Below are 252,311 nucleotides of genomic sequence, written 5' to 3' on the forward strand. Positions count from 1 at the left end.
GATTAAAAAATAAAATAGCAATTCTGCTGACAGCATTTGAAAGTTTAAATCAAATTATACCGGTTTTAATTATTTGCATTGCTAAAAATTAATTTTTTATTATTAAACAAAGCTATTTGTTTATAGCCAAAAAATTGTATATAAGTTTAAAACATTGCTGAGGCCCCTTAAATAATCCGATTTTAATTATGTAAAGTGTATTAGATAGGCAAAGCACCTATTTATATGTAAAAAAATTAGACAACTTCTAAATGGTCTACTTTTTGTTCAGGAAGATTTTAAAAAATTTGAACTTTTTTAAAAACATTTAAATTGCAAATTTATTATGCAAAATCTATTACGTCGATTTTAATGAAATTTGGTACACGGTTTAAGTATGTTACAAAGAATTTCCTAAGTGAATTACTAAGGTTCTAAGTACCACCGAAGTGGTTAAAAACATTGAATAACAACAGGCATATTTTGCCCCCTTATTTTGTATTTATTGCTATATTGCAGAAAAGGTAATAAGTTAAGACCTTTTTGACCAGTCGGATATCATACAAAATTCAATTATCTTTATTTTATTTCACTACAACCTTGTTCCAAAACGAATCGTTTTAAAGTTATAAGCAAAGAAAGCAGAAAAAAATCATTGACGTTTTTCGAAATTTTTAAATATTTTATTTTTTTTTATTAATGTTCCGGGCATATTTGAGAAGGAGCATAAGTAAATTATTATTAACGAAGCACCTTACTTTATCTGCAAAAATTCGAATGCCACCTTTCACATCCAAAAATAGACGTTTTTTCACAGATCCTTACTGGTCTATAATAAAAGAGTTATCATAATTGAAATAACTGAAAATAATGTTGTATATCCATAATTAAAAAAAATTCAACTTTTTTTTAATTAGAAAGATGAAATGGCATATTAGAATATAGTTCTTAATTCCAAACAACTTTTCATTATAACAATTTTCAATATTTTGAATAATAAATCTACTTTACTCTTGAGTAAAATTCATATTTTTTGCCATAAGATCTCGTATACGGCTTGAAAAAAATGAACTGATGGTTCTATTTTTAATTTAGACCATGCACAACTTTTCACGTTGACGAACAGAACGTCTATAGTCGTCTAATTTCCATTGATGTAATGTGACACAACGTCTATATACGTTGAATTTTTCCATATTCTACTTTGCAAAATACATATAGTGTCACAACACTTGCTTATACATTTGACGCAGTGTCCGTCAACGTGTTAATTGGACACACTGTACAAAACAATTATTGTTATTGTTTAAACAAATAATAAACAATTAGCGGCAAAATCTGTGAGTAGAACTTTTTACTTTAACATGTATATAAACTAACAAAAAAAGTTTTAGAAAAAGATAATCTTGTTTGAATTGCTCCGAAACAATGCATCTTTTCGTTCTATCTTGACTCTTCTAAAATGCTTCGTATAGATTGCTGAATAGAATTGGGCTTCTTATAACAGGCAATATGACGACTTATATACACATATAAGGATCTCGTAGAACAGTCGTATTATTTAAACGTAAATTAAAACATGGCAACATCGTCGGGCTTCGTATAATGCGTAATCCATATACACTGTGAACGCGTTTATACGAGTGGGCTTCGTAAGACTAGGAATAAGACAGTGCTACAATGCCCTTACCCCGTGAACCGCGGGCTTCCATTCATCTGCAGGTTGTAGCGGGCTTCCTATCATTTGTGAGCTATATATATATATATATATATATATATATATATATATATATATATATATATATATATATATATATATATATATATATATTTACTCCCAGCGTATGAAGTGAGCCACATATCAAAAGAAACTGCGGTTGAAGTGAGGTCCTGTACAAAGTGAGGTCCAGTATACGGACCTCACTTAGTCAATCAATGTAAGACTTTTTCGTAGACATGTACTGATAGCAAACACTGTTTTTTTACAAAAAAAAGTGGGACCTCACTTTGTATGGTCCACATCAATTTTTAGTTCAGAGATTTTCCGCATAGAGGCGCTGACTTTGGCGTATATTTTCTAACCATGTATATTCTATGCCCTGTTGAATAACTTACGATACACATAGTGAGGACCATACAACTGGCAACATCTGTTCAACCAATCTTTAAAACAGTGGATCGTCAATCGTCGCATAAATTCAAACAGTACAAAAATGTTTAATACTTTAATCCTTTTTGAGAGCCTAGGCGCAAAATTTCGGTCGAGTTCTTTTTAAACGCATTTATTTTTTTCGAATCCTGAGATAACTAATAGGTATTTTAAAAAAATTTAAACGCAAAATAGAAAACTACATTATTCCCGAGGGCAGAAAGTCCCTTATAATGAACAAAAAGTTTCTTTTGAATGATATATTTAAAATTAAAAATCAGACTATTTTTTTTCACCCCTGTGACTTATTAAAATAAATATTTATAGAAGTTCTCAAGGACTTTCGACCATGGATAATACAGTAATATTTCTTTCTGCGTTTAAATTTTTTAAAAATACTTAAGGTTTTCTCAGTATTCGAAAAAAATGAACGCATTTAAAAATAATTCGAGCGAAATTTTTGCGCATATGCTCTCAGAAAGGCTTAAAATACTATAAATTTTTGTAATCAGTATTTCAATAGTTATTTATGATATAAGTGTTAAAAGTACACGTTTAAGGCACGCATGTGAAAGTTTGCAGAATGAGCGACAGCGAGTTCTGCAATTCACATGAGTGCCTTAAAAATGCACTTTTTAACAGACATATCATGCAATATTTTTTCTACAAACGTAATTACAGGACAATATCTACAAAAACTTTTACTTGAACTTGACTGACATTCCATTTTTATATTTTTTTGACATTACATCAAAATTGCCTATACGATCAATACGAATTGCAGTGCCATAAAAATTTTAAAGCACTAGTGCCTTAAAGCAGCGCCGGATAAAGGGGCGGGCGAGCCGGGCGACCGCCCGGGGCGCCAGAATTTGGGGGCGCCAAATTTTGAGAGACGCTGATATATAAATATAATATTTACCCCCCTCCGTGGCTCAGTGGTAAGAGCGCCTGCCTGTGGATCTAAAAAATCCGAAAGGTTGTGGGTTCGAATCTCACCAGGGTCGGAAATTTTTCATTTATTATAAATTAATAAATGAATATAGTTTCTGTCCTCGTGGGATCGGTTCTCACCGGAGGGACCGCAGACGTTCGGATACAATTAGCGTCTCTTTGCAAAGACAATGACGTCGACATTGCAAAGTAACAAGACGCTTACTCAACACACACTACTTACACATGACACTAGGTACCTAACTGTTCAAAATTACCGTACCTACCATGCCAATGGCCATTAGTTGTCGAGGCATTAGCTAAACAAAAAAAAAAATATAATATTTTTTACATTCATTATTTTTTTGGACTTTATAGATTATCTTTGGGCTAAGATTACTCCTAAGACAATTAATATTAAATAATTGTAACAATAAGAAAACTATTTCTAGCTCACAAAAATTCTCTAATAAAAATAATGCAACCTAAAAATTGTTATGGCTTTTAAAGGTCATTTGTCAGGTAATACCTATCACTTTTATGGTATTACAATGTTATACATACATACTTAAAATACACGAAGATCAGATTTACGAAGTATCAACAAATTTATGAATAGTCAGTGATATTATTATACTGCTGCTTGTCATTATAGCCTCAATGGTTAAATAGTTTTGTCTTCCTGTTCTGTAAACTTTGCTTTATCAACATTGTCGTGTGTCCGTGGGTGTGTAATTTGAAATAAAAAAAAACAAACCAGGTATATCTATATGAATTAGAATTGACAAGTTCTTTTTCATAATATGAATATATAGAAATTTATTTCGAATACTTTGTACGCGTTAAGATGTTTCACTTTTGCATAAAAACGGCACGAACGACGTATGAAAAAAAGGAATAATAGATTTTTGTATATATCATAAATTGAACGAGTAATTCCAAAATGATTTGTTATTTGAAATATCTCAGTGGCGTACTATGTTTTTCTTTAAAAAAATTCACACCATTTCAACAGTAGATGTAAAATTATTAATTTTATGTCAAAAAATGCGCAATAATTACCTCTTAAAACACATCCAATTTCATTTGCATATCTGAACCGGTTTTAGAACAATAAAGAAATCGTCAGTTTGTAAGAAAAATGTCAACACCCCATATCTCGGAAACGAAGTATTTGCTGACATATGCTTATAGAGCAAACTGTCATTATTTTTTCATATAGAATTACCCTTTAAAGTTTGTCGCATTTATTTAGAAACATCCTGTTTTTTCTTGACCACCCTGGATTTCCATAGTTTTTCCTGTATTATTTCACTTGACCGTTATTTTCAGTTCTTTCTGTTTTTCCAGTCCTGCAGGTTTCTTTTCTAATATTGCTTCGTCCATTTTATCTCTAAAAGATTTTCGGGGTCTGTCTCTCTTCCTTCTTATATACTCGATAGGTTATAATGTTAATATAATGTTATATGTTACATACATTTATATTGCAATTCAGTTTGCTCAATTTTCCTCCCGAAAAATTCCCCAACCAATTCAACCTATAAAAATTTTCCCATGTGCTTTCAAATTACCCTAAAAATGGGCGAAAGTACCCCAATCTGGCATCTCTGATTCGTCGCTCGTTGTAGACGGCGTCGGTGTATATTGCGTTGTCAATTGGGATATTCCCAAAACTCCCAAAAGTGATGATCCTACCGATCTACCGACATGTCCCTAGGATCTATCGAGTTTAAAAAAATATCCAAATGACATATTTTACTTAAGAGGAAACAGTAGCGATCAACAGGTAGCGAAAACGCGTTCCAAGATTGCGGCTGTAATTTTGAATATTTTTTCGAGATATGTGGCACACGTATTCGTAATATAATAAAGAATGGCGGTACAGAGCCCAATTTAAAAAATATATTAATATGTGGAAATTACTCTGTAATTAAATACAATAGATATTAAAAAAACGAGCCTGTACCGCCACTAAGAAGAACAAAAAAATACACTTTCTTCAAATAAACTTTTTTATCCGATGCCTAGATTTTGTGTCATTTTGGAACTACTAAAATTTTTTATTTCATTAGTAGTTCCAAAATGACACAAAATCTAGGCATCTGATAAAAAAGTTTATTTGAAGAAAGTGTATTTTTTTGTTCTTCTTAATGGCGGTACAGACTCGTTTTTTTAATATTGTATTTATTTACAGAGTAATTTCCACATATTAATATATTTTTCAAATTGGGCTCTGTACCGCCATTCTTTATTATATTATAAATACGTGTGCCAAATATCTCGAAAAAATATTCAAAATTACAGCCTCAATCTTGGAAAGCGTTTTGGCTACCTGTTGATCGCTACTGTATCACCTTAAAAATAAATTCGGTAAACCAATTCATCATTTATTGCCCTCAAAAAATTTCAGTAGGTAGTATTTTTTAACACGTTTGTATAATACCTTTCATTTCCTAAGAATTATGTATTATTTAAAAATTACATAATGGAGATTCCTAATCGTATTTCGGTATTCACATTTCATACAAGAGTCTCAAAGTACTCATGTATAAACAATTTTTAGATGATTTTGGGAATATCGATTTCAAGCAGATCACATACCTTTTTATGTAAATATTCATGTGTTTCATAAAAGCTGATGTGACACTTTCGTCCAGTTCTTTATTAGTAAATAAAAGTTGAATTATGGTTGTTTGGGTTAATAATTACTTGGCATATTATTTATAATACATATAGTAGGGGAGCAAAGTATGCTAAATGTGCAGTCACTCGAGCGCTTTGGGGACCTATTGGGTTGTGATTATTAGGTTCTAAAACCAAAAAATTTAAGTAAAATTTTCCATTTTAGTGGGGACTTTCCATATTTTAATTTAATTTTCCATTTCCAACACCCGTTTTCTCCGATTATAGCGCCACCTATCCGTAATTAGAAAAAACGTTTCGAATAAAAGTTGCTTATTTTTACGCAAAGAATCCAAATCTGAAATAAAAAAAAGGAGTTCCTATTTAAGATTTTAAATTAACCCCCCCCCCCCACCTCCGTGGGGGTCGTGTTTGGTACCATTCGATAGATTTCAGAAAAAATATTCAGAAATTGTAGTGTATTACCTATAAGCAGTTACCGTTAAGCCGGGTCCAGACTATGTAACAAAACATGTTAAATAACAAAGTTTTGTAACTTGTTACAAAATTTAAAAAAAACAAGTTTTAAAACACAGTGTTGTATAACATTTTTCTGGTTATATAGCATGTTTTATGTTATCCAACAGATGTCGGTAAACATCAAAGAAAGTTATAAAACCGCACCGCGACTGGTCTACACCTAAAAACATGTTATTGAAACATTCTCTGGCATAGTACCTACGCGAGCAGCAACCGTTGGAGTCATATCGCCTTGTTCATTCTGGAGTGATTGTGCTAGATTTTTCTTTGCTCTGTTCACGTAGGGTCATTTACGCGATGAAATTGTCGAAAGAACTGACTACTCATTTAATTGAGCTATTTCGTAAGTAACGAGTATTATGGGATTGCTATGGGATGAGCTACATTTATTGATTTAAAAAACAAATAAAAAACACGATGAATAGACTGAAATAGAAGTGAAAATAGATACAGAAACTGTAGTTAAAACTAATGCACGTACGCCTATAACTCAAGCCAACAAAAGAAAAGCAGTACGCGGAACCTTAACAGCAAATCGGTGCAAATCAACTCTAAATTTGACATAAATACTATTCTCTACAGAGCAGAGTGTTCAGACATAAAACCTGTAACATTCACTTCATTCGCTACACAGATGCAGACTGCTTCATCAGCTACTCAAACAGGCACTCAATCATACAATATATCTGAGCCTTTCTATTCCGTCCACTACACCTACATCCGCTACTTCTCCAGCTACACCAATTCAGACAGACAGTGACACTCAATCATGAACAGGTGAAGACGATAATACTGAGGAATTAAATTTTACACAAATGTTATACTTCCTCTCTGAAACAATGAGTAAAAAGTTTAAAAAATATACTTTGCTAATAATATAACTGTTAATCTTTCTCTTATTGGAATTGCATCTCGAAATGTCTTTCCTGCCTATTTTATGGCCGATGTCATTTATAAGAAATTCAAAATCAGAACTTTCTATTCTTAAGAAGTTTTTAAAACTGCCATCACATTTAATGTCTCCTGTCGATGGGTCTATGTTATCTCTTTCCAGATCAGCTAAAAGAGCTGTACCACTACCTATATTTTGCTCGAGCTGCTAATGAAGGACACATCCAAAATATTAATTTAACACGCCGGTGTCGCCTCCACAATATTACACAAGCTGCTGTTGCTATGAAGAGATCCTCCATACTTATATGATGCAATTCTATATACTACCTAACCTACCAGCTATCCATCTAAAATGCTGCAAAATTTATGCGCATGTTGTTGTTTTGTTTTTTGTTATATAGTCTGGATACTCATGCTATATTATACCAAGTTACATAACAAAGTTGTACAACAAATTTGTTGTACAACTTTGTTATTAGCATGTTTTGTTACATAGTCTAGACCCGGCTTTAGAAGTTCCCCGTTTCAGGAAAAAATATTGTCTTAAGAGCGATAGCCTAGTGACCTAGTGGGTAGACCTCGTATCTCGGATTCGTAAAGCAGAGGTTTCGATTTCAAATCCGGGGTGTGGATCTCCGATTTTTTTATTTATTTTTACTGCATTCATGTCTGTAGACAATGTTGCAATCTATTATGAGCACAATAAAAAAATATAGTAATAAAATAATAAATAAATATTTCAAAAAAAAACAAGAAAAAAAATACAATCACTGGAAGCGAAACTAAACAATACGGAAGAAATATAACCACAGGATTCGGAACTGGATATGGAACTGGATAATATTAGAAAACTGATATTATAATATGTAAGCAGTACGAGCCTAGTAGGCCCATGGCTTGATGTACTATTCTTTTCCACTCCCTTTTGTCAGTCGCTTTTGTTTCCCAGTTCCTTAAGTTAATTCTTCTCATATCTTCTCTAACTCCATTACTCCATCGTGACCTCGGTCTTCCTCTTCGTCTTTTCTCTGCCAATGCACTAGATATTACCATTCTGGGAATTCTAGATGGAATCATCCTCTGCACATGGTCCAACCATCTAAGTCTTTGCGCCTTAATTACTGCTAGTATGTTAGGATCTTGATAGAGCTCAGTTTCCCACCGGGTGGAACAACAACTCTTGATGTTTTTTTGTTGTGACCCATGTTTCAGAAGCATACGTTACTATCGGCCTTATTACGGTCTTGTAAGTTCTTAGTTTTGCTCTTCGTGATATATGTTTACTTCTTAACAACCCATTAAAAGCAAATATAGCGCGGTTGCCCGACATAATTCTCTTTTGTATTTCTTCTTCACAGTTAGGATCTCTTGTGAAGACAGTTCCTAAGTACTCAAATCTCTAAACTTCTTCGAATTTATACTGTGTTCCCTTCGCTGTTGTCATTGTTATGTATTGCCCCCGAACGAATTGCTTATTTGTTCATTCCATATACTTTGTTTTTGCTTCATTTATATACAATCCTTTGGTTGCTGCCCTCTCCTCGAGTTTCATGACTGTTTCTATAAGTTCTATTTTGCTCCTAGCCAAGATTACCAAATCGTCTGCGAATGCCAAGCACTGATGTTTTTTGTGGTAGATCAGACCTGTTCTATTAATGTTTGCTTCCTGTATAACCTTTTCTAGTAATATGCTAAACATTATAGACGATAATGGATCACCCTGCCGCAGTCATTGTTTGACCTCAAAGCTTTCTATTATAGTATTGTTTATCTTGACTTTATCATACTGATATATCATACTGATATTGTTTAAAAACACTAATAATATTGATATAAAATGTTAATCAATTTTATTTATTGTTATAAGAATCAAAGGTAAATATGATTAGGCGAATGAAGCCTTAGGTTTCGCAGTCAATATCCCAACCACACACACATGTTGCAATCTATTTCAATACGGTTTATAGTACAAACTATACACTTAGTATTAAAATAGTCTGATATATTTTTTTAGTTGAGGACACTTGTTCACATTGCATTGTTTCAGGATAAGGTGAAATATCTTCAATAAATGGAAAAAAGCATGTATGTCATATATTACACTGTGTCCGTAAAGTATGGAACAAATTCTTTTTTAGCCAAACAGAGCATTTTAAGAAATAATCCTGGAACACGTCGATTTTTGATGTTAATTTACCGTATTTTAAAATAATATTCTAATATACAGGGTGAATTACTTTCGAATAATGACGTCACCGTCATTTTTTTTTAATGGAACACCCCCATTTTGTCTCAATTTTCGAATTACTCTAGCTGAGCTGATTCCAAAAATGTGTCACATGTTGATTGAAATTGGTACAGGGTGGACAAAAATACAATAGTTTTGTGTGTGTTCATAAAGTAACGCGTTAGTTAAATTAACAATATTATCAAAAATACTTATTGTCTAGCGGACAGAATATGATGAAATGCATGACTTTATAAATGTTCGAACTGCAGCCCTTGCTGTATTTGACAGTAACCCAAACGTTGTACAAATTCTTGTTGAACCTTGTTTATTGTGTCTTGAGAAATATTGTTTATTGCTGTCCGAATTCTCTTTTTTAATTCTTGAATATTTGCTGGTTTCGTTTGATACACAACATTCTTCAGATGGCCTCACATAAAATAATCCAAAGGATTGAAATCTGGTGACCTCGCTGGCCATTCAATAGGTCCACGTCTACCAATCCACCTGTTCGGAAAAATTTCATCTAGGTACCTTCTAACATCTTCAGCATAATGCGGAGGTGCACCATCCTGTTGAAACCATAAACTTTCCTCAAAACCTCCAGGATTAGGTCTGCTGGGAAACAAATTACGTAAAGTAGGTACGAGATACCCCCTTAAAAACTCAAGGTACGTTGTCCCGTTTAAATTACCTTCGATAAAGTAGGGTCCGATGATTCGATTTCTTACAATTCCAGCCCATACATTTACCTTTTGCGAGTATTGTGTATGATGCTCACGCATCCAGTGGGGGTTTTCTTTTGCCCAGTATCTACAATTCTGACGGTTAACCTCGCCATTTAACGTGAAAGTGGCCTCATCAGAAAAAATAATGTTTTGTACCAAGAGAGGGTCTCGGTGGCAGTTATCCATCATTGCTTCGCAAAATTGAATTCTTCTATCGGGATCATCTTCGTTTAATTCTTGCACAAGTTGGATTTTATAAGGATGCATTTTTCAAGCTTTAATAGTTTGTGTACCGTTGTTTTGCTAACACCGATATCGCGACTAACTTTACGCACAGAGGTGTGTGCATCTTCTTCAAAACTAAGTAAAACATCTAATGCTGTATCAGAATTTGCAGAGGGACGACCTGATTTCCGTGCATTTTCAACCGTACCAGTTTCTCGAAATTTCTTTTCAATCTTACTGACTGTTGAACGCGTTATAGGTCTTTCTGGATATTTATCATTAAACAAATTGCACACTTCCATCTGAGTTCGCGATCTGTCTTCATACCCAATCATCATAATTATTTCAATTCTTTGCTTTACACTTAACTCCATTTCTAATTCAAATTAAATCTAAGCAATAATTAAAACATTCACAAATACCAAAAATATTGTAGTACTAAACTGTCACTGAACATCAATAAATTACTAAACAAATAATGACATTTAACAAAAACATAGCCTACTATGTTTCTTTTAAATTGATAAGAAATAATTTCTTTCATATTCTGTCCGCTAGACAATAAGTATTTTTCATATTGTTAATTTAACTAACGCGTTACTTTATGAGCACACACAAAACTATTGTATTTTTGTCCACCCTGTACCAATTTGAATCAACATGTGATACATTTTTGGAATCAGCTCAGCTAGAGTAATCCGAAAATTGAGACAAAATGGGGGTGTTCCATTTAAAAAAAATGACGGTGACGTCATTACTCGAAAGTAATTCACCCTGTATATTAGAACATTATTTTAAAATACGGTAAATTAAAATCAAAAATCGACGTGTTTTAGGATTATTTCTTAAAATGGTCTGTTTAGCTAAAAAAGAATTTTTTCCATACTTTACGGACACAGTGTATAATACTTTCTATACTCTTAATATGTAGTCTCGTATAAATTTGTAGTGACATGATTTTAAGTATAAGAACAAGAAGCTTGCAACAATTTTCAGAGAAAATAGAAAACTAAAACTATTTTAAAATGATTATTCGAAATAAAACATATGATCATATTCACTGTATTTGCCATCTAGTGGAATAACTGTAAAATTAAGTCAGTAAAAAAGGTACATTAAGTTTAATTAAATTAAGTAAATCATCTTGTATACTAAAATTAAGGTTGGAAAATTGTCGTTTCAAAATGAAAATCGACAGGGGCAACAGTACCTATACTAAAATACACTCTGTATAGATAATTATGTCAATGTTAATAATACTGGATAGAGAATTGAATATCGTTTCAAATGAGCTAGCACACGCCCCTATTCCCTATTTAAAAATAAGGGGTGGGGGAAATGGAAGGGAGGGGGTTGACAAATAACAGATATGTATGTACCGTAAAAACTGTGTTCCCCTTAGATCAAAAGTCGGGCTTTTATATTTATATGTTAAGTTCAATATAAATTTCACATAACTGAACTATCACTGTATCCTCCATTTTGATTATTATTGTTCTCAACTAACGCTATTTTCAAAATTCATGCTTTCCTATCCATCTTTAACGTAAATTATTAAAAAATATAAAACTATTTCTTTATTAACGCTAGTCTCCGATAAGGCTACCGTGATTTAATGCTGAGGTACTAAAATGTTATAAAATTAACAAACAGTACGAGCAAGAACAAAGAGTCCACATCCTTCTTATAACTACAAGTGACTGAAACAACGAAACAATAATAATTCTTACTGTGTTATACAGAAAAAGGCAGTAGAAACGATTAATCTCATATTTATCGACAACACTGTATGGTCCTCACTTGATGAGCTGTAAGGAAATATACACGTAAAGTTGTCCTCACTTTGTGCGCATAACGAAAAAGTATATACAGTCTCACTTTAATAGCTGCGTGTAATGGCCTCACTTGGGTGGCAATATACTTGAACAATATGGGGCACATATACGTAATCTTTTTTGTGTATACTCGTCATTTTTTAATTGCTATTTACTTGTCAAGGTCACTATGAAGAGTTGAAACGATTATGTCTACGTTTTCTACCGGTCCTCACTAAGTGCGCGTAATGTCAGGACCTCACTTTGATATCTGTGCATAAATATATATATATATATATATATATATATATATATATATATATATATATATATATATATAAAATAGAGAATGTGGAAAAATCCCCTTACGAACAATTCACACATCCACCATTTCGGGCTGGGAAAAATTTTTCGAATAGAATCAAAGATCCAAACACCAGTTCTTAGAAATGTGTTTCGCCCTCTTCAACCTCTCTGGGCTCGTCGGTAAAGACAAGAGGTTGAATATCTTTAGACACATTCTAATCAAAAAACAACATTCGAGACCTAGACATAGAAGGTGCGTAAGTCTACGGCAAATCCGACAATGACAGTCTCAAGTTTTAATTCCCTAATTACTTTAAGTAAGTAAAATATATGTTTAAAAACATAAGATGTAGATCTTTGAAACACACTCAGTGAACCAAAGATCCAAGGTTATTGGTTTAACGACCACTCGTACGATATCAAATAGATGAAATAGAGAATGTGGAAAAATCCCCTTACGAACAATTCACACATCCACCATTTCGGGCTGGGAAAAATTTTTCGAATAGAATCAAAGATCCAAACACCAGTTCTTAGAAATGTGTTACGCCCTCTTCAACCTCTCTGGGCTCGTCGGTAAAGACAAGAGGTTGAATATCTTTAGACACATTCTAATCAAAAAACAACATTCGAGACCTAGACATAGAAGGTGCGTAAGTCTACGGCAAATCCGACAATGACAGTCTCAAGTTTTAATTCCCTAATTACTTTAAGTAAGTAAAATATATGTTTAAAAACATAAGATGTAGATCTTTGAAACACACTCAGTGAACCAAAGATCCAAGGTTATTGGTTTAACGACCACTCGTACGATATCAAATAGATGAAATAGAGAATGTGGAAAAATCCCCTTACGAACAATTCACACATCCACCATTTCGGGCTGGGAAAAATTTTCCGAATAGAATCAAAGATCCAAACACCAGTTCTTAGAAATGTGTTTCGCCCTCTTCAACCTCTCTGGGCTCGTCGGTAAAGACAAGAGGTTGAATATCTTTAGACACATTCTAATCAAAAAACAACATTCGAGACCTAGACATAGAAGGTGCGTAAGTCTACGGCAAATCCGACAATGACAGTCTCAAGTTTTAATTCCCTAATTACTTTAAGTAAGTAAAATATATGTTTAAAAACATAAGATGTAGATCTTTGAAACACACTCAGTGAACCAAAGATCCAAGGTTATTGGTTTAACGACCACTCGTACGATATCAAATAGATGAAATAGAGAATGTGGAAAAATCCCCTTACGAACAATTCACACATCCACCATTTCGGGCTGGGAAAAATTTTTCGAATAGAATCAAAGATCCAAACACCAGTTCTTAGAAATGTGTTTCGCCCTCTTCAACCTCTCTGGGCTCGTCGGTAAAGACAAGAGGTTGAATATCTTTAGACACATTCTAATCAAAAAACAACATTCGAGACCTAGACATAGAAGGTGCGTAAGTCTACGGCAAATCCGACAATGACAGTCTCAAGTTTTAATTCCCTAATTACTTTAAGTAAGTAAAATATATGTTTAAAAACATAAGATGTAGATCTTTGAAACACACTCAGTGAACCAAAGATCCAAGGTTATTGGTTTAACGACCACTCGTACGATATCAAATAGATGAAATAGAGAATGTGGAAAAATCCCCTTACGAACAATTCACACATCCACCATTTCGGGCTGGGAAAAATTTTTCGAATAGAATCAAAGATCCAAACACCAGTTCTTAGAAATGTGTTTCGCCCTCTTCAACCTCTCTGGGCTCGTCGGTAAAGACAAGAGGTTGAATATCTTTAGACACATTCTAATCAAAATTGTTCGTAAGGGGATTTTTCCACATTCTCTATTTCATCTATTTGATATCGTACGAGTGGTCGTTAAACCAATAACCTTGGATCTTTGGTTCACTGAGTGTGTTTCAAAGATCTACATCTTATGTTTTTAAACATATATTTTACTTACTTAAAGTAATTAGGGAATTAAAACTTGAGACTGTCATTGTCGGATTTGCCGTAGACTTACGCACCTTCTATGTCTAGGTCTCGAATGTTGTTTTTTGATTAGAATGTGTCTAAAGATATTCAACCTCTTGTCTTTACCGACGAGCCCAGAGAGGTTGAAGAGGGCGAAACACATTTCTAAGAACTGGTGTTTGGATCTTTGATTCTATTCGAAAAATTTTTCCCAGCCCGAAATGGTGGATGTGTGAATTGTTCGTAAGGGGATTTTTCCACATTCTCTATTTCATCTATTTGATATCGTACGAGTGGTCGTTAAACCAATAACCTTGGATCTTTGGTTCACTGAGTGTGTTTCAAAGATCTACATCTTATGTTTTTAAACATATATTTTACTTACTTAAAGTAATTAGGGAATTAAAACTTGAGACTGTCATTGTCGGATTTGCCGTAGACTTACGCACCTTCTATGTCTAGGTCTCGAATGTTGTTTTTTGATTAGAATGTGTCTAAAGATATTCAACCTCTTGTCTTTACCGACGAGCCCAGAGAGGTTGAAGAGGGCGAAACACATTTCTAAGAACTGGTGTTTGGATCTTTGATTCTATTCGAAAAATTTTTCCCAGCCCGAAATGGTGGATGTGTGAATTGTTCGTAAGGGGATTTTTCCACATTCTCTATTTCATCTATTTGATATCGTACGAGTGGTCGTTAAACCAATAACCTTGGATCTTTGGTTCACTGAGTGTGTTTCAGAGATCTACATCTTATGTTTTTAAACATATATTTTACTTACTTAAAGTAATTAGGGAATTAAAACTTGAGACTGTCATTGTCGGATTTGCCGTAGACTTACGCACCTTCTATGTCTAGGTCTCGAATGTTGTTTTTTGATTAGAATGTGTCTAAAGATATTCAACCTCTTGTCTTTACCGACGAGCCCAGAGAGGCTGAAGAGGGCGAAACACATTTCTAAGAACTGGTGTTTGGATCTTTGATTCTATTCGAAAAATTTTTCCCAGCCCGAAATGGTGGATGTGTGAATTGTTCGTAAGGGGATTTTTCCACATTCTCTATTTCATCTATTTGATATCGTACGAGTGGTCGTTAAACCAATAACCTTGGATCTTTGGTTCACTGAGTGTGTTTCAAAGATCTACATCTTATGTTTTTAAACATATATTTTACTTACTTAAAGTAATTAGGGAATTAAAACTTGAGACTGTCATTGTCGGATTTGCCGTAGACTTACGCACCTTCTATGTCTAGGTCTCGAATGTTGTTTTTTGATTAGAATGTGTCTAAAGATATTCAACCTCTTGTCTTTACCGACGAGCCCAGAGAGGTTGAAGAGGGCGAAACACATTTCTAAGAACTGGTGTTTGGATCTTTGATTCTATTCGAAAAATTTTTCCCAGCCCGAAATGGTGGATGTGTGAATTGTTCGTAAGGGGATTTTTCCACATTCTCTATTTCATCTATTTGATATCGTACGAGTGGTCGTTAAACCAATAACCTTGGATCTTTGGTTCACTGAGTGTGTTTCAAAGATCTACATCTTATGTTTTTAAACATATATTTTACTTACTTAAAGTAATTAGGGAATTAAAACTTGAGACTGTCATTGTCGGATTTGCCGTAGACTTACGCACCTTCTATGTCTAGGTCTCGAATGTTGTTTTTTGATTAGAATGTGTCTAAAGATATTCAACCTCTTGTCTTTACCGACGAGCCCAGAGAGGTTGAAGAGGGCGAAACACATTTCTAAGAACTGGTGTTTGGATCTTTGATTCTATTCGAAAAATTTTTCCCAGCCCGAAATGGTGGATGTGTGAATTGTTCGTAAGGGGATTTTTCCACATTCTCTATTTCATCTATTTGATATCGTACGAGTGGTCGTTAAACCAATAACCTTGGATCTTTGGTTCACTGAGTGTGTTTCAAAGATCTACATCTTATGTTTTTAAACATATATTTTACTTACTTAAAGTAATTAGGGAATTAAAACTTGAGACTGTCATTGTCGGATTTGCCGTAGACTTACGCACCTTCTATGTCTAGGTCTCGAATGTTGTTTTTTGATTAGAATGTGTCTAAAGATATTCAACCTCTTGTCTTTACCGACGAGCCCAGAGAGGTTGAAGAGGGCGAAACACATTTCTAAGAACTGGTGTTTGGATCTTTGATTCTATTCGAAAAATTTTTCCCAGCCCGAAATGGTGGATGTGTGAATTGTTCGTAAGGGGATTTTTCCACATTCTCTATTTCATCTATTTTATATATATATATATATATATATATATATATATATATATATATCTCGAAAAAATAGTCATTAATCTAGTAGGATACTTATTTTTATGAGCTCATGTAAGTTATAACTGTAAGAAAAAAATTCATTTTCTGTTCACATTTTAAAGTTCTCCTTTATACCCAATACTAAAAATTATAATTTCGACTTCTAGCATCTTTGACAGTTACATGTTTCAAGTTTCGTTTTAACTGAGACGACTTTATTTGAAGCTAGACGAGAAGAAGATAAACTTGATAATACCTATATTGTGAATACCATTTACTTATTTTTAATGAACATTAGGGTGGAGCTTAAATTTATTTTTTTCGGATTTCTTTTTCGCGGGTTGCGGAATTGATACGTCTTCCATTTTCCAATGAAAAAGTTAGATGTGACATTTTTTCTTATTTTCACTCTGAAGAGTGCCCCATTGTGACTGAAATTTTGGAATTTTATAAAGAAAATGGTTTCTAAAAATAATTCAATAGAGTCAACTAGAGTACACGATGATGTTTTTATTCATTTATTTAAGCAATTAGGACTACAATATGAAGAAATAAAAGAAAAATAGTCAATACAAAATAAAAAAAATATGCTTACAAATTGAAGAATAATATAAAAACTCATTGTGAACGATAATCTTTCTTAGTATCAAATTTAGACATCAAAAGGCATGATTTGAGCTTATTCTTAATGAATCCGTCTCTCCTTTGTGGTACACAGATGCCAGCACTTGCTTCTGTAACTAATTTGAGACACCTTCCAGTGGATTATGTGTGACACGGAATTTTTCCAATATTTCTTAGGATTTCATTTTCTACAATCAGTGGCTCTATGATGGCCTGAGACATCATTTCGATACTTAAATTCTTCGTAGGTGGAGGTTCTATCTTGTTTTTCCAATCTATAATATCGATTTAATCATCAGCATCCATATTTAAAGTAGGTTCTTGGAAAAAAAGTTAGGCTCCGATGTCTGGTGTCTCTATAATCTTCAATATTCTGCAGAGTGCAAGTTCTCAGACGTAGGTAGCCTACTGTCTGTTGTCGGCTAACATTTCTAGTAGTAGATTTTCTGAATGTACCGGGTGTCCCAATAAGAATGGCTCTCGGCCATATCTCAGGAACGATTTATAGTAGAGCTTTGAAATAAAAAAATTTATAACAAAAGTTGCCTCAGGAAAAGCCTGGAAATTATTTTCATAATTGTGGGTCCACCGCTAGAGGGCGTAATTGAATATCAAAAATAAAAAAATCTAAATTTTACAAAATTCTCCTAATGGAGGGGCACTGGAAATCCGATTATTGTATTCTTCATCAAATTCTGCGCATATTTGATTTAACAAGTTTAACTCTACCTTTGCAAATAAGAGGTGGGGGTGAGTGGGAACCTTGTTATGAAAAAATGGCTGTAAGTCCGGTTCTGCTAAATCAAATTTTGAAAACTGGGTCTTGTTGAAGACAGATCTTTTTCTTCAATGTAAGCGTGATAATTTTGAACCATCCTAATAAGTAATAAGCCAGCTGGGAGGCGTTATTTAATTTTTTTCAGAAATCTAGTTTTCTTTGGAAAATATTAAATACAAGTATGCATTTTTAATCATACTTTATAAAATTAGATTAAATTAGCAATAGAATAGCGAAAACCGCCTGTCGATACCTTTTGTCTATCTCAAGATATCTCGAGAAACGTGTAAATTTTATACATAACTGTTACTATCACCGGTAAACTAAGTTAATGAAAAGTAGTGTGCTGTGGAAAAAAACAAAATAACATTTTACAGATGTCAACGTATAAAAATATAATTAATTAAAACAACAATATAAAGAGAAACAATACTATTAAAATTAAATAAAACACAGATCAAAAAGAAATACTTAGTGACGACCTAAATACTCAAATTGTTGCCCATCATACACTACTCTAGAATACATTATCCAGAGAATACTAAACGCCATGCAAAGCATATCGAGAGCAGAAATTGAGACTGCTGTTCAATCTACTCTTGAAAGAGTAAATGTTTGCAACGAAAATGATGGGCAAAAATTTGAACGTTTATGTCATCACTAAAAAGTTGTTTTTATTTCTTTGTAATAGGGCTTTTCAACGCTTCTCATTTGTTTCGAGCCTCTGTCATATGCCGTATAATCCGTGTATAATATTAATATACGAGATATGAACGAGGCTCGAAACAAATGAGAAGCGTTGAAAAGACCTAATATACGTTGACAGCTGGAAAATGTTTCTTTTTTGTTTCCATAGCACACTACTTTTAATGAATTATTTCGTTTACCGGTGACAGTAACAGTTATGTTTTTAAATTTACACGTTTTGTAAGATATCTCGAGATAGAAAAAAGGTATTAACATGCGGTTTTCGCTATTCTGTTGCTAATTTTGTCTAATTTTGTAATATGGTATTAAAAATGCATGTTTGTATTTAATATTTTCCAAGGAACACTAGATTTCTGAAAAAAATTAAATAACGCCTTCTAGCTGGCATATTACTCAGTAAGTTGGTTCGAAATCATAACTTTAACATTGACGAAAAAGATCTGTCTTCAACAAGACCAAGTTTACAAAATGTGATTAAGCAGAACCGGACTCACAGCCAGTCTTTCATAACAAGGTTCCCACTCACCCCCACCTCTTATTTCCAAAGGTAGACCTAAACTTGTCAAATCAAATATGCGTAGAATTTTATGAAGAATACGACGATCGGATTTCCAGTGTCCCTTCATTAGGAAAATTTTGTAAAATTTAGATTTTTTAATTTTTGATATTCAATTACGCCCTCTAGCGGTGGTCCCACAATTATGAAAATAATTTCCAGGCTTTTCCTGAGGCAACTTTTGTTATAAAATTTTTTATTTCAAAGCTCTACTATAAACGGTTCCTGAGATATGGCCGAGAGCCATTCTTATTGGGACACCCGGTACAAAGAATCCATTTCTCTGCATGACTGGGTTAATAACATTCTTCCAGTGGTTTGGTAAATAGCGCTATAGTTTTATCGTATCATATAAAAATGTTTGGCACCAAAAATACAAATTGGCCCGGTCTTGATCCTGAACCACATAGGAGCATAGAACGTTAAAATAACAACTGTGATTAGTCTAATTAGGTTTTCTGACAGAGTTTGGCTTGAGACATATAAGTAATCTCATCCGGTTAGCCATTGTCAACCATCTAGCTTGAGTGAACTAGTTTACCAGGATTTTTTTCGCAAAATTTTCATCACAATGTCCACTATTGCTATACTGTCGGTGCTTAATTCCTGTGTCGATGTGATAATATCGGACAATGTACATTTAATTTCATCAAACGGAACAATTGGGAATAAGGGGAACCTCGATTATCCGTCAGGGCACCGGACCAAGAGTATGACGGATAATAGAAAAGACGGTTAACAGAACATTAAAAAAATTGAAAATTGATAGACAACTCTCAAACTTTATTTATAATATACAGGGTGTAACAAAAATACAGGTCATAAATTAAATCACATATTCTGGGACCAAAAATAGTTCTATTGAACCTAACTTACCTTAGTACAAATGTGCACCTAAAAAAAGTTACAGCCCTTTGAAGTTACAAAATAAAAATCGACTTTTTTAAATATATCGAAAACTGTTTGAGGTTTCTTAATGAAAACGGACATGTGAAATTCTTATGATAGTAACATATTGAAAAACAATTATATTGAAATTTGTGCACCCCATAAAAATTTTATGGGGGTTTTGTTCGCTTAAACCCCCCCCCCAAACTTTTGTTTACGTTCCAATTAAATTATCATTGTGGCACAATTAGTTAAACACAATGTTTTTAAAACTTTTTCGCCTCTCAGTACTTTTTCGAAAAGTTAGTTTTTTGAGATATTTTGAATATTTTGTCAAATGCACCACATATTTGTGTACAGTTCAGTACGATTTTAGAGACTTTAATAATATGAAAATTTATTTATAAATTACAGTTTGAGGTATACTTTGAACCATATTAATAAAGAAGCACATCTCGATAAAAGGTGCCTTATCTGAAAAATACTAAGAGGCAAAAAGTTTAAAAACACTGTGTTTTTACTAATGGTACAACAATAAGAGTTTAATTGGAACGTACACAAACATTTGGGGGGTTTAAAGGCACAAACCCCCCATAAAATTTTTATGTAAACATATTAAAAAAGAAGCCGCCTCTCGATTAAAACCGGTTTATCCAAAAAGTACTAAGAGGCAAAAAAGTTTTAGAAACATTGTGTTTAACTAATGGTACTACAATAATAATTTAATTGGAACGTACATGAAAGTTTGGGGGGTTTAAGAGAACAAAACCCTCATAAATTTTTTATGGGCTTCACAAATTTCACTATAATTTTTTTTTAAGATGTTCATGCCATAAAAATGACACATGTCCATTTTCATAAAAAAATCTCTAATAGTTTTCGATATATCGGAAAAAATCGATTTTCATTTTGTAACTTCAAAGGGCTGTAACTTTTTTTGTGTGCATATTTGTACTAAGGTAAGTTAGGTTCAATTGAACTATTTTTGGTCCCAGAATATGTGATTTAATTTATGACCTGTATTTTTGTTACACCCTGTATATATCTTTTGTTTTACAAGACAAGAGGAATTTTTGTTCATACAAACGAATCAATTTGGTTTAAAATATTCTGAAATTTTTGTTTTACTGATGCTTCACATTTTTCTTAATCCGCGTAAGATCATGCAATCTACTTTATTGGCTTCTTGTCAAGAATACCAGTCGATGAATTGTTGCATGTGTGATGCAGCTTTTCTAGCTTCTTTACGCAAATCTTTGTCAGTTCAGTCAGTTGCAATAACATCATCGACATCGCCACCATCAAATTCTGAGTCTGTGTCAGCTTCTGAATCTGTTTCGTCCTCCACTTTTGCCATTTCAATGATTTCATCATCTGTCAGCAATCGATAGCCGTTTGCGTCCTTATCACAAATTAACGATTCGTTTATGTCATCTTTAGTCAACGAAAACAAAACAGTTGATCCAGCCATAACTTTATTCGTTACCGCAATGTACATTTCAGCGAATTTCGTTTGGCTTATCGCAATGCTCAAACAAAATGACTTCATGACCCAATTTTTGCTTATGTAGTCAATACAACTTACGTAGGTGACGGTTAATGGAGAGACGGATACTCGAGGTTCCACTGTACATACTTCACAGTTAGTAACTGCCTTGCCAATGGGACCTGTAAAACCTTTTGGTCCATTTCTATTGTCATTTAGATGTTGAAAAAGATGACGCAATATCAGTTCATTTACGTGTAGTTGGCATATGGGTCATTGGAGTGGACGTTGAAACCTGGTTTCCAATAAACCAATAGGGCCACATTTGTTTCCTGTATTAACGGCAGTCCCATCACAACGAACAGCCATTATTTGATTTGCATCGATAGAATTGGAAGGAAGGAATGTCAGAACAGAGTTGCAAATCGTTTTGGCGTCAGCAATTTTCAACGAAATATGGCCTAGGTATTCAGAGTCTTGTTCTTTCAATATTGTAATATGCTCCTCCTGAGTGACTCTTCTACGACCATCTTCGTGTATCAACGATTTATTTTTTCTACCATCGTAAAATATTCCGATGATATCAGCACCAAAAATTGTAGGTTCATCTGTCATGTAGCCCTAGCGTTCGAAGGAGCTCGTCGAACTCTACTTTTGTCTATAACTCGTGATGAATCATTTTCAGCAATGAGACCAATGTCGTAAAAAGCTGCAGAAATTATTGCAACTCCAGCACGATCTGAAACCCCATAACGATCTAATGTTCTGGTAACAACCGGAAATATGACGTCAGCCATTGTGAGTGAAGAAGTGGAAATAATCGATTGCGATTGGAAGTCCTCAATCTGGCTGTTGAACATTCGATCGTATCTTTGAAATTATAGGCAATCTAGAAATACTAGGAATGGATTCCACCTCTATTTGCAAGACAATTTGTTCTTCACGTTGCTTTTGTTGGTGTAATCTAAGTAAATTCATCTCAATTTTTTTGGTCCCTTCACGATCAAACTACCAATCGTGTATTTAGAATTATTGAAATTTAGTGGGAGGGTGATGGTCGACTCCTGTGACAGGTTATAATTGTTTGGTTGCACTGTTGGGTCGGGGTTGTCCCAAAATTCAAAATAGATCAATTTCAGTAGAAATAGAAAGAAATGTTATTGAAGATTTCGATTCATATCCTAGAAGCGGATTGATTGATACCGCACCCCGCGTATGTAAAAATGCAAAAAATTTTTTTTTCAAATTTCAAAATTAAAATCACGTTGGGGCAAATGTTAGAGTGAAAATATAAAAAATGACAATTAACTTTTCGAATCCTTTGCCACAGTAGCATCGATCCCGCACACCACGTTTGTGAAAATTGTTATTTCATTTTTCTCCATATAACAGCGCTCCACCCTATAATGAACATATACGATAACCATACTCTAACTAAACCTATAATCTACGCTACTTTAATTGATACTGAAGGCTTACAAACAGCTCATGTTCCTTTTTGATACTATGTTCATAAAAGATGGATCGCATATGGATAAACCTCGCAATTTTTACAGAATGGATCGATTTGTTTGAAAATTTGAGAATAAGTAGTGGACAGTCCATGGATCAAAATTTATATCATGCCGAGAGGCGCTTTTACCATGGGGGTGGTTGCCACCCTATCTCGGGGGTGGAAATTTTTTATTATACTTTAATCGCAAAAGTTGGTAAAAACGTTCATTCGAAGCAAAAAGTGTTCTATACATTTTTTTGATAAAATTGATAGTTTTCGATTTATTCGCTATCGAAAGTGTAAGTTTTATGTGTTTTTTTTTGACAAGCAATTAAGAATTTAATATTCACCTTTGGCGTGCATACGTAACATGACTCGTTTGTTTAGAATTACCCCTTAAAGTTTGCCATACTTATTTAAAAACACCCTGTATTAATGAAAAATTTGGCTAGTTGTTAAAATACCTAACTTTTTTGTTATACAACATAAGCGAATGAATCAAAAACCCAATGTTAAGAAAACATCAGACTATAGTTGGGTTTTGATTTCAGTATTTTTTAATAAAATAACCGTTGCCCTACCCAAAGAGGATGCATATGACCGGTACTAGAAACTCGCAATTTGTGAAATAGATTTATCTCTGGAAGATAAATAGCCGTACCAGTTTTAGTTTTTCTAAATAGATGTGTTCTAGAAGTATTTAAAAAAAACTAGAGCTCCAGCTCCCTTAGGAAGCCTTTTCGGAGTAGGTGATTTAGGTTAAACCGTAATATTTTAAGCCCAGAAATCTACAGTTATAATATTTTCAATTATTAATGAAACACCCTGTATTGTTTTGTTTTATTTCATTATCTTTTATTTTGTAATAATATTGACGATTTGTGTAATTTCAGTAAACTGTAATTGTTGTTGTTTTTTTCCTACTCTTTGTACCTACGCTTTGTCCATAAAATTGTAAAATTTTCAGTGACAATAAAGTATATTTCTATTCTATTCTATACACGCGTTTTTGCTGCTTTTGTTGAACATTTTTTTAGCACTATCCCATATCAGTCGTGGAAAAGGGCCCCGCGACACTTTGATATGGGGCCCCTGTGGCCCCCCATACGGCTAGCTACGCCACTGTATGAGATACAAAAAAATATGTAACAAAAATTTTGAAAATTGGATTTATCCGCATTATGAATAATACGGTAAACATACATAGCGAATTAAAATATTCATATAAGAACACTTATTTATTGGATACGTAGTCAGAGGTCATAATAAATTATTACAATGTAAAAATAAAATATTCCATTCTTTCCTAATATCAGACGACGCGACGCCTTCGCTCCGAAATTAAGTGTAACTGTCTAGATCAGCGGTTCTCAATCTGTGGTACATGTACCACTGGTGGTACATATCATTATTTGCGGTGGTACACAAAACACACAAAAACTTAAAATAGTATAGAATATATAAATATAGAAATATAATAAAAGAAACTTTAGATGGTACATGACTCAAAAAGATTGAGAACCGCTGGTCTAGATTTTGAGAATAGCTCCATTCATAAAATAATCTTCCTGTGTTGTGTGATGCCGAAAGTAAAATAATATCGCATTTAAACTTTTAAAGATATAATATGTCGCCTAAAAGGTGATAACAATATAATACGAATAGCATATCCACTGTTGTTACGGACAGCCACTCAATTGTTTTTGTACAGACTAAACGTCCTACTTATAAACTGTTTGCAGAGTGTGCAATTAGATATTAGGTCAATCGGCCAAACAAAATTTTTGCTGAAAAAGCACTAGATGGCTACCCTGTATAGTCCATTCACTCACGATAGAATTTTACAAAACTTTCAAATTTTAAAGAACCGCCTGGATTTTGGATTGACATGTTTTCGACTAATTCTAAGCAACTTTTGTTCTCTTTTATTCATCTACAAATAAACCAAGTCAATACTTTTCGAGCTATTTGCGACTGCATATGTTCATTTTTCAACAAAAAAAAACACGTTTTTCGATGGTTTTTGCGCAAATGACTCAAAAAGTAAGTATTCTATCGAAAAAATATTGTAAGCAAAAATATATCTTATAAAAAATTGAAATAAAATTATGTATTTAATGGTAGGGGAGCCCAAGCTGGGATTTTTGCAGTTACTGGAGAAACCTTGTACCCTGTAAATGTACCTCTACCATATATTGGCTTTTAATACAGGAGAATTCGCTAAGGTAGGCCCGAAAAAAATATATATCCTTATAGGTCTGGATCCCGCGTATGAAAAAAAAGTTGATTAATAGCAAGCTGAAAATTTGTTAGTAGCTTAAGGGTGTCTAGTCGGACAAAGTTTGATATATGGGAACACTGGAACAGGGGAAGTTTTAATTGTGGAACAGGTTAAAAATTTGGAACGGTCAGACCACAAAAACGTAACATGTATTTTGTCCGACAGAACAGACTTAAACTCTCCGAATAGAGATTAAACTCTCATGCAAAAATCAGATTGCTATTTATTACCAAATGGGCGTTTTAATGAGTGGAACATGTAGAATATGTCAAATGACAGGAATTATGACAGGTAATAAATAGCAGTCTGATTTTTGCATGAGAGTTTAATCTCTGTTCGGAGAGTTTAAGTCTGTTCTGTCGGACAAAATAAATGTGCCGTTTTCGTGGTCTGACCGTTCCAAATTTTTAACCTGTTCCACAATTAAAACTGCCCCTGTTCCAGTGTTCCCATATATCAAAGTTGAGCTAGACACCCTTGAGCTATTAACAAATTTTCAGCTTGCTATTTTTCAACTTTTTTTTTCATACGCGGGAGCCAGACCTATTAGAAAAACTCGAAATCGTCAGATTAAGAGAAGGTACCTAATAGTCTAAGAGCTAGTGAACTCTCCGACTAACGGTCGTCCTGTAAGGCTAGAAACTTGTCTAGTGACAATTCATAGCACACCAAGGCTAAAAACCATGACCTGGCAGGCATCAGCCGTGCACGTGTATCTACCAGGTATCGAAAAGTGCAAATTTAGGGGGTAAAATAAACTTTCTCCTGTAAAGTTTAAATTTAAGTATGTGTTTGAGTAAGTCATTTAGAAGAAATGTGTACAATGACAGGCGATTCTGAAGAGCATAAGACCTTGCCAGGCGAGGGGAAAGATTAGGGGTTTTTCCTAAAATTATCTTTTTTACATCGAACAAAGTTTTTTAGGTTTTTTGAATAATTCCAAACAGAAAAGGTCTTTAGTGACTTTTCTCTGAGGTTAATAGTTTTTGTTATATAAGCGATTAAAAATTTTGAAAATTACGAAATCGGCCATTTTTAACCCTAAATCGGACATTTAACTAAAAATTTTAATGTTGCCAAGGAAGGTAGATATTCTTTAAACTTTGATTGATGAAATCCCGAAGAGTTTTTTGCAATACAGTATCGAAACCCCCTTTGTTTTTTAATTGCTAATCAAGCGGGCGCGACACTGTAGTATAAGTGAGGACGTTTGAGTTGGAATAAATTCATTTTCTGGAGAATGGGCGACTCTGGAGATAAATTACAAATCGGGTCGATTTTTATGTTTACATTGTAATTTTTTGTCATATATATCATACTAGTGACGTAATCCATCTGCGCGTGATGGCACAATCGATGATTTTTTTAAGGATAGGGGTCGTGTGATAGCTCATTTGAAAGGTTATTTAATTATATATTCAATAATATAAACATTAACATAATTATTTATACAGGGTGCCCAAAAAATTTTTTTGAATTAAACTAATTGAGACAAAAAGAAGAATGTATATAATTTGTTTAATTTGAAATACATTTTACTGTTGTCCGAAAACAGGAAAAATGTTTATTTGATAAATAATTTTTTTCGCTTAAATTCAATATTAAAGCTGCCACCCACCTGTCTCTTAGCAGTTTCAACATTTAATTTAAGCGAAAAGCAATGTTTATTTTACAAATTAACATATTTTCTGTTTCCTGACAGCAGTAAAATGTTATTCGAATTAAATAAATTATATACATTCTTCTTTTTGTCTCAATTAATTTAATTAAAAAAAAATTGGGCACACTGTATAAATAATTATGTTAATGTTTATATTAGTGAATAAAGAATTAAATAACCTTTCAAATGAGCTATAACACGACCCCTTTCGCTTAAATTATATGTTCAAACTGCTAAAAGGGAGGTGGGTGGCAGCTTTAATATTGAATTTAAGCGAAAGACAATATTTATTTAACAAATAAACATTTTTTCCTGGTTTTGGACAACAGTAAAATGTATTTCGAATTAAATACATTATATACATTCTTCTTTTTGTCTCAATTAATTTAATTCAAAAAATTTTTTTAGGCACCCTGTATAAATAATATTGTTACTGTTTATATTACTGAATAGAGAATTTAATAACCTTTCAAATGAGCTATCACACGACTCCTATTCTTATTTAAAAAAATCGTCGATTGCGTCATCACGCCCAGATAGATGACGTCACTAGTATGATATATATGCCCAAAAACTATCTTTTAAAAATAGAAATCGACCTCATTTGTAATTTATCTTCAGAGTCGCCCCTTCTTTGGAAAATGAATTTATTCCAACTCAAACGTCCTCACTGTACCTATAACTGCAGAGGCTTATATCTTAAAACCATGATTTTTTGGAGCTACGCGCCCATAGAGTCTTTTGTTCTACACATCAAGGACCACCAGAATCCAAAGTTTCAGAGCATTTGACAGAGAGCCATTTCCCAAAAGGTTTCTGCGGGGCCCTTTCCTTAAAACCCTTTTTTGCGGAATTTTTCAATAACGGTGGTAAATTGTCATGTAAGAAACCTTCCTTTTTCAATACCGTACGATTTTTTTGTTTCAGAAAGGTATTTTTCAGACGGGATACAGAAGTTGGAGCATCGCTGGGTCAAGTGTATCGAGCTAAAAGGAGACTATGTAGAAAAATAAATTGCCACTTTTCCAAAATTTTCTTTTTTCTTCTGTAGGCTAAGTACTTATCGGACTGCCCACGTATGTATGAGTACCATTATATTCAAATTACGGGTTACTAGTTATCTACTTCTTCACTGTTATTGCAATAGGTACTCTAAGTTGTGTGCTAGATTCAGCCATATTTATAATATATCACACTTGAATACGTCACCAACAACTAAACCGCTTTCGTCCTAGCGGTCAAAAAGTGATTCATCGATGAATATGCGGTATGGCCAATTTCAATATACTGCAGTATTTGCGTAATTTCTACACGCTCTTTTGTCTGAGGTTACTGTTATCCTTTCGTTAAATACGAATGCACTTTGCACGAAAGATAAGTTGACAGTCTTCAATGCGATTTTTATGGACATAAAGATAAGTAAACAGGTAACCGGTCTCTAAATATTAAACAATCTAACCCCATAGGGGGTAGTTATGGGCCTCAATTTTTATTAGTAAAACAACTATCTAACCCCACAAGGGGTGGTTATGGTCCTCAATTCTTGCGCAAGAAATTGTGCAATTAATTGCGCAATTACTTGCATCGTGTAAATTGGCTATAAATTTCTAATAAGCAGTCCACCATACCGAATCCACTATTTTGGATTTTAAATCTGACAAAATCGTAATTTAGTCACTCCAAAAAACCCCAATTAATTTTTCTTTAGAAAAAAGTGGTATCCTCTTTTTAGTTATATCACGAGTTCCCGATTACAACTCTGATTTTTACAAATTGACCGAACGAAATCCGCTCTCTATTAATTAACTAAATATGTTAACAGAAAAAAATTAAAATGTACCGGAACTCATCAACATATGAGAAATTCAAAAATATTACGTTTTTTTTTTAAGTATGTAGTGTACCGTGTCTTCTTCTTTAGGTGCCGTGTCTGTATTCAGACGTTGGCCGTCATCATGTTTACAATTTCTTGAAATCTCTATCTATCGGCTGCTACGCGAAATAATTCTTCTACTGTGCAGCCACACCATTGTCTAATATTACGCAGCCATGAAAGTTTTTTTTCGACCAATCCATCTCTTTCCCTCCACTTTTACTTGTATTATAAGGCGAAGCAGATGGTATTTAGGTCCTTTAATTATATGGCCGAACTATTCTGTTTTTCTCCTCTTTATGATGCTTATGAGCAGACGTTCTGAATTCAGCATTTGAATAACATATTCATTGGAAGTGTGTGAAACCCACGATATCTTTAGGATTCGTCGATAGCACCGTGTATCGTGTAGAAAGTAGTAATGTACTCAAGATTTTGGGTCTGTATATATACCTTAATACTAATTAACTAAATACGTTACCTGAAAAAAAAATCAAATGTACCGGAACTCACCAAAATATGAGAAACTCAAAAATATTACCGTTTTTTAAAAGGTATATAGCGTACCATATAGAAAATAGTAATGTACTCAAGATGTTGGGTCTCTATTTAAACCTTAATACTAATTAACTAACTAAGTTACCTGAACAAAGTTTAAAATGTACCGGAACTCATCAATATATGATAAACTCAAAAATATTACCGTTTTTTAAAAAGTATATAGTGTGCCGTGTAGAAAATAGTAATGTACTCAAGATTTTAGGTCTCTATTTCCACCTTATTACTAATTAACTAAATACGTTACCTGAAAAAAGTTTAAAATGTACCGGAACTCATCAATATATGAGAAACTCAAAAATATTACGTTTTGTTTTAAAGTATATAGTGTACCGTGTAGAAAGTAGTAATGTACTCAAGATTTTGGGTCTCTATTTCCATCTTATTACTAATTAGCTAAATACGGTACCTGAAAAAAGTTTAAAATGTACCGGAACTCATCAATATATGAGAAACTCAAAAATATTACGTTTTGTTTTAAAGTATATAGTGTACCGTGTAGAAAGTAGTAATGTACTCAAGATTTTGGGTCTCTATTTCCACCTTATTACTAATTAACTAAATACGGTACCTGAAAAAAGTTTAAAATGTACCGAAACTCACCAATATATGAGAAACTAAAAATATTACGTTTTTCTTTTAAGTATGTAGTGTCCCGTGTAGAAGGTAGTAATGTACTCAAAATTTTGGGTCTCTATTTACACCTTAATACTAATTTACTAAATACGTTACCTGAAAAAAGTTTTAAATGTACCGGAACTCATCAATATATGAGAAACTCAAAAATATTACCGTTTTTGTAAAAGTATATAGTGTACCGTGTAGAAAATTGTAATGTACTTAAGATTTTGGGTCTGTATTTACACCTTAATACTAATTAACTAAATATGTTACCTACCTCAAAAAAATTAAAATGTACCGAAACTCATCAATATATGAGAAACTCAAAAATATTATGTTTTTATTTTAAGTATGTAGTGTCCCGTGTAGAAAGTATTAATGTACCCAAAATTTTGGGTCTCTATTTACACCTTAATACTAATTAACTAAATACGTTACCTGAAAAAAGTTTAAAATGTACCGGAACTCATCAATATATGAGAAACTCAAAAATATTACGTTTTGTTTTAAAGTATATAGTCTACCGTGTAGAAAGTAGTAATGTAGTCAAGATTTTGGGTCTGTATTTACACTGTAATACTAATTAACTAAATACGTTACCAGAAAAAAATTAAAATGTACCGGAACTCATCAATATATGAGAAAATCAAAAATATTACCGTTTTTTTAAAAGTATATAGTGTACCTACCATACAGAAAATAGTAAGATCTCTATTTATACCTTAATATTAATTAACTAAATACGTTACCAAAACAAACTGCTGTATTATTTATTTGTTCCTAAAAAGTTGGTTGCGAGTGTTTATGGGATTTTTGTAAACACGTTGTTTCATTACTCCCTATACACCACCATACACCAAAATCGAGCGGATTAAATTCTGGGCTACGTCGTGGCCAACGAAAATGACTACCACGACCAATCCAGCGTTCAGGAAATTCGGTATTTGGGTATGTTCTCACTGCCCTCGTATAATGTGGGGGTGTATCATCTTGCATGAACCACAAATGTTGCCTTAAGTTTAATGACAATTCTTCCAACAAATTAATAAGGTCATTTTGTAAAAAATGTAAATAGTTCTCGCCATTCAAATTACAAGGGTAACTGGCATGGCTGATTTGAAAAATGCGATTAGCTCGAAAACTGTTGAGTTTTAAAGTTATTAACAAGTTTACCTTTTTTCCACACAAATAGCGATAACTTGAAAAACAAAAAAGTTAAGCCCAAAATTTATGCCATATACGTGTCATATGTGGCGGCCTATATAAGCTACATCAATGTATGTATCAAATTATAATTGCACATACTCAGAAGCCTCCAGTCATAAATTTTTATATGTAAATGTCCACATTCATGAAAGTTATAGCAAAAAAATTTAAAATTGCAATTTCAACACCCTGTATAATTCTTAATATCAACATTTTATTAAAGCAAGTTGGCTTAAATCGCAATATTTTAAAGTGTAGAGTCTACTGTTTCTTTATACACTATATACTGATTTTTAAAAAGTATATAGTGTACCGTGTAGAAAATAGTAATGTACTCAAGATTTTGATCTGTACTCGTATAGACACCTTAAAAGAAGTCCCGGTAGTCATCGTTTGACATATAATTAACTAAATACGTTACCTGAAAAAAATTCAAATGTACCGGAACTCATCAATATATGAGAAATTCAAAAATATTACAGTTTTTTAAAAAGTATATAGTGTGCCGTGTAGAAAATAGTAATGTACTCAAGATTTTAGGTCTCTATTTCCACCTTATTACTAATTAACTAAATACGTTACCTGAAAAAAGTTTAAAATGTACCGGAACTCATCAATATATGAGAAACTCAAAAATATTACTGTTTTTGTAAAAGTATATAGTGTACCGTGTAGAAAATAGTAATGTACTCAAGATTTTGGGTCTGTATTTACACCTTAATACTAATTAACTAAATATGTTACCTACCTCAAAAAAATTAAAATGTACCGAAACTCATCAATATATAAGAAACTCAAAAATATTACGTTTTTCTTTTAACTGTGTAGTGTCCCGTGTATAAAGTATTAATGTACTAAAAATTTTGGGTCTCTATTTACACCTTAATACTAATTAACTAAATACGTTACCTGAAAAAAGTTTAAAATGTACCGGAACTCATCAATATATGAGAAACTCAAAAATATTACGTTTTGTTTTAAAGTATATAGTGTACCGTGTAGAAAGTAGTAATGTACTCAAGATTTTGGGTCTCTATTTCCACCTTATTACTAATTAACTAAATACGGTACCTGAAAAAAGTTTAAAATGTACCGGAACTCATCAATATATGAGAAACTCAAAAATATTACGTTTTGTTTTAAAGTATATAGTGTACCGTGTAGAAAGTAGTAATGTACTCAAGATTTTGGGTCTCTATTTCCACCTTATTACTAATTAACTAAATATGTTACCTACCTCAAAAAAATTAAAATGTACCGAAACTCACCAATATATGAGAAATTAAAAATATTATGTTTTTCTTTTAAGTATGTAGTGTCCCGTGTAGAAGGTAGTAATGTACTCAAAATTTTGGGTCTCTATTTACACCTTAATACTAATTTACTAAATACGTTACCTGAAAAAAGTTTTAAATGTACCGGAACTCATCAATATATGAGAAACTCAAAAATATTACCGTTTTTGTAAAAGTATATAGTGTACCGTGTAGAAAATTGTAATGTACTTAAGATTTTGGGTCTGAATTTACACCTTAATACTAATTAACTAAATATGTTACCTACCTCAAAAAAATTAAAATGTACCGAAACTCATCAATATATGAGAAACTCAAAAATATTACGTTTTTCTTTTAAGTATGTAGTGTCCCGTGTAGAAAGTATTAATGCACCCAAAATTTTGTGTCTCTATTTACACCTTAATACTAATTAACTAAATACGTTACCTGAAAAAAGTTTAAAATGTACCGGAACTCATCAATATATGAGAAACTCAAAAATATTACGTTTTGTTTTAAAGTATATAGTCTACCGTGTAGAAAGTAGTAATGTAGTCAAGATTTTGGGTCTGTATTTACACTGTAATACTAATTAACTAAATACGTTACCAGAAAAAAATTAAAATGTACCGGAACTCATCAATATATGAGAAAATCAAAAATATTACCGTTTTTTTAAAAGTATATAGTGTACCTACCAAACAGAAAATAGTAAGATCTCTATTTATACCTTAATACTAATTAACTAAATACGTTACCAAAACAAACTGCTGTATTATTTATTTGTTCCTAAAAAGTTGGTTGCGAGTGTTTATGGGATTTTTGTAAACACGTTGTTTCATTACTCCCTATACACCACCATACACCAAAATCGAGCGGATTAAATTCTGGGCTACGTCGTGGCCAACGAAAATGACTACCACGACCAATCCAGCGTTCAGGAAATTCGGTATTTGGGTATGTTCTCACTGCCCTCATATAATGTGGGGGTGTATCATCTTGCATGAACCACAAATGTTGCCTTAAGTTTAATGACAATTCTTCCAACAAATTAATAAGGTCATTTTGTAAAAAATGTAAATAGTTCTCGCCATTCAAATTACAAGGGTAACTGGCATGGCTGATTTGAAAAATGCGATTAGCTCGAAAACTGTTGAGTTTTAAAGTTATTAACAAGTTTACCTTTTTTCCACACAAATAGCGATAACTTGAAAAACAAAAAAGTTAAGCCCAAAATTTATGCCATATACGTGTCATATGTGGCGGCCTATATAAGCTACATCAATGTATGTATCAAATTATAATTGCACATACTCAGAAGCCTCCAGTCATAAATTTTTATATGTAAATGTCCACATTCATGAAAGTTATAGCAAAAAAATTTAAAATTGCAATTTCAACAACCTGTATAATTCTTAATATCAACATTTTATTAAAGCAAGTTGGCTTAAATCGCAATATTTTAAAGTGTAGAGTCTACTGTTTCTTTATACACTATATACTGATTTTTAAAAAATATATAGTGTACCGTGTAGAAAATAGTAATGTACTCAAGATTTTGATCTGTACTCGTATAGACACCTTAAAAGTAGTCCCGATAGTCATCGTTTGACATATAATTAACTAAATACGTTACCTGAAAAAAATTCAAATGTACCGGAACTCATCAATATATGAGAAAATCAAAAATATTACAGTTTTTTCAAAAGTATATAGTGTACCTACCAAACAGGACATATTAAGAGATTTTGGGTCTGTATTTACACCTTAATACTAATTAACTAAATAAGTTACCTGAAAAAAATTAAAATGTAGCGGAACTCACCAATATATGAGAAACTCAAAAATATTACAGTTTGTTAAAAAGTTTATAGGGTACTCTGTAGAAAATAGTAATATAATCAAGATTTTAGGTCTGTATACAGGGTTGTCCTTAAGTAATTGTACAAAAATAAACAGTAGATTCTACACTTTAAAATATTATAATGTTAATATTAAGAAAGATACAGGGTGTTGAAATTGCAATTTAAAATTTTATTTTTCGCTATAACTTTAATGAATGTGGATATTTATGTATAAAAATGTACTTGTATACTTGTTAATAACTTCAAAACTTAACAGTTTTCGAGTTAATCGTATTTTTCAGATCAGCTGCATAACTCGGCTTAAATGCAATTACTGCAGGCAACAAAGGAAAAAAACAAAAACAATAATACTTTTGAATACGAGTACTTTTGACTAAATTGATAGTTTCCAAAAGATTGACGATAAAAATAGTATACGCTAATATTTTTTACATACATCAGTAGGATATTTAATAACGTTTTATAGGATTTGATATCAAATATTTTACGTTTTATATTAAATTAAAGTCATAATAAAATTCATTTTATTTATAAACCAAAGTAAGAATTAGTTAAACTGAATAACATTAAACTTTTTTTCAAAGTAAGTGTTCGATATATCCACCAATTTCTTCAATGTATTTAGGTATCAGTACGTTGCATAAAAGATCGTCTCATATTAAATAGCATCGTTGGTTCAAAACAAACTGCTGTATTATCTGTTTCTTCCCAAAGTTGGTTTGCGAATAAAGTTGGTTTGCGAATGTATATGGGATTCTTGTAAACACGTTATTTCTTTGCTCCCTATGTACCACTATACACCACGACCAATCCAGCGTTCAGGAAATTCGGTATTTACGTATGTTTTCACTGCCCTCGTATAATGTGGGGGTGCATCATCTTGCATGAACCACAAATTTTGCCTTAAGTTTAATGGCAATTCTACCAACAAATCAATAAAATCATTTTGTAAAAAATGTAAATAGTTCTCACCATTCAAATTACGAGGTAACCCGCATGGCTGATTTGAAAAATGCAATTAGCTCGAAAACTGTTGAGTTTTGAAGTTATTAACAAGTTTTTTCACACAAATAGCGATAACTTGAAAAGCAAAATGTTAAGCCCAAATTTATCCCGTATACGTGGCATATGTGGCGGCCTATATAAGCTACATCAACGTATGTATCAAATTATAGTTGCACATACTCAGACGCCTCCAGTCATAAATTTTTATACATAAATGTCCACATTCATGAAAGTTGTAGTAAAAAAAATTTAAAATTGCACAACACCCTGTATAATTCTTAATACATATCAACATTTTATTAAAGTAAGTTGGCTTAAATCGCAATATTTCAAAGTGTAGAATATACTGTTTCTTTATACACTGTATACTGTTTTTAAAAAATATATAGTGTACCGTGTAGAAAATAGTAATGGACTCAAGATTTTGGTCTATATAGACACCTTAAAAGAAGTCTCGGTAGTCATCGTTTGACATATAATTAACTAAATACGTTACCAGAAAAAAATTCAAATGTACCGGAACTCATCAATATATGAGAAACTCAAACATATTACCGTTTTTTAAAAGTATATAGTGTTCCGTGTAGAAAACAGTAATGTACTCAAGATTTTGGGTCTGGATAGATACCTTAAAAGAAGTCCCGGTAGTCATCGTTTGACATAAATAATTAACTAAATACGTTACCTGAGAAAAATTAAAATGTACCGGAACTCATCAATATATGAGAAACTCAAAAATATTACAGTTTTTTAAAAAGTATATAGTGTACCGTGTAGAAAATAGTAATGTACTCAAGATTTTGCGTCTGTATATACACCTTAAAAAAAGTCCCGGTAGTCATCGTTTGACATATATATATATATATATATATATATATATATATATATATATATATATATATATATATATATATATATTTATTTTTAGCATCTCATGACGTCCCCCCATGTTAAACTGTAGTCTCTCGTGGCGTCCAAGTCTTCGTGGACTCCGATATACGGTTGCCACGAGGACTTTCCCTAAAATGTATCGCAAATGAAAGGTACCACTTCCTACAATGCTTACACAAAATATTGGCCGGACGTCCCCAGTCACGTTATCTGTATAATAATATACACATTACTTGGAGAAATTGCCGTCAGGCGCGCCATGTTCGCTTGCTGTATATCTAAAATCACTTTAACGGTTTTGATGGCATCCAAATATATATTTATTCAGTTTGCGGTAGTGGTGGTCTCCGTATATTTGAGTTTATGTCCTCATGGCTTCCACTGCGCTGTTGCCACCTCAAATGTTGGAATTTAGACTTCGGATATTTTTATAATTGATTATTGTAGTATGTTGAAAAAATTATTGTTGTGATATATTAATGATATTTTTTTGTATAATTAACAATGTTTTTTTTTCACTGCAAAAATAAAAAATTAAAAAGTATGTTCATTAAAATTGATGCATTTATCATAACCAGTTGCCGAATCTGCTGGTCTAATTGCTCAATTGTAACATATTATAGAAGTGTTAAGATTTAATTCTTAATTTTTTATTACAAAATTTTTACCTCGACAGCGTAGGGTACAAGAGGACGGCTTAAGTAAAGTAAGTACAAATGTTTTAATAATATAATTTGTTCAACTAATAGGTGCAAAAGTGTCTGGAAAACAATAAAAATGTTTAAAACATTGCTTACTTATTTCATACACTCAATGTATTTTTTTATGTAAGGATATAGAAAATAATATTTTGAAAAATATTTAAAATATAGTAGTAAATCTTAAATTTCACATTACATAAAGTAGTTAAGTCTGCTAGTCTACAAAATTAAAAACAAATAGAATATTTAAAAAAAAATTAAAGCACTCATGCCATACCAAACGAACTACATTCTTACATATTTTAAAAAGAAAAATCTTTAATTTTGCCCAACCCGACTAAACTATCGGCAGGTAAAAAGTCTGCAGTATGCGGGGGCCCTACTGTTGAAATAAATTAGAAAATTAAAATAAACTTATCTACCATTATGAAATTCTAATTTGACACAAAAAACTGTATTCTGGATACAGTTTCTAGAACAAGTGTGTAGAATACTCTCGTGAATTAAGAAGCGTTTCTACTGTAGAGTGACCATATCATAAATTTGAAAAAACGGAACATATCCAAGCAGCAGTAGCGCACCTATAATTTTTCTCTGGGATGGAAGGGGGTTGGCTTGGGCGTCGAAATTTTTTTCTATATTTTGTGAAAGACAAGTTACATTTTCCTGCTATTATTTATATATTTTTCATATGCCCTGGGGGAAAGGGGGTTTAACTCCCAAACCCCCTGGGTGCGCTACTGCCAAGAAGGGCTTGGAGCGATAGCCAAACAGGGATTGAAACACCGTCTTTTAGCTAATTTGGAACCTATAAATCCTTTTCAATTTTAAATGTACAATCAAGACTACGAAAACAGCAGAAAACTAAAAAACTACGCTAGAATGACGTGGATAAACAACCAATCCGTCAAAACAAAACAGGGAAGAATAAAAAATAGCGAGAAACACAGCAAACTCAATAAACAAAAAGAAGAAAAATGACGGGTTTCGCTGGAGGACATTAAAAAAGACAAAGAAAACCATCAAATACAACAATTTTACAAAAAAGTCAGATAAAAAAAATACGTCCAGCATTAAAACAAGAGTACTAAAAGACAAAAAAAAAGAGAAACCCTGTTTGAAGACAAACAGATCAGCAGAATATCAGAAGAATATTACGAAAAAATGCTATTCGCTATAAAGGAAACAGATGAAGAAAAACAAGATAACAACGAAGTAGAAATTTTCACAGAAGAAGACGTACAAAAACAAATATTAAAAACATAGAAAACGGAAAAGCAGCAGAAGAAAATGAAATAAGAGTGGAATAAAATACAGAGGAAGAGAATTACATAAGGAAATAAACCAGCTAATACAACAAAAAATATGAACAAAACAGACTACCAGCCGATTGGAACGCAGATATTATAGTAGGTACCTATATACAGTAAAACCCCGCAAATCCTAACTAATTGGGGGGGACAGCCTGTTCGGATTCCGAAAAGTTCGGATTATCCGAAAGTTAGCCCAACTAATAATTGAAAGTTTACTTTGTCGTTAAAATTTTGAGTCGCTGTGCCTGTCTCTTTCCCTCTTCCACCCATCTCAGATTGATCTCACTGATGCAGAGCCAGTGTCACCATTTTTGTGCTTAGTCGTTAACTCCATGGCTTGATTTCTAATTTGAATAAGCTCCATTTTCCCCTATACAAGATGGATGAGAAAACTAAGAAGAAACTGTAATTACAGAATGGATTGAAACTGACGACAAAGGGAGCGAAGAATTTACGGATGAATATATTGTAGACTTGGTTCAACCTCAAGGCAACCCTAATGACTAATGAAGATGAAGAAAGCGAGGAAGAAGTTTCCCTGTCATATTGGGTGTCACACGCAGATGCCACTAAATCTCTGGGTGTGGCTCTACGTTACGTGGAGCATAACTCTGCTGCGTTACCAGTAGATGTAATGTTTATGTGTAAATAGTTTATCATCACTGCGTCAATTCGCCACACTTCCATGCGTCAGAAGAAAGTTACGGAGTCAAAGACCTATTAAACGTAGATTGTTCAATTTTCTGGTTTTACTCTGTATAATAAACATGTTTTTAAATTTTTGTCTTGAATTTTTTTCACTTGCCGTTGGTCCGAATTTGCCGAACGTTCGGATTAGCGGGGTTCTACTGTATATAAAAAAGGAGATCGGAAGGAGTGCGAGAATTACAGAGCAAGCACTTTATTTAACACCACGTATAACATTCTGGCAAACATACTAAACATAAGACTTGAATCATGCGCTAAACGAATATTAGAAGAATACCAGAACGGGTTCAGACCGGGAAGGTCGATGATTAGTTCCATACATACAGTGGAGCAAATAATTCAAAAATCGAGAGCACAACAGAGAAATACACCTAATATTCATGGATTTCAAAAGCGCTTTGATACAATCAATCGGAAGAAAATGATGGGGGAGCTAGAGAATGTTGGAATCCCAGAAAAATTAAGACATATGCTAACAGTGAGCCTAAAGAACACCAGAGCAAGGATCAGTTTCAACGGAACAACTTCTAAGAAGATTAATGAAAACAAAGGTGTGAAACAAGGTGACTCTATCTCGCTACGACATGATTTAATCTTATATTGAAAGTAATCATGGGAAGGACAAACTGTGCAAAAAAACATTACAGATCAACTTTAACTAGTAGCATAATGCAGATGATGTAGTCATAATAGAGAAGGCAAAGATGACACTTTCAAAAGCACTTGGAAAATTACATAAGGAAGCGAAGAGAATAGGACTAGAGATAAACAAGCAAAAAACAAAATACATGACGGTAGGGAAGGATGACACAATAACTCAGAAATATCTAATAACACAGAATGAGAATAATACTGGGCCCCAATGTAGCAAAAGAGAGAGAAATACGAATGAAAATAAATGCCGCAATTGAAGAAAAATTAAAGAGAGAAAATATGGTCAGTTACAAAAAATCAACCAAAAGCAAACATTTGGGACATTTAGGCGTCCCGAGAGACTGTTTCGGGACCCCGGGACAAATCGTTAAAAAAACGGGACAATCCCGTTTTTACGGGATGTTTGGTCACCCTATTCTACTGTTATAACGTCCTTCACTTAATCGTAATTGAAAAGTATTTGAAAAAGATATTTAAAATGGGTCCTTGTTTTGGTTCTTTATTTAAATTTGGTTCTGTTCTTGTTAGGTTTTCTAAATTTATAATGAGAAGTTTATAACTTTATTAGATAATACCAAATAATAAAATAAAGTGAAGGCTGATAATGTGATTGTACGAGGTTGTTCCCTTTTCTTAACCCGGGAGTAGTCGCGCTCACTTCTGTAACGTCGATAGTCGCGTGTGAGATTCTATCTCAAAATACCAATTTATAACAAATTTTTATTTTGTACTATTTTTATCTACTTTTTATATTAAAAATATACATTTCTAGCAATTTTATTAAAAAAACCTGTGTTAACGGCCACCTGCCAACATCGGCCACCTGTCCTAACCAGTTTAAAAATTTCCCAAACCAATTATATGTAGACTACAAAAACTGGCAATACCGTCCACCTTTCTATATCGGCCAATAGTTCTTTCATTTTTAGTGGCCGTTACTGACAAATTTTACTGTACAGTAAAACCTGTGTTAACGGCCACCTGCCAACATCGGCCACCTGTCCTAACGGCCAGTTTAAAAATTTCCCAAACCAATTATAATATGTAGACTACAAAAACTGGCAATAGCGGCCACCTATCTATATCGGCCAACAGTTCTTTCATTTTGAGTGGCCGTTACTGACAGGTTTTACTGTATTACGAAAAAGGATGAAATGTGAGATTCTATCTAACGGCGCGACTACTCGCGGGTTAAAGCTAATTGGCTCTCCCCAAAGCCAAAAATTCCACAAAAAGAAGAAGAAGAAAAAAAAAATTCCTACGCATTACTACACCCTTCCTCGAGGCACTTACGAAATTTTTTCAAAATTGCAAAATTTTTCATCAAGTTATCGCGAAAAAGGATAAAAATTGAGATTCTATCTCACCGCGCGACTACTCGCGAGTTAACAAAAAAAAAATGATGACAAGTGAATAGATTTTGACTTTATGAACCTAATATCATCTTCAATATTTTTATCTCAAAATCATATTCGCACCGTTAACCATAAATCATCGTAGACTAAACAACTAAATTCTTAATTATGTCACCAGCTCTATGTCGGCATGTGTTAAAGATATAACTTCTCGATTACTCAGCGGTGCGACGTCGACGCGCTGGTCAAATTATTTATCTACAATCTACAGACACGTCTTCAAATCAGTATTTGAATTGAAATTATTTATGATAATGAAAACATTTTATATTTTTTCTATATTTACTACTTAAATAATTAAACATCAATTATTATTTTTATATAAATTTTATGTATAAATGGAGACTAGTTGCAAAACTAAACAACATAGTAGATAGAAACGCAGAAGCGATATACGAGGAGGTAAAGAAAGCCATTCATGGAGCAGCAGAAGAAGGGCTAGGAAAAAGGAAAACATAAAAAGAGAATACCCAGAATAGTGGTCACAAGATCTAGAATCCTTGATAGAAAACAAAAAGAAAGTTTACCACATATGGTTAGTTTCACAAGACGGTGAAGGTAGAAAGATATATTATGCCCGGTTAAACAGAGAAGTGAAAAGGAAAGTTGCAGAAAGAAAATACGAAATGTGGGAAATGAAATGCGCTGAATTGAATAGATATATGGGAGGAACGAAAGTATCTGAAGTTTGGCAAACCCTTAGAAATTTAAGAACAGACGAAAAGCATAATACTAACGTACTTTTAATTAAAATGGATCAATTGAAAGAGCATTATAAAATGTTACTAACAGAGGATAGACCGGAATTTATAGAAAACACTGAGTCTGATCAAGAAGAAATAACTACAAATTTAGAAATGATCACTAAAGAAGAAGTTAGGAAAGCTATGAAACTATGAAAAATGGGAAAACAACGGGACCTGGAGGCAAACCAATAGAACTGGTGAAATATTGCTCAGATTTGCTAATAGAGAAAATTACAGATATTTTCAATAACTGTCTTATAAAGGGATATAATATCCCGAAAGATTGGGAAAGGGTTTTTATAAGCTCAGTACATAAGAAGGGATGTAAAAGAACATGTAGCAATTATAGGGGTATTAGTGTAACCAGTTCTGGGGGAAGGCTGTATGGTAGAGCTTTAAAAATAAGAATCGAGATGTTTTTCCCAGACATCGAAGAGCAAAGTCGATTTCGCGCAGGATGATCCTATTTAGGCAATACCTTTGTATTACAGCAATTGGTAGAAAAGATAATGAAAAGAAATTTGACAACTCATCTAATGTTTGTAGATTTGGAAAATGCTTACTACAGTGTGCCATCAAACAGGATGTTTAAAGTGCTCCAAGAATCTGGTTTAGATAACACGTATGTAAATGCTCTCATAACATATACAAAAATTCGATTAGTAGGATAAAAATACGAGACAATTTATCAAAACCCTTTAAAACATCTAAAGGTCTACGACATGGATGTTGCCTCTCTCCTACGCTGTTCAAAATTTACATCCAAAAAGCGCCACAACTACGGATGAAAAAGTGCTCAAGAATGGGAATAGAAATTGGAGAGGACTGCCTGTATACTTTGCTATTTGCAGATGAACAAGTACTAGTGGCAAATGATGCAGAAGTCATAACATTCATGGCAAGAAAGCTAATCGAAGAATACGCTAAATGGGGATTAAAATTAAACCTAAATAAAACGGAACATCATATAGTTGGAGGAAAACCAGAAGATATTCCATAAACAGCTCTAAAGAATATAAATATTTAGGAACTGTTATTGCCGAAGATGGTAGCACAGAAAAGGATATCTATAAAAGAATAATTCAAGGACGAACGGCTATCCAAAAATTAAATTCTGTATTATGGTCAAAAAATATCAGGATGACAACAAAGATCTATCACAGTATAGTAGAACCAATCACAACATATGGCGCAGAATGTTGGCAGATATCACAAAGAAACAGAGACAAACTGAAACCACTAGAAATGGACTTTCTAAGAAGATCGTGCAGAATCTCTTGATTAGACCACATAAGAAACGAAGTAGTTAGGGAACGAGCAAAGGTTAAGAGTAGCATTGACAACAGAATTGAATTCCGGCAACTGATTTGGCATTGATACGTTAAACGAACGAACAATAAATGATGGCCAAGAAAGATCTTAGACTACTCCAACAACTAGACGAAGACGAGGCAGACCTCGTAAATCTTAAAAACAAGGAATAATGGATGTCATGCGAAAAAGAGAAATAGAAGAAGAGGATTGGCAGGAGAGACAAAACTGGAGATTGAAGTGCAGGAAGCAGCCAGAGCTGTAGGGCCCTCGCTATATATAATATATTAATATTTTTGCACGGCGTGCGGGCCTCATAGCTAGGCGCGCAGCTAGGCGCGCCCGCCTAGTCCGACTAATAGTTAATCCGGCACTGTATATTATATAACTAAAGCTGTTTAAAATTTAGAGACACGCAAGAAATAGCTACTTGGCATTACCTAGTAGTTACCTACCAACTAAAATTTTAGTAACCTTAAAAGTTTACCATAAATAGAAAATAATTAATAAGGTGTAATAACAATATAAGAAATAACAATGTAAGCAATAACATAATAACCACTATAAAAATCTACTGATAGAGCAAGGACCAGAATTCAGCATTGATGGAAACGAACAAAAAATAATGACCACAGAGGAAGAAAAAATAGTCATAACACACAAAGAGATGAAACAAGCAATAAATTCCATGAAAAACAATAAAGCGGAAGGACCAGGAGGAATTGTGGCGGAACTCATAGGCGTAACCAGGGGAGATTTGGGGGCTATAACCCCCCATTTGGATAGACTTTGAGCTCTATACGCTAAACACCATACCCCTCAGAGACCTTCCAGTAGTTGTAACCCCCCCTTTCCAGTAGTTTTAACCCCCCGGTTATCCTATCATCCGGTATCATCCCGGTTACGCCTATGGTGGAACAAATCAAATATGGAACAGAGAAATTAAGAAGAATGATATGCCGAATCATGGAAAGAGCAATTAATGGAGAGGACATCCCTAAACAATGATAATAATCCTACATAACATCAATATACAAAAAGGGGACAGAAAATATTGCGAAAATTACAGGGGGATAAGCGTCATCACTACAATGGGAAGACTGTATGGCAGGATCCTTAGGAACAAAATAGATAAAAATATAGAACGGAAAATCGGAGAAGAACAAGCAGGTTTCACAGCAGGGAAATCATGTCTAGATTATATCCATACATATAATACAACAGACAATAGAGAAAAAAATAAGAGCTAAGAACAAAGATTTACACATGGTGTTTATAGACCTTAGGAAGGCATACGACACTGTGCCAAGGAAAGAACTGTACAAAGCAATGACTTAAATAGGGATACCACCTAACCTAACACAAGCATCAAGAACATGTACAGTGGAAATGAAGTAAATATAAAAATAGAAAACAAGGTAGTTGCTATCTTCAAAACAACAATAGGATTACTACAGGGATGCCCAATGCCCAACGTCACTAACTGTATTTAAAATATTTTTAGACCACGCACTAACAACTTGGAAAAAAAATGTAGGGGTATGGGAATACCGATAAGAGACGATTACCTCTACACATTTTGTTTCGCAGACGATCAGTTAGTTATGTCTCAAGATGAAGAGGATATCAGTTGCATGTTGCAGAGGATATCAGTTGCAGAAACCTAAAAGAGGAATACAAAAGGTGGGCCTGGAAATTTATATGAAGAAAACGGAATACTTAGCAATATCGGAAGAAGACGTCAAAAACTTAGAAATAGAAGAACAAGTAGAAAAAAAAGGAATGAAGAATTTTAAATATTTGGGCTTTATAATGTCGAAAAACGGAACAACAGAAGCAGAAATAAAAAATAGATTGGGACAAACAAGATCTTGCATCAGACAACTCCATAATGTAATCTAAAATAAGAACATTAAGGGAAATAAAAAAAATGATATACCAAACTATAGTAAGAATCATCATGACATATGCCGCAGAAATATGGGTCATAAACAAAAAAGCCCAAAAGAGCATTCTGGCAACCGAAATGAAATACTGGAGAAGATGCTGTGGTCTCACCAGAAGAGACAGAATAAAAAATGAGGAGATAAGGAGAAGAATGCAAGTGGAAAAAGATGCCCTGCAATATATAGAAGAGAGAAGACTAAAATAGTACGGCCACGTACAGTACGGCCACGTACGCAGAGTAGAAAATACTTGGATAAACAAGGTTGCAGAAGCTATTATAAGAAGACCTTAGGATAGAAGAAGATTTTTGGACCTTAAATACAGTCGGAAAAATGAAACAATACCCATGAACGATCACATCAATCACTTATTTTGTATTTGCTATCTTTTTTTATAACTAATGTTTGTTATTTATAGAAAAAGACAGCGAATACAAAATAAGTGATTGAGGTGATCGCTCATGGGTATTCTTTCATTTTTCCGACTGTATTTAAGGTCAAAAAATATTCTTCTTCTTTTTTCTCAAAATGTTATTTTATGCGATTTTACAGTGATTTGGTGTTTATTTAACCAAATTTGCATTTTCTATCATAAAGTATCAATGGAAAACATTGGTAAAAAGAAATTGTAATATGTAATTGTAAATAGTTTCAATAGTAATTGTAAATAGTAAATAGTAAATAGTAAAATAAATAGGAACAATTTCAGTTTCTACCATTTTTGTCGAAAAGTTAAAAATTGAGATATTGAGCAAAACAGGTTCTCCTTTAAAATCAAGATGGCGGCTAACGTAAAAAAGGAATTCATTCGTGATTTTAAATTTAGGCTACTATTGACTCTCCTAAAGGTTAGAAAAATAAAATTTTGGGCAGCTCGGCATGCAAGGTCAAATGCTATTCCGACTGGACTAATATACTTTTGAGTCTGATATTACTGCATGTAACTTTTTTGGTATTGTAATATAATTCAAATCCTTCTAACTACTTAAAGTCCTATATTTTGGCTATCTGTTGGCAAATTTTCAACCAAATCGATGATGATGTATTTTGGGAATGGAGAAAAATGTAAAAAACGGTATTTTACCATTTTCTACACTATAAAATTTGATCAAAACCTTGTTTTGAATCCAAATAACTTGTGCCATATGCCATATGATGACATTTTTGAGTCCCTTCTATTAAAATATTATGTTTTTCATTGATACTTTGCCACAGAAATTTGTATTTGCAAATTTGTTTAAATAAACACCAAATCACTGTAAAATCGCATCAAATAACATTTTGAGAAAAAAGAAGAAGAAGATTTTTTGACCTTAAATATCTTATTTTTACGTCACGCAGAAGCTATATACCAATTTTCAGACAAATCGGAGCCTGAGATCCAAAATTTTTTGCCTGAGTGATTTGACATGGAATGTACCTTACATAATCTTCTATTCTCCATATTATTTGTTTTTAGTGTAACGTTGGCCATTACCATTAAAAATCTAAGTCTATTAAACCGTTTGATGATGCAAAGACAAACTTTGTGTGAAACCGGTCAAGCAAAATACAACTACCTAATTATAAAATTATAATTTTTCCTGTTCATTCTACAGAGCAAAAGTGTTTAAAGAATAAATTTAGGAGTCTAAAAGATTTTTATACAGGGTGTCCAGAAACTCTACCGACAAACGAAAACAGGAGATTCTTCAGATAATTTTAAGTTAATTGAACCCAATTCACTTAGTCCGAAAATGCTTCCTAAGGGAGCTAGAGCTCTTTGAAGATGGCGTCTTGTAATTAGTTTTTATTAAATACCTCCAGAACGCTTCCATTTAGAAAAACAAAAGTTGGTACGCGTATTTATCTTCAAGATATAAATCTAATCCATCCATTACAAATTTCTGGTACCGATCATAGGCGTCCGTTTTGGGTAGGGCAACGGTTATTTTATCACATAACTTTCTTATCTTTAACTTTTATGCATTTCTGACACTGGATTATTAAATTATGGAGTATTCTAGTACTAAAAGGTACTCTTGTTTTAAATCTGTAGGACACACCGTTTTCTAGAAAAATCGATTTGAAAATTTTTCGCTCTTTGAAATAAAAAAATTTTTTTCAAAAAAAAACTGTTTAGAAAGACCAAAACTGGTACATTTATTTATATTCCAGAGATAAATCGATTTCATTAATTGCGAATTTCTAGTACTGGTCATAGGCGTCCGTGTATAGTCTTCATGCATTCTTTGTACGCGACCAAACCATCGTAGTTGTATTTCGTTAATTTCGTCATTTATTGTATGTGTGACGTTCATTATTTCTCGTATCCGTTCATTGGTGACATGTTCTCTTCTTGATCTTCCTGCAGCCCTTCTCCAGAAATCCATTTCGGTGACCTCTAACATTCATTTTGATTTTTCCTTCATATGCCATACTTCGCAGCTGTATGTTATAATGCTTTTCACTACAGCGTTATAGATCTTTTTCTTGTTTTGGTTGTTTATCTGCTTGTCCCAGAGTACTGAGTTTAGGAGCCTAATTGCTTTCCTGCCCTGAGTGTTTCGTTCTTTAACGGCTCCGTCCAGTGTTCCATCATTCGTGATTTTCATATTCATACCCAGGTATTTGTATTCGTTACATTTACTGATTGTCTCTTCTCCTTCTATAGTCGAGGAAATGAAGCATTTTGACTCGCAATTTTTTCGTCCAGCATGGATTTACTTGAAATTTTCACAGAAGGTAGGGAATAGTCCAAGGATCATTTTCTATATCATGCCGCTGTATAAAAAAATTTAATACATTCCTCACTTAAAGAACAAAACTAATGTTATATCAACGTGAGTTATTGGCAATTTAATGTGTATTTTTTTCGACGAGTACTCAAATCTAATTATTCAAGCTTAAATAACGGGAAAACGATGCAATCTATAAAATATACCTGCTAAACATTTGTCAAAGTACTTCAGAATACCTATCAAATGAGCTTCGAAGCAAGTTAAAAGCGTTAAAATTAAGCAAGTTATGATGAAAATAAGAGAATCCTTTGGAATTTTTTAAGAAAAAGTGAAAAATCAATCATACGCGATTTCCACAAAAAATTAAATTTATAATAATCCTTATAAGAACTTCTTCATATTAGCATAAGTAATGATTTCAATAATTTTGACCTGTTTAAAATGCATATTTTTGAAAAAAAGATATAATTTAAAAAAATTATAATTTTTAAAATTATTGTAATTTTTATATTCTTTTGATAATAACTCCAAAAATACTCAATACACGTAAAAATAATATATAACCAAATTTTAGATTTTTTGTGACAAATACTTTACCTGTTTTATTATTTCTACAGAGTAAAAAATAACCGAGATAGAAACGTTTAAATCTTAAATTTTGCTGTAAGAATCATGCAACCGGGGCCATTTAACCTTTTATTTTTAAAAAGTAAGGGGTTTAAGAGATTAAGTTTAACTTGGTGAAATAGCCCTTGAAATTAGCTTTTAAACGGTTTTTAGATGAACCTGACATCGTAAAAATGAACGGAGTTATTAAAAAAAAACAGTAACATTTTTTGGAGATATTTTTAAAAGATAAATTTTGAAAACATTTTGGAGCATAAATTTTAATGCTATCAACATGTTAGGGGGCTCATTTGATAGATATTTTTAAGTACTTTGACAAATGTTTAATAAGTTTATGTTATAAAATGCATCATTTTCCCGTGATTTCAGTTTGAATACGTAGATTTTTTTACTCGCCGAAAAAAATATATATTCTACCTATAACTCACTTTCAGTTAACACTAAAAGGTTTTTCTAGTAGGGAGTTTATTTCATTTTTTATTAGCTTCAATTTTAGTAATAATTACTTTTTTGTAAAAACTTATAGTTTTTGAGTTATTGATGAAGAATCGGTTTAAAACATGCATTTTTCTCAAGAAATATTAAAATCTTTGATCTTTAATAACTCAAAAAGTTTTGATTTATTTTAATAACTTTATATAATAAATTTTGCTTAGAATTTGCCTCTCTATCGAATTCTGGGGTTATTTTCAATAAAATAATTTTCACCCCCGAGAAGGGGTGGCATCCACCCCCAGGGTAAAAGCGCAAGTTGGCACCATATCACCTTTGTTCCTTGAGATAGCCTCTAACCACTCACCAATTTTCATACAAATCGATGGAGGTTCAATGAAATCGGAGGTAATAGCTCATATCCACCTTCAGTGACTCCACTATAGAGGGTTTTTTGAGAATATCTCGAAAAATATGCATTTAATCAAAAAAACCTGTAGATATCAAAAATTAATCTTTTAGTAACACAAATTAAATTAAACTTAAATAATCTTTTTTCGAGTATGCTGTTAGACCTTTCAAAAAATGGAGCTGCTAACATTAAAATTAAGAGACTTATGATGAAAAAAAGGTCGGTACCTGCTATTCTCTATGAAAAAATTAGTGAAAACAGCCCCCCAACTACCCTTCTAATTAAAAATTGATCGTCACCTTTCTGTAAGTAGGTCCTTTTATATTCGTATTATCAATACACCCAAGAACTTTGACCTATTTAAAAGGCCCAATTTTAGAAAAAGTGGAGTTTAAAGAAAAACTTACTTTTTGCAATTTCCCATTTTTCACCTTTTACTTCAAAATATCTCCGAAAATACTGAAGATACGAAAAAAATTATGGACTACTAAATTGTAGCTTATTATTTTATAAGTAAAATTCCCTTGTGCATAGATTTTCATTACAGTGAACAGTTAGCGAGATAAAGCTATTTATTAGATCAGATGTAGAAAAAAGGATAGTGACGGCACAATATGCACTCATTATATAATCATAATGCATTAAGAGCAAACAGTAGCGATCAACAGGTAGCGAAAACGCGTTCCAAGATTGCGGCTGTAATTTTGAATATTTTTTCGAGATATTTGGCACACGTATTCGTAATATAATAAAGAATGGCGGTACAGAGCCCAATTTGAAAAATATATTAATATGTGGAAATTACTCTGTAATTAAATACAATATTAAAAAAACGAGCCTGTACCGCCATTAAGAAGAACAAAAAAATACACTTTCTTCAAATAAACTTTTTTATCCGATGCCTAGATTTTGTGTCATTTTGGAACTACTAAAATTTTTTATTTCATTAGTAGTTCCAAAATGACACAAAATCTAGGCATCGGATAAACAAGTTTATTTGAAGAAAATATATTTTTTTGTTCTTCTTAATGGCGATACAGGCTCGTTTTAATATTGTATTTAATTACAGAGTAATTTCCACATATTCATATATTTTTCAAATTGGGCTCTGTACCGCCATTCTTTATTATATTACGAATACGTGTGCCAAATATCTCGAAAAAATATTCAAAATTACAGCAGCAATCTTGGAACGCGTTTTGGCTACCTGTTGATCGCTACTGTATCACCTTAAGGAAAAACTGGAACACACGCGATATATCAGAATTAACCAAAATCAAAATATTTACAGGAAGAGACAGGAAGAAACAACTAGCAAAAAATTACAAACCTTTATAGAAAATCGTTGAGGAAAATCCTAAAACATAGACCTACGGAGAAGAACAAAACAAGAGAAAATAACAGTCATGATTAAAAATAGGAAATGGAAATGAATTATACGGACTCTGAGGAAGGATCGAAATAATATAACCAAACAAGCACTCGAATACCAACCAGACGAAAGAAGAAGAAGAGGAAGACCTGATAATAGCTGGAGATGAACTGTAATAAGAGATCATGAAAGACTTGGCCTGAGATGAAGAGAAGTCCAACAGAGAGCGAGAAACAGAGAGCAATGGAAATACTTGTATAGCAAATTTCGAAAGAATAAAACAGAAAAGAATGCGCTGGGAAGGGATTACAGGAAGAGATAGAGAAAGAGAGAGAGAGAGATAGAGAGAGAGAGAGAGAGAGAGAGAGAGAGAGAGAGAGAGAGAGAGAGAGAGAGAGAGAGGGAGGGAGAGAGAGAAAGAGAGAGAGAAACAATACCGATTTTTTATCAAAATAAAATTTAATAATAAACCTAACCTAACCTATCGAAAGGCTCATCAAACATAAAAAATAAACAGTTGTCACGGGTATATAGTGGTATTGTTAAGTATATTACATTATAACTTATTCCATCGAAATCTTCCGAAATCCTTAAACTTCTTTCATCGAAATAAAATAGAAAATTTAAAAGTTTAGAAAATACATCTTTCATAACTACACCCAAGAAATAAGTTTTTCTAACCTGATTTAAGAGTATAAAAAAAACGAAAACAAACAATTTACAGCAAATCCTTATCGTATATCCGAGCAAAACCACCTAATTGGCAAAAGTTATAAATAGAATTTGTCTGGGTCCTACAACTAAATTTGCACATAAACACGACCAAGGTTAAATATTTTACTTGATATTATAAGTACATTGTTGCCAGTATAACGGATGCCAAAGCGAGCGTTAACTGTATGAAATTATTCTTGTTAATATACACGCTGTATATTGATCGGAAGTCACGAAGAGTCAAAACTATACAGAAGCCACGAGGGACGCAAATGCAATATATATATATATATATATATATATATATATATATATATATATATTTATTTTTAGCATCTCATGACGTCCCCCCATGTTAAACTGTAGTCTCTCGTGGCGTCCAGGTCTTCGTGGACTCCGATATACGGTTGCCACGAGGATTTTCTCTAAAATTTATCGCAGGTGAAAGGTACCACTTCCTACACTGCCTGAACAAAATATTGGCCGGATGTCCTCAGACACGTTATCTGTATAATAATATACACATTACTTGGGGCAGTTGCCGTCAGGCGCGCCACGTTCACTTGCTGTATATATAAAATCACTTTAACGGTTTTGATGACGTCCAAATATATATTTATTCATTTTAAGGTTGTCGCGGAATCCGTATATTTCAGTTTATGTCCTCATGGCTTCTACTACGCTGTTGCTACCTCAAATGTTGGTATTTAGACTTCGGATATTTTTATAAATGATTATTGTAGTATTTTAAAACAATTATTGTGACAGATTAATGATATTCTCTTTGTATAATTAACAGTGTATTTCTTACTGCAAAAATAAAAACAAATGAAAAGTATGTTCATTAAAATTGATGAATTTATCATAACCAGTTGCCGAAACTGGTGGTCTAATTGCTCAATTGTAACATATTATAGAAGTGTTAGAATTTAATTCTTAATTCTTTATTAGAAGATCCAGATTTAGTAATTAGAACCACAAATACATTTAAAGAATATAAATAATTTGAATCTATATTATCTAAAGAAGGCAAAAGAGACATCGAAAACAGAACACAGCAGGGCAAAATAGCGGTAAACATTCTAAGCTCTCTACTATGGTCTAAAGAGATAAGACAAAAAACAACAATCTATCGTACCTTGGTAGAGCCTATTTTGACTTATGGAGCAGAAGTTTGGCAGATCGCAAAAAAAGATAAAAAGAGAATAGAAGTAGGTAGTAGAAATATATTATCTAAGGAGAGCGTGTGGTATATAAAAGATCGCATCAGGAAGGAGGACAAAAACTGTAGATTTCAGTGTAGATAGAATTAAAACGAGACAACTAGTGTGGTATGGTCACGTCAAACGAATGAATGAAGATAAATGGCCAAAGAAAGCTTTAAATTGCATACCACAACAAAGAAGAAGAAGGGAAAGGCCTTTAGTTACCTGGCAAGAACATGTAGAATACATCATGAGAGAAAAAGCCATCAAAGAAGACGAATGGATGGACAGAAAAAGATAGCGGTCGAAATGCGAGAAGTAGCAGAGGCTGTAGGAACCTCGCTTATAGATATATAGATAGAATTTTTTATTACAATATTTTTAATAATATAATTTTTCTATTCTCATACTATAATATATCAATTATAATGTCACCACCTGTATCATAGATAGAATCAGATAGATCATTAGGTAGAACTAAAAAAAGCAGGACGAACTTCTCCAGGAAGTACATAAAATAATGCCCTCTATAGGTAACGGAACATCACAAGAAATATGGGAGACTTTTAAACATTGTGTAACAACACCAACTGATCATCCAAAGATAAATACTCCTGTGAAACGGAAACACTGGATAACAGATGAAACCTTTCAGATCATTGAGAATAGAAGAAATCTTTGTCAAAGTGGTATGCATAGTGAAAGGGAAAACCCTAGTTTAAGAAACCTCAATTAAAAAGTAAAGCGAAGATGCAAGGCAGAAAAAAACTGTACTATCAAAGTATATGCAAAGAAATTGAGAGACATTAGAAGAACATTAGAGAGGTTAGGTTTTTTTTTCCGGTTATAACCGGTTTTTTCTTTTTAAAGTAATAACCGGCGAAAAACCGAATAAGTTAGCTGTGGAAAAAAAATTTATTTAGAGAAAAATTAAGAAATTTCTATCTATCTTCGATCTCAATCATGTGTATTATAAATAATATGCGAAGTAATAAGTAATTCACCCAAACAACCGTAATTCAACTTTTATTTACTAATAGAGAACTGGACGAAATTGTCACATCAGCTTTTATGAAACAATTTTGGGACTAGGTATATAGTTTCAGATGTTAATATATTTACATAAAAAAGTAAGTGATCTGCTTGAAATCGATATTCCAACCATCATCTAAAAAATTGTTTATATTTGAGTACTTGAGACTTGAGACTCTTGTATGAAATGTGAATATGTACCGAAATACGATTAGGAATCTCCAATATGTAATTTTTAAATATTAGGAAATAAAAGGTAGGTATTATACAAACGTATTAAAAAATATTACCTACTGAAATTTTTTGATGGCAATAGAGAAGTAAATAATGAATTTGTTTATCGAATTAATTTTTAAGTAAAATATAAGTCGTTTGAATATTTTTCTAAACTTGATAGTTGATAGATCCAAGGGACATTCCGGTAGATCGGTAGGATCATCATTTTTGAGAATATCCCAATTATTCACAACGCAATATACGCCGAAGCCGTCTACAACGAGCGACGAATCAGAGATTGGGGTACTTTGGCCCATTTTTAGGGTAATTTGAAAGCGCCTGGGAAAATTTTTATAGGTTGAATTGGTTGGGGAATTTTTCTGGAGGAAAATTGAGCAAACTAAAGTGCAATATAAATGTAACATTATAACCTATTGAGTATTTGCTTTTGATTAAAAAAACGAAAACCGGTTTTTGGAACAACCGGTTATTTGACCGATTATAACCGCCAGGTTAAACCGTAAGTAAAAAAAACGGTATAACCGAAACCCGGTTTTTTGTTCAACAACCGCCATGCACCATCCCTAGACTTTAAGATTTAAAAACCTGGTACTTTTACATTATTATTGTATTATCGGTTTATAACCTTCTCCCTCTTCCGATACCCGTTCTCCATTCCTCTCTGTTTGCACATTGATCTACTTGCAGACCTCGTTCATCCATGGCTTTGTTTATTCCTGCCTGCCAAATTTTTCGCGGTCTACCTCTTCTTCTTCTACCTTGCGGTTTCTAGTTTTGCACTTGTTTTGTGATTCTGTCTTCATGCATTCTTTGTACGTGACCAAACCATCGTAGTTGTATTTCGTTGATTTCGTCATTTATTGTATGTGTATCTGTGACCTTCATTATTTCTCGTATCCGTTCATTGGTGACATGTTCTCTTCTTGATATTCCTGCAGCTCTGCTCGAGAAATCCATTTCAGTGACATCTAACATTTGTTTTGATTTTTCCTTCATATGCCATACTTCACAGCTGTATGTTATAATGCTTTTCACGACGGCGTTATAGATTTTTTTCTTGTTTTGGTTGTTTATCTGCTTGTCCCAGATTACTGAGTTTAGGAGCCTAATTGCTTTCCTGCCCTGAGTATTTCGTTCTTTAATGGCTCCGTCCAGTGTTCCATCATTCGTGATTTTCATACCCAGGTATTTATATTCGTTACATTTACTGATTGTTTCTCCTCCTTCTATAGTCGAGAAAATGAAGCATTTTGGCTCGCAATTTTTTCGTCCAGCATGGATTTACTTGAAATTTTCACAGAAGGTAGGGAATAGTCCAAGGATCATTTTCTATATCATGCGGCTGTACGCTAAAAGCTTGGGGTGGTTGCCACCCAGTGGCGTGCTGGCCATATAAATGAATCGGTGCAATCACCGAGAGGCCGCGGCCTATTCAGGCCGGTCAAATAAGTTTTTTTCACAAAAAATTTTGGATGTAACAAAATTTTTTTACATTTCTAATCGAATGATATTATCAAAACATTTCAAAAATATTTTATTTCCATACATACTTTTCGAGCCATTTGAATAATATTGCATTAATTCCAGTTGTCTGTTTTATACACGGTATTTCAAAACGGTTAAAATTAAGACGTTCAATTGAGCCATGAATAGGTATTATTCGGCTGATAATATTATAAACACAGACTTTTACACAAAATACGACTAAGCAATTGTATATATTTTTTTAGATATGTATGTGTTTCTGGTAAAAGTTCGTTAAGTATTTTTGGATGTTTTCGGTTTTGCTTAGTAGACAGAACCAAGCGATGTATCGCGGTTATCTTGAAATTAGCGAGGACAGATCCATTAGAAATATATGTTTAATATAGATTTTATAATATTTTCTATAAATGGAAAAACAACTTAAGACAATCTGCTATGCAGACGATGCAATACTAATGTCTCAATCAAAGTGAAGATGATTTACAACGTATCTCTCTCTCTCTCTCTCTCTCTCTCTCTCTCTCTCTCTCTCTCTCTCTCTCTCTCTGTGTGTGTGTGTTGTCGTTTCCCCATTACTGAGTATCGTGATTTCTTCCAATATTCCTAACAATTTTATTCAATTGGTCTCTATCTTCAGCTGCTCTTAGGTGCTTTGCAGAATGACTTTCCAGCTGAATTCTTAATTTGGTCGGACCATCTAGTTGCTGATCGTCCTCTTGATCTTCTGCCCGGAACGTTTCTGTTTCTAGAAACAATTAATACATATCTCCAAACTATCGTCACCTCTGTGAACCACGTGACCGAAAAATTGCAGAATTCGTTATAGACATATTGTGGACAGACTTTTTTTTTTAATTTCGAGTTGGTTTGGAATGGAAACGTTTGTCCTATGAGCTGTCCAAGGTATGCGCAGCATTCTTCTCCAGCACCTCATCTCAAAGGCATCCGCTCTCAAAAGCACCACACTTGGACTCAAGGAGTCCAAGTCTCCGCCCCGTATAGAAATATTGAGAATACAAGGGCATTCACCAGTCCCATCTTGATATTTTGAGAGATAGATCTGTCTTTACAAACTTTAGTTAGGCGACTCATCGCATTTTTTGCAATACCAATACGTCTCCTAGTCTCCTAACTTTTGCTTCACAGTTACCATCGTCAGTTGTACTAGACCCGAGATAGACAAAGGTGTTTACTATTACATTATCTGTCGACCACCATTATTTTTGGAAAAGACTGTAAGACTTGTACACACTTCTAAATAGGTCAAAACGGCAAACAGGTGTATGTTTTCAAAAAACTTTTGATAGTGTGTAAAAAATATATTTTATATCAGCTAAGTACTTTCAACACATAACGTGCCATCATCAGAGCTTCTGAAGAAAAATCGATGGTAAGACTCTATGGAACACAGAGCTAGAAGTACAGATATACAGCGGAAATTCAAGGTGGGCAATATTACTAACTGGATCAGAAACAGAAGAATAGCATGGAATGACGACATACGCCGAATGACAACAAATAGAGTAGTAAGGACAGCGAGAGACGGTTCCCCAATAGGAAGACGATCAGTGGGAAGACGACGAAAACGATGGAACGGCAACTTACTAGAGGCATATTGAAAAAACAGACAGTCATGTTTATACAAATCGAAGAAGTATTTTTGTCTTATAAATAAGAAATAAACATTCTGATAATAGAAGATAAAATAAGGATGGGAGGCCGCTTTTCTATAAAATCACCGGGCCGCTTGAAAAGTTTCAGCACGCCACTGTTGCCACCCCATCTCGGGGACGGGAATGTTTTATTATATTTTAACCATGTAAATCGATGTAATATGAATTCTAAAAAAAATGTTTTTTACATTTTCTTCGTAAAACTAGTATTTTTCGAGTTAATCGCGCTTGAAAGTAACAGTCTTTCGACGAAAAAATCGACTTTTTTAGATGGTTTTTTGAGAATACCTCGAAAAATATGCATTTAATCAAAAAAACTGTAGATATCAAAAATGCATCTTTTAGTAACACAAATTAAATTAAACTTAAATAATATTTTTAAGTAGGTATACTGTTAGACCTATCAAAAAATAGTAATATGAACCTCCTAGAATGACAATTAAGCGACTTGTGTTCAAAAAAAGGTTTGTACCTGCTATTCTCTATGAAAAAATCATCAGTGAAAACAACCCCCTAACTACCCTACTGATTAAAAATTGGTCTTCACCTTTCTGTAATTCCCTTTATATTCGTATTATCAATACACCTAAGAAGTTTGACCTATTTAAAAGGCCTAATTTTAGAAAAATTTGACTTGAAGAAAAATTGATTTTTTGCAATTTCCTATTTGTCACCTTTTATTTCAAAATATCTCCGAAAATACTGGAGACACGAAAAAATTTTTGGACTACTAAATTTTCGCTTATTATTTAATAAGTAAAATTCTCTTGTGCATAGATTTTCATTGCAGTGAACAGTTAGCGAGATACTATAGCTATTTAAAGCCTCTATTTACGAGCAAACACCCCCTTATTCGAGTCTTTTAAACTCACCCCAATTAAAAACTAAGGGATCTTACAGAATTTAGTTTTCACGGTCTTAGAACTCGTCAAAAATCCTACAGAATTATTATTGAAAAAACTTTTTATCGTCAAAAATGAAGGAGCCATGTGCAAAAAACGATTTTTTTTTTGAAATATCGAATAGTCCGCTCATGGATAATTTTCAATGTATGTATAATACCACAGAATCGGTTGATATACTGGAAGATGACTAAAAAATTATTTGTATTTGTACATATTTGTAAATTCGTATTTTTGTGTAAATAAATGTTTTTGTAATTCTTTAATTCTACTTTTTTCTGTATAGATCTATTAAATTATCTACTTATAAAAATTGTGATGTTATTAAGGGTGGTTTTTAAGGGTTGAAATATGATATTTTATCCTAAAGTATAAAACAATCATTATTTAACCCATCAAAACCAAAGTTTACCCATATTAAAATTTACAATGTTTTTATAAAATTTTTGTCAATAAGAGGTAGGTTACACCCCTAAAATAATCAACGCCCTTAAGCATGATATACAATATGAAGTACAGGGTGATATGATCCTAATCCCAAATTTTTATGTAAATCGATGCAAGCTGAAATGATTCTTTTAGGATAAGTAAATTTTTTATATATAGCTCTAACAAGGGTGGTTTTAAGTATATCTTAAAGCATACAACAATCATTATGTATCTAATAAAAACCAAATGTAGACATTATTAAAGTTAGAAATGTTGTTTTATAATTTTTTACAGTTAGGGGTAGTTTTCACTTTTCACATTTCGTTTTCACATGTTTATATTTGTATCCTCCATTGCCTCCCATAACTTTACCGAAGGTACACTGTCGTATGCCTTTTTCAGATCAATATAATATACGAAATGAATCTCTTGGTTAATCGCTGTTTTCTTTTCCATGACTTGTGCGATTGCAAAAAGGTGATCAAGTGAGATCTTCCAGATCTAAATCCTGCTTGTTCTTCTGCTTCCATTTTCTTGTATTCGTCTTCTATTCGGTTTTTTAAGGTTCTTCCGTATATTTTGCTGATTGTTGGTGTACAGGAAATACCTCTGTAGTAAATACAGTGTAGTTATCACATTGTTTTCGATGTGTACTTTTACATAAATGTAAAAAAACTTTCACCTTGGTTAATTACGGTCAAAGTTAGCTACTTTTTTTATTTAATTCACAGCTAGTTTGTTCCTAACAATTAAGAAAGCTAACTAGCACTATTTTGAAGTTCAAGGCATGTATACAGTTTATATCTAAAAGATTGAGTAAACTTGAACAGAGTGGTTAATATATCTTTAAAAATAACTCCACAGAATTCGACTCATGGTCGGTGGAGGGGAATTATTAACCCTTAAGTACTAACATCTTAAATCAATGACGTAAACTCTAACTTACCGCCTGACAGACGGGTTGAACATTTTAGTGGTAATTTCTGTTTTTGTTAAATATTTTAATGCAAAAAATATCTCGATGACTTACTGAAAGTATTGATTATCTAAAAAACACAGTAATTAATCTAGTGTTTCTGTATTTATTATAATAAAAAACATTTATAACAAGAATGGAAGGATTGTTCGTGTACGTTTTTAGTCCTGAAAAAAAGTGTGATAAAAATTAAACAAATTAAAGAATCTTAATAAAAATTTATAATCGAGTTAAACAAAGCGTAAGAAAAATGAAAATAAAAAGGTTTTTAAAAAATGTTTAAACAAAAAAAAATTGACAGGTACTATAGTTAGTACAGTGTAGCAATAGTAGTCAGTGGCAACATTTTCATCACAAATTGATTCCACTTCGCTTATGTCGTCTTCTACTTCATCAAACCATTTCAAAAGAGGTTCCTCAGGGTCTCTATTCACTTATTTGATGTTTTTTGACGAACTGGGACACATTATGTGTAATGACAAACTGGGCACAAACACTAACACCCCGTCTATTAGACGGAAATCACACTTTGAGCGTAAATATCTTTCGAATAACAACCTGCATCAAATTGCCGAATTCAATATTACTAAAGAACAACCCAACTTGAAAAGTCATAAACGGGTGACCTTCAAAATTTTCTACGAAGGAAAATATCCCACTTTCGACAAGCGATGCCGTCTGAGAGACGGGGTATTAGTACTTAAGGGTTAAAATCCGTGCACTCAAAAAATGAAATTTATTTTTCAAAGATATGTTACGCTTAATACAAAACGTTATGGGGCCGATAATTATGATTCTAAGACCTTCGAGTATACCTATATAATTTCATAAAAATCGTTCAAGCGGTATCGGAGGATTATGGTAACTAACACTACGACAGGAAAATTTTATAGATGTAAATAAATAGGGTATTAAAAAATAGGGTCTTGGTGATAGAAGGGTGAAAATTAAGAGTTGTATATATAGTTTTAATGGTACACACTATAAAATTAAGGTAGACAATGTTTTCTAAAACAATAAAAAAGTGGCAGAGGGTAACCCCCCTTATAACTTATAGGTATAAATAATAGATTACAATCTATTTTCAGTCCTACAGAATATATGTGTAAAATTTCATAAAAATCGGTCAAGCCGTTTCGGAGGAATATGATAACTAACACTGTTACAGGAGAATTTTATGTATATAGAAGTAACTGTAAATTAAATAAGTAATAAAAGTGGCTAAATTTCCTCGTAATTAACCTAGGCGAAAAGTTTTTTTTTTTGAAAATTCGTGTAAAAATATCAGCTTTTCAAATCCCAACGCAGATTTAGTCAATAAGTTAATATGGTTATTCAAATTCTTTATAAGCCAAAAATGATTCTACTTTCGTAAAATGTTTTCAGAATGGTAAATATGACTTTTTATTGATTTTTTAAATAAGTTGTAAATGTAAGTATTCTTCTTTCCTGTGGTTTCCACAGAATTACTGTATCATTATTATTTTCTGAACAACATTGCAAAAAAAGCTCGTTGTGATAAACAAATCGAATGCAATTTAAACTAATTGACAAATCGTCTTGCAATTTTTTGTGCATTATGTGGACTGTTTGACTCAACATTTCATGCAATATCAAAGTCTTAAGTTCATTTTTGCAAAAGTTATAGCAATTTCTTTATTTTCGAAATTTAGTTTTATTTTGCAATTTCTGAAATCACAAATAATCAGAACAAAACTCCAAAAACTTCCATTTTAAACCTTTGCTTATCTACTAAAAGATGAATAATCTAAGTAAGATATTTAATTACGTTATCTTTACCTGTAGCCATTTAAACGAAAAAACTGTCATGTTTGACACTTATTTGTTAATAACTAAAATTCTCGTCCGAATTGTGACGGGCATTGTTGTATTTATAATGTAATAGGTATATCTCCAAAAAAACTATTTGCAACCTGGCTGGCAAGTGTCCTGACAAAAACCTTATTTTTCTGGACTATTGCAACTAAGAGAAGAAAGAAAGAAACTTAAAGAAAAAATGTTACAAAAAGAAGCAACCGAAGAAGGAAAAGCAGTAGAAAGGAAATACAAAGAAAAATATAGCGGTTAAAAAGCAAGCCAGAAAAGACAAAAGATACTACGTAAATCATATGGTAAAAATGTCAGAAAAAGTTGCGCAAGAAAACGACCTGAAAATACAGTACAATATCATCCGAAATTTGACAGGGAAAACACTAAACAGTAATAAACAAATCAAAGATAAACAAGGAAATAATATAATTAAATCAGAACATAAAATAATACAAAGATGAAAAGAACACAGCGAGGAAATATACTCCAAACACCAGATATAGACGGAGATAATGTAATACAGGAAATAAACATTAGAACAGTTGAAATTACGAAAGAAGAAATACAGAACACACTAAATCAACTAAAAAAATGGCAAAGCCGCTGAAAGCGACAAACTACCGATAGATTTAATAAAGGCGGACGCAAACGAATCAGTAGAAATGTTACACAAACTCTTTAACAAGATATAGGCCGACCAGGAGCTCCCACAGAAATGGAACGTGGGTTTAACTATTAAGATACCAAAAAAGGGCGATTTCAATAAATGCGAGAATTGGCGAGCAATAACACCGACAATATTTATAATAATAACGGACTGGATCATGCAGAAAATAAGTGGTAATAAAACAGGTATTAGATAGAAATTGCATAACTAGTTGGACGATTTGTAGTTCGCAGATGACATTTGTCCCCTAACCGAACATAGTAGCCATAAGCAAACGAAGATCGACAAGCTTGCAAAATACTCCAAGATAATGGGTCTGAAGATAAAGACAAAAAAACCAAACTTAAAAAAAACAGCAACCAAGAAACTAAAATTAAAATACAAGGAAGACAAATACAGGAGATAGCTAACTTTACATATCTGGGATCGATTATGGAAAAAAAGGCGCTAGTAGAGCAGATGTAGAAAAAAAGATAGTAAAGGCACAATATGCACTCATTATATAATCATATAATGCATTAAGGTGATACAGTAGCGATCAACAGGTAGCCAAAACGCGTTCCAAGATTGCGGCTGTAATTTTGAATATTTTTTCGAGATATTTGGCACACGTATTCGTAATATAATAACGAATGGCGGTACAGAGCCCAATTTGAAAAATATATTAATATGTGGAAATTACTCTGTAATTAAATACAATATTAAAAAAACTGTGTTTTTCTAAACTAAGTTTAGAAAAACTGTTAAAAAACTATGTTTAAAAAAAATGAAATAAAAAATTTTAGTAGTTCCAAAATTACACAAAATCTAGGCATCGGATAAAAAAGTTTATTTGAAGAAAGTGTATTTTTTGTTCTTCTTAATGGCGGTACAGGCTCGTTTTTTAAATATTGTATTTAATAACCGAGTAATTTCCACATATTAATATATTTTTCAAATTGGCTCTGTACCGTCATTCTTTATTATATTACGAATACGTGTGCCAAATATTTCGAAAAAATATTCAAAATTACAGCCGCAATCTTGGAACGCGTTTTCGCTACCTGTTGATCGCTACTGTTTCCTCTTAAGGAAAATCTGGAACACACGCGATATATCAGAATTAACCAAAATCAAAATATTAATAGCTGGAGAAGAACTGTAACAAGAGATCATGTAAGAATTGGCGTTGAGATGGAGAGAAGTCAAACAGAGAGCAATGGAAAATACTTGTATAGCAAATTTCGAAAGAATAAAACAGAAAAGGATGCGCTAATCCTGCGAATCAGTCATCTTTGATTTTTGGCTAAGAAACGCAAGAGCGCCCAATACTTCATAATAAGGGAAAGTATTACAGGGAGAGAAAGATAGGGAGAGAGAGAAAGAGAGAGAGAGAAAGAGAGAGAGAGAGAGAGAGAGAGAGAGAGAGAGAGAGAGAAACAACACCGATAATTTATCAAAATAAAATTTAAGAATAAACCTAACCTATCGAAAGGCTCATCAAACAATTATTAACTCAAAAAAAAAACATTTGTCAAGGGTATATAGTGGTATTGTTAGGTATATTACATTATAACTTATTCCATCGAAATCTTCCGAAATCCATAATCTTCTTCCATCAAAATAAATAGAAAATTTTAAAGTCTAGAAAATACATTATTCATAACTACACCCAAGAAATAATAAGTTTTTCTAACCTGATTTAAGAGTATAAAAACGAAAACAAAGAATTTACAGCAAATCCTTATCGTATATCCGAGCAAACCACCTAGTTGGCAAAAGTTATAAATAGAATTTGTCTGGGTTCTTCAACTAAATTCTCACGTAAACACAACCAAGGTTAAATATTTTACTTGATACCTTAAGTACATTGTTGCCAGTATAACGGATGCCAAAGCGAGCGCTAACTGTATGAAATTAATCTTGTTAATATACACGATGTATATTGATCGGAAGTCACGAAGAGTCAAAACTATACGGAAGCCACGAGGGACGCAAATGCAATATATATATATATATATATATATATATATATATATATATATATATATATATATATATATATATTGTAAATTACGATTTGGTACTGCTTCTAGTACCATTTAACGTGTCTTGGTTTGATATCGAATTGAATACACTGACTGCGCTCCAGATATTCTCCATTGCTAAATGCCATCTCCTTATATCAGAAATTTTTCAGCCTCACCAAGACCTGGAGAAGACAATGAAGACAATACACCAAATAGCCTGTGTCGATCATAAACCGCCAGGCTGTGACCTGCCCTGTGGACAACGCTGAACAGCATAAGAACAGTGAACGGCCGTAGCTCAACGGCATGATCACTGGCTTCATACGCCAGAGCACGCGTTTTCGAGCCCTGCCAACGACAATCAATTTTTCATTTCTAAAAATGATACGAGCCGTTTCATCGTGCCTCGGAGAGCACGTTAAGCCGTCGGTCCCCCTGGGCTAGTGTACATCGACACTATTACATGAAACAGGGTTAAAAATATAAATGACGCCGGAACAGTCCGAAAGGATCTCCCCGGCAAAAATGCCATACGGTATTATTATATTAGCATAAGAAAAAACAGAGGTAGATGTGCTACCAGCTTACATAGGTGAGGAAAAGCCCTTACTCCTGAGAGTGCTTATGGGGTACAATATTGTTAATGAATTGCTCCGAAAATGGATCCCTGGAGTTTTGATGAGTTATTTGTCACTTATAGTTCTATATTCTGTTGAAATAGGCGGTTTAATGAATCAAACTATTTTTTTTATTTTTGTCACACAAGAGCACATTTATTGGTCAAAATAAATTTTCTATTTAAAAAAAGACGTTCTAAAACCCATACATATATATAAAATAGCAGGCAAACGGAGTCCAGGGCGAAGAAGAACTTCATGGTTGAAGAACTTCCGAGATTGGCATGGTGTTGATACAAGCATGCTATTTAGGGTGGCAGTGAATAAAATTAAGATAGCTATGATGGTAACCAACGTTCAGAAAGGACATGGTACATAAAGAAGAATAGCAAAAATGGCCACGAATCGCATCAACTCGTAAATTTGATGTATTTTTGTGTATTACAGTGTAACCTCTGTAATCAGAACATCTTATTCTCAGGTCTCATTCAGAATGTTCGAATTGTTTGGATTAACTAAGACATAGAATTTATGTATTATATTATGATTGTATGTTGAAATGTACTTCAATATAACATAAAAAAAATCGATCGGATAGCTTAGCGGGACGAGCCGTGATGAATGAGAGTTCAATTCCCAGCCCGGTAAATGGAAAATAAAAAGGCTAATGCAGTAGTTTAAATTTGGACTGGAGCTGAGGCTTAGACTGGAATATGCGAGCGTCTGATCGGCCTATGGGGGAGTAGTACAGCAAGTGATAAGGGCTTGGGTCTCAGTGATACTCTCCCGTAGATCCCTACTGGAAGGACGTTGACGCCTTAATAGCATGCCTATATAACATAAAAAAATATCTAAATGCGAGCGAAATTCAAAATATTAAATTTTAAAAAATGTTGTCCAAAGATTTTTTAGCGATTCAGACAAATAATAGTTTAAATAAATACATTGTAATTTAAATAAATACAAGTATTTGTTTATAACTTCAATTATCCTTAAGTCTTTTTGTTTACTTATGTTAATAAAGACAACACTCAATACATAGGGACAAATTAATATTTTTATTCTATTCTATTCTATTCTATTCTATTCTATTCTATTCTATTCTATTCTATTCTATTCTATTCTATTCTATTCTATTCTATTCTATTCTATTATATTCTATTCTATTCTATTCTATTCTATTCTATTCTATTCTATTCTATTCTATTCTATTCTATTCTATTCTATTCTATTCTATTCTATTCTATTCTATTCTATTCTATTCTATTCTATTCTATTCTATTCTATTCTATTCTATTCTATTCTATTCTATTCTATTCTATTCTATTCTATTCTATTTTATTATATTCTTTTCTATTGTATACTGTCCTATTCTATTCTATTGCATTCACGTAATTATGTATTAACATTTAACTACCCGCGCATCAAGTTATAACATAGCTACACGCGTGGCGTACTTTATACGCCACAAGGAAATACACTTAAAAACAGCGGATTTGTTTTTTTTTTGAAAAAATACACTTAGTTGTTTGTTATAAACTTTATTCGGCATCAGTGAATATTTGGAGTTCCTTTTCAGTAAGCCAATTGGGATTTATAACTGGAATCATGGAATAACTGGATTTCATGATAAATAAAATTACTATTAAGGTGATACAGTAGCGATCAACAGGTAGCCAAAACGCGTTCCAAGATTGCGGCTGTAATTTTGAATATTGTTTCGAGATATTTGGCACACGTATTCGTAATATAATAAAGAATGGCGGTAAAGAGCCCAATTTGAAAAATATATCAATATGTGGAAATTACTCTGTAATTAAATACAATATTAAAAAAACGAGCCTGTACCGCCATGAAGAAAAACAAAAAAATACACTTTCTTCAAATAAACTTTTTTATCCGATGCCTAGATTTTGTGTCATTTTGGAACTACTAATGAAATAAAAAATTTTAGTAGTTCCAAAATGACACAAAATCTAGGCATCGAATAAAAAAGTTTATTTGAAGAAAGTGTATTTTTTTGTTCTTCTTAATGGCGGTACAGGCTCGTTTTTTTAATATTGTATTTAATTACAGAGTAATTTCCACATATTAATATATTTTTCAAATTGGGCTCTGTACCGCCATTCCTTATTATATTACGAAAACGTGTGCCAGGTATCTCGAAAAAATATTCAAAATTACAGCCGCAATCTTGGAACGCGTTTTCGCTACCTGTTGATCGCTACTGTTTCCTCTTAAAAAAAATTTTTAAATGTGATTTTTTATAGTAGAAAAAGTATTGTTTATAAAGAAAAATATATTTTGTGCCATAATGACTAAAAAACAATAAAAATGTGTACTTATATCACGACTTATATTAATATAATCGTGGGGTATATTGTCCACCACCGGAAACAATAAATAATAAAATGTAAATTCCGATATTCCCAGAATGCCGATTATAACGAAACTAAAACCAAATTGTGAAGCACATTCCAGTGATAGGTTAGAGAGACAAGCAAGGTCAAAAATTAAATTTTTAACTATATAGCCAGTAGAATTCTTATATCTGGCGTACAAAATACGCCAGCGCGTGTAGTTAAAGGTTAAACGTGAAAATGATACGTTTTCGAATCTGATTTCATCGATTCAGTTTAACTTCATTTCGCGATTTGGCATTGCTTCTTAGTTTGACTTTTGACGCGTATATAAGTCTTATTGTTCAGATATTAATGGTATAGGATTGTGGAGGATACATTGGAAAAATTGATAAAGCTTTATTAAATTAGAATAAAAATATTTTGTTATAATTTTAAATAAAATATGAATATAAAAAATGTGTAAAATATCTTGTTATAATCCAGAAAAAAAACATTTAGGATCTATCCAGTAGTTCCAGTTGATTTTATAGAAAAAGGCGCATGGAATTGGAGTGTTGCTAAAAAATAAAAAGAATTAGTTGATAAATAATACTAAATACGAATAAGTTTATTAACTATTTATTACCGCTATATGTTATTATTATAGTTCAGGTACAGAGAAATCTAACCCAAAAATTTACAGGTATACAGATTATCTGAAGGCGCGAAGTCAGTCAGGTAGCATATTAAGTAAAGTGGACTTTAATTGGTCGCGTTGGTGCAAAAAATACACATCTATTTAAAAAAGCATTGTTGACGAAATCACGAAACGAGATAGAGTCGTCGAATAGTTATTTTAGTCCAGGGTAATAAGGTTTTTCCCATGACACTTCAACAACCAGGGTTCTAAAGCGTTTTTTCGACAGGTAATATCTATAAGAACAAATTGTAACTATTTCCTGCGTAGGATCTTCCGGCAATTTCTATTTATATACAATTTAGTGTCAAAAACGGTCTTTATTCCTTTTTTTTTCAAATTAATGGAAAACACTGAGACTTTAAAAAAGCTTTAAAATGGCGTATTACAGAATATAATACACTCATTTATTGTTAACATAATTACGAACCAAAGTCGAAATTCCAAAAAAATTAATTTTGCAATAACTATTGTAAAAATAAGCGTACAGCTTTGAAATGAGGGACGTTGCTTAATATGTGACAAAAATTTCAAAGCGATTCATTCAATTTTTTAAATTTTATTCAAATTGTTTATCCCAGAGAGCTTTTTTTTGCAATAACATACTAGAACCATTCTACAGGTTTCAAATGAAAGCTAAACTTTCAAATTGGTTTAAAAAGTGAAGTAAAATAGATATTTTTCTACAACCACTATTCAAAGTGCACTTTTCTGCACGGTTTTATGTTAGCAAACTTGATATTTTCTCACAGTATAAGATATTTGACATTAGTGTGCAGAAAAGTGACGTTTCTGTGCCGCAAAGTTCTTTTCTGCACAGTTGACTACCTCATTCTGAGTAACGTTATATTCTGTTTACATCCGTGGACTACCGCATTCTGAGTAACGTTATATTCTGTTTACATCCGTGGTTAAACTTTAGACAAATTTATAACCTATAAGACAATTATTATATTTAACTATAGCATAGAAACTAAATTATGGATGTTACAACTGTTTTATTTTACAATTTTATTCTTATTAAAAATTTTATAATTATCAAATAACCAATAATTATAAGGATTTAGCAACCTGTGCAAGAGACGTCGAATGAAGTAGGTTTTCTGTAAATCCGTGACTGCATAAATATAATGTCAATAATGTGTAATAATTGTTTAAATTTAAACAAATTAAGGCAGTGCATTAATTTTTTAACTGATTTCTGTGCAATTTATTTAGGTATAAGGAATTTAATTTGATTAGTAGGTATTAATTAAATACAGCTTAAAATTTATCACATAGGTACCTATTATAATTAATCGTCGTTTGGAAATTGTGATTTTTATTTTTAGGAAAAACTGTGCTTGTAGAAAAAGTATAGTGTGAAACACGTGCAGAAAGGTAATTTCTCACTCGTTTGAATTGCGGCACTCGCTTGCGCTCGTACCGCAACTTTTCAAACTCGTGAGAAATTAGTACCTTTCTGCACTTGTTGCACAATATACTATTTCCTAACAAGTGCAGAAAGTCATACTTTTCCGCACGCGACTGCAGTTTGCCGAACGACGCGAAGCGGGAGTTCGGCAAGAAGTCGAGTGGGGAAAAGAGACTTTCTGCAAGAGTTAGGAACAACATTTTTTCTATGAGTCTTTAAAAAATGACCAAATCTTTATCAATTAATTTAATTAATATGAAAATATATACACAAATTAATTCTTTGACAAGGTTGTCAAAACCAAACTTTCAATATAATTAGTTAGCATGACGCATGACGACGATCTTGGTTTCCATGACGATGATTCAAAACGACTGTTATTGTCTACCGATTTGACTTTCCAATATTATGTCAAAATAATTTTATTTCATCGAATTGTCGCGTTAATTTCATTAAAACAGGAACACAATAAGATACATTTGAAATAAAATAGTAAATAATTTCTAAATATTAGTTTATTGAATGTATTATAAGTATTTTAAGGCCATATTAAAATACCTAAACGCGTGCGGAAAAGTAAAACGCGTGCGGAAAAGTAAAACGCTTGCGGAAAATTAAAAGGCGTGCGGGAAAGTAAAACTTTCTAAACTAAAACGCGTGCGCGAAAGTAGACATTTTTGCACGCTCGTAGAAAAATGCATTTATTAGTAATAAATAATTATGCAAGAGTATGTTCGATTTTTCCTTATAAACTTTTTATTTTTTTATATAATAAATTATATACAGTGCTAGTCAAAAGTCCGTACCCCCCCTCGTATCTTTTGAACGGTTATACCTATAATAGTGAAATTTGGAGGAAGAAAATAAACGGACGTAAGCTTCTTAACTAGTCATGACAGGTGACGTAATAGTGACAGATGACGTTACAGAGCCAGTGACCGATAATTTTAAATGGGACCTTATGGCAAGTGATACCTCGTTTGAAAGGTATTGAAAATACCTATTCAGTCATACTAATTTTGTTTGAGTTTAAGCTAATTTTGATGAACAAATGAAATAAATATAAGATTGTAGTTTCGCATTTAATTAATAAAAATTCAAAATTCCGCCTATGATTACTTGTCAAACAGGTTGACGTTGACGTAAAAACTACTAGAGAATTAAAAAAACGTCAACTTTTTTGCCAAAAAATTCATAGGCGGACATTTGAATTTTTATTAATTAAATTCGAAACTACAATATTATATTTATTTAATTTATTCACCAAAATCAAAATCAACCTAAACTCAAAAAAATTAGTATGACTGAATAGGTATTCTAAATACCTTTCAAACGAGGTATCACTTACCATAAGGTCCTATTTAAAATTATCGGTCACAGTGGCTCTGTAACGTCATCTGTCACTATTACGTCACCTGTCATAACTAGTTAAGAAGCTTACGTCCGTTTATTTCCTTCCTCCAAATTTCACTATTATAGGTATAACCGTTCAAAAGATACGAGGGGGGGTACGGACTTTTGACTGTACATATAGGGTGTCCCAAAAGTAGTGGAACGGTCGAATATTTCGCGAACTAAACATCGGATCGAAAAACTGAAAAATACGTGTTCAATCATTTTCAAAAATCTATCCAATGACACCAAACACCAACCCCCACTACACCCCCTGGAGGTGGGGGGTAACTTTAAAATCTCAAATGGAAACCCCTAGTTTTTCTTGCAGATTTGGATTTGCTACGTAAAAGTAAGCAACTTTTATTCAAGACATTTTTTCGAACTGTGGATAGATGGCGCTATAATTGGAAAAAACGATTTATCCTGATACCAGAGGTAAATTATAGAAACTGTCTAATATCTCGAGAAATACACTTCCAAATGAGAAACTAAAAAAGAGGTTTTTAATATTTTTCGAAAACCTATCGACAAACACCAACATGACCCTCCAACCCACCCCCTGGAGGTGGGGTGGGGGGTAAATTTAAAATCTAAAATTGCAACCCCCACTTTTTATTGCAGATTCGATTTCGTCATGAAAAATTAAGCAACATTTATTCGAAACATTTTTTAAAATTGCTGATAGATGGCGCTAATAAATTGTATTTTTCCAATTAAAGCGCCATCTATCAACAATTTTAAAAAATGTTTCGAATAAATGTTGCTTAATTTTTCATGACAAATCCGAATCTGTAATAAAAAGTGGGGGTTGCTATTTAAGATTTTAAAGTTACCCCCACCCCTCCTCCAGGGGGTGGGTTGGAGGATCATGTTTGGTGTTTATCGATAGGTTTTCAAAAAATATTAAAAACCTCTTTTTTAGTTTCTCATTTGGAAGTGTATTTCTCGAGATATTAGACCGTTTCTATAATTTACCTATGGTATCAGGATAAATCGTTTTTCCCAATTATAGCGCCATCTATCCACAGTTCGAAAAAATGTCTTGAATAAAAGTTGCTTACTTTTACGTAACGAATCCCAGTCTACAAGAAAAACTAGGGGTTTCCATTTGAGATTTTAAAGTTACCCCCCACCCCACCTCCAGGGAGTGTAGTGGGGGTTGGTGTTTGATGTCATTGGATAGATTTTTGAAAATGATTGAAAACATATTTTTCAGTTTTTCGATGCGATGTTTAGTTCGCGAAATATTCGACCGTTCCACTACTTTTGGGACACTCTGTATATGTAAGCTTTGTGGTGACACTGACATTGTCAATTTGTCATTACAATCATAAATGAATTTGCTTTAATATAATTTAATATTTAAAAGTTTAAAAGACAATTCAATTTCTTATAATAAGAAATGTAAAGCATGAACATTTAATTGTCGATTCTTTGTTTTAGGTTAGTATTTCATTAGTTAATATTAGTTATGTAAAAATTAAATAAACTTTGTTTTAGACGAGAATCATATTGTGTTATGCTTTGAAAAAAATCCAATCTTATATATATTTATTACAGTTTTTCATCAATTATCATATACATAACATTACTTGGTAGTTGTGCACCTAAAAAACGGTAAAAAAATGGATTTAAAAAAAAAAGTTTTTCAAAAAGTTTATAAGGAAAAATTGACGATCCTTTGGCATAATTATTTATTACTAATATTTCCCTTTTTTTTCACATTTTCTTAAACCAATTTGAAAGCTTAGTTCATGTTCTTTCACTTGACACCTGAAGAATGGTTCTAGCATTATTTTTTCTGACTTATGTTATTGCAAAAAAAGCTATCTGGGGATAATCAATTTGAATAAAATTTAAATAATTGAATGAATCGCTTTGAAATTTTTGTCACATACTAAGCACCAAAGAATCTTCATTTGACAAAAATTTCAAAGCTGTACACTTATTTTTAAAATAATTGTTATTGCGAAATTAATTTTTTTGAAATTTCGAACTTTTTCGCAATTATATTAACAATAAATGAGTGTATTAATCTTTGCGATAGGCCATTTTAAAGCTTTCTCCATTCTCTCGAAGATGTCTGTACCAAGAAAATATAAGTCTTACTCTTTTCCATTAGTTTGAAAAAAAAAAAAGGATAAAAGTTCGTTTTTTGAAATTAAATTGTTTATAAATAAAAATGGCCGCCAGATCCTACGCAGGAAATAGTTACGGTTCGTTCTTATAGGTATTACCTATCGAAAAAACGCTTCAGTACCCTGGCTGTTGAAGTGTCACGAACAGGGTATATTTTTGTTTTATTTACACACACCGTTCATTTGGAAAAAGAGGGTTACATCTCAAAATGTTAAAGTTTTTTTTATTGCATCAATAGCTTCCAAACAATGTCTTTAGGGATGGACTCGAGCCGAGCCGAGCCGAGCTTTTGAAAAGCTTGTGCTCGGCTCGAAATTTCGAGCCGAGCTCGAGATAGAAGCTCGGCTTGAACTTCGAGCTTGCAGGTTGAGCTCGTGGCTCGTGCCGGCTCGGCTCGAATAGTTCGAGCCGAGCTCAAAAACATAATAATGAATGTAAAATATAACATTCGTAGTAATTTTTTTTACTTATAATAGTCAAATATAAGAAATAATAAGAAATTCACTAAATGCTTTTCACATAATAGCTACATACTCTGTCATAGTAACGTTAGGAGACAAGAAGAGTGAGATATTTTTTTCTTAGGTTAATGAACAAATAGGAGAAATTAAAAATGTTTATTTTACAGTTTGTCTTAATTTCTGTTTAAAAAACTATGATAATGTATGATTTTAGTGTTCGTCCTGAAATAATGTCAGTCTTTTTAAAATAACCCGATTTAAAGGAAGCCAAGAAAATAGTTTTATCGCTGAGAAACTATATAGGTAGATATATTACGATAGTTTAATATAAATTTCAAATAAGATGGCATATTTGTATTAAGTATTATGACAAGATAGTGGATGAATTGTTTGATAACACCCGGATTTCGTATAGTGTAGTGATAATAAATAATACAAATAACAATAAAAAGTAAAGTCTAATACGACCAGACTAATCCATAAATAATCGGAGTAGGAAAAAGCAGCATATTTTATGAAAACATTTTTTTAAATATCAATATTCATATGTACATACAGTGTGGCCAAGCCAAATGGAATAAATTTATTATTTCGTGAATAAGCGCTTTTGGAAAAAAATTCCGAAACAGGTCGGTTTTTATTTTTAAATTACAATTTTTTGGCATATACTCGTATATGATAGTAGCTCATTTGAACGGTTATGAAATTCTCTATTCAGTAATATAAATATTAACATAATATACAGGGTGTCCAATTTTTTTTTTTTTAATTAAATTAATTGACACAAAAATGAGAATGTATATGTAATTTATCTAATTCAAAATACATTTTGCTACTGTCAGTAAACAGAAAGAATGTTCATTTGACAAATAAACATAGCTTTTCACTTAAATTCAATGTTGAAGATGCCACTCACCTGCCTCTTGTTAGTTTGAACATTTAATTTAAGCGAAAAGCTGTGTTTATTTGTTAAATAAACATTTTTTATGTTTTCTGACAGCAGTAAAATGTATTGTGAATTAAATAAATTACATACATTCTTCTTTTTGTGTTAATTAATTTAATTCGAATTTTTTTTTGGACACACTGTATACATAATTATGTTAATATTGATATTACTGAATAGAGAATTTAATAACCTTTCAAATGAGCTAGCACATGACCCCTATTCCCATTTTAAAAAATAATCGATTACGTCATCACGCCCAGATGGATGACGTCATTAGTATGATATATGTAGGTATTATATATGCCAAAAAATCGTAATTTAAAAATAAAAATCGACCTGTTTTGAGATCTTTTTCCAAAATCGCTCATTCACGAAATAATGAATTTATTCCATTTGGCTTTGCCACACTGTATAATACTATTGGTAATATTGTAATGTAGTACCTACCACCTAAAAGGCCTGCATAAATAAATAAAAAATATAAATAAAAAGTATCAAGTATTTTATTGTCTTATATTACTAGATTCGCATAAAATAAATCTTTCACTAAACTTAATACAGATGAGTTGTAACTCTTTTTTTTTTAATTTAAGTAACTAAAAAACCTGTGTCACCTGAAAAATATTTTTGTACACTTACAGTCAATTGTAAATAGGTACATAGTATCTCCATTAACATTTTATATCGGAGATACTATTTAAAAAAAATTACATTGTTAATAAAAAATCATTTACAAGAGGAAAGGAGGAAAGTGTAGGTATATATTTAAAAATAACATTATAACTCTATTCTTACCAAATTATACATATACGACTCTACTTCAACAATAAATAAAATTAAACCTAGAACTAATTTAAACGATTAAAATTTAAAAAAAAATTGTTTTACACATTTTTCAAAATTGGGTTTTCTACCCAAGAGTTTAGACATAAGAGGCACTTAGCCGATTCATTAGTCAATCTATTGCGTTGTTTTCGAATAATTAAGCCAGCTTTCGAAAACAATCGCTCAGATGGTACGGACGTAGCAGGAATACTTAGTAAGTCTCTGGACATTTCAGCAAGAACAGGAAATCTTCCTTTATTCACCTGCCACCACTTTAAAATATCTTCGTTGCCAGTACTTTGCGGGAGTGCTATGTAGTCATAGAATTCAGTACTTAAGTCTTTTGGTTTTGTTATGACCTTTGATTGATAATAGCTTTCGAAATTGATTTCAAGCTCATCTTGTACTTCCATGACCACCGACGATTCAGATGTACTTTGCGTTATATTTTCTACAGCTTGCTGATTTCCTTCATACTTTTTTAACAGTTTTTTAAACACTGAATACGATTCGTTCTTTAAGTCCCTTCCCCAAAGTGAGTTATCAAATGCTTCAAGTTTATGTCTTGGGTCTAAAATAAGTACTGCACAGTAAATCCAATTTGTTTGTCTGTAATGTTTTAAAATTTTATCTCTGGCCTTGTGAAATGCAGTTAAAAGTTGTTCATCTACACAGGAACGATTCGGTTTATCGTCAAGCAACTTTGATCGTAATTCGATTTTGTCTAACAGTATATTTAAACTGACTATCACTGATGGAAGCGTTGCGTATTTGTCTCCTCCAAGGTTTTCGCTTACTATTTTAAACATCTTTAAAAATTTACAGACGGAAGCTAACATCTGCCATTCGTTTTGGTGTAGTCGAAAATTGTTTAATTTATTGACACTGTCGCTTGCACATAAACAGTCGATCCCCTTTTTTAACTTTAATGCGACATCCAACATATTATGAGTGGAGTTCCATCTTGTTGGAACATCCAGAATAGGTGAAATCTGTGTAGATGCCCCAGCAGTTTGGCACGCACTTTTAAAACGGATCCGTAATTTTTCAGATTTTTTTATTTTCTTAAATATATAACGAATTTTATCCAAACAGTTAGTTGGTGTTTGAATATCTTCATCTAGAACATCGTTGTGTTCGAACTCAACCTCTTCATCTACGTTACTGCTTTCTTCATCTTCAGCCTCCCCTCCTACGTCTTCTTCTATTTTCAGAGATTTTAAGCAATCTTGAACAGCCAAGTTCAGAATATGTGCTACACATTTAAAATGTTGATTAACGTCATCAAAAGAAGGAATAAGCTTTTTTAACTCCTGCATGAACGTTGTATTTGCTGCAGTGTTGTCAACAGTTATGCCTTGAATTTTCGATGTGATGCCATAGCTCTGCAAAGATTCATAAAACAACTTGGCAATATCTCTCCCAGTATGAAGCCCATGTGAAGGTGAGAAATCGATAACTACAGACTGGAGTTGCCAATGGTCATCAATAAAGTGGGCGGTGATCCCATAATAAGATTTTCCATTAATTGCCGTCCAGCCATCAATGGTAAAAGATATTCTTGATGTGTTTTGTTGTAGTATATGCATAACTTTTTTTTGATCCTGTTCAAAACGGGACACAACCATTCTCTTTAAAGCTTTTCGTCCAGGCAGGTTTATTCCAGGTTTGATTTGATCGAAGAAGTTCCTTGTTGCTTAGTCGTCAAAAAACGAAAAAGGTAGGTATTTAGTGGCCACCCAATCAACGATAAAGTTTTCATCTTTAGGTCCATTCACGGATTTCTGCAATAAACATAAACGAGTGTAAATTACTTGATATTTGAATGTAAATTTGAATTATTTTTAAAATAAAGCTATTATTTTATTGTATTTATTTTGCTATTTATTATTTCCCAGCCAACATGAATTCACACTAAATTACCAGAGCCCGCTAATAGTTAAAATAGGATTGGAGGTCGTTGGGTAGGTACAATGAACTGCACACTAAAGGGATTACCGAATTGGGCGCTGAATTTTTTGAACTTTTTTTTTGGTTTTTCCATAAATAAACAAATTAAATTGACCTAGTCTTTTAGAAAATTATGAAATATAAAATATTTTAATTATAACTTTTATTTGTTCTTTAAGTCAATATCATTTACATTGTTAAAAAACTAAATCATTGAGAAAAGTAGTAATAGATAATGAGAAATTATCTAATTGTTTAGAATTATTATAGCAGCCCAGCGGGTAAACAAAATTATTTTTACCAACTTTACGGCAATTGAACCAACAAGAATATTAGCAAGAATAAGGAGACAATGGTTGTTAAGTGTTAAATGTTCTTTACGTGTTTTATATTTTAATTTTTGGTTCCTTTCAGACTTTTGTAAGCTTTGGTTTCAAACAACACAAAAATAGAAGTAATTAAAAACTAAATTATGGACGAAAACGGCAAGAATTACTTGTCGCAGACGGAAAAGTATTATAAAAGTAAAATGAAAGTGATAAAACATGGTAAAAAACATAAAAGGGAGTTTGGGTGTGGTACCAATTATTAAAGATAAAATGAGATAAGTTTAAGGTGGTTATGGCGCGTACAATGCGCAAAGGTACCATTTCATCCAAAAAGCGAAAATGTGTGTCGCACCTGGAGCTAGTAAGAGAGGAAGAAGAAGCCGTTATGGTAAAGTTAGGAATGACATGGCGGTAAAGAATATTTATTCTGATGTGACGCAAGACAAAAAAGGCAAATATGTATAATGATGATGATGTAATAGAAGAGAATATATTAGGCTATTGATTATGTTCAAAATAAGATGGCTAAAAGGAACTACAACGTTCACGGGGTTTTATTGTTTCTTGTTTCATATGGTCAATGGACCTCTAAATATGAAAAAACCGCGGAGTGCTTCCATTTACAGGGGTGCGTTTTTGAGAAAGGGGTGAATTAACCCCTATGAACTAAGGTGCATAGTATGAGTTCTATGCCCTTTTAGTACATACATTTCTACAGCAAAATTGTTCGAAATTAAATTTACTATTGAATTATCACCTTTTAAAGTTTAAAAGTGTTTTTTACAAAAATATATTAAAAAAATGCAAATTCATCCTTCCTCTTTAAAATGACGTTTGGCAGAGGTCATCGCTTATAACGACAACAACTAATTTTAGACAAATATCACAAGAGACCTTTTTTGCTCAGAATTATCCAAAGAATCTAAAAAGACCTTAATACTATCAATTTCTTTACAGGGCTTCTCATAAAGCCCTTATTTTACCATAATTTGTTAATAACAATTAAACGGACCATATTTGGGCTTCCAGACCACTTCCATTGGATTCAGCGACCCAAAAAACTTATAATACCACCATTAAATCACGGGGAGCTCGAACTTTCCCACGGGACCCCCTCTGTTGCAACTAGACAATGGATCTCGGATTTGCATTTTAGGTTAAGTAGGTATATCAATTTTCATTATAATTAATGCAATTGTTAGTACTGAAAACTAACAGCTTAAAATTTTATAATTTTACTCAGTTTGACAACATTGTTTAACGTTAAGCAATTATTTAATGCCAAATATTTATCAGATTATTACATCGACCAAAATTTTATTAAGAAAATTCCCAAAAAAACAGGTTATGAACAAAAAATTTTATTACACTTTTTTTTTCAACAATAATAAATAAAAACTGAAACATCATGCAAAAAAATAATAAAATATTATTTTTGAATATTTGCATTGTTTTGGCACATCGAAAACTTTGGCGTTAATACTTTGAATATTGACATTACAATAGTAAAATGTGTTCTTACCTTAATTGTTAAGAAATTATGAAGTGGTCCAGCTTTGCTAGTTCCAGGTTGAGAAAAATAGTACCATATTCCTTTGGATGTTTACTTAATAAGTGCCTTTTTAAAGTAGTTGTAACGGAAAGTTTTACTTTAAACTCACTTTTAATTTTTCGTTTGTTACATAATTTGCATGTCGCTAATTTGTTTATTTTGTCAATAATTTTAAACTCATGTGTGTGTGTTTATGTTTTATTGGCACTGGTTTAAGCAGCCAACTGGCCAGTCAATGTGTTTTGAATTCTCTCTTTTACAAAATATATGCTTAGTATCTAAATTTAAAACTATTAGTACTACTGTTTTTTTTTTACTCTGTTTTTTTTTATTATATTTTTTAACATTTTTTTTTATTACATTTTTTATTTTTTTTTTAGTTTTTTTTTTTTTTTTTTTTTTTTTTTTTGTATATTTTTTTATCCCGCTAAGACCTAAACCCGATTCAACCTCGCGGAGGTTTAGATCTTAGTATCTTTTTATTTTATTTAATTATTTTTTTTTCTTTTTTTCTCAGAGCTTTAATTTTAAACAATTAACATGGTTGTACAAAATTTTATAAACATCTAGATTGTTTGATTGTAAAAGGTATATAAGATTAAAAGGAAATTGTACATTAACTTGAACTAGATTGGCAAAAAAGTTTGATATTTCAATAAAATGTAAAGGACATTCTAATAGCATATGTTGTAGATCAGCTAGCTCTCCACATAAACATTCATCATTATCTACAAGTCCTATTTCTCTTTTGTAGACTGGAGTCAGACAGTGATTACTTCTTATTCGACAAATAGTTTTGATAAAGCCTTTGTTGGAAACTTGATTAAACCATGTCTTGATGGGAAGTGTAGGCTGGATTTTTTTGTAATAATTTCCTTTGTCTGAATTATTGTATTGTTCCTGCCATTTCGTCCGTTTGATAGATCTCATAATAGAAATTATGTCTCCCATAGGAAGTTGATAAGTATGCAGAGTGGATTCCTTCGTTGTTGCTTTTTTAGCCAGATCATCTACTATTTCGTTGTTTTTTATACCAATGTGTGCTTTTATCCAACACAATATTATATTTTTGCCCGATTTCAAAGCTTCACTGTTCATTGCTATGATGTCACTGATGATATAATTTTCTGCAAAATTATGTACATTATATTTCAATGTCTTTACAATGCTTTGGCAGTCTGTAAATATAACATAATTGAGTTCTTTTTGATTAATACATATTTTGTATGCTTCTTTGATTGCAATGAGTTCAGCTGTAAAAATTGTCATTTTATCAGGTAATCTGTTGTTTATTTTTATACTTTTTTGTGGGTAATATATAGCATATCCAACTTTTCCTTCCATTTTTGAACCATCCGTATATAATTTCTGATAACTCCCCCAGTTCTTTTGTACACACTGAAGGTGGTCTATTTTAGTAAGGAAGTCTGTCGCACGAATATTACTTAAATGACAGTTAACTGGAGATAAATAATCTTCATAATTTAGCTTTCGAGACGAGCTTTGTTCAATTTGGTGTATGTCGCCAATGGAATTAGAAACGTTGAGGAAGCTTTCCACAACTAAAAGCAGTTTCTTTTTTTCCCAGTAATAATGAGTTAGGTATGAGGTGGTTAAATGAACAATTTTATTTAATAGCAGTTTATCGTTAACCGCTGTTTTAACTATAAATTTCTCACTTAGGTATTCCCTGCGTAATGAAAGTGGAGGTTCATTAAGCTCACATTCCATGACCAATATAGGTGTGCTACGAAGATAACCAGTGCATAACCTAAGTGCCTTATTTTTGATCCTCTCGATTTTTTGGAGTACAGAGTTTGATGCTGAGCCATAAAAAATAGATCCATAGTCTAAGATTGATCTTATCAAATTTCTGTATAGTAATATTGATATGTTTGGATCAGCTCCCCAGTTACTGACACTTACAGTCTTCATGATATTCATTGCATTTTCCATTCTTCGTAATATGTAATTTGTGTGTTCTTTCCAATTTAATTTGGAGTCTAAAAATACGCCAAGAAATTTTATTGAAGTTTTATAAGGAATACTAGAATTATCAAATTGTAGATGGCTTTGAGGAACATATCGTTTTTTAGTAAAGGTAACAATGGTTGATTTACTCTCTGATATTGTTAAGTTATTATCGGTAGCCCATTTTTTTATAATATTCAATGTCGATTTAAGGTAGTTATTACATATATCTATTGACTTATTTTCTGCATATATCGCAACATCATCAGCGTACTGTAGGATTTTTATGTGTTGAGGAAGTTTAGTTTCTAAGTCAGCAGTATACAGTATATATAATATAGGACTTAGGATGCTACCCTGAGGTAGTCCCAAAGATGTGTATCGGGAGTTAGATTGATCTCCATTTAATCTAACGTGAACTGCTCGATTAATGTATAAGTTAATGATGTTCCATGTTACTATCTCGGGTATTCCTATTTCCAACATTTTCGCGTATAGTATGTGAAGATTAACGTTGTCGTAAGCCCCTTTTATATCTAAGAACAAAGCACTAACTGCTTTCTTATAAGTAAAGGAACTATAAATGTCTATTAAAAAGTGGCAGAGGCTATCTTGTGTGGATTTACCTTTTCTAAAACCAAACTGACTTCTTGGTAATAGGTCGTTCTTTTCTAGCCAAAATTCCAGACGGTTTTTAATAAGTCTCTCATATGTTTTTAGTATACAGGAAGCCAGACCGATTGGACGGTAAGAATCCCAATTCTTTGATGATTTTCCTGGTTTTAAAACCGGGATAATAGTGTAAACGTGCCAATCGTCAGGAATCTTTATGCGGCGCATCCAAATTTCATTATATATATTTAGTAGTGCAGCCTTACCAATTCTTGAAAGATTTGATAGCATCGAGTAATGGATATTATCGGCACCTGGTGCTGAATTTGAGTTTTTCTTCAACGCAAAGTTTAGTTCAGTGGCAGAAAATGGTTTGACTAGGAAACGGATTGGTTCTGGATAGTCGTACAGAGCATTTAGTTGTAAATCAGGAATTACTAATTCTGCAGACGGCGGTGTGATATTTTGATGGAACTCTTCTATCCACGAAGCTTCCGACAGAATAACAGGGACTTTGTTCTTTGTTTTTCTATTTTTTATTCGGTTAACTTTTGACCATACATCTTTAATAGGGACTGACCTATTTAGGGATCCGACGTAATCTCTCCAGCTATTTCTTTTAGTTTGTTTAGTGATCTTCTTGACATGTGCATCATCTTTTTTATACTTAAGTAGGTTTTCATGGTTTGGATTTTCTTTGAATATACAAAAACTTTCCTGTCTTCTTCTGACTGCTTCTTCACATTCTAAATCCCACCAGTATTTTCCTCTGGAAGTCGGTTTTTTTATTTTAAATTTGGGGATGCAGTAGGATGCAGTTGTATTTATATTGTGCAAAATTTGTTCATAAGAATTTATATCTTTAAATTGAGAGAATACATCTTCCGAATACTGTTCATATAATTTCCAGTCGGCATTCTTTAAATTCCACTTTTGTGAATATGGATTATATGTATGAGTTGGTTGATCCTCTAACTCTACTCTTATAGGTGTATGGTCTGAACCAAATAGGTCTTGAAGTGTTTTCCAAGTGATCAGGTGGTTTAAGTCAGGAGTACAAATGGTCAGGTCTATTGCCGATTTCGAGAAGTTCCTAAAGAAAGTAGGAGAGCCATCATTTTTGAATATTAAATTATTATCGTCTATACAGTCCATCAAGATTTTACCTTTCATATCTGTTTGGTTGTCTAGGCCCCAGGCAATGTGGTGAGCATTAAGGTCACCTCCTATTATAAATGGTCTTTCTATAGATGTTATGAAATTGTTCCATTGTTGTAACAATAACTTGGTTCCTGGGGGAACATACATAGATATAAATGTGACAGTATATGACTTAAACTTTATTTTTATTGCTACTTTATTGACGTTTATTAAATCTACTTTCATGGTGACTTCCTCGTAATATAGGTTTGAATTTATTAAAATTGCTGAGCCACCGCCAACAGTTACTGAAAAGCGGTCGTCTCTGACAATATTGTACCCGTGAAAGTTATAATACTTTTCTGGTTTAAATCTAGTTTCTGATAATAATGCGATATCAACTTTCTGGTCTTCTAATAGGTGGATAAGGTTTTCTCTATTAGAGTTAGCCGATCTACAATTCCATTGACAAATTACCAATCTATTCATTATTATATAAGAGAGAACTTAAAACTGATTGAATTGAATTTACTAGAACTGATTTTTCTGGAATTTCAAAATTTTTGTGATTTATATTAGAGATAATACTTGTAACTATATTTGATATTAATTCTGTTAATTCTTTTGATGGTTCATGTATTTTAGATCCTTGTTCTGGATTAAATGTAGATTGATACGAAGAAGAGGTGATAATACCACCAGGTCTGTTGGACATGGGGTTTAACTTTATTATTTTGTGATGTTCCATTGTTACTTGGTCTGGTGAGGAAGAGATAGGTCGTTTGTATTTTGGTGGTTTTATTATTGTATATCTATTTGAAACTGAAGGTAGAGCGAACTGATTGGAAGATGTTTGAGACGTGGACAATTGAGTAAAGGAATATGAAGAGGATGGTGCATTCATATTTAGAGTTTGATGAGAATTTATTGAGGAATTATTGGCTGCTATAGATGCATAAGTTATCTTAGGAAAGAGTTTAATTGTTTCCTTAAAAGATAAGCTGTTTTCAGACATATAATGTTTTATTTTCTTTTGGCGATCAAATTCTGGGCATATCTCCCATTCATTAGTGAAGTGTTCACCTTCACAGGATAGACATTTTTTGTTAAACGATGATAAAGGACAAGAATCGGAGAGGTGAGATTCATGACACTTAAAACAGCGAGGATTACTTTTACACTGCTTACTCATGTGCCCATACCTATAGCAGTGGTAACAGATAATTACCTTTTGCTGGTATTTTTCAACAGTGTGTAAGACATGATTAATTACTACATACTTTGGTATATTCTGGCATTTAAAAGACACAATAACTGATTTTGTTGGATTAAATATTACTTTGTCATCTGCTACTATTTTTCTTGTTATTCGTTTCACATACTCAACCGAGAATTTGCAATGGTGATCAAATTCCTTTATTCTATTTTTAAGATATTCTTCCGATATATCTGAATCTATATCCCTCACTACACCTAGTTTAAACAATTGAAATTTTGGAATGTATGCGGTCAGATTTTTTTGAATAAGGAATTTGGAAGTAACTAAAGCATTTGCGCTACTATAATTTTTAAATGAGACCCTAACTCGGTTGCGTCCGATTGAGTCAATTTTTTTTATATAATTGTCAATTTCTGGATGTAACGTAAATAGGATCTCGCCTATTTTAACAGCGTTTAATTTTCCTGTAAAATTTAAACTGGAGTTTTCAATGAAAATGTAAAAAGGTCCTAAATCAATTTTTTCGTATAAATAAACAGGCCTGGTTTTTTCTGGTTGATCTGAGTTTACTAAAGTATTTTGTTTTTCATTAATATTGTTAAGATTAATACTACTACTTATCTTATTTTGAGGCTGGTTGGGTAGAAATCCATTTAAATCTTGTAAATCACAGCTACTATCCATCGAATTCTCAATATCAGGCGGTTCGCCTCCACTAGATGACTCCATAGAGGAGTTTTCAAGTAACGTTTAACTTATGAACACTTTCAAAATGTAAACTAAATAAGGAAAAGTTTAACAAAACTAAACAAACTAAATTAGAACGGTATAAATCAAATAATCCGCCAAAAATTAATATTTTTCGGAGAGATTTCCAAATTTAAATTAACTTTGACAATTATTTTGACGTATGTGAATTTTAAACTCAAAAAAGCATGTAAACTTGCTCCGAAATATCTAAGTTTCGTCAAGAGTATAATCGCCGCTGACGCTCTCAGTCGACTTAGTTGACACTTCACTATTTTCACTTGGACTTGGAGAAGGAAGATTTGTGTCCATAAAACTATCATCACTATCGTAATTAAACATTTTAAAAACGCGAAAAATTTGGAATTAGGTTCCTAAACAGAAATGGACGAACAGCAACTTCAACTTCTTTCTCAAGACTGAAAAGATTGTAATAACTATTAGATTTCTTTCCTACTACCGTAAAATACAAACGTGCTAGTTTTCTTAAAATCGGAATTATTTTCTTAATACCTACAGATTTAGCAAAGTTTATACTGAGAAATAAGTTACAATAAAACATTCAACTGTACAGATTAACAGTAAATTTCTATTGTTAAATTCATATCATTATGTCCAAAACCATTCAAGTATGGAGGTACGAGGTAGTAGTACCTTTCCTTTAATAAAATTATAATAGAGATTCAAATTTTTGGGTAGATTATATTATCCCATGAACATATTTTTTTGTTATGGTAAAATGTAAATATTCGCATTCCTAGAAGTTAGTCTTTTTGATAAACAAATTCTTAAGAAGGTTACAAGAGGCAGTTTAAGTTTATGGAGGATTATAAAATTGGGATTCTACCTACATTAAAATTTTTACCTCTTCCGAGTAACTATAGTAAAAATGAGTACATACCTGCATTTTATAAATCCTATTCAAATATTTAGTGACGATATTAGGGATAATCGAAATGCAAGAATATTATTTAAAAAGGAATTTATACAGAGTGTCCGTAAAATATGTAATAAATTAGATACTTCCTTAATCCTTTTTAAAAATATCTGGAATTCGTGGAGTTTTAATTTTAATGTTCTACCTTCTACCATAAAATTTGATTATACAGGGTGATATACATTAAGCTGATATGTATGAGGTAAATGTACACTCTGTACCTACGTTGTGACATTTTTAGATCGATAAAAATGAGCTGATGTTAAAAAGGTATGATACTTGGGGTCTAACGGACAGAATTTCAAAGATATGCGCTATGAAAATAAATTTTATTGATTTCAAATTATTAATCTAAGAATTTGAAAGTAATCCAGTAATTGATACATGACTTTATCTTAAATTTTCACACTCCCACGTCTTCCAATCCACCTGTTCGGAAAAATTTCGTCTACGTACCTTGGAACATCTACAGCATAATGCGGAGGCGCAATATCCTGTTGAAACCATAAACTTTCATCAAAACCTCCAGGATTAATTCTACTGGGAAATAAATAAATTAAAGTAGGTGCGAGATACCCCGTTAAAGACTGATGTTATGTGACTCTTTTCAATTACCTTTGAAAAGTAGGGTCCGATAATTGTTAGCCCACATATTTACCTTTTGCAGGTATTGTGTATGAAGCTGTTATATTTACAAAAAATCCGATGGCGTCATCACCTTTATATGTATCACTCTGTGTAATTAAATTTGGTTGTAAAATGTAGATCATTAAAATTAAAAATCGACGTGTTTTAGATTTTTTTCAAAAGACTTTTAGTTTAGGAAATATCCCATTTATTTAATACATTACGGACACACTGTATATTGCAAATACATATTTGTCGTCTAAATTACTTATTCTCAAACAAAAGTATCAGTGGTATCAAAAATAAATAGAAAAAATATTAGAGTATTAGCTAAAATATTGACAAGCTCGTTAAGGAAAGCTCGGCTCGTTTCCAATTCAGCTCGGCTCGGCTCGAAAAAAAATTGGCTCGGCTCGAAGCTCGGCTCGCAAGAAACAAACAGGCTTGAGCTCGAAGCTCGGCTCGTCAAACGAGCCGAGCCTCGAGCCGAGCCGAGCTAAGCTCGAGCTTGTGTCCATCCCTAAATGTCTTCTAATATGGAAAAAATAGTTACATGTGTAAGTACCCTAGTCTCCGAGAGATGGCAGATGGCGTAACTCTTTGGATTTCCCCTATCTTTCTTTACAGAACATTATTCGCTTTAGAGAATACAGTTATATCTTGGAATATGATAGACAAAAGATAATTTAATTTAATTAAAAGGATGATTTATTTTTGGTATATAGAGTTATACACACACCCAAACTTATATGGAATCATCTGATATTTCTTAATATACCGTGCGAATTTAGAAAAACGAACATACGAAGTCAAATAATATTTATTTTAAAGGAATTAAATAACAAATACATAACAATTAAATAAAACAATAAAGTATTTAACAAAAAAATTGAAAGTAGTTGTTTTAAAGTCAGTAGCATACAAAATTTCAATGTAAAAGGAATAATGTTTAAATTGTTTTAATTTATTTTCTTTATATTTTGTGGTAGTCAGTGTTATCACCTCTAGTCCTTATGCAAGCTTCAGTTTGTGTGGGCATGCTCCTAATCAAATTATCAACATTTTGTTGTGGTAGGTTGCTCCATCGTTTAAGAGGAGCTTGTACTAGCCGTGCTGTGTTTTGTGGATTATCCCGGCGAGCTCTAATTTTTATTCTAAGCATATCCCACAAACACTCTATGGGATTAAGCTCGGGTGAGTAAGCAGGCCACTCCAAACAAGGGATACCTTCTGCTTCAATGATGTCTGTAGTCACTCTAATGGTATATAGAGGTCCATTATCATCCAATAAAATTAAATTTTCTCCTGTTGCACCTCTCCAGAGCCTGACTACAGGTTATCAACATACCTGTGAGTAGTTAAAGTTGATTGGATGAAAATTAAAGGAGTTTTTTTTACGGATCACAATTCCTCTCCAGAACATTACACTTCCCCTTGTATATTTGTGAACAGATCTGACAGTTTTCGTTCTTGCTTGTCTTCCTCGACCTCTAAGTACACGATTTCGTGGGTCATCTGATTTTACGCAAATCCTGACTTTTTTTGAAAATAGCACATTTTGTCAATTTCCAATGTTCCAGTTTTGGTGGTGAAGACACCAATTTAGGCGATCAATCTTGTGCTGCCTGGATAACTCGGGAACCCATAAGTGTCTCCTGCTGTATACTTCTTGGTACGAACACTTCTTCTTATCGTTTTAACTGAAACAGTTACAACTGTAGCTTCCAAAAGTTGCCTTTGAAGCTGCAGATGAGAAATGGTTGGGTGTCTTCCAGCTGATTGGATAACTAAACGATCGTGGAGAGCCGTTATTACTTTTGGCGACTTCCCTTGCTTTATTTTTGAGCTTTCCTAGTTCCTGTTACCTAGCATAAGTTTTGGACAGAACTAGTATTACGGCTAGTTCTACAGCTATGTCCCTTTGAGATCATTACTTTCTCCACAAGACCAATAATCTTTCCTCGTTGTAAGTTCTATAACCCCACATGAGGCATATTTTCGTTTTTGGACGCAAAAGTTAGTTTATTTATTTTTGTTCAATTTGCCACTCAAGCAAATAACCTATACCGTACCGAGCTCTACATACTATCCGATTGTCTTATATATTTGTTTATTTTCAATAAAAACCCTTATTATGCGCAACAGTAACAAGTTTTTTCAAAAGAAATAAATATTTCGCAAATAATCGCAATTTTACTCCCATTCACCGTCAACTTTTTTCCTAAATTCCTTGTTTTTCAATTTATCCTTCACACTTAGCAACTTTCCTGACCTCACCCATAAAACCTTTAACTTAACCTTCTTTTTCATTCTTTTTCATACTTCACTTCCTTCTATTTCCAAAATCTCCTTTCATACTAATCATTTACTCTACAACCCCCCGTAACACCAACACAACTAATTCACCCTTTGCCATTTTCTCACCCTATTTTTCCCTTCATAAATCATTGACCTTATCTATTTGTCTATTCGCCGCTTGGGTCTTTACTTCGTTCGTTGATCTTTTCCAAAATGTTTTACTACGCTATTCATTTAATTCTTCTTTTTCATACAGGTCATTTTTCCTTTTTATTTTATTTTTCTTTTTCTTTTTATTTTTCATTTTTAAAAATTTTTCTTAAAAATTCAAAATTTTAATATGTTGCATTTAACTTTCTAGCCACTCTAATCTCTAACTTTACAACTTTATTCTTATTTTACTATTTTTAACGTTTAATTATTTTCCAAATACAGTTTGTGTCTTGTGCATCCGGTTGACGCACTTCTTTTGAATCTTTTGTTCATTTACACATTTTATCAACTTAGTTTTAATTTAACAATCAAATAATTCCATTTTGTTTTATATGCATAATGTTATAATATTTCCTATATTTTTGACTATAACTAACACATTTTCACATTCCGTCAATTATTTACATTTTTCACTTAACAATCTTATATCAGTTACCTCAATTCTCACCAATTTTTTAAATAGTTAATTTCATACAGAATCAATATCTTACTAGACTTATACAACCAACATTACAGTTAACAAATTTATATTTCTATACACACTAAACAACTTTTGTATCACTTCAACGTTTTAACTTTCACCACAAGGCTATTTTAGGCCAAAAAAATTATTAACTTTCATTAACCAATAATTCTATCTTACATTTTGTGTTCATTACCATATTATGACAATAAGTTCGATCAAATTTAATTTTATAGTCAGGTTTATAGTAATGGTTGTAATATTTTTATAAAAATAGTAAATTTAAATTCTAATATTAAAAATTAAAATTCCAACACAGTCTTAAACTTAAATTTCCGTAACCACATTGGATCTTGACCTTGGTTAATACCTTAAAAATTCCCTTTCCTGGATGTCAATGTTACTGACATTTGAAGTATTTCAACTTCCTTCTAAATCATTGACAGACTAAACGTAGTTCAATGTAGACCTAATAATAAAAAAATCTCTTAATTAATGGAGTAGAGCATCATGTTCCTAGTACTAATCCGTTGGCATCCAATGTTAGCCAAATTGTAGATCAGATTTCACCATGTAGTTAGAACATACATCTTGACCAGTGTTTGGCATTGTGGCTATTTAGCAAGGACAGAGAGTAAGTAATCGTAACCACACTTTTCAATTTTTAACATTCAAAATTTCACCCTTTTCAATTTTACTAAGTGAGATTACTTACTTTTAGGTTCACTGATGATGGACTGATAAGTCCGAAAACGTTTTGAACGTAATCCGTTTGGATTTTTAAAAATTTTTAGAATTTTTATTAAATATACCAACTACACTAGGGAGTTTTACTTCATGTTAATTTTATTTAACTAGATGGTATACAGCCAACCTTCGGGTATTATCCCGTTTTATTTTTAAATAAATATTTCTTTAAAATACATGGTGATCCCATATAAGTCTGGGTGTGTGTAAGTAGAGATATACCCATTTTCCTTAAAAGTTGTAACACTAAACATGAACAGTATATTGTGATAGAAGGATACTTTCTTAGTTGTAACTTTTTTTTTTGATAATACATCATAAAAACGAAGCAATATAGTTTGCGTAAAAAGTAGTTTTGTGAAATGTAACCTTATTCTTCAAAGTTATTTTGTTATGAATTTAATATCAATAATGTTGCTTAAAGAAAGATTTTACACAAAAAGTGGGAATAACTAAAGCTAAAAAAAGGATTGTTGTCTTTAATAAAGAAAAGCGATGTGTTCGTGAATACTATTTAGTTTTTCACAAAAATCTGTAAAGAAAAACAACTATTATTATTGCTTTGTGTTACATTTTGTGTTGTATAATGGCTACGAACTACCTAATTATTATTTTTTTTGATTTATTAATCAGTTTTAAAAATCATATTGATATAAGGGCATTTTTAATAATATTTTATTAATACAATTTCTAAAATGTAACTTTATGAGCAAAGACAGTGTCTTAAAAAGATAAAATTTCTTTATTCAAGAATGTGATACGAAGATTTTTTTTTCTAAATCTGATATCTTAAAATAGAAAATTCTTATCAAGAGCGATCAAGAGATCAGAAATCTAACATACTCAATCATTAAATCCAATAATATCAATAAACACTGCACAAAATAAATTAAATAAACTAATGTGAATTTTAAAAAGTGAAAATTAGTAATTGTAACCCTCTTCTTCCAAATGAACGACATGTCCGTGGCCTATTTACACACATCAAAATGATAATGAATGAATATCATGAATATTTATATATTTATACATATAAATGAATAATTAAATGATAAATTGACAAATTTACATGGAAAATATTGAAATAACATTGAAAATATTGAAATATTGACAAATTTGGACAATTATCCCTTATCCAGGCAAAGCGGGTCCAACGGACCCGAGACGAAAATTCTTTTATCATAAACTGATAAAAAAAAATTTATTGAATTTTATGCATCACGGAATTTGTTTAGAAGTATGTTTACTTCAATATAGTTATGAGCTGTTCAAAATATTCATTATCATTTTTAAAATTATTGCGTCGAAATAATTTTTTCACGCAAAGGGACAACACGGGCCAGACGGACCTATTTGTATTTATACCTAAAGTCTAAATCTTTGTTAGAGAAGTTAATCTGGCAGTCAGGTAAAGTTTTTGAGTATTATCTAAACGACTTTTATGATTCCGGAAATCCAATAATAAAGTCTAAACGTGTGGCAAACAATGTTAACATCTCTATGATGTGAACATCAAAGAGATGCTTACAATAGATGTAATATCTATTCTAAATGAATTTCAAAAATTGATAATCATTCTTGGAATGCAATAATAGGTAGGTACCTATACATATTTTGAAATAAATAACGCATCTGCTATCAGTCGTTTGATATCGATGTTAGTGTTGACAACTAAACTCCTAAAATTATATTGAATTAAAGTGAAAGTAAATAGTGCGAATAAATGTCCCGAAAACTGATCTATGGTTTTTATTTGTATTTTTTTTAACCTAATACTTAATAATAATTTAATTTGTCATATCAATTTGTCATTCTAGTTGAGAATAAGTTAATCTTGTGGTTAGTCCCAACTAAAATAGTAAATTGATATGACAAAGTATTAATTTGTAAAAGTAAAATAATAATATTCTTCTGACTTATGCGTTTTATTCATTTTGTAAAGATTGTTTTTGTCGGTACTTTATACATGAGATGCTAATTACCATAATCTTTTCTCAGAAACGTTTTCACACAATAATGAAAGGCAACAACACCGTAATTTTTTCCAGGGTATGCAAACATCAACCTCTCTTTTCAAATAAAATGGCCTGGTAGATTTACAACAGTTTTTAACTGTTTATTAATTAAGTCTTTATTTGGCTCCAAATGTTTATTACTTGTGAATAAATATTTTTTCTATAAAAGTTTTCTTGCATTTCATTATTTTGTGCAAATCTTTCAGGTAGATCTTACCCTCGAGGTAGACCGCATACTACAGTAGCACCTTTTTTTAATCTAGACAATGTAAATTTAACTTTAATAAAAAATCAAAAAAGAATATTAGAAATATATGGGTAAACATGAATAGTACATTCAAGAACAGTGGTGGGCCCAACGGACCCGAGTTGCCAGGTTACGTAAGTAAAATGTGTTGCCCGGATAAGAGTTAACGATAAATTGTGAATAACTCAACAACCGGTTGAGTTATTCGAGAGTTGTAAACAGAGAGTTTAAAAAATTGAAAATACTAGTTAAGGGGCTCCATCAGCTCGTCATCAAGTTTTTTTCGGAAGTTCTGCGAACTTTTAACAGTGTGGCAACAGTGCGTCGGTAGTAATACAGTGACAGTGACACTTATTATCAAAAACCAAGGCAAAATTGTGATAACAATAGTTATTATTCTCATAGGCGCTCTAAATATTGCAAAGTCAGTCAAATTCGATTTCTTGTTATGGATAATCGATATTTAGTAATTTAAATGTGACAAGAAATCTAGGCATGGGATAAAAAAGTTTATTTGAAGAAAGTGTATGTTTTTGGTCTTCTTAATGGCGATACAGACTCGTTTTTATTGTACTACGAATATGTTTGCCAAATATCTTGAAAAAATATTCAAATTTAAAGCTGCAATCTTGGAACGCATTTTACGCTCGCTGATGTTGCCTTTTAAAAAAAAATTCTCAACTAAAATTAAAAAAAATAAAGTCGTAGGCTCTTGTTTGTAGAGTGTATGACCACCTCTATTATTATTGACAGCTCGACATCGATCTGGCATATGTACTTCTTATTAAAATTTCAATATCGTCTTGCTCAATTTGTTGCGATTGCTCTTGCATACAGTTTAGCAGCTGTTTCCTTCCCAGCAAACTTATACAGGTGGGAAATTTAGCGATAAAAACCTATAAATTTACATTATATTTATTGTTTCCCATCTTTTAGACGTATCAGAGGAGTATGTCAACTAAAACTGTCACTGTCACAGTGGCAGTTGCCAAACTCGTCCGATACGTCTAAAGGTGGGCAGCAATAAATATAATATAAATTTATATATTTTTATCGCTAAATTTTACACCTCCACTAGTTTCATTCCTTTTTACGTCACAACTTAATATGTTTTCCACTTTTGCGTTATTCTGCCGGTTATTAATGCGCTCTAGCGCTAAAATATAGCAGGATATCAAAAAATCGATAGGAGTAATAAGTACTTATAGTCTGGGCTGATTATCGGAGAATAGGCCATTTTTGGGAAAAGTTATTTACCAGCAATTTCATTGCTGGAATCGAAGCTTATGATTATATATATTAATAATATGGTTATGCAAAGTCCGCAGATAGTGTGCTACTCTTTTTATTAACAAAATGGCGCCCCCAAATCGTGTTTTTTTCAATTTTTGGTCCATAAATCCGAACATTTTTTAACTTTACACCAAAAAAACACACTAATAAAAATTCACGCAAATTAAATTCTGCATAAAGGCATGTTTTTCACGATATGCTCCGACGAAAATTTTCCTCGGAAAATGCGGGTTTTCCCAACAAAATCTTTAAATTTCAAATAAAGTTTTAGATAAGTAATTATCTACCAATAATTAAATAACTCGGTGACATGAAAGCTTTCTTGGTTTAAATTATAACTCCAGAAGCCGGTGAAAATTAATCGAATATTTTAGCAACAATTCAATTGTTAATTATAGTATATTAAGTATGGAGAACGGTAAGGGTTTTATACCGATCGAAGACAATTGTTTGGAGGAGGAGCGGCGCGACGAATCCAATTATTGTCTGAGATCGGTTACCCTTAACGTTCGACATGCTTATAACGTTTTTTGCACGACTGATACCATTATAAATTATAAAATTAAACATTTTCGTCATATTGACTAGTTCCATTCATTTTATCAAGATAGATACTTTGGTTGTTAGGTAGTAACTAGGGTGCGTAACAACAATGGAGAATTGAGTTTTTATTTAGTTGTCAATAATTTTAAGTACAATTTTGATTATTATAAATTAAAATATGAGCGAAAGTGAATTTGAAGAAATTGAACGGGCTTGGTAAGAAGGGTGTTCCGCAATTATTCCCGAAAAATCCAAAATCCGTTATCAAAATCCCTACCAAAGTTTTAAAAAATGGTGCGAAGGCAAGAATTTAAGAATAGAAGAGAAGACTCTATTGGCATATTTCGTTCAAAGACGTATTATGCAGTTGAAATCTCCTGGAAGCCTCTGGGCAGAATATTCAATGATTAAATCCACCGTTTTTCTTTATGATGGCATTAATATTTCCAAGTTTTCAACTTTGATCGCGTATTTAAAGAGAAAAAATGTTGAATACTACTAATGTATGCGATTCTGCAGGAGTTTCTGTTAGAAGTGAAACCACAGCCCAAACAAGTGGGATTTCATTAAATAATTTAACAAATTGTACCATAAGTTCCAATATTAATAAATAATTCGTTAGTTTTCTTTATTCTTTCAAAAAATAAATTAAAATTAAGGGATTTTTTAACTCGACGGTAAGTGAATTACTTACCGTCGAGTTGGAGTACTTACCGTCGAGTTGGATTACTTACCGTCGAGTTGCTAGTAAATGTCACCTACTGACGTAAAATCTGTCACGGTAAACAGTCAAAAATGATTAATCGTGCAAAAATAATATTTACGGTCGCAATAATAACCAAAATAATTATGAACACTGATCAAATTTTGAAATCTTATAAAGATGAGACGCCTATTTAATATTTTGTGGACAAAATATAAATTTTTAATTTTTTTGAATAATCTTTAAATGTTAAAAAATAGTTATAAACAAATTAACGTTTCTCAGAAAGTTTGTATTATATTCTAATTTTAAAAAATAGCTAAAATGCGTATTTCAAAGATCTTGAAAATGAATGCTTTAAAACTTTTTTGGAGCCATTTGCAAAAAAGTTATGAAACAGCAAAATAAACATACGAATACTACGTTGTTTATATATTTTTTTAATTCTTTCAAAGCGTAAAAGTGAGTTTAAACTACAAGCTAATTACTTGCAAAAAATATCGATTATTAGTTCAAAGGTTATATTTTAATTAAAGATTATAAATATATTTTTTTGTAATTTACACGCGCGAAAGTAGACTAATACAATACCGTAGCTAAAATTTTCCGTAAAATTTACAGTAGTTAATAAATAAAATTATTTATTATAACCCGTCCACATACACAACTCGCGCGAGTTTAAAACGTGTCAGTCGCTTCGAGTGAACATTTTAGCTCCGGTTCTGTATCAAGCCTACTTTCGCGCTAAAAATAAAAAAAACATTTTTAATCTTTGATTAAAATATAACCATTGAACTAGTATTTGATATTTTTTGAGAGTAATTGGTTTGTTCCATAAACTCAGTTTTTAGCTTTGAAACAATTAAAACAAATTATAAACAACGGAGTAATCGTATGTTTATTTTGCTGTCTCATAACTTTTTTGCAAATGGTTGGAAAAAAATTTTTAAAGCATTCATTTTCAAGACCTTTGAAATACGCATTTTAATAATTTTTTAAAATTATAATATAATAAGCAATTTCTGAGAAATGTTAATTTGTTTATTTATAACTATATTTTTTAACATTTAAAGATTATCCAAAAAATAAAAAAATTATATTTTGTCGACAAAATATTAAATAGGCATCACATATTTATAATCTTTCTAAGTTTGATCAATGTCTCATGATTATTTTGGTTGTTATTGCGACTTTAAATTTTTAATTAACAATTGAATTGTTGCTAAAATATTCGTTTAATTTTCACCGGCTTCTGCAGTTATAATCTATACCAAGAAAGTTTTTATTTCTCCAAGTTATTTAATTATTGATAAACAATTACTTGGCCAAAAATTTTTTTTGAAAATTCGAGATTTTGTTGGGAAAACCCACATTTTCCGAGGAAAATTTTCGTCGGAGCAAATCGGCAAAAACATGCCTCTATGTAGAATTAAATTGGAATGAATTTTTATTTGAGTGTTTAGTGTTTTTGGTGTAAAGTTAAAATCTTCGGAGTTACAGACCAATAATTGAAAAAATCACGATTTGGGGGCGCTATTTTGTTAATAAAAAAAGTAGTACACTATCTGCGGACTTTCCATACCTATATTATTAATATATAGGATCATAATATTCGATTCCAGCAATAAAATTGCTGGTAAATAACCTTTATTTGTACTTTACTAATTAGACCAGCGTATTATAACTATTTTTTTTCAAAATTTAAAAATTATGCAAAAAACGAAAAATTAATATTTTGTCGATAAAATGTTAAATAAGCGTCTCATCTTTATAATCTTTATAAGTTTGATCAATGTATCATGATTATTTTGGTTATTATTGCGATCGTAAATTGCTAATTAACAATTGAATTGTGGCTAAAATATTCGTTTAATTTTCACCGGCTTCTGTAATTACAATTTATACCAAGAAAGATTTAATGTCACTAAGTTATTTAATTATTAATTAATAATTACTTACCTAAAACTTTATTTGAAAATTAGAGATTTTGTTGGGAAAACCCGCATTTTCCGAGGAAAATTTTCGTCGGAGAAAATCGGGAAAAACACATCTCTATGCAGAATTTAATTGCGGTGAATTTTTATTTGAGTGTTTTTGTTGTAAAGTTAAAATCTTTGGAGTTATAGAGCAATAATTGAAAAAAATACGATTTGTCGGCGTCATTTTGTTTATAAAAAAAGTAGCACACTATCTGCGGACTTTGCATACCTATATTATTAATATATAGGATCTTATAATTCGATTCCAGCAATAAAATTGCTGGTAAATAACTTTTCCATGAATTTTGCTAATTAGCCCAAAGTATTAAATAAAAAAGTAGGTTCTATCATACATGGGTAATAAGACTTTTCGTATTTAGCTATTAAGTAATACTTACAATCCGTATGGCGGTGCAAATGGATCTGCCTGCATCGTATCCATATAATTGCTGGTTAAACAAATAAATGCCGCGACGGTGAAACTTCTGATTTCCTTTAGCTGGTAATTGGTGAAGACATTAGAGTGCTCGAGAAAAAATCGGTCGCACCGTCGGCCTCGCTTGAACTGCTCTGTCAATATACAATTTGCCGTTGGACCCACCTTTGCACCAGACACGGGTCTTTCAAGTTGACATCCCACATATGCATCTACATCTTCTACCGATACGTACGATTCAATCAACCTTTCAATAGACTACAAAAGCAATAAACTATTTTATTGTTTGTAACACCAAAAATTATAATAAAGAATATTATGTGTTTTAATCGCACTATGAGTGCAATACTATCGTACTCAAAAAAAGTAAATGTGAAAATAATGAATGTTTTAATTTAGCTCAAATTTTTATCTTTTTTTACATCGACCATATTAATGATGGAATGGTATTGTGAATTAAAACAGCACAATAGGTATTTAGTCCATTAAAATATTACATTTTTTAAGCCATACCTTGCATTTGTTAGAGTCAATTTTATTTCTTTAATGTGTAGTGGGGATCAGTAGAAGCTTAAGTTTAAGTTTTTGGGGTCACCACCCTTGTCCCCCGGCCGCCATATTGGAAATGGGGTGCAAAGGAGTTTCGCACTATATCTCGTAAATTACTAACCCTACGGAAAATCCAATTAAACATAAAATGTAGCAAAATAAATTTTCTACAATTTTGTTTCTATTACTTTTTATCGTCAAGTGACCAAGAAAAAAGATATAAATAAAAATATGTAAAAAAATTTTAACAAGTTTCCTTTTGGAGGTTATAAATTTTTTTCAGTTCATTTTAAAATAAAATAATATTAAAGCAATTTTATAAAGGGTTTTTCAGCGAACAATTTTCACTATCAATTTGTTTAATTCTATTTATTTATATAGGTTTTACAGCGCACCAAACTTGACCAGATTCTCGAATGCTCATAGTGATACAATAAAAACAAAAGTTAGGCTTACTTTTCTATCTATATGTATTTTTTATTCATACAATTTATTATGATTTTAACATTTCTGTGCTATTATTAATCTGTTTTTTACCTTTCTCCCCACTATAAAACTTATAACCCTAAGCATATATAGAAAAGTCCCAAGAAGTTGTTTGAGGACAAATTCGCCGGTTCAGAAGAAGAATGACGCAACCGCAAAATGCAAAATTCTTAAGAAGAGCAAAAAACGTATTTTTGATATCAAAATCATAAATTATGATCAAAATTAGCCATTCACCTAGATATAAGCATTTTTTGGGGTGTGCCGTTTGTCTATGAAGTAACATAACTTTTTCCTATTGTATATTTTGACTTAAAATTTTCCAAAAAACTTCTTCATGATTTTTGTTTTATTGTTGTGTTGGTTACAATTATAAACTAAAAAGTTGTCACTCAACTTTTTTAAGTAAACATGAAAGTAACGAAATATGATGACATAATGTTTAAAAACTAACAACTCCTTTTTTATTGTGTTTAAACATTATGGGCAAGTTTCATTGTTATCTACATACCTCAAAGATGACACTGTAAAATTTTCAAAACGAAATATTTACAGCGACCAAAGATACAGCGAGGTAAATGTGAAAAATCATCAAAATTGATTTTCGACATTTTTGTTTGATTTTTTCCCAATTTAGAGATATGACGTCATCGTTCATTTTCTTAAATGGCAACACTGTCATTTTGATAGCTATTTTGATAGGGTGTGTAAAGTTATACACAACTGCAAAATTTCAAATTTGTATTCTCTACCATTTAGATGATAATAAAAAATAACAAAGTTATGAAAAAGAAGTAATCAACTAATAATTGAATTTAATTATTTCAATAAATTAAGCAAAAACTCATAATGTTGCCCTCAATTATTGTCAAATTGTCAATGGGCAACGTTATGAGCATTTGCTTAATTGAAATAAATAAATTCAATTATTATTTGATTACTTCTTGTTCTTCATAACTTTGTTATTTTTTATTATCTTGTAAATAGTAGGGAATAAAATTTTGAAATTTTTCAGATGTGTATAACTTTACACACGCTATCAAAATAGCTATCAAAATGATAGTGTTGCCATTTAAGAAAATCAACGATGACGTCATATCTCTAAATTGGAACACCCTGTATACATTATTATTATATGTCAAAAATGATAATTTGATATACTAATCGACGGGTCTGAGCATTTTTCAAAAAAACAGTTAGTATTTTAATTATTGAATATATTCCAAATTACAGATATAACTTTGTTATTTTCTATTATCTTGTAAATGGTAGAGAATAAAAATTTGATATTTTGCAGTTATGTATAACTTTACAAACCCTATCAAATTAGCTATCAAAATGACAGTGTTGGCATTTAAGAAAATCGACGATGACGTCATATCTCTAAATTGGGACACCCTGTATACATTTTTATTGAATGTCAAAAAGGACAATTTGAAATACTAATCGACGGGTCTGAGCATTTTCCAAAAAAACAATTAGTATTTGAGATATTGAATTTATTCCACTTTACAGACTCTCTCTGTATATTAGATAGAAAAGTATTTTTTTTTATTGTATTCCTATGAGAATTCGATAATCTGGTCAAGATTGGAGCGCAGTAAAACCTAGATAATACATAAAATTAAACAACTTTGTAGTGAAAATTGTTCATTGAAAAATCCTCTACAAAATCGCTATGACGGTATTTTATTGTGAAATGAACGGAAAAAAATTATAACCTCCAAAAAAACTTATTACAAAATGTTCTCATATTTTTGTCTATAACTTTTTTGTTGGTCACTTGACGATAAAAAGTAATAGATATAAAATTGTAGAAAATTTAATTTGCTACATTTTATGTGTAATTAAATTTTCTGTAGGATTGCTGTTTAGGAGATACAGCGCGGAAGCCCTTTGCACCACTTTTTCCAATATGGCGGCCGGGGGACAAGGGTGCCGACCCCAAAAACTTGATCTTAAGCTTCTACTGAACCCCCCTACACATTAAAAAAATAAAATTGACTCCTCTAAGAAATGCAACCCTAAATGTAGCATTTCGATGGCCTAATTTAGTTTGACTCGTTTTAGTTAATGTTTTTAAAGTGATAATTAGAATGCACTGATAATAATATATTTGAGGTTAAGATAGTCTTGCACCGGAGTAATAATACGTATTTTAGCATATTTATATCATCAATTAAATCGTTAACATAATAAACTGGGATGCAAAACTAACCGGACACCTTCAAAATGGGTTATTTTTTATGTCTCGAATTTCCTAAACCTGTTGTCTTATTTAAGTGATTTTTTTAATATATTATAGCCTTATTTTTTTAAAATATGGCTCTCATAATGTTGTTGCTAAACAGGTAAATACCATTGTATACCGGGTGTACCAATCAAACTGTGTTTTTTTCTTAAAGTTCGCATCACATTGTGGAATATTCTAGCAATTATAAATTACTGAAATTAAAATCCAACTATAGCTTCATGTTTTTTTAACATTTTGTTTTTTGATTCACCTGCTTACATTAGGCCATAAGAAAGTTAGGTACTTTAAAACTAGGCTTGTTTTTACGGGTCACATTACCCGTATGTACGCCAATGGTTAATATTAAATTATTACTTCTATGTCAAAAAAATGTACAATAACTACGTCTTAAAACCCACCAAATTTAATTTGCATATCTCACAATCGAACAGGTCCATAGGGTAGTCAGAACCGCAAGAGACGCACTCGAGAACAAGAAATATTGTACAGCAGCCTTCCTGGATGTCTCCCGAGCCTTCGATAAGGTATGGCATAAAGGTCTAATATCAAAACTTAAAAGACAATTACCTCATCCAATCTGCATGCTCCTACAATCATACCTCACCGGCAGATCGTATCAGATAAAACTAGGGGATGCCCTCACTACTCTACATCCCATCCACTCTGGCGTACCCCAAGGAAGTGTCCTTGGACCCACACTGTATCTCCTGTTCACAGCAGATATACCAACTTCAGATTGTACAACAAATGCAACATATGCTGATGACACTGTCCTAATGGCTTGCCACTAAAATCCGATCCTAACTTCACAGATACTACAAAGTCACTTAAGTAGACTTGAAATATGGTTTAAACTGTGGAGAGTCAAAGTTAATAGCTCCAAGTCAACACACATTACGTTTACACTAAGGAAGGGGATCAATCCAGCTGCAACCTTCAACAACACACCACTGCCAATAGTCAAATACTTGGCAAAAGCATATTTGGAACAAACGACTGCAACTGGGACTCTTTTATAGAAAGATGTGCTGGTTCATGAATCAAAAATCACGCCTAAGTCTAGACAATAAACTTCTGATCTACAAAAGTGTACTGAAACCCATCTGGACGTATGGCATCCAAATCTGGGGAACTGCCAGTGAAACAAATTTACTCAAGATACAGCGCTTTCAATCAAAAGTTCTAAGGCAACTGTGCCAAGCTCCTTGGTACATTTCCAACGATAATATACATAGGAATATCCAAGTCCAAACCGTCAAAGAAGAAATTGTTTCTCTGTGCTCCAAGTACCACAATAGACTACAGGTTCACCCAAACATATTGGTCACCAATCTCCTGACACCCCTACAGAACAAAAGACTAAAGGACAGACACTCTTGACCTCAACACTAACTAATCATTCCCACTTATTACTATTGTATTATTATTCAAATTAATTCAATTAATTTATTAATAACTGTACTAATTCAATCTTTATTGTACTCTTTTAAGTATTCACCACTGGGTGAATACTGACTGTGTCACACTCTTAACACTCATATGTATTGTTTATTATTTTTTTTATAAAATAGATTGCAATAAAATGGTTGTCAAAAAAAAGAAAAAAAAATATCTCAACCGTTCTTAAAGCAATAAATAAATCGTCAGTTTGTTAGAAACATGTCAACACCCTTTATCTCAGAAACGAAGCATTTGCGGACATAAGTTTTTCACGAAAAATGTCATTACCTTTTGAAATTTGCCATACTTTAAAAAACACCCTGTATTGATGAAAAACATGGCTAATTGTTAAAGTACCTAACTTTTTTATGGTCCATCATAAGGGAATGAATCAAAAAACAGAATTTTGAGAAAACATGAGGCTATAGTTGGGTTTTAATTTGAGTATTTTATAAATGCTAGTATGTTCAACAGGGTGATGCGATGCGAAGTTCGAGAAAAAAACACAGTTTCATTGGTACACCCTGTATACAATTAAAAGTTACCTGGTTAGCAACAATATTATTACAGCGATATTGTTAAAGAATAAGGCTATAATATATTAAAAAATCATTTAAATCGGACAAGAGGTTTGGGAAATTCGAGACATCAAAAATGACCCATTTTTAAGGTGCCCGGTTAATTTTGCACCCTAGTTAAGAATATACAAGTACAAAAATTGTGTTTCACTTATAACCTAAGCCTTTGCATGATTAGCTATTCAACATCGGAGTCATTACTTGCATTGGTAGAAATTGGGAGTGATTCATTTTGGTATCCTTTTTTGATTAAATTTTTCGGACATAGAGATAGTATTCCATCTTTTCTCCTTTTACTTATACCCAGATGTTCATTGTAGGCACTGTCAAGAACTAAATCTTTTATGCTGCATTCATATATTCGTCTATCGGATCGGTTAATTAAGATTTCTTTAAACGTGTCTGAGTCAAATATTGATTTATAAAAGTAGGCGAAGCAATAAAACACTAACATCGGATTTATCTCCGAAAAAAAAACAAGACGGATCTTAATATTTCTTTTTACATTCGATTCGTGAATGCGCCAGGAAACTTTGTGACCCAGAGCCATGATATAAAAAAGAATGTGTGTGTACTTTGTACGCACGTAATAGTCTAGGCGCCAAATAGAGGTCACCGTGTCATTTTCAATTCTGATGGACAAACTCAACGGTTTATTATGGATTTTTGGCTGCTGATTACGAATTTCGAGGGGGATTTCGATCCGAGTGGTCAAAAAATTGTTATAAACAATTTAGTTGTTTATAAATTGTTTATAAGGCTCTGACTCATAAACTAAAAAAGATACAAAAAAAATGTTTCAAATAAAATTTGTTTCTTAATAAAACACGAAGAAACAACCGTTTACTAAACTTAAATCCGACAATTAAAACTCAAGATATTGTAAAATGAGTGCACAATGCAAATTGCAAATTGCAAAATTAGTATATTTCGAAGCTTTATCGATCGTAACTCAGCTTCTACGCATGTAAATGAGCCTTATAAGGTGTCCTTTTAAAGCTTAATTAAGAGGCTTCCAAACAAAGTTTGTTAACTAAAAAGGGGTAGTTCCCTGGATTGGCTGTATACCTTATAGTTAAACAAACTGGAACATGAAGTAAAAACCACTTCTATGTAAAAGGTATATTTAATAAAAAATTTTAGAATCCCAATGGACTCAATAAAATGAGTTCATCAGAACGTTTTCAAACCTATCGGTCCATCATCAGTGAATTTGAATACTTGCAAAATAGCCCCAGAACCAAACAATGGTTGTGATTATAAATAAATCTACATTATGTTGAAATACATTTAAAATGGCTAAACGCCGATGTTCAGGGATTAAACCTCTGGGAACATGGTGAAACTCTACCCGAGGACCCAATCAACCATCTTCGGTCAACGATGACTATTGGTCAACGATGGTTGATTGGGTCCTCGGGTAGAGTTTCACCATGTTCCCAGAGGTTTAATCCCTGAACATCGGCGTTTAGCCATTTTAAATTTATTTCAACATAATGTAGATTTATTTATAATCACAACCATTGTTTGGTTCTGGGGCTATTTTGCAAGTATTCAAATTCACTGATGATGGACCGATAGGTTTGAAAACGTTCTGATGAACTCATTTTATTGAATCCATTGGGATTCTAAAAATTTTTATTAAATATACCTTTTACATAGAAGTGGTTTTTACTTCATGTTCCAGTTTGTTTAAAGTTTGTTAAATTATTTGATCTTCATTTGATTTAAAGTTATACCCGTTTGAAGTTATAATGTTCTTAAAAATATTGTACATTCATTTGTTTATAAGTGTTTCAAGCAAATTTGGGCTATAAACATTTATACTTTAATTAACAATAATGATAGAAAAACTCAAAAGAAACAATTTGAGCTTATGAAACTGTTTTATGAATAACTGAGATACCGTGAATCTCAGCTTTTTTACATCTGCATAAATTCTTCGAGCAATTTTTACATACACATGGTGGTACTAAATCTGATTTTGAAGGCATTAAAATTAAAACTTTTTGGGGCTTCAGAGTTTCATTATCTATAAGATATCCATATACAAGTGGATCAAGTTCTTTTGCAGAATCTTCGAGGCACGTTAATTGTGTGTACACCACATAAAATGCTCGTTTTATATGTATGTGGATTGAGTTTGATGTTGATGGCTTATCTTTAACAAGAGAAATGCCTCCTTCAACAAGAGAAAATAAGAGAAAAATCTTTACGAATATTTGCTGTTTCAATTATACTTGCACAACCGTTCTCAGTAGAAGACACTTTGATGTTGATATTTTTTTTGATATATAATACACAATTTATTATTAACTAAATTATTCATTATTGCAACAAATCAATATCACATTACACTATAAAGGGCCGGTTTTTCAGTGCTGGGTTAACCCAGATTTTTCGGTCACCGAAATTTTTATGGTTAATCAGTTTTTCAGTACTAGGTTATCGCTTAAACCCGTTTAAGTTGACCAAGATTTTAACCGATACTCGCTATCATAGGTGGTTTAACTCCGAATTTTCCGACAGACGTTTATATTTGCTGAAAGAAGAGGTTAGTTAAATTATGACATTTTGTGTTATCGCGGGAAATATTGTATTATGTATTATTATATTCTTGATTATATCTTCATCATCAGATGAAGAATCGGAACTTGAATGCATTAATCATTTTTGTAATGTTATGTTATTTGTTATTTATAAAATAGGTTATGAAATTCTATTTTGTTTATTTTTCTGTCAAAAATCTAAAGAATTGCACATCTTGGTTTAAAGCACTGAAAAACGATATAAGGGTTAAAATATTGGTTAAAATTTAAACTAGGTTAGCTAACCAAAATTTTAACCGCTCACTGAAAAACCGGGCCTAGAGACAATGACTTTGTTGTAACAAATAGACAGAATTGACAGTAGTATACTATATTATTGTAGACATTGATAGACATATTAAGAATAGTCAAGGCTTTCTGAGCAAAGTAGTGTAACACGAGATCAGTCGATCGGTATATTTACCATGATATTTATTACTTGACTGTGAGTTGATTTTGAGCCTCAGAGCGTGCTATTTTATTATCAATATCTTGGCCAAAAATAAACCTACGAACACTTTCCTAAACTCAAAATACACCTTCTTAGTTTTTCTATTATTAGTTTTAATTAAAGTATAAATGTTTATTGCTCAAATTTACTAAAAACCCTTATACAAAAATTAATGTACAAATTATTTAAGAAAATTATAACTTCAAACGAGTATAACTTTAGAACAAATAAAGATAAAGTAATTTGACAACTTTGTTTCGAAGTCTATTAATTAAGCTTTAAAATGAGATCACGAAAAGCTCATTTTACTGCGTAGAAGCCGAGTTACGATCGATAAAGCGTCGAAAAATTAATTGACTAATTGACTGTAAGCCGATCTTCCGCCTCATAGCGCGCCATTAAAATATCGACATCTTGGCCAAAAATAAACTTATGAACATTTTCATAACCTCAAATTGTTCCTTTTGAGTTTTTCTATCATTATTGTTCATTAAAGTATAAATGTTTATAGCTTAAATTTGCTTGAAACCCTTATAAACAAATGAACGAACAATATTTTTAAGAAAATTGTAAGTTCAAACGGGTATAACTTTAAAGCAAATGAAGATCAAGTAATTTAAAAAACTTTGTTTGGAAGCCTGTTAAGTAAGCTTTAAAACGACACCTTCTAAGGCCCATTTGCATGCGTAGAAGCCGCGGTATGATCGATAAAGCTTCGAAAAATACTTATTTTGCAATTTGCAATTTGCATTGTGCACTAATTTTACAATATCTTGAGTTCTAATTATTAGATTTAAGTTTTGTAAACGGTTGTTTCTTCGTTTTTTATTAAGGAACAAATTTTATTTGAAACATTTTTTTTATCTCTTTTAGTTTATGAGCCAGAGCGTTATAAACAGTTTATAAACAGTTAAATTGTTTATAATAATTTTTTGACCACTCGGATCGAAATCCCCCCTCGAAATTCCTAATCAGCAGCCAAAAATCCATAACAAACCGTTGAGTTTGTCCATCAGAATTGAATATGACACGGTGGCCCCTCTGGCGCCTAGACTATAAGAAGATATTCTTCTATTATATAATAGTTAATTTAAACGAAGTTAATATACTTAAAAGGTTATTTGTACTTATTTTATTTAAAAATCAAACTAACTTTTTTATCTACCACTTTCAAAAAAGAAGAATATCTTCAAAAATTATATAATAATATTCTTACAATCATAAAATCTATAAAAAAAATAAAAAAATAATAACTTGCTTGGGGCTTGAACCCACTTCACGTCTACCGCGCCGTACGAAAGGTGACGCCATTTCAAACTGCACCAAACTCTCGTAAAAGTCATGTGGGAATATACACAAACTAAACGTTTACACCATAAATTTGTATGAATTTAATAAAATTATTAGTTTGATTTGTGTCGAAATAAAATACAACAAAATATAGAGTAAGAAAAGATATATGAGATGAAGATTTGTAGAAAGTTTGTTCGTAATCAGATTATGTAAATTAAAGCATTGCCTACTAATTGGTAACTATATTATTTTGTTTACATTTTCCAAATAGATAGGTATTGAAACTATTAGGTATTTCCAACTGAAACATTTAGAATTACGTACCTGGGCTTTTCAAAACTATTTAAAAAGTCACAATAATTACAAATTTGATTTTATTTCTGTCCACACATCAATAAAAACTAATATTATACAATATTTTTGTTTACCGATAACCTCCATATTGAACAATTATTGACAGATCATTTCAAAATTTCAACACCCAATCAGAGCCCGTATAACAACTAATACCATACTGTCGGTGGGGGCATGCGCGCGAATCAATCAAATTTTACCCCCAATCGATTCGCCGCGAAAGAAGAATATCTTCAATAATAAAAAACTGCATACAAAAAATGCATTCTTAAAGTACATCTCAAACAGACAATAAAAAAAATCAAAACTCGTCATTTATCGGCAGAAATGAGTTCAATTTTGTTACTCGGGGGGTTTTTGAGGTCGCTGAAAACGAATATGACGTCGAAAGTGATCTCCAGAGTACCTGGTGTCCAGGATACCTACTGTTTACCTCGTCTTGTGTAGTTTTCGGCAAATTCATTAAAAAATTAGTCAAAAATCGTTACTTGGGGGGTTTTGGGGTCGTTGACGACGGATATGACATCGGAAGTGATTTCCGGAGTACCTGGTGCCCAGAGTACCTACTGTTTACCTCGTCTTTGGAGTTTTCGGCAAAGAATTTATTAAAAAATTAGTCTCCAGTCCTTTCTCTTCTGCCATTCGCCGTCTCGTGTTTTCATGGCTTCGTCCACTTCCTCCCTCTATGATCTTTGGGGTCTACCTCTTCTTCTCTTTCCTATTGGGCGCCAATGCAAAATATTTGATATTTATCTACCTTGTACGATCTGCTTTCTCACATGTCCATACCAGACTAAACGTTTTTCGTCGATGTCGCTGAGTATGTCCTACCGCCAATAGGGTGGTGCGAAAAAAGTCAAGTTGATAATCCCGTACCGCTATAGTGCGGAAAAGTTGCGATTGGTAATTACAAGAAAAACAAAATAAAAATTATTAAAATCGGACTTTTACTTCCGATCCCGCAACGGGCCTAAAGATTATGAAAAAAATGAAATTTTACCTTTTTTTCGGAAATTTTTATTAATCCTCCATGTACGTTTTATTTATCGCTACAGTAAAATTTATTTACAGTTTGCATGGTTGAGTAATAAAAACAACAGTTTTACGCCTCTAACAAATATCTTCCGATCCCGCAAGGTCAATCAAAATCTATAAAAATTTGAAATTTTCGATGATTTTGATAAATTAAAAAACATTTAGTTATTTCATTTTTCTCCTACATTGTGAAGTTTTTCGCTTGTTTATATATTGTATGACAATACCTAAACAACCCAGAACTCACAACGAGGAGGTGGTTGCATTTCTATCTCCACACACACTAGGGTGGGTCGAAAAACCATAATGTTTCATTTTGTAATCGCTATACCGCGGAAAATTTGCTTTTGGGGTATATAAGTAAAATGCAAAGTAAAATCAAGTTAAATATTGAACCCCCAGCTAGCGCATCATACTTAAAATTTAGTTTTTTTCAGAAATCAAGACATTTTTCAATTATTTTTACAATCTTTAGCCAATAATATTTAAACGTGCTATAGTGAAAACTGTTTAGTTGATAGTTTAAAAATTAGAAAATAAATTTGAAACAGACAATATCTTTTAATTTGCGGTAGCGCAAAATACTAAAAAATTGTTAAAATTCATATAATAGCACATTAAAAGAAGGTGTGGTCTACTATGTTGTGTTGGGTGTTAATAGCACAATCCATTTTTTGTTCTTTTACTTTACACCCCATTTAATTAAAATATAATTATTATAGTGTGTTTAAAGTTATAAAGGATATAAATAAAACAACTTAATAATAACATGTTTAATTGAAACAAAAGAGAAACCAAATTGTAGCCAAACAATGTCCACAAATTAAATGAAATTTCGACTTTAGGAAGAGACTTATACTCGTTATTTCTAAGTGGGTACGTTGAATCTGCACTTGCTGTCAAACTTTGGCATCGAAACTCTGGATGCTACGGCAGATCTTATGAAACCATCATGTTCCTAACCACTAGGAGGTTAGTTAATCGCAATCTTTTGAGTAAAGATGACTAGTATCTTCTAGACAAAAGTTGTGCGATAAACTCAGGCAACTGCCCTGTGGACTTATCTGTTCGAGAACCGGGTCCACTTTCCCACTCTCGATGGTTGACTACAGCTAACAGAGTTTTGAGACTGTATGTAAGTGTGGAAACGTCTTCGGTTGAACATAAATTGTTAGTATCCTTTATTTTTAAATCATACATGCCTGTATGGTTCAAAATAAAGTACAGAAAATACATAACAGATGGATCTGAATACGTTTTTGAGGCTATCAAATCAGCCAGATTTCTACCAGAGAATTTGATTAAAGTAGTTGATCCTGTAATCGAAAGAAATGCATTTTTCCCACCCAGAAAATTTGCTACTGAGGATAAAAGTGGATGAAAGGAAATACATAAGACAATTAGGATTCCGAAGAATAATCAAAGCAAGGATGTTAGCTACAGAAACAGAAACAATTAGGGTTTTTCCACCTCCAAAAATCACCTTTCATGCGACTGACTCTACTGAATTATTTGATTAGATCACCAGTGAAATTACACCACCATCACTGTTACGGAGAGTCCCTGATAATGAAGTTTGGGCTAAAATCACTGCTGGTGAAACACCCCAGGATTGGAACTTTGGAAAATTTCCATGTCATACTCAAGCTGAAACGCTGCGTCAAGTTAGTGACTGACGCATCTAAAAAGTCGTCGGTGCTAAGTAATGAGGTGGTTTCATAAGATCTGCCGTAGCATCCAGAGCTTCAATGCCAAAGTTTGACAGAAAGCGCAGCTTCAACGTACCCACTCAGAAATAGTGAGTAAAAGACTATTTCTAAAGTCAAAATTTCATTTAATTTGTTGACATTGTTTGGCTATAATTTGGTTCCTTTTTTGTTTCAATTAAATATGTTATTAAAATTATAAGTTGTTTTATTTATATCCTTTATAACTTTAAACACACTATAATAATTATATTCCAATTAAATGGAGTGTAAAGTAAAAGAACAAAAAATGGATTGTGCTAATAACACCCAACACAACATACTAGACCACACCTTCTTTTAAGGTGCTAATATGTCAATTTTAACAATTTTTGAGTATTTTGCGCTACCGCAAATTAAAAGATATTGTCTGTTTCAAATTTATTTCCTATTTTTTAAACTATTAACTAAACAGTTTTCACTATAGCACGTTCAAATATTATTGGCTAAAAATTGTAAAAATTATTGAAAAATGTCTTGATTTCTGAAAAAAACTGAATTTTAAGTGTGATGCGCTAGCTGGGGGTTCAATATATAACTTTATTTTATTTTGCATTTTACTTATATACCCCAAAGGCAAGTTTTCCGCGGTATAGCGATTAAAAAATGAAACATTATTGTTTTTCGACCCACCCTAACACACACCCTTCTCTCCAACCAACCAATGAGTGTGATTTTTACATTATTTACATGGTAAATTTCTTTTTCATGTTTGTATCCAGCTTTTAAACGTCAACTTTGTATTGTGATTTGGTGGTAGAATCTGACAGCATGGACCTTGATTTAAGTGTTGCCCTTATGAATCTATCTCTTGATTGGAGCCCACATACATTAGACCAGGGGTGACCAACTTAATCGGACTTGAGATCTACTGTCTACTTTTCTAATTCTCTGCGATCTACCCACTAGGAATTTTCGTAATATTTCGGACGGGAATAGGTAGGTAGGTAGATAATCTTTTCTTGCAATCGATCGGCTGACCTACGGGTCGCGATCGACGGGTTTGCCTCCCCTGCATTAAACGTTGCTTCAGTGACCAACTTTAGGTACCTCTCATCAGCTTGCGTGTGTCAGGGATGGTCTTGTACATTCCAGTCTGGAATGTCGCCCAGTGTAATGCAAGAACTTATATCTTCATTTGACACTTCCAAGAAGTGGTGGAGAAGATAGTTTTGCAACATTATATTCCAGTCTATTATTTCAGTTTAGTCTCCCGTGCTTCAAAATTTCAAGTACTAGGGAGAAACGAAACACATTAGAGAGCTAGGGCTAAGGAGAGTGTTAAAAGCCGGATAGACTAAAGCCAAGGGCAAACGTATTAGAAATTTCATCCCTACTACTTAAAATTTTGAAGCACAGGCCTACACTGAAATATTAGATTGGAATGTTGCAAAACTATCTTCTCCACCAGTTCTTCAAAGCGTTTCAAATGAAGATATAAGTTCCTACATTATATCAGGCAACATGCCAGACTGGAATGTACAAAATCATCCCTGTCATACGCAAGCTGTCTAGCGGTACGTACAGTTGGTCACGGAAGTATCGTCTAATGTATGTGGGACCCAATCAAGAAATGGGTTCATCAAGGCAACACTTAAATCAAGGTCTAAGCTGCCAGATTTTACCACCAAATCAAAATTCAAAGTTGATGTTTAAAAACTGGACACAAACAAATGAAAAAGAAGTGTACTATGTAAATAATGTAAAAAACACACTCATTGGTTGTATGGAGAGAAGGGTGTGGGTGGAGTAAAAAGTGCAACCACCTTCTTGTTTTGAGTTCTGGGTCGTTTAAATATTATTATACAATATCTAAACAAGCGAAGAGCTTCCCAATGTAACAGAAAAATGAGATTACAAGATGTTTTTTAATTTATCAAAATCATCAACAATCTCAAATTTTTATAGATTTTGATTGACCTTGCGGGGTCGGAAGATATTCGCTAAGTGCGTAAAACTATTGTTTTTATTACTCAACCATTCAAACTGTAAATAAATTTTACTATAGCGATAAATAAAATGTACATGGAGAATAAATACAAATTTCCGAAAAAAAAGGTAAAATTTCATTTTTTTTTTTAATTTTTAGGCCCGTTGCGGGATCGGAAAATAAAGTCCAATTTGAATAATTTTTATTTTGTTTTGATTGTAATAATTACCAATCGCAACTTTTCCGCGCTATAGCGATACTGGATTATTAACTTGACTTTTTTCGCACCATCCGAAACGCCAGTCTTCGTTTTATCTCCTCATTTCTAATGCGATCTGTTCGTGTTACTCTGCAGCTTCTTCTCATGAACTCCATTTCAGTTGCTGTAATTTTGGACCTGTTTCGTTTGTTTATTACCCAATTCTCTGCTCCATAGGTCATTACACTCTGTACTAAGGTGTTATATTATATTCTCTTCTTTGTATTTCTGGTAATCTGTCTATACCAGTGTACCCCGTTCATTTGTTTAATACATATGTTGTTGTCTGTGCTAATCTGCTTGTTATCTCTTGCTCGGTGGTTCTGTTCTTTGAGAATGTGGTCGATTTTGCATCTCCACGAATTGTGGTTTCCAATTTTGTTTTTAGAGATGATTCGAAAAGTTTAAACAAGTTTAGATCAAAATCAAGAACTTCATCAGAAACACTGACTGTACGTTTGAGTTTGGGATGGGGTGACTCTTTGTCTTTATCAGTAAGGGCAATAATATTTTTTATCAATGTCTTCAAATTATTGTGACGTTATCGCGCAAAGCATACAATTCAAAAAAAAAGCCAAGCGCATACTTCTAAAGATGAACTATAACCAATTTGTGCAGTAGCAGAGTACAGGTTCAGACATGTTAGGCCTGGATCTCGCGTACCAAAAAAAAAAGTTTATTAATAGCAAGCTGACAGTCCCATGTATTTTGTCGGACAGAACTTTTAACTAATTTGTTACCCTTTCATTATAGACCAGTATCTGCGAAAAAACGTCTGTTTTTGGATGTGAGAGGTGGCATTCGGATTTTTGCAGATAAAGTTACGTGACACCTTCAGTAATAATAATTGACTTATGCTCCTTCTCAAATATGCCCGGAACATTAATAAAAAAATTAAAATATTTAAAAATTTCGAAAAACATCGATTTTTTTCTGTTTTCTTTGCGTATAACTTTAAAACGATTCATTTTGGAACAAAATCGTACAGAAATAAAATAAAGATAATTGAATTTTGTATGACATACGACTGGTAAAAATGTCTTAAGGTATTACCTTTTCTGCAATATAGCAATAAATACAAAATAAGGGGGCAAAATTAATCTGTTTTTATTCAATATTTTTTAACTACTTTGGTGGCACTTAGAACCTTAGTAATTGACTTAGAAAATTATTTGTAACATACTTAAATCGTGTACCAAATTTCATTAAAATCGACCTAATAAATTTTGCATAATAAATTTGCAATCTAAATGTTTTTAAAAAAGTTCAAATTTTTTAAAATCTTTCTGAACAAAAAGTAGACCATTTAGAAGTTGGCTAATTTTTTACATATAAAGAGGTGCTCTACCTCTCTAATACACTTTACAGAATTAAAATCGGATTATTTAAGGGGCCCCAGCAATGTTATAAATTTATAAACAATTTTTTGGCTTATAAACAAATAGCTTTGTTTAATAATAAAAAAATTAAATTTTAGCAATACATATAATTAAAACCGGTATAATTTGACTTAAACTTTCAAATGCTGTCAGCAGAATTGCTATTTTATTTTTTAATCAAACGTTATTCGCGTTCAAAAATTGCAATTTCTCGATTTTTTGAAAGTTCCACCGCGTTTATCTCGAAAACTATGCATCCTACGAAAAAATTTGTAAGAACATTTTTTGCTTAGAATTACCCAAGAAATACAAAAAATTGTTATATTTTGCGAAAAATCGATTTTATGTAATTCCTCAAGTTCTTTGTTTATAACAATCTTATCGACATCCGGATCAACTGTTACCCAAAAAATTCGTGTTCTACGGGTCAAAATAAATAAAAAAACTTAGGTAAGTCCATCTAAATAAAGGGGCCCGTAGCACCCCCTTCTGGCCACAGCACTAATTTGTTTATAAGCCAAAAAATTGTTTATAACTTTAAAACATTGCTGAGGCTGCTTAAATAATCCGATTTCAATTCTGTAAAGTGCATTAGATAGGTGGAGTACTTCTTTATATGTAAAAAAATTGACAAATCTTTGTGTTTTCTAGTTTTTGTTGTGCAAGATTTTAAAAAATTTTAATTTTTTAAAAAAGTTTAGATTGCAAAATTATTATGCAAAATCTAGTAAGTCAATTTTAATAAAATTTGGTGTGCGGTTTTAGCACATTACAAAAATTTTCTAGGCGAATTAGGAAGGTTCCAAGTGTAACCTAAGTGATGGAAAATCATTGAATGATAACAGGCTTGTTTTGCCCCCTTATTTTATATTTAGTGCCGGCGCAAATTGAACCTAAGCGAGCACAACCTGGCACCGGCGGGACGGGTGACCTGTGTGTGTAGTTATTTTTCTAGCGCACCGCATATTGTTCACAACAAAACCCAACCGTTGGCTGTCTCTGCAACAAATAGAGGGACGGGCAAAATCAGTGCGGACGTGTAACGGTTACTTTTGATACCGGGTCTCAGTGGTAGATACTGAGTACAAAATACTGATTACAAAATACTGATGTATCTGTATCTGATGTATCTATATCTGATGTGTTTCATAGATTATAACAAGGCCTTTGATAAAGTGCGGCGTGATCATCTAATCAGACTCCTGGCAGAAAAGAATTTAGATAAACGAGATATCCGACTAATAGCAAATATGTACTATAATCAGAAAGCAGTAGTGAGGGTAGAGAATAATACCACTGAAGAAATTGAAATAAAGCGAGGTGTGAGACAAGGGTGTATACTGTCACCAACCCTGTTTAATCTCTATTTCGAAGACGTAATGAATAGAACACTCTCTGAGCAATCCATAGGTATTAAAATAAATGGTGTTAGATTAAACAATCTGAGATGTGCCGACGACACCGTTCTGATAGAAACACTTGAAGGGCTACAGACATTGGTGAATAAGATAGCAGCGACTCCACCGAAGAATATGGACTATCTTTGAACATAAAGAAAACTAAATTTATGGTAATATCGAAATCAACACGAAATGTCCAAAATTTATATTTACACAATGAAATTATCGATCGAGTTAGCAAATACAAATATTTAGGCACTTTTATAAATGAAGACAACGATAGCTCAGCAGAAATCAAAATAAGAATAGAAAAAGCCAGATCCATATTCACTAAAATGAAGAGAGTGTTCTGTGGAAGATTTGAGCCTTGAAATGAAACTTCGCCTGATGAGATGTTACGTACTTTCTGTGCTGTTCTACGGAATGGAGTCAAGGACACTGAAAAAGATTGATACCTAAAAATTAGAGGCATTTGAACTGTGGATGTATCGCAGAATCTTGAGAATATCATGGACGGAGAGAGTCACAAACGTCGAGGTCTTGAGAAGAATGAATAAAGAAAAGGTGATGATTGACGTGATGTTTAAGAAAAATTCTAATCCTAAAATCCTAATAACTAAGACTGTGGACAATAGATTTCTACTTCCTCTTGTAATTTGCATCTAATTTGTACCTTTTAAATCTTTAAATGCCTACGTTTTCTCAACAATTAACAAATTTGCTTTTATGTACGTCAGTGTCCCTAAAGGTGCGAACTTTGCTAAAAACCAATTATTTTATCAGCCGATGCCGATATTATTATTACAAACAACACTGATTATGATTTGATTGTCGTTGCAAAAACTGCTTACCTATTACATATATTTATATCTCGTCTACATATTTTGTTTTTAAGCATGAGCAAGCCTGGTATGATGACACATTTTATTTGAGGATATGAAATATTCACAGATGTGCTTAACTGTTTTTAGTAATGAATCATTTTTAATGATAATGTTGTGTATATTTAAGAAATGAATGATATTTACAAAATTTTTATACCTACAGAAAAGGGATTACGCCATCATTTGTGACATTGTATTTCTAGGCCTGAATCCCGCGTACCAACAAAAAGTTGACTAATAGCAAGCTGAAAATTTGTTAATAGCTTAACGGTGTCTCGTCAGACAAACTTTAATGTACGGGAACACTGAAACACGGAAAGTTTTAATTGTGGAACAGGTTAAAAATTTGGAACGTCATACTACGAAAACGTCCCATGTATTTTGTCGGACAGAACTTCCAATTGATTTGTTACCCTTTCATTAAACTCTCATGCAAAAATCAGACTGGTAATTCCGAACGAGTTCTATTAGCTTCTATCTACGTCCATCTCGAAACCAAAACCACATCTGAGAATTGAGTCACGCGTCCCACGACACCAGAAAACTGTGTTTCGATGACAAACGTTCGCATGTGTAGACCTGGCACTGTATTCACTGATATAAAACCACATCTGAGAATTGAGTTACGCGTCCCACGACACCAGAAAACTGTGTTTCGATGACAAACGTTCGCATGTGTAGACCTGGCACTGTATTCACTGATATAGGATGCGCAGAACTCTCTACGCACCCCGCCGGTGCCAGGTTGTGTTCGCTTAGGATCAATTTGCGCCGGCACTTATTGTTATTTTGAAGCAAGGGTGATAAATTAAGACATTTTTAACCAATCGCATCTGATATCAAATTTAATTATCTTTGTTTTATTCTTATAGGACTTTGTTCTAAAATGAATAGTTTTTAAGTTATAAGCCAAAAAGTAGAAAAAAAACGAAATTTTTTGAAATTTTTAAATATTTTATTTTTTTTATTAATGTTCCAGGCATATTTGAGAAGGAGCATAAATCAATTATTATTAACGAAATTATCACCTAACTTTATCCGCCAAAATCTGAATGCCACCTCTCACATCCACCTAAAAACAGATCCTTCCTGGTCTATTATTAAACTCTCAGGCAAAAATCAGACTGCTATTTACCACCAACATAATTCCTGTCATTTGACATGTTCTACGTGTCGAACTTATTAAAATGCCCCACATATCTGTCAGATTTTTCGCCAAACATTTTTTCATATTATTTTTATAAAGTTTGCTATTGAATAAATTTAAAAACAACCTGCAAGTTTTCTCAGTCATAAACTTGTCAGGATGACACGTTTCACAATAATTAAAACCACGTTCCACAATTAAAACTTCCCCTGTTCCAGTGTTCCCATACATTAAAGTTGTCCGACTAGACACCGTTAAGCTATTAACAAATTTTTAGCTTGCTATTACAGTGGAACCTCGATTATCCGTCAGGGCACCGGACCAAGGGTATGACGGATAATCGAAAAGACGGTTAACAGGACATTAACAAAACTTAATTGATCAAACGACTAAGTGACACAATCAATGTTTGAATTTGAATCAAATTTAATTATGGTGACAGACAGATATTGACTGTAATAATTATTGTGCTGTGCATTTTTATTTTCGGCTTGCGATTCTAAAAATATAACTCTAAAAGCACGGTATCACTATTTATCACCTATTTAAATTGAAATTTAATCCAGAGCCCTGAATAAGAACAAAAATTATTTACATAAAAAAATGAGATGGTGGCATAACTGCACATGTACATTTCAATGAATTTCGTTTGGCTTATCGCAATGCTCAAACAAAATGAATTGATGACGAAATTTTTACTTGTGTAGTCAATATAACTTATGTATGTATGGACCCTGTCGGTTAACAGAGGTGACGGTTAATAGAGAGACGTATAATCGAGGTTCCACTGTAATAAACTTTTTGGGTACGCGGGATCCAGGCCTATGTCCAAATCAGTCAAAAAACAGGAGGTAGGCGGTACGCTCTCAATTAGAATTTGAAATATGCGCCAGTCAGTGAAAGCAAGAACAAGATATTACCTCCGAATTCTATCCTACTTGATGGATTTTAATGAAATTTTGGGAATAGCCTCGACTTATATCCTAATTCAAAGTCTACCCTATGCTGATGTGCGCTTTTAACTTGGAGGCGGTTCCAACCCCTTCTCGGGGGTGGAAACTTTTTTGGTTAAAGTAACTACGGAAGTGGCTAAAGAACCTAATTATAAGCAAAAATTTTTCTATAATTTTTTTTAACTTAATAATTTTTGAATTATTCGTGATTGAAAATTGGCCATTATTATTGAAAAATAACACCATTTAGGACGGATTTTTGCGAATACCCTAAAACGTATGCATTTAACTAAAAAAAACTATATAAAACATGTTTGTAGCTTATTAAAAAACAAAGATATTGGTTCCTTCATAAATCTTCTAGTTATAATACAAAAAGCAATATGGTAGGTGAAAAGAGCTTGTTTCTTTGTAGTCTGGGCTGATTATCGGAGAATGGGCCATTTTTGGGAAAAGTTATTTACCAGCAATTTTATTGCTGGAATCGAACCTTATGATTGTATATATTAATAATATAGATATGCAAAGTCCGCAGATAGTGTGCTACTTTTTTTATAAACAAAATGGCGCCCGAAAATCGTGTTTTTTTCAATTTTTGCTCTATAACTCCAAAGATTTTAACTTTAGAAAAAAACACCCAAATAAAAATTCACCGCAATTAAATTCTGCATAGAGACGTGTTTTTTCCGATTTACTTCGACGAAAACTTTCCCCGGAAAAAGCGGGTTTTTCCAACATAATCTTTAATTTTCAACTAAACTTTTGGATAAGTAGTTGTCAATCAATAATTAAATAACTTGGTAACGTAAAAGCCATTTTCGTATGTATTATAATTAAAGACCGGATTATATGTTTTTTGCATATCGATAACCATCAAAGATACAATCAAACGCTTCAGGATGTGGACGAATTATGATAATTAAAGGCGTTTGACACTAATTTAATTTTACATATTTAGAATATTTTCGGTTTTTTAACATATTTTGATGGTTTGAACATATTTTCGACCGTTTGACATATTTTGGCATATTTTTAACATATTTTGGCATATTTTTAACATATTTTGGCATATTTTGACATATTTTTCGCTGTAAACAGCTTGACACAGTTAACCATGTAACAATGGTTAGGTTTATAAATAATGCATTCATGAACTTTTTCCTTCCCGACATTGTTCCAGCTAACAAAATCTTGCTTATGGTTTCCGATGCTGCGTCATACATGGTCAAATCTGGCCAACAACTAAAAGTTTTATATCCCAATTTAATTCATGTGACGGGTTTTTGTCGCATGGTTTAGACAGAGTGGCGTTCGAAATTCATTTCCTACATTTAATAGTTTAATTAGCAACGTGAAGAAAATATTTTTAAAATCGTCTTTAAGGATTCAGATATATAAAGAAAAATTACCAAATACTCCTTTGCCACCGGAGCCTATAATCACAAGTTGGGGAACATATTTAAAAGCTGCCTGTTTTTATGCAGAACATTTTCTCCATATAAAAGAACTAATTTTATGTTTTGAAGAAACAAATATTGGTGCGATTTTAAAATGCAAATCAATTTTAGAAAACAGATCACTGCACAATGAGCTTTGTTTTATTAAATCGAATTATGAATTTGTTTATAAAACCATCCTCAATCATGAAACTGAATCGTTTCCACTAAAAGAGTCCCTTAATTTAATTCAGAAATTTAAGGAAAACGCTGAAGAAGTTTCTGGAAAAATTGGACAGTCAATAAATAAAAAATGGATTGAAACTTTACAGAAAAATAGTGATTTAAAATTATTATTACAGGAAGCAAAAAAAAATAATTTTTGGGGCGATTTTGATGTCAATACCAATTTAAATGCGGAGATTGTTAACGTTATAAAATTTGCACCAATCACATCAGTTGATGTTGAACAAAGATTTTCAACATACAAATTACTACTAACGGATAGGCGACATAATTTTACTATTGAAAATATTTAAAAACATTTGATTGTGAATTGTTTTTATAAGAAGGAATAAAATGTAGAAACGTGTAATAGTAATAGGTACTAGATAGGTATACATTCGTATATTTAGGTTAATTTTGTCAATATATGTATTTACCGTTATTTAATAAAACTTTTATACATTTTGTAATGCATATTTTCTTGTTACTTTAAAATGTTTTTCACATATTCCACATATTTGGAACATATTTTAAACTTTTAGGGAATATTTTCAACATATTTTACTCATATTTCAGACATATATATGCACATATTTCAGTCAAAACAGGAACATATAATCCGGTCTTTAATTATAATTCCAAAAGCCAATGGAAATTGAATGAACAGTTTAGTAACAATTGAAATGTTAATTAAAAATTTACGGTCACTATAATAACGACAATAATTACGATACATAAGAATAACTATGATTTTTTTATAAAAGGACACTATACCTATTAGGCCTTGGGCCCGCATATACAATTATTATTTATGACCACACCGTTGAAACTTTTTGTACTTGTTATTTGGGTGGAGTCGGACAAATTTTGAGCTTGGCGCATTATGGTAGTGGGGCGTTTATCTGTCAAGCGGTGACGAAGTTGTCAATTTTATGCAAGAAAAAAATTTATTACCACATTGGTCATTCTATTTTAATCAATGGATTTTGTCATATAAACAACGAAAACAATTTTGTCGGACAAAAATATTGGGGCATATGACGCGTCGGACACGCTAAATATGTCAAATTTATGAAAATAATAAATTTATTACCACATCGATAATTTTAACGGTATCTATCATAAAACCTTTTTACAATAATGTGGTAACCTTGTCGGACAATTTTCACGGGGCATATGCGCAGTCGGACGCGCCGAAGATGTCAATTTCCTGAAAATTTTTTATTTATTACCACAGATGTCATTTTTATTTTGTACTGTTCTTTTACATGTGTAATGCATATTGGAACACTTGTCGGACAAAAATAATGGGGCGTTTTGGTACAATTAAAATAAAAAGTAATTTTTATGCATACAGGGTGTTTGGTAAAGAATGGGCCATAGCTTAACCTCAGGTCCCTGAGGTTAAAATAGGCCGATTTAAGCTAACTTACCTTAGTACAAAGTTTATAATAGCCGAGATACAGGGTGTCAAAGTTAAACTTTTTTTTTATTTATTATTGAATACTTCCTGATAGGTATGAGATAACAACATGAAATTTTATATCTGCGGGTTTCTTGGGTCGAGAAATCTATATTCCTTACCAAAAATTATGCATTGCCCAGAGGGCGCCACATATGCCTTTCAGCACTCATTTATTACGTTCAATTTTTTTTATCCCTCACTCTGTATAATTTTGACATTAAAATTTTTATTTTCTTATTAGTTTTACTTAAAAAAGGTATACTTCTTTCATCTTCCTAAACTCAACCGTTTTCGAGATAAACGCATTTTAAATATGCGATACACCATCATTTTTAGCATAATATCATTGTAGTTACACCCGAAAAATAACTTAAAATTTATGAAAATAATAAATTTATTACCACATAGCTAATTTTAACGAAATCTACCATAAAACCTTTTTACAATAATGTGGTAACCTTGTCGGACAATTTTCACGGGGCATATGCGCAGTCGGACGCGCTGAAAATGTCAATTTCCTGAAATTTTTTTTATTTATTACCACACATGTTATTTTTATTTTGTACTGTTTTTTTACATGTGTAATGCATATTGGATCACTTGTCGGACAAAAATAATGGGGCGTTTTGGTACAATTTAAAAAAAATTAATTTTTATACATTTTTGACTTCATATTAAATTACGTATTTTTCGGCTCATATTACCCGTATGCGCGCCAATGGTGAATATTAAATTCTTAACTGTAGTTAAAAAATGTAGTTAATAATGTAACTGTAGTTAATACCCAAAATTAATTTTGGGTACAACTCTAAGTCATCATCATCATCATCATCATTTGGCTCTACAACTCTATGTGAGTCTTGGCCGCGTTTACTATTTCCCTCCATTGTTGTCGGTCCTGAGCAGCTATTTCCTATTGCTGTACTCCCATTTTGCGTAGATCGCTGGCTACTGCGTCCTTCCATCTCTTTCTTGGGCGACCAACTGACCTTTTTCCATCGGGCCTTTCCCAGAATGTGGCGTTTAGAAGTCTTTCGTCACTTGATCTTAGTACGTGACCCGCCCATCGTATTCTGTTTGATTTAATGTAGCGTACTATGTTTTCATCTCCGTATATTGTCTGGAGTTCATCATTGTGTCTTCTTCTCCATTCTCCAAGTCATACCCTTTTAAATTTTTTACTTAATGTGTGTAACAATTTTCAGCTAAATCGATCTAAAAATAACCGAGAAAAACTGTTTTAAAATTTTTTTTGATAATACCTCCTCGTCGATAGCCTAAAATAATGAAGTTTTCTGTTCGTTTGCCCCAACATTTTTGTCAGACAGTTACATGTTTTGGTTAAGAATATAATTAGTTGTAACTTACTACTTTGTCGGAAAAATGGTTGTAAATATAAGGGATGCACGAACCCAGCATAATTTAAAAGTATAGTTTATTAATAAACATTAAATTTTTTGTCCGACTTTGGATTTGCCTCAATATTTTTGTCCGGCACTTAGATTTTTTGATTTGGAATATAACTACTTATAACCCGATTTGTGTCGGAAATTTTTTTATTTCGAGAAAAAAAACTACAGAACTATGTTTGTCGTTGTTCAAGGAGTATGTACGCAAATATCAGATCACAATTTTTCTAAAATTTTCCCTCTTGTCGGAAATTTTTTTGGAAAAATTTTGAGTACAGCTCTGCGTCTACCATTTTAAATGTTTTACTTAGTGTGTGTACCAATTTTGAGCTAAATCGGTTCAAAAATAACCAAGAAAACTGTTTTAAAAATTTTTTTGATAATACCTTCTCGTCGATAGCCTAAAAGAATTAAGTGTTCTGTTCGTTTGCCCCAAGATTTTTGTCAGACAATTACATTTTTTGTTTAAGAGTATAATTACTTGTAACTTACTAGTTTTGTCGGAAAAATGGTGGTAAAGATAAGGGATACACGAACCCAGCATAGTTTAAAAGTATAGTTTATCAATAAAAATTAAATTTTTTGTACGAATTTGGATTTGCGCCAATATTTTTGTCGGACACTTAGATTTTTTTATTTGTAATATAACTACTTATAACCTGATACCTGTGTCGGAAATTTTTTTTATTTCGAGAAAAAAAACTACAGAACCATGTTTGTCGTTGTTCAAAGAGTATGTACGCAAATATCATATCAAAATTTTTCTAAAATTTTCCCTCTTGTCGGAAATTTTTTTGGGAAAATTTTGGGTACAGCTCTACGTCATACCCTTTTAAATGTTTTACTTAGTGTTTGTACCAATTTTCAGCTAAATCGATTCAAAAATTACCGAGAAAACTGTTTTAAAATATTTTTGGATAATACCTCCTCGTCCATAGCCTAAAAGAATTAAGTTTCCTGTTCGTTTGCCCCAACATTTTTGTCAGACAATTACATTTTTTGTTCGAGAGTATAATTACTTGTAACTTACTACTTTTGTCGGAAAATGGTTGTAAAGATAAGGGATGCACGAACCCAGAATAGTTTAAAAGTATAGTTTATTAATAAAAATTAAATTTTTTGTCCGATTTTGGATTTGCCCCACTATTTATGTCGGACACTTAGATTTTTTGATTTTTTAATATAACTACTTAAAACCTGATACATGTGCTGAAATTTTTTTTTTAATTCCAGAAAAAAATAGAGAACGATGTTTGTCGTTGTTCAAGGAGTATTTACACAAATTATCAGATCACAATTTTTCTAAAATTTTCCCTCTTGTCGGAAATTTTTTTGGGAAAATTTTGGGTACAGCTCTACGTCATACCCTTTTAAATGTTTTACTTAGGGTGTGTACCAATTTTGAGCTAAATCGATTCAAAAATAACCGAGAAAACTCTTTTAAAATTTTTTTTGATAATACCTTCTCGTCGATAGCCCAAAAGAATTAAGTTTTCTGTTCGTTTGCCCCAAGATTTTTGTCAGACAATTACATTTTTTGTTTAAGAATACAATTACTTGTAACTTACTACCTTTGTCGGAAAAATGGTTGTAAAGATAAGGGATACACGAACCCAGCATAATTTAAAAGTATAGTTTATCAATAAAAATTAAATTTTTTGTCCGACTTTGGATTTGCCCCAATATTTTTGTCGGACACTTAGATTTTTTGATTTGGAATATAACTACTTATAACCTGATACTTGTGTTGGAAATTTTTTTAATTCGAGAAAAAAAAACTACAGAACAATGTTTGTCGTTGTTCAAGGAGTATGTACACAAATTATCAGATCACAATTTTTCTAAAATTTTTCCTCTTGCCGGAAAATTTTTTAAGAAAATTTTGGGTTCCGACCTACGTCATACCCTTTTAAATGCTTTACTTATTGTGTGTACCAATTTTCAGCTAAATCGATTCAAAAGTAACCGAGAAACACTGTTTTAAAATTTTTTTTTTGATAATACCTCCTCGTCGATAGCCTAAAAGAATTAAGTTTTGTGTTCGTTTGCCCCAACATTTTTGTCAGACAATTACATTTTTTGTTTAAGAATATAATTATTTGTAACTTACTACCTTTGTCGGAAAAATGGTTGTAAAGATAAGGGATACACTAACCCAGCATAATTTAAAAGTATAGTTTATCAATAAAAATTAAATTTTTTGTCCGACTTTGGATTTGCCCCAATATTTTTGTCGGACACTTAGATTTTTTGATTTGGAATATAACTACTTATAACCTGATACTTGTGTCGGAAATTTTTTTAATTCGAGAAAAAAAAACTACAGAACAATGTTTGTCGTTGTTTAAGGAGTATGTACGCAAATATCAGATCACAATTTTTCTAAAATTTTAACGCTTGTCCGAAATTTTTTTGGGAAAAGTTTGGGTACAGCTCTACGCCATACCCTTTTAAATGTTTTACTTAGTGTGTACCAATTTTCAGCTAAGTCGATTCAAAAATAACCGAGAAAAACTGTTTTAAAATATTTTTGGATAATACCTCCTCGTCCATAGCCTAAAAGAATTAAGTTACCTGTTCGTTTGCCCCAACATTTTTGTCAGACAATTACATTTTTTGTTTAAGAATATAATTACTTGTGACCTACTACTTTTGTCGGAAAAATGGTTGTAAAGATAGGGGATGCACGAACCCAGCATAATTTGAAAGTATAGTTTACTAATAAAAATTAAATTTTTTGTCCGACTGTCGAGTTGCCCCAATATTTTTGTCCGACACTTTGATTTTTTGATTAAGATTATAATTACTTATAACCTACTAATGTTGTCGGAAAAATGGTTTTAAAGGTAAGGGTTGCACGAACCCAGTATTTTTTAAAAGACAGTTTATTAATAAAAATTAAATTTTTTGTCCGACTTTGGATTTGACCCAATATTTTTGTCGGACACTTAGATTTTTTGATTTACAATATAACTACTTATAACCTTATACTTGTGTCGGAAATTTTTTTAATTGGAAAAAAAAAATACAGAACGATGTTTGTCGTTGTTCAAGGAGTATGTAAGCAAATATCAGATCACAATTTCTCTAAAATTTTCCCTCTTGTCGGAAAGTTTTTTAAGAAAATTTTGGGTACATCTCTACGTCATACCCTTTTAAATGTTTTACTTAGTGTGTGTACCAATTTTGAGCTAAATCGATTCAAAAATAACCGGGAAAACTCTTTTAAAATTTTTTGATATTACTTTCTCGTCGATAGCCTAAAATAATTAAGTTTTCTGTTCGTTTGCCCCAAGATTTTTGTCAAACAATTACATTTTTTGTTTAAGAATATAATTACTTGTAACTTTCTACCTTTGTCGGAAAAATGGTTGTAAACGAACCCAGCATAATTTAAAAGTATAATTTATCAATAAAAATTAAATTTTTTGTCCGACTTTGGATTTGCCCCAATATTTTTGTCGGACACTTAAATTTTTTGATTTGGAATATAACTACTTATAACCTGATACTTGTGTCGGAATTTCTTTTTTTATTTCGAGAAAAAAAAACTACAGAACAATGTTTGTCGTTGTTCAAGGAGTATGTACGCAAATATCAGATCACAATTTTTCTAAAATTTTCCCTCTTGTCCGAAATTTTTTTGGGAAAGTTTGGGTACAGCTCTACGTCATACCCTTTTAAATGTTTTACTTAGTGTGTGTACCAATTTTCAGCTAAATCGGTTCAAAAATAACCGAGAAAAACTGTTTTAAAATATTTTTGGGTAATACCTCCTCGTCCATAGCCTAAAAGAGTTAAGTTTCCTCTTCGTTTGCCCCAACATTTTTGTCAGACAATTACATTTTTTGTTTAAGAGTATAATTACTTGTATCCTACTACTTTTGTCGGAAAAATGGTTGTAAAGATAAGGGATGCACGAACCCAGAATAGTTTAAAAGTATAGTTTATTAATAAAAATTAAATTTTTTGTCCGACTTTGGATGTGCCCCACTATTTATGTCGGGCACTTAGATTTTTTGATTTGGAATATAACTACTTATAACCTGATACATGTGCTGAAAATTTTTTTTTTAATTCGAGAAAAAAATACAGAACGATGTTTGTCGTTGTTCAAGGAGTATGTACACACATTATCAGATCACAATTTTTCTAAAATTTTCCCTCTTGTCGGAAAATTTTTTAAGAAAATTTTGGGTTCCGACCTATGTCATACCCTTTTAAATGCTTTACTTAGTGTGTGTACCAATTTTAAGCTAAATCGATTCAAAAGTAACCGAGAAACATTGTTTTAAAAATTTTTTTGATAATACCTCCTCGTCGATAGCCTAAAAGAATTAAGTTTTCTGTTCGTTTGCCCCAACATTTTTGTCAGACAATTACATTTTTTGTTTTAGAATATAATTACTTGTAACCTACAACTTTTGTCGGAAAAATGGTTGTAAAGATAAGGGATGCACGAACCCAGCATAATTTGAAAGTATAGTTTACTAATAAAAATAAAATTTTTTGTCCGACTGTCGAGTTGCTCCAATATTTTTGTCGGACACTTTGATTTTTTGATTAAGAATATAATTACTTATAACCTACTAATGTTGTCGGAAAAATGGTTTTAAAGGTAAGGGTTGCACGAACCCAGTATTTTTTAAAAGACAGTTTATTAATAAAAATTAAATTTTTTGTCCGACTTTGGATTTGCCCCAATATTTTTGTCGGACACTTAGATTTTTTGATTTGGAATATAACTACTTATAACCTGATACTTGTGTCGGAAATTTTTTTTTATTTCGAGAAAAAAAACTACCGAACGATGTTTGTCGTTGTTGAAGGAGTATGTACGCAAATATCAGATCACAATTTTTCTAAAATTTTCCCTCTTGTCCGAAATTGTTTTGGGAAAATTTTGGGTACAGCTCTACGTCATACCCTTTTAAATGTTTTACTTAGTGTGTGTACCAATTTTCAGCTAAATGGATTCAAAAATAACCGAGAAAAACTGTTTTAAAATATTTTTGGATAATACCTCCTCGTCCATAGCCCAAAAGAATTAAGTTTCCTGTTCGTTTGCCCCAACATTTTTGTCAGACAACTACATTTTTTGTTTAAGAGTATAATTACTTGTATCCTACTACTTTTATCGGAAAAATGGTTGTAAAGATAAGGGATGCACGAACCCAGAATTATTTAAAAGTATAGTTTATTAATAAAAATTAAATTTTTTGTCCGACTTTGGATGTGCCCCACTATTTATGTCGGGCACTTAGATTTTTTGATTTGGAATATAACTACTTATAACCTGATACATGTGCTGAAATTTTTTTTTAATACGAGAAAAAAATACAGAACGATGTTTGTCGTTGTTCAAGGAGTATGTACACAAATTATCAGATCACAATTTTTCTAAAATTTTCCCTCTTGTCGTAAAATTTTTTTAGAAAATTTTGGGTTCCGACCCACGTCATACCCTTTTAAATGCGTTACTTAGTGTGTGTACCAATTTTCAGCTAAATCGATTCAAAAGTAACCGAGAAACACTGTTTTAAAATTTTTTTTTGATAATACCTCCTCGTCGATAGCCTAAAAGGATTAAGTTTTCTGTTCGTTTGCCCCAACATTTTTGTCAGACAATTACATTTTTTGTTTAAGAATATAATTACTTGTAACCTACTACTTTTGTCGGAAAAATGGTTGTAAAGATAAGGGATGCACGAACCCAGCATAATTTGAAAGTATAGTTTACTAATAAAAATTACATTTTTTGTCCGACCGTCGAGTTGCCCTAATATTTTTGTCCGACACTTTGATTTTTTGATTAAGAATATAATTACTTATAACCTATTAATGTTGTCCGAAAAATGGTTTTAAATGTAAGGGTTGCACGAACCCAGTATTTTTTAAAAGACAGTTTATTAATAAAAATTAAATTTTTTGTCCGACTTTGGATTTGACCCAATATTTTTGTCGGACACTTAGATTTTTTGATTTAGAATATAAATACTTATAACCTCATACTTGTTTCTGAAATTTTTTTTAATTGGAAAAAAAACTACAGAACGATGTTTGTCGTTGTTCAAGGAGTATGTAAGCAAATATCAGATCACAATGTTTCTAAAATTTTCCCTCTTGTCAGAAAATTTTTTAAGAACCTACAGCTCTACGTCATACCCTTTTAAATGTTTTACTTAGTGTGTGTACCAATTTTGAGCTAAATCGATTCAAAAATAACCGAGAAAACTCTTTTAAAATTTTTTGATATTACTTTCTCGGCGATAGCCTAAAAAATTAAGTTTTCTGTTCGTTTGCCCCAGGATTTTTGTCAAACAATTACATTTTTTGTTTAAGAATCTAATTACTTGTAACTTACTACCTTTGTCGGAAAAATGGTTGTAAAGATAAGGGGTACACGAACCCAGCATAATTTAAAAGTATAGTTTATCAATAAAAATTAAATTTTTTGTCCGACTTTGGATTTGCCCCAATATTTTTGTCGGACACTTAGATTTTTTGATTTGGAATATAACTACTTATAACCTGATACTTGTGTCGGAAATTTTTTTTTATTTCGAGAAAAAAAAACTACAGAGCGATGTTTGTCGTTGTTCAAGGAGTATGTACGCAAATATCAGATCACAATTTTTCTAAAATTTTCCCTCTTGTCCGAAATTTTTTTGGGAAAACTTTGGGTACAGCTCTACGTCATACCCTTTTAAATGTTTTACTTAGTGTGTGTACCAATTTTCAGCTAAATCGATTCAAAAATAACCGAGAAAAACTGTTTTAAAATATTTTTGGATAATACCTCCTCGTCCATAGCCTAAAAGAATTAAGTTTCCTGTTCGTTTGCCCCAACATTTTTGTCAGACAATTACATTTTTTGTTTAAGAGTATAATTACTTGTATCCTACTACTTTTGTCGGAAAAATGGTTGTAAAGATAAGGGATGCACGAACCCAGAATACTTTAAAAGTATAGTTTATTAATAAAAATTAAATTTTTTGTCCGACTTTGGATGTGCCCCACTATTTATGTCGGGCACTTAGATTTTTTGATTTGGAATATAACTACTTATAACCTGATACATGTGCTGAAAATTTTTTTTGTAATTCCAGAAAAAAATACAGAACGATGTTTGTCGTTGTTCAAGGAGTATATACACACATTATCAGATCACAATTTTTCTAAAATTTTCCCTCTTGTCGGAAAATTTTTTAAGAAAATTTTGGGTTCCGACCTACGTCATACCCTTTTAAATGCTTTACTTAGTGTGTGTACCAATTTTCAGCTGAATCGATTCAAAAGTAACCGAGAAACTCTGTTTTAAAATTTTTTTTTGATAATACCTCCTCGTCGATAGCCTAAAAGAATTAAGTTTTCTGTTCGTTTGCCCCAACATTTTTGTCAGACAATTACATTTTTTGTTTAAGAATATAATTACTTGTAACCTACTACTTTTGTCGGAAAAATGGTTGTAAAGATAAGGGATGCACGAACCCAGCATAATTTGAAAGTATAGTTTACTAATAAAAATTAAATTTTTTGTCCGACTGTCGAGTTGCCCCAATATTTTTGTCCGACACTTTGATTTTTTGATTAAGAATATAATTACTTATAACCTACTAATGTTGTCGGAAAAATGGTTGTAAATAAAAAAATTTCAGGAAATTGACATCTTCGGCGCGTCCGACTGCGCATATGCCCCGTGAAAATTGTCCGACAAGGTTACCACATTATTGTAAAAATGCTTTATGGTAGATACCGTTAAAATTATCCATGTGGTAATAAATTTATTATTTTCATAAATTTGACATATTTAGCGTGTCCGACGCGTCGTATGCCCCAATATTTTTGTCCGACAAAATTGTTTTCGTTGTTTATATGATAAAATCCATTGATTCAAATAGAATGACCAATGTGGTAATAAATTTTTTTCTTGCATAAAGTTGACAACTTCGTCACCGCTTGACAGACAAACGCCCCACTACCATAATGCGCCAAGCTCAAAATTTGTCCGACTTCACCCAAATAACAAGTACAAAAAGTTTCAACGGTGTGGTCATAAATAATAATTGTATATGCGGGCCCAAGGCCTATATCTAATGTACTTTACAGAATTAAAATTGGACTATTTAAGCGGCCTCAGGAATATTTTAAAATTATAAACAATTTTTTGGCTTATAAACAAATAGAATATCTCGGGAAATATTAAACTAAATTAAATAGTGAAAACGGTATTCAAAAGACAGCGGCAGGATGCTTTTATTAAAAGAAAAAAGTTTAATTAAGGCGAGTGGTTCCTGAGATACAACTGGTCAAAGTTGACCTAAATTTACGGCAAAGATATAAACAATAGGATCATAATTTTCAAACCGTCACCTTGCTATTTTTGTCCTCTTTCTCCGCACCTATTTTCATATCTTTAAAATTCTCATAACATATATTATTATAATAAAAACTATCGATAATACGTGTGAAAATTGCCAAAAATAGCAAAATTCCAATCAAAAATTAGGTTGGAGAAAATGTAACCCTCAAAGTTCAAAATCGGTATACGTTAAAAAAATGCATTTTCTCGGCTTCCCATTGAGCAATTCTCTTCATTCTTTTTTTGTTCCCAAGTAGCTCGAGTAGAGCCATCGAACTAACGCATTATTAAATGTCAAACTTGCTTTTGTTTTGTTATAATAAATTAATTTATTTATTATAACACAATATTTTAATTTGTTTAAATAATAATTGTTTAAATAGTTATACAGCTTTCAAATTAGAATATTTATGTTTTTAACTTTAAAATGTACACTTGTAGTAAGTTTATCTAAAAAAAGCCTACAACTGGAAAAAATATGTAATTTTCTGTTCTTATAAATAAATTAATCTATTATAACAAAACAAAAGCAAGTTTGACATTTAATAATGCGTTAGTTCGATGGCTCTACTCGAGTTATTAGGGAACAAAAAAAGAATGAAGGAAATTGCTCCATGGGAAGCCGAGAAAATGCATTTTGTTAACGTATACCGATTTTGAACTTTGAGGGTTACATTTCCTCCAACCTAATTTTTGATTGGAATTTTGCTATTTTTGGCAATTTTCACACGTATTATCGATAGTTTTTATTATAATAATATATGTTATGAGGATTTTAAAGATGTGAAGATTGGTGCAGAGAAAGAGGACAAAAATAAAAAGGTGATGATTTGAAAATTATGATCCTATTGTTTATATCTTTGCCGTAAATTCCGGTCAAATTTGATCGGTTGTATCTCAGGAACCACTCGTCATAATTAAACGTTTTTTCTTTTAAGAGAAGCGTCATGCCGCTGTTTTTCGAATACCTTTTTGACAATTTAATTTAGTTTAATATTTCCCGAGATATTTCGGGCGCCATTTTGTTTATAAAAAAAGTAGCACACTATCTGCGGATTTTGCATATCTATATTATTAATACATAAAATAATAAGATTCGATTCCAGCAATAAAATTGCTGGTAAATATCTTTTCCTTGTATTTTGCTAATTAGCCCAGAGTATTGGTGCATGCTCGAATCGGTGTATTCAACTTGAAATAACAGAGAAACGGTCGATTTTAGGTGTATAATTTTTTCAATACTTTCTGCAGTGAAAGTAGAAAAAACCTTTGAAAGTAGACTTAGGCAAATATTCAAATAAAAAAGTATGAAATATTCTCATAAATATGCAGTATTTTACCCAAAAATATGCATGTGTATCTAGCAAATATGCATGTAATATAAACAATATTTACAATATTTTTTTATTTACAATCTTTACATAATGTTGTATTAATTAACATGTACCTGTATTGTATTTTACAAAACAAGCTTATGTAATTAAATATTTAAGTATTTTAACAAATATATAATATTATTTCGAATTGTGGTAACAATAAATTATCAAATGCTGTTCAAAATTTTCAATTTTTTCTTTCAAATTTTCTATAATAGTTGTTGGTTCTAAATTAAGTGGTTCGGAAAATGTCCCAGCTAGTACTTGAGCCACTTCAGAAAAAACCTGGTAACCCCTGTTTATTTCCATAGCTGCTTAAAATTTTTTGGAAAATTTTCTCCCAGTATGTACTACTTCTAATATTTTGGCTTTAACACAATGATTGAAAGTATTTTATTAAAAATGTAGTGTCTAACAATGATAATTTGGAAGATTCCAATAATTGGGTAATAGTTTTCTAAACAAAACTATATTTTGGTTTTTTGAATGGTATTGAACTGATCATTTTTTTGCATTTTCAAATCACAATAATTAAGTATTCACAATGACAAAGACACTTTTTCACGGCTTATTTTACAACAAAAGGGAAATGGACCGTCAAAATAAAAATTTTTACCTAGAGATATAAACTGGCAGATGTTGGAACCCTTGTATCATGGACAAAACGTGACAAAACTGTGTATAAGCCGGTATCTTTTATTAGTTACTACATTCCCATACCAAAAATTTGAACACCAAGAGATTATAAAACAAAATCAAATATTGAGATTTTTAAGCTATTTGTTACCTGAACATAAAAAGATATGTATAATTAGAGCCAAAATTTCCAATTATATGCGCTTTATGCACATTAATATAAAAATATGCAAAATGATAAATTTTTGCATTTTTTATGCATAATATGCAAAATATGCCATTTGCATATTTGCCTAAGTCTAGAAATGAGCAATATTAAATGTTGATTATATTCAAACTAAGCGAGATATGCTGCAAAAAAATTGAAGACTAATGTATTTTAAGTAAAAATGAGATGTATATTTAACCCCTCATCTACCAGAATTCAAATGCATCGTTTTCCTTCTACAATACCTTTTATGACAGTGTTATTTCTATGTTTAAAAAGTTGGACGTTTCTCCATGTAACTTGAAAAGAATAAGAGAGAAATAAAAATAAAAACAAAATTTTTATCTAAAAAACTACATTTTTTTACCATATCTGTTTTTTTCTTATCTCTTATCATATTCGAGTTAAATGGAGAAAGAGGAAGATTTTTAAGGAAATTTTAAAATGTGCTCTATAATTTAATCTTATTTTTTTTCAAAAACCATTCATTTTGAACCAGTCTAACTTTTTGAACATAGAAATAATACTATAGTAAAAGGTATTGTAGAAGGAAAACGATGGATTTAAATTCTAGTGGATGAGGAGTATATATATATTTCTTATTTTTTCTTAAAATACATTTAGTCATCAACTTCTTGCAGCATATCTCGCTTAGTTTGAATGTAATCGACATTTATTATTGCTCATTTGAAAGGTCTGTTCAAGTACTACAAAATATTTTAGTAGCATTACACACCTAAAATCGACCGCTTCTCTGTTATTTCAAGTTGAATACAACGATTTGAGCATGCACCAATAAAAAAACAAATTTTCACCTACAATATCTCTTTTTGTATTATATCTAGAAGATTTAAGATGGAACGAGACTATTTGTTTTTTATAAGCTACAAAAATGTTTTATATATATTTTTTAGTTGTATGCTTAGTTTTTAAGGTATTCACAAAAAAAGTCCGAAATGGTGTCATTTTTAAATGAAAATAACCAATTTTCAACCACGAATAATTAAAACGTATTGCGTTATCAAAAAAAAATATAGAAGGGTTTTTGCTTTAAATTAGGTTCTCTGGACACTTCCCTAGTTATTTTGATCAAAAAAATTTTCCACCCCCTTAAAGGGGTGGAAACTGCCCAAGATTAAAGCGCCACAGTATATAGGGTAGACTTTGTTTCTTGCAAATCGGTATAGTAGGATGGAATTCGGAGCCAAATACCCTCATTGACTGCCCTAATAGACACGTTGCGCAACAAGATATTTAAACTTCAAACTGTTTCAAGGAATTTGATTTCAAGTCAAACCTAAAGATGCAGATATGGCAATAGAGCAGGGGTGGGCAAAAGCCGGCCCGCGGGCCGGATCCGGCCCTTTTGCTTACTTTATCCGGCCCATTTAGAAATCCTGCAAGCAATTTTTTTAAGAGCGTAGGTGCAACGTTTTTTTTTTAAATACATTTATATTTTTAGATTCCTGAGAAAGCTAATAAGTATTTTTGAAAAATTTAAACGCAGATTGAAATATTACATTATTACTGAGGGCGAAAAGTCCCTGAAAACTTCTATAATGTTTATCACAGAGGTGAAAAAAAAAGAACTTACGTTATCATTTCTAAGTATGATACCCATTGATACGTTACCCTTTGTCCTTGCTGTCTTTTTCCTTTTAACGATGGTCAAAAGTTCTCTGTTCCTTTTCCATTCTGTCCTACACCATTTCATTCAAAATGTGATCGGTCCATGGTATTTTCACAATTTCCCTAAAAAGCCACATCTCAAAAGCTTGCAGCTTTTCATTAAGTCAGCATTAACAATCCAATAAAGAAGAATAGGGTGGACATAACATTTTTATTATTATCCCTGTTAATTATAGCGTTTTCCGTCTTCCGGTTGCCAGTTTCCAGCTTCGTCCGTCATTGCATTCGTCAGGGTGAATGTTCCTTTCCTACATTGCCTTCTGAATACCGCCTAGCCAGGATTGTTTTGGCGTTCCTTTCTTCTTTCTTTTCCTTGGCGTCAATTTTAAAATTTGTTTTTGCAGCCTGTGGTCGTCTATTGACGTCGTACATGACCATACCAGATCGGTTGCCTCCTTTGAATTTCGTCTATGATGGTTGACTTGACATAAAATTTTACCATCCGATATCAGATTTGCAGATTGAATCTTTGGTTACTCAAAAATTTCCTTATCTTCAAAAGGGCTGCTCTTGATTACTCTATTCTTGATCGAATTTCTGAAGTTCATTTTTTATCTGGATCCTTGTCATGGCTTAATATAATGGACCATATTAAAAATTTCGCAGTTTCACTGGGAACAAATTGTTCGCATGTACATGTACAGTACACACCAGAAAGACAATTTATTATTATTTTTTTTTTTATTTTTTATTTTTATTATTTATTATTATTAAATTTCTTGGGCAGAGAAAAACCTCCACCAAAAACATTAGCGTACATACTGGGTATAGTCCTCCGGCCCGGGAGACATTTTGAAAATTTCATTTTGGCCCGCGCTTAAAAGTATTTGCCCACCCCTGCAATAGAGGATCTTTCCTGCTGAGACATGGCGTTAAAATATATACGCCTTTAAATCTGATAACAAAACAATAAATATGTAACTGAAGCTGTTAGCAACACAGGAGATTATCGCGGGTACAGGCACTTAATAGACAGTTATCGTCATCATCAATCAGCCCTTTGCATCCACTGCTGGATATAGGCCTCCCCTACTTCCGTGTACAGTCTTCTGTCCTGGGTGCTTAGAATCCAATTACTGGTCATTATTTTTATATCGTCCGTCCATCGCTTGGGTGGTCTTCCTCTACTTCTTTTATCGGCTCTTGCCCTCCACCCGAGCAACCTCTTTGTCCATCTCTCATCTGAGAGACGGGCCACATAACTGGCTCAGTTTCATTTAAGTTTAGCCACCTGATATACAACATCTGTGACTCCTGTTCCCAATCGTAGTTCTTCGTTTCTTATATGGTCCCGCAATGACACACCAATCATCGACCTTTCCATCTTACGTTGAGCAATTCTTAGCTTCTTAGCAATGCGGTTGTTAATGTTAGAGTTTCAGTAGCATAGACCATAAGTAGAAAAATGCATTGGTTAAAGACTTTCCGTTTCAAGCAGATTGAAAGATCACTTTTGAATACGTCTCTGAGTTTACTATATGTGGTCCAGGAGAGGATAATTCTTCGTTTTAATTCGCACGTTTGATTGTCCCTCATGATCGGTATTTCATGACCAAGATATTTGTGCTTTGTACAGACTTCATATAGATGGACAAAGTCTAATAAACTTGCGTTTCGCAGACGATGTAGCTCTACTGGCAGACAATATAAATGATATTAGAATACTGTTGCAAGATCTTCAAGAAGTGTGCTCTCGGGTTGGGTAAAAATTAACATACCTCAGACAAAGCTAAAGACAAACCTGGTCCCCAGTGGAAACATTGTCATTAACGACTGCGAAACGGAGAAGTGGAGTAATAGACAGTAATACTTACCAAAGGGTCCATCACGTCATGAAGATCGTCGAAACTGTTAGCCCTAGGCAAACCGCAGTGAACTCTCAAATTATTGTAAGTTGGTACAAGATGATCTCTGTTTCTCTGAATATCAATTGCAATCAAATCTAATCCACATTTCAGTGATCGTTGAAACATTCTGTTTGTAACCTAAATAAAAAAGAATTAAATTACTAAGCATTCCCTCAAAAATTTTTATGAAAAACAATTTATATCTTACTTACTACAGGGTCATAATCCGGACACATCTTGTGCGCTCTTTCTGTTAACGATCCTGTTAATAATGGTTGAAATTTTTCTTTAGTAATTTGAGGTTTTAATAGACAATCGCTAAGTGGTATTGAACCCGTTGGTTGTCGTTGTTCATTAAAGAAGCTAAAAAATAAATTCAAAATTGTAAGAATTATCAAAATAGTTATTTTCCTAACAAGTGCAGAAAGTCATTCTTTTCCGCACGCGACTGCAGTTTGCCGAACGACGCGAAGCGGGAGTTCGGCAAGCAGTCGAGTGCGGAAAAGAGACTTTTTGCAAGAGTTAGGAACAATATTTTTTCTAAGAGTCTTTAAAAAATTACCAAATAGAATTAATTAAATTAATTTAATTAATATGAAAATACATACACAAATTAATTCTTTGACAAGGTTGCCAAAACCAAACTTTCAATATAATTAGTTAGCATGACGACGATCTTGGTTTCCATGACGATGATTCAAAACGACTGTTATCGTCTACCGATTTGACTTTCGACTATTATGTCAAAATAATTTTATTTCATCGAATTGTTGCTTCATAGAATTTTGTTTCATCGAATGTATTTGAAATAAATTAGTACATAAATAATATCTAAATATTAGTTTATTGCATGTATTATAATTACTTTAAGGGCATATTAACATATCTAAATTAACACGCGTGCGGAAAAGTAAAAACCGCGTGCGGAAAAGTAACACGAGTGCGGAAAAGTAACACGCGTGCAGAAAAGTGAAACTTTCTAAACTAAAATGCGTGCGCGAAAGTAGACATTTTTGCACGCTCGTAGAAAATAGTTATTTTCCTAACTAGTGCGGGAAGTGATACTTTCACGCACGAGACTGCCGTTGACCCGAACGACGCGATAGCGGAGTTCGGGCAAGCAGTCCAGTTCGGGGAAGACAATTTCCGCAAGAGTTAGGAACAATATTTTTTCTCGGGCCGTACGTTTGGAAAAAAGCCACAAAAATAGAGTTATATCAATTTTTATTTAGTAGTGAAAATACAAAAATTAATTCTTCGACAAGGTTGTCAAAACCAAAGTTTCAATATAATGGGTTACCACGACGACGACATTGGTTTCCATGAAGACCACTCAAAACTATTGAAATTGTCTACTGATGTGACTTTTAAATATTATGTCAAAATAATTTTATTTAATCGAATTATCAGTATTAATTGCAAAAGAGCTCTAAAATTATATAGTAATTTTAGAGATCGAGTGCAATTTGTTGCGATTATTTCATAAATAAAACTATTCAAAACCAAAATTTTATTGTAATTTATTTATGTAAGTACAAATTAGTACAATTAAACACACAGTTGTTATAAATTTTTGACGGTTGATAGTCATCACTTTTATAATTTGACGCTTTTAGGCAGGTGCTTTGGGTTCAGTTATTCAAACTTCAAATACAGACTTCCTGCTATGTGCCTGCCGCTTCTAGGCAAGCATAATAGGATTTCTTAACACGTAAGATATCTCCACACATCCTTCTTAGACTGCGCGGAATATATCCCCATGTTTCGTTCATCGACTGAACACGTTCAGGGATATTCCGGGTCGGAAGAGGGGGTGGTTTTAGTTGGTAGGCGGCTGGTTATGGGGGGCACGCGGGACACATGGGTCATACTCTGGTCTCTGTGCCCTGGCATTTTCTCCTCTCCTGTCAGAGTCCAACAGTACTAGGGACATCTTCCCTAGTCAGCTAAGAGCGTTCCACCTCAGTCCAAAAAAAAAGTTACAAAAGATTTGATATGAAGATTACGTGGCGCGAAAATGTATTTTCATTTTGATGCCAAACAAAATTCTAGTTTAATTTTAAAAGATTTTTCCATAATATTTGCTAAATTTAAAGTAAACGCGCCATAAGAGTTTCAAAATTCAAACTGTATCAAAGTTACTTTTTGTGGCGCATTTTATTCAAATTGAGCAAATATTATTAAAAAATCTTTTAAAATAAAACTAGAATTTTGTTTTGCATCAAAATAGAACTACATTTTCGCGCCACGTAATATTCATATCAGATCTTTTGTAGCTGGAATATTGTATGCTCCACTCATTTTTATGGCGTTTAGCGGTTTTATATTCTTGTAAAATATTCAGCGAATTTTTTATTAACAGTAAGCGTCTAGCGAGGCGGACCGGGTTAAATTCTTGTATTTAAAAGCCACCTCTGGTGTCCGTACCAATTATGTGGCAGAACGGTTCCTTTACTTCTCATTTGAAAAGCATTGCCGTATACAAGCCGTACTGACATATCACAGTGACAAACACAATAGTATTGTTCTGAAGCTATTTTCTTGTGGCATTTTTACAATTTTAACTATTTAGAATGGGAAACAAGCCACAATATTATTAAAAAATGATTTTTATTATTAACGTTTCGACGCCCAAATCGGGTGCCGTTGTCAAAATACAAAATACTATTAATAGAAACAAAAATGTTGTTGCTTAGTAAAAAAATTCTTCTAATAATTTATTTAATTTGACTCATTTATATCGGCAATTCAGATACATATGATACATTTTAAAGTAGAAGACTTTAAAATGATATTGCCAATATTTATGAGTTGCGTTCCTGGGACGACTTTACTGAAAGATAGTTCATTCGATTACATGAAATCAACCCCAACTCAAGAATATCCGTCACAAAAAAAAAAAAAAAAAAAAAAAAAAACATCATATCATGTGATCTGTCTTTAAAAAGACAACCACATGCAACGGTGACATTAAAATTCTCGCGTTAGAGATCTCATAGTAAATCACGAGGGAAAACCAGGAAAAACCTCGTGATACTATCCCGACATCGTAAGTATTTGGTCTTACATTTAATTTACTCTCAAAATTAATACCAAATTCTGACTTTACTATAATTTTGTTTAAATTATAAATAATATCAATAATACATGGGTATATAAGTAATACTAAAATATAAAATATGTACTAACTCGACTATTGACTTACTAATTGTGGTATTTTCTTTCTATTGACTTCCTCTTTCAGTATGGGTATCCACATCCTACTGCATTCCACCGAGGAATTTGCGACACAATTGGTTTCGTTTAGCATAATTAGAGCCGCTTCTTTGATTTTTCTCTTTTTACTATCTGTTTCTTTCAGGACTATACTTGAATCTCTCCACTGAACTCTATGTTCATTATCCCATGCGTGTTGACATATTTGAGATCTATCAAATTCTCTATTTTTAATATAAGATTGATGTTCACTTATTCTAACGTTTAATGGTCTTGATGTTTCACCTATATAAAACTGTTCGCATTCACAAGGTATTTTATAAATACAATTCTTTGTCCTTTCTTGTTCATTGTTAGGTTTAGTTTTAGATAGAATAGATCTCAATGTGTTGGTTGTTTTGAATGTTGTTGAAATGTTGAATTTATTTCCTATTGTTTTAAGTTTCTCGGATAGTCCTTTTATGTATGGTATTGATATTTTCCTCGTATTATTTCTTGTGAATGTTGTAGGATCCCGTTCTATGTTGTTCTGTTCCATTCGGTCCAATCTTGACAATTCCTTATTTATAAACGATAAAGGATAATCATTTTTTAATAAAACAGATGTTAAGAATTGTTTTTCTTCTAAAAAGGAATTTTCGTTAGAACAAGTAATTTTGGCTCTATCATATAAGGATTTTATGATTCCCTTTTTAACGTTGATGTTGTGATTTGATTTGTAATTGAGATATCTGTTGGTATGTGTTGGTTTTCTATACACTTGAGTCTCATATCCAGTATCCTTCTTTAAGACTAAAACATCGAGGAAAGGCAGGGTGTTATTATATTCCTTTTCCATTGTAAATTTTATTGTCTCTTCTTGATCGTTTATAATATTCAGGAATGTATCCAACAATTCTGATCTATGAGGCCATATTGAAAACACATCATCTACATATCTCCACCATACAGTGGGTTTTAAATTTTGTTTAGAAATGATATTAGTTTCGAAATCCTCCATAAATATATTAGCCAATAATGGAGATAAAGAGGAGCCCATTGCTAGACCAAAATTTTGTTTATAAAATTCATTATTTAGTTGAAAATAGGTATTATTAGTACATAATGTCAATAACTCCATTATAGCTGATACATTTAGTTTTGTCCTAGTTGTCAATGTATCATCATTCTCTAATTTCGTTTTGATTATGTTTAAAGTTTTATCTAATGGCACATTTGTAAATAAACTGTTTATGTCAAAACTTACTAAAATATTATTTGGATTAAACTCAATAGTTGATAATTTGTTTACAAAATGTTTTGTATTTTTTATAAATGTGTCATCATTATTAGCAAATGGTTTTATAATGTTTAATAAAAATTTTGATAGTTCACTACAAGGAGAACTGATGGTACTACAAATGGGTCTAAGTGGTATGTTCGCTTTATGAATTTTCGGTACTCCATAAAAATGTGGTGACTTACTGTAATGAGGTGTAATTAATTTTCTTTGATAGTATGTTAGATCATTTTTAAATTTGAATAAAGTTCTATAGATTTTATTTTCCAATTTGGGCGTCGAAACGTTAATAATAAAAATCATTTTTTAATAATATTGTGGCTTATTTCCCATTCTAAATAGTTAAAACACAATAGTACTTTAGAATAAAAATTACAACTTACCCAAGTTGACCAGTGATAAACGGATGAAGTATTCTTAACCCAACCATTGCAAACTCGTTAAGAACATTTGGACTGCAATAAGGATCGTAATCGTCAACATATAAATAAAAATAGCTTTCAAATAGCAATCTATTTTCATACATGTTCGCTCTGCCCAAAACTTGGGGCAACAGGTCATTATACACAAACCATTGATGCACAGCAATATTAATTTTTCTGGCCTCTTGGAAAACTTTTTCATAATTCCAGCATGGATTAAGCTTCTCTAGTATTTTAGCAACTATGTTGTGAAATCTTATCCAAAGAATATGGTGAATGGTCAAGTCAGGGTTCTGATTCATTCTTATATCACCTAAAAATAGTAATTATCTAAATAAGTTTAACGAAGCTAAAGAAAAACATATTTTCTATGAAAGTTGCTGAAATATTGCAGTCATACCTACACCAGCGAATATTTAGAGGTAAAATGGAAAACGAGTACGTACTCTGAGTTAAAGCCAATAAACACAGGGGTTCCACAAGGTAGCGTTTTTGGACCAGTAATATACCGTTTGTATACATCTGACCAGTGGCGTACCGATAGATCAGCGGGCCCTGGTTCCAGTTGGGATGCGGGCCCGCCAGCCCAATAAAAACGTACATTGTATATTAAAAGTTTTTAATAAACATTAAATATAAAAATCATCATACAGGGTGAGTCATGAGGAACTGTACATACTCCTACCTCGTATAGAGGCTCCTATGGGGAATAACAAATGACCATTGAAAAGTTTCGCATTTTGACAGAAAATTGTATTCGTCATAATCTTTGAACGGTCAGACCGATGTGTCTCTTATTTTGGCCAATCGTTACACTATTACCACCTAATCAACTAATTTATTCAAACTAGAAAAAAATCAGGTCCGGCTTTAAAAAAATTAGTTCGTTTGGGTCTTAGAAAAAATTTCACCCTGTATACGCTTTTTGAAAACTCTAATATGAATTTTTCAAATTAGACAAATAGGCAATTAAAATGGCATATTTATTTTTTTCCGCACACGAATACTTAATTTTTTATAAAAAAATCAAATTTCACTATGAATTAAAAGTTTGGTAAAGTGAACCATAGATTTAAAAAAAATAACTTTTATTGCAAAAATTAATTTTTTTTGCACAAACAAGTAATTTATGTTACCATCCAATCAACTAATTTATTCAAACTAGAGAAAAATCAGGTCCGGATTTAAAAAATTATTTCGTTTTGGTCTTAGAAATAATTTCACCCTGTATACGCTTTTTGAAAACTCTAATATCAATTTTACAAATAAGACAAATAGGCAATTAAAATGGCATATTTATTTTTTCCCCACACGATAACTTAATTTTTTATTAAAAAATCAAATTTGTCAAAATCGGAATTTTAACCTAAAAATGAAAAAAAAAAATGAACTCACGGTTTAACTCGCTACAACTCTGTTACATTTTAATATTTTTTTTTCTGAAATTTTTACAGCACATACCTCTTACCATTGTGAAGACCATGAAAATTGTTGTAGACTTTCAGTCTTCTTCTTGTAAAAGTAGCAAACTTGTAAATCGCAAAAATTTAGGTGGAAAATTTTAAAATTTATCAATTTGATCACGTCTATGTTAAACTATAGAGTCCAAAAGAAGTTTTATGGGAAGTTTTAGATCTAGACGTGTTATAGAAAAAAAAATGGTAAAACTTTTAATTTTAACAAAAACGTTGTTTTTGTAAATTAATTTTTGTAAAAAAAAGTTAATTTTTTTAAATCTATGCAAAAACTTTGCCAAACTTTTTATGCATAGTCAAATTTGATTTTTTAATAAAAAAATAAGTAATCGTGTGGGGGAAAAATAAACAAGCCATTTTAATTTCCTCTTTGTCTTATTTGTAAAATTCATATTAGAGTTTTCAAAAAACGTATACAAGGTGAAATTTTTTCTAAGACCCAAACAAACTAATTTTTTAAATCCGGGCCTGATTTTTTTTTTAGTTTGAATAAATCAGTTGATTGGGTGATAAAATAAATTAACTATTTGTTCAAAAAAATTCATTTTTGTAATAAAAGTTAGTTTTTTTAATCTATGGTTCACTTTACCACACTTTCAGTTATTCATAGTCAAATGTGATTTTTTTTTTATAAAAAATTAAGTAATCGTGTGGGGAAAAGAATAAATATGCCATTTTAATTTCCTATTTGTCTAATTTGTAAAAATCATATTAGAGATTTCAAAAAGCGTATACAGGGTGAAACTTTTTCTAAGACTAAAACGAACTTATTTTTTAAATCCGGTCCTGATTTTTTTCTTGTTTGAATAAATCAGTTAATTGGTGGTAACATAAATTAAACATTTGTTCAAAAAAAATTAATTTTGGTAATAAAAGTTAATTTTGTTAAATCTATGGTTCACTTTACCAAACTTTTATTTCATAATCAAATTTGATTTTGTTATAAAAAATTAAGCAATCGTGTGCGGAAAAAAGTAAATACGTTATTTTAATTACCTATTTGTCTTATTTGTAAAATTCATATTAGAGTTTTCAAAAAGCTTATACAGGGTGAAATTTTTTCTAAGGCCCAAACGAACTAATTTTTTTAAAGCCGGACCTGATTTTTTCTAGTTTGAATAAATCAGTTGATTAGGTGGCAATAGTGTAACGATTGACCAAAATAAGAGACACATCGATCTGACCGTTCAAAAATTATGACGAATACAAATTTCTGTCAAAATTCGAAACTCGCCCTGTATATTATTAAACAATGGGAGCAGACACTTTTTAATGGTCATTTGTTATTCCCCATATGGGCCTCTATGCGAGGTAGGAGTATGTACTGTACAGTTCCTCATGACTCACCCTGTATCAAAAAATATATCATATATTTATAAAAACTCAAGCTAATTTTATAGTTCATTTACTCACGGTTTTTGTCCAAATTTTAAAGAACCGTTTGGATTGACATGGCATACACCTAGAAAATATGTAAAAGAAAAAGTGATATTGTGCCGATGTGTGCTTTTGCCCTGGGGGTGAGTGTCGCCCCTTCTCGGGGGTGAAAAAACACACGTTCAAGGTAAGTCCGGAATTTAATAAACTAATTAATTCTAATAGTCTAGGCTGATTATCGGAGAATAGGCCATTTTTGGGAAAAGTTATTTACCAGCAATTTTATTGCTGGAATCGAATTATAAAATCATATATATTAATAATATAGGTATGCAAAGTCCTCACATAGTGTGCTACTTTTTTTATAAACAAAATGGCGCCCGAAAATCGTGTTTTTTTCAATTATTGCTTTATAACTCCGAAGATTTTAAATTTACAACAAAAGTACTGAAATAAAAATTCACCGTGATTAAATTCTGCATAGAGACGTGTTTTTCCCGATCTGCGCCGACGAAAATTTTCCTCGGAAAATGCGGGTTTTCCCAACAAAATCTTTAATTTTCAAATAAAGTTTTAGATAAGAAATTATTTAACAATAATTAAATAATTTGGTGATTTAAAAGCCTTCTTAGTTTAGATTATAGTTCCAGAAGCTGGTGAAAATTAAACGAATATTTTAGCAACAATTCAATTGTTAATTATTAATTTACGGTCGCAATAATAACCAAAATAATTATGATACACTGATCAAACTTTGAAATCTAAAAAGATGAGATGCCGATTTAACATTTTGTCGACAAAATATAAATATTTAATTTTTTTGCATAATCTTTAAATGTTAAAAAAAATAGTTATAAACAAATTAACGTTTCTCAGAAAGTTTTTATTATATTATAATTTAAAAAAATAGCTAAAATGCGCATTCCAAATATCTTGAAAATGAATGCTCTAAAACTTTTTTGCAACCATTTGCAAAAAAGTTATGAAACAGAAAAATTAACATACGGTTACTACGGTGTTAATATTTCTTTTAAATTCTTTCAAAGCGTAGAAGTGAGTTTAAAGTACAAGCTAAATATTTATAAAACAATATCGATTATCAGCTTAATGGTTATATTTTAATTAAAGATTATAAATATTTTTTTTTTGTAATTTACACGCGCGAAAGTAGAATAATACAGTACCGTAGCTACCCGCCCACAGACACAACTCGCGCGAGTTTAAGCGTGTCAGTCGCTTCGAGTGAACATTTTATCTCCGGCTCTGTATCAAGCCTACTTTCGCGCTGAAAATTACAAAAAAAGTATTTTAAATCTGTGATTAAAATATAACCATTGCACTAATTTTTGACATTCTTTGTGAGTAATTAGATTGTACCATAGACTCACTTTTAAGCTTTGAAACAATTAAAACAAATTATAAACAATGGAGATATCCTATATTTATTTTGCTGTGTCCTAACTTTTCTGCAAATGGTTGGAAAACTTTTTTAAAGCATTCATTTTCAAGACCTATGAAATACGCATTTTAGGTATTTTTTTAAATTAGAATATAATAAACAATCTCTAAGAAATGTTAATTTGTTTATAACAATTTTTTTTAAACATTTAAAGATTATGCAAAAAAATTAAAAATTTTAGTTTTTGTCGACAAAATATTAAATAGGCATCACACCTTTATAATCTTTCTAAATTTGATCAATGTCTCATGATTATTTTGGTTGTTATTGCGACTGTAAATTGTTAATTAACAATTGAATTGTTGCTAAAATATTCGTTTCATTTTAGCCGGCTTCTTAATATATAATACATACCAAGAAAGCTTTTATTTCACCAAGCTAGATAATTATTGATAAATAATTACTGACCCAAAAAATTTATTTGAAAGTTCGAGATTTTGTTGGGAAAACCCACGTTTTCCGAGGAAAATTTTCGTCGGAGCAAATCGGGAAAAACATGCCACTATGTAGAATTAAATTGGGGTGAATTTTTATTTGAGTATTTTTGGTCTAAAGTTAAAATCTTCGGAGTTATAGAGCAATAATTGAAAAAAATACGATTTGTTGGCACCATTTTGTTTATAAAAAAAGTAGCACACTATCTGTGGACTTTGCATACCTATATTAATAATATATAGGATCTTATAATTCGACTAAAACAATAAAATTGCTGGTAAATAACCTTTCTTTGTACTTTACTAATTAGACCAACGTATTATAACTATTTTTTTTTCAAAATTTAAAGATTATGCAAAAAAAAGAAAAATTTATATTTTGTCGATAAAATATTAAACAAGCATCTCATCTTTATAATCTTTATAAGTTTGATCAATGTATCATGATTATTTTGGTTATTATTGCGAGCGTAAATTGTAAATTAACAATTGAATTGTTGCTAAAATATTCGTTTAATTTTCACCAGCTTCTGGAATTACAATCTATACCAAGAAATCTTTGATGTCACTAAGTTATTTAATTATTAATTAATAATTACTTACCTAAAACTTTATTTGAAAATTATAGTTTTTGTTAGGAAAACCCGCAGTTTCCGAGGAAAGTTTTCGTCGGAGCAAATCGTGAAAAACCTATCTCTATGCAGAATTTAATTGCGGTGAATTTTTATTTGAGTGTTTTTGTTGTAAAGTTAAAATCTTCGGAGTTATAGAGCAATAATTGAAAAAAATACGATTTGTCGGCGCCATTTTGTTTATAAAAAAAGTAGCACACTCTCTGCGGACTTTGCATACCTATATTATTAGTATATAGGATCTTATAATTCGATTCCAGCAATAAAATTGCTGTTAAATAACTTTTCCATGAATTTTGCTAATTAGCCCAGTGTATAATATATTTATAGGGATTTATCAAAAAAAGCAATTATATAAATTTAGAAACGCTACAGAACCGAATGCTAAGGAATATTTTAGGTACTTCTTGGTATATTCGGAATGACTATTTACGTAGAGTCCTTAAAGTATAAACATATTCAAATGAAATTAAGAAAGTCGCCAGGATACATGAAGAGAGGCTCCATAAGCATCTCAGTCATGAAGTACTTCAGCTTCTTGTCAGCCAAACCCAGATTTGAAGGCTCGCCGTTCGAGTTTGTGTAAAGTAAGAAGTTGTACAAGGCTTAGTTAGCGTTGAGCATTGTAGCCGCAACAAGGACGTGAGCAGTTAGTATAAAGGAGAGTCAATGCTATGCTGTATATTCACAACAAAAACGTGGGCATTTCATGTCAAAAAAGCTAGGATGGACCCGGTGATGAAAAATGAAATAAATGAAACTTGTAGATTAGGTGTATGTCTATTATTTAAAATAAAAATCTAAATATTTTAATTAACATCTGAAATATCGAAGAAATGTTATTTTATACTTTTTATGGCCGCACATATGTATGATATTAATCTCTGTTCCAACAAAACAAGGTATCAAGTATATTTGAAAAAATTAATATTTGGACCAATAATATAAATAGGTTTATATAGTCCTTCCACTTTTTTTCTCAATTTTCAGCGAATTGCTGTTTATATTCATAAACTTGTCCGACTCAAGCTTTTTTTTTCTAAACATTTTGTTCTTATATTTTGTTCTTTCATTCCACTGTCATACACTTTAACCTGCTCCTCATTCCTTCAGCCCTTGCCAGGGTGTGGTGGCACTATAAATATTATTAGCTTGCTGTCTCCATTGACTGAGATTCTGTGACAGCTTCACGTAGTCGTTTTTACACCAGAGCCTTCATTTGGTCTGCCCATCGTAATGGAGTTATTCCTCTTCGTATTCGGCATTCGACTTGCCCTTTTACTACCGATAGTCCCACATAGACGGAGAGCTAGAGCCGAAAAATCATCGTCATAAGTAATATGGAGTTTTTCCTGTGAAATGTGTCCATTGTATATTGACAATTATTATGACCCCTTTCAGGCTGACACCTCAGTGGATACAGGAAGTAGCAATAAAGGATGAAAGGGAAAGTTAGTGCAGTCATTAAAGGTTTTCACCTCCTATTTTGTTAAACCTCCATCGATTTGCATGAAAATTGGTGACTAGTTAGAGCATACCTCAATAAATAAAACTAATTTGGTGCCAACTTGCACTTTTACCCTGGTGGTGAATACCACCCCTTCCCGCGGGTGAAAACAATTTTATTAAAAATAACCACACAAATCGATAGAGGGACAAATTTTAAGTAAAATTTGTTATATCATGTTATTAAAATAAATCAATACTTTTTGAGTTATTAAAGATCAAAGATTTGTCGATTTAAGAGCATATGCGTGAAGTTGCAGATGATAAAACGAACATATTAATTAATTGTATGTTAGTAAAATATTATTTTTATGTTATTTCGATATTTAATTTAATTTTTTCTATCAATATAAACTGAATATATCCAGAAATTGGGGGTGTCCAATAATGGGTACATTTGACATATTCGAATACACTTTTGCTAAATTTGTAATATCGAAATATTATAAAAATTATATCTTAGTAACATACAATCCGCACCCTCAGTGCAAGACTGCAGTAAGTCAAAATAGGTAAGTTTCGAGATAAAGACGATTTTGTTTATTTTCGTGCTATTATCGGTGAAATAAGACACAAGTTTTAAGAAAAATTAACATTTAGTTATGATTTTGCATGCTTTTCAGCCTATATTACATTAACCAAAAATATAAATTTAAATAAAATAATATTAATGCAAAAAAATTAGGAATTTCCAGGTTACAACACTTTTGCACGGAAAAAATTGTTAATCACTACATATTTAGTATTAGAATTTCAAAGTTACAACAGTTTTGCACGGATAAAATTGTAAAAAGTGTAGACACATTTACTTTTACAGTAAAACCTGTGTTACCGGCCACCTGCCAACATCAGCCACATGTACTAATGGTCAGTTTAAAAATTCCCCAAACCAATTATGTGGCCGTAATTTTTAGTGGCCGTTGCTGACAGGTTTTACCATAGTTGTTGTCCTCTTCTCGTACATCATCTTGTGCCAAAATATTTTCATAAAAACTATGGTGGGCTTCTGGTATACCCGAATGGCATAAGTATACCAAATCTTTCTTTTTGGCCATTTGAATTTTTGGCTGTTCTTTGGCAAGTTTTCTGCGAATAGATATTTTTGACCTCTCAATATTGTCAATACACAAGTTTTAAGATAACTGTTTTCCCTAAATTAGTTTTGGCCGTAAATAGTTAGTCTTAATTTATGTGGTTTTGATCCAATATAACAAGTAAATGGTCAAACGACATCGCACACATCTTAAGGAAAATAAATATAATATCACATAAAGGACATAAAATTTACAGAAATAGATTGGTCTCGAAAATATTTGTTTATTGTCTCAGTCGTTATTGGATTACGTAGACGCGCTGTATATTAAAATTAAACTCAACAGATATAGATATTAAAATAACAAATATTAACTTTTTTCATTGCTTGTTATTGCTTGTTATCGAATCCGTTGCAATGTTCCGTGCAAAACTTTTGTAACTCTGTTACATTAGAGTTACAACAGTTTTGCACGGAACTTATGTTCAAAAACTCAAAATAGTTAAACTGTTGTTGTTGTAATATTTTGCCCATTAAGCATTTGAAAGTTACTAAAGTTTTACAGGGGATAGATATGCATGTTTACAATCGAATTCCATGATTACTTAATTTTCATAAAATTTTGAGTTACTGCAGTCTTGCACTGAGGGTGCGAATTAATTAATATGTTCTTTTTATCATCCGTAACTTCACGCATGTGCTCTTAAATAGACAAATCTTTGATCTTTAATAACTCAAAAAGTATTGATTTATTTTAATAATATGATATAACAAATTTTACTTATAATTTGTCCCTCTATCGATTTGTGGGTTTATTTTTAATAAAATAGTTTTCACCCCCGAGAAGGGGTGGTATCCACCCCCAGGGTAAAAGTGCAAGTTGGCACCAAATTATATTTATTTCTTGGGGTATGTTCTAACTAGTCACCAATTTTCATGCATATCGATGGAGGTTTAACAAAATAGGAGGTGAAAACCTTTAAAGACTACACTAACTTTCCCCTTTCATCCCTTATTGCTACTTCCTGTATCCACTGAGGTGTGAGCCTGAAAGGGGTCATAATTATCAATATACAATAGACATGCCAAACATTTCACATGCCAAACTCCATATTACTTATGACGATGATTTTTCGGCTCTAGCTCTTAGACTATTAGTACCCGTCCTTCTAGACATATCGATGGAGGTTTAAAAATAGGAGGTGAAAACCTTTAAAGACTACACTAACTTTCCCCTTTCATCCCTTATTGCTACTTCCTGTATCCACTGAGGTGTCAGCCTGAAAGGGGTCATAATTATCAATATACAATAGACACATTTCACATGCCAAACTCCATATTACTAATGACGATGATTTTTCGGCTCTAGCTCTTAGACTATTAGTACCCGTCCTTCTATGTGGCTGAGATAATATAGATATGCTCCGTTTACTTTTTTTAATAGCCCGTATTTTATATGAAGCTCTTCCAGAAATGATAGATCGGATCTATGTTCTGTTCAGAACATGCATAGGCCTCTTCCGAAAACCCACCTCTGACGAAAAGAATTTTGGTTTCGATTGTGTCTATTATATATCTAGATCAATTTAAATTACTCTCCTATTATCTTCGTTTTTCGCTTTATCATTATCTATTATTGAGCCAGCAACATCGTCTCCAAAAGTTCATGTCCGTGGTCTTAATTTTTGACTTGTCTCTTTGGTTTATTTCCCAGAGTTAGGCGAAGTCAAGTCAAACTCAAGTCAGTCCTTGTGACAAAATTTGTCACAAGGACATTATATAAGTAAATGATTATATACATATATATATATATATATATATATATATATATATATATATATATATATATATATATATATATATATATATATATATATATATATATAAGTCCACTCAAACTGGAAAATTGTTACAGGTTGAAAATTCAAACTCTTTGTCAAGTTTGAGTTTGAAAAATAATTTATTTAGTAGAATAATCTGTGTTCTGTTCAGGACATTTGTATAGATCCCTTCTCAAAACCCACGACTGAATACGACGAGGCGTCGGTCTTAATTATATCTAATTTTTTCAATTCTTTAGCTGCATATGTAGCAATAATAATAATAATAATAATAATAATATTCTATGGAATTTTTGCCGGGGAGACCCTTTCGGACAGGTTCCGGCTCCATTTACATCCTTAACCCTGTTTCAAGTTACTAGTGTCGATGTACACACTAGACCAGGGGGACCAACGACGGCTTAACATACTCTCCGAGGCACGGTAAACAGCCCCCGTATCATTTTTAGAAATGCAAATGGATATGAAGCAATAGAAAATATTAAGGCATTGACTAATCTGAGCTTAGTATACCGTCTTATTCTATCCATGTCAATCCATGTTTTAATTTACTGGTTGAGGTTCGGGTCACTGCTAGTTTACGCTTAATTTCTGAGGAGCTCTCTTTATTGCTGGTTATCAGGGAGCACAAAGTGTACAAATTTTTCTACTATGTACTTCTAAATTCACCATGTGTGTGCGTCAGATTTTTATTTGCCCAGAGTTGATCTAAAGTCTGAATTCTTTGCTAATTTGGCTTCTTCTTCTTCTTCTTTTACGGCACTATAGCCCAAATTGAGCCTTGGCCTCCTTTATTTTTTGCCTCCACCCTTGCTTCTCTGTGGCTGCTCTTCTCCATACACTACGGACTCCTAAAAGGACTTGTGCGTCTCTGTTCACTGTGTCTTCCCAGGGTTTTCTTGGCTTTCCAACCGGTCTCTTTCCCTGCATTCTAGCATTTAGCGGTCTTTTTGGTAGCCTATCCTTTCCCATTCTTATCACATGGCCGACCCATTACAATCTTTGTATGCTAATGAAGTCTGACAGGGGTGTTTCCTTATAAAGTTGATAAAGCTCGTTGTTGTATCGACTTCTGAAGATTCCGTGTTCGCTCACAGGTCCTAGTATTCTCCTCAGTACTTTCCTTTCGAATGTGTCGAGTTTGTTTTTGGATGTTTTTTTTTTCAGGACCCAGGCTTCACTGCCATAGCATGGTGTTGGTCGAATTAAGATTTTATAGGTTCTCATCTTTGTATTTCGGTGGACACTTTTAGACCGAAATATATAGGAGAGGGCAAAATAAGCTCTGTTTGCCTGGCTTATTATCTTCCGTATTTCTCCATCCTCTGATCCGTAGGCATATATTTTTACTCCCAGGTATGTAAACTTTCCTACTGTTTCAATGTCATCTCCATGTATAATATTTTTGTGGGACTATATTTCTTCTCGTATGTGTCATTATTTTTGTTTTTTCTCTGTTAATTTCCAGACCTAGCCTTTGTTTTTGCGATTTAACCTCTGCGTATGTGTCTTGTGCTCCTGTTAATGTTTTACTCATAATATTAATATCATCGGCATAAGCGGCCAGTTGAACCGTTCGGGTGGTCAGTAGGTTTCCTCGTCCAGTTTGAATTTGCCTAACCGCATACTCCAGTGCCAGGTTAAACATTGTTGGGGCCAGCCCATTTCCTTGGTTTAGTCCCTGCAAAATTGTGAAAAGGTCTGTCCGGTGGTTTTGTATTCGTACACATGCCTGAGTTTCATCCATTGTGGTTTTAATGAGTCTAATTAACTTGTGTGGTATTGCCAGTTTAGCCAATATATAGTATAGTTTGTTCCTTTTGACTGAGTCGTATGCCTGTTTGAAGTCTACAAACACGTTGTGAACATCAACGTCGTATTCCCATGATTTGCTCAAGATCTGCTTGACTGTAAATAATTGATCCAGTGCCGATCTTCCCCGTCGGAAGCCCGTCTGATACTCTCCAATAATATTTTCTGCTAGTGGTTGGAGCCGCTGGTTTATAATATACGTGAGGAATTTATATGCTGTACAATGTACAGTGTACAGAGTAGGGAAATTCCACGGTAGTTATTGCACTGGAGTTTGTCTCTTTTTTTTTTTTAAATCGGGCATACTATACTTTTCTTCCAGTCGTCGGGTATTTTCTCTTCTTGCCAGACTTCTTTGATGAGCGCATGGATGTGACTTGCTAAGTGGTCGCCACCTACCCTACATAGTTCTGCTGGTATTTCGTCAATTCCCGGGGCTTTATTGTTTTTCTGGACCTTAATAGCTTCGGGAACTTCCTTTATGGTTGGAGCTTCTACTCCATTCTCTACTTCAATCTCTTCTGTACTCTGTCTAATATATTTTCCGTTGCACATCATCCGCGTCATAGCCCGTGAAGTCACACGATACCAACACGAAATATTTAGACGGTAGGTGTGTTCTTTTTAGAATCATTTTGCCGAACTGGAATTAAAATCACTAGACATATTTTATTACATACGCGTACAAATAATATCTGAAGATTTCTATAAATGTTAACTTAAAGAAATTCACATTAATATGTTTCATTTAATTTGTATAAATGGATTGCGTTTTGTATGAAGCACATTTGTTCGGAACACACTGTAACTGTAATCGAACGAAGGTGACTTTTTTACATAAATTGGTAACATTTATTTGACAGTTGCAGTATTGACACTTCATATTTGTTTTTATTCCTTAGATACTATAAATATTTGTTTCAATATATTTATTGTTTTTATTATTTAGTTTAATGTAAGATTATAACTTAATTCTTGTTTTCTATTTCTAATGTTTTTATTTATTTACATATAATAATTTGCTTTGTTGTATAATCCACTTCGCAAAAATTATGTGATATATATATTTGATTTAAGAATTTTTGTAATTGGGCAACAATATTAACTTAGATCTCTGACGTAGACAATTACGTGCAACGGTAAGTAAATTAGACGGACTGTACGTAGTTCGTACCCATTTAATCTTCCATGGCTACTTGTGTTCCAAGTAGGGTCAGAAAATACTGCTTCCAGGTTTCTGTGACTCTGTTGGTCACTAATTATTTGCCCACTTTCATCTTTACATAGACTTGTTTGAGGTTTATTCTCACTTTTTATCTTTGTTAGGTATTCGTAAGCCCCTCTTATTTCGTTGTTTTTGAATATTACGATTTGTGAATAAGCGGATTTAATTTTTTCCATTCGACAAGACGTATAGTCGAGGAAATGAAGCATTTTGACTCGCAATTTTTTCGTCCAGCATGGATTTACTTGAAATTTTCACAGAAGGTAGGGAATAGTTCAAGGATCATTTTCTATATCATGCTGCTGTACGCTAAAACCTTGGGGGTAGTTGCCACCCCATCTCGGGGGTGGGAATTTTTTATTACATTTTAACCATGTAAATCGATGTAAAAAGTAATTTTAAGAAAAAAATGTTTTTTACATTTTCTTCGTAAAACTAATATTTTTCGAGTTATTCGTGGTTGAAAGTAACAGTGTTTCGACGGAAAAATCGACTTTTTTAGAGGGTTTTTTGAGAATAACTCAAAAAATATGCATTTAATCAAAAAAACTGTAGATATCTAAATTGTATCTTTTAGTAACACAAACGAAACTGTTTTTCTATAATATTTTTACGACCAATACAAACCGAGATACGGTATGTTAAAAGTTAGCTTTTTTCGTCAAATGCATAATTTGAAATAATCAAAGCCAAATAACGGGAAAACTTTGCATTTTCCAGGAAAACTTACATGATGTTTTTTCAAGCAGCAATAAGATCTTTCAAAAAAAAATAATAATTAGTTTCTAGCATAAAAATTGAGCAACCTATGATAAAAAAAAGTCGGTACCTATTTTTCTCTACGAAAAAAACAGTGATAACAACCCCCTAACTACCCTTGTAACTGAAAATTGGTCTTCGCCTTTCCGTAGCTCCTTTTATATTTATATTATCAATACACCCAAGAAGTTTGACCTATTTAAAAGGCCTAATTTTAGAAAAATTGGAGTTTAAAGAAAAATTGATTTTTGGCAATTTTGCATTTTTTATCATTTTCTTCAAAATATCTCCGAAAATACTGGAGATAAAAAAAATGATAAATTACTAAATTGTAGCTTTTTTAATAGCTAAACTTTTCTTATGCACCGATTTTCATTACAGTGAACAGTTAGCGAGACATAGCTGTTTAAACATCTATTTACGAGCAAACATCCCCTTATTCGAGCCCTTTAAACCCAACTCAATTAAAAATTAAGGGATCTTTCGAAATTTAAGTTACACAATCTTATTACTCTTCAAAAATCCTATAAAACTGTTATTGAAAAAACTTTTTATCGCCCAAAATGAAGGAGCTATGTTTATAAAACTAATTTTTTTTTTTCGAAAAATTCGAATAGTCCCCTTAACCCTTAAACGCCCAATCTTTTTTAGGTTCCATGTACGCCCAAGGGTGGATAAAAAATGTCCACCTCGAAAATAGCTAATATATTCATTGAGAGTTGTTAGAAATGGATTAAACTTAAGAATCTTTTGCTTAATAAACACAGCATCTTCTAAAATATTAATATAAACAATTTACAAACCTTACAACAAAATTACAATGTACATCAAAATTAACATACCAGTAAAAGCCAGTAATTCAGATTTGTTGATTTTCACCGCATTCTTCCTTTCAACCTCCTCATTGGCGGATAATTATGTAGATTATGTAATTATACTTCAAAATTATATGAATTATCTTCCTGCCAACGATAAATTATAGAGAAACCTTTAGTAACAAGTTTTACCAAGGGTGTACTTTTTATGCCCACCCATATTTAACTCAAGATGCTACTTTTATTTTCAAAAATATCGGTAGAACCAAATTAACATTCGATAAAGGGCTGTCTTTTTAACAATAAATAATTTTTAAAAAATTTTTAAACACGTAATAAATATGTTACAAGGAAATACGCATTAGGTGGACATTTTTTACCCACCCTTGGGCGTATAAGGGTTAAAGAGCATTTTCAATGTACCTATATAATACCACAGAGCCGTTTCTTATACTGGATAACTAAAAAACTATTTGTATGTGTATTTTTATATATTTGTAAATTCGTATTTTTGTGTAAATAAATGTTTTTGTAATTCTGTAATTACTCTTTTTTTGTCTGTATAGATCTATTATGTTGTCTACTTTTAAAAATAGCAATGTTATTAAGGGTGGTTTTGAAGGGTTGAAATATTATGATATTATATCCTAAAGCATAAAACAATCATTTAACCAGTCAAAACCAAATTTTACCTATATTAAAGTTTACAATGTTTTTATATAATTTTTGACAATAGGGTAGTTTACACCCCTAAAGATAATCAATGTCCTTGATCATGATATAGAATATGAAGTACAGGATAAGATAATCCTAACCCCAAATTTTTCTGTAAATTGATGCAAGCCGAAATTATTCTTTTAGGATAAGTAAACTTTTCATATTATATAGCTCCAACAAGGGTGGTTTTAAGGGTTGAAATATTGTGATATTATATCTTAAAGCACATAAAAATCATTATGTAACGAATAAGAAGCAAATGTTGACAATATTAAAGTTTAAAATGTTATTTTATAATTTTTTACAATTAGGGGTGGTTTTCACCCTTAAAAACCAAAAGCGTACAACGGCTGAATATAGAAAATGAACTAGAGAGTGAAATGAGTCTAATCCCAAATTTTTGTACAAATCAAATCTGGACGAAAAAATTGCGAGGTTTTGCCATTTTTCCAGCTTCATTTCCTCGACTAGTACGTTTTGCTGTTTTCACGCTACGTCTTATTGTACGTTTTGTGTGTCGACAAGACGTACGTTTTGCTTTACACGCCACATTATACACTGGACAAAACGTACGTTTTGTCGTACGTTTTGCATGACACACAAAACGTACAATAAGACGTAGCGTGAAAACGAGCCTACATATGGACACTTATTTAACTTACCTCCTCTGAAGCAGGTCGATACGTCGTAAATAGAACAAAACATCTCGCGTTCGGCATCATCTCGGGTTTGTGGCGGAAAAGGAAAATTGAGATAATTTTCGGTTTTCAATAAAGCGGTGCCAGCTATTCTTAGATCGTCACTTTCTGTTTTGCTATTTCCATAAATAATGTTTAGATCTAAACAAGCTGTTGATCTCGTTATCTGTAATTAAATTTTGTATTAATAAGTGAGTAGTAGGTCTGGATCCAGCGTATGGAAAAAAAGTTGATTATTAGCAAGCTGAAAATTTGTTAATAGCTTAAGGGTGTCTAGTCGAATAAACTTTGATATATGGGAACACTGGAACAGGGGCAATTTTAATTGTGGAACAGGTTAAAAATTTGGAACGGCCAGACCACGAAAACGGCACATTTATTTTGTCCGACAGAATAGACTTAAACTCTCCGAACAGAGATTAAACTCTCATGCAAAAATCAGACTGCTATTTATCACCTGTCATAATTCCTATCATTTGACATATTCTACATGTTCCACTCATTAAAATGCCCATTTGGTGATGAATAGCAGTCTGACTTTTGCATGAGAGTTTAATCTCTGTTCGGAGAGTTTAACTGTTCTGTCGGACAAAATACATGTGCCGTTTTCGTGGTCTGACCGTTCCAAATTAACCTGTTCCACAATTAAAACTTCCCCTGTTCCAGTGTTCCCATATATCAAAGTTTGTCCGACTAGGCACCCGTAAGCTATTAACAAATTTTCAGCTTGCTATTAATCAACTTTTTTTTCATACGCGGGATCCAGACCTATAGGTACTTCGTTCATAAATTGTTGAAGTTGATATGTGTGTAGACTTGTTAACACGACAAAAAATATGAGGGTGGCACTTGCGGAGTGCCGACAGAAATGATTACTTCTAATAGATTCGATTATATTCGGCTCGATTCAATTCGATTCCATTCGTGTGGTTTAATTTTATTTAATACAATATTATGCCTATAATTTTAATACATATACAGAGTGTCCCGAAAAGATTGGTCACAAATTATACCACAGATTCTGTGCTCAAAAATAGGTTGATTGAACCTCACTTACCTATATACAATAGTGCACACAAAAAAAGTTACAGCCCTTTGAATTTACAAAATGAAAATCGATTTTTTTTCATATATCGAAAACTTCTAGAGGTTTTTTATTGAAAATGGACATGAGGAATTTTTATCCCAGCAACATCTTAAAAAAAATATAGTGAAATTTGTGCACCCCATAAAAATTTTATGGGGGTTTGTTCCCTTAAACCCCCCCAAACTTTTATATACGTTCCAATTAAATTATTATTGTGGCACCATTAGTTAGACACAATATTTTTAAATCTTTTTTGCTTCTTAGTACTTTTTTGATAAGCCAGTGTTTATCGAGATATTTTGAATATTTGTCGAATCCACCACATATTTGTATAGTATGATCATAGACACCTGTTAATAATCTGAAAATTTATTTATAACTAAAATTTTTTGGTATATTTTGAAAAATAAGCCACATCTCGATAAAAGTTGACTTATCAAAAAAAGACTAAGCAGCAAAAAAGTTTTAAAACACTGTGTTTACCTAATGGTACCACAATAATAGTTTAATTGGAACGTACACAAACATTTGGGGGGTTTAAAGGAACAAAACCCCCATAAATTTTTTATGTAAATATAGTAAAAAAGAAGCCGCATCTCGATAAAAACTGGCTTATCGAAAAAATATTAAGGGGCAAAAAAGTTGTAAAAACGTTGTGTTTAATTAATGGTACCACAATAATAAATTAATTGGAACGTACACAAAAGTTTGGGGGGTTTAAGGGAACAAAATCCCCATGAATTTTTTATGGGGTGGACAAATTTCATTATAATTTTGTTTTAAGGTGGTCCTGCCATAAGAATGATATATGCCCGTTTTCAACAAAAAATCTTTGAGAGTTTTCGATATATTGAAAAAAATCGATTTTCATTTTGTAACTTCAAAGGGCTGTAACTCTTTGTATGAGCACATTTGTACTAAGGTAAGTTAGATTCAACCGAACTATTTTTGACCCCAGAATGTGTGGTATAATTTATGACCATTCTTTTCGGGACACCCTGTATAATATACCCAATTTAATATATATAATTTTGGGTACAGTGCCGGATTAAGAATCTTGAGGCCCCTAGGCAACCAAAGTTATGAGGCCCCTTAAAAAAAAGTTACTTTTTATATGGTTTGAGATTTTTGGTATCTCTAATAATTTTTAAGTTGAATAACCTTACGCCCTAAGATCTCGCAGGCCCCAGGGGGGCCTGCGAGATCTTAGTACCGCCACTGATTCCTCTGACGAAGTAACGCACAACCGTTAATAGCCTGACTTAGGCTAATTACATACACACATACACCGATTTTGGACGGTTGATTTTATATCGGCCTTCCTAATTCCTATAGTGAACCACATGTGAGAATGGGACATTACACACACGCACGGCCGTCGATCACCGTCCGGCGTATGTGCAATGTCCTCTTCTCACATGTGATTCACTATATATGAATTTGAAAGGTCGATATAAAAATCGACCGTCCAAAATCAGCGTGTGTAATTAGCGTTACAGGGATTGTATATTAGGCCAGCGTAATAAGACAAAAATATACCATGTTTGTGACACTTCAACATCCAAGGTACCAAACAGTCCCGGATTAAGAATCTAGAGGCCCCTAGGCAACCCAAGCTATGAGGCCCCTTAAGAAGCCTCCGCGTTCTCCCCCTAGGTAGGTATCCCCTGTAAGATATTTTTTAACGGTGACAGTTTTTAAAAATTTTCATTTTTAAAAATGACCGTTCGCCTGTTGCGTTTGTAATTATTAGCGTAAGATAAGTCTTAGAAGCTATATCACGACCAAAATTAACTTTTAATTTGAGATTTGGATGCGCACTGTTGCTGACGTTCAGTTTTTCCACATTTTCTAAATTTTATTTTGGTACTGTGAAGATATTTTACTTGGCGAGACGTTACCAAAGTACAATTCAAGAAATTTGGAAAAACTGAACGTCAACACCCGTGCGCATCCAAATCTCAAATATTTGGAATGACACATTTGGAAACGTCGATTCAAGTTTGTTCTCATAAATAACTCAAAATTGTTGCGAAGCAGGAATAAATTGTTTTCCCTGCAAATCTTGGAGCTGGACTATAAAATATTTGAACTGCACTAGTTCATCTTCAATTTCAGAATGAGTATCATCAAGATAGTTTTCATGTAGATTTGAAGCCTACTCCTTTTTTTGAGTATCACTCCGTTTTGGAAAAACACACAAAATACCAAAACACTGAGTTCACTGACTCGTACGCTGTCAACTGACGACTTAGCTCAGTAATTAGCTTATCCAAAATTGGTACGTTTCAACCTTTAACTTTTCTACATCTTATAGAAAAACCTCACTGGAATTAGGATCATCAAAATGTAGTTTTCTTGCTGACTTTCGTTTATTCCCGTCGGAATATTGTCTCGTATATGTTCTCGTATTGTAGATCGCAGGCCTTCTGCTCGTAGTAAGCAAAAATTATCTCTTTCGGATTTTGAGAACTCCCAAAACAAAATTTAGAAGCTGAACTGCAGTTTGAAGTCCAATCTTTTCTCTCTGTCTGTAATGATTTACTGACAGCGTTGATGCGTTCTAAAAGGACCCCGCAGAAACCTTATGGGAAATGGCCCTCTGTCAAATGCTCTGAAACTTTGGGTTCTGGTAGTCCTTGATGTGTAGAACAAAAGACTCAATGGGCGCGTAGCTCCAAAAAATCATGGTTTTCAAGCCTCTGAATTTATAGGTACAGTGAGGACGTTTGAGTTTAAATAAATTCATTTTCTCGAGAACAGGCGACTCTGGAGATAAATTACAAATAACGTCGATTTTTATTGTTAAATTATAATTTTTTGGCATATATATCATACTTGTGACGTCATCTACATGACGCAAATCGATGATTTTTTTTTAAATAAGAATAGGGGTCGTGTGATAGCTCATTTGAAAGGTAATTCAATTTTCTATTTAATAATATAAACATTAACATAATTATTTATACAGGGTGCCCAAAAATTTTTTTTGATTAAATTAATTGAGACAAAAATAAGAATGTACATATATAATTTATTTAATCCGAAATACATTTTACTGTTGTCCGAAAACAGGAAAAATGTTTATTTGATAAATAAATAATATTTTTCGCTTAAATTCAATATTAAAGCTTCAATATTCAATAGTAAAGCAATGTTCATTTTTCAAATTAATTTTTTTTTCTGTTTTCTGACAGCAGTAAAATGTATTTCGAATTAAATGAATTATATACATTCTTCTTTTTGTCTCAATTAATTTAATTCAAAAAAAAATTGGGCACCCTGTCTCAATCTTTATGTTAATGTTTATACTAGTGAATAGAGAATTGAATAACCTTTCAAATGAACTATCACACGACCCCTATTCTTATTTAAAGAAAATCATCGATTGCGTCATCACGCCCAGATGGATGACGTCACTACTATGATATATATACCAAAAAATTATAATTTAAAAATAAAAATCGACCTGATTCGTAATTTTTCTCCAGAGTCGCCCATCCTCGAAAAAATTAATTTATTCCAACTCAAACGTCCTCACTGTACCTATGCTATGACTTCAGAGGCCTATATCTTAAAACCATGATTTTTTAGAGCTACGCGCCCATTGAGTCTTGTATTCTACACATCAAGGACTACCAGAACCCAAAGTTTCAGAGCATTTGACAGAGAGCCATTTCCCATAAGTTTTCTGCGGGGTCATTTGTTGCCCAAAGCTCACCAATTTGAATGTTTCTTTTTTTGATATTTATTTTAACAAACTTTTAGCCATGAACTGTTCCAGCTTTCCGATTAGTGTCGTCAGCAAGAGTATGAAGAGCAGATTTGAAGGCGTTGTAACCTTTAGACAAAGCTCTTGTGATATTTAATATCACAAGAGCTTTGTCTAAAGGTTACAACGCCTTCAAATCTGCTCTTCATACTAAAATTTCTATAATTTTTTTATAGAAATATGAAGAGGACTATATTTTCTACGATTTATTTCCCGACAGCATATGTCTATCATCCACCGTTTAGCGGGGGTGGCGCCCCAAAATTGACAAGTTTTTAAGAAAGATGTTTTTAAAAAATATATATTTTTTCCTGACTGTAACGGAAATTAAGAAGAAATTCTGCGGAATATTCACAAATAAGTGACTGATTTTTTGGTATAGGTGTCACTTAAGGGTAATTGCCGTATTTTTAATTACAGGGTGTTACATTTAAAAAAAAACCCTTTTTATACCATCTGAACCGTTTAAGCTAGAGTAAAAAGACTTTCAGCGTTTACCCATGTACTGGTGCTATTTACAAATTTGTATAACGCACCCCCATTTTTTCCCCGGAACCACTCCAAAAAAAGAAGAATTAATAAATAAAGGGATTTTCTTGGAATCCTTCACGCACAATGCCCTTTATTCATATGCTCTATATATAATTTTGTGTACGATATTATTACCCATGCACGGACACCAAAAGCGATTTCCTAGTGCAACCCCTGTAGCAAAAAAAAATAATAAATAAAATGGGTGGTTAAAATTTTTTTTTGTTTTTTGATTTTTGATCCATATGGGCATATGCTTCATCAATAGTGCTTTTCAAAAATATATAAATATGGTTATTGCAACATCCCTGCGGAAATCACCCCTATCCTTGAAAATATACTACAGAAACTACCCCAATCCCTTGGCGAGGATATTTTTACGATTTTCTCATTACCTATGCATTCTTTTTAAACAAAACTTATACAAGGTTAAAGACCACTATTTACTCTAAAAATTAGGACCTATTCATTATTTTCTTATAAGCAACCGTTAAGGCACAGTGGCGCCGTAAACCTCATAAATGCTTTGGCGGGCTCAAGTTTTTGTTTTTTTTTATCTGTTCGTTTTATTGATAAAGTACTTATGTAAAACAAAACAACACAGTGTAACCTATAAATTATGACCTATGCACATTTTATAATCTTGCCCCCTTTTCTATTTTCCCTACTTGAGCTATTTTCCAAATAATAATATAATATAAGTATTTCTATAAAAATAAAAGAGTATTTTTATAATCTTTGAATATAATATCACTTGGTTTGAGAGGGTGGGAGGTCATCACCCCCATCACCCCTCCTTGGATCCACCACTGTTTAGCAACCACCTAAGGGTAAATATTGTGCTATTAAGATAGCATTAAGGCAATAAAATGCATGTAGGTGGCAAAAATATGCAAAAATTGATTTTGGGCCACCACTGTTACTTTGGGGCGCAAAGATTGTAAAATGTGCATTGTAAAAGTAAAAGATTGTAAAAGTCATCATTTGTAGGTTACACTGTATTGTTTTATTTTACCTAAGTACTTTATTAATAAAACGAACAGATGACGAAAAAAAAAAAAATACAAAAACTGGAGCCCGCCAAAGCATATATGAGGTTTACGGCGCCACTGTGCCGTAACGGTTGCTTATACGAAAAAAATGAATAGAACCTAATTTTTAGAGTAAATAGTGTTCTTTAACCTTGTTTAAAAAGAATGCATAGGTAATGAGAAAATCGTAAAACCATGCTCGCCAAGGGATAGGGGTAGTTTCTGCAGTATATTTTCAAGGATAGGGGTGGTTTCCGCAGGGATGTTGCAATAACCATATATATTTTTGAAAAGCACTATTGATGAAACATATGCCCATATGGATCAAAAAGCAAAAAACAAAAAAAAATTTCAACCCCCCATTTTATTTATTTTTTTTTTGGCTACAGGGGTTGCACTAGTAAATCGCTTTTGGTGTCCATGCATGGATAATAATAACGTGCACAAAATGATATATGACGCATAATATTAATAAAGGGCATTGTGTGTGAAGGATTCCAAGAAAATCACTTTATTTATTAATTCTTCTTTTTTTGGGGTGGTTCCGGGGAAAAAATGGGGGTGCATTATACAAATTTGTAAATAGCACCAGTACATGGTTAATCGCTGAAAGTCTTTTACTCTAGCATAAACGGTTCAGATGCTATAAAAAGGGGTTTTTTAAAATGTAACACCCTGTAATTAAAAAAGGGCAATTACCCTTAAGTGAAACCTATACCAAAAAATCAATCAATTTTTTGTGAATAATTGCCTCAGGATATCTTCTTAATTTCCGTTACAGTTAGGAAAAATATATTTTTTTAAAAACATCTTTTTTAAAACTTGTCAAATTTGGGGCGCCACCCCCTCTAAACGGTGGATGATAGACAGATGCTTTAGGGAAATTAATCGTAGAAAATATAGTCCTGTTCATATTTCTATAAAAGAAATTTTTGCAAAAGGTACAGGAAGGGCTACGTTCCGCAAAAACCACAAATTACCCCGTTTAAAGGGGTGAAAAGGGGGGTCCGGGGCGAAATTTTTTCAGAAAAGTTAGTCTTATAATAAGCACCCCTTAATATACCAGAAAAAAAAATAAAACTGGACTTGTGTCCATTTTGCAAGGTTCAACCTTTGTTTCCTACACTAATTACTTTTCCAACGCATGTCTAATTTTAAAAATCGGTTATACCATTCAAATTTACCGAGCTCAGAAATATGACTCAATTTCTATTTAAAGAAGGGAAAATGTTTGTGGATATGTATTATGTATGTATATATGTATGTGTGTGGAAAAGTTAATCCGATCTGAATTTTTTTTCTGTGTTTAAAGAGGGGGTCAGAGCCGATTCAGAACCGGTGTAGTTTGTGACTTTTGACCACCCATAAGCTAGCTATAGGACTTGGTAGGTACAAAACGGCATATTTTTGGGGTATATACATCTTCTGTTCAAGAAGAGAAAGAAGAACCGCAAATACACTAAATCAATAGTGTTGAGTTAAGCTTTCAAATGGTGTGTAAGCCGTCAGGATCAGATATACCCACGGCTCAGTATAGCCGAAAAACTGAAAAACTAAACTTTGAAAATTTTGGTTTCTCTACAATTACTCAAAATTTCAACCTACAAATTGCGCCAATAACTAAGCGTTTGTAGAAGGACTCTAGACGAATCTAACGGTGTATACGTCATATCCGGAAAAATTCGAATTATTATGTTACAGGCTTCATAAGTATGATCAAATCTATTATCTATGGGAAAAAACGGTTTTTCGAGCTCAATAATTCCTGTAATAGCTTCAGTTATCATACTTGACCTTAGATGCATGAGATACTTCTTGTCAATGAGTTTCAAACTCATGTTTAGTGATCAAAATCGGTTAAGCCGTTTAGAAGTTATTAAGCTACAAATGTATAATCCAGTTAACGATTAATCCCGAAATAGTTTATGTAGTTGTAATGGTTACGACGCTACATTTTATCTGGCAACGGGCAATCTGAATTTATTTACCGGCCATCCCAATATTTTTTTTCAATCTATTTCGAATAGAAAAAAAATCTAGTGTACATTCGATTGACACTAGATGATTTGGAAAGTAATGCGACAAAGGCGACCATTTATAAAGCTTAACGTGTAATCGAAAAACATTTCATTCAACTTTATACATTTAATTTATAAATAACTTTGAAAAACTCCTAATACAAGTATAAAAAAAACTGCTAAGCGCCATAAAAATGAGTGGCGCATACAATATTTCAGCTACAAAAGATCTGATATGAATATTACGTGGCGCGAAAATGTATTTTCGTTTTGATGCAAAACAAAATTCTAGTTTTATTTTAAAAATTTTTCCATAATATTTGCTAAATTTGAAGTAAACGTGCCACAAAAGAGTCTCAAAATTCAAACTATATCAAGATTACTATTTTGTGGGGCGTTTTACTTCAAATTGAGCAAATATCATGGAAAAATATTTTAAAATAAATATATCTAAAATAAAATGAAAATAAGTTTTCGCGCCACGTAATATTCATATCAGATCTCTTGTAGCTGGAATATTGTATGCGCTAGGGATGGGAAAAGCCTACCAGTTATAACCTAAAACCGGTTTTTTTACTTCGCAATAACCGGTTTTGCCGGTTGTTTTTTGTCACGGTTATATCCGGTTTTATCTTTTTAATGTAATAACCGGTGAAAAACCGGAAAAGCTAATAATAACCATTAGATAATAAAACCTTAATTAGTTACCGGATAATAAAAAAATAATGAATTCTGAGAAAAAATACTGTTTGTTTAAATTCATCAATAATTCTTGATTTGTTTAATGTTTATATTCGTTAATGACTTTCACGCTCACTGAAATATGTTTAAGAAATTTGATAAACTGAACTACTTAAAAATCACTTAAAAAAATGAACAAAATAAAATAGTTTTGTGTATCTTCTATAAAATGTGATTTTTTGTTCAGAAATACAACAAATTTGCAAAAACATTTAGGACAATATTACATCCAGTTCAGAATTTTAACAATGATTCATTAATTGTTTTTCTAGTTTTACTCTTTTTGATATTACATTTTTGTTTTTATAATTCATATACAGGTATACACGTTATAGAATTATTTAATTCATATTCATTACGTTTATAGTTTTATAAATAAATACCTAATATCACTACTTTTGTATTTTTCAATTATTTGGTATTATTTGGACCCGAATCTTTCATTGGTTTAGTTAATTATTATAAAGGGTGTAACAAAAAGGTAGGTCATAAATTTAATCACATGTTCTGGGACCAAAAATAGATTGATTTAACCTAATTTACCTTAATACAAATGTGCACTTAAAAAAGTTACAGGTCTTTGAAGTTATCAAATGAAAATTGATTTTTTCCAATAAGTATATCGAAAACTGTGAGCTTTTATATTGAAGTATACATATGGAATATTACAAACTAAAGTGCAATGTAAATGTGACGTTGTAACTTATTGGGTATTGAATACTAATTAAAAAAACCTGAAACCGGTTTTTGGAATAACCGGTTTTTTGACCGGTTATAACCGCCAGGTTAAACCGTAAGTTAAATAAACCGATTTAACCGAAAACCGATGTTTTATTAACAACTGCCATCCCTAGTATGCGCCACTCATTTTTACGGCGTTTAGCGGTTTTTTATACTTGTACTATTTTTACAAACATTTTCTTTCATACATCTGCACTGAAAATTAATGGTGATGCCGCAAAAGATCTCGGTTCCTTTTAATATGGACATTATATAGATAATGAGAATATAAATTTACAATTTACAAAACCCAAACAACCCAAAATCCATAAGAAACCGTTGAGTTTACCCATCAGAACTAAAAACGCCACGGTGACCTCTATTTGGCGCCTAGATTATAGTTAATGTATATAATTTACATATAAAAAATATTTACCTTTTTAGTATAAGGAGAAGTTAGATCGCACCCTCGGTCAACATTTGTCAGTGTCCTCACCATTGGCATACAATTTATACCACATTCTAAAGTCAATGGGTCATTTGCAGGTAACGTAATACTTCTACAATAAGCTGGCGCATTCGGCAATAGTTTGAAATCAGGTGTGCAACAGGTAAAAAAATTGTCGTCTAAAAAATAAGCATGGTATCAAAAACAAAGAATGTTTCTATAAGTTGCAATATAAAACTTGGTAGAGTCCATTTGAAATTGTGTATTAGTCCATATATTTCACACAAGATACTTTACTCTTATACTTTCTTCTTTTTGTATAGTGTAACGCTGTGCATCTCGCCCGGCATTCAGCAATTCGCCACCTCGCCGGCAAGGTACCGTGCGTGCATCTAAATCCACGCAGTCCCATTAGACTCCGTCCACTACCGATGGATGCTAGGTAGGGTGGAACGAAAAAGGTCAAAAAAATAAAAGAAAAGAAAAATTCTTGTGGCTCTCGTTTAAAAGTTGTGTCAGGTGATGAAAACAATTGGTACGAGAGCATTTTGAAATAAAAAAATATCTTGAGGTTCCATATTGAATTTGAAAAATGAAAAAACAAAAAAATTATTGTTGCCGAAAAAATCAATATGGCTCTGATCAAATTCAATGATCGTGTTTTACCAACTAAGTGTGACATTCTAAAGTGCTTTCTCTTTATTCGTAATGAACTTAAGTTAATAAATAATAATAATACAGATCCATCTCTCGTCGACGTCTTGAATGCCGTTGCAACGAAGGTAGAACAAATATGAATAAAAGCTTCTATTCCAACATTATCGCATAAGTGCATTCAAGATATGATTAAAAATATTTATACAGAGTATGAAAATCTTAAGCGATAGGTACACAAAAACTCAGCAAGCATCTGATACATAAATATAAAAGATTTGCCAGTTTCGAAAGGAGTGTAAAAAGTTATTGAATATCGTGGCTTGCAAATGCAACATGACTGGAACTGCGTGTGTGTAGTTGTGATAAAATCAAGAAAGTACCACAAAATGAGCGAATTTTTCTTCAAGATCAACGATCCTGTCGAAAAAGGGCAATTGGACCAGTGGATATTGCAGCATCTGCAGCAATAAGGAAGAAAATGGAAAGAACCATGAAGGCAAAGGCAAGTTCTCAGAAATATAATACTGACTAAATTGTTCTTAAAGCATGTACCGTTGATTCCTCTAATCCTTCCATAAATAGCAGCTTGTCTGACTCCAATTCTTCTAATGCAGATGATCATGAAGAAGAATTCATTGCTCCTTTGTCAACAGTTACAGTCCAACCATATACATCACAAATACTGCGGCACTTCACTTCAATGGCTAGTATGCTTATTTCATTGCAATGAGCTACCTCTACGTCATTTAATTCAACAGTTAGATGGGCGCACCAGTGGACCACTTGGTTTTTCAGGGCCCATAGGGAAACTTCCGGAACGCTGTGAAGAGAAGGATGTTGTCGATTTTGTCGCAATAGAAAACAACCTAGCAATATTATAAGAAACAAGAGACCTTAGTACCGATCAGAAGTACTTGTACCAAATCAGTCAAGTAGTTGCTGCGGGAAAATGTCCCAATGATTTCAGCCTTAAACAACCTGGCAAAATACCACACGGCTGAAAGTTGATATTCGGTTGCTTATGGTATGTTGGAACTAAATGTCCCGGCCCCCAATTAATTATGTTAGTAAGTTTCATCCAATAAGTGTATGCACCAGTTTGGTTTTATATAAAACTGTATCCTAGCTGTTGTGATGGTTCAAAACATTTATGGCGACATTATTCACGATTTCTACCAGTCGATCAAAGAAAAATTGTCGATGCCGTTATCCAAAGGAATGCTTATTTTGCCCATCCCGAAAATGTATTACTCGGTAACATGAAAGATGAACGAAAACATATACGGGAGCTAGGACTACGCAGAGTGCCGAAAGCTAGAGAAAGTCAGAAAGAAAAAAAGATCCGGAGATTCAAAATACCAACATTAAATTTTAGTGCTGCAGATTATAATGACTTAATTTCTATTTCTGGATTCAAAGTTACGGTTCCTCCTTTGCTAAAACATATTTCCAGTGAAGATGTAAGGGATATGATTGATTCTGGGAATTACAACATAGAGGTCTTAAACTGCCCTTGTCACACAAAATCCGTGGAAAGAACTGTTAAGTTAGTAACTGAAGCATCAGCTGCTGTTTGTGGACCAGAATAAAGGGATGGCTTTATTCGTTCAAGGTTGCAGTCTAGAAATGTTATGCCGTTTTTTAACACAAAATCAGACTACCAATCTTAAAATGTATATTGTATAATAAAACAAGTATTTAGATTTAAGAAACTGATAAAAAATAAATTTTTAAAATTTTATTTTTTTTTGTTATTCCCAAAAATTTAAATTTAATATGGAACCTGATATCTTACAGTTTTATTATACATCAAAACACAACTTTTTCGCACTAGCCCCATAAAAAATAATGACTTCGAATTTTTCGTTCCACCCTAACTAGGATATCGACCGCCGACATGGTATTTAATACAGATCTTAGAAACAGAAAATCATTCCTACAAAAATAACCACAAAAACGGCATCGGCCACCAAAAAAATCAAAAAACACTAACAAAAACCGGCGCAAGCGACCAAAAAAACTAGCAAAAAACACAAAATCCGGGCACGTAGGGCCCAAATTCTTGAGTACTAAGTCTCTGAATCAGGCCTAGCCCGGAGCAGAGGCTTGGGGCCCAAGCAAGTAATTTTAGTTACGCGGAAAAGTCACAAAAATATAACAGGTGTATAGCGTCTCACGCTGGCCTGATTTTGCAAATCGATTAGGGCACCACGTTGGAATTTTATTACCCAGGATTCCCACTTGAAGAGCATTTGGCTGAGAGTTGTGCTTCTGTCAGAGTGCTATAGGGGGAAAGGAATGGCCTGGAGAATTGGAGCGCGGTGGAGTGACTCCTAATTTACTAGGGTTAATACATCTCGCTCCAATGAATTGTTACACTCGAATGTAATTTTCTAAGTGTCAACAAGTCTCACAGGTCGGGTTAAATCAAATTGCTTGCTTTCTTGAGAAAATCAGTTCCACCCAGAGTGCTGCGCTAAAAGAAACTCAACCTGGTGGCCACACAGTCCCCAACGGATTGAGTCGAACCTATCTGGGTGGAGCAGTTCTGTATTGAAGAGGCGTTTTGCTTGTAATGAAACCTGTGTAAACACGTAGTGAGCGGTTGCTTCCATCTCCGGTCTGGAGACGTTGTATGCGTGTCCGTGTTTGTGGTTGTTGATATATTTATTCCGTGATTGCAAGATTGTGTGTCGTTATTCCGTAGTGAGGAATAACATGGTTGCGGGTCTGTGCGTAGTTATTAGCATGTTGATATATTGTTGGGGAATAGCGTTGTTTCGAATATGTGTGTAATTATTAACACGTTCATTCCTTACCGAGAATACAGAGATAAAGTTAAAGAAATAATCAAAGAGGCAAAAAAGGATAGCTGGGATAGAATAGATCTAAATAACTCACGCTCCCTACAATTTCTAACTTTGGGCGATTAAAAAAAATAATAAAAAAAAAAATTAAATCCGAAAAATATGAATTTGAAAGAAAAATAAATTTATCTACAATTTTAATGTATTAATGTTAAAACAAATCGAATTTAAGTCGCTTATTTATAATTTTTATGTATGGCTTTCAGCATCTCTAGAAAGCAGCATGGCCGAAAACAAAATAAAACTATTTAGTCTATTCACAGAGAATTGTTAAGATCAACTCATTTTATTTTATACCTTTCCAAGAGCATATTACATCCTACAAAAAAGCAAGGCTGCCTTGGAATTAAAACCGTGTAGTTTTATTGCTGCTGTCAACTGTCAATAATACCATTCGATTGTAATGTGAATTTGACCTAAAATCTAGGCGTCGTAGTGTAGTGTATGTTGTATTCTTTAAAAAATAAGCCCTAATGACCAGTTCGTTTATATTTTAAGTCTCTTCTTCAGCCTGTTTGCATCCACTCTTGAACAAAAGCCTCCCCATGAGCTCTCCACCCTTCTCTGTCTTGTGCTATTTGGTGCCAGTTTCTCCCTACTTTGGCTTTGATGTCGTCTAGTCATCGTTTTTGTGGTCTTTCCCTACTACGACTGTGCTCACGTGGTCTCCAATGTACAATGTTTCTCGTCCACTTTTCGATGTTTTGCCGTGCCACGTGTTCTATTCAGTTCCATTTCACTTGCGCAATTCTTCCAATTACATCTTCCACCTTCGTCCTTCTTCTCACTTCTTCAGTTCGTATATGTTCGCTCAGAGATACTCCAACATATCTCGTTCGATCGCCCTCTGTGTCGTTCTCAATCTATTGGCTCATACCGCTGTAAGTGTCATGGTCTCCATTCTATAAGTCATAACTGGTAGAATACAACTGAACTATGTAGATGCAAAATTCACATTCTCCAAATTTTCATATTTTCAGTTATGCAATGCATCGAAAAAGGCGAAAAAATTTTTTTTGCGATGGAAAAGTAATACCTCACAAAAGTTGCCCAATCAACTGTTAAGTATTTTGGTAAAATTTTTTCGAAATTGGAAAATATCTTCTGCCCCCCCAAGACAATTAAAAATTTTGAAAAGATGTTAACGGACGAAAAAAAAATTTATTTCGAAATGAAAATGTAATTGCTTACAAAAGTTGCCTAACACACTATTTAGTATTTTAGTAAAATTGCGTTGAAATAAAAAAATATTTTCTGCCCCCCCACGGCAACTAAAAATTAGAAAAAATACATTATTATGCGAATTTCCTTTGTAAGGGAAATTTAATACCTTATAGAACTTGAATAAATAAATTCGGTTTAAATTGGAAAATATTTTCTGGTTTCACAAGGCAATTAAAAATTTTACTTAAGAAAAGTATACTAAAACATTCTTTTTATAACAAAATAGCTTAACTTATCCGTCTCCCAGAGTCACCCAAGTTTTTTAGTACTAAAGCAAAGTACAAAATCAGGTATATAAATATTACAAAAAAAATATGGCAAAAGCATTCTATTCGGAGATGTCTTCCGATTTAGCATTAAAGTGAGGCATAGTTTTTCTGGAATCAATTCGATTTTTTATAAATCCATACACTCGAATCCTCGAATACGCTCCACAAACTGCTAGAGAAGCTTGTGTCACAAGCTTGACACATCGTTCTACACATTGTTTGTGGCAGTGATATTTTATAATCTCAATGTTAAAAGGGTCTAAGTTAGGATTCTTAATAAAATCTCGCAGATTGTCACTCGAGAATCTAGAGAATATAGGTGGTTCTGTAAGGTTATATTCTTGTTAGTTAATTAACTCAAAGTAGTCGTTTGAATCAAAATTTTTATAGGAGGAAGTTTGAAGACCATTACGTTTTTTGATTTGGTCACTGGCCACCTTCTTTTGATGTCCAAGGGGTAGATAATTTGAATGTCACAGACATACAAACCACTGACGCGGTTTTTTAATATGTTCTTCTAACAGTCGTATTACATCGCCCTTAACGTTAGTATTTACGACTGTTTCGTCACATGCAATAGCTGGATTTGATACTTTCTGATATATCAGACAGCGGATACCCATATCCGAAATATTTGCACCCTGGCTCATACACAAGTGTTATGTGTTCTTCCACGATCTATTGACCATAAAACTTGTTACTGTTTTTTACTTGAGCTAAAGTTTTGTCTTTGCGTCGGTAACTTTCTTCTTTTACCGTGGTTCTCTCTGATTATTTTTTTTTGTTTTCCAAGACGTTGTTTTCATCCAGAGGCACTTTTTGAGATTTGCTACAAAGACAATTAATCAGAGTGTCACATTTGCATGCTGCAAGATCGAAACGTATAGTTCTACTTTTGTTCTTAAAGCATTGAATTTTATTTTTGTAAAATTCACTGTTTTGCCTGTTTTTAAATGGTTTCATAAGTTTCATATATTTGTCATGACAGGCTTTTAAAAGCTGAACAATTCTTGTATGTTAAATTATTGGAATTAAAGCCTTTTTCCATATTTTCTCCAATTTAATTGCAACCTGTTCGGCAATACCAGAAAATCCTGGCTCTTTCTTGCTGAGTTTTTTATCCTCTTGCAACTACAAAACTTCAACGCTTGTTTGTATTTCGGTAAAACATTTTTAGGTATATTTGGTGGTTGCCCAAAAATGGGGAGGTCCACAGCACATCTTGATTTTATTACCCATGATCCTGGTTTATCTATTTTAAAAATCTTTAATTTACAAACAACAATAATAACAAAGTAGGACATCGCACCAAACATAAGTGAAAATTACACGCACGGACTCACAAAGCAGAATATTTCAAAGAGGTTGTGGGGACTGAAAAAACAAATAAAACTTTAAATATCGTTTAAATTTGTAATTGACAACATTTTAAGTTTTCTTTAATTGATCTTAGATCGAGTTAGCACATATTTTATTCCAAATAATATAAATTGAAATTTCCATAAAAATCAGATATTTAATAAAATTCAAGGTCGTTGGGGGAGCAGAAAATTCACTTAGAAAAAAAATTAAAAATACTAATATGCTGAAAAACAACACTAGCAACTTTTTCACGCTATTAGATGTAATATTTCCAACTTTTATTTTTTCGATGCACCCTATTATGCATATCAATGAATTCGCCTTTTCAACGCGAATCGAACCGTGATAATATTTTGAAACAAAACTCACATTTTAATATCGAAAAACCATACTGAAAATGAAGTTCTGAAACATAAGTCACATTATCTAACACATGATTTGCAGCAAAATTAACATTCTCCAATTCGACCAATCAGAGTGCGTAGGGCGCATCACGTGATTGTCGTCACTCTGGTGATGTTTTGTCAACGGTTTTTTGAACCTCACCTCACTTGTTACATTTATATGTGCTTGTTAAGGTTGATTAACGCTTTTATGATTGTGATTTAAATAATATGACTTTTATTACTAGTTAATAAACTAAATTACTGGTGCATAATGGATGAACTAGAAGAGCCCTCGACTGGTCAAACAAGGAAAAAGAAAATAAGTCTCGAGAAGTGGAAACGAAACAAATCTGAATTAGCAAGGTTAGTTGTTAGTAGTCTACAGTCTAAAGCAAGTTCAAATATTTTGCATCATAACTAACATTATCCATGAGATTTTGGTGCAAAACTCACAGTTAACCACATTTTGGTATTAAACTCACATTGTCTGAATTTTAAATTAAATTTACAAAACAATCTTCATTAAATACACCCATAAAATTTATGCAAACAGTTTCTATTACTGCAAAGTTGTTGCACGAAAAAATTGAAGGATTATACCATGGCCTTCAATAGTAAACAGTTTTTCTCATTTTTCTGAAAGTTGAGAAACGTGGAGAATGTGAATTCTGCATGTACACCATTCAACTGTTGAATACCCTTTTCTTTAGAATTATTAGTATCTTTTTGTTCTTCAACAAATCATAGGCGTAACCAGGGGGGGTTTTGGGGGTTGTAACCCCCCCCCCATTGGGATGTACTTTGAGCTCTATACGCTTAACACCATAGCCCTCAGAGACCTTCCAGTAGTTGTAACCCCCCCCCCCCCTTTCAGATAGTTGTAACCCCCCCTTAGGATCATCCTGGTTACGCCTATGCAACAAATCACTGAGTCTTGCTACTGCTGCCCAAGTCATTCGGATTCTTCTAGTTATCTTTGCCGTTTGATTCTGTTTGCCTAGTTTGATCGTGTGACCTAGGCATATATACTCTTCGACACTTTCGATTTCACTTCCATCTAAGTCGATTGCGATAGTTTGATTGGTCATCACTTTTGTTTTATTTAAATTCATCTTTAAACCGGTTTTCTCAGATTCTCGTTTAAGTTCTTTCAGCATGAAGTACTTGCGACTTATTTCTTCCACACCAACTGCACTTCCTCTTTTTACAACACACCACACCACTGTTTCGCTCTAAAAAAAGCCGTCCATTTTGGACATAAAAGAAGAAGGGATGAGTTTAGTTTTATTGTTTCTAATAAGAAGCATAGTTTGGCCTTTACGATAACCAAAGTGATTCAGTTAAGAGTGTTCCGTTTTAATATAGCCTGTAAATTGCTTGAAAGCAACTAAACTTAAAAGAAAACTAAAAAAATAGCTTTAAGGCATATGATTCACTGACATACTTCCAGGAAATCAAAATCAGAATAGAAAAAGATAGAGCAAATTTTAACAAAATGAGAAAAGTTCTCTCTACAAGAGATTTGAAGTGGAGTTAAGAGTTAGGTTAGCTAGGTGCTACGTTTTCCCGACTTTATTTTATGGAATGGAAGCTTGGACCTTGAATGCGGCATCAATGAAAAAACTAGGATCACTCTCCAACTGTGGGTTTACAGAAGAATTCTAAAACTATCGTCGACAGAACACGTTACAAACAAAGAGTTTCTAAGAAGGTGAATAAAGAAATGGAAATCTTAAATACCATCCAAACAAGAAATTTAGAATAGCTTGGACATATTACATGTGAAGAGAGATACAATTTGCTCTAACTGATTATGCAGGGAAAGATTCAAGGAAAAAGAAGCATAGGGAGACGCAGAATGCCGTGGCTGCCTAACCTGAGAGAATGGTACGGATGTATCGGGTGTCCCAATAAGAATGGCTCTCGGCCATATCTCAGGAACCGTTTATAGTACAACTTTGAGAAAAAAATATTTAAACAAAAGTTACCTCGGGAAAAGCCTGGAAATTATTTTCATAATTGTAGGTTCACCGCTAGAGGGCGTAATTGAATATCAAAAACTAAAACATCAAAATTTTACAAATTGTGCCTAACGAAAGGGCACTGGAAATCCGACCATCGTATTCTCCATAAAATTCTGCGTATATTTGATTTCACAAGTTTAAGTCTACCTCTGCAAATAAGAGGTGGGGGTGAGTGGGAACCTTGTTATGAAAAAATGTCTGTAAGTCCGGTTCTGCTAAATCGAATTTTACAAACTTGGTCTTGTTGAAAACAGATCTTTTTCGTCAATGTAAGTGTTATAATTTCGAAACAGCCTATTAAGTAATATGCCAGCTAGGAGGCGTTATTTAATTATTTTCAGAAATCTAGTTTTCTTTGGAATATATTAAATAAAAGTATGCACTTTTAATCCTGTATTACAGAATTAGAACAAATTATCAACAGAATAGCGAAAACCGCATGTCGATACCTTTTTTCTATCTCGAGATATCTTAACAAACGTGTAAATTTCAAACATAGCTGTTACTGTCACCGGTAAACGAAGTTAAGGAAATGTAGTTTGTTGTGGAAAAAACAAAGAAATATTTTTTAGATGTCAACGTGTATTAATTAAAACAACAATAGGACAAACAACACTATAAAATATAACAAAGAAATAAAAACAACTACTTAGTGACGACTTAAATGTTCAAATTATGGTCCATAATTTTCGATGCAAGTACTTACTCTTTAAGAGTATATTGAACAGCAGTCTCAATTTCTGCTCTCGCAATGCTTTGCATGGCGTTTCCTACTCTCTGGATTATGTTTTGTCGAGTAGTGGGCCTAGCGGAAAAAGCAAGGTCTTTAATCCACCCCCATAAATAAAAGTCTAAAACAGTTAAATCTGGTGATCTGGCTAGCCAAGAAATAGGCTTCTACGTCCTATCCATCTACCAGCGAATGACTCATCTAAAAAATCTCTTACTACTCTGGAAAAATGCGCGGGACAACCATCGTCCCCGTCGTGCTGATACAACATTGATCTACAAACTGCTAGCGGTACATCTTCCAGAAGAAGAGGCAATTCATTCCTTAAAAAAATTAGATAGCGTTCACCAATAATAGCATTATCGAAAAGAAAGGGTCCAATTATCTGACTATCACCAGATTTAACTGTTTGGTGTGGGGACGGTTTGGTATTTCACTTTTATTTAGGTATGGGAATGGTATGGGGGCAGATTAAACACCTTGTTTTTGCAGCTAGATCTACTCGAGAAAAAATGACCCAGAGAATACGAAACCCTATTCAAAGCATTTCGAAAGCAGAAATTAAGACTGCTGTTCAATCTACTCTTGAAAGAGTAAATGCTTGAATTAAAGATGATGGGCAATAATTTGAACATGTAAGTCGACACTAAGTAGTTGTTTTTATTTCTTTGTTATATTTTATTGTGTTGTTTGTCTTACTGTTGTTTTAATTAATTATATACGTTAAGATCTTGAAACTGTTTCTTTGTTTTTTCCACAGCAGTTTTTTCCCTTTCCTTAACTTCGTTTACTGGTGACAGTCACGGTTAGGTTTAAAATTTACACGTTTCTTAAGATATCTCGAGACAGAAAAAAGGTATCAACAAGCGGTTTTCACTATTCTGTTGCTAATTGGATCTAATTTTGTAATAAAGGATTGAAAATGCATACTTGTATTTAGTATTTTCCAAAGAAAACAAGATTTCTGAAAATAACTAAATAACGCCTTCTAGCTGGCATATTACTTAATAGGCTGTTTCTAAATTATAACTCTTACATTGACGAAAAAGAGCTGTTTTCAACAAGACCAAGTTTGCAAAGTTCGATTTAGCAGAATCGGGCTTACAGCCATTTTTTCATAACAAGGTTCCCACTCACCCCCACCTCTTATTTGCAAAGGTAGACTTAAACTTGTGAAATCAAATATGCGCAGAATTTTATGAAGAATACGATGATCGGATTTCCAGTGCCCTTTCGTTAGGCAAATTTTGTAAAATTTTGATTTTTTTATTTTTGATATTCAATTACGCCCTCTAGCGGTGAACCTACAATTATGAAAATAATTTCCAGGCTTTTCCAGAGGCCACTTTTGTTATAAATATTTTTATCTCAAAGCTGTACTATAAACGGTTCCTCAGATATGGCCGAGAGCCATTCTTATTGGGACACCCGGTACGCATCTAAACATTCCGTATATGTATTTGGAACATAGGAGTTTTCTATTGGTTCGTTGCAGCACGCGGTAATATTTTAACCAATAGGCGGCGATGTTCCAAATGCATATACGGAATGTTAGTCGGTCCCAAATTCATATACGGAATGTTAAATATCGTACACCGAAAAAGATAAAATTAGCCAGACATTTTGTTATTTTAAAAACAAACAAATTTGATTTTTCAATCAGAGGAATTTTTTCTGTATTTCTAACTCTAAATACATAACAAACTAACATTATTATCTACAATTATTATCTAAATAATACTCTGTTTTGGTTGTTCATTTTTTTTGTAAATTTTTATTTTTTTTTAATTTTTTTTTTGCATTTTTTTTATATTGTTAATTTGTTCTTTTTTTATTAATTTTTTTATTGTTACTTTTTATAAATTGTTTTTTTTTACTACGCTAAGACGTAAACCCGATTCATCCTCGCGGAGGTTTACATCTTCTTAGTTTTTTTGTTTTGCTTTTTTTTATTTTTTCTGTTGTTTTTTTCTTTTCTTTTTCTCTTTTTTTGTTCTTTTCTTTTTTCAATTATAATATACAATAATTACTTAAATCTACAGGATTTAAAACAAAATAACAACAAAACAAACATGTTTGTTTTGTTTTAACAAACATGCCTGCTTTGTTTTAACAAAATTTCTTAATACATTTTCTAGATGTCTCTTCTACAAACATTGATGTTATAATATACTATGATTGTTTTAAAAATCGACCTGTCTGAGCGTTTTGGTTATGTGCTAAAAATAAATAGGTGAATAAGGGGGTTAACACTTATTCCAGTGCACGGTATGTATATAAAATATTATTATTTATATTTCATAAAATATTATATTATAAGAACTTACCTGCATAAATAGTGAGCAGTATTTTTTTTCGTATGTGTAGCTCTCCAGCTTGAAAAATAAATACTTTTGTATTCATTTAGCCATTTATTCATGTCTTCTTCATTTCTAATGTCGACTCGGTACTTATTTTCATTGATTACAATGTATTTAAAACTTTTTGGTAAATCCATTATGTAAATATACAATATTTTATAGAATAAATAATATTTAAAACACAACCACAAACGTTATAACCAAGTTAACATTTATTTTCGTCTGATAGCACACAGCCCTAAACTTCAACAGAATTGAATAATTGAATAGCTGAAACAGATCTAAACATACTTAACAACACGTGCAAGTCATTAAAATTCTGAGAAAGCAAAACCTCAGTCAAATAAAGAAATATGTCTCTCAAATCTATACCATCCCATTTATGAATTTCGCACCAAATAGATACCTAATCATTGTTTAATTTTTCTTTAATAATACATTAATAAAATAGGTATTCTAAAATCAGTCTCCTTTAACTGATTAATAAAAAGTCCCATTTTTTGGTCTACGAATAATTAATATTCCGCATATGAATTTCGCACCAAATAACATTCCAAATACTGTAATTGTTTTATTTTTATTTAATAATACAGTAAAAAGTATCTTAAAATCAATCTCCTTTTAAAGGACTCTAAAAAAACTTATCTTTTTCGGTGTACGATATTTAACATTCCGTATATGAATTTGGGACCGACTAACATCCCGTATATGCATTTGGAACCTCGCCGCCTATTGGTTAAAATATTACCGCGTGCTGCAACGAACCAATAGAAAGCTCCTATGTTCCAAATACATATACGGAATGTTTAGATGCACCCGGTACACCAAATGAAGTGTTCAAAGCAGCCGTCTCCAAAGTCTGAATAGCTATGATGATTTCCGACCTCCGTCGTGGAGATGGCACTTAAAGAAGAAAAAGAATTTACCAAGACTCAAGTTTTTTTTTGTAATTCAGTTTATAAAGGATTTTATCGACTCTATGTCATATTATGTATAGGTTTTTAGTTTGTGAAAACTGTCAGTATAGATAGCAGTGCATGAAGCGTTTGAAGTAACAATGTATTTTAAATGGGATTTACTTTTCGCACACTTTCAATGGGTTTTTTGGCACACTTTCATATAATCAAATATCCTTAATTTCCGCGTTGTCATGGTGATGACAATATGAGCAATGACTTACAACAAAATTTTTGCAATGACAGTTTTGTGGTTTGAACGTAGTTAGGATTTTTAAATGTCAAAGTTCTAAAAATTGTAGAATACAAATAAATTCCAGTGACATAGAGTTACAGTTTTTTTATCTGTTTACCATATATAAAATATTGTATGAAACTGTGCGTGAAGTACTTTTTGCGAACTTACGCGATGTATAGCACTCGCTCCGTTGTCGCTTGTGCTCTAAAAATCACGTGCGTTCGCATAGAGCATACTTCACGAACTGTTTCATAAATAACTATTATAAGAACCTCCACCATTTCGTCAATATTATGCATCGGTTCATAATTTTCTTGAAAAAATGTAGTTTATTTTATTTGGAACAGTGTTTCGTTCTACAGAAGTGTGAAGAATTATTCCATAGTAGTTGATATAATTAACAAACACAGTAATATAAGACATATATCACATTACAAAAAAAGAAGAATAGGCAACGGTACGACATAGCGCACGTCAGTAGTTAAGGGTTAATAATAATAGGAGAAATATACTTACTCGCAAAGAAAGCACTGCTCATATCGTGGGCCATAAATTGTAAATATCCAGTCGAATAACGGGAAATGCCCAGTTCAAGTTGGAGCATGGTATCATCTGGAAGGCACCTTGAACGTACCCTTCTTGCATTTGGAAGTCTATTACCGCTTATGGCTCTTGGCATGTTCTGTGGACCTAAAAATTGTTATATTTTATATTAGATTAAGTAATGAATTTGGAATCAAACTGATATCGTAAAAATTGGAGATAACTACACCGATAAAATCTCCATACAACGAGGAGTCAGACAAGGTTGCATTTTGTCGCCGAAATTGTCCAATGTTTGCTCGGACCAGTTATTTGAAAAGGCACTTGAGAGATGAAATATGGAATAAAAATCAACGGGAGCTACTTAATGTGATTAGACACGCAGACGATACAGTAATTCTGTCAGAAAATATTGAACGTCACCAAATTCTGCTCTGATTGATCGTATTCACATGGTAGGAGAGGAAATGTGCATTAAAACTAACTCAAACAAAACCAAATTTTTTGTGTTTAGTCGTGAGCCACATCCAGATGGACAGCTTCAACTAAATGAAGTTCAAGTTAAGAAAGTTTTGAATCATTGGAAATCTGGCTTCATAGAAGGATGCTGACGATACCTTGGACAGCCAGATAAACTAATGAAGAAGTGCTAAAGAGGGTCAACAAAGATATAGAACTGCTACAGACTGTTAAACACTGGAAAATGGGACATTTTTATCTGGGACAAAATAGTGACGGGAAATCGATATAAAATATTACAACTGATCCTTAAAGAGAAAATAGAGGGCCGTAGATTTGTAGGAAGAAAACAAGTTTCTTGGTTAAAAAACATTCACGAATGGACTCAGACGTCAAATGCAGGACAATTATTCCACATTGCAAAATATCGAGAAACCTTCGCAATAATGATCGCCAAGGTCGGAAAATTTTGATATGACACGTGAAGAATAGAAATAATAAATTTAGGTAGAAGTCAAAAGGAAAAACAACAGAAATTATAAGACTCAAAGTAGTGGAGTCAATGGAGGTTTTACTTATGGAAAAAATCAAAGAAGATATTTATAAACTTTGACAATTTCATTAAGAAATGTATAATAAGAAACAAAAAGTTCTACTCGCGAAGTGGGTGCTTAACTTTTTATTAAACAAATGAACTGCAAAATTAGTTGTTTTTTCAAATACCTACGAAAATGTAAATGTGAGAAAAAAAACTGACCTGACCATTAAAAAATTTAGAAAATTCTACACAAAAAAACCATATATATAATTTTTTTTCCAAAATTAAATCTACAGTTTCTATACTTTCTATACACCCCTTTCACAGACACTGGCGCACTCTATGGTAGAGTTCGACCGAGCGCGCCGTTATTTTAATTTAACACAACTATTTAATGAATTGTTTAACTTAAATTTTACAAATTGGAAGTGAAACAAGAACATTAAAGCTATATTACAGTTATACTCATGAATTTTACTCGTGCAATTTTACCTATAAAAATCTCAAAATCCTAGGAAAAATCTCAAAAATTTAATTCAAATGTCACATCACAAAAAATATAGTTTTTTAAAACTTCGTGATTTACGGAATTACTACCACTTTTAAGGGGATATTACTCAAGTTTAAAGGACTAATTTGCGATTTTATATAATATTGTTTTCTAGAAGCTTAAGATGTAGTCTTTAAAATGCACTAATTTATTTTACTTTTAAAATGAAATAAACAACTCCCATTTGAGACAATTAAAAAAAAAATGAAGGCACTCGTGTGAGTGCCGACAGAAGTGAAAACTTCTTATAGTATATAAATTACAAGCTCAATCCTTTTTCCCCATCCAAAAAGAAGTGGCTATACCTATGTCATATACGCGATGCATGTGCCCTATGCTATTTAAATATAGATACACATAATTAGTATACGTACAAAATTTATTTCAGCGAAGTGATGACGGTCGCAAATTCAATAATTTTTCCCCATTTAAGAAGTGCACAACGTCCCTAAAGAAATTTTCAATTCAAAAATTTATTTCGTCGAAGCAATGACGGTCGCTAATTAAATATTTTTCCCCATCCAAAAAGTGCACAATGTCCCTCAAGAAGTTTTCACTTCAAATATTTATTTCGTCGAAGCGATGATGGTCGCGATGACGGTCGCTAATGTGCACAACGTCCATAAAGAAGTTTTCACTTCAAAAATTTATTTCGTCGAAGCGATGACAGTCGCTAATTTAATATTTTTCCCCGTCCAGAAAGAGCACAACATCCCCCAAGAAGACTTCACTTCAAAAATTTATTTCATCGAAGCGATAAGGGTCACTAATTTAATACTTTTTTCCATCGAAAAAGTGCACAACGTCCCTAAAGAAGTTTCACTTCAAATATTTATTTCGTCGAAGCGATGACGGTTGCGATGACGGTGCCTATTAAATACTTTCCCCCATACCAACAGTGCACAACGTCCCTAAAAAAATTTTCGCTTCAATAATTTAACACTTTTTTCTATCGAAAAAGTGCACAACGTCCTTAACCCTACGTTAGGCGCGTCGCTATTGCTGACAAGCTTAGGCGCGTGGTCTACGATTGTAGACCAATAGTTTTTTGTCGTATAATACCGGATTTTGACAAAATTAACAAATTAGTGGTTAATAACATGTTTATTTATGTTCGCACTTTGATATTAGATATGTTTTGTTCCTTGGCTTTTCTCATTTTGACAGTGGTAAAATTAAAAACGAGGTCATGATTTTTTTGGTCTTTATTCGCAAGTAAATGAAAATGGTCACAAAAATAAGCTCAATTTAGTAAAAAACACAAATATTTTTTATCTTTGAACTTATAGAATGACCAATAGGGATAAATAATAAAGAATAGAACTAAAAAGTGAAAAAAGAACAAAACTATTAAATGGTCAAAATGGCACAATTTTAGTCCGTCAAACATTCAGTGCAAATATCCCCAAAATGATCCTTGAATGCAAATGAGTCACATCTTTGGCATGCCCTTCTTGTTGACATATTGCAAATGCATTCACAAATACAACATCGTCCCACGTAATTTGTTGGAATATTAGGGGAAGGGGGTACACTTCTTGAACTCCGAGCAGTACGCGAGCTCGTCGTCTAAGGTTCTCTTAGCAGGGAAGGCATAGTTGATCCATATTCAATTTGCTGTTTGATTAGTTACCATGCAAGTTTTCAATGAAGTCGCTTCTTGAAACATTTTCGTTTATGTTATTAGCTTTATATACACAGCAGGCTACATATTAGCTTTATATATACAACTAAAAACTGGAACGCGCTTAGTCGCGTGGTCTACGGTTGTAGACCAGTGCTCTTTGAATAATGGTAAAAAAATCATGCAAACAGATCGGCGGCGTTTAGCAAACTGAAGAGTAAGTTGGAAGTATTAGTGACAGCTACTAAGCGGGATGGGGGCGTATGTGCAGTTTTATGCAATTGGCGACCACTTAAAGGAGAGTGGTCTACGATTGTAGACCACGCGCCTAACGGAGGGTTAAAGAAGTTTCACTTTAATCATTTATTTCGTCGAAGCGATGATGGTCGCTAATTTATTATTTTTTCGCAGCCAAAAATTGCACCACGTCCCTCAAGAAGTTTTCACTTCAATTTTTTTTTTATTAAACACAAGCTGTGTTTAAGACTACTGAAATCTGGTCATCAGTTGACCAATTATCAGTTCTTCTTTGACTTATATTACTAAATGATACATAATCTAAGATCTTAACCTTATGGTGTCCTCTTATTTTTTTTAACAAGTATGAAATTTTAAAACGAAAACTAACACACAATACAACACTATGCTCTGCTTTTACACTAACACTTTACACTAACTCAAACGGTTTTCTTCGTTTGAGTCTTCTTTCTAGCCCAGTATTATCGAGGAGCTGGATGGCCTCGATGTTTACATGACTATGGAGCCGTTGTTCGTGACTACCTGCCATCTTCTTGATAACTTTGTCTACATCTTCCATCTCAAGATCCTTGTGGAGGTCAACATTTCGGATATACCAAGGAGCATCAACGATGTTCCGTAATACTTTATTCTGGAATCTCTGGATAATCTGAATATTACTTGAATTGGCACAGCCCCAGAGTTGGCAACCATACATCCATACTGGTCTAAGTATTTGTTTGTATAAAAGTATTTTGTTATATGTGGACAATGCAGAGTTTCTTCCCATCAGCCAATACATTTTTTTGTAACGGATACCTAATTCTTCCCTTTTCTTTTTAATGTGGACTTTCCAGCGAAGCCTTGCATCAAGTGTGATACCTAAATATTTTGCAGAAGATGCATATGGTATTTGGGCATCATTTATTCTAATTGGACTTCAAAAATGTATTTCATCGAAGCGATGACGGTCGCGATGACGGTCGTTATTTAATACGTTTTCCATCCAAAAAGAGCACAACGTCCCTAAAGAAGTTTTCATTTCAAATATTTATTTCGTCAAAGTGATGACGGTCGCTAATTTAATACTTTTTCCCATCCAAAAAGTGCAAAACGTCCCCCAAGAAGTTTTCACTTTAAAAATTTATTTCGCCGAAGCGATGACGGTCGCTAATTCAATATTTTTCTTCATCTAAAAAGTGCACAACGTCCCTAAAGAAATTTTCACTTCAAAAATTTATTTCGTCCAAACGATGACGGTCGCGATGACGGTCGCTAATTTAATACTTTTTCCCCATCCAAAAAGTGCACAGCGACCCTCAAGAAGTTTTCACTTCAAAAATTTATTTCTTCGAAACGATGACGGTCGCCAATTTAATACTTTTTCCCATCCAAAAAGTGCACAACGTACCTAAAGAAGTTTTCACTTCAAAAATGTATTTCGTCGAAGCGATGACGGTCCCTAATTCAATACTTTTCCCTCATCCAAAAAGTGCACAACGTCCCTAAAGAAGTTTTGACTTCAAAAATGTATTTCGTCGAAGCGATGACGGTCGCTAATTTAATAATTTTATCTACTCTATGTCATATTATGTGTAAGTTTTTAGTTTGTGAAAATTGTCATTATAGATAGCAGTGCGTGAAGTAACAATGTATTTTAAATAGGACTTACTTTTTCGCACTGTTTTTAACACACTTTCATATAATCAAATATACTTAACCTTCGCGTTGTCATGGTGGTGACATAATGAGCAATAAATTACGAAAAAAGTTTTGACAGTTTTGTGGTTTGAAAGCAATTTAGAAAGAAGAATAGAAATGAATTTTAGTGACGAAGAGTTACAGTTTTTTTTATTTGTTTATTGTAGATAAAATATTGTATGAAACTGTGCGTGAAGTACTTTTTGCGAACTTACGCGATATATAGCACTCGCTCCGCTACCGCTCGTGCTCTAAATATCGCGTGCGTTGGCAAAAAGCATACTTCACGAACTGTTTCATAAATAACTATTTCTCCATCGAAAAAGTGCACAACGTCCCTAAACAAATTTTCACTTCAAAAATTTATTTCGTCGAAGCGATGACGGTCGCTAATTTAATACTTTTTCCCCATCCAAAAAGTGCACAACGATCCTCAAGGAGTTTTCAGTTCAAAAATATATTTCTTCGAAGCGATGACGGTCGCCAATTTAATACTAACTTAAACTTATATTACTAAATGATACATAATCTAAGATCTTAACCCTATGGTGTCCTCTTATTTTTTTTAACAAGTATGAAATTTTAAAACTAAAACTAACACACAATAACAACACTATGCTCTGCTTTTACACTAACACTTTACACTAACTCAAATGGTTTTCTTCGTTTGAGTCTTCTTTCTAGCCCAGTATTATCGAGGAGCTGGATGGCCTCGATGTTTACATGACTATGGAGCCGTTGTTCGTGACTACCTGCCATCTTCTTGATAACTTTGTCTACATCTTCCATCTCAAGATCCTTGTGGAGGTCGACATTTCGGATATACCAAGGAGCATCAAAGAAGTTCCGTAATACTTTATTCTGGAATCTCTGGATAATCTGAATATTACTTGAATTGGCACAGCCCCAGAGTTGGCAACCATACATCCATACTGGTCTAAGTATTTGTTTGTATAAAAGTATTTTGTTATATGTGGACAATGCAGAGTTTCTTCCCATCAGCCAATACATTTTTTTGTAACGGATACCTAATTCTTCCCTTTTCTTTTTAATGTGGACTTTCCAGCGAAGCCTTGCATCAAGTGTGATACCTAAATATTTTGCAGAAGATGCATATGGTATTTGGGCATCATTTATTCTAATTGGACTTCAAAAATGTATTTCATCGAAGCGATGACGGTCGCGATGACGGTCGTTATTTAATACGTTTTCCATCCAAAAAGAGCACAACGTCCCTAAAGAAGTTTTCATTTCAAATATTTATTTCGTCAAAGTGGTGACGGTCGCTAATTTAATACTTTTTCCCATCCAAAAAGTGCAAAACGTCCCCCAAGAAGTTTTCACTTTAAAAATTTATTTCGCCGAAGCGATGACGGTCGCTAATTCAATATTTTTCGTCATCTAAAAAGTGCACAACGTCCCTAAAGAAATTTTCACTTCAAAAATTTATTTCGTCCAAACGATGACGGTCGCGATGACGGTCGCTAATTTAATACTTTTTCCCCATCCAAAAAGTGCACAGCGACCCTCAAGAAGTTTTCACTTCAAAAATGTATTTCTTCGAAACGATGACGGTCGCCAATTTAATACTTTTTCCCATCCAAAAAGTGCACAACGTACCTAAAGAAGTTTTCACTTCAAAAATGTATTTCGTCGAAGCGATGACGGTCCCTAATTCAATAATTTTCCCTCATCCAAAAAGTGCACAACGTCCCTAAAGAAGTTTTGACTTCAAAAATGTATTTCGTCGAAGCGATGACGGTCGCTAATTTAATAATTTTATCTACTCTATGTCATATTATGTGTAAGTTTTTAGTTTGTGAAAATTGTCATTATAGATAGCAGTGCGTGAAGTAACAATGTATTTTAAATAGGACTTACTTTTTCGCACTGTTTTCACACACTTTCATATAATCAAATATCCTTAACCTTCGCGTTGTCATGGTGGTGACATAATGAGCAATAAATTACGAAAAAAGTTTTGACAGTTTTGTGGTTTGAAAGCAGTTTAGAAAGAAGAATAGAAATGAATTTTAGTGACGAAGAGTTACAGTTTTTTTTATTTGTTTATTGTAGATAAAATATTGTATGAAACTGTGCGTGAAGTACTTTTTGCGAACTTACGCGATATATAGCACTCGCTCCGCTACCGCTCGTGCTCTAAATATCGCGTGCGTTGGCAAAAATCATACTTCACGAACTGTTTCATAAATAACTATTTCTCCATCGAAAAAGTGCACAACGTCCCTAAACAAATTTTCACTTCAAAAATTTATTTCGTCGAAGCGATGACGGTCGCTAATTTAATACTTTTTCCCCATCCCAAAAGTGCACAACGATCCTCAAGGAGTTTTCAGTTCAAAAATATATTTCTTCGAAGCGATGACGGTCGCCAATTTAATACTTTTTCCCATCCAAAATGTGGACAACGTCCCTAAATAAGTTTTCACTTCAATACACAATATACGTACAAAATTTAGTTCGCCGAAGAGATGACGGTTGCAATGACGGTCGCGGAATAAATCCTTTTTCCCCATTTCCCCAAAAATAGGTTTTACATTTATTTTAAATTTAATTACCTCTATACAATTTATGTATAGATAAACATAATAGAGATACATTCAAAATTTATTTCGCCGAAGAGATGACGGTCGCGAAATAAATCCTTTTTCCCCATCCTAAAATGGATTTTACATTTATTTTAAATTTAAATACTTCTATACAATTTATATATGCCTACAAATAATATATAGCATAAGCGATGACGGTCGCAATGACGGTGGCGATGACGGTCGCGATGACGGTCGCGAATTCACTGCTTTTTTCCCTATCCAAAAATCGCATAACCTCCCTAAAGCAATTTTCACTTCACAAATAAAAAATAGAAAGCGAAAACCGAAAAATATTAATTGGCAAAAAATTTTTATACAAAGTCATATTTTTTTTCTGCACAACTTACCTAAAATACATTTAATTACAAACTTGAAAAATACCTATATACATCAGAAACTTCAGACGTAAGTAGCGGTATAAAACAGGGGGACTCATTGAGCACTATACTCTTCAAGTTAAGCATGGATGAAATTATCAAATGCGTCAATATAGAAAGAGGATACAGAATGTGAAACAAAGAAGTAAAAATACTCTGTTACTGAAACGACGCAATATTGATAGCATAAGATGAAGATAGTCTTCAATGATTAGTCCATAGGTTAACATATGAGCAAAAGAATTCGATATGATAACTACATCAGAAATAAGACCCGATACAGTGATAGTGAATAACACAAAGACTACTGGAAACGGCAGAGATGAGAGTACTGAGAAGAATTACAGGAAATACGCTGAGGGGTCTAAAGGGGAGTGAAGACATTAGAAAAAATGTACCGTATAGTGGATAAACGAATGGATACTAAATAGAAAAAGAGAAGGGAATAACCACTTAAGCAGAATGAGGAAGACACATCTGGTCAAAATAGCAAGACGAAAAATCACTAATCGGTAGAAGGAGTATCGGCCGGCCGCGCAAAAGATGGAGTGACAACCTTCCATAGAGGCATCTATCCGGCAATGAACAAGCAGAATTCCTTATTCTACATTCTAGATTCTAAAGGATAAAGAAAAAGATGATTTTTAAACTCCAGATTAAGATAATATGTACAAGAATAATAAATAAAAAAAAAGAAATACATTATATTATATATTATATTACTTTGATATATAATAATATAATACTCACCAAATCCATCATTATTGGATGTTAAGTTATCATACGCTGAAAAAATACTTCCGTACCATGTGTAGATTTTGTTATTGCATTCTCCGGAGAAAGTTCTGTATTCATCAGTGTCTGGACCACAAACAGCTGGAACTGTCCCACAAACCTGGGCGGCAGCTTCTTTGTAGAAACTTTTATGAAAAAGAAGAATACCAAAAAGAAGCAGGTCTGTTGCTTGCCTCATGCTGAATCTGTGTCTACTGATTTGTCGTGTAAAGGATTTGTTATTTTATAATGTTACAATTATTTACCTATTTTAGTAAAAAATAAAATAATATTTTTTGTTTTTGTTTGTAAACTAATGCAACAGGAACATTGCGTATCTCTGAATAAATATATGCAGGCTAAATTTAAGCTTAAAATTACATATATTTACATTCGCCGTTATCAAGCGTAAATAATAGAGTTGTCAATATATTGTTTCCAATTTAATGTGTACCAAAAATTAACTGCAAAATGAATAGACTAAGACTAAACGGTTTAATATGTTGCGACAGGTCGTCAAATTACTTTTAGGACGTTTTGGATAGATTTTTAGACATACAGTCGAACCCGCTTATTGGAATAGCCTTTGTGCCAAGCAAAGGTATCCCTATAACCGGGATATTCTAATAACCGATCATTGGTTGCTACTATAAATATTTCGGGATCTCAAATTTCTATTCTTTAAACCGGGATATTCCTTTAAGAGGTATTTTAATAAGCGGGTCCAATTGTATTAGATCTCAAGTCCCAATTCTTTGCTTGTCCTAGTTAGTCGTTTGGTGATGATAGTTATTTAGACGTCATTCACTGCTACTATAAATATGTCATCTGCGTATCGCAAGTTACTGATTTTTGTGCTTCCTCTAGTGATTCCCTCGTCCCATTTGTATAGTTTTTTGTTCACTAGATATTCCGCATATATATTTTAGAATGATGGTGAGAGCACGTAGCCCTGTATAGTTCTTTCCTGTGTTTTGAATGCATTTTGTAACGGTGCGTCCCGTTACTTAAGTATTTTTAAAATTCTCTAACTATTTTTTATAATTATTTTCCCTTAATCTCTTTTAAATTCTATAATTTTCTCGTAATTAACTATTTACGTGACGTCACATTTCAGTGTACGGAACGTATTATAGTGCCACCTAGTAAAACGTTATTTCGTGTTCTGAGAGAATTTGACGGTTACCTTGTCGGAGAAGCGCATTTCGCTCGTCACTTGACTTGTGAGCCGGAATAGTGTAGTACCAGTACCCAAAATGGCAGAGAATATCTCCAGAAATTAATTAAGTGTTTTGTCTATAGTTCCCAGTTTCTCTTTAAAATAATATTATAGCACCCAGCTGTGCCTTCAACCAGGGAAAATGGCAGTCCACTAGGAGTTTATTCCCGGTAATTATTCACTTTTTATATAAGCAAGTTTTTTATATGACCGCTTATAAAGATATTGGATTCTCATTGTTGGATTCAAATCAATTCTATTTGAATTTTATGTAGATTAATCGATGTTTCTTTAAGATTCCAACCAAGAAAATTATGGTAGGGGAACCCAAGCGGGGATTTTTGCAGTTACTCGAGCGCGTCAGATTAGCATATGGGGAGAAACCTGGTACCCTGTAGATGTACCTCTACCATATATTGGATCTTAACACAGGGGAGTTCGTTAAGGGGGGCCCGAAAAAAAAAATCTATCCTTAAAAAAACTCGAAATTGTCAGACTAAGATAAGGTAAGTTAAGTACATGCAAAAGAGTGTATATTTCACAAATCTGAAGATTTGAGCCGGGCGTAAGGAAATGGGTGAGTCCAAAAATTTCACAAGAAAAAAGCGAATATTTCGCGAAATGGATGACAGATCGAAAAACTAAAAAATACCTGCTCAATATTTTTTAAAAACCTATCGAATGATATCAAAAACGACTTCCCACGGAGAGGGATGGGGGGTAAATTTAATATTTTAAATACGAATCCCGCGATATTTCGCGAAATGAACATCAGATCAAAAACTGTAAAATACACTTATTCAATACTTTTGAAAAATCTATCGAATGGCACCAAACGTGACCCCCATGGAGGTGGGGTGGGGGGTTACTTTAAAATCTTAAATAGGAGCCCCCATTTTTTATTGCAGATTTGCATTTCTTACGTAAAAATAAGCAAATTTTATTCGAAACATTTTTTCGAATTATGGATAGATGGCGTTATAATCGGAAAAAACGATTGTTGGAAATGGAAAATTAAATTAAAAAATGGCAAGCGCCCACTAAAATGGAAAAATTTACTTAACTTTTTTTGGTTTTAGGACCTACTCTTCACAACCCAATAGGTCTCCATAACGCTCGAGTGACTGCATATTTAGCATACTTTGCTCCCCTACCATTATATATTTTTTCTAATATTTTTTTAACATAACCAAACATATGAATTTCTAAATTATTGTTGGAAATAATCCAATTTGCACATCCAATATCGACGGATAATTCATTCAGAGAAAATTCTAATAGTCTTCATTTTTGGTTATACCTAATTAAGTCAACAATTTCTTTTGAAGTCTTCCAACATCAATAATAATAAGTATCCTATAATTATTTTAAAGAAGTCATATTTATTTTGTAATTTAAAAATTTTTGCATATTATTCTGTCAAGGTCAAATTTTGTCAAGAGTATTCAATAATGAGAGATTTTTTTGTGTGATTAATGACCCTTTTTACATTTTTTTTCCTAAAAACACTTCTTTAGTGTCTCTTTTTCTCATTTGACTTTTTCGTACACTTTTTACATTGAAACTAAGACTGGGAAAGTATTTGTTTTAGCCTTTTGGGGAAGTAATATAAAACGAACATGAGAAGTCATAGACCCTCATCCACCTGAGGGAAAACTATTTCGACTACAGCGTTCCAGCTCCATTTTATATCTTCTTCACGTGTGCTTGCAGGAAGCATGGTTTGGCACCATCCTGGTGCTCATTTTCTGGGAACCTTTTGGTTAGTCGTTCGAGGAATGGGTTTGATTGGGAACAATCAGTTTGGTGATTTTAGTAACTATTGCGTTTCATATCACAGACATTTGGTTGTTGCACTATGTTTATTAATTATTTTTTTTAAGATTTATCTTACGTTTGTTTTTATATTACATATTTATATATTAATGTATTAAGTTCCCAAACTTATTTACGATCCTACGGTACGTTATATTGTGCACAAGGCAGTGGCGGTCTCAGAGTCAGATTTTGGGAGGGGCGATGGTCTGTTGCAGGGAGGACTGGGGGGTGCAGCCCCCCAGCCGGAAAGGCGGTCCGGAAAATTTTTAAAAATATGGCAAGATTTTGAGAGTTTTAAAAGCATTTTATTCATTTGAACAGTTGATGAACCGAATATGGACTGACTGTCACTTAGTGGTTGTGACGAACGGAGAAAAAGGAAAATCACTTATTATTATTACAATTAGTATGAGTGGAAACAGTTTTACACTATAATAAAAAATAAAAAAGCTAGCCTCTAAAGCTTGTTGTAAATATTGTTCGGCTCACTTACAAATAAAATATTCAAAATATATTTTGTATTCTTGTGATTGTATCAAAAACCAATTTAGAACTATTGAAAACAACTCAAAGTCTAATAGAAAAGGTTTGTGGGTGATAGTATTTTTCAATGGCAAGCCTCTGAAGCAAGTCTCATCTTTCTAAACCTTTGACGATTTAGGTGGTTTTACTTTATCACGAACAAACGTCAAACTTCAGAGGTTTGGTCTGACAATGTTAGTTTTACGCTTGAATTGAAAGAGCTCAAAACACATTTTACCTTTTAAAACGTTAAAATTTACAATAAATATACAATACAAATTAGTCTATTAGAATGGAAAAAAGGAGGTTCACATTATACATTGTAATAGTTTTATTAGGTTATAAGTAATAAAATAACAAGTTATAAGGTTTTAAAAAGAATGTAATTACAAATCGAATTCAAGTCTTCGATGGCCACTTTTGGCGAATCGTTCTAAAACTTTCGTTGGGTCTACATTGATGTCTCGATGGGCATGGAGTAGAGCAAGTCCAGTCAACCTGTCTTGACGCATCCGTGTTCTTAGCCACGACTTTATTCTCTTTAGAGATTGAAAGCTACGCTCTGCAGAAGCATTGCTGATGGGAAGTGTAGCTAAGACTAGAAGTAGCTTGCTGACTGTAGGGAACAAATCTCTGTTACAACTGTCTAACGCGTCCAGCGCTGTTTTTGGAAATTCGTCCGTGTCTTTCCATTGCATTTCCCAAAGCTGTAGTTCACCTTTCAATAAGCATTTCATTTCAGCTTGAGACATATCAAAAAGTTCACTGTACCTCCTTACTAAACACTCAATTTTTTCAGACATGTCCTGAACAGAGTTGGTTATCAGGTATTCAGGCATGCATACGTGAAGATTGTACAACTCCAATGTTTCTTCAGGAAAACGAGACTTTGTGTCTTCTATTACAGAGTCTAGAATGGGAAGGAACACTAATACTCTAAAGTATGTCTCTGGGTCTTTAGTTGCGTGGTTGGCTCGATTCATCTCGATTCTTCTGCACTTGTGATATTCTTGGAATACTAATATCAAAATTTGTCTTCTCGGCGATGTCCTTTGCTTCTTGGAACAAATCTTTAAAGCAAACAATCGCTGTGTTCCGTTGATTGGCAAGTGCTTTGGTCATGTCCGTAAAATGTTTCAATGCACATTTCAAGACAATATCAGGTTTTTGAAGTAGCTTGCTAAAAGGCAGTGTAAGTGAAAATATGTTGCACATACACACTACAGTGATAATGAAAGTACTGTTCAGTAAGGCACAAATCAAGGTTCTCGCCTTGGATGAAGCTTTTAAATCTTGCCATGAAGCTACTGATTCCAGGGCTTGAATGATTTCAGGGAACTTAAGTCTGAATTGCAAAAACGATGTTTGCCTTTCCACCCAACGTGTTTCACACAATCCAGGTAGCTGGCCACCTACATAGTGTTTCAAAACTTGATTTCTCTTTGAGGAAGACGTGAAGAACGAAACTGTTTGTTGTATGGTACCCGTTGCATTTCTAACAGCCTGAATTTAAGATGATTTGAACAGTGATAGATTTAAACTGTGATTGAAACAAGTTACAAGATAACACTGTTAGATTATTTTGTCCAATAATAGCAATGCATTAGTTCGATCTCACACTTCGGATTAATATGTATATTAACTTCTCAATTTTTCAGAAAACTAAGGTCTCTGGGGGGGGCGATCGCCCCCGTCGCCCCCCCTTGAGACCGCCACTGGCACAAGGTAATACGCCCCAGAAAAATAAATCCTTATACTTTATTATTGATTTATTGGTTTAGGTTATTTATATAAATTTATTTTGTCACATTAATTGCTTGTTTCCCAGATATATTTTATTGTTAATTTGCTTCATTTCATTTGTTCGGTCAATTTAAGTCATTTATATATTATATTTCTTGGCTTCAATTTCTTACCATTAACTTTGTTTAATTCATTTTGTTGTATTTCGCTTAGTCAGGCTAGTACCTGACTAACTTATTTAGAGTTCATTGTATCTTGGTATGATTAATCATATTTGTCGGTTTTTAATTTAGTTGTACGTAGCAAGCGTACTATAACCATTTGGTAAAAGTAGTCTCATGTGAGTTGTACCCTATATGTAAGTAAGAGGTATTTAATTGTGTAACATATAATATTACTGTTGTTATATCACGGGTGGCCAAGCTCCTTGATAATCCGAGCCATTTTTCAAAATTTGAAATTTTTCGCGAGCCGCAATTAAACAATTTTTTTAATGTAAAAAAGGTATAAAATTTTTCTCTCAGTGTTTGGATTTCACGAATTTTAAAGTGAAATAAAATGGTTCACATCGTTGTTTCATGTATGGAAATAATTCAACAAGCGACCTTTACTATTTCAATACACATATTTAGATTTTTCATCATTCTCCCATCTGTTTCTGGGACGGCCTACTGATCTTCTACCGTCTCTCAAAAACACTGTCTGTAACACTCTGTCTTCCTCTGATATTACCACATGACCTGCCCATCTTATCTTATCTTTTATAAATATGTCTTACGATGTTTTTAGTACCATGCAGTCACCAATTCAGCTTTGCCGAGCCTTCTCCACTATCCTGTCAATTCATCTCTTTGAGGGCCAAATATCATTCTGAGAACTTTCCTTTTAAAATCAGCAGCAGCATTAATTTAGAATGCCTTTTTAGTAACTTGGATCTTAACAATGATGATAGGGAGTAAGATGCTCTATTCACCTTTCCGAGACATTTTTATATGTGTTTATGATCACCGTTCCCAGATATTTAAACTCTTTTACTACTTCGAAGTTGTAGTTATTAATAATTATATTCTGCCGCACTCTTGGTCTTGGATTTTTGTATACTAGTATGTATTTCGTCTTCTCTTTATTTATTCGAAGGCCCAGACTACCTGTTTCTTCCTTGAGTTGTGAAAACACCTCTCTCACGTCTCTTGTAGAATAAGCAACTGCAACTAGATCACCAGCAAAAGCCAACAATAGTTTTGATCATCGATTCGCAAATCCCTCTGTCATCTCAGATGATATTTTACTTATTACATATTCTGAGGCCAAATTGAATAGCAACGGTGATAAGGGGTCTCCTTGTCAAAGTCCTGATGGTACACTTAGTCTTTTATATTTTTTGTTGTCAGTAATAATTACTTACTTAACATATTTACGACATTTTGAAAGAAAAAAATTAAAAGTAATTCAGATATTTATTGAGAGACACAAATAATCCTTCAAAGAGCCACATGTACCTCGCGCGCCACAGTTAGGCCACCACCCCTGTATATTATATAATATATTAAACTATAACTTTTGTCATGTTAGAGTTACATAATCTTCATTCTGTTAGCTCAGAGATTATCGAAAATCTAAGTAGTATTTATTTAATAAATTTTGTTTATTTGGTATATCGTTCATTATTATTAGTTCTTTATGTTCACATTTACTGCCTTAATATATTATACAGCAGTTTAAGATACCTGGAAAATTGATCAAAGGTCATTTCCTGGCGCCCATGATTTGTTTGTTTTTATTCAATTTGGTATTTATTAGCAATTATTCATCTTTATTCAACTTCAGTACAGTATTTTTATCCTAATATTTCCATTCTTAGTCATCATCACTATCTACTTTGAGCTACCGTCTTTGACAGGCATGCAAATTGGCCGTATCCATCCTTAAGTGTCAAGTTGTCGTTCTCTTGCATATATCGCTAGCCTAACTCCATTCAGTTGCATATGTCTATTCATAATTCTATCTATTATCAGTTCATCCGACTCCTTTCTCCATCTTTTCATCTTATCATTTTCTTCCATCGGCTTCTCCAACGAGAAGCTAATATTTTCATTTTTGTCATATTAGGTATCCGAGAAGCCCCCTTCGTTTTTAGTTCCATTAGCTGCCTTAAGCTATTTTTTTCTTTTTCTACTTCTGTTGGAGTTTATCTTTCTCTTTACTTTCACTCCAACAGAAGTTATCTTTTTTGTTACAATTTGAATATATTCCATGTGCCTTAATTTTGGCTGAGTTTTTATTATAGATATTTCTTGTTAGGTTAACTCAGTGGTTAAATGCACCCATATTTTCCATTATACTCCAGAGAGGATCCCAGTTTACTTAATCAAAAGCCTTTGTACAATCTACAAAACAAAGCAGCATTGGTGTATGATGTTCCCTCGCTTTTCCTATTATCTTTCTGGTGTTAAATATCTGCTCAGGCCTTGCAATTCGTAATATGAATCAGCATTGTTCTTCGGCTATATCAGGAATTAGCAAGTTCATTAGCTGTTCATTGATTATAATGTAGCACGATTTTGCTTGCATGGGGAATAAGGGCAATGGGTTTAAAATTGCTGCATGTGGTTCACGATCCTTTTTAGGTATTGAGATAAAGGTTGACTTGAGCCACTCATTCATGCCATGATGCACATAATATCCAGTATTTTGACATGTGACCATTTCTTTTAGGTTCTCCGCTGGTATACCATCGATCCCTGGGTTTCTATTTGTTTCTTAGTTGGTTGAGGGCCTTCTCTACTTTTGCTCGTAGAATGATTAGTTCTGCCCCTTTGACTGTATGTTCCTTGCGTTCTGAGACTGATGCATATTTTGAAGTACCTTTGTATAATAATTCTGGGCAGAAATTTTTCCAGGACCCACTCTATCCTCGATTTTGCGCTATCGATCAGCTGACGAGTCGCTTTTGCTATGTTGAGAACTGCTTTGTTTGTCTGCTTCGCCGTCCACGGTATTTTTTGTATTCGTCGTAAGTAAGGCATAACATCAATGCTACAGTAAATGTGCATAAGCATGTAAAAAGTTTTCTTCTTAGGTTGCCTGTCTTCTTAGGGTGCCTGTCCGTTCCGAACGTTGGCGATCATCCTGGCTATGATGACTTTGTTGGTTGCTATACGGAATAGTTGTGTTGAGGTCTTTCTATACCATGCTCTCAGGTTGGCAAGCCAGGATATTCTTCTTTGTCCTGGGGCCCTTTTTCGTTCAATTTTACCTTGTAAAATGCACTGGAGTAGCTCGTATCTGCCTTGGTTCCTCATTATATGTCCCAAGTTGGCCCTTCACGATGTTGACTAAATCTGCGGTTGTGTTCATCCTCCGTAGTACTTCTTCATTGGTGACTTTGTCTATCCATGGTATCTTTAGGATACTTCTGTACAACCATAGCAAAAAAGCTTGAATTTTCGATAGAGATTCTGCCGTCAATGTCCATGTTTCTACTCCGTATAGAAGCACGGAGTACACGTAACATTTAAGGAGCCTTATTTTTGTTTTTAGAGTGATGTCATGGCTCTTGAACACAGAGCTCATAGTCAAGAATACAAATGTAAAAAGTTCTACACTATATAGGGTGAGGCAGATAAAGGGCTTATTAGAAATATCTCGAGAACTAAAGCCAACAGAATCATGAAAATTGGAATGAAGGGGTTTTGAAGAGTGATCTATTTCATGAAAATATTTTCATCAATTTTCTACTTCCGGTTATACCGGAAGTTGCTTATAACTTCGTTTTTTTAAATGGGACACCCTGTATATTTTGACATTTTTGGATTTTCCTCGATGTCTCCTTTCTTAATATATGAGGTTTTATATTATTATACAATGTAGTTTAAAAGATAATTACGTGTTATTATTAATTTCGTAGCAACTTTCACACCCTGTAGAATTATAGTACTTTGACATCAAAAACTCTACTTACGTTCAGATGATTTTCATTATAGTCTACTATTGTTGAACAATATTAGTATAGCCATATATTGAATTTTAGTATACAGGATTGGTCAAAACACGGAATGAATATTTTCTGAGTTTTCTTAAATGGAACACCCTATATTTTAGTATTGTAATGAAGTGATATTTTATGGTACTTTTTTATTTTATAAGCATTCCCTATACCTAACTGCTTTAATTTGTGAGTTATTGGTAATTCAAGCCATTAAGGACATTAGTTGCAACAAAAAATACGTGAAATTTTATTAGGTTGGCCTTGAAAATATTCAGTCACAAATAATTTTTCGGAAATAAATACTATTAATCTGGACTGATCGTTAAAATTTCCAATATTGGTTGAGCTATCAAAATCCTTGGGTAGTTAAGGTTGTTGGTGCGATTAACAATTAAGCACAAATTAAAGCAGTTAGGTATAGGGAATGCCTAAGAAATAAAAAAAGTAACATAAATATTATTTCATTACAATACTAAAATACAGGGTGTTCCATTTAAGAAAACTCAGAAAATACTCATTCTGAGTTTCGACCAACCCTGTATACTAAAATTTTACAATTAGCTATACTAATAATTTCTGACAATAGTAGACTATATTAAAAATCATTTGAACATAAATAAAGCTTTTGATGTCAAACTACTCCAATTCTACAGGGTGTGAAAGTTGCTAGGAAATTAATAAAAATAACGTAATTATCTTTTAAACTACCCTGTATAACAATACAAAACCTCATATTTTAAGAAATAAGACTTCGAGTAGAATCCAAAAATGTAAAAATATACAGGGTGTCCCGTTTAAAAAAACGAAGTTATAAGCAGCTTCCAGTATAACCGGAAGTAGCAAATAGATGAAAATATTTTCATTAAATAGATCACTCTTCAAAACCCCTTTATGCCAATTTTCATGGGTCTGTTGCCTTTATTTCTCGAGATATTTCTAATAGGCCCTTTATCTGCCTCACCCTGTATACACTGAGGACTTTTGAGTCTTGAGTTTGAGAAATACTGAGACAGGTCGATTTTGTTTTTAGTTTATGACTTTTTGGCATATATATCATACTAATGACGTCATCCATCTGGGCGTGATGGCGTAATCGATGATTTTTTAAATGAGAGTAGTGGTTGTGTGATAGTTCATTTGAAAGGTTATTTAATTCTCTATTCATTAATATAAATATTATTATAATTATTTATAGAGGGGGAATATAACCATTAATATAATTTTGGGGGAAATAATTACAGTTTTTATGTTCCCCCATAACTCGAAAATATCCATCGCACAAAAAAAATTGTAATAAATGAAATTATAGAAAATTATATTTTCAACAATGTTATTTCTCATACTTTTTGTCGAGAAGTTGAAAGTGGCGGATATATTGAGCAAAAACGGTTCTCGTTTAAAATCAAAATGACGGCTAACGCAGCGGCGGAATTCAGTCGAGATTTTAAATTTACACTACTATTGACCCTCCCTAAAAATTAGAAAAATTAAATTTGGGGCAGCTCGGCATGCAAGGTTAGGCCTCCTATTTGTCTAACCCGACTGGACTATCCCTGCTCTTGAATCTTTGTTATCTACCACATACGGAAATTGCTGAAAGAAAAAAAATTGGGTGTCGTCAAAATGAAGCTACTCACGAAAAATTAGCTTGTTATTAGTAAATGGTGAAAATAGGCCTGGGATCCCTGACTATTTATTAGCACCATTTGACAAAATAAAAAATAAATATTTTTTAATCATGAAAAACTGAAGAAAAACGGAAGATTTTTCCACAAAAATTTTTCACTGACGGTGAATTGTCACGTAAAAAACTACGGCTTTTTTTTCAGAGATCTCAATCCTGAATAAATTGTCCGCCATCGGAACTATAGTATCCGCCAAAATAAACAGTACCGAATATAAAAAAATATATTTATTTATTTTTTCTTAACATCCCATTTATTTACAATCTGTAATAATGATTACAATAAGTAAATTGTTTAACAATTAAAAGAGACTTGCAGGAGACTGTCCAGTGACAATAACCTATAAAATCATAATTTTAGTACTTAACAAAATTATTTGTGACTAATAAATAAAACCCTATAAATAAAACTCTATAATAAATAAAATATTTTTGAAAATTTAAAATTTAAAATTTAAAATCTTGTTCGTAGATCGCTTGGAGTGTGGCGCTTTAGCCTTCTGTTTGCCTGGGGTCTCATTAGGTTCTTCGCTACCCTGTTGGGGTGGTTTTGTAGTCGGATGTCGTATTTTTGGGCGTAACTGGCAATTTCTTCTTTGACAGTCTTCATTTGGAGATCACGATTGATGTGTTCATTGGGCATGTATCACGGTGCATTTGTGATAATGCGCAAGGTTTTCGATTGGAATCTCTCCAGGATGTCGATATTGGATCTCGACGCAGATCCCCACAGTTGGATACCATAGCTCCATATTGGCTTAATCACTGCCTTGTGTATTCAGAGTCTTTGTTTGAATTTCGAACGAGACAGTCGATATTACCAGTTTGCTTATCTATAGTTAAATATAAATACAAAAATAAAAATCCAGTTTTTGTGGTGAAACAAATTAAACGATTGTTAATGGGACCCAAAAAGCGAAAATGGATTCCGCTTCGACGGCGATAAATCGGAATATTCTGCAATCTAACGAACCTATGCAATGCGACGCAATGGGTACTAGTCAGCAGCCCGTGGCGTACGCTCCAAAATACCAAATGTGCACTGATCAACAATTACAAGGTAATATGCAAATTTCGCAACCATTAAACACATCTTACTCTCAACCCTTAAAGCAACCCCAATATACTAACCCACCTTCCACCTCATTAAATCAAACCGAATGGAAAACAGTCGAAAACTCCAACAAAAGACATCGAACTAGTCCAGACAAAAGAATTGTAAAGCAAACAAAAATAAACGATTACTGGTTGAACTCGCCGACTACCACTTCTAACAGATTCGAGGCACTAAATAGCGAGTCAAAAGATGATGAAATAAATGACAATGAAAGCACAAGTGAAAAAGAGAAAATAACCAAACCGCCTCCAATATTTATTAAGGGGGTTAAACACATACCCCCACTTATCGAATTACTAAACCAAATTGCTGAAAATAATTACGAATTAAAAGTTCTTAGCTCCGATCAAGTTAAACTTCAGCCAAAATCTGCTGACTACTATAGTACAATAACAAAAGCCCTATCGGAAAAAAAGACAGAGTTTCATACTTATCAAATAAAAAACGAGCGCAGTTTCAGGGTTGTTCTTAAGAACATGCATTACTCGATGGACAAAAATCTTATAAAAAAGGAAATAGAAGAGAAAGGCCACACTGTTAGAAACATTTGGAATATCAAACACCCTAAAACTAAAGATCAGCTATCACTATTTTTCGTCGACTTGGAACCTTCTGATAATAATAGAAATATATATGACATTGAGTTCCTATTAAACCATAAGATTAAAATTGAACCACCGTACCAGAAAAGAGAGATACCACAATGTTCTAGATGTCAACGATACGGACATACCAAATCATACTGCCACCTTAGACCACGATGTGTAAAGTGCACAGGGGATCATGCAACAGAGCAATGCACTAATAAAGAAAGAAGTGCCAACGTCAAGTGTGTACTCTGCGAGGGAGACCACCCAGCAAACTACAAAAGTTGCAGGGTATACAAGGAGCTACAAACGAAAAAATTCCCAACGATTAGACCCAGGCCTAGCATGCCAATTAATCATGCACAACATGTCCAAGCAGGAGTTACCTACGCCCAAATCGTTAATAACTCACAACAAATTACGAATAGTAATAAAAACCAAACAGAAGTAATTACTACCAATACTCCCGCCTCAAATGACATGGCTGAACTAAAGAATATGTTAAAAGTCCTGAAAAAACCTTCTCACCACCGTCGTCACTAAATTAACAAAATGATCAAATTCTTAAAAATAGCTATTTGGAATGCCAACGGGCTAACAAATCATGCTCAAGAAGTTAAAGCTGTTATACTAATACACAACATCGACATAATGTTAATATCTGAAACACACTTTACAAATAGAAGCTATCTGAGAATTCCCAACTATGCAATATATAACACCAAACATCCAGATGGCACTGCACATGGAGGAACTGCAACCATAATTAAGTCATCTATAAAACACCACGAGTTAAATAAGTTAAAAGAGACTATATACAAGCAACAAGTATTAGCATAGAAGACTGGAACGGTCCTTTAAGAGTAACTGCAATATATAGTCCACCACGACATACTATAGCCAAAAATCAATACCAAGAATTCTTCAACACACTTGGAAACAGGTTTCTAGCAGGCGGCGATTATAACGCAAAACACACTCACTGGGGATCCAGGCTAATAACTCCGAAAGGTAGGCAATTATACATGGCAATGGAAACCAACAACCTTAAATACATATCTACTGGCGAACCCACATACTGGCCCACAGACACAAACAAAATTCCAGATTTGGTTGATTTCTGTGTGACTAAAGGAATACCACTTGAATCCCAGACAGCACAATCTTGTTTCGATCTTTCATCCGACCACTCTCCTGTCTTGGTCATGATATCTACGAATATCCTCGAAACACAACCTCCACCATATCTAAGTAGTAAATATACCAATTGGATTAAATTCCGGGCTATCCTTGATGAGAGACTGGACCTAAACATCCCACTAAAATCGGATGGCGAAATTGACGAAGCAGTAAATCAATTAAATATGATAATTCAGGAAGCTGGCTGGCAGTCAACACCTAAACAACCAAGAACAATCATACACAAAGATTTACCCAACGAAATAAAAGAAAAAATCGCAGAAAAAAGAAGACTAAGGAAAGTATGGCAAAGAACCCGTGCACCGCAGGATAAAAATAGATTAAACCAAGCTACAGCGCGACTAAAAACTTTGTTAAACAACAATAAAAACAACGACATAAAACGATATCTACAAAATCTATCTGCTACGGAAACCTCCGAATACTCGCTATGGAAGGCAACACGAAAGATTAACAGACCACAACTCTCTAATCCGCCTATCCGGGCCAGTAACGGACGATGGGCTAAAAGTAACAACGAAAAAGCTACAGTCTTTGCCAAATGCCTGGAGGAAGTGTTCCAACCACATGCCCAAAACAACAACTCTGATGCAGAAGATAATATTCAATTGTATTTAGAATATCCATACCAACTAGAAGCACCGTTGGAGAAATTCACAGCCAAACAAGTTTTCAACAAAATTCAAACAGATATGAATCCGAAAAAGTCCCCAGGGTTCGACTTAATCACTGCAAGAATTTTAAAAGAACTTCCCAAGAAAGGCGTGCAATATTTGACACAGATTTTTAACGCAATCTTAAGAACTGGTTACTATCCCCTTTTGTGGAAAGTGGCACAAATCATCTTAATACCCAAACCAGGCAAGCCTGTAGAAGAAGTTAAGTCCTATAGACCTATCTGTCTACTTTCAGTGATGTCAAAGGTTTTTGAAAAACTCTTACTAGACAGATTACAGCCAATCCTCGTGGAAAAACAGCTAATACCCAACCACCAGTTTGGATTTAGACAACAACATGCTACCACCGAGCAAGTTCATCGAGTCTGCAATTCCATAAACAAAGCCTTAGAAGAGAAGCAATACTGCTCTGCAGCCTTTTTGGATGTCTCGCAGGCTTTTGATAAAGTCTGGCACACTGGCTTGCTATACAAAATAAGAAAAGTCCTTCCTCTCAACTACTTTCTAATCCTCAAGTCCTATCTCTCCGACCGCCATTTCCTTGTAAAAGTTAAAGATCAGTGCACTAACTTATATCCAATCAACGCTGGAGTACCTCAGGGTAGTGTCCTTGGACCAGTTCTCTACCTACTCTACACAGCAGATCTTCCTACAAGCCAAAACATCATCACAGCCACATATGCAGATGACACAGCAATCATTGCAGCTCACTCAAACCCGTACATCGCCTCGCAACTGCTCCAGACAAATCTCGACAGTATAAATATCTGGTTACAAACATGGCGAATTAAAGTAAACGAAAGCAAGTCAGTACATATAACGTTCACTAATCGAAAAGATACGTGCCCAACCGTCTCAATAAATAATCAAGTACTACAACAAAAGGATGACGTAAAATACCTAGGTATGCACTTGGACCGCAGATTAACGTGGAAGAAACACATATTCACGAAAAGAAAACAGTTGGGTCTGAAACTCAATAAAATGTACTGGCTGATAGGAAAAAGGTCACAACTGAGTTTGCACAATAAATATATTTATGAATTAATTTTTATAATACATATGTTTAAAATGTGCACCATGGCGTTTCAAACAAGCTTCATAAAGTTTCTGAAGATCATTTAAAAATATTTAAAAAAGTGTCTCTGCTGCAAATGTTGAAAATAAGTTAATAATTTTTATTATTTGCCGTGGTTATCCAACAGTTTCTGCCCAATTTTCAGAGCGAAATATGAAATTCTTCATCGTACGCCAAATATAGGCATCAGGTGATGATAAATTCAGTGAATGAGGTGGATACTCGAAATCTGTGCGACGAGAAATTATTCTGTTACCAAAATGTTCACGGAGTAATGTTATGGAGCATTTTTAAACATGGGTCATTATTCCGTCCAACTCCGAATGAGCGGAAATAATCTGCTACTAAAAAATTTTTTCTTCGGTAAAAAGAGGCATAACGACAAAGATTTTAGCTTAAACGTAATGTCAAGTTGATAACTAATGTCAAGTATACCAAATATGATAAATGTAACTTCCGTGCGCAATTTTACAGCAATTTCGGTACTGTTTATTTTAGCGGATACCGTACTTTTTTTCGAGGCCTCGAATTTGGCGCCCTCTACAATATTAGTCTACGTGCATATATGAAAAAAGATATATTTTTCTGTATTCTCTAAGAGTTAGATATTAATATGTAAAAAGTTTTATGCTCATCTATATAAATAATAATGAATATTTGTATGTATGTGTGTATGTTCCTTATAGACTCGCAAACTATGCATTTGATCGTATGATGACCTTAATCGAAGTTGTTGTACATGAACCCGGGATGGTTTCTAAATTGGTACGACCAATCTAAGTAAAATGGGGGCCTGCCCCCCCATAATTATTTTTTATTTTTTTGGACAAATTGTTCTTTTTTAAATTTATATGATGCAGAATCAAAAGATACGTACAATCCTAAATTTTCACTTTTCTATCACCAACCGTTATTTTTTAACAGCCATCTAAATATTACCTCTTCTATATAAATAAAAATGATTGTTTGTATATACGTATGTATGTATGTTCCTTATAGACTCGCAAACTATGCATTTGATCGTATGATCATCTTAATTAAAGTCATGAACCTAGATGCCAACTCCGCGAGTATCGAGAATCGGCGAAATTAATGAATTCAATGGAGCGTATGATATCGTAAAATTTTGTGAGAAATGAAAGACTGTTATGAATGGTATATGTCTAGAGACAAGAAGATACAAAAACAATAACGAAAATATTACAATAGATGTCGACATCAAAACGAAATAAATGAAGGCCTAGAACCATATGGTTGTTTGACGTTGAAGACGATCTGAAAACTACGAATGTACGACAATGGACAAGGACATAACTATACAGGCAGAGACCAATCCAGGTTTATGGTGTCAAAGGAACAAGAATAATTAAAAAATACATACACCACTGAATTTTTGCCGTTTTATGACCTACTCTTATTTGTTAATAGCCAGATTAGTAACTTAATAATTTCTAACCGAGTTCGATAACTGACCAGTAATAATTATCAGTTGAAAGACCAGTCATCCCACCAGGCGCCTAACGGTGTCATTTCTTACTCAGTAAACAGCAATATAGTTGTTTATGTATCGAAAGTAGTAGTGGCGATTAACTGGTAGTTTACTTTCTCAATGTAACTCTCAAGTAAATTTATTATTAATTTGCTGGGCCACAATCACCAAGGAGAAATACAAAGGAGAGGATGTCTTTGTCCCGCGTATTCCGATGATTCCAACAGATTTGCCATTTGATTTCAGATATCTACAATGTGCCGTACCCTTGGCTTTTACCATGACGATAAACAAAGCGCAATTTTTTGGAACTAAAAAGCATGTGAACTTTAGTAAATGTTATATATTTCTAAGGTGGTACGAAGTTCGCCGGGTCAGCCAGTTTTAAATAAAGGTTTTGAGAAAAAAATTCTTGACCTTTACCTTTGGTCTTCCTAAGTGTACTAGTACCTTAAATGAAGTGGAATCGAGCAAGATAGAAATTGAAATGGGGCATGCGGTCAATGCTGTATATGCTGGAATATATGTAATGCTGGAATAATGCTGTAGGTAGGAGCATGTTAATAAAAAAATCTTGATATGTTTGTTATGGTGTATTTTTTTCATTTTTGGATACTCTAATAATAGATAGGTACTCTTAACTAATAATAAAATATGTACTCGCAAGACAATTATAATGAAATGCAGTCTGTTAGGTGTACTTGCATCTAAAACACAAAGAAATGAGATAATCCCATAGATAATTATGTTTGCTTTATTTTTTGTATTTAGTGAAGCAAATATTTAATTCGAATAAAAAAATAAATATTAAAAACATTATAGTCAAAATAAGGACAGATATTTACTTGGTTGTTTTTATTTAATAAATAATGTAATAACAACGGAAAGGTACGGTAGACTTCTGAATCTGTGTGGAGAAATCTTTCCAAAATTTAAAATCGCGACATAGCATTAGCCAGCAAATGTAACATTTTGGCTCGCATTATTTTCGTCCAGCATGTATTTAGTTGAAATTTTTAGAGAAGGTAGGGTATAGTCTAAGGATCATTTTAATATCATGCCGCTGTACGCTAAAATCTTGGGGTGGTTGCCACACCAGCTCGGGGGTGGGATATTTTATTACATTTAAATCATGTAAATTGATGTAAAAATTTTAATTCTAAGAATAAAATGTTTTTTACATTTTCTTCGTAAAACTAATATTTTTCGAGTTATTCGCGGTTGAAAGTAACAGTTTTTTGACGAAAAAATCTACCTTTTTTAAGGATTTTTTGAGAATAACTCGAAAAATATGCATCTAATCAAAAAACTGTAGAACTCAAAATCGTATATTTTAGTAACACAAACCAAATTCGTTTTCTATAATATATTTACGACCAATACGAACGGAGATACGTCATGTTAAAGGTTAGCTTTTTTCGTCAAATGCATAATTTGAAATATTCAAAGCCAGATAACGGAAAAACTTTGCATTTTTCGACGAAAACTTAGATAATCTTTTTTTGAAGAATACAATTAAATCTTTCAAAAAAATAATAATAAAAAGTTTCTAGCATAAAAATTGAGCAATTTATGATCAAAAAAGTTCGGTACCTGCTTATCTCTACGAAGAAATCAGTGAAAACAACCCCCTAACTACCCTCCTAATTTAAGGTCTTTACCTTTCTGTAATTCCATTGATATATGCATTTTAAATAAACACAAGAAGTTTGACCTATTAAAAATGCCTAATTTTAGAAACATTTGAGTTTAAATAAAAATAGATTTTTTGCAATTTCGTATTTTTCACCTTTTTTATCAAAATATCTCCGAAAATACTGGAGATAAGAAAAAAATGATAGACTACTAAATTGTAGCTTTTTAATAACTAACATTTTTTTGTGCATAGATTTTCATTACAATGAATGATTAGTAAGATATAGCTGTTTAAAACCTCTATTTAAGAGCAAACAACCCCGTATTCGAGCCCATTAAACCCACCTTAAAGTTGCTACGGATTAGAATGAGATATGCGAAATATTTATAATTTGGAAAAGTTAAATTCCTATAAGTTAGTCCACATATCTCTGCAGGATAATTTGAGCAGTTTAAAAAAGGAGGAAGACCTTGTCCTCTGTTTAAATTTAATCACCCTTGTTTTAAGTTTCCAATCTTTTGACATTTCTTCCAATATAAAATGGTTTTATACTTTCTCCAATAGTTTTAACATCTTTAAATATACTATCCGTACAGTCTCTTGTCTTACACATTTTGTTCATAACTCATGTGTTGGCAATAATTATCAGATTAACTTTAATGTTCCCAACCAAGCTCTACGTTACCACAATGTTTTCAACATTCCTTTCCACAGAACAACCTATGTTATTCACAACCCACTGGATAGATACATGGGGGCTATTAAATGAATTCGATTGTGACATTTTCAATATAAATTTAACTCGGCTAAAAAGATCTCTTGCTTTGTGATAATATGTGTATTGGTACTGTTGCATTTGGTTATATTTTGTATGTTTTAGTATGTAGCGAATTCTTTGAATGTAACTTTTTGTTATACGGGTTATCCCGTATTTTAAATAAATGTCCTCATGCGAATTGTGACTTTAAATGGTTGGCGCGTATTCTTCTTAACGCGCGATTTATTTTCTGATGTGTTGTACACTGCACTTTTTCTATGGATGCGGTTTTGTCAAGAGTTCAAACTTCAAAATTAAAATTAAATAATTTAGGTGTTTTTAGGTATATTATATGCATAACTTGAAATAAAATATATACATGTAGGTATTTAATATTCTTAAAATTTATACACCTTATTCTTTTAAATTCTAATTAACAGTTATTTTTGAATAGTTTTGAAAGATAATTCCTGGTAAGTTTTGCTTTAACACATTTGTTTGGCAATATTAATTTATTTTGTTTGTATTGTGCATGTTACCATGGAAACGACGATCATAGTATGGATGATTGTAGGAGAACCCGTGAGAAAAAATATTTCTCACTGCAATGTCCGACTTTTCTCACTGCGTGAGGAATTGTGGGTTTTGAATGTATGTAAGTAGTGAGAGAAGTTGCATATTTTATAGCATCCATAGAAAAACAATATTTATTTATCAAATAAACATTTTTTTCTGTTTTCGGATAACAGTAAAATGCATTTCGAATTAAATAAATGATACGCATTCTTCTTTTTGTCTCAATTAATTTAAGTAAAAAAAATGTTTTTGGACACCCTGTATAAATAATTATGTTAATGTTTATATTAGTGAATAGAGCATTAAATGTCCTTTGGAATGAGCTATCACACGACCCCTATTCTTATTTAAAAAAATCATCGACGTCACTAGTATGATATATTTGCCAAAAAATTATAATTTAAAAATAAAAATCGACGTCTTTCGGGATTTATCTCCAGAGTCGCCCATTCTCGAAAAAAAAAAGAATTTATTCCAACTCAAACGTCCTCACTGTATATTTGTTTAATTATTGTTTATGTAGATGTTTGTCACTTATGTGTCAATTATCCTAGTTTTGAGATACTTTCGTCTAAATAGAAACATAGTTTTATTCTCACAATGGACTGGCTTTTAAAATGGGAAACAAAAATAAATCTGTGTTTTTTTCAGTGTGTATGTAAACAATGCACCAAGATAAACGCGCAAAACTATTTTTACTTAACCCTGACAGTTGGCGACCGAGTTCGTTTCAGTATCAGTTCTATTCCTAGCCCAACCAGCTGTTCGGCGTCGTAGCGATGTCGCCGAAACTCCCAGTTATATCCTTAAAACTTCAGTGTTTGAAAATCATCTCCAACAAACTTATCTTCGCCCTCTCAGACGACGAGGGAAAGAACTACGGAGTAGTCTCGAATTACTTAGCACCAACTACTTACGAAGTTTTGCAGGACTTGCTAAAAATCATTCTGAGTTCGGTGAATTTGGATGCAAGTATCCGGTTCAGTTGCCTTGAAGTGCTTCTTCGAGAAGATGTCGGTAAATTGGACACGGGAATGTTTCCGCAATTTTACTACGATAAAATTCTTAAAGTTATTAAGGCTAGTGGAGTAGGGTTGCAGCATCTTAATTTAACAGGGGTGTGGGTAAGAGACTTTCCGGAACAGTTAAGTCAAGTAATAAGAAGTTTAAAGGGACTTAAAACTCTTGTTATACCTCACATGGCGAATGACGAGGTATTGGATGCTATAATGACATTGAAGAATCTAAATGTATTGGATATTAGTGGAGAGGCTTGTTTTACAGGTATAGTTATTGATTATCTTATAATTTTGAATTAATAAAATAACAACAATGTTTTTTATTGACCTATTAACTACCTTGCACATAATGTCTCACAGTATAATTCTACTGACAGCGCTCTAGAGCCATTCGGTTACGAGTACACATAGTTACACATAGATTACTTACAGTACCGGCGCTAGGGTATGAGGCGCCCGCCTGCAAAACTAGCATAGGCGCCCTTCGGTTTCTTTTAAATTAATATTTTATATCGCAGCAGCGGAAAAAATCTCATTTTGGCGCCCTCAAACAGGGGCGCCCGCCTGCAGTACATCGCTTTCAGGCCCGTTATCGCCGGCCCTGATTACTTACTTTCTTACTTATCATTGTTATGCCTTTTGCTCTTTGATTGCTAGTTTATTCAGGCAGGTTTTATTTCTTCTTCTTCTTCTTTTTGTATACACATGACTCTCTCTGTTTTTTCAATGTGCCTCTAGTAAGTTGTCGTTCCATCGTTTTCGTGGTCTTCCCACTGATCGTCTTCCTATTGGGAAACCGTCTTTCGCTGTCCTGACTACCCTATTTGTTGTGATTCGGTTTATGTGGTCATTCCATTCTATTCTTCTGTTTCTTACCCAGTTATTAATGTTATCCACCTTGTATCTCCGTCATATATCTCTACTCCTATCTCTGTCCCATAGAGTCTTACCATCGATTTTCGAAGGGTTTTCATCTCTGTTGTTTCGAGCCATCGTTTTGTCCTCTCTGTGTCGGGTCGTGTATCTGCCTCATATGTCATTATTGGTCGGATGACTGTTTTGTAAATTCTGCCTTTCATTTCTTTTCCGATATTTTTATTTCTCCATATTGTGTCATTCAGGTAACCTGCGGCTCTGATAGCTCTATTCACTTGATATTCCACTTCTGTTTCGAGCCTTCCGTAGCTAGATAGTGTGATGCCTAGGTATTTAAACACCATCACTTGTTCTATTATATGACCTACCAGCTCCAATTTACATCTTACTGGATCTGCTGTTATAACCATGCATTTTGTCTTTTTTGAGGAAATTAATATGTTAAATTGTCTGGCGAGTATGTTGAATTGGAAGTTTTATTTGATGACATTAATTCCCAAATGTTTGGTCACTGAAACAAAGAGCGCAGAAAATGTTACTAGTAACAGAAATGGACTTCTGGAGGAGAGCAGCAGGCAAATCAAGAAGAGATCGGATACCGAACGAGAGAATACGAGAAATGATGGGAGTAGCACATACAATAATTGATGACATAAAAACAAAACAACTGGTATGGTACGGCCATGTACAGAGAATGCCAGATGACAGGATCCGTAAACAGATTTTGGCATGGACACCACAAGGGAGAAGAAAAAGAGGAAGGCCGAGAAGAACCTGGAGGGAGGGAATTGAAAAAGTACTAGAGAAAGAGAAATCCCTCCAGGTCTATGGTTAAACAGAGAAGAATGGCGGTTAGGAGTCGGAAGGCGTCGGAGAACTCTGTAAACCGATAGTAGTAGTAGTAGTAGTAGTAGTAGTAGTAGTAGTAGTAGTAATTCCCAAATACCTTCACCTTCTTCCTCTTACTCCTTCCGAAAAACAAGCAATTTAGATTGTTCTTTCGCGAGTTGTTACCTTTATGGGAGATTTTCCTTCCATGCGTTGAGCGGTCGGCTGATACTTCTTCTACCACGTGGTGATTTGTCCCTTATTGAAGTTATACTTCTTTACGCGCGATGAGGGTGAATTTTTATATGTTAAAACCAGGCGCATACGCATCACCCAGGCGCATACACGCATTATAACTTTGTTCTGATTGGATGTTCAAATGACATGTCAAAAATTATCCAATATGGCAGCTGTAGGACAGCTGTGGTTTGGAGGAAAAGGTAAAGGTAAACAAATGTATAATATATTAGTTTTATTGTTGTGAGGACAGAAACAAAACAGTTTATAATATTGTAGTGACTTTTAAATAGTTTTTAAAAGCAACAGGTACGTAATAATTGTTAATGTATCATGGGTATAAACCTACCTGTTTGATCTGCCAAAATACACAGTATGTAATAATGTAATACTTTTATTTATATAATTTGATTACCATCAATATTCACCTAATATATTGTTTTCTTACTATATGTTTTGTTGTATTTTTTTTCAATTCTAAAGTCCACTTTACATCAACAATAATTGAACAAGAAATTGACAACAAGTTATTCAAGGTCAAATTTGGCTTATACAAAACACAATTCTACATCCAATTTTGCCGTGAATAAAAAGAAAATAAAGAAATTTGACAAAATAAAACATATCCAATTGTTCTATTTCATCAAATTCCTTCATTTTCTTTTACAAACCATACATTTTGTACTCGTCAAATTTGGCCTTGAATAACTTTGTCAATTTCTTATTCAATTTATTGTTGATGTAAAGTGCACTTAAATCATTTCAATTCAAAATTAAAATAATTTGATCAATTTTCAAAATATCACAAGTTTAATCACGTTCTACACCTTCGGCAAAGAATTAAGGATTTGCATGAAATTTTAGTATGTTATAGTTTACTTCAAAAAACTAAGACTTGATTTTTTAAAAAATGTTTTACCGTGCCATTTATTTACTATTAAGGGTCAAAGTTAAGTTTTAACATGGGCTCTTATGGGAATTCTTAAAAAGTTAATAACTTTTGACCCAAATTTACGATTTTTAATTATTTGTGCTTAAATTAAAGGTATTTTTTAAGGAATAACATATTAAAAAATGAGGATTGTTTACCGTACCATTATTAAATAAAAGTGAAATTACTGTTTCGAAATTTAACAAAGTTGGTAGTAGTGAGATCAGCTGCACTCATAATTATATCCAAAACGTACGTGTCAATCACATGACCTCGGTGGTCTAGTTGTTGAGCGTTCGGTCAGAGTTCGAAACGTCCCGGGTTCCAATCCTCCTGGATTCATTTTTTTTTTAGTTGTTTTAATAAAAATTTTTTGAAAGTGGTAGATAAGAAAGTTAGTTTAATATTTAAATAGAATACAATTACTTCGTTAAAATTATATAATAGAAGTATAACTTCTTACGTGCGTACAAAGTACACACACATTCTTTTTTTTAACGGTTCTTACTATTCTGTTGATGTTATTGTTCTTTTTTTTTTTATTTAGTGTGTCTCCTGTAATAATTGTTCTGGGTATTCTCATTTCTTTTGTTTCCAGCGTTGTCTGCTTTTTTTGTGTAAGCTATGACGGGTCTTGTCTGTGATGAGTATGTCAATATTAGTCTTACACTTTTGGATTCTTGATATTAGCTCACAGTTAATATGTAGGTAACACCATAGGTTTTTAAGGTATCCTCCTAGTCTTTGTACATGAAGTCTTACTTTTTTTTCAACAACATGGCAGCCGGACAGTCTAACCCCTAGGTACCTTATCTTCTATATAAAGTTTTGAAAGTTCTTAAGGCTAGTGAAGGATGGTTGCAGCATTTTAATTTCAAAGAGGTGTGGGGTAAGAAATTTTCCAGAGCAGTTAAGTCAAGTAATAAAGAGGTTAAGGGACTTAAAATTCTTGTTACATCTCACATGGCTAATAACGAAGCATTGAGTGATATAATGACTTTAAAGAATCTAAATATACTGGATACTATAGTGGGGAGGCTTGTTTTACAGGTATACTTATTAATTATTTGATTATTTTGAATTAATAAAATAGCAACAATTTTTTTATTGACTTATTAACTTCCTTGCACATAATGTCTCACAATAGTTCTACTGACAGCGCTCTAGAGCCATTCGTTTACGAGTGTACCATCACACATAGATTACTTACTTTCTTACTTATCATTGATATGTCTTTTGCTCTTTGATTGCTATTTTTTTCACGCAGGTTTTATTTCTTCTTCTCCTTCTTTTTGTATAGGCATGACTCTCTCTGTTTTTTCAACATGCCTCTAGTAAGTTGTCGTTTTATCGTTTTCGTGGTCTTCCCACTGATCGTCTTCCTATTGGAGAACCGTCTCTCGCTGTCCTGACTACCATATTTGTTGTGATTCGGCTTATGTGGTCATTCCATTCTATTCTTCTGTTCCTTACCCAGTGATTAATGTTATCCACCTTGCATCTCCGTCGTATATCTCTACTTCTATCTCTGTCCCATAGAGTCTTACCATCGATTTTTGGAAGGGTTTTCATCTTTGCTGTTTCGAGCCATCGTTTTGTGCTCTCTGTGTCGGGTCGTGTTTCTGCCGCATATGTCATTATTGGTCGGATGACTGTTTTGTAAATTCTGCCTTTCATTTCTTTTCCGATATTTTTATTTCCCCATATTGTGTCATTCAGGTAACCTGCGGCTCTGATAGCTCTATTCACTTGATATTCCACTTCTGTTTCGAGCCTACCGTAGCTAGATAGTGTGATGCCTAGGTATTTAAACTCCATCACTTGTTCTATTATATGACCTTCCAGCTTCAATTTACATCTAACTGGATCTGCTGTTATAACCATGCATTTTGTCTTTTTTGAGGAAATTAACATGTTAAATTTTTTGGCGATTATGTTGAATTGGAAGTTTTATTTGATGACATTAATTCCCAAATATCTTCACCTTCTTCCTTCTCCTCCTTCCAAAGAACAAGCAATTTAGCTTGTTCTTTCGCGAGTTGTTACCTTTATGGGAGATTTTCGTTCCATGCGTTGAGCGGTCGGCTGATACTTCTTCTACCACGTGGTGATTTGTCCCTTCTATTTTAACGATTCTTACTATTATGCTGATGTGATTGTTCTTTTTTTTTATTTAGTATCCACTCATTTATACCCTGCAGATAACATTTTGTTCTGATCTCATTACTCATTTGATCTCTCAGCGTGTCTCCTGTAATAATTGCTCTGGGTATTCTCATTGCTTTTGTTTCCAGCGTTGTCTGCTTTTTTGTGTCAGCTATGACGGGTCTTGTCTCTGATGCGTATGTTATTATTAGTCTTACACTTTTGGATTCTTGTTATTAGCTCACAGTTAATATGTAGGTAACACCATAAGTTTTTTGAGGTATCCTCCTAATCTTGGTACATGAAGTCTTACTTTTTTTTCAACAAATTTACATCTGGACAGTCTAACCCCTAGGTACTTTATTTTTTATATAACATTTTGAAAGTTATTAAGGCTAGTGGAGTATGGTTGCAGCATCTTAATTTAACCCTCGTAAGGCGGTGCGGGGTGCAGCTGCACCCCAGACCTCGTTTTTCTTCCCTTATTTTTTAATTATTTTTTTATTTTTGTCCATTTTTTAATTGGCATTAAATTTAATTATAAACGCATTCCACCCATTACAGCATTTAAAACTCTGCGTTTACTAGTACATTCTTTCACGGTTTTTGCTGTATATTTTAAAGAACCGCTTGGCTCGACATGAAATTCGGCATAGGCATAACTAACATGTGACAGCAAAAAAGTGATATGGTGCCGATGTGTGCTTTTGCCCTGGGGGTGACTTCCACCCCATCTCGGCGGTGAAAAAATATATGTTCAAGTCCCGAAATGGATAAACTGACTAATTTTAAGCAACTTCTTTTCTATAGAGTTTTTTCACCAAATCAACAGTTTTCGAGTTATTTGCAAGTGAATATGTTCTTTTTTTAACAAAATAATCACGTTTTTAGACGGTTTTTCGCAAAAACTCAAAACGTAAGCATTTTATCGAAAAAAATATTCTAAGCAAAACTATAGCCTATAAGAAATTGAAAAAAACGGTGTACCTATATATTAGGTTTCTATACCTAGCAAAAGCAGAGTTATAGCTAATGAAAAATAGGTATATATTCTAAAAATTCCAAATAGACTAATTCAATGTGAAATATTCAAATAATGAAGCATTCTTGTGGAAAACACATTAAAACTTTTTTAAAGTGTTTAAAAAAAGCGGATGCTGAGACTAAGGAAGATGAGGGAATTTTACAATTTATAATTCAGGTCCCATCTGCTCAGCGCGGTAAAGTTCCAACGAGAATGTTTCCCTTTGTACTCCAATCAGAGTAAATGTAAATCAAAAATGAATAACCATTTTCAATTTCGTTGCAACACGAAACTACAGCCGCATCATTATTCCAGTTCAATCAAATTCCAGTTCATATAAATTGTAAAATTCCCTCATCTTCCTTAGTCTCAGCATCCGTCATGGCTTGCAAATTGTAAGATATATTTATGATATACTTTACATTTTTAACAAGTTTTCTTTTTTGTACTTAACTGTGTTTCTATTTTTCTCTAAAAATTAAAAAGGCTTACTTCAAAGTTATGCTTAATTTTTCTTCTGCAAAAATCGGATGTTGCCTTTTGTTGTAGGGTTTTTTAATAATATCATCTTATAAATTGTAATACAGTTTCAAATAAATCCCTGGAAAGTCTAAAATATTCTCGAAATATTTCCTCGTTCTGAAACAATCTTCTTTCGACTGTTAATTTAAATGCACCTTCTGTATTACGACATGAAAAAAATTCGTTTACATTTTTAATTCTTTTATTTAAATTTAATATTATCAACTCTTCTTCCTCATCCTGTTCTAGGAGTAATAAAGTTATTGCCTAGATCTTGCCAGAATTCATTTTTCTACTTACACCCTCCATGAGAACAAATATCAAACTCAAACTATTTTGAAAGCGAGAGAATATGCTAACAAACCGACTCACTCAAATCTGCCGTGCGTCGAGTACAACAGATTCTGCTGTACGCGTATGCCGTGCGTCGCTCACTGTTCTAACAAACCATGGCTTTAGCGGCTTTTTTGCGTTATTGGCGGGTATATTCGTTGTAAAATCTTAGCATGGTCTTAAAACAATCACGAGACATTGCTTCACGTATTAGTAGCAGAAACTCATATTGCACATCTCACACAAGTTTTATTCGTTGATTCTATGTATACCTCTTTTGTCGGCATTTCGGTAAACTAGATGTAGAAACATCAATCTAAATGTGGATGAAATCTATGTTTCCAATTGAAATAAAATGCAATGCTACTCTTCCTACAATTTGTTTAAGACAACTATTTACAAGTTTATTGTTGCATTAATTTCAATAATTTACGATAGATAAGAGGGGTCACTTAAAACCGGCTTCTAATCTTTTGTAACGGTTTGTAGATCCGTAAAAGAACAAATTACCGAATATAATTTAATACTAATAATAATATTATCCTAGAACTAACAAATATTTCCCTTTAAATTAAGGAATCTTTAAGAAAATATAGTAACAGGTACAATTATTGTACCTATGCCGTCTGTTGCCGTTGTAAAATTATGCCGCTCGACAAAGGTGAAAGTTGTTTGCTTTAAATATTATGCTTATTGAAGTTATACTTCTTTACGATCGAGGGTGAAATTTTACAATTCCCTGGCGCATGCGCAGACAGACAGTATGCAGTTCGTTGCTAATCTTTCGAATTATGTATGTATAAGCGCAAATAAGTAATTAAAAGAATATATTAGTGTTCTTAGTAAATGTATTATTTATTATAATTTTTGTCTCTTTGGATTTGTCTTCCTCGGGCGTAAGATTATAAAATATCTATTTTTATACTTCACTTTGATCTATTTGTCACCGTGATGTGTAATTATATCCGACACGTCAATAGCACAGGGCTTGATAGCTCGGTTGGTAGAGCATTGGACAAGAGATCGAGAGATCGCGGGTTCAAATCCCGGACGATTCATATTCATTTTTTTTATTTTTGGTATTGTTAAGTTCTGTTTAATTTTTGGTAATTATTGTTAATTTTTGGTATTGTAACTGTTAAGTATATTTATTTTGTTGAAATTATATAATAGAAGTATAACTTCTTGCGTGAGTACAAAGTACAGACACATTCTTTTTTTTTATTATTATTATAACCGAGAGCAGACATCTATAAAATTACTTTGCGGTATTTTTCATTAGATACTTCATTATTTTGAATTTTTACGTAGCATATTTTAAGCCTTTTAATATTGACTTTTTTTGTTTCAGTGGAAGGAATTAATGCGCTAAAAAGCCAAACCTTACAAATCCTCAGCATCGGCAGCTTCGGCAAAACTCTAATCTGCGAAACAGACGAAAACAGCGGTAGTCAACTAATAGCAGATCTATTAGAAAATTTACCCAATTTAGTTTCTTTAAGGACGTATTCATTTACTGGCAGCGCTCTGTTCTTACTTCATAATAAACTTCCGAAACACAAAACGAAATTAAAGTATCTCCATGATACCGGAACAACGAACAGCGTAATGGACACCATTCTGAGTCTGTGTCCCGACTTGGAAAACTTACATCTGGACGGCGCGGAGAGCGGCGTCCTCGAAAAACTGACAAAGTTACACAAACTCCATGCGCTTAAATTAACCAAATGTGACGTTGAGGAATTCCTGATGTTTCTCACAATCTCCGGATCCCAATTGGAGTCGCTTAAATTGAATCATAGTAAAGACACTTCTTTGGATTTGTCGCAAATTTGTCTCTTGGCGCCGAATCTCAAGATATTTGAGTGTTATCTTATGAAACTTACTTTTACTAACTCAGATACTTATTTTATGAGCTTGGAGAATGTAGAGTTTTGCTACTGTGAAGTGTCAGATCATGTTATTAGGTATATTATGGAAAATTCGCCGTTTCTAAAGAGAATAAATGTGGGATCGGTTATACGTATGACAGATGGAGACGTGTTTAGACTTTGTGCTGAATGTGACTTTGCTAGTTTAGAGGAGTTGTGGTTTTCCTCTGCTAGGTGTCTGACTACTACTACCGTGCAACTTCTAATGGGACATTGTCCAAAGTTAAGGGAAATTGGACAACTTAAAGGATGGGATGTTTCTGGAGAAGAAGCTGATTTATTACGGGCTTTGGTAGAGTATACTAATACTGATTTAACTTTGTTACCCAGTTATTACTAAATAAATTTTTTAAGAAAATTATGTTTTTTTAATTTGTCGACTAAGCGCCAAGGAATCTGAATCCAGGGTTTTCAGGTGACTATATATTATAATAGTGACTGTGTAAATAGCGTAAAATTTCCCAGCACTGTTGTGGATCAGATCCGATATGTCCTTCATTATATAGAGAACAAACTCTTTTAAAATTGGTTAAATAAGAGGAAACTTGCTGGACTGAGTAAGCTGAAATTAATTGAGTAGAAGGTACGAGAAAGAACCAAGGTGGTAAGTATCTAAGGAAACCCTGGATTCCACAGTCAATTGGAGCATTCATATTAACAATTTAATCAACAGAGTTAAGCGACTCTTCTGGAAATGCAGAAGAGTTGTAGGTAAAACTTGGTGATTGAAACTAAAGGTAATCTGTTGATTATACGTATCAGAAATATGACCGACAGTTACTTATAATTCAATATTTTGGCAGAGAAAAATGGCTATACAATATTGGGCAATCTCTCTCACCACACTACAAAGACAAGTGCTTCAAAGAGCCTTGAATAGTACATAAAGGGCTTCGTATAGAGGCTAACACAGATCTCTTTCTGCTGGAATTTTATATTTAGGCGGTATTCTTTATGCCTATCCTGAGAGTCAAAGCAAACAACAAGTGGAGGCCGAATTATGTTTTAGCCACAAAAACACTACTGGTACTATACTTTCGAAATCTATCTTTATGATGAAATCAGATACATGATGAGAGCAGAACTAATCTTCACTGAGAAGAGCAACACAGTTATACCAACTAGAGAACAGTAAGTACCAAAATGTTAATGTGGATATAATATGGTTCACTGATGGATCTGAAACGGTCCATGGTACTTGGCCAGGAGACTATTATAATAAATCTTAGAGCCACGTCAATCTACAACTGTGTTCCAGATAATTCGCTTACACTTAAACGCTTGTTTTTCTATTCTGCTAATTGCACTGTTTCATTACACAATTTTAACTAAAAAAACGGCTTCATTTCACTTCTTCAATTATTATTAACATTAAAACAATAAGGAACCCATCTGCGTGCCAAAGTAACTGGAGGTGTTTTCCACAGCGAAATATGAAAGACATGCCGACATGGACCTGCCTTCATGATCGACCATCGACCACACTAGCTAGATCGATAATCGTATCGATCTAGCTAGAGTGCTAGTAGTAGATCGATATTATCGGTTGTCGGTGTCGTATCCAGGTGCTTTTTTTGTATTCAGGTTTTTGATTACTTCTTCAGTTTCAGTAATTTTAACTTTTCTGGTTGGAAGACACATCTGGTATGGTTCATCTGCTATATCTGTAATAAATTTCTCTTCATTCTCTGGAACCTCTCTCTTGTGCGATTGGAAAACTGACTGAAGATGTTAAGCGAAGGTGTTAGCCCTCTCTTCGTCACTTCGAGACCAGGTGCTATCATTTTTTCTTATCGGTTCTTTAGTTTGTAATTGTGCTTTGAGTTTTTTAGAGAATTTCCATAACGAGTAGTTCTTTTCTTCAGAGCTAGACAGATTCTCTAGAAAATAATTTATTTCTTGTTCCTTGTGTTCCTGTAGGACCTTTTTTAATTGACGGGTTGCTCTGTTGTATTTGGTTTTGTCTACTGGAGCACGGGTGGTCTGCCATCTTTTTCTTAATTGTCTTTTCTCGTATATCATGGTTTTTATATAGAGCGGGTATGAGCCCGGTCTCTTAGCATATGATATATCAGGTGAGGCTTCCCATGCGGCTTGTTGAATTTTTACAGTTAGATGTTTGACTTCTTCTTCTATAACTTGCTCAGATTTTAGTGGAAGGTTCAAATTTATACTATTTTTTATTATATCACTGAAGGTATTCCAGTTTGTCCGGCTGTTGGATAAAACTAGTGGTTTTGTGATGTGGTGCACCTGTGTACTTAGGGTAATAATGAAGGGAGAGTGATCTGATGAGAGTTCGAACAAAGGTTGAACTTTCAAGTAGTTTACAGAGATAGCTCTGATAATACAGAAGTCGATGAGATCTGGCACTATTCGTGTGTCCGTTGGCCAGTACGTCGGTTTACCGGTGGATGCCATTAGTAAATTATTGTTTTGGACACTTTTTATTGATTCTCTACCTCGAAAAGTTATTAGTCTTGATCCTCAATGAAGGTGTTTAACATTATAATCACCAGCAGCTATGAAACGATTTCCGAGCTTGTTAAAGTATGTCTTGAAGTATCCTTCTATAACAATTTTGTTTGGTGAACAGTTAACTGCAGATAGTATAAGCGGCTTTTCCAATCACTTCACTATGCTTGATTATTTCAAACAAAGTTTACTTTACTATGCTTGATTATTTCATGGTGTCTAATGCTATTTTTTATAATTATAGCAGTACCACCATGGGCTCTTCCTAGAGGGTGTTGAGTTATATATTATTGTGATCTACTTTGATTAAATTAATCAATTAATTATCTTATTAATCAAACAAGTCAAACATAAATAAATTGTAAATCTCAGGGCTAAATTATGCTATCAATACTTACTTTCGTGGCTTCAAAATATTTCCCAGTGGCTTCCTAATAGGGATAGATAAAAGAGAATAAAATAATACACATATGAATTTCAATTAGAAATTACAAAAGTCGTTTATTTTATCAAGCGGAAATAAATGTTTAATATTGCAAATTTTATTTACTCTTCTATCCTTATTTTATCTAACAATTATGAAAATATGAATCTTATTTCTTTTTGTCTCCAAATTTATTTTTTTTTTAATAATTAAATATGAATCTCTACCTCTGCTATACAGGATGTTCTACCTGTTCAAATTTGTTTGATAAAAAAAATTATTTTATCAATATTATTGTATACAAAAAAAAAACAAGTATAATGATTTATAAGTAACAAAATTGATTGAGGTTTGATGATTTTATACTAGTGAAATGTGCAGTTCAATATGCACTGTGGTATTTAATACGCAAAACCATACATTTATGTCTCAACAAAAAAATTAAAACTGACCTTTGCTGATGATTCGACAATGTCTTCACACAACACACGTTTTCTTCTTTGCTGGTGTTGCGATCCAAAGAAACTCGTCCACGTTTTCCAATAATGTCCCTGCTCCTCTGCAAACTCGTTCTCCCTTTCCTCACTATGCCTCGTACAGTACTCGTTTCGGCTTTCTCCTGATGCAGTATTCCAACCTTTTGAAACACTTAAACAAACACCGGATGCTTTAGACTCAAGGAGCTATATCATCTCTCGACTTTTCCCATTACTCGTTCCAGGATATGATGTTTGTCACTTTTCCAAAAAACCAACCGGCGTTTTACTTTTTTTATACACTACCCTCAAAACTGGACTCTTCCTTTCGATCCAACAAAACAGACTGACCCTAACTCCTCATTCATTCTCATCCTTCCAAATCGTTCCCATCCAGAATTAATTTTCCAACCAATCAAAACAACTTTCAATTATGTCGTATTTACCACAAAACTCTTTTCTTTTTCTAAACATGTCTTATGGATTTCCAAGAAAAAATAATGTTCCGACTATTTTAATTCTATTTTCTACACTAATCATATTTTTATCTATGTTTAAGAATCTTAATACACAGGTATATTTTAACTATCTATTATGTTCCGTGCGGCTAATGAATTACCTACCCGCATATCTTGAAAAACTTAATGACCTATTCTTTTGTTTAATAAAATATAATGTCCGTGGTTTTGATAAACAGTTCAAAGAACACTTTCTTAAACGAGCACCCTAATTGCTTACTTAAATGCATTGTTCATAAGGCTAGTAAACAATTCTGCGAAAACACTTTCTTAAAAACTAGCTATAACTATTTTTACAAAATTTGTCTTATACAGGGTGTTCAAAATTTATATGCTCGTGGTTGAGAAATATGAAAATTTTTATTTTAATTTGAATTTTAAATATAAATCGAGTCTTTTATTTCTCATGTCAAATAGGAATATAACCCCAAAAGCCCCCAAGTAATGAATTTTGACTAATTTTTTAATGAATTTGCCGAAAACTCCCGAAAACGAGGTAAACATTAGAAACCCTGGGTACCGGGCACTCCGTAGATCACTTCCGATGTCATATTCGTCGTCAGCAACCCAAATACCCCCGAGTTATGATTTTTGGCTAACTTTTAAAGGGACTTGTCGAAAACTCCAGAAGAAGTAGGTACCCTGGGAACCAGGTATCCCGGAGATCACTTTCGATGTTATATTCGTCGTTAGCGACCCAAAAATCCCCAAGTAATTATTTTTGACTAATTTTTTAATAAATTTTTTGCCGATAACTCCATAAGACAAGGTAAACAGTGGTACCCTGGGCACAAGGTACTCCGGAAATCACTTCCTATGTTATATTCGTCGTTAGCGGCCCCAAAAACCCCTAAGTAATGATTTTTAACCAATTTTTAATAAAGTTGCCGAAAACTCCACAAGACGAGGTAAACAGTAGTTACCCTGGGCACCAGGTACTCCGGAGATCACTTTCGACGTCATATTCGTTTTTAGCTACCCCAAAAACCTTCTAGTAACAAAATTGAACTCATTTCCGCCGATAATTGACGAGTTCTGAATTTTTTATTGTTTGTTTGAGATGCACTTTAAGCATGCATTTTTTTGTATGCAGTTTTTCAATATTATATCATGGCTCAGGGTCACAAAGTTTCCTGGCGCATTCACGAATCGAATGCAAAAAGAATTACTAAGATCCGTCTTGTCGTTTTTTTTTTGAAGTTATACTTCTTTAGGCGCGATTGAGGGTGAAATTTTATTAATCTGCGCGCATGCGCACACAGACAGTATGGAGTTCGTTACTAAATGTTTTAATTTATGTATGTATCAGTCCAGAAAAGGTGTAGAAAGGATATATTAGTGTTTTTAAATATATTTTTCTATAAACGTATTAAAAATGCAATTTATAGCACTCCATAGGAGCGTTAAAAATGCTATTCTTTTTCTCATGATCATCTTTCAGTGCGTCACAGTTTTTCGATTTCTATCTAACGCATTAAATTGTATGGGACAGAAAAAAAGGCACGTCGGTGATTACATTTCGTCGGTGACATTTATAACATTTATTCTAGTTATTCTAGTTGTCGATAGATGGCGCCATAATAAAAAAAATAATTTTTTTAAATTGGATAATAATATTACAAATATAATCTGTATAATTTATAAGACTATACAAATCAAAGAAAATACCATTTTATAAATGTAAGAAACACATTTGATTTGTTTTTATTCCAAATTGAAAATAAAATGTGACAAATGTCAGATTTAACTAAAATGTCATGTTAGAATAAATGTCATAAATGTGTATTATCGCGGACTTACGCTTTTTCCTATCATTTTTTACGCACTGAAAAATGATCATGAAAAGGACAATACTTTAAAGCACCAGCGCTTTAAAAATTTTAAGGCACTGCAGTTAAAAGTGAATTGTCAAATTGTGAAACGTCAAAATATTTATATTTCATTTATTAACATTAATATTAATAATACAACTTGGGCAATTTGAAAAATTTGTTTTAAAAGGTTTTTTTTTTATTTAATTTAAACTGTATTATTGCATTTTTAACACGTTTGCAGAAAAAAACTATTAAAATTTGTTAGAATATACAAAAATAAAAGTAGATATTATTCTATAGTTGTTATGATTTACTTATTGACAGTATAGGCAGTTCTGATGCAATGTCAAGAAAAATATAAAAATGGAATGTCAGTAAAGTTCAAGTAAAAGTTTTTGTAGATATTGTCCTGTAATTGAGAATGAATAAATTATAATTGTTGATAGGTATATAAGACGTTTGTAGAAAAAATAATGTATGATATAGGTGTTAAAAAGTACATTTTTAAGGCACTCATGTGAATTGCAGAATGAGCGAAGCGAATCTTTCACACACGTGCCTTAAAATTGTGCTTTTAACATTTATATCATAAATAACTATTATTATAATTTTTGTGTATTTGGACTTGTCTACCTCGGGAATAAGATAATAAGTAATATTTTAAGTATTTTATAATTCACTTCGTATGTTTGTCACTATGTCTGAGAAATCTTGTAGCCCGTATAAACAAAAGGGTATAGCTCAGTGGTAGAGCATTGGGCTGGATATCAAGAGGTCCCCGGTTCAAATCCTGGTGTTTTCTAATCTTTTTTTAATTTTTGGTAGTGTTTTAATAAAAATTTTTGGAAAGTAGTTAGTAAAAATTAATTTAATCTTTAAATAAAATACAAATAAACTGTCCGAAAGTATATTTCTTTCATTGAAATCATATTTAGAAGTATAACTTCTTACGTGCGTACAAAGTACACAGACATTCTTTTTTTTTCGGAGGTTCAGTGCTTTATTGCTTCGACTAAAAATGAAACACTGAAACTAAATTAATGTACATTGATAACATAATATACTGGACTAGCAATCTTCTTGGAATATTGGAGCAATACTGAATTTTGTCGCTGTTCTTTTATTAGATTATTAGAATTTGGATTATAATCTTTAATAAAATTTCATCGACTTATACACAATGTTTATACTGATATTTTTATAATTACATCCGATACTATTCTTTATATTTAATTGAATATTAAATTTCTTTTGACGATGCTTCTCGTGTTTGTAAACTTTTATCGAAGATTGTTATTTTAGTGGGAACGATAAAAAGTAATTTAATCTTTTATATTTTAAATCTCTTTCACTATAATTAGCCATCCCTTAAATTACAAAAAGTGTCTTGGGGGCGCAAGAAATCCAGTGTTAACTAATTACCAAACAAATTTTCTTCATAAGTCTGAAAAATGTGACGCATTTAATTTAGTCGTGGGCGAAGTTCGACAAGTTTGTGAAGTATGGAACGCGGTGGTTGTGGTCGTTTAGAGACTTATTAGACCCTCTAAAGTTCCCTTCTTCCAACTTTCCACACAAACAACTTAAATAATTTAGAGTCGAGCTATTTTCTGGAAAAAAGGAAGTGCGGATTTTGAATTTTTTTTTCAGATTAACCGGAAAAGGCTTAAATATTTCACGACATATGTACATTAATAATAGGGGCCATTTTAAAAAGTATTCCTGCAAATACACTTTTTTAGACATAAATCAGAGGAGCAGACAAGTACAAGTATTTAGGTTTCATAATATCATAATATCTAGGACAAAAAAAACTGCACAAAAGAGATTAACCTAATTAGGTCATCATCATCATCATCATCATCACTGGCTCGACAACCCTTTCTGGGTCTTAGCCTGTTCCAGGATTCTTCTCCATTCTGATCTGTTTCGTGCTTTTTTCTCCAGTTTTTTATTTTTAAGGTTATTATATCATTTTCTATTTGTTCTAAATATCTCAGCTTCGTTCTTTCTCTTGTTATTTTTCCTACTGGCATCTGTTTGAATATTTTGTTTGGTATTTCGCCTTTTTTCATCCTTTCTACATGTCCCATCCAACGCAGCCGTCCTATTTTTAATAAATATTATGATATCCGGATCCTGGTATATTTTGTATAGTTCAAAGTTGTACCTTCTTCGCCAAATTCCGGTTTCTTTTGTGCCTTATATATGTGTCGCAAGATTTTTCTTTCAAAGTTGGCTAGCAATGTTTCCTCTCTTCTAGTGAGTGTCAAGGTTTCTGAGCCGTATGTGAATACCGGTCTTATTAAGGTTTTGTATATTTGGCATTTTGTTTTTCTTGCAACGTTATCTGATCTTAGTTGCCGAATTAAACCATGGTAAATTTTATTGGCAATAAATATTCGCCTCTTCACTTCCTCCGCTTCGTTATTATCAGACGTGACTAGGGATCCCAAGTATGTAAAGTTTTTTACCCCCTCAATGTTGTATTCTCCTATTGTTATATTTTGTGGCTGCCTTATTTCTGCGTTTTTACTTACCTGCATATATTTTGTTTTTTTCTGGTTGATTTTAAGGCCACTATTTTGTGCAGCTCATTCTATTTGATTGACAGCCTCTATCATTTCTCTTCTTGATCTTGCGATTATGTCAACATCATCTGCAAATGCTAGTATTTGCACGCTTTTATTAACGATTGTTCCTCGAGTATTGACTGTTGTGTTCCTCATTATTTTCTCGAGTACGATGTTGAACAAGATGCATGATAGAGCGTCTCCCTGGCGTAGTCCCTTTTTCACATCTATTGTTTCCGTTAGTTCGTTTTGTATCCGGATTTTACTTTCTATTTTAGAGATTCTTTTTATCAGTTCTATTCAGTTCTTTTTATCAGTTCTATTCTATTCTATTGGTCTAGGGTCTGTGCCCCTGTTGCATCAGTATATGCTCTGTTTTTTTTTTGTCTGTTATAATATGACATTCTTCGTCAAACCAGTCATTCTTTCTTGTTCTTCTTTCTTTTCCTTCTATGCCTAATACTTCTTTAGCTGTGTCTTTAATGATTTCTCTGCACTCTTCCCACTCCTTATTTGGGTTTTCATGTTTTAGTCTGTGTTCTAGTTTGATGCTTATCTTTTATTTATACTCTTTATTTTTGTTTGTTTCTTTGATTCCTTCTACCTTGTATCGTTCATGTTTAGCTCCTCTTTCCTTTTTTATGTCTGAAATTCTAGCCCTTAGTCTACTTTCGACCAGGTAGTGATCAGAATCCGCATTTGCCCCTCTTCTGGTGCGGACGTTTATTATATTCGATTGGTGTCTCGAGTCTACAAAAACATGATCTATCATATTTACTTAGTCCATCTGGGGATTTCCAGGTACCTTTGTGTATATCTTTGCGAGCGAAGTATGTGCTAGCAATCACCATGTTTAGTGATCTTGCTAGGTTTATTAACCTATTGCCACTGTCATTTGATTGTTCATGGAGACTGTGCCTACCTATTTTGTGGGTTGGAATTGCTGTTCTCTTTCAACTTTGGTATTTAGGACTCCATAGTTTATTTTTATATCATTTTTTGGGCATGACTGATATGCGGACTCTAGTTCATCATAAAACTCTTCTTTAATTTCATCTTCTTTTTCTTCTGTGCATGCGCATTAATTAGACTGTAGTTAAAGAAACGTCCTTTAACTCTTAAAATGCACAAAAAACTGCACAGAAGAGATTAACCTAATTAGGTGCGACCTCTATATTGGTAAATAATAATTAAAAATTAATTAAAATTGAAAATGACCCAAGTCAAATGACTCTAGTCGTTTTCGATTTTAATTATTTTTAATTATTATTTACCAATATAGAGGTCGCATAAGATAGTGGTTTCTTTGAACGCTACCTTCTTTATCATTTTAATGAATGACTGTCCTCAGCTGTTCACGTGAAATCACAATGGTTTGACGCAGCCATATTGTCTTTTTTAAAATAGAAAAAATTTAGATGTGAATTTATTAATCTTAAGGGGTTTTTTACCCGAGATCTGTAGCTTTGCCCAGTATCTATGTTTTTAATGTGTTGTTTGACAATTGCTCTTCTATGAAGGATTTATAATATTCTTTTTCTCATGAGCATCTTTCAGTGCGTCAGAGATTTTCGATTTCTTTCTAACGCATTAAATTGTATGTGACAGAAAAAACGCACGTCGGTTATTACATTTCGCGGTGACATTTATAACATCTATTCTAGATGTCAATAGATGGCACTATGATCAAAAAAAATATTTACGAATTATATAATATATACGATAAAGTATAATCTGTACAATTTATAAGACTATACAAATCAAAGAAAATACCATTTTATAAATGCAAGAAACACATTTGATTTGTTTTTATTCCAAATTGAAAATAAAATGTGACAAATGTCAGAATTAGCTAAAATGTCATGTTAGAATAACTGTTATAAATGTATATTATCACGGACTTACCTTTTTTTCTATCATTTGTGACGCACTGAAAAATGCTGATGAAAAGAAACATAGGACACGTTTTTTCAATCTTGTATTTTTATAAAAAAAAATCTCTTAACTTGAATGTCCTTTTAGGAAGCTCTGATGATGGCACGTAACCAGTTGAAAGTACTTAGCTGATTAATAAAAAAAATTTTTACATAGAGGAAAGGCTGCAAATATGGGCTGGTCTTGTAATATGGGCTAGGTGGGTTTCACAGCTATTCGTTGCAGATCTCTACATTTTGACTATTGCAAACGGTATTTGACGAAGTTAAACTATCACCGTAGCAATGGCGCCACTGTGGTAGATATTTCCCAGTTTATAATAATTGTTTCTCGGTTGGTGTGAGTGTCAAAACTTTTTCGGGTAAGTTGATAAATTCCAGTATTTAAAAATAAACACGAATTTTAAAAAAACATCTGTGTCACGTTGAAGCTCTATTATTAGTCTTTGATATATGCTAATGAGTTTTCTTCAAATTGTCTGCTTTTAGACATAACTTCTTTTGTTGTGCAAAGCAAGCGTGTTTACAATATGGGCTAGTGGCCCATATTTAGAACAATGTAGCAATGTAGGCAAAACGAAGTAGGAAAAGGCAAAGAAAAAAGGAAAGGAAAAGAAATAAAAAAAGGAAAACGTAAGCAGGTTACCAAAGTCACAAAGGACCAAAAAAAGAAATCGGGTTCTAGTAGTGAGGATGAGGAGGAATATGTGCCTGCAGATGATGAGAGCGATTACAATGAGTTTCCTTCTACACAGCCTCCACAAGACGCAGCTGACGTAACGTGTATGTTTTGCGAAGCACTTTTTTCAGAGGATAATCTTGGTGAAATATCGGTCAAGTGCTTCATGTATCATTTTTGGGCACATAACGAGTGCGCTGGGGCCGAAAAAGAAGAATACCTATGTGTGTGACTTTTGCAAATAGTTTTAGCCTATGAGTTATTTAATGGACTTTTTGTATTTTAGATATTAAAATATATTTCTCACACATTTATCTCACTTCACACAAATTTAAGACACATTTTTCGGGGTAGCCCATATTTAGGATCATTATTCAAACGGCGCAAAAGTACAATTTTTCATTATTTGTACATTTAAAACAGTTGTATATTTTTTAATCAATTTGGACTTTGGGCAGGTTATAAGTAACTAAATGTAGGTATTCTTACGTACCTTTGGAAATAAAATAGAATTTTTATTCTTTTTTTACAAAGAAAAACAAAATGGGTAGCCCATATTTGCATCCTTTCCTCTACTATCAATTTTTTTGAGAACATACACCTGTTTGCCGGTTTGACCTACTTAGAATTAGAAGTGTGTACAAGTCATACAGTTATACAGTCTTTTTTAATTCAATTTTTATTGATTCAAGAAATTAAATTTTATGATATTAACTTATGTGATAATATGTTTGTCAACTGTTAGGAGAAAATAATTTTCCCTGAAATGATTTATATATGTTTTCTTGTTCATGTTGTCCTCTGTTTATGCTATGAAAGCTATCTCTAGGAGGAGTTCGTTTTTTATAACTGGTATCTCTTTCCAGAATTTCTATGGGTTCATCATCCATACGGTATTCTTCAGTACGTGTAGTGCTAATGAACAACTGTCATGATATTGTCTGCAGTTACTCTTGTAGGTTGTGATGCATCGTTTATGTGCCTTTCTGTTTGGCCAATGTATTCCTTATTGCAATCTTCATAAAAGATGCTGTAGACTAAATGTAACATCTGCTCCTTAGGTTTAGTATCTTTTACTTTTGTATGTAAATTTTTAATTGTATACAGGGTGAGGCAGATAAAGGGCCTATTAGAAATATCTCGAGAACTAAAGGTAAGAGGGTAATGAAAATTGGAATACAGGAGTTTTGAGGTATGAACTATTTAATGAAAATATTTTGGTCTCTTTGCTACTTCCGGTTATACTGGAAGTTGATTGTAGCTTCGTTTTTTCAAATGGGACACACTGTATATTTTTACATTTTTGGATTCTGCTCGATGTCTTCTTTCTTAAAATATGAAGTTTTGTAATATCATACAGGGTAGTTTAAAAGATAATTACGGTTCTTTATAAATTTTGTAGCAAATTTCACACCTTGTAGAATTGTACTGGTTTGATATCAAAAACTCCATTTATATTCAAGTGATTTTTAATATAGTCTATTATTATTAAAAATTACTAATATAGCGAAATGTCTAATCTTAGTATACAGGGTTGGTCGAAACTCTGAATGAGTATTATCTGAGTTTTCTTAAATGGAACACCCTGTATTTTAGTATTGTAATGAAATGATATTTAACAGTACTTTTTTATTTTTTCAGCATTCCTTATACCTAACTTCTTTAATTTGTAAGTTATTCGTAGTTCTTTAAGCCAATCATTAATTGCAACACAAATTAAGTGAAATTTTATTAGGTTTGTCCTGAAAATATTCAATCATAAATAATTTTTCGAAAATAAACACATATTAATCTTATAATTCTGCTGAAAAAATTTATTTTTTCAGCATTTCTTATACTGAACTTCTTTAATTTGTAAGTTATTCGTAGTTCTTTAAGCCAATCATTAATTGCAACACAAATTAAGTGAAATTTTATTAGGTTTGTCCTGAAAATATTCAATCATAAATAATTTTTCGAAAATAAACACATATTAATCTGGACTGGCCCTTAATTTATTAAACTGGTTGATATATCAAAATACCTATACGTAGTTAAGATTGTTGGTGTGTTTAATATTAATAAAAATATATTATATTCTATCTAGTTGGCTATGACTTTAACACTAAATATGCTTAACATTTGCTTTGCTTAAACATTCTACTATTTTTGAAGTTCCAGTTGCTTTGCTACCATTGCTAATATGAATTTTTCTAATGAGGAACTGATTCAGATGTTTTTTTGTTCTAGGAGAGTATAACAAATAAAAATGTGCTACTAGCAATAAGAACTTATCATCAGCAATCCCATGATAGATGATAATCAAAAAGATAAATTTTTCAAAATTGACTAGAGCGGTTTAAAAGAACTGGAAATTTAGATTACGAGAAATCTGATCGAACAAAAACTATTTTAAATGATTAAAATGAATTAAATGTTAGTGTCATTGAGAATCTGCATATTAGTATGAACGTTCTCGTAATCTAAGTGTCTACTACGTCGAAACTATTCTAGTAAACTTTGAAAAGTTTCTCTTCTTGTCTGTCGTCTATCAGGAAGTTGCAGATGATAAATTCTTATTTCTAGTAGTACATTTTTGTTATACTCTCCTAGAACAAAAACTTAACTAGTCAGTTCCCTATTACAAACATTTATAGTAGAAATGGTAACAAAGCAACTGGAACTATAAAAATAATATAATGTCTAATTTTAAACCAAGTTTAGTGTCAAAGCCATAGCCAACTGGGTAGAATATGGTTTGTTTTTATTAATATTTTATGCACCAACAATCTTAATAACGTAGGCATTTTGGTATCTCATCCAATATTAATAAATTAACGATCATTCTAGATTAACATGTACTTATTTTCAAAAAATTATTTATAATTAAATTTTTTCATGGCAAACCTAATAAAATTTCACGTAATTTTTGTTGCAATTAATGTTTGGCTTAATGAACTACGAATACCTTACAAATTAAAGCAGTTGGGTATAGGGAATGCTTAAGAAATAAAAGAGTACTATACAATATCATTTCATTACAATACTAAAATACAGGGTGTTCCATTTAAGAAAACTCAGATAATACTCATTCCGAGTTTCGACCAACCCTGTATACTAAAATTAAACATTTCGCTATATTAATAATTTTTAATAATAATAGAATATATTAAAAATTACCTAAACATAAATGGAGTTTTTGATATCAAATCAGTACAATTCTAGAGGGTGTGAAGTTTGCTACAAAATTTATAAAAAACCGTAATTATCTTTTAAACTACCCCATATAATATTACAAAACCTCATATTTTAAGAAAGTAGACATCAAGCAAACTCCAAAAATGTAAAAATATACAGGGTGTCCCGTTTAAAAAAAAAGTTACAATCAACTTCCAGTATAACCGGAAGTAGTAAAGGGACCAAAATATTTTCATTAAATAGTTCATATCTCAAAACCCCTATATTCAAATTTTCATGATTCTCTTACCTTTAGTTCTCGAGATATTTCTAATAGGCCCTTTATCTGCCTCACCCTATATACAGGGTGTCCCAGACTAATTTACCCACGCTATATCTCTTAAACGAATAGAGATTTTCTAATGGGACAAAAAGTGATATATTCTACTTGTAATACCCTTTAATATGGCGTACAAAAAAATTATCCACTAAATATTCATCCCTTAGTTACAACCCCTAACTTAAATTTTTTTAATAGCACCCTGTATATTTTTTGATAGTTTTGGATGTGGTCTTTTATGGTCTATTCAACACATTTTTTGAAAATAAAATCGGTTGGTAAATAACCAAGAAACGATCAGTTTATTTTTGTTAATTGTGTGTCCCAGACTAATTTATCCAGGCTATATTTCGTAAACGAATAGAGATTTTCGAATGGGACAAAAACTGATCTATTACATTTGTAATACACTTTAATATGGCGTAGAAAAAAAATTATCCCCTAAATATTCATCCCTTAGTTACAACCCCTAACTTTATTTTTTTTTTAAATAGCGCCGTGTAAGTTAGGGATGAATATTTAGGGGATTAATTTTTTCTACGCCATATGAAAGTGTATTAGAAATGGAATAGATCAGTTTTTGTCCCATTCGAAAATCTCTATTCGTTTAAGAAATATAGCCTGGAAAAATTAGTCTGGGACACACAATTAACAAAAATAAACTGATAGTTTCTTGGTTATTTACGAACCGATTTTATTTTCAAAAAATGTGTTGAATAGACGATAAAAGACCACATCCAAAACTATAAAAAAATATACAGGGTGCTATTAAAAAAATTAAAGTTAGGGGTTGTAACTAAGGGATGAATATTTAGGGGATAATTTTTTTGTACGCAATATTAAAGGGTATTACAAGTAGAATATATCACTTTTTGTCCCATTAGAAAATCTCTATTCGTTTAAGAGATATAGCGTGGGTAAATTAGTCTGGGACACCCTGTATAATACACTTTTTTGTTTGTAATAATTTTAAATTATAAAATCAATTGAGGGTAGGTACCCTTGCAAGGTTAGGAGTGAGTTACCGTATATATGGTAAAGATACAATTGAGTACTCTGCTTGTTCAATTTTTATGTTTGATTCGACATTTTTCTCTTGGCTTTTTATATTTTCAACGAAAACATTTCGTTTATAAATTCGCAAAAGTGTGTGTGTTGTTGCGTTGCCGCTCCTGCAATACACAGATCAGATTTATCGATGGGTGCTTATGTAGTTTTTTCTTCTGAATCCAAATCTGAGAACGGCATTTCGATATTTCTAACCGTTTTCGAGATAATCGACCTCAAAGTCTAAAATGGGACGTCAAAATCGTTTTATTTTCTGCCGACACACTAGACGTCCAGCTGAAATCGTTGCTATTAAGTAGGCTAGTTTTTTAATTTCGATTTGTTAAGCAAAGCATAGGTTATTAACATTTGAGTTTGACACTTCGTGAATGTCAAACTAAATTTTAAATTAAATATTAATAAAACATCAATGACATTTTTTGATAGTGAATTTAATTACTATATAAAATAAATAAGATGTTCAAAAATACAATTTGAGTATATTCTAAAAGTAATAATTTATTAGCAGCTCTAAAAAGGTGTATACGAGTATACGGCCTCCCCTTTATGATAAATGGACTGTTCCATTTGCTATGAAATTAACATATAGTCGGTTCGCTAAACTCGACACAAGTGGCTAGTGATTTTAGTAGGTAATTTTTTTGTTTTTTGCGAATTTTGCCAAAATTGGCAAAATTACTAATTACTTAGTAATTATCAACTAATTAGCAATCATTTTTTTTGCCAAATTGGAAAAATTATTGACTAAAATCACTAGCCAGTTGTGTCTGAGTTTAGCGAACCGACAGTATATGAAATAATATTGTTTGGTATACAAAATCATGGTCTGATGTGTGCAATTAGATCCTTCTAAGGGAAAAAAAATTGAAGATTTTTCTCAAATTATGGATACCAACAATATTTTCATTTATACCTCTTTTATTTTTAATTTGACGGAGAAAAGTTATTCTTCATAAAAAGCTCTTCATGTTATAAGATTTATGATGCAACCATCATATATAAAATTTTATTAATTTTATACGAGGTATATAAAAAATATGAATTTCGATCAAGAGTAAACTACCTTTATAGTTCATAACATTTAAATTAGAATGATATAATTGCACATTCTTCTTCTTCTTCAAGTGCCATCTTCGTTCCGAAGGTTGGCGATCATCAGGGCTATACGTATTTTCGAAACGGCTGACCGAAACAATTCGTTGTTGCTACAGCTATACCATTCCCGTAGATTTTTTAGCCAGGAGTTTCGTCTTCTTCCTATGGATCTTTTTCCTGCTGTCTTCCCCTGCATAATTATTCGAAGCAGTTCATATCTTTCGCCTCTTGTAATTTGTTCCAAGTATCGCAGTTTTCGTTGTTTGATCGTAAATATGACTTCCTTTTCTTTATTCATTCTTCTCTATACCTCGACGTTTGTGACTCTCTCCGTCCATGATATTCTCAAGATTCTGCGATACATCCACAGTTCAAATGCCTCCAATTTTTTGATATCAATCTTTTTCAGCATCCATGACTCCATTCCGTAGAACAGCACAGAAAGTACGTAACATCTCATCAGGCGAAGTTTCATTTCAAGGCTCAAATCTCTTCCACAGAACACTCTCTTCATTTTAGTGAATATGGATCTGGCTTTTTCTGTTCTTATTTTGATTTCTGCTGAGCTATCGTTGTCTTCATTTACAAAAGTGCCTAAATATTTGTATTTGCTAACTCGATCGATAATTTCATTGTGTTAATATAAATTTTGGACATTTCGTGTTGATTTCGATATTACCATAAATTTAGTTTTTTTATGTTCAAAGATAGTGCATATTCTTCGCTACAGTCTGCTATCTTATTCAACAATGTCTGTAGCTCTGCAAGTGTTTCTGCGATCAGAACGGTGTCGTCGGCAAATCTCAGATTGTTTAATCTAATTGAACATTAAAACATAATTATTAATTCTAAACTACTTTTCATAATAGCAATTTTCCATATTATGAATTAAAATACGTAAATAAACAAAGTTTTCGTTATGATAATGCTCGCATTTTCAGCTTGTTACTTTCTTTGTTTACAATTTTTCCTAAGGAAAAGGGTGTGCCAAAAAGGATTTTGTTGACCAAATCAATTGGATATAGGTACATTGCCGATGAATAATGTATGTAACAATAATTATTATTTGAGATTTTTTCATGAAATACTTCATCAGGTATTTTCGTTACTCTGGCCTTCATTTTGCTGCTTATGTTAAATAAAAACTCGATGAAAGTGTATATTATTATAGTATAAAAATGTATGGTGTATTGGTAGAAGTGTACATATTTTCATATTAGAATCATACGAGTATAGACACTTCATCACATAAACCTGCTTAAGATTTCAATACAGCACAAAAATTGTTACGTTCAAAACATAGAATTTAATAAAAGAGAAAAATGGATTTCCGTAACCCATCCAATCCAATTTCTCGAGGAAAAAACAACGTCTGGAATAAATATATATATATTTATAAGGCACTTTTATCTCGGGCTTCTTTTTATTTAATAAGTTCCTTATTACCTTCAAAGATTTTCTATTTGGTCACAGCGTGAGAAATCAAAAAGATTATGTCCTTTAAATGAAAAGGTGTTTAGTTTGAGTTCGAACCGAATTAACTTATTCTTGTTAGAATAATAGAGCTTTAGAAAGAAGGTAATAGGTTTTTCTTGACTTTTGTATAGAATAGAAACCATTTTTTTAATGGCATTGTACTATAAAAGAGGCTATGAAAATTATTAAAAACATAAAAATATGTGTACAAAAGAGTATGACTGAATACATACACACATCAAAAATGTCTAAGGAACACAAAGTTTGTTTCTTATAAATACAGGGTGTAACAAAAATGCAATTAAATCACATATTTTGGGACCAAAAATAGTTCGATTGAACCTAACTTACCTTAGTACAAATGTTCACATAAAAAAGTTATTTAGCCCTTTGAAGTTACAAAATGAATACCGATTTTTCCAATATATCGAAAACTATTATAGATTTTTTATTGAAAACGGATCTTTGGCATTCTTATGGAAGGAACATCTTAAAAAAGAATAATAGTGAAATTTGTAGTACACCCCATAAAAATTTTATGGGGGTTTTCTCTCTTAAACCCCCCAAACTTTTGTGTACGTTCCAGTTAAATTATTATTGTGGTACCATTAGTGACTATTAGTTAAGCACAATGTTTTTAAAACTTTTTTTGCCTCCTAGTACTTTTTTGATAAGCCAGTGTTTATCGAGATATTTTGGATATTTCTTGAATCCACCACATATTTGTATATGGTTAAGTACGATTATTCTTCTTTTAAAGTTCCATCTCCTAGCGGAGGTTGGATATCATAATGGCTATGGTCACTTTGTTGGCTGCTGCTCTGAACAGTTGTAATGAACTACAGTTAAACCATTCCCTAAGGTTCCTCAGCCAGGAAATGCGGCTTCTTCCTATGCTTCTTCTTCCTTGGATCCTTCCTTGCATAATAACTCTCAACAGCTCATGTTTCTCTCCTCTGGTAATGTGACCCAAATATTCTAGTTTTCTTGTTTTTATACTGTTCATAATTTCTAACTCCTTATTTAAACGTCGTAGCACTTCAACATTGGTAATCCTTTGAACCCACTGAATTTACAACATTCTTCTGTAACACCACATTTCGAACGCTTCTATTTTCCTTATGTGTTGCCTTTTCAATGTCCAAGCTTCCATTCCATATAGTAGTATAGAAAATATGTAGCATCTTAGAGCCCTCAATCTGAGAGGCAACTGAACGTCTTTGTTTGTAAGCAGTGTCTTCATTTTTATAATTGCTTGCCTTGCAGTTTCAATTCGGACTTTAATTTCTTTGCTTTGGTAATTTTTGTCATCAACCCAGGTTCCCAGATATTTGTATGTCTTTACTTTTTCTATTTGGGTTTGCTCTAGTATTAACCTTTCATTTCCATGTTGTGTTTTTGAGACAATCATAAATTTAGTTTTTTTCTTCCATCTAGATTCCATCACTTATTTCCGCTATCGCTTCCTGAAATATGGCTTCACTGTACACGTTAAACAGTAGCGGCGACAGTACCCTGTCTTACCCCTCTCTTTATATCAATATTCTCGGACTCTTGTTCGTCTATCTGTATATTGGCCTTTTGATTCCAATACAGATTGATGATAATTCGTAAGTCTCGTCTGTCTACATCTCTGTTTTTCAATAATTCTATTAGTTTTTCATGTCGGACTCTGTCGAACGCTTTTTCGAAGTCGATGAAACAGGAATAAATATCCAGGTTCATATATAAGCATCTTTGAGAGAGGACATTAAATGCAAACAATGCCTCTCTTGTTCCAAGTCCTTTGCGGAACCCAAATTTTGTATCATCCATATCATTTTCTAGCTTCCATGAATCACCTTTAGAAATATTTTGAGGGTATGGCTTATTAGTGATATTGTCCTATAGTCTGAACAATCTTTGGCATATATTGTTTTTGATATTGTTACAAAAGTGGACACCAACCATTCCTGAGGTATTTTTCCGGTTTTATATACTTCATTAAAGAGATCCAGTAGTACAGGTAGAGTTTCATCGTCTAGACATTTCAGTAGTTCTGCAGATATTTCGTCTGGACCTACAGTTTTTCCGTTTTTTGCGTTTCTTATTGCTTGTTCGATTTCCTCCATTATGATTTCTGGTCCCGTTTCGCTATCGATTTCTTCCGGTTCTTGTCAATTATCCTCAAACAGATCTGTTATGTACGCCTTCCACTTTTTTAATTTCTCGTTGACTTCTATAATAATTTTTCCGTTTATGTCTTTAAGAAGGCCATTTTTCTTTTTCGCTGTGTATTTGTGATTTTTTTTATTTTCTTATGCATATTAAAGCTATCATGTTTTTTAGAATATTCTTCTATTTCACTGCATTGATTTGTCAGCCAGGTGGATTTGGCCCCTTTTTATTTTCTTTACTACCTCTGTAACCTCTGTATTTCCTTGTATTTTTTTTTAATTTTGTATTTTGTATTTTTGTATTTTTTATATTTTGTATAAGTACGATTATAGAGACATCTTAACATGAAAATTTATTATAATTTACATTTTTAGGTATATTTTGAAATAGACGCCACATCTAGTTAAAATGTCGCGTATTGAAAAAATATTAAAAGGGGTTTTTAAAACACTGTGTTTAACTAGTAGTACCACAATAATAGTTTAACTGGAACATACACAAACATTTGGGGGGTTTAAAGGAATAAAACCCCCATAAAATTTGTATGTAAACATGTTAAAAAAGAAGCCGCATCTCGATAAAAACTGGCTTATCAAAAAAATACTGAGAGGCAAAAAAGTTTTACAAATATTGTGTGGTGCCATTTAACTAATGGTGCCATAATAATAGTTTAATTGGAACGTACACAAAAGTTTGGGGGGGGGTTTAATGGCACAAACCCCCAAAAAATTTTTATGGGGTGTACAAATTTCACTATAATTTTTTTAAGATGTTCCTGTCATAAGAATGTCAAAGGTCCATTTTCAATAAAAAATCTATAATAGTTTTCGATATACATATTGGAAAAATCGATTTTCATTTTGTAACTTCAAAGGGCTATAACTATTTTTATGTGAATATTAAAATTTGTACTAAGGTAAGTTAGGTTCAATCGAACTATTTTTGGTCCCAGAATATGTGATTTAATTTATGACCTGTATTTTAGTTATACCCTGTATAATTTCAAAAAATGTATGTATCTCTATGGCCCTAAAGTGATTTATATGTGATTTAATTTATGACCTGCATGTTTGTTACACCCTGTATATTCATCAATTTTGATCAGATGTCAAAACCAAACAAACAAAAGTTAAGAAGTGCACTATTTTAATGGAAATATTTTTAGCATAAAATAAATATAACATTATTATGTAATCTGGGTTTCCTCCGGCAACATTAATATTATAGCTTGACAGTATGGCCATGCTTAAAATTAAATTATCAATTTTTCTTGAAGGCCATAAGATCCATTCCTGTGGAAAATGATCTTGAAGACCTTGTTTAATGTGAACGTTGTGAAAATGGGGAGCAATAATTTTCTAAAGCATCTCCCATAATTGGTAGATTGAATTAGGATCTAGCGATTGAGCTGGCCACTGTAAAAGTGTAATATCCTCATTATGAAACAAATATCTTGCTGTTGCTGCAGAATATACAGGGTGTAACAAAAATACAGGTCATAAATTAAACCACATATTCTGAGACCAAAAATAGTTCGAATGGACCTAACTTACCTTAGTACAAATATGCACACAAAAGAAGTTACAGCCCTTTGAAGTTACAAAATGAAAATCGATTTTTTTGAATATATCGAAAACTATTAGAGGTTTTTTGTTGAAAATGGACATGTAGCATTCTTATGGAAAGAACATCTTAAAGAAAAATTATAGTGAAATTTGTGCACCCCATAAAAATTTTATGGGGGTTTTGTTCCCTTAAACCCCCCAAACTTTTGTGTCCGTTCCAAATAAATTATTATTGTGGTGCCATTAGTTAAATTCAATATTTTTAAAACTTTTTTGTCTCGTAGTATTTTTTCAATAAGGCAGTTTTTATCGAGTTGCGGCTTCTTTTTTAATATGTTTACATAAAAATTTTATGAGGGTTTTGTTCCTTTAAACCCCCCAAATGTTTGTGTACGTACCCATTAAACTATTACTGCGGTACCATTAGTTAAACACAGTGTTTTTAAAACTTTTCTGCCTCTTTGTATTTTTTTGATAAAGCATCTTTTATCGAGATGTGGCTTCTTTTTTAATATGGTTCAAAGTATACTTAAAAATGTAAATCATAAATAAATTTTCATATTATTACCAAGTCTCCATAACCGTACTTTACCATATACAAATATGTGGTGTATTTGACAAATATTTAAATATCTCGATAAAAACTGACTTTTGAAAAAAGTATTAAGAGACAAAAAAAGTTTTTAAAAACTTGTGTTTAACTAATGGCTCTACAATAATAATTAAATTGGAACGTACACAAAAGTTTGGGGGGGTTTAAAAGAACCAAATCCCCATAAAATTTTTATGGGGTGTCTAAATTTCATTATAATTTTTTCTTAAAATACTACTGCCATAAGAATACCACATGTCCATTTTCAATAAAAAATATCTAATAGTTTTCGATATATTGGAAAAAATCGATTTTCATTTTGTAAATTCAAAGGGCTGTAACTTTCTTTTCGTGCACATTTGTACTAAGGTAAGTTAGGTTCAATCGAACTATTTTTGGTCCCAGAATATGCGATTAAATTTATGACCTGTATTTTTGTTACACCCTGTATATGTGACCCTCTATTATCCTGCCTATAATACAAATGATAACCTGCAGCAGTAGCAAATGAAAGGCAAACAGGTTATAAGATACGATCATGTTGTTCTGAAGCTATTTTCTTGTGGCATTTTTATAATCAAGTATATTCAAATGGGAAATAAGCCACAATTTTACCTAAAAATGATTTTATTAACGTTTCGACGCCCAATTGAGAACGACAATTATTTAACGTTGTCAAAATATTTTGACAACGACACCCGACTTGGGCGTCGAAACGTTAATAAAATCATTTTTAGGTAAAATTGTGGCTTATTTCCCATTTGAATATACTTGAAGATACGATCAATATTAGGGTGGTTCGAAAAAAACTTTTTTTTTTATTTCAGATCGCTATAGTGCGCAAAAGTTGCCGTTGGTATAGACTTGAAAAGAGCACTAATTATTATTTTTTTGTTAATTTGTCTTCCGGTCGCGCAATGCCATCGAAGTTAGCAAAAATTGTGAAAAACCTTAATTTTTCATATATTTTTTTAACAGGCCAGATGGTTTTAATTGCGTTCCTATACCATGAATTAACTACTAAAAGTATGTAAAATCAATATAAATGCACTTATTTTACAATTGTTTCATATCTTCCGGTCGCGCAACATAACACACAATGAGTAAGATTAGTAGTTTTTGCAAAATTTCAAAGTTTGACTGTTTGGTACAATTTAATCATACGACTTTTGGAGATGGTATAGTTTAATTAAATTACAATAATATATTTAAAATCCAAGCATATAAGATAAATTTTGTTTTTCAGGTGGAATTCGGTCGCGCAGCTTCGTCAAATCAGCAGACTACCGAGAGACGAGGCGAAAGTGACGAATGCCAGCGAAGCTCGCGCTGCCACAAATAAAGATACATGTAGGAATACCTCTACAATGGAGTATTTGTCTTCTCCATTACAACGAACTGCCATTCCACCACCTTTTCCAACACTTAGATGAAAATACAACAGGCCCAATAGGATATTCCGGACCAATTGGAAAGGCCCTACCTGATTGTGAAAGAGTATTGATTTTAATCCTATTGATTGTGAGATTCCAAAAGTTGACAAGCGTATTCTTAGCAAGCACCAATAATTGTACTTGCTTGAGATATCAGAAGTCATCAAGTCAGGACATTGTTCAGAAGACGTATCACTAGGTACGTGATCCTATCCCAACGTCACATTCAAGATGGTTTACTATTGCAAACCGAGTTTTGCGTTTATACATCAGTTTGTTCAATACTTCTGAAAATCTGAGAGAGATGATTGTCACATACATTCTCAAATATTATAATATGCCTATGTGGTTTGCCACAAAAATAAACCACAAATTCACAAATGGGCCTAGACATGATTACAAAATCATTAAATATTCAAGGTACTAACCAGAAGAGCTTCTTCAAGTTGTTGATCCCGTTTTACAACGGAATGCTTACTTTGTCCATCCCGAAAATTTACTTTTGGCTATGGTAACTGACGACAGAAACCATATCCGAGAGCTGGGCTTTAGGCGTATCATGAAGGAAAAGCAAGCAATATCTGAAAGTGACTCTATCAGAATCTTTAAACCACCAAACTTAAACTTTGAAGCTAAATAGTATTACGAAATTATCAAATGGAACACCAGTACACTGACTCCCCTCTATTGCTAAGAACATTGACTAATGAAGAGATAAAACATTATGTGAGCAATGACTTCAAGCCTGTTATGAGTATAGATACTTTGCCATTCCATACACAGGCAGTTGAAAGATGCGTTAAACTAGTGGCCGTAGCTTCAAGTAAAGTGTGTGGACACAGTTCCAGAGACGGCTATATTAGAACCACATTATTGCACCGCTCAGCGATGCCAACGATTAAAATCAACAACAAATGGTAGTCTTTCACAATCAGGTAGGGCCTTTCCAATCGGTCCGGAATATCCTATAGTGCCTGTTGTATTTCCATCTAAGTGTTGGAAAAGGTAGCGGAATGGCAGTCCGTTGTAATGGAGAAAACAAATACTCCATTTTAGAGTTCCTTCCACATGTATCTCTATTTGTGGCTGCGCGAGCTTCGCTGGCATTCGTCACTTTCGCCTCGCCTCTGCTTTTTTTGAAGAAGCTGCGCGACCTAATTCCACTTGAATATCAAAATGTATCTAGATGCTTGGATTTTAAATATATTATTGTAATTGAATTAAACTATAGCATCTCTAAAAGTCGTATAATTAAATTGTACTTAACAGTCAAACTTTGAAATTTTGCAAAAACTACTAATTTTACTCATTTTGTATTACGTTGCGCGACCGGAAGATATGAAACAAATGTATAGTTAGTGCATTTATATTGATTTTACATATTTTTAGTAGTTAATTCATGGTATGGGAACGCAATTAAAACCATATGGCTTGTTTAAAAAAAATTGAAAAATTATAAAAAAAAGGTTTTTCACAATTTTTGCTAACTTCGATGGCATTGCGCGACCGAAAGACAAATTAATAAAAAAATAATAATTGGTGCTTTTTTCAAGTCTATACCAATAGCAACTTTTGCGCACTATAGCGATCTGAAATAAGAAAAAAGTTTTTTTCGAACCACCCTAATCAATATATTTGATATTGATTCAAATTACCTGTCACAAAAACGGGAACAGCCCTATTCTCAAAAATTATTCAAGCCAACGTCATAACTTGTAGACCACTATATTAACGAATACCCCGAAAATGCCTGTCTCACTTGTAGTCCACTATTTTTAAGACGTAACATGGGACCTCTCAATCGACTTCTGATGTGCAGTTTAGTCCTGTTACCTTTTCTCGGAAGCTTGGTCAGATGCAGTAATGTAGTGGTTATTTTCTAAGGCCCCATAGAGATCAAATGCAGTTATATACTGAACTACTCTGGGGTAATTAGCGAAATACAAGGAAAAGTTATTTACCAGCAATTTTATTGCTGGAATCGAATCTTAATATTATATGTATTAATAATATAGGTATGCAAAGTCCGCAGATAGTGTGCTACTTTTTTTATAAACAAAATGGCGACCGAAAATCGTGTTTTTTCAATTTTTGCTCTATAACTCCAAAGATTTTAACTCTACACCAAAAACACCCAAATAAACATTCACGGCAATTAAATTCTGCACGTGTTTTTCCCGATTCACTTCGAAGAAAACTTTCCCCGGAAAAAGCGGGTTTTTCCAACAAAATCTTTAATTTTCAACTAAAATTTTAGATAAGTAATTGTTAATAAATAATTAAATAACTTGGTAATGTAAAAGCCCTTTTCGTATGTACTACAATTCCAGAAGCCGATGGAAATTGAATGAACAGTTTAGCAACAATTGAATAATTGTTAATTAAAAATTTACGTTCGCTATAAAATCGACAATAATTATGGTGCACAAGAATAACTATGATTTTTTCATAACAAGACACTATACCTATATAATCTAATTTACAGGATTGAAATTGGAGTATTTAAGCGGCCTCAGGAATATTTTAAAATTATAAATAATTTTTTGGCTTATAAACAAATAGAATATCTCGGAAAATATTAAACTAAATGAAATTATGAAAACGGTATTCGAAAAAGAGGGGCAGTACGCTTCTTCTAAAAGAAAAAACGTTTAATTATGACGAGTGGTTCCTGAGATACAACCGGTCAAAGTTGACCGGAATTTACGGCAAAGATATAAAAAATAGGATCATAATTTTCAAACCGTCACCATTTTATTTTTGTCTTCTTTCTCCTCACCAATTTTCATATCTTTAAAATGCTCATAACATATATTATTATAATAAAAACTATCGATAATACGTGTGAAAATTGCCAAAAATAGCAAAATTCCAATGAAAAATTGGGTTGGAGAAAGTGTAACCCTCAAAGTTCAAAATCGGTATACAATAAAAAAATGCATTTTCTCGGCTTCCCATGGAGCAATTTCCTTCATTATTTTTTATTCCCTAATAACTCGAGTAGAGCCATCGCACTAACGAACTATTAAATGTCAAACTTTCTTTTGTTTTGTTATAATAGATTAATTTATTTATAAGAACAGAAAACTACATATTCTTTCCAGTTGTAGGCTTTTTTTTAGATAAACTTACTACAAGTGTACCTTTTAAAGTTAAAAACATAAATATTCTCATTTGAAAGCCGTACAATTATTTAAATAATTTTTATTTAAACAAATTAAAATTTTGTGTTATAATAAATAAATTCATTTATTATAACAAAACAAAAGCAAGTTTGACATTTAATAATGCGTTAGTTCGATGGCTCTACTCGAGTTACTTGGGAACAAAAAAAGAATGAAGGAAATTTCTCCATGGAAAGCTGAGAAAATGCATTTCTTTAACGTATACCGATTTTGAACTTTGAGGGTTACATTTTCTCCAACCTAATTTTTGATTGGAATTTTGCTATTTTTGGCAATTTTCACACGTATTATCGATAGTTTTTATTATAATAATATATGTTATAAGTACTTTAAGGATATGAAAATTGGTGTGGAGAAAGAGGACAAAAATGAAAAGGTGATGGTTTAAAAATTATGATCCTATTGTTTATATGTTTGCCGTAAATTCCGGTCAACTTTGACCGATTGTATCTCAGGAACTACTCACCATAATTAAACATTTTTTCTTTTAAAAGAAGCGGCGTGCCACTGATTTTCGAATACCATTTTTACAATTTAATTTAGTTTAATATTTCCCGAGATATTCTATTTGATTACAAGCCAAAAAATTCTTTATTATTTTAAAATATTCCCGAGGCCGCTTAAATAGTCCAATTTCAATTCTGTAAGGTACATTAGATAGGTATGATGTCTTTTTATGAAAAAATCATAGTTATTCTTATGCATCATAATTATTGTCGTTATTATAGCGACCGTAAATTTTTAATTAACAATTCAATTGTTGCTAAACTATTCATTCAATTTCCATCAGCTTTTGGAATTATAATCTATTCGAAAAGGGCTTTTACATTACTAAGTTATTTAATTATTGATTAACAATTACTTATCTAAAAGTTTAGTTGAAAATTAAAGATAGACGCTTCGAGACGTTTTCATATCTTAAGTAGAATTTGTGACGTTTCTGGTTTGTTTACTTACTTGTCACTGTCAGTTTTTTGATTTTTTCTGTTTTTTTTTGTCGTGTTTTTGCATTTAGAAGTTATTTATATTATACAAACAGTTTTTTTCACAACAAATTTTATATTGTAGTTTGAAATTTTATGGAAAGTGTATTTTATTTTGCATTAATTTACATACAAAGGTAACCTCATTCACAGTTAAGGAATGGTTTGGTTTTAGTTTCCGCAAAAGTTAAATAAATAAGAAAAAGAAAATATTTTATTGTCAAGTATATATACTATAAAAATATTTAATATCGCCAATGATAGTAAAAGAATTTATTAAGCTACTTCAAATGTAGCTGTAATTCTGCACCAAAATGTTATAGCAAAACTAACATTTTATATTCTGTTTATTTAATAACATCAAATTTTATAATATAATCCGTGATCGCCACAATAGCCACTTTCTGTCACTTGCTGTTACATGAAATATGTTTCCGACTATTTCGTATGCTATAAATGATGACGCACGGGTAAAGAATCAGGGACTTAACTGTATGTATTAACAAAACAGTGTTTAAGTTTTTATTGAAAAAAGTGGAATAATAGTGGTGTTGCTAAGACATTTTTACTGTGTTTACTTTTTTGTATTATGTATAATACATAGCTAAAATTCTTGTCCATCGAACGTTTTGTTTTAATTTAATTAGATTTATTATAGTATAATTATGAATATATTATAGCTACGATTAACGATTACAGAAAAAACAAAAATTCGAGAGGCAAAAGGCAAATTAATGAAAATATGTGTATATGTGTAGGTATTGGTTGTTCATATTAAAACAATATTTCCATATCATTCTCTGTTTTTGTTTATAGTCAAACAACTTTGCAGATTGTCCGAAGAAAAAACATTCGGCAATTGTGGATAAGTTTGTTTGTTTTGATAAACTACTCAATTGCTCGTCTGTCACAGTTTGTTTTTATTTCATTTCTTTAAGTGTCAAAACGCTCTATATTAGGATAATAATAGTAATATGGTATAACAGTCGTTGTTCTATTCTTTTATTTCGTGAAAGATGATGACATTTAGTATATGTCGTGAAGCCGCCCCAGTATGAAAAAATTTCTAATTCGTTTTTTTTGCGGAATCCTGTTCAAAAATGTCCCCAATAAACAAATCAGAAGGGTGACGAGAGAAATTTTTGGGCAGAAATTGGTAAAACAATTTTTTCTATGGATTCTATACAATATGTAACTTCTCTCACTCCTTACATACATTCAGAAGAACAATTTCTCACGCAGTGAGAAAAGTCGGCCATTACAGTGAGAAATATTTTTCCCACGGGTTATCCTACAGTTTGTCATATATATTATCGCCGTTTCCATGGTAACATGCATAATACAAACACAATAATTAATGTTGTCATTAGTTGTCAAACAAAATGTGTTGAAGCAAAACTTACCTTTCAAAACTGTTCAAAAATAACTGTTAATTAGACTTTTAAATAAATAACGTGTGTAAATTTGAAGAATATTAAATACCTACACATGACATGTGTATTGCACACTATGTACAGCTGGTTCCAAAAAAACTGATACTACTCTTAAAGCGTATTTTGTAGAAAATTGAGCAGTGTATTTAGAAGGATAAATACTTATTAGTTACATACTCTCATTGTCACTACCAAATCTTAATATTTGTCAGATAACTTATTCTCTTCAACTTTAAAAAATTGCTTGCAAAGGACTACAAGCAAGAATTGTAACGAAATTAGAAGATGGTTGGTCACTATCTGCTGTAGCGAACCATTTTAACGTAAGCAGAACAACAGTTTTTAATATTAATTAAATATGGGGAGAACAAGAAACTCTCGAAAGAAAGTAAGGTTCTGAAAGACCAAAAATATCTACCGCTCATGAAGATCGTACGCTTTTGGAGATATGAGAAGAGAATCCTTTTGAAGATGCGAAAATTGTATGTACTACTTTCTTTCGAGAGTTTCTTGTTCTCCCCATTTTTTATCAATAGAAAAACTGTGGTTCTACTTATGCTAAAATGTTTTGCTGCCGCTGATTGTGCCCAGTTATCTTTTAATCTGACAATAATTTAATTAATAACAACCATATTTTATGTAAAAACCTTCATTTATATACTCTTTATAAAATGCAGGAATTCAAAATAATATCAAAATTTAGACCTTAATAATTATTACAATTTATGAATTAACATTATATAATCAATCTGTCGTTGGTTTGTTTATTTTATTATTTTTCTGTCATAATAAATATAATATAATGTCAGACCAATTAGATACACTGCCCAAAATGATCAAAATCTTACTAAGAGTCGTATCAGTTTCTTTAGGAACCAGCTGTACATTGTATTGTATTTTATTTCAATTAATGCATATTATCATCATGGCATCCACACTCCTAGCGGAGTGATTGCCGCACTCTTTGGGCTCTTCCGATTCATTTGTCACGGTGAATCAATCCGCATTAACATTTTTGTTTTACAATTGGTTGTGTGACTTGGCATCTTCTACAATTTTTCTCCATTCGCTCTTGTTTTTGCTTATGGTTACCTATTCTCTGACTCCCATCTTCTTAAGGTCCTCGACTATCTGGTTCTCCCATACCTGATACAGGTCTCCATTTTGAAATTTTCTTGATGAAGGCTTCTGGATTTCTCCTTTCTGTATGTCCAATCCATCTGAGTCTCTGTGTCTTGATAAATCTGACGATGTCTTCTCCTTTCAGAAGTCCTCTTACTTCTTGGTTCATGATTCACTTCTAAATTCATTATTACCTAAATTCTAAATTCATTAAGTTTAGTGGGCCTGCTATCCTCCGAATTATTTTCGTCTCTAGGATCCTCAATCATTTTTCATCTTTCTGGGTCAGACACATTACTTCAGCACCATATGTGATTACTGGTCTAATTTCTGCTTTGTAAATTTTCAGTTTAGTATTCTGAGTAAACTTCTTATCTTTGAGGAAATTATTGTATTTCCAGTAGGCTCTGTTTCCTGTCTAAATTTTTTTACTTATTACGATGCTTATATTATTTAAATTAGTAACTGAGACTCCAAGATATTTAAAGTGTTATACCTTTTCAAATTCATATTCACCAATATTTAAACTCGTCACACTAACTTGATTTTTTGATTCGTCATACAGTTGTCATCTGTATGGAACTGCTGCAAACACACATTTGAATAAATTAGAAATAGAAAAAAATAAATGTCTTCGACTTGGTCTTGGATATTTGAAGTCTACACCCGTTAATATAATGGAAGTTGAAGCGATAGAACCACCCCTGGAATTTCGACGACAGTTTTTAAGTGATAAATTTATTACTAGAACCATAGGAAAAAATACAAACTATCTGCAGGATATACATAAGTTATCAATTTTAGTTATCAATTTTAGTTATCAATAAGTTATCAACTCATAAATATTGGACAAAGAAAAAATGTCCCCTTCTTGTAGATAGTTACTTACTTGAAAATATCTCAATACCGAAGTACTTTCTATACCTATGAAAATTAAGTTTCGCCTATGTATTCCCATGTATTAGAAGAAATTTTCTCAAAACAAATTAATACTTTTTTTATGGATATTAATTTAAATCCAGCCGTTTTTCAATCATTTATACTTCATAAATGGCCACATTATCAGTTTTACTATACAGATGGATCCAAAGTACAAAACAAATTAGGATGTGCAATAATCAGTATTCAAAGTGGATTTAAAAAATTATTCAAATTGCCTTGTGAATCATCGATATACACCGCTGAAATGATAGCCATACTTTTTGCTTTAAGACACATATTTAGTAACGAACCCTATAGCTGCATAATATTTACAGACAGTAAGAGTGTCGTGGATAGACTAACTAACGTACATAAGTCCCAACAACTCAATCATGTAGAACTGGAAATTATGACTCTTTATAATAAAATTGCAAATTTAGGAAAAAAACATCATTATATTATGGATAAAGGGACACGCAGGCATTAGGGGTAACGAAATAGTAGACAGGCTAGCCAAATCCGCCCTAGAAATAGGCGAAGAACTTCCCATGAACTTACTACCCATTTCGGATATTGATATTATTAGTAGACGACACCAAAAAGAAAACTGGCAAAGGTATTATCGAAACACGAGAACTGGTAGTAATTACAAACAAATGCAGCCTGAAATTCCCATTAAAAGATGGTTTCATTCTGTATCAAATCGCCATTTCATAAGAGTTATAAATAGATTGAGATGTAATCATGCTCTTACCCCCCTTCATATGTACACTTTGGGTCTCACAGAGTCACCTAACTGTGAGTGTGGAAAAGAAGGTGATCTACTACATATTCTCCTCGAATGTTCACATCAATCAGTAAATATAAACAAATTTTATAATAATCTTAATATGTTAAAAATTCCACTTCCCGTCTACCTGAACAATTTGATATTTTCTGAAGATATTAATATATTAAAAACAATTTACGAACATATCAAAAACTGTAAATATAGATTGTAGCAATAAAATTTACCCTTTATTTAAGAAATTTTGTTAAAACAAAGCAGGTATGTGTGTTAAAACAAAACAAACATGTTTGTTTTGTTGTTATTTTTTTTAAACCTGTAGATTTAAGTAATTATTGTATATTATAATTGAAAAAAGAAAAGAACAAAAAAAGCAAAAAAGCAAAAAAAAAGAAAAAAAACTAAGAAGATGTAAACCTCCGCGAGGTTGAATCGTGT

At 32.5% G+C, this 252,311-nt stretch overlaps 2 protein-coding genes across 2 annotated transcripts; one reads left to right on the forward strand and one right to left on the reverse strand.

Annotated features, from left to right (window-relative positions):
- Positions 1-22,319: 22,319 nt before the first annotated feature.
- On the reverse strand, positions 22,320-189,941 carry LOC114336337 (peroxidase-like). Its single transcript, XM_050663582.1, has 10 exons — positions 189,707-189,941; positions 180,832-181,005; positions 167,231-167,421; positions 156,859-157,060; positions 141,073-141,424; positions 136,407-136,557; positions 136,162-136,332; positions 96,779-97,074; positions 85,709-85,789; positions 22,320-22,578 (listed from the first exon to the last, which is right to left on the reverse strand). The coding sequence occupies exons 1-10, from the start codon at positions 189,927-189,929 to the stop codon at positions 22,320-22,322; spliced, it is 2,100 nt and encodes a 699-aa protein (XP_050519539.1). The 5' UTR covers positions 189,930-189,941.
- A 20,610-nt stretch (positions 189,942-210,551) lies between these two features.
- Positions 210,552-220,025, forward strand: LOC114336336 (uncharacterized). Its single transcript, XM_028286692.2, has 2 exons — positions 210,552-211,105; positions 219,088-220,025. The coding sequence occupies exons 1-2, from the start codon at positions 210,601-210,603 to the stop codon at positions 220,005-220,007; spliced, it is 1,425 nt and encodes a 474-aa protein (XP_028142493.2). The 5' UTR covers positions 210,552-210,600; the 3' UTR covers positions 220,008-220,025.
- Positions 220,026-252,311: the final 32,286 nt, after the last annotated feature.

The sequence above is a fragment of the Diabrotica virgifera genome, chromosome 1, assembly GCF_917563875.1.
Source record: "Diabrotica virgifera virgifera chromosome 1, PGI_DIABVI_V3a".
Classification (NCBI taxonomy): domain Eukaryota; kingdom Metazoa; phylum Arthropoda; class Insecta; order Coleoptera; family Chrysomelidae; genus Diabrotica; species Diabrotica virgifera.

What these genes read in the sequence shown, in the direction of transcription:
- LOC114336337 (XM_050663582.1), bottom strand. Translation starts at nt 189,929, where the DNA reads ATGAGGCAAGCAACAGACCTGCTTCTTTTTGGTATTCTTCTTTTTCAT. An exon ending in GAGCAGTGCTTTCTTTGCGA is followed by an intron (nt 167,422 to 180,831) that starts GTAAGTATATTT and finishes CTTATTTTTTAG; the next exon opens with ACGACAATTTTTTTACCTGT. An exon ending in TTTATCACTGGTCAACTTGG is followed by an intron (nt 136,558 to 141,072) that starts GTAAGTTGTAAT and finishes TTTATTTTTTAG; the next exon opens with CTTCTTTAATGAACAACGAC.
- LOC114336336 (XM_028286692.2), top strand. Translation starts at nt 210,601, where the DNA reads ATGTCGCCGAAACTCCCAGTTATATCCTTAAAACTTCAGTGTTTGAAA. An exon ending in TGGAGAGGCTTGTTTTACAG is followed by an intron (nt 211,106 to 219,087) that starts GTATAGTTATTG and finishes TTTTTGTTTCAG; the next exon opens with TGGAAGGAATTAATGCGCTA.